General features: G+C 41.5%; 1 protein-coding gene across 2 annotated transcripts; it reads left to right on the top strand.

Annotated features, from left to right (window-relative positions):
* The first annotated feature begins 26270 nt into the window (after positions 1–26270).
* IGSF11 (immunoglobulin superfamily member 11) lies at positions 26271–151409 on the top strand. Of its 2 annotated transcripts, none has more exons than XM_036352173.1 (7): positions 26271–26655; positions 134016–134179; positions 135627–135834; positions 138853–139008; positions 146128–146250; positions 147120–147186; positions 149109–151409. In XM_036352173.1, the coding sequence occupies exons 1-7, from the start codon at positions 26604–26606 to the stop codon at positions 149548–149550; spliced, it is 1212 nt and encodes a 403-aa protein (XP_036208066.1). In that variant the 5' UTR covers positions 26271–26603; the 3' UTR covers positions 149551–151409. The 2 variants fall into 2 exon arrangements, with proteins under 2 accessions (XP_036208066.1, XP_036208065.1); XM_036352172.1 differs by having other exon boundaries at positions 147036–147186.
* Positions 151410–269708: the final 118299 nt, after the last annotated feature.

The following is a 269708-nucleotide window of genomic DNA, read 5'->3' as shown; positions in this document are numbered from 1 at the left end:
CAACAAACAAGTGCTGGTGAGGATGTGGAGAAAAGAGAACCCTAGTGCACTGCTGGTGGGAATGCAGACTGGTGCAGCCACTAAGGAAAACAGCATGGTGTTTCTTCAAAAAATTAAAAATGGAACTCCCATTTGACCCAGGGATCTCACTTCTGGGGATATAACCTATGAATCCCGAAACACCAACCAGAAAGAATATATGCAACCCCTATGTTCATAGCAGTGCTATTCACAATAACTAAGATCTGGAAACAGCCCAAGTGCCCATCAGTAGATGAGCTGTGGTACATTTACACCATAGAATACTACGCAGCAGCAAAAAAGAAGGATCTCTTACCCCTTGAGAGAGCATAAAGGGACCTGGAGAGTATTATGCTAAGTGAAATAAGCCACTTAGAGAAAAATAAGTATCCCATGATCTCACACATATGTGGAATCTAATGAACAAAAAAAACTGATGAACAAAATAGATGCAGAGACATAGAAGCATGGAAAAGACTAACGAATCGTAGAGGGAAGAGGGTGGGTGAGAAGAGATTTATCAAAGAAATTGTATGCGTATATGCCTAACCCATGGACACAGATAATAATGTGGCGAAGGCCTGGGGGAGGCAGGGTTGGGGTGGATAGGGTCAATGGGAAAAAAAGAGGCCATCTGTAATACTTTCAACAATGAAGATAAGTTTTTTATAAAATTAGAGGGAAAAGATGTAAAGGGTAAGATTATGAAGAGGAGCAGACGTATATGTAAAAGATAGAGACAAAAATAGGAGACAGAAAGATAACAGAAATGAGCAAAAATAAAACATAAACAATGGGACTATGGGATGAAAGGTGAGTAAGAAAGAAATAATAAGGAATACGACACAAGAAAGATGAGGAATGCCCCAGGGGAAGTCAAATGCTCAAAGATGTTGTAGGTAGCAGGTGGAACCACACATTAAGGACTGAATGTTTTAGAAATGATGTATTCATTTGTAAGATGTTGAGAGGCACCAATATATTGCCCTCAAATGAAAATTGATACAACTTTTAAAAAAGCAAAACCCACAAATAAAACCCAAAAGTTTCATGGGTAAAATTTTAGTAGGAGGAAATTTATTAATATACGAATGGATTTAATTTTGTCTGCAGGGAATTAGTTAAACTGGGATAAAAAAAGAACTGTCACCCTAGGAATAGTCTATTTTTCTTTAAAGATGCGAATTAAGCATGGGATCTCAATTGTTACTTAGGAAAGGAAAGTTACAATTAGCTGCTGTAAGACCATGCTCTTTGGTTCTTGCTTTGTTTCACAGTGGCTTTAATTAAAGGCCCAGTGATGTGGGAAATACACATTAATTATTCATCTGCAAACATTTACATAGGCTTCCCTGTCCCCCTTCAATAAATTATCAACTTCACATATACATAATTTAATCAAACGACCAAAAATATACCATCTCCAGCTTCGGCCCCGCCTCTCTGGGCTTTGCCTCTTCAGTGTTATTTGTTACTGGAGAAGGCGTCCTGCTGTTATTGAGAAAGAAGAGAAGAAAGTGTGTCTGCTGAAACTGTGTAGACATTGTTTACTTCTTTCCACACTGTCATATTGATTGGTGTAAAGCTGTGGTTTGCAAATGTCCTTAATTTTTTTTTTCTTTTTTGGATCAAGATGAGAGGTACCAGAGAATTGTGCTATTATTAAAAAGGCAATATGACATTGGAATATATTAATAGAAGCATAATGTTCAAGAATAGAGCAGCAGTAAAAAGAAAAAAAAAAGAATAAAGCAGCAGTTTCTCCTATAATCCTCAGAGTGTGAAGAATCAAAGCTTCAGCTACTAAGCCTGGAAAAATCATAAAAAGGGAAATGTCTAGTGGTTACAGCTGAAAGATAAGAATGAGCACAGAGAGCCTAGGGTGAAATTAGAAATGCAATTTGAGGAAAATGCCATTCTAGGAGGCAGAGGCACAATTTGGTAAGTACTTACTTAGTAGGTCTGCAATGTGGCCTAACTCTTAAAGGTACATCGGCAAGCAGTTAAATGCAAGAATTCATAAAGGGTGGTAATGGGAAAACCTAGACTTTGGAGCCAGCTAGACCTGAATTGAAATCTCAGCTCTGAGTTTTGGACACTTGAACTTTTCAAAGTCTTATTAATTTTGATAGGCAATGTCTTAGCCAAGCATCATTTGATTATAAGGCACAGAAACCAGATTAAGCATGGCAGGTTTGCTATAAGGAAACAAAGGAGTCTCAGGGAACACACATACACTACAAAAACAGAGCCGAGCTTTATGGAAATTGGGAAGTTTTCAGGCAGCTTTTTCCTTCTCTGCATGTTCTCCTAGTGCAGTGGTTCTCAACCTTCCTAATGCCGCGGCCCTTTAATGCAATCCTCATGCTGTGGTGACCCCCAACCATAAAATTATTTTCGTTGCTACTTCATAACTGTAATTTTGTTACTGTTATGAATCATAATGTAAATATCTGATATGCAGGATGTATTTTCATTGCTACAAATGGAACATAATTAAAGCATAGTGATTAATCACAAAAACAATATGTAATTATATATGTGTTTTCCGATGGTCTTAGGCGACCCCTGTGAAAGGGTCGTTTGACCCCCAAAGGGGTCGCGATCCACAGGTTGAGAACAGCTGTCCTAGAATCTCTTATTTAAGATTCCTGTGAAAGATTTGTATTTCCTGAAGAAATTAAAGAGGACCCAAATAAATGGATGGATGTCCCATGTTCATGTATTAAAAAACTTAATATTGTTACTCCCAAATGGAGTACTCCCAAATCCATACTCCCCAAATGGATCTATAGAGTTTACACAGTCCCTATCAAAATTCCAGCTGAATTCACCTGTCTGGGAATTTATTCCATACTAGAGGCCTGGTGCACGAAATTTGTGCACAGGGGTGGGGGGTGGTCCCTCAGCCCGGCCTGCACCCCCTCCAATCCAGGACCCCTCAGGGGATGTCCGACTGCTGGTTTAGGCCAGATCCCTGCCTGCCTGCCTGATCACCCCTAACCACTTCTGCCTGCTGGCCTGATAGCCCCTTTACTGCTCCCCTGCCAGCCTGATCACCCTCTAACTGCTCCCCTGATGGCCTGATCGCCCCCCTAACTGCTCCCCTGCCAGCCTGATCACCCCCTAACTGCTCCCCTGCCAGCCTGGTCACCCCCTAACTGCTCCCCTGCCAGCCTGATCGCCCCCTAACTGCTCCCCTGCCAGCCTGATCGCCCCCTAACTGCTCCCCTGCCAGTCTGATCCCCCCTAATCACCTCTGCCTCGGCCCCCACCACCTTGGCTTTGTCCGGAAGGACGTCAGGAAGACGTCCAGTCTAATTATCATATTACCCTTTTATTAGTATAGAAGGCCCAGCTCACATTGTTACCTCCTCTCCATGACTTCCCTGACTCTCCATGTTCTTGACAATGTAATTGTAATTGGTCCTTTGTGTTTTCTTAGGCTCTTTAGACCTCTGCAGTAGTGATTTTCTCATGCTTTAAATGCATCACCAGGAGGCCATGAGTATTGGCTATTTCCTTGTGATTTAGGCCTAAACTCCAAATACAGGGCGAAACTCCAACACTCCAAACCAAAAAACAACCGCCACACCCCAAAATGCCCATATATTCTAAAGATAGATACCTGGATGCTACCTACACTTCATATCTAAGATATGATTCTTAGCTGTCCAGGTAGACACCTGGGTACAGTTTAAAAATGAAAAAAAAATTAAATAGTCTTAAAGTACTTACATATTTTTGTTCAAGGTGCTTTATGGATCTGTTTCCCCTTGTAAGTGGAAAATACTTCCAGTATTCATGCCAGGCTTAAATGAGATAATGCAAAGTGCCCAACACCTATCAGGGGCTCAACAATTGTTCTTCTTACCCAATGCCTTCTCTTCCAGAGTTGTCTCAGACCTCAGTGAATGGTTGCTTTATGGAATTTCAAAGCTGGGAAGAAATAGATCTCCATTTTCATTGCCATGACGACAGAATCAGAGAAGTGAAAAATTGCCTCGCGAAACAGTGAGCAACTGTTAACAAAGTCGCACCTTTTTAATTAGTGGCAAGTATGTGATTTTCTTCCTTCTCTTTCCCTTTTTGCTTTAACTAGTTTCCCTAATCATATTTATTCACTCTGAAAGAACTAAAAGAAGTTGGTTATTGATTTTCTACAGACTGAGAAAATATTAACAATGATATCCAATACTTTTATATCACCTACCTTCTAACTGCTGCCTGCAGAATACCATTGAAGGTACCTGGGGTGTTGTTATCTGAAAGTTAGATAATAATCAGTGCCCGCATTTCCAGAGGTCCTTAAGCTATATTTATATTTTAATCATAAAATCTCAAAAAGTTAGAGTCTAGTCCAGTGATGGCAAACCTTTTGAGCTCGGCGTGTCAGCATTTTGAAAAACCCTAACTTAACTCTGGTGCAGTATCACATATAGAAATTTTTTGATATTTGCAACCACAGTAAAACAAAGATTTATATTTTTTATATTTATTTTATATATTTAAATGCCATTTAACAAAGAAAAATCAACCAAAAAATGAGTTCGCATGTCACCTCTGATACGCGTGTCATAGGTTCGCCATCACTGGTCTAGTCTTTCTTTCACCCTCTAAATAAGATCATTTCCAAAAGAAACCTTTCTACTCTTTGTTTTGAAATACCTGACTTAATTCATTTTCATGGTAATAGATTTCATTCCTTCATAATTTTTGTGGTCTTAATTACCAACTCTATCTACTAAAACTCAAGGATCATCTCTCTTACAAAAGACTTAGAAAGTAGTTAGTCATTGTCACTAATATATCTTTATATGCTCTAATTAAGAAAGATCCCATTATGATCTCTTCATTATGATAAACAAACTGTTGTGTTTTATCACGATAGAGTACAAAGCTATTTTAAAACAATATGTTCTGTTTAGAACATATTTTTTAAATGTTGCTTTAAAAGCCTGACTTTTAAAAATTTTTTTCTTTTAATGCTCACCCAAGGATATTTTTTTCATTGATTTTCAGAGAGAGTGGAAAGGAGGGAGGAGCGGGAGAGAGAGAGAAACATTGATTGGTTGTCTCCTGCACGAGCTGCTACTGGGGCTGGGGAACAAACCTGCAATCAAGGTACCTGTCCTTGCCCAAGAATCAAACCCTAGACCAGGGGTGGGCAAACTTTTTGACTCGAGGGCCACAATGGGTTCTTAAACTAGACTGGAGGGCCGGAACAAAAGCATGGATGGAGTGTTTGTGTGAACTAAGATAAATTCAAAGTAAACATCATTACATAAAAGGATACGGTCTTTTTTTTTTTTTTTTTTTTTTTTTTTTTTTTTTTAGTTTTATTCATTTCAAACGGGCTGGATCTGGCTCGCGGGCCGTAGTTTGCCCACGGCTACCCTAGACCCTTGGGTCCATGGGCTGACACACTAACCACTGAGAATAACTTGCCAGGGCAAAAGGCTGACTTTTCTTTGAATGTTCTTATTGACTAGAGGCTCGGTGCACAAAATTCATGCACAGGTACGGCCCCTAGGCCTGGCCAGTGATCAGGGCCGATCAAGGCCTTCAGGCTGCCAGCTGGGGCCTTCCTTCATTCCATGCTGTCCCCTGATGGTCAGTGTATGCCATAGCGAGCGATCAAACTCTCGGTCTCCCGGTTGAACTCCTGAGGGGACACTTTGCTTATTAGCCTTTTATATATATGTAGATTTGAAAGAGAGGAAGGGAGAGGGAGAGATAGAAACATCAATGAGGGAGAAACATTGATTGCCTCCTTCCTGCACGCCCCTTACTGGAGATGGAGCCCACAAACCGGGCATGTGCCCTGACTGGGAATTGAACCAGCAACATTTAGGTGCACAGGACAATGACCAACCAACAAAAGCCCGATTTCTTAAAAGCAGTTTAGCAGAGATGTGTAACCAGAGTCAGGTTTCAGGACCAGTAAAGAACTTATTTACTAAAAATTTCTTACTTGACAGAAGAAAGGAGTAACAGGGGAAAACATTGCCATTAACATTGTTTCTTTCTCATGATAAAAGATCACTACAGATATGGAGGTCATGCTTCTTACATGCAAATATGAAATAGCAGAACTCTCTTTGGGATTTTGAGAAAGTTTTTGGAGCAAAAAATAATCTTTCTCTTATGCAATTATAGAGGGGGATTTATTAGTTAGATAAGAAAGAAGCAAAAGGAAGTGCTAAGAATGAAACTATAGCAAAGATTGCAGTTGCCCACCTAATACACATTCTCCTCTTTTTCCTTACTAAGGGAAGGCCAGTTTTCTCAGGGGCAACATTCACGCTAACAAATGTCACATTTCCCAGTCTTCCTTATAGATAGAAGTGGACCAATGATATAATTTGGGACAATGTTGTACAAATGGAAGTTTAAAGTTAAACTTTGCCTTTTCTGCTCTGTGGACTTCCCCCCTTTTCCTGCATGAAGCATGAACAGTATAATAGATGGGGGTCCCTTTATCTTGCATATGTGAGGGAAAGCCCTGAACATCACAGCACCTCAAATCAAACCTCGATCTTGTCATAGTTTCTTTGATGAGTTCAGTGTTGCTTGAGATTGGCTGCTTATCAGAACACCGGAGGATATTATAAAAACGAAGTGTTGGGACTTACACTGAGAGGTAGCATATAGTAGTAGATAGTAGGTAATTCCTGCTACAAAACCCAGACAAATTTCAAATATAGTATTTCTAAAGGTATGAGAGAGCTGTGAAAGCAAGTTTGCGTTACTAGTAAAATTCCAGAGAGAGAAGCATTCCCGGGTAGGTGGACGAACACGAGCCACTTCTCTCCCTGGGGTCACTTGGCAGTTCTGGGCATGGGCTGGGGCCTGACGTGGCCGCTGCGGAAGGACTCTGCTGAGAAACAGAAATGTATAATGTTCTTTGTGGTCCTGCGGGGCTGGAAGGATGAAAGGAAATTTTCCCGTCTGGCTTCCCCCCACAGGACTTTAGGCAGGCTTGGCGCAGCACAGGTGGCTAAGGAGCGAAGCTGAAGGCTTCTGACAGGCGAAGTGAAACCCTCCGCGGCTGCATGATAAGAAAGACCCGCCAGGAAGGGGACCTGCCTCCGACACACAGCTGCTCTCCCCTTCAAGACATTTGCTGAAGTTCATTTTTTTTCCCCAAAAAATATTTATTTTATGTTTTTTCAATCTTTAATTTCTTTATTAATTAAGGTATTACATATGTGACCTCATCCCTCCATAACCCCCCCGCCCCCGCATGCTCTCATCCCCCTGTTGTCTGTGTCCATGGGTGGGGCCCATATGCATGCATGCAAGCAAGTCCTTTGGTTGATCTCTCACCCTTACCCCCACCCTCCCCTACTTTCCCTCTGAGGTTTGACAGTCTGATCGCTGCTTCTCTGTCTCTGGATCTGTCCCTGTTCATCAGTCTATGTTGTTCACTATATTCCACAAATGAGTGAGATCATGTGGTATTTATCTTTCTCCGACTGGCTTATTTCACTTAGCATAATGCTCTCCAGGTCCATCCATGCTGAACTTTAAAATGTAGGGGTAGGAAACGGAAGAACTGGGCTGAGAACGTTGGAAGAGTAGAGCTGGATTTCTCCACAGCTCCTCAAAGCTGAAGAGGTAGAAACTCACCTGGTTGTCAATAACAGTTCAAGAGAGCCTGAGGGAAAGAGGTGAACCCTAGGAGTCTTCTCAACACTGACACTCAGCGCAACCCAGTTAGTGCTTAATTATTTTGAGGTTATCAGCCTCCCATACTATAGGCTAGTAGAGGACAAGAAAACCTCTCTCCAGTGAAAGATAACATTATTTGAAGATGATGTGTTTTTTTTAAATAAAGAGTTGGGCATACAATAAAAATCTATGAGACATACAATGAGGCAAGATAAATAGAACCTATAGCTAAGGGAGAGAGAATACAATTGAGTAGGGCCACAGTTGCTCCAGATATTGAAGCCTGTAAGACAAAGAATTTTAAATAACTGTGATTAATATGTATAAGAAAATAAAGAAAAATGACCAAATAGATGAAACGATGGAAAAATCTCACCAGAGAATTGGAATCTATAAAAAAGTGAAACGGACAATGACAGCTATAAAAAAAACAACAACAATATTTGAAATTAAGAACTCAATAGATGGGTTCTATGAGGTTGGACACAGCCCAATACAGACTTAGTAAACTGGAAGACAATTCAGGAGAAAATATCCAAGTTCAAGCACATGATAGAAAGAACAAAATGACAAAAAGAACAAAAAACAGAGTATAACAAATGTGTACAGTAATCTGCCTCTCTGACATAAGAAAGCCTTGATTTGTAGGTGATATACTAGTAGCCGATTGCCAGGGTGTAAATACTGCCACCATGGCTGATTTCAAGCTACCCATGATTTAATAGTCATATCACAAAATACTTGAATATTTAACAACTGACTCTGGCAAGTTGATGCAAGCTGTCTCCAGCACACCCTTCATGGGAATCATATTCAGAAGGTCTAGAATATGTCAATTAGAGACCCGGAAAGAGAGAAGAGAATAAAAGCAAGATTTTATGAGGTTATAGGTGAGAATATTCCAAACTTTAAAAATAAATCAAGCCACAATATAAAGAATTTAGCCAACTACAAGTATGATAAATATGAATAATTCTACATCTAGGCACACCGTTGCAATACTGATGCAAACCAAGGTGTAATGGGCTGGGTGGTGATACCCAAATGATATGTCCATGTCCAAATCCCCAGAACTGTGAATGTTGCCTTGTTTTGGAAAAAGGGTCTTTACAGATCTAATTAAATCAGGATTTTGAAGTGAGGAGATCAACCTATATTATTTAATCTAGGTGGAATTTAACTGATATCTTATTGTAAAAAAAAAAAAAGAGAGAGAGAGAAATACAAATTACCTGTATCAGTTATGAAAAAGGTGACATTACTATGAATTTTACAGACATAAAAAATACACTATTGTGTATTGGCAAACTTAGAATAAAATGTAATTTTCTTAATTTGATAAATATATCTATTAAAATAACCTATAGGAGACATCACATTAAATGATAAATATTCCAAACTTTCCCTCTGATATTGGGTATGAGACATGGAAGCCTGCTACCGTCACTTCCGTTCAACATTTCCGGGGGCCTAAGGAAGTGCAATAAGGCAAGAAAAGTAAGTAAATAAAGATTAAAAAGGAAGAAAAGAAACTTATTTTTAGATGGCATGATTGTATATGTAGACCATTAAAAAGAATCTACAAACTCTTCAATCAATAAGTGAATTTAGTACAATTCTTGGAAACAATTTATATGAACAAGAGTTAAGTATGTTTTTTTTTTCTGTATGCCAGCAAAAATGAACTAAAAAAATGAAATTTGAAAAATGATACCATCTACAATAGTGTCAAAGATTTAAATTTATCTAAATTTAGGAATAAATTTAACTAGGGATAAATTTAATAAAAAATGGACAAAAGCTGCTAAATATTATTGTAAGAAATAAAAAAACTCTAAATACATTGCTTGATATGTCTTGTTATTGGATTGAAAGACCTAATATTATAAAGATACTAGAGGCTGGTGCATGAAATTTGTGCACGGAGGAGTGGGGGTCCCCTCAGCCCGGCCTGCACCCTCTTGCAATTCACCCCTCAGGGGATGTCCGACTGCCGGTTTAGGCCCGATCTTGATTGGGCCTAAACCAGCAGTCGGACATCCCTCTCACAATCAGGGAACACTGGCTCCTAACTGCTTGCCTGCCTGCCTGCCTGATTGCCCCTAACCACTCTTCTGCTTGCCTCATCGCCCCTAACCCTTCGCCTGCCTGCCTGCCTGATTGCCCCTACCCACTCTGCCTGCCTGCCTGATTGCCCCCAACTGCCTGTGCCTCAGCCCCCACTACTGTGGCTTCATCCAGAAGGATGTCCGGAATGACATCCAGAAGGTTGTTCAGTTGTCTGGTTTAATTAGCATATTATGCTTTTATTATTATAGATCATTTTTCCTAAATTAATCTATGGTTTCAACACAATCCTAATAAAATTTCCAGGAGATTTTATTGTGAAAATCGAGGTGCTGATTCTAGAATTCACATGAAAATGCAAAGGACTATGAGTAGCCAAGGCAATCTTAAGAAGGAGAACAAAGCTGAAGGGCTTATACTACCAGGTATCAAGACTATTACATACCTGCAGTAATAAAGACAGTGCAGAATTGGAGTTAGGGTAGAAAAACTGATCAGTGAGCACAGAGTAGAAGAATAAACCCCCCTGCATACACAAATCACAGACAAAGGCTACGTACCTTGCAGTTCTGTAAGGAGAGGGCTGGTCTTTTCAATAATGGGGCTGGGTTAACTGGCTGACTCTACCTCACACCATACACAAAAATAAAATATACATGATTTCAGATATAAATGTGATAGATAAAACAATAACAGTTTTAGAAGAAAATGTAAGAGGACATCTTTCTGACCTTGCTGTAGACCTTATCTGTGGCTGTGTTATTTCAACTTTAGGAACCCTAAATGGACACTAGTTTCTTTTTTTTTTCATCTCAGAGTGCTTCCCTCCCCTCAATCAAGAACATAATAACTTCGACCTCCTTTCTTCCCTATCTTTATGGAGTGTGGGAAACTCTGGGAGACTATCTCTGGCCTGCCCATCAAGACTATTCTCCAGCCAGTCTCGTCCTCCCATTCTCTAAATTGTAGCAGTGCCTTCTTGAACTGCTATGCACTGCAAGGAAAATGAGGACACTCAGATTTGACTTCCTGGCCTCCCCACTACCCCCGCTCTCTCTCTTCCCTTCCCTTCCCTTCCCTTCCCTTCCCTTCCCTTCCCTTCCCTTCCCTTCCCTTCCCTTCCCTTCCCTTCCCTCCCCTCCCCTCCCCTCCCCTCCCCTCCCCTTCTCTCTCTCTCTCTCCCTCCCTCCCTCCCCATTGGTTCTCTTTGAAAAGTTTCTGTATCTTTCTTGCTAGGGTTGGAACCTCATTTATGTAATATCCTTTACCTGTTTTCAGGATGACTTAACAGTAGAATCCTATCCTTTTGTTTGAATCCATTTGGCTTGTCTCTCGATCCTTAAAAAGGAGTTGTTGGAATTAAAAACAAACAAAACTGCAAATAATGAAAACAACAATAAAAGTAGGTAAAACTTTTCTCTCTCATAAAGCCTGGCTACAAGAAAGTAGCCTCTAGAAGCAAGCATCATTCTCGAAGCAGAAGAGTGACTTTTTTCCTTAGGTACCCATTCTTTCATTATCTGTGCCGGAAGCCGGTCCATCCTTGCTGCTTGACACAGTCGCTGCAGGAAAGAAACATCTGCACAGCATATGTTTCAAGGGACCTGGCGTATATAGCATACTGTTCTTAATATGTTTGCTCCCCTTAGCGCTGTGTGTTTTAACCAAGGTCACCTCTCCGAGAAAGGTTGTTTCCCCAGGTAGGAATTTTTCCCTGAAGTCAGGGAGGGGATGCCTCTCCTAGAAAGGTTGTTTCCCCAGGTAGGAATTTTTCCCTGAAGTCAGGGAGGGGATGAAACTCCTTAACTAAGTGCCAGGCGGGTAGTTAATCACTACAAACAATCATGCTTAAGCTACATAATCTTTACTCCCTGGAATGGAGATAAGAAACGCCCTAACCTTTGTAATAGAAATTGACAGGATTAAAATCAACTGGGATAAATACGGATGTAACAAGACAATAAACAGCAGAACCTCTCTGGAGATCCAGACCAGAACTTGGCTGGAGATCCTGGCTAGAGATCCTGGCTAGGCTGCTGATCAACGGAACGCTGTCTCCGTGTCCCTCCTTCTTCGCCGACTCCGTCCACACCTTTGGGGACCCCTGGACCTGCTGGGGTTGGACCCCGGCATATCTGTGCACAACAAAACTCGTGGCTTGATCTAAAAGAAAGGAACACATCAGAAAAACATGATTTACAAAGGGGAATTAAAAATGCATAATTTTGTTTCAAAATATCTCCATCACACATTCTGTTGCCTGTGCCAGAATTTATTACTTCCCCATTGCCTAGTCAACCTTCAGTCCTTGCAGATGAATCATTTCTTCAGGGAACTCTTCCTAGGTCTTGTTATTTATGTTAAATTCCATTACAGGCCTGCTTAGCAACCAACCTCTCTCCTTCATACCACTGTGACATTTGTTTTGAAGGATTATGTGATAAATTTCTGAATTTTCTATGTAAGAGGTTAATAAAATGACTGGATTAACAAAGTGGCTAATTGCCCAGTTTAATAAGAGCAGAGAACTTTTGATTTTTGTTAATGTATCACTAGTGCCTTGGGCAAAACATGGGATATGGTATACTCTCAACAAATACTGTAACCCTGTTATAATATGCCCCATCATTAATGAGAAGTAACATATAATGAGTTTGGCAATTAATTTCTGTACTATGTGCAGCCATTTTTGATACGGGAAGGTGGAGGATAAAGTACATACTTTCTAAGGGAGGGTCTGGTGGGATGAGTGAGGATAGGAGGTTAAATGGCAGTCAGTTCTATCTTAGGAAGAAGAGGGCGTGTGCCTGTATATTATGACCAAGTATTCTTGCAGTAAACTGATGAAACACATGCCAACTCACTGTTCTGGAATCACTGATGCCGCCCTAAACTATCAATAGAAGGACCCACAACCATTCTCACCAATAGCTAAGCTTTAGATTGAAGTGCCACCAGGTGGCGCTAAATCACAGCTGGGGCCGGAATAGATGTGGATCCAGCAACAGAATCTCTGGAATTACTGGACAATTAGCCACTTTGTTAACCCAATCATTTTATTAACTTCACTAGAGGCCTGGTGCATGAATTTGTGCATAGGTGGGGTCCCTCTGGGTGGCCTGCGGGGATCAGGCTGAAACCTGAAGTTCAATGCCACCTGCAGCTCCTACCTGCTGCTCCCGCTCATCCTGGCCCCACTGCACCTGCTGCAGGCTTGCGCCCAATCAGTCCAGATCAGAGAGGCTCACACCTCTACAGCAGTGCTCTCCAGACATGAGCCCTGAGTCTAGCACCCTCCCAAGGGGAGTGGCCTATGGGATCAGGCCAAAACCAGCTCTCTGACATCCTCCGAGGGGTCCCAAATTGCGAAAGGGCTCAGGCCAGGTCGAGTGACCCCACCAGTGCACATTCGGGGCCAGGGAGGGACCACAGGAAGGCTCCAGGGCGTGTCCAGCCCGTCTTGCTCAGTCCTGATCGGCGGACCTCAGCAGCAAGCTAATCTACCGGTCAGAGCGTCTGCCCTCTGGTGGTCAGTGCACATCATAGTGAGTGGTTGAGTAGCCTTAGCAAATCATCAGCATATTACACTTTGATTGGCTGAACAGTTGACCGGTCACTGGACAACCAGACACTTAGCATATTAGGCTTTTATTATATAGAACTAGAGGCACGATGCATGAAAATTTGTGCAAGAAATTCCTTCCCCCGGCTGCCGGCACTGGCTTCCCTCTGGCGCCTGGGACCCGGGCTGGCTTCCCTCAGGTGGCCTGCAGGCACCCAGGTTCCAGGCTGGCTTCCTTCTGGCCCTGGCTTTGTCAGGAAGGATGTCCGGAAGGACGGCCAGTCTAATTAGCATATTACCCTTTTATTATATAGGATAATAATGCAATAATACATTTTACATAATCTAATTGTCTAGTTGCCACAACACAGCATAGTGTTTTTTTGTTTTTGTTTTTTTAAATATATTTTATTGATTTTTTACAGAGAGGAAGGGAGAGAGATAGAGAGTTAGAAACATTGATGAGAGAGAAACATCGATCAGCTGCCTCCTGCACATCTCCCACTGGGAATGTGCCCGCAGCCCATGTACATGCCCTTGACCGGAATTGAACCTGGGACCATTCAGTCCGCAGGTCAATGCTCTATCCACTGAGCCAAACTGGTTTCAGCAACACAACACAGCATAGTGTTTGTTGAATTGATGAATGACCGCTTGAGACCTATGAATGAACACTTAGTAATGGTGGAAAGACAGGGCAGGGTTGGTTATGAGGCAAAGGTGTTTTATTAAAGCCATAATGCTTTGAAGTCTCTCACTTCAAAGATCCACACAGTGGTCTTCTCAATTTATTCTGTGGAGTTACCTTAGTTCTGAGCATTAAATGAATTCAAATATTTTCTCATGGCTACAAAATACAATGCAATAAAAAGGTTTTTTGTGAATATCAAGTCCACAAAATAGATATTTTACCCCCATGATGGCAGGATTTCAAATAAAATCAACAATAAAACCAATAATCTATAAGTAGTAAGTCAGTAATAATTTGACAATGGTAACAACAGCAGGTAATATTACTTGCCACACATTATAATGGGAATTTTCACATATTTTACCTTATTGAATTCTTATAATAACCTATGAGGTAAGAATTATATTTTTATAAAGGTGATAGTTCAGGCATAGAGAGGTTAAAGTGATTCTGCAAAGGTTATAAAAATATAGCAGAGTTGAAATTGAGAAAACCTTTTATTATTTAAAATTTCAAATGCAAAAGCTCTATTTTGAATATGCCTTATTGGATTCTAGTTATCTAGAAAGATACATTAGAGAGACCTGCCAATATCTCTAGGACAAGAAGAATAGTTTTGGGAGAACCAAGATGGCGGCATAGGTTAACGCCGGAGTTTGCTGCTTTGAACAACTACTTCAAAAGTGAAACTAAAAGACAGAAGGGACATCACCCTGAACCACAGGAACGCCGGCTGAGTGGAAGTCCTACAACTAGGAGGAAAAAGAAACGCATACGGACACTCAGAGGAGGCGCAGTGCTGAAGTCAAATTCTGAGGTGCGGAGTGCGCGAGCGGGCTGACGGAGGAGGGCGCGGTTGGCGTTTTCAATCGGGAGGGAGTCGCAGACTCTGAGCTCCAGATCCGGGCGAGTCTTTAAGCGACCCAGACTCAAACAGGAGAAGCAGGACTGTCTGGCTTCGGTCAGATCGAGTGCAGCTTTCTCTCCGAGCTTTGCAGTGGGTGCTGGGACTCAGAGAGGCAGAGCCCCTGGGGACAGGACTGAGAGCCGCCATAACTGCTCTCTCCAGCCCACCCTGTTGATCCTGTGCGACCCGCCCCGCCCAAGCCCTGCACACAGGCATTTGCCGGATAGCCTCAGGCAAAGGCTAGATTAGCACCTCCCTAGAGGACAGAAGTTCTCTCACTGCTGACACAGCTGATTCTCATAGCCACCTGGCCTGGAGGTCAAACCCTCCCTGGTATTAGCTACAACAATCAAGGTTTAACTATAAGACTGTGAACAAAGACCACTAGGGGTGCACCAAGGAAGCATAACAAAATGCGGAGACAAAGAAACAGGACAAAATTGTCAATGGAAGATATAGAGTTCAGAACCAAACTTTTAAGGCCTCTCAAGAACTGTTTAGAAGCCGTCGATAAACTTAATGAGATCTACAAGAAAACTAATGAGACCCTCGATGTTATATTGGGGAACCAACTAGAAATTAAGCATACACGGACTGAAATAACGAATATTATACAGACTCCCGACAGAAGACCAGAGGAGCGCAAGAATCAAGTCAATGATTTGAAATGCGAGGAAGCAAAAAACACCCAACCGGAAAAGCAAAATGAAAAAAGAATCCAAAAATGCAAGGATAGTGTAAGGAGCCTCTGGGACAGCTTCAAGCGTACCAACATCAGAATTATAGGGGTGCCAGAAGATGAGAGAGAGCAAGATATTGAAAACCTATTTGAAGAAATAATGACAGAAAACTTCCCCCACCTGGTGAAAGAAATGGACTTACAGGTCCAAGAAGCGCGGAGAACCCCAAACAAAAGGAATCCAAAGAGGACCACACCAAGACACATCATAATTAAAATGCCAAGAGCAAAAGATAAAGAGAGAATCTTAAAAACACCAAGAGAAAGAAACTCACTTACCTACAAGGGAATACCCATACGACTGTCAGCTGATTTCTCAACAGAAACTTTGCAGGCCAGAAGGGAGTGGCAAGAAATATTCAAAGTGATGAATACCAAGAACCTACAACCAAGATTACTTTATCCAGCAGAGCTATCATTCAGAATTGAAGGTCAGATAAAGAGCTTCACAGATAAGGAAAAGCTAAAGGAGTTCATCACCACCAAACCAGGATTATATGAAATGCTGAAAGGTATCCTTTAAGAAGAGGAAGAGGAAGAAAAAGGTAAAGGTACAAATTATGAACAACAAACATGCATCTATCAACAAGTGAATCTAAGAATCAAGTGAATAAATAATCTGATGAACAGAATGAACTGGTGATTATAATAGAATCAGGGACATAGAAAGGGAATGGACTGACTATTCTTGGTGGGGAAAGGGGTGTGGGAGATTCTGGAAGAGACTGGACAAAAATCGTGCACCAATGGATGAGGACAGTGGGTGGGGAGTGAGGGCGGAGGGTGGGGTGGGAACTGGGAGGAGGGGAGTTATGGGGGGAAAAAGAGGAACAAATATAATAATCTGAACAATAAAGATTTAATTTAAAAAAAAAAAAGAAGAATAGTTTTGATGTTATAATTTGTAAAGAGTTGGCTATTAAAAAAAGCTATAGTAGAATCTTAGTAGGAACCATATTCACAGATACATAGAATCTTTTTATTTTTTTAATTAAAAAATTTATTTTTGGTGATTTCTTTTTAAAAAAATTCTTTATTGTTTAAAGTATTACATATAGTATTACATATGTCTCCTTTTCCCCCCATTGACCTCTCCTCGGCCACCCCCACCTTCACCCCCGCACATACCCTCACTCCCCTAGTGTCTGTGTCAATTGGTTAGGCTTATATGCATGCATACAAGTCCTTTAGTTGATCTCTAACCACCCCCACTCCCCTCCCCGCCTTCCCCTGCCTTCCCTCTGAAGTTTGATGGTCTGTTCGATGCTTCTCTGTCTCTGAATCTATTTTTGTTCATCAGTTTATGTTCACTATATTCCACAAATGAGTGAGATCATGTGATATTTATCTTTCTCAGATTGTCTTATTTCGTTTAACATAAAGCTCTCCAGCTCCATCCATGCTGTTGTGAATGGTAAGAGTTCTTTCTTTTTCACAGCAGCATAGTATTGCATTGTGTAGATGTACCACAGGTTTTTTTTGTTGTTGTTGGTGGTTTTTTTTTTTTTTTTTTTTTTTTAAATATATTTTATTGATTTTTTACAGAGAGGAAGGGAGAGAGATAGAGAGCTAGAAACATCGATGAGAGAGAAACATCGATCAGCTGCCTCCTGCACATCTCCTACTGGGGATATGCCTGCAACCCAGGCACACGCCCTTGACCGGAATCGAACCTGGGACCTTTCAGTCCGCAGGCCGATGCTCTATCCACTGAGCCAAACCGGTTTTGGCAGATGTACCACAGTTTTTTAATCCACTCATCTGCTGATGGACACCTAGGCTGTTTCCAAATCTCAGCTATTGTAAATTGTGCTGCTATGAACATAGGGGTGCATATGTCCTTTCTGATTGGTGTTTCTGTTTTCTTGGAATATATTCCTAGAAGTGGTATTACTGGGTCAAATGGGAGTTCCATTGTTAATTTTTTGAGGAAACTCTATATGTTCTCCACAGTGGCTGCATCAGTCTGCATTCCCACCAGCAATGCACAAGGATTCCTTTTTCTCCACATCCTTGCCAGCACTTGTTTGTTGATTTGTTGATGATAGCCATTCTGACAGATGTGAGATGGTATCTCTTGTCATTTTGATTTGCATCTCTTGGATGATTAGTCATTTTGAGTATATTTTCATATGTCTCTTGGCCTTCTGTATGTCCACTTTTGAAAAGTGTCTAAGTCCTTTGCTCATTTTTTGATTGGATTGGTTATCTTCCTTTTGTTAAGATGTATGAGTTCCCTATAAATTTTGGAGATTAAGCCCTTATCGGATATAACATTGGCAAATATGTTCTCCCATGCAGTGGGCTTTCTTGTTGTTTTATTAATGGTTTCTTTTGCTGTGCAGAAGCTTTTTATTTTGATGTAGTCCCATTTGTTTATTTTCTCTTTAGTTTCCATTGCCCTAGGAGCTGTATTGGTAAAGATATTGCTAAGACATATGTCTGATATTTTGCTGCCTATGGATTCTTCTAAGATTTTTATGGTTCCCCATATTATGTTTAAGCCCTTTATCCATTTTGAGTTTATTTTTGTGTATGGTGTAAGTTGGTGGTCTAGTTTCATTTTTTTTTTTTTGTAACTATCTGTTCAATTTTCCCAACACCATTTATTGAAGAGACTGTCTTGAATCCATTGTATGCTCTGGCCTCCTTTGTCAAATATTAATTGAGCATATTGGCTTGGGTCAGTATCTGGGTTCTCTGTTCTGTTACATTGGTCTATAAGATTCATAGAATCTTAAGGAAAGGTCTCTTACCCTGGGTTTCCCTAAAAGTTTGTCCTGAGTCTAAGGCTTATGTAGAGTTAGTTTATTTATGAAGTAATTTCAGGGAGCAGGTGCCGGGGTCCAACCCCAGCAGGTCCAGGGGTCCCCAAAGGTGTAGACGGAGTCGGCGAAGAAGGAATGACATGGAGGCAGTGTTCAGTTGATCAGCACCCTAGCCAGGATCTCCAGCCAGGATCTCCAGCCAAGTTCTGGTCTGGATCTCCAGTGAAGTTCTGGCTAGGATCTCCAGCCAGGTTCTGTGTCCATGTTCTCTTGCTAGGTTCTCCAGGTTCTCCAGCCAGGTTCTGTAGCCATGTTCCCTCGCTAGGTTCTCCAGCCAGGTTCTGCCCAGGTTCTCCAGCCAGGTTCAGTCACCAGGTTCTAGTCAGGTTCTCTTGCCAATTTCTGTAGTCAGGTTCAGTCCAGGATATTTTGCCATGTTCTCTCCAGCGAAGTTCTTCTGTCTCTAGAGAACGTTCTGTGTAGGTTCTGTGCCTAGGTTCTGTCTCTCCTGGTTCCGTATTCTAAGTTCTGTGTCTTGCTGTCTTACTACATCTGTATTTATACCAGTTGATTCAATCCTACCAATCTCTATTACAAAGGTTAGGGCGTTTCTTATCTCCATTCCAGGGGGTAAAGATTATGTAGCTTAAGCATGATTGTTCGTAGTTAAAGTGATTAATTACCCACCTGGCACTAGTTAAGAGGTTTTATTCCCTCCCTAACTTCAGGGGAAAATCCCTACCTGGGGAAACAACCTTTCTCAGAGACCTAGGTTAAAACACATAGTGCCAAGAAGGTGAGCAAACATATTAAGAACAGTATGCCATATATGCCAGGTCCCTTGAAACAGCAAGTATGGACCGGCTCCCGGCAAGCAGGGTTAATTGATGGGAGAGTGAAAAATGGAGGGAGGAAAAGCCAATCAAGGATGTATTCTTTGTTGGATGCTGTCTTTTGGTTACTGTTTTTTGTTTTGTTTTATTTTTTAAAGATTTTTTTTTTTATTGATTTTGGGAGTGGAAGTGAGAGGGAGAGAGTGAAACATCGATCTGCTGCCTCCTGAATGCTCTCTTACCAGCGATTGAGCCCACAACCTGGACAGGGAAACCAGTGGGCAACCTTTTGGTACATGGGTTGATGCCCAACCAACTGAGCCACACCAGCCAGAGCTGTTGGTTACTGTTGATCATGGCATGACCTTCTGAGGAGCTTGATGAACTAAGAGCTGCCCACTTGGAGAGTGCATGGGAGTAGGATTACCTATTGGCTCCTGTCCCACACTAGTCAAGAGTGACCCCATACGTACTGATATTCCAGTGCTTCCAGGTTGGGCACGTCAGTGCCATCAGATCTCTGCTGGTGTCCCAGGCAGCAATGTCAGAGAGGCTCCTGAGCAGAGAGAGGTACTTGGTATAGGCCACAGTGAAATAAGCTACTGTCAGGTCACACCTGTGAGAAGCTAAGCTTGCCGCCAAAGCTGGGATAAGAGGTAGGGCTGAGAAGATTTGAAATACTGCACAAGAAGTTCTAATGCTGTGGTACTCTTCCGTTAGAAATATATGGTATTAATTTATGAATTTTGGCAATAATAAGAATTAGATATGTATGGATTTTTCTAAAATGATGTTATAGCTGTTAAACAGTTTATTGGAATTAAAACATCTTTGGGCCAACTAATTATTTCTCATTGTGTTACCATAGAAACAAAGGATGGCTCACTGTTTTTGGATTCCAAATTTTATGGGTCATTACTGATTTTATTATTAATAGCACATAAAATCCAGGTATTATTTAGTTTTTCAACCTCACTAAATATAAAATTTTAGATTAATTTTAAGGGGTGGGGGTGGTGGTATTCATTTAATTGTGTAAGTCTTTATCGTTTAAGGAAGAATATTTACCAACAAATTCAGAAGATAGGCTAAAATCTGAAAAAATCATCATTTAGTATTAAAAAGTAGCAGAAGTTTCACCAGGTCCAAACTTTTGATCAGGTTGCTAATTCAAATAGAGGTATCAGAGCAGAGTGGAAGGAATACTGGCCTCAGAGTCAGCAAAGTTGGGTTTTACTACTTATGGGCTTATTGACCAAGTAGTTTACAGTTTCTCTGAATCTCAAATTTCTTCATTGGAAAAATGGGGTAAAACTATCCATCTTACAGTGTTGTTTTGAGGATTTAAATGAGAAGATGCATGTTAAAGCACATAGCATGGTTCCTGGCACATAGTAGGTACAATGAGCAGAGTCAGTGAGGGGAAAATAGAAGAAGCCATTAGAGAGATAATGGGGGACTACATCAAGTTGGGCCTTGTGGTAAGTAGAAGAATACCCCCCGAACCCCAAAAGAGGCCAACTTCCTAATCCTTAGAACATGTGACTATGTTACCTTACATGGCAAAGTGGAATTAAGGTTGCAGATAGAATGAACTTCAACTGACCTGGAGATGAGATTATCCTGGATGAGCCAAGTGGGCCCACTGTAATCACAAGGATTTTCAATGTGGAAGAAGAGGCAGGGGAGAGGGTCAGAGAGATGGCAGTGTGAGAAGGACTTGGCTCAATGTTGATGGTTTTGAAGATGAAGGGAAGGTGGCCATGAACCAGGGAAAGTAGGTGGACTCTAGGAGCTGGAGAGGCAAGGAAAAGGACTCTCCACAAAGGAGCCATCTTGAGTTCAGCCCAATGAGACCCATTTTGGATTTCTGACCTCAGAATCATCCTATATAATAAAAGGCTAATATGCAAATTGACCAAACGGCAGAATGACCAGTTGCTATGACGCACATTGACCACCAGGGGGCAAACACTCAATGCAGGAGCTGCCCCTTGGTGGTCAGTGCACTTCCAGGGGGAGCGCCACTCAGCCAGAAGCTGGGCTCACAGCTAGTGAGTGCAGCAGTGGTGGCGGGAGCCTCTCCCTCCTCCATGACAGTACTAAGGACACCCCCCAGGGCTCCCGGACTGTGAGAGGGCAAAGGCCGGGCTGAGGGACACCCCCAACCCCGAGTGCACAAATTTTGTGCACTGGGCCTCTAGTAAGATAATAAATTGTGTTGTTTTATGCTACTAAGTTTGTAGTAATTTGTTACTGCAGCAATAGAAATTGACACAAGCCCTGTAGTTTATAGTAGGGGCTTTTACTGAGTGAGCCAGGAAGCCACTGGGAAGATTTGGTTAGAGGAGTGATCTGATCATCTTGACTTAATAGGATCACTCTGGATGCTGAAGGATTCTTTTCTTCATCTAGATTTTGGCTTGACTTTTCCATATTTGTTGAGAGGTCATCAACTTAAGATTTCTAAGAATATGATTTTACATTTTTTGTAAGTCAAGGTCTCTAATCTGTTTTGTTGCCAAAAAAATGAAAGTCTGACCTGCACTTCTATGAAAAACTCATCAGAACTTGAAAATACTGAGTGCCCCAATATATAAAACAAATGAGAGTTTCAAACAGATTAGCTTAGGTTAGAGAATACTGGTAAAGAGACTGAAGATTTTTAGAAATTTATCATCCTTACAAGAAAGAATACAAAACATTTTCAGTGTTCATAAAATGTCTCCTATGTTATTGTGTTTTCAAGTCTTAGAAAACACAGTGGGGCCCTGGCCAGATAGCCCAGTTGGTTAGAGCATCATTTCTATACACCAAGATTGTGGGCTTGATTCCCCATCAGGGCATATACAAGAATCAACCAAAGAATGCATAGACAGTGGACCAACAAATCAATGTTCCTTCTCTTCCTCTTACTCTCTCCCCTTTTCTGAGTATCAATAAACAAAAAATTTTAAAAAAGAAACCCCACAGTGGTGCCATTTAAAATTTGCCACTTGAATGATTTTAATAGCACTTTGTTACAATGAACTCTGCTCAGAGAGGAACTTTGCCTGGAAAGAAATGTGTTCATAATGAAAAGATTTAAAGGAAAAACATAAACTTTCCCCAAAATGAATGTAGATGTTGTGAAACTTTGCTTCAGTAATATTCACAATGGTGATAGGGGCCCAGCTTGGAGATGTTGTTTACCTTTGTGTAAATCCTATCCAGCAAGAGTTACCAGAGCAGTGAGCAGAAACAGATACGAGACTACGTGGTCAATATGTCTAAGTTGTAAATTGATTCCACAATGTAAGAAGTATGTTTTAAAATATTAAATGGTTTATTTGACTTAATACACAATAAACACTTATTGGCTTGTTAATTACTCTAGCAATTCCACTATTATCTTCTCCACAAATTATTACTTCAGAGCCTTTACTGGCTCTTCACAAAGTGCAGCGGAGAAAAATTCTTCTCATATTGTACTTCTTACAGGAACCAGCTCTGCTCTAGACTGTACATGGTTCTAAGCAACCGGATTAAAATGGTTATAGAATGAGTTACTGGTTCAAACAAGGATCAGAAAGGTATTTTCTAACTTTAAGAAAGAGGTTCTTATAAAACATTCCATAGACAAACGTCCTCAAAAACTTAAATGCAATACACCTTTAATGATATACATTATGGAGATGGGTAGATGGCATTCATCATTTAGGATAGCTAATTAACAATATCATAAAAGAAATATATTTAACTTTAGAAAGTCTAATAATTTCCTCCATCATTTTTTCTTAATTATTTTTCTCTTAACTGAATAATGAAATTAATTTTTCATTTTTGAATGCAGAGTAACTGGTTGTGGAAAGAGATGATCTGGCATTTTGATGAGTGGAGGAGGGAAGCTGGTCTAGGATTACAACTTGAATTTGGATAATTCACATTTAGGTATCTAGAAGTTGACTGCATTCTCATGGCATCAATGTTTTTGAGCCAAGATTATTATACTACAGCAGAGTCTTTTGCTCCAGGGTCCCCTGTCTTAGTCATCCCCTCTCCATTCCTTCCATAGTTAAATAGACCAAACTATAGCTCTCCTAGAGGGGTATGTGTGTGTGCACGCAATGTTAGGGTGTGTTGTGGGCAATGTTATCCAAATTTTACAGTTACTCATGTGGGCATAGGAGTGGGGTGGGGGTGGAAGTGGGATAAATGTTGGGGTGGCATCAGCAGTGTTCCCCACAGATGGCTTTAAGACACTATGATTTATATAAATTTCTTTAGATGTTGGTCTGTAAAAAGATAATAGAGGTGATGTGGTAGAAACAAACTAGGGCAAATGTGAGAAGACCTTGGTTCCAGTTCTGCCCATTGGCATTTGCAATCCTGGCGGTATCCCTTGACCTTTTTGAGACTCAATATCTTACTATGTGAAGGAGGTGGGAGCGACAATACCTGTTTTACCTACCCTCTGGGGTTGCTATGAAGATCAAATCAGATAATATAAGTGAAAGCACTCTGACATTTATAAAGTATTAAACAAACATAAGATGTTGTCTGTTGCTTTAGCACTTAGAATAATTCAGAGATTAAACGAAATCCTATTGTGGTCATAAGGCAGATTAGGATAAAGTAATTTATAAAAGTCATCATTACTAATAAAATATTTATCAGACTGAACCTGGCTGGAGAACCTGGCTAGGCTGCTGATCAACTGAACGCGGTCTCCATGTCATTCCTTCTCCACCGACTCCATCCACAACTTTGGGAACCCCTGGACCTGCTGGGGTTGGACCCCAACAATATCCTTGGGTGAGGATTAAAACATTTTTAAAAATGAAGTTAAAACTCATGTACCTTCGCTTTTATTGCTTCCATTAAAATCAATTTAAATACCAAAAAAATTAAAATAAAATATTTAATCAAAACATATGCCAGCAGTACTATCTCTGTGAATTAAAAAGCACATTTTTTTTTTTTTTTTTTTAGCTTTGCTTCCTGTGAGGGTGCCTTTGGAAGCCTCTTTGTACAGCACTTGGAGTTTCTAGTCCCCCAATCTGCTTCTTTCAAGTCCACCATGGACCATCTGCCTCCTGCTTCTGGGCAGCCAGATTGCCTCCTGAAATCTGATCGGCCCCATTCCTTCAGAAGCCACACTTCTTTTTCTATTAAAAGGGCTGTTCCAACGAACTGTGAGCACTCTGTCATTTTAATAACTCCCCAGCTCCTGTCGGGCCAGGCAGAAGTACGCTGTGGTGACGAAGAGGCACGCGAGCTCTCTTTCTCTGCTGATTCATGACAGTGCAGACATGGCCCATGTACAATGAAAAGTTATTTAAGGGCGAGGATTGTATATATTACCTTTTGTGTCTAACCTTCCACCAGTGCCTTACGTCGTGTAGAGACTCAGTAGACATATATTTGCTGAACGGACATGCTAAGAAGTATATCAGCTATTTAGCTTTATCAAGGTTTTTCAGCTTGGATTATTAGGTTATTTATTTAAATATATAATAAATATTTAAATCTGGGATGTAGTGAAGCTAAGTCCTGCTCTAGTAGCACCTGCCAACTGACCATCTTCCTTGGTTTTCTCTTTATATCGCTTATTCTTATGCTCCCTTTGTGACTCGGTTAGAATGCAGAAATTGGCTTTGTGGGAAAAAAACACATCTAGTCCTTGCCCTGGAGTTTAAATGAATGAGAATAAGCCCAGGGATAAAATCAAAATTGAAATTTTAACCTTCTGTTATGAATATAAAAGCCTCTATACGGTTACATCATTCTTTTCTTGCCACTAGACATCTGGTAAGAGATTCTAGCAAATTGGAAGTAGAGAGCCAAGTGGAGGCACCTCTAATTCTTAATCAAACTATACCTTTCCAGGGTATTCTTATTAAAGGCGACTGTCATTTTTGAATGTGTCCCCTTTAAAAAAACAACATGAAATTACAATAGCACTGTTATTTTCATTTGTACACATATCTTCTAATCTTTATCCAAATGTATAGATGTTTTACATATTTGCCTTTCTCCTGTGGGTGCTATATTCAGTCCTGAGTTGCCCTGGGAGGATTGTATCTGTTAGATGAGGGCGCAGAATTTCTGAATGGCTCCTGGAACCCTAATTTATGTCACTGCAGAAATGGACCAGAATGGTCTGATATTTCCTGGGCAGGTATGTCCTCAAATTTAGAAGGTTAGGGTAGGGGCTGAAGCAGAAAGTGACTCGGGGGATGGGCGGCTATAAGATACTGACCAGTGACCTCAACGGAAAGGGAATGAAGATTAGGTTTTATAAAGGAAGATGTAGGTAGGTATTCAAGTAACATTATTTCAGATGCTAGTAAGGTTTCTATTCTCACCCAACAAAAGTAAATGAGAAACAAAAGTGAAAACCTAACCAAAGTAACAACCGCCCTAGTAAAATCACCTCCTCACTAGTTAACAAACACTTGAAGTTAGTCTGAGAGAGCCACAACACAAATGAAAATTGTATATATTAGAAGTTGACATACACTTCACTAAAGGGTCAAGAGAAGATGGTAATCTCTTTGATAGAATGAGGAGTGCGGATCATGGTATGGCCCCTACACTCTTTTCAAAAAAGAAAGGGTGCCCAGAAAACGAACAACAAAAAGCTGTAAAATAGAACACAACTCATCGATACTTAATTTTGCCGATCAGGTGCTTTCAGATTCTTTAGGTTACAGAAGAGAGGGCTGGGAGAAAGTGAACTGGCCAAATAGAAATCTTAGACCGGCAACAGGAAGAATCCCTCCTAGACCGCTCTGGAGAGGAGGGCTGACACCACCTGTCTGGCTAGCCTAGCGGTTCAGAGTCCCCGGCGCTCGCGGAGGGTGCGGGGGCGTGGGCCGCACCGCGCACAGGTGGCGGCCGCACCAGCTGCGCCGCGCTCGCTCCGCGGGTGGGCCGCCAGGCGTCGCGCTGGAGCCGCGGTTGCCCGGGAGACCGACAGGGGCCAGTGGGCGGCGCGGAGCCTAGCGGAGCCCGGCTGCTGCGGGAGTAGCTGGGCGAGAGTTGGGGGGAGTGGCTCCCCGGGCGGCGCGGGGGGCCGGCGGGTCCTGGGGCAGCGCGAGGTGGCCGTGGCGCTGCGGGGCGAGGCCGGCGAGCGCGGGACGCCCCTGGTTGCCGCTCAGCCTCCGCGGAGCGGGGCGGCGCGGGAGCCGCACTTGCCTCGTCTGCGCGCCCGACGGTGTCCGCCCCGCGGGGCGGTCTGCGACCCGGCGGCGAGTGGGGCGGACCCGGCTTCCCGGGAGCGCCGAGAGCCCGGCACGCGCCTCCGCGGCCGCGAAGAAGAGCCGAGCGGGCGGCGGGCGCGCTCCCGGCGGCCCCGGCATGACTTCTCGGGGCTCCCCGCTGGCGCCGTTGCTGCTCCTCTCTCTGCAAGGTGAGTAGCAGAGCCCTCCCGGCCAGCGGGGCCAGGCTGGGCCGGCGGTCCCTGCAGAAGCCGCGTGGGGACCGCCTGTGCCAGGTCGTGGGAGGCAACTTTCTCGGCCCTCCACGGCCGTTCTGTTGGCCGAGGCTCACGCGCCCACCCGCCGCTGCCTTCCCGCCGCCCGCACAGCCCGGTTCTCTGATCAGTGGTGGCTACACCTGCTACTCGGTTACCGCGATCCCGGACCGGACCCTGGCCCCGCGTTTTTAGATAATGAACTCCCACACTTACTGGTTCCAGTGGCAAAAACAGCAGTATTTTAGAATCAGTTTCCGTTACCAGGCGGCTCCAGGAAAACGGGAGATGCCTTTGAAATAATTTAGAAAACTTTAAATCGTACCTTTACCATAATCTTTAATGAGCATACATAGGTTTCACTGAAATTGTGATCTTTATTTTAAAAAATGACTATACAGTGTGCTGCCCTATACTTGAAAACAAGAATTTATTTTTTTATATTCTAGCATCTTCCCCAAAGGATTTAAATTGACTTGCAAAAATACCTAGAATATAACAATAATAGCACAAAGGGAATAAACGTGTCTTCAGTTTTCTTGTAAGCGGTTTCTAAAAACCTAAATTGAATTTTACACTCTCCATTTACTCTTTCTTAGTTTTATTTTTATGCATAGCCCATATTTAAACAGTGATTCTCATCTTATATGGTGCCTTTCTTTTGTGAGTGCACTGTCCTGTGGAATCACATTTTATATTCCATTTAATTAATTGTTGAGATTTACTGAGATTTATCTGAAGGGTTTTATTTTAAAAGCAGGTTCAATGATTGATGGAAGATTGTGGTTAACCCTGGTCCCTCCCACTCCCTCGAGATTTCAGTATGTTTTCTGTAGTTTTATGGTCTTATTTGAACTGATAATGTACCCACAGATCTTGAAGTAACATAATATTTACTACCTAACTTAAGTTGTACATACTCATTTGGAAGGGGAGAGATGAATACAAAACTTTGTATACCTTTCCCATAGAAGCCAGTGAAGGAAATAGTTACAGATAACTTTCATGGAGTTGGATAGGTATATTTTTAGTGATGATGTGTAGATTAATAATTAAATGACATCAGTATGTGCTTACAAATAAATTTTGTCTGAGAGCCAACATTTTTCTCTGTCTTCAAGTGTGAAATAAGATTAAGTAAATAGTCTTAAATATTACTATAAGAACAGCTGAAATTTTTGGTAAAAAAATCTATTAACCTTTGTATATTACAGTAAATGCCACTCTTTTTTTGTAAATAGCACTTGTGTTGAGTTTGTTTTTGAATTCTTAGGCAGTACTTTTAAAGAATTGATATAATTCTCAGAATCAGGCTTACAAGGTCATCTGTGTTGTTTCTTTTCCTTCAGCAGAACTATTCCTAAGCCACCCTAGAATGTTTTTAACGGCTTGCAAGGACATTTTAGCCTTCATGATAATCTATTCTGTAAAGGCACTTTCACCCTCAGAAATGAAAACGTGTGTTCATGTGTTCAACGAATTGTTACTGAGCTACTCTGGTGGGGAGCGATGGTGGTGGAAGACAAAGATGCACAAGAGTTTGTCCTTAGGGAGCTTACAGTTTTACAACAGGCTGTAAGCACGCACCGTTCATTTATGATACAAGGGATACTAGTCTATGATGAGTGCCATTTATTAATGGTGATATCAGGGAAGACTTCATGGAAAAGTTGACTTTTGATCTGGACTTGGATCCAATGAATAGGATTTGAACTGACTGACTTGGCAGTGTTTGGGCTTTCCTAGCCACGGGAATAACCCGGATGAAGGATATGAAATGGAAAATGCAGGGGCATATTCTGGAAGGGACAAGCCCTTCTAGCTGCTGGAGCAGGAGGTTGTGCAAAGGAGAAAGGGCTAAAGAGGTAGAAAAAGGAGAGTAGAGAGCCTTGAATGCTGACTTGGGGATTTAGTCAGCAGGCGGCTCAAAGGCCACTGATACTCAGTTTCCTTAAGATGGGGGAGGGGAAGAGGGTGAACAGCTTTTGAGTGCTAGCATAACAGTCTCCAGGAGAATACCATGTCCTGACTGCATTAAATTATTGAACTAGTCAATGGCAAAGTTGGTTTCAATGAAATAGGGTCCATCCCTAAGACTTCCAGTGTGGAATGAGGGGGCGGAGTGTATATCTGAACAAAGTTACTTCCATTATGAAGAAGGAAAAGGGAAATAGATGCTAGATAGGTATCCATTGTAGCAGTGACCACTACAATGGCATAATGCACCAAAGGTAGAAATAGTGTCTTAAATTTATGAAAGGAAATGGATGTCAAGATATTTCTGTTTAAATATCTGTGGAGTAACTTCCAAGTGAATTTGAATTGAAAAGTTGACTACTGTTATATAGTTTTTCCAGTGGGCTAGATATATCTAAAATGTTTCTTGTACTATTGGTGATTCCTTGAAATAGTGGATAACGTTTCAGAGTATGAGAAAAGCATAAAATAAAGACCATATAAAATGAAATAAAATGAATTATGAGCCTAATTATTAGCATTATTGTAAACTTCAATTTCTTAGCTCTAATTTTAGTTATGTAACTGTTTTAGAACCATTCACTTTTTAGTAAAAAAAAATCTGTAGTCTGACCTACATGAAAGGCGACAGCCACTGGATGGAAATTTTCGATAAATTAAACTGAATACACTATATATTCAACATGAACTATTTAGGAAACAATTTAAATATTAAATCACCAAGTGCTTCAAAATGTTATGCTTAGTACTGTTGTCAGACCCAAGGCAATGATGCCATGGGTAAGACCCCCCCCCCCCCGCCCCCCCCCCCCCAAGTAACAAACAGTATGTGGCGCATTTTCAAATGTGTTTTCACACTTCAGTAGTGAACAGTCTCATTTGACTCTTCATATGTAAGCCATGTGATTTAGTGCCAAACAAGGTGACTTGCTGGTACATAAGGTCCTTGAGTCACACTGAGTTATACAGAACAAGGGGCTGGAAGTCCTAGCTGAGTTGGGAGAAGTGGTGTTCCCACTTAAATTCTGATCTATGACTAGTTTATTCAGAATAGGGATTGTGTACCTATTTGTATCTACACAAATGATACCAATTAATTTCTATATGTCAGGCCAATTGAGGTAAGATTGCCGGATTTCTGGTAGTCCCGTTCCCTCCTTGGTTTGATGAGGACTGCTTGGCACTCACACAGCTCACACTCATTTTGAGGGCAGCTCCCAGACCATCTGGAGGCTCTGAAATCCTCCCTTGATCATACTCCGAGAGTAACTGGTTTCAGAGAGGTTGTCAGTTCTTGGGTGGCGTTCAATAGGGCATCTGATTTGAGCTGAATTTGGTCTTAAAAGTGGAAAGTTAATTAGTTTACTTGTGCGCTAATCGGATCTTACTAAACAGTGGAAGGATTTTTTCCTTTCTATTCAAGTTTGAGCAATTGATTCCCTCTGTACCTGGTTTTTTACCACCTAAGAAAGAGACTATATAGAAGTAGTTTGCATTTTGTGATGGTTTTAAAATTGTAGAAATGCAAACTCAGTCAAAGAGAGAAAATCTATTTCCTAATTTCACAAATGATAGACTCAGCCATTGATCTGATAGCTGTTCATCTTTCCCATTATCAGACACTACACAATACATGCTATATGGTGTGGCTCTGCCTCACTCATGTATAGTTGGAAGATCACATTTTAATAACTATCACTAAAATTTTTGTTTATAGGATAGTATTAACAATACAGATTCCCCAATGTGAACAAAACGTCTATTCAATAGAAAATCCTTGGAGGAAATCTACTTCTTTGTTACTCTTCATTTAGCATTTCCATCTTGAGAGAAGCAACAAAGTGACAGGGTTAGACGCACTCTTTTATGTAGAAAAGCATGTGGGTAAAGAATGTGAGATGCCAGAGCACTGAGTTCAGGAAATCCTTGTACCCATAGAGTTCTTTGGAAGAATCTTCAGAAAATTTGGTGAATGTCAGTGGCTATGAGTGGAAGAGGGTCAGGATTTAGGGTTGGGATATCAGTGGTCGGCAAACTGTGGCTCGCGAGCCACATGCGGCTCTTTGGCCCCTTGAGTGTGGCTCTTCCACAAAATACCGACTTCTGCGCATGGGCCACGAAGTTTCAATCGCACTGTATGTACGCACCCGCATGGGGTATTTTGTGGAAGAGCCACACTCAAGGGGCCAAAGAGCCGCATGTGGCTCGCGAGCCACAGTTTGCCGACCACTGGGATAGATGGTTAAAGTATAATAGCTTTGGATATTCAATGGTATTTTTCGACCAAGGGTCACAACTATGTAATAGAACAACGTGGCGTTGTGAATGTAACTCTAATATCATGAGGCCGCTTCTAGGTCAGTCTTAAAAGACTCCTTAATTCTACATTTTTAAAAATTGAAAAGAAATTTAAATTTTTATTGAAGCCCGTTGAAGATCACACCAGTGGAAATGTTAATAATGCCCTAATTTATCCATCTTTGCCCAGAGTCTCCCTGTTCACAGCAGTTGCTTATGTAAAATCACTTTTCTCTCACTCCTGTATTCTCAGTAACGATGATTCTTTTCTGTCCTCGTTCCTTCTCATCCCCTCCATTTTGGAGGATGTTATCTCCTTCTACTAATAGCATCAGGTTCTTTTAAGGTAAATAAGTCTAGCCATCCCTGTTTTTTCCCCCCCATGATTTAACTCTTTCTATTTGGAGGACTGATATATAAAAAACACACAAAACAACCCAGAGCCAGGCAGGCAGACCCAGAAATCACCTTAGAAGGAGGGCATTGGTGGAGCTATGTGAGAATGTAGACATAGTTCTATGTTAATATTTTATTCTTGTTCAATGAAGTTAACTTTATGATGGATACAATTCTGTGTGTGTGTGTGTGTGCTTTCCCTAAAGGACACTACTGTGTTTGGCACATAGTATGTGCTTAGTAGATATTGTGGATAAATAAGTGTGTTTACTGATATAAGGGATAATCCAGTGTGCTTGGAGTACCTAAAAAGAATTTTTTTCTCTTTTAAGGAAAATGAGACTTGTGTTAAAATTTTCTTTAGGGATTTGGTGTTACTGTGTCAGCTTCAATTTCTTTTAACTTTAGTATATATTTTATAGAACAGATAATAGAGATATATTTTAAAATTCTATAACTTTGGAAGTTTATTTAAAAATACAATACAGATTTTTCAAAATTGAGTCTTAGCTTATATTTAATTATAAATTTTGAAGTCCATTTTTGAAATATTTTTTCCTAAGGAATTCCCAAAGGTTTTGCTCCATTTATTAGTTTTTTTAAGTCAAATATATTGGGGTGATATTGGTTAATAAGATTATATAGGTTTCAAATGTACAATTCTATAATATAGCATCTGCATATTGTATTGGTGGTGTTCACCACCCAAAGTCAAGTCTCCTTCCATCACCATTTACCCCCTTATAACGTTTTGCCTCATTTAATAAAGAACGATCTTGGACTTTGGGGAATTCACTTAGAACCTTCAAGTTTCCCATTTCCATGTATCCTTAGTTCTGAGGGCCTGTATGTTAGAACTAATAGCCCAAGTACAGATATAAATAAAATAACACCTCGTATAGTCTAAGCTCAGCTTCCCCCACCCCACACCATGTGTATAAAGTACTGGAGATCCTTTTTAGAAATAAGAGCATTAACTAAATCAACTCCATGTAGGGGCATTATAACCTAGTCCCAGTAGAGATTTCCCTCCCCTCCTATTCCCTTCCCTTTTCCTGAAGTCTGCATCTTTCTAACCATAGTTCTTCCAGCTATGATTCATTTCCTTATTGACCATTGTCTCATTCTGCAGTGATGTTTATCTCTCTCAAAATGTCAGAGGTTTTCAGCTAATCATAGCCAAGTTGTCTACCGTGTCCTCAAGATGCCTTAAGTAACATCAAACATCGATCATAGTACTTACTCTTTGTTTCTTTGGACCAGATCCATCACTACCAGTTTTACAACTTCTAGCAGCCCCCATGGGTCAAGATCACTTGGTAGAACACAAAATAGTGGCAAAAGAGAGGTTTGAGTGTAGTAAACATCACGTGTTGCAGAATGTATTTAAATCGGGCTAACATTCTAGGCTTTTATTGGTTAAGAAAGCTTGTAGTACAGTTCACATATGCATATTGCCCGTGCGTAAATACAAATTGCTGTACTGGCACTTGTTGGCCAAGACTTAAAAAAGTAGGCAGAGCACATGAAAATGTGTTAACAGTATACTGCAAGGCTCTTCAACTTTTGACCTCAAAGGTTAATGGGGCCTTAGAGATTATTGAGGATGATAAAAAGCTTTTGTTTGTGTGGATTAGGTCTACAATATTTACAATATTAAAAATTAAAAGAGAAAGATTTAAATATTAATTAAAAAACAGTAACAAACCCATTATATATTGACACAAATAATGTGTTTTTTGTGTCAAAGTATGATCTTTTTTCCTAAAACCAAAAAATATTAGCAAGAAGAATGATACTGTTTTACATTTTTGGAAATCTCTTTACTGTCTGGCTCATTAGAAGAGAGCTGGATTCCCCTATCTGCTTCTACATTCAGTTTACTATGATGTGTTGTCTTGGTTTGGTTGAAATATATAAAGACTACATGGCTTCACACAAATATGTAGTTAGAAAAATAAGGAGTATTTTGATAGCATTAACAAGTAATTTTCAATATTCTTTGATATTCCACCCAAACTCAGTAAGTAGTACTTTACTAAAGACTAGTGGCCTGGTGCATGAATTCGTGCACATTGAAAGGAAATTAATTAGAAGAAATATTTTAATATCACTATTTGCCTTTTCTCTATAATAGAAGTGTCAACCAAATTCACGATCCACAATGACAGATGGGAACACATGCAAGCGATTGGCGCCAGTGAGAGCTTTATATGTATCAGACATGTGTGAGTCAACTTAGCCTTTTATAGATATAGATAAACTTGCTTAATTAGACCTGCTTTCTGATTTAGCTAAACTTTTTCCAGCCCAGTGAAGCACCCCAACTTCTCTTTCAGGTAATTGTCAATAACACAGCAGTAAATATCAACATGAAGCAGATTATTATTGTAGATCATGCAGGAAGAACAAAGGGTAAAATATTTAACTGCAGCAGCGTTTGATTGTATTCTGTGCAGTGAGAAAACCTGGTCATTTTCAAGGTCCACTATTTCTTACTTTTTTTCAGTTGGGTCAAGTTTCTAAGCTTTCTAAATCTCCGTTTTCTGGCTAATGAAAAGAAAATAGGATTCTACCAAGTTCCTATCTACCTACTCCAGGACTTCTGTGAGGATCAAATGAGATGAGGCACCGGAAAACGCTTCACAGACATTTGGTTACAGTGTAAAATGTTTCTACCTGACTGTAAAGCAAGTCGGGTTCCTGGCCTAAAGAAACTGCAAGGAGGCTAGTCGCTAGGGAGAGGAAGCCAGGTGTTGCTATTTGACATCCATTACTTGGATGGTCGGACACTTAGCATATGAGCCTTTTATATATATATAGATTGGTTGCAGTGTGGAATCAGAAACCATATCAGTAAACATTTCTTACTTTGTTATATTAAAACCCATTGGTTCACCTTGTACTTTGAATGGATATTTTATTCATGCATGATTTTTTTTGGTAACATTATGCATTGATAATTTGGAAAATATTGGTTCTTTGATATAGATATTAATAAAAATACCACATTTGTTAATATCACCATTGGTCTTTTCAGGACAGTCTTTAAGTTTTGGGAAACTTTTTAACTCACAGTGGCAGATACAGGTTTTCCAAAATTTTAATATTTCCTTCAGTTGGCACCAAACATCTATCAGTTATTTCCCTTGAAGTAATACTCCTATTTTCGATTTTGAGAAAACGTCTGCCAAATACCTAAGTCTGTTATAACCATAGTCTGAGTTGTTCTTCAAGTAAAAATGCTGATACATGAAAAAAAGCAAGTAATTCACTCAACTTTGAGCTCCTGCAGTTGCAGCAGGGTTTGCCTTGGGACAAGCACTGCCTTGGTATGCAGCACAAGTGATTCATGTTTCATACTCCCCACTGTGCCACACAGAATATCATAAAAGGTCAAGATTTAATAAAGTCACTGTTATTGCTTCATCAAAGACCCTCTTTAGTGAGACTGGAATTTCTTTTTAGTTGTGAGTGCATGACAGGGAGGACTACAGTGACTTGGAGTGCAGTTGTGCCAGGGCCTTGACTTGTGTGAAGGAGCCAGCAGTTGCTCTCACCACTGCTTCTGCACCATCAGGGCAGATGTCAGCACCGGCAAAAAGGCAAATAGCACTTTACCATTATTTAAAAAAATAGCTTTTTCTTCATGGATTTTTTGAAAGGGTCTTGGAGACTGTCCATGGACTATAGTACTTGAACTCTCGTGTGCTGTTACGGAATGTTAGATTTTTTAAAAAATTGCACCAAAGATAAATAGCCACAGAATCATTCCATGCTATGTGGGATGGCATTAATTGGAGTATGCATATTTTATTTTAAAATACTTAATATGCTCATTTAAAATTTTTTAATTTTGTATTATAATTTTTTAAATTACAAAAGTAACATATCCTAGGCATAGAAATCGAAACAATGCAGCCCTGGCTGGGTGGCTCAGGTGATTGGAGCATTGTCCTGTACACCGAAAGGTCGGGGGTTCCATCCCTGGTTGGGGTGCGTACGAGAGGCAACTGATTGATATTTCTCTCTCACATTGATGTTTCTCTCTCTCTCTCTCCCTCTCTCTCCCTCTCTCCCTCTTTCCCTTCCTCCCTCTCTCCCTCCCTTCCCCTTCTTCTTTCTCTAAAATCAATAAACATATCCTTGGGTGAGGATTATAAAAACAAAAAATCAAAAGAAACCCAATGCAGAAATGTTTAAGAAATGACTCGTATCTCACCTGCACCTGTTGAATTCTCTGGTTTTGCTGTGCACTGTTCCAGACCTGTTTCTAACTACAAACAAAGACTGCACGTACTTCTATTTTTTAAAAAGTAATGCCCTGAATATTGTTCTACGACTTATTTTTAAAACATAGTTTAATATGGGCATTTTTGCCACATCTATTACCTGAGTCTACCTCATTCTTTTCAATGACCTCAGTTTAGTGTTTCCTAGAAAGTCTATACCATAACTTATTTAGCTGTTTCCCCGTTGTTGAACATTTATGTTGTTTCTTATTTTTTTTGACATAAGAGATGTTATAGTGAACACCTTTGTATGCATAACCTATAAATCTGTGTAGATATTTTTGCAGTCTGTCTTGGCCAAGCTGGAGTTATTGGATGTACCTTTGTAGCATTTTGCAGGGGACAAATAGCGTTGTGGGAAGGCTTTGCATAGTCACACGTACTGGGTTTGAATTCCTGGATTGTCATTTTCTGTGCTCTGACTTTGGGAGTGTTTAATGTCCTGAGCTTGAGTTTGATTATCCTGTAGGGTGGAGCTGGCCCGCTCAGTGCACTAAGTACGAAGCTAGAGGAAACGACACATCTTTAAAGAGTCTAGCATAGTGGCATCCAGAAAAGGCTTGGTTAGTGGCATTTACCGTTTCAGGGATTGATTAGCCCCGACCTGCGTGAGGAGGTACCAGTGGAGGTGCGACCTGGGAGACAATCATACATTTCCTCCAGGTCTGCTTTCATTTGCAAAATGAGGAGGTGAGATCCGGTAATCTGTAATCTCGTGGCTCTTTGAGTTGGCGTCCAAGTATTGAGAATAATGTCAATAAAATAAGCCAGAGATAATATATGGCTGGTTTTAACATAGCCATAAAACTTTTCCTAAAGTAGTTACTTGACTTTCCCTCTGCCTCTCCCTCCAACAGTATGGTGATGTCATTTCTATGAATTTAAATCATCTTTATCTGTTGTAGAAATATAAAAAGTGGTTTCAAATATAAAGAATATTATTTTTCAATTTGATTTAATTTTTTTTATTTAAAAATGCTTTCTGTTCATGTTAGCTCAAGCTATGTACATACCTCATTATTCTCTTACATCCTTTATATAAAAGATATATGTGTCAGTAAATGGTCAGTTGTAAGCAGGGTATAAAGATGACAAAAGTATGTATTATATATACTTTTTTCATAATTACTGTATTCTGGTCTTTTAACTTGATTTCTCTACTTTTCTATCATAATGAATTTTCTTTGTATAAGTCACGCTTAGGTGCCTAAATTTTATCTATACTGGGTTATATGATGAATATAGATGTTTTTAGTATTTCTGGTATGGACTAAAAGCGAAAAGACGTGAGCTTTTACAAAACAATTTTGCCAGGAAAGTGGTATACTTAAACTGAAAGCTTTAGAGGGGTGTGGTTAGGGCACGTCTCAAATCTGACTTTAGATTGTATGTCATAGGTAGTGTTTCCCAGCTGTTCTTTTTGCATTTTCATTAAAGAAATTTTTTTTTTATAGAAAGCCAGGTGGTCTCCAAAATGGGCATTCACATTAGCAGAACTTTCAGAATAATCCCGAGATTCATAAATTCACTGCCTATTGTGTTATCATGGCAATTATAGTTTGTTTTCAGATCATTACATTTTTCCTGAAACTACACCACACTAGTAGAAAGATTATTGAGTTTTGTACTCCAAAATAATTACAGAAACTTAAACATGGTTTGTTTTCATGAAAATTTTTTCTGAAATAGTGACTTTTAGTTCTTCCTAATTCGTAATTTCATTGCCCGTAGAGCAAGACATGTTTTAGTTGGCCTTTGGTCAATCTCTATTTCCAGTTTCTGTCCTAACATTTGCGCTTCTTTGGACAAATATAGCGTTCTTCCCTCCTCCCTCTCTGGTTACTTTGAATTCAGGGGGTTGGGTTGTCTTTCTAATTAATATGAAAGTGTGATGTTGTGAGCCATGGAGAGCTGGCCCAGTAAGGTCTCTTAGAGCCCTTTAATTCCATAATGTCCTTGAGCTGATGAAGCCGCTCAGTAAATCCCTTCACAATTTCCACAACCAAGCCATCTGCCTGTATTAAAATAAATCAGACCTGCTTACTCCTTCCGTGTCTAGCAAATACTTTATAAAATAATGATGATGGAGACCGTGACACAAAAATAATTTGCAGTCTTGAGCACTTCCTCTTGAATTCTCAGCTCAGATTCTCTGGACCAGTGGAAGTTGGCATTCCAGCATTCTCTCTGACTTGACTATAAGGGTGGTGAGACCCTTTCCCCCCCTTTTTTTTATTGTATTTATCCCTTGTGTGGCAAGTGAACTAATTCAGCTTTTCCACATTTACATTTAACTTCACAAAACCTTTACTTGTCATTCTACTTAACAGATACTAGCTGATTAGGTAAGCACACACGCATTTATCTAATTTTAAATATGGCAGTTTGCACATAGGATATGTATATATGCTGAATGTATCAGACAGACTGCTTTTGCGTCTGGCACAGGCTTCTGGCACCGTCACACTTTGAGACTGTGTAGGTTGTGGCAGCATCACATGTACCGTGCATGGTCCCGTGGCCTGTTCTTAGGCAAAAATAGTTTTGTGTTCTTTTTTACATCTGATAACCATGGAATCCTTAAGGTATTTCTTCTTAGTGTTCTTACCTCCTTATTATCCTTCCTTCCAGTATCACCTTATTAATGTATATCCTTATTGTTTTAACTTTATATTATTCCAACAGTTTTCTAGCTGCTCTTTACTTCACCGTTCTTCACTTTGACCCGTCTTTTGCTCTCTGCCAGGTTCCTTTTCTGTCAAACACTGCTTTCATTACAGTATTCTCTTCCTTCAACAACAGTGACCACAGCAAACTCCCAAAATCTTCAAGGATAAATTCCAGTGTCCTCCATGGCTGTCTGCTCTTCCCTGTCCAAACCATCATGTTTCCACCACCCTCTGTTAACACTCTGGGGTTAGCTACCTCTTCAGCATGTTGCTCACATCCCCCATCCCCTCTGGTTGGTCTGCAATATCTCACCTCCTCCTCTTGATATCTGTACTACTCACCCATCCATGCCGACTCAAGCCTGTTTCCTTTGAGACCGACTGCCTTACTCTCTAGCCTGACTTCTCGGCGAGAGGTCATTTTTTCTCCTAGTTTCCTAAGCAGCGAGTTTGTGTGCTGCCATGATGGCATCTCCAAAAGCTGTGCCTTGTTCTCTTACACTTTTTTTGGCAGGTGCTTAATTTATTGAGTGAATGGATGCATTTTAGGTCTTTACTTTTCAGCAGCCCTTTTATCTTATGTTAGGTAATAGATGATCCACTTCTTTTATTTTACAGGCAAAACATTGAAATTCTATACATGCAGTTGAGATACACATGTGAAGTGGAAAGCTTTATTAAAGCACAGACATTTCTCATTCACAAAAATGATAAGAATAGGTTCTTTTATGCTGTGGATTGAATTTACATTTTATTTGTGCTCATTTTGAACAGGTTAATACAGTTTCTTAGCCTCTTCCTTTGTGTAAATGAAATTTACATGATCTTCCCACTATCTTCTAACCTAGTCCCATTGCCTTTCTCTATACTTTGTTCATTCCACTGAAGAGCATTTTTTAAAAAAATATGTTTTTATTGATTTCAAACAGAGGTAGAGAGGGGGAGAAAGAGATAGAAACATCAACAATGAGAGAGAATCATTGATTGGCTGCCTCCGACACGCCTCCTACTGGGGACCGAGCCTGTAACTCAGGCGTGTACCCTGACTGGGAATCAAACCATTACCTCTTGGATCATGGGTCAACGCTCAACCAATGAGCCACACCAGCCAGGCATCAATATTTCTTTAATTATGATGTATTTGAAAGCCACTGTATTTATTTGAAAAGACAGCAGTGACAGGGATTAACTGTTTAAAAGTGTGAGATATACAAACAGTATAGAAGTATTAACTACTATTTAATGAATGATCATAAGTGAATATACTTGTCTACCATACCGAAGACAGAGCATTGCCAACTCCCAGGCCCCCCAGAAACCCTCTTGATCACCCTACCACCCCTTGCCCTGCAAAGTTAACCATTATTTGACTTCTAACACCTGAGGTTAGCTGGCCTATTTTGAAGTTTATACAAATAGAATCATGCTTATTCATTATGCATTCTTTTGAGTCTGGCTTTTAAAATTCAACATTGTGTATGCAGTTTATCCATGTTACCTATAGCTGTCATTTCTTCACCTTCATTACATGCTGTTACTTCATTGCGTGAATACATCGTGATAGCGATTTATCCATTCTACTACTTGACAGACATTTGGGTTGTTTCCATTTTTGGCCTATAACGAGTAATACTGCTGTGCACATTCTTACACGTGTTTTCATGCGTATCGAACTGCATTCTGTTAGGAATATACCTAAGGAACAAATTGCATATATTCAGCTTTAGTAGGTTCTGCCATTTTTCCAAAGTGGTGTGCTGATCTTTACGTCTGACACCTGTGTATGAGAGTCTGTTTCCTCTACATTCTTGTGAATAGCAGGTATTGTCCATTTATTTTGCTTTAGCCATTCTGATGAGTGAATGATGGTATCTCCTTGGGTGCGCATGTTTATCGCTGTTTTGCACTTCCCTGATTAATAATGAGGTTGCGCACCTTTTCCCCTTATTACCAGCCATTTAGGTATCCTCTTTTGTAAAGACTCTGTTCAAGCCTTTTGCCAGTCTTTTTAAAAATAGCTTTATTGAGATATAATTCATATAACTTACTCATTTAAAGTGTACAATTTAATGGTTTTTGGTATATTACATTATTAGTTTTTAAGAACTATGGTAAAATATAACAGAAAATTAGCCATTTTGACTATTTTACATGTTTAGTGACATTATCATATTCATTCAGTGTTGTGCAGTCATCAGTACTGTCTATTTCCAAAACTTTTTCATCACCCCAAACAAAAACTCCATGAATATTAAGCAATAACTCCCCATCTTCCTCTTCCCCAGCCCCTGGTAACACCTAATTTATTTTTATCTCTATGAATTTGGTTATTCTAGGTACCTCATATAGGTGGATTATATGTCCTTTTGTGATTGGGTTATATCACTTAGTATAATGTTTTCAGGGTTCATTCATGGTATAACAGTTTCCAGAACCTCATTCTTTTTGTTTGACAGAATAATTCATTGTATGCCTACACTGTTTTACTTATCCATTATCTATTGAGGAACCCTTAGGTTTTGCCAGTTTTTAAGATTGGAGAGTCTGTGTCTTTTCCCCCTCTTCTGATTTGTAAAGTTATAGAATGTTTTAAAATTATGACTGTTAAGAACACTGGCACTTTATTAGTTATAAGTGTTGCAAAAATCTTCTTTTACTAGTACTCTGTGTTGTGGCTTTTCACTCTTATTTTTTGTGTTTAAAAGAACAGTTCTTAATTCAGTACTAACAATTTTTCCGTTCTGACTAGCACTGTTTGCATATTGGCTGAGAATTCTCTGCCTCTCCAGAGTCATGAGATACTCCGTTGTCTTCTACTCTTTACCTTTCATATTTTGAGTGATAGTCCACCTGGAACTGATTTTTTCTGTGTGTGTGTGTGTGTGTGTGTGTGTGTGTGTGTGAGTGAGAGAGAGAGACTGTTGGGAGTCGAGGACTAAAACGTACATTTTGAGATGGTTTACCTATTTATGTTTATGTCTAGTCTTTTTGGTTAGATAAGTCCTTTGAGGTGGTTTTACACTTCATTTTACCTCCAGGGTCTAGAACAGTGCCTTGTACATAGTAGGTGTTTAAGAAATGCATGTAATCAATGGTTAGGCCATAAAGACTCATTTCCTAAACCACACATAAGGACTGAAACAGAACACTATGAATTTTGACTTTAAATAGTTTTTATTTCCACTTTCCAGCCTTATTTTATTTTCTCCTTTTTTAAGGGGGGGGGGTTATGTTATCTCCCTCTTCTTCTCTATTGCCACTGCCATCTCTATCATCATCATCTCCTTTTCCTTCATTAACATCATCTTTAGCATCTGGAACTGAGGTTAAGTTCTAAATCTTGTGATCTTAATTTTACCATTATATAATAATTTCCTTTAAAAATACTAATTTGCATTTTATATTTTTTGAGTACTGTGCATCATAATACCTCCACCTTACATTTGTTTTGTACAATGAATTTTTTTGAAGATGGCAAGTTTTTAAAATTTTATTTTATTGATTTATTTTTATCGAGGTATACTTGACAGGCAGCATTATATTAGTTTAAGGAGTACAACTATATTTGTATATATTGAAAAATGATCACAGTAAGCCTAATTAACATCCATCACCATTACATAGTTATGGTTTTTTTTGACGAGAACTTTTAAGATTTATTCTCTTAGCAACTGTCAAATATGCAGTACAGTATTATTAACTATAGTCACCACGTTTTACATTATATCACCTCACTTGTTTATTTTATAACTGGAAGTTTGTACCTTTTCAAAATTCCCTTCCCCCATTTTGCCTACCTCCACCCCCTGTCTCTGGCAACCACCAATCTGTTCTCTGTATCTATGAGCCTGTTTTTTTTTGTTTTTTTGTTGTTTTGTTTTCTGTGTGTGTCTGTTTGTTTTCTTGATTCTACATATAAGTGAGATCATATAGTATTTGTATTTCTGTCTGACTTATTTCATTTGGCATAATGCCCTCTAGGTCCATCCAAGTTGTCTCAGATAGCAAGATTTCATTCATTTTTATGGCTCAATAATCCTGTATAATAAAGAGGTAATATGCAAATTGACCATCACACCCTTGCACAAAGATGGCCACCCCCATGTGGTCACAAGATGGCTGCCACAAGATGGCTGGCAGGGGAGGGCAGTTAGGGGCAACCGGGCCAGCAGGGGAGGGCAGTTAGGGGTGACCGGGCCAGCAGGGGAGGGCAGTTAGGGGTGACCGGGCCAGCAGGGGAGGGCAGTTAGGGGCAACCAGGCCAGCAGGGGAGGGCAGTTGGGGGGATCAGGCCTGCAGGGGAGGACAGTTGGGAGTGAATGGGCTGGCAGGGGAGCAGTTAGGCGTCGATCAGACTGGCAGGGGAGCGGTTAGGGGGTAATCAGGTAGGCAGGTAGAAGCGGTTAGGGGTAATTAGGCAGACAGGCAGTCAGGCAAGTGGTTGGGAGCCAGCAGTCCTGGATTGTGAGAGGGAGGTCCGACTGCCAGTTTAGGCCTGATCCCACAGGCAATTGGACATCCCCCAAGGGGTCCCAGATTGGAGAGGGTGCAGACTGGGCTGAGGAAAAACCCCTTCCCCCCCCAGTGCATGAATTTCATGCATCGGGCCTCTAGTATTTTATATATTACTAGAGGCCCTGTGCATGAAGTCTGTGCATGAGGGGGGTCCCCCTAAGCTCAGCCTGCACCCTCTCCAATCTGGGACCCCTCGGACATCCCTCTCATAATCCGGGACTGCTGGCTCCTAACTGCTTACCTGCCTGCCTGCCTGATTGCCCCTAATTGCCCCCCCCCCCCCCCCGCTGGCCTGGTCTTCCCTAACTGCCCCACCCCCCCAGCCTGGTTGCCTCTTACTGCCCCACCTGCTGGCCTGGTCGCCCCCAACTGCCTCCCCCTGCCGGCCTGGTCACCCCTCGTGGCCACCCCTCCGGCCTGGTTGCCCCACGCAGCTTGCTGTTCAGTCGTTTGGTTGTCCCTCACTAATACCCCTGCCAGCCTGGTTGCCGCATGCAGCCTGCTGTTTGGTTGTTACTGTGACAGTGTCCTGGACAATTTGCATATTCCTCTATTATTAGTATAGATTTATATATTATGTATACATTTTCTTAATCCATTCATCCATTGATGGACACAGGTTGTTTTCATATCTTTTATTTTTTTAATATATTTTATTGATTTTTTACAGAGAGAAAGGGAGAGGGGTGGAGAGTTAGAAACATTGATGAGAGAGAAACATCCATTAATCAGCTGCCTCCTGCACACCTCCTACTGAGGATGTTCCCACAACCAAGGTACATGCCCTTGGCCAGAATCAAACCTGGGACCCTTCAGTCTGCAGGCTGACGCTCTATCTACTGACCCAAACCGGTTAGGGTGGTTTTCATATCTTGAATATTGTAAATAATGCTTCAGCAAACATGGGGGTGCAGATATCTTTTCCAGTTAATGTTTATTTTCATTTCCTTTGCATAAATATCTAGAAATGGAATTGCTGGATCATATGGTAGTTCTATTTTTAATTTTTTTGAGTAATCTCCATGTTGTTTTCCATAGTTGCTGCACCAATTTACATTCACACCTGCAGTGTACAAGGGTTTCCTCTTCTCGATATCCCTGACAACACTTTTTATCTCATCTTTTTTTAATAGCCATTTTAAAGGTATGAGGTTATTATCTTATTATGTTTTTAATTTACTTTTCCCTGATGATTAGTGAGGTTGAGCACCTTTTCATGTACCTGTTAGCCATCTGTATGTCTTCTTTGGAAAAATGTCGATTCAGATTCTCTGCCTATATTTTTGTCAGATTGGTTGTTTTTGCTATTGAGTTATACGAGCTCTTACATATTTTGGATATTAGCACCTATCAGAATATGATTTGAAAATATTTTCTCCCATTCAGTAGTTTGCCTTTCCAATTTGTTGATTATTTCCTTTGCTGTGCAGAAGCTTTTTAGTTTGATATAATCCCATTTGTTTGTTTTTGCTTTTGTTGCCTATGCTTTTGGTGCCAAATCAAAAAAATCCTCACCAAGACCAATGTTACCAATGTAGTTATAAATATATTTTACAATTATAACTATGTTTTCTTTTAGTTTTATGATTTCAGTTATTACATTTAATTTAAGCCTTTAATCCATTTTGAGTTAATTTTTGTGTATGTTGTATGATAGTCCAATTTCATTCTTTTGCATATGGCTGTGCAGTTTTCCCAGCACCATTTATTGAAGAGACTGTCCTTTTTCTGTTGTATAATCTTGATTCCTTTGTTGTAAATTAACCACGTAGCGGTTGATTTCTGGGCTCTCTATTCTGTTCCATTGATTTATGTGTCTGTACAAGGAATTGTAACCTGTTGTCTGAAAACAGTTTTTAGATGAGTCACAGAAATTTTATGCAAAATATAGTGTTATGTGCACTTGCTATTTTTCTTTCCCTAGGGAGAATATCTCAACATTTTGAAGTGTCTTCTTTCATTTTCCAATAAACTGTTGAGAAACTGACTCTATGTACACCACTGTACTAGGTATTGTGGGTTATACAGAGTATTTAATATGGTACCTTGTCGTAAGGAACTTAATACATATGTAAAATAGTTACACTTTATAGTTATAAAGGTATTTTACAATTACAGTTACTATTTGGACATTTGTATAAATTAGAAGATTATAATCATGTGAGGAATAATTGTGGAAAAGTTGTTGTCAGAATCATGAGAGGAAATAGAAATGCAGCTTAAAAAGCGTTATGTGGAAGAAGATAAAGCCAGATAGTGGCTTTGTTCACTGTCTATCTGGTCTCTATCCCACCCGACGAGGGAAAACACCTGTGTTTCTTCTGTATTAAGCAGGTTTTCAGGAAAAAATATAGATGATTTTTTATATTCCAGGCATCTGGGGATAGAATGATGAAAAAAGTGTAGTCTAAAGTGTAGTCGTGCTTTAGTCTAAAAGACAAACACAATTCAGCTCATTATGGTATATAATGTGTTACATTAATGGCATGAATGAAGTGTGGTCTCCTGCTCAATTTTCATTGTTGTTTTGACCAAGGCATGCCCTTTCCCTAGGTGGTATAGTTGTTGGGATCTGCAGGCTCTTAAAAGCTCGTCACTTTTTTTTTTTTTTTTAAATATATTTTATTGATTTCCCACAGAGAGGAAGGGAGAGGGATAGAGAGTCAGAAACATCGATGAGAGAGAAACATCGACCAGCTGCCTCCTGCACATCTCCCACTGGGGATGTGCCCGCAACCCATGTACATGCCCTTGACCGGAATCGAACCTGGGACCCTTCAGTCCGCAGGCCGACGCTCTATCCACTGAGCCAAACCGGTTTCGGCAAAGCTCGTCACTTTTAACATGTGCTAGAGTGATGGTGTGGAGGCAGTTGCAGAAAGCAGGTGGGGTCTGAGGCGGTGCTCTTGGTTCCTCAGGGCCTACGTTCAGTGTGTGAGGACCTAGCAGTGCTTGTGTTTCCTAGTGAGAGAGACTGATAGAGGTCTGAGGTTAGAACGGAGTCCACATGTGCAGGAATTTTGAGATAAGAGACACATGATCAGGACCACTGTACAAGGATAGGAACTGGCACATACCCACCACTATTTCCCATTCAACACCACCACCACCGCCACTGGAAAGAACATCCCCACAGACAGCCAGTTGTACCCTACTAGTTACCAGTCTGGGCGTAGCCAGTAAAGGTGCGTTTAGCAGAGGCAGTGCAGACCCCAAAAACTTTGTTTGGATATGAGGTCCACCTGTCTTCTCCTCTGCCTTGGGGTAGTTTGAGGACTCTCCCCTTCATGTAGTCAGATGCCCTTTTGAAGAAAAGCAGGACAAGGGGGAAGGAGTGAAAGACTGATCATTTATCTGAATCATCCAAAAGAGACATCTATACGGTTCCTTCAAGAGGCTGTTCAATTATTGGATCAGCCTTAGATGACTAGATAGGACTGAATTCAGTTCCTCTCCTCCCCCTGCCAGCCCTGTGGTTTTGGGGTGGGTTGATGGGAGGAGAGAACTAGTAAAAAGATCATGTCAGCTTGAGAGAAAATAGACTCTGCTTCTTTGAATATGCTTATTTATTAAGAAAGGAATGTAAATTTACTTATTGTTTTCCTTTTGAAAACATTCTGTTGAGATGCATGGCCAGTCCCACAGAATCTAGAGTCCTCATTGGGCCGGATCCACCAGTCTTAAGCTCTGTCCTGGTTTTTAACTTAAGCCGCTGTACCTACGTGGCAGCCAGTGTGTAAGCAATTGCAAGAACTGTATGCCAGTGCATTGTTGAATCGCAGTAAATGATCTTTTCTTTCAAGAAAAGCCTCTTTATTCATTTGATCACTTGGAGTGTTTTTAAAAAATACATGGATTTGGCAGGCTTTTTTTGACAGAGGTGCCCACAGTGAACTGAATGTGGTTAAACAGCTTGGAACACTGGAGTTGAATAGGCTCTGGGCACATGTGCCAAAGGGTGGCAAGCCAAGTCACCCTGCCTCCACTGCCAGCTCTGACAAGCTTCAGTTCTGCTGGTGCCACCACTCAGGATGCCTTTCTAAGTCACACACTCTTCTGCTTTGGTGTCACAAGTTTCTAGTCTGGATGTCAAATTTCTATTAAGATCAGAGTTTCCATTATTGGCCACCCACTATGTGTCATGCATTGCTAGGTATTTTATGTGTGTTTAACTCATTAATCCTCAAGACAAGCCTGTGAGATAGATGAATATTAGCCCTATTCCAAGTGAGGAAATTGATTGTGCTTGTGAAGTTCATTGAATTTCAATACCTTGAGTTAAGTGCTGGAAGATTAAGAAAGATAATATATAGAGTGCCTAATATTGTGTCGGGCTCACACAATCAGTAAGTGGATTGCTTTTTCTCTTTGAAGCTTTATTTAGCTCTGTGGTGGTTTTGTCTCCATTCTAGGGCCTAACTAGAAAAGATTTTTGGGAGGCTTTGTATGAGCTGTGAGCTGGGCTTTAAAGACGTTTAGAATCCTAAGCATAAAAAGATTACGGTGCCCCCTCCTGTGGAACTCAAAATGAGACAAACTATAAAGGGTAAGCAAGTACAACACAGTTGTGCTTTTTCCCTCAAGAAGACTACTTTAATCTTTTGTTCTGATATATCAGATATCACTCTTAAAAATGTTTCTCTCTCAGTGCTCCTGCTGAGTGCCTTAAGTATTTGGTGTGTGTGTTGGTGAGCACCAGCCATATAAAAGAGTTTACAATTTTATTTATTTATTTTTAATATACATGTTCTTGTTGATTTCAGAGAGGAAGGGAGAGGGAGAGAGAGATAGAAATATCAATGATGAAAATCATTGATTGGCTACCTCCCGCACGCCCCCTACTGGGCATCCAGCCTGCAACCTGGCCATGTGCCCTTGACTGGAATTGAACCTGGGACCCCTTAGTCTGCAAGTCTGCACTCTATCCACTCAGTCAAACTGGCTAGGGCTAAATTTTTATTTTTTATAGAATACGTAGGAGTGTTAGAGTATTTATATGTTATTAAGTTTAAAAGGCAATGATTAAAAATTAATATATTTCTCAAAAATTGTGCCTGGCATTTGTGTTCCACATTGTCAGTGATGGAAAGGAGAACAAAACTCCCTTCCTGCCTTCGTTGAGTTTAAGTTTTCGAGGGAGGAAACATTATTTGAATGCTTATTAGGTACCAGTTCTTCAATATACATTGTATAATTGACCTTCACCACACCCTGGCATTATTTCCATTTTATAAACAAGGAGATTGATGTTCACAAAGGTAAAATAAGGTCATAGCTCAGATCCCGTGGTTTCTAAATCTACCTCCTTCCTGCTTCAGGAAAAAGAGAAAAGAAAATACTGTTGTTTCAACTTGAAATCCTCCTTCCTCCTCTTTTTCCCCCTGGGCCTGGGAAAGAATGCTTATGTGTCCAACGTTGGATGTCACCTTCCAGGTGGTCTCCCTGGGTTGGCTTTTTTCCTTCCCTGAGTCCATTGAAAGTTGTTCAGACATTAGGCCATCTCTGTTTACTGTAACCTACAGACTCACCTCTTTAACGTTCATCTCCCTTCCTTGCCCTTTGCATTGGTACATGGCCAGTGCTTACTAGATATTTGTTTCATAAATAATAAGTGATAATTATATATAGCTCAGGCTACAAGTGCAGCTGGGGCTCAGAGAGACTTTATGGAGCAGGTGGGGACTAAGGGTCTTGCAGCAGCTGAGCAGGTTTTAGTCTAGTGCAGAGGAGGCGCCGGGTACACTAAATTGGGGACCGTGGGGGTGGGGATGCCATCAGAAGCTGTCACATGGAAAGGAGCATCCGCTAGTTCCTGTTAGGAAGTTAAATTTGGACATCATGGTTATTATTTCAGCTCTTTGAAAACTGCCCCTAATGACATCTCTTCTGTAGTTTCCTCAAAGTTATCTTTTAGTAGCTATGGTAACTCATTTGAAACTCTTATTATGCTTGTAATCTGTACACATTGAACTATTGGCTTCAGCATTCTAAACATTTTCCTGCAGAGTCAATAAAAAATCTGTATTTACAGTGTTCTCTTCCTTCTGGTGAAAATCAGCTTTTCCTTTTAGATTTAAAAAAAAAAGAGGAATGACAGTTTGATAAATTACTCTTAGTGGCCATCATCTTTGTCACAAATGTTCATGCCATTATTTGCTTGTACTGTCATATTTCTAGGCAGTTTTTACTTTGAGAAATTTAAAACACATGACACACACCATCCTGGTTCCCCCAGTTTCCCTGGCTCTGAGGAGCCCTGCTCCCTCACTCCTGAGAGCTCCCATACCTCCCGCCCTCTCTCTTGGACTCCTGCAGCCCAGTGGGACACCCTCAGTGCCTTTTGCCTGGCTCTGGGTCAGCCAGGTATACTTTTATGTTTGCGTCTGTTCTCTTCCTGGGCTGTCGTTTACCTGTCGCTAACCTTCCTCGCTCAGACTTTCTGGCTAGTCTCAGACTGTTTGCCCTTTATGTCCTCTCTGTCTGTCTGTTTCTCTCTGTCTCTCTGTCTTGGAGGAGGAGTTTTGCACCTGCAACCCGGATCACCTAGGTATACTAGATAGTCACATGTTTTCTTCTCTTTGGCTGCAGGGGTCCTCAAACTATGGCCCGCGGGCCACATGCAAATACAAATATTGTATTTGTTCCCGTTTTGTTTTTTTACTTCAAAATAAGATATGTGCAGTGTGCATAGGAATTTGTTCATAGTTTTTTTTTAAACTATAGTCCGGCTCTCCAGCGGTCTGAGGGACAGTGAACTGGCCCCCTGTTTAAAAAGTTTGAGGACCCCTGAAGAGTATTGTTTAACCTTTGAATTTTTTTTTTTCCATCTGGAAAGTGAGGCAGGCAGGCAACACCTGACTGAGTGGCTGGCTTATGAAGAAGTGGCCTTAATAAACCTGCTACATAGTAAAAGACTTAACTCATTCTTTCCCTCAGCCCTTGTCATTATAAAACTAATTTTTAAAATTATTGTTCATTTATTCACTAAATATTGATTGAGTTCCTACTTTGTGATGGGCACTGGGATGTAGCAGAGGCAAAAACAGGTTAAACACAGGCTAACAACATCTAAGGCAGTAACAAATAAGATCACAGTAACATTTCTTTTTTGCAATTCCTGGTCCTTAAAGTGTTTGTTCACCTATAAAACAGTGGTAGGCTAAGAATAATATAATTGGTTTAGAAAGAAATTATGTTAACAACTTAAGTCTCCTTTTTATTTATTTATTTATTTTTATTTTTTTTTAATATATTTTATTGATTTCTTACAGAGAGGAAGGGAGAGAGATAGAGAGTTAGAAACATCGATGAGAGAGGAACATCGATCAGCTGCCTCCTGCACATCTCCCACTGGGGATGTGCCCGCAACCCAGGTACATGCCCCCGACCGGAATCGAACCTGGGACCCTTCAGTCCGCAAGCCGACGCTCTATCCACTGAGCCAAACCGGTTTCGGCAAGTCTCCTTTTTAAAGCGTCGCAACCCTTTGGGTTTTGTTTGTGTTCTCCGGGTGCATAGTGGTTTCCTAAGAAGTCACAGGGCCTGGTGGTTGCACCCTGCGTTACAGTCTGTGCTGCGTCTCTGTCTCTGAGACACTCAAGGTTGGGGTTCAGCAAGCTGGTTCTTACACGGAAATGGGAGCTGACTCTGGTTAGTAGTACGGTTTTATTTCTAACTGGGTGTCTCCCTTCTCTGAAGAGCAGTAATAACTTTAACACTTTTGTCTGAGACAGTCATTGCTCAGTATTGCGTATATCAGTCACAGCACCTAACACGAGAAAAGTACTCAGGAAAGGTTTATGGGCCCAGAAACAGTTTATTTCTCTGGATGAGCTTGTGTACTTCTTTTTTTGGGACTTTTATCAACAATTACATTGGATGGTTTTTTTTTTTTTTTGTGTGTGTGTTTAAATTTCTTTATTGATTAAGGTATTACATATGTGTCCTTACCCTCCCTCCATAACCAACACCCCCCCTCCCCCACCAACCTCCCCAACTCATGTCCTCACCTCCGTGTTGTCTGTGTCCCACATTGGATGTTTATCACCAATAATAAACGTCATCCTAGAGAATGTTTGTTTCCTTTTTCATTTAACTTAGATTTGTACTTTAGAAATGTAAAATTATTCTGTTTGAATTGTGTTTATTTAAAAAGTAGTTCTATATTGTTTTAGTGTCTACTAAATATTTATTTAGCTTTCAATATATATAACAGATACACTTTAGAGGTACATTGAAAGATTTACAAATAATTACTTATGGATTTGCTTCTGAGTGTAGTGTTGACCATTTCAAACCAGAGGGGAAAACTTCACATTTACAGTGGCTTTTTTTGTGAAAATGTCCACAGCTGCCATGCAGTCGAAGACTGAGATCCAGAAAACACCTTCAGTCTTCCTCCCCTTCCTGCCTCTATTATTTATGTTATTTATATAATAAGAAACCCAGGGAGGTAAAACAATCTTTTCAAAACTACTTAGCATATAAGTGACAAAGTCTGGACCAGAATCAAGGTTAATGCTCTTTCTAATAAGATAAGGGAAATAAATAGCTAAGGAGTATTTAAGTTACCTTTTCTGTCTTTTTCAAGCTTAATTTTAACCTTGATAGAATCAAGTCATCTCTTTCTAGGGTCTCTTTGTGTCCATCCCCATATCGCCCCAACAAAATATTACACAAGACCAATGTGCGGAGGAGAACCAAGATGGCGGCATAGGTTAACGCCGGAGTTTGCTGCCTTGAACAACTACTTCAAAAGGGAAACTAAAAAACGGAACGGACATCACCCAGAACCACAGGAACGCTGGCTGAGTGGAAGTCCTACAACTGGGAGGAAAGAGAAACGCATACGGACACTCAGAGGAGGCGCAGTGCTGAAGTCAAATTCTGAGGTGCGGCGTGCGCAGAGTGGGCTGGCGGCGGAAGGCGCGGTTGGCGTTTTCAATCAGGAGGGAGTCGCAGACTCTGAGCTCCAGATACAGGCGAGTCTTTAGGGACCCAGACTCAAACGGGAGAAGCGGGACTGTCTGGCTTCGGTCAGAGCGAGTGCAGCTTTCTCTCCGAGGTTTGCAGCAGGTGCTGGGACTCAGAGAGGCAGAGCCCCTGGGGACAGGACTGAGAGCCGCCATAACCGCTCTCTCCGGCCCAACCTGTTGATCCTGTGCGACCCGCCCCGCCCAAGCCCTGCACAGAGGCATTTGCTGGATAGCCTCAGGCAAAGGCTAGATTAGCACCTCCCTAGAGGACAGAAGTTCTCTCACTGCAGACACAGCTGATTCTCATAGCCACTTGGCCTGGAGGTCAAACCCTCCCTGGTATTAGCTACAACAATCAAGGTTTAACTATAAGACTGCGCACAAAGACCACTAGGGGGTGCACCAAGGAAGCATAACAAAATGCGGAGACAAAGAAACAGGACAAAATTGTCAATGGAAGATATAGAGTTCAGAACCACACTTTTAAGGTCTCTCAAGAACTGTTTAGAAGCCGCCGATAAACTTAATGAGATCTACAAGAAAACTAATAAGACCCTCGATCTTATATTGGGGAACCAACTAGAAATTAAGCATACACGGACTGAAATAACGAATATTATACAGACTCCCGACAGCAGACCAGAGGAGCGCAAGAATCAAGTCAATGATTTGAAATGCGAGGAAGCAAAAAACACCCAACCGGAAAAGCAAAATGAAAAAAGAATCCAAAAATGCGAGGATAGTGTAAGGAGCCTCTGGGACAGCTTCAAGCGTACCAACATCAGAATTATAGGGGTGCCAGAAGATGAGAGAGAGCAAGATATTGAAAACCTATTTGAAGAAATAATGACAGAAAACTTCCCCCACCTGGTGAAAGAAATGGACTTACAGGTCCAAGAAGCGCGGAGAACCCCAAACAAAAGGAATCCAAAGAGGACCACACCAAGACACATCATAATTAAAATGCCAAGAGCAAAAGATAAAGAGAGAATCTTAAAAACACCAAGAGAAAGAAACTCAGTTACCTACAAGGGAATACCCATACGACTGTCAGCTGATTTCTCAACAGAAACTTTGCAGGCCAGAAGGGAGTGGCAAGAAATATTCAAAGTGATGAATGCCAAGAACCTACAACCAAGATTACTTTATCCAGGAAAGCTATCATTCAGAATTGAAGGTCAGATAAAGAGCTTCACAGATAAGGAAAAGCTAAAGGAGTTCATCACCACCAAACCAGTATTATATATGAAATGCTGAAAGGTATCCTTTAAGAAGAGGAAGAAGAAGAAAAAGGTAAAGATACAAATTATGAACAACAAATATGCATCTATCAACAAGTGAATCTAAGAATCAAGTGAATAAATAATCTGATGAACAGAATGAACTGGTGATTATAATAGAATCAGGGACATAGAAAGGGAATGGACTGACTATTCCTGGGGGGGAAAGGGGTGTGGGAGATGCCGGAAGAGACTGGACAAAAATCGTGCACCTATGGATGAGGACAGTGGGTGGGGAGTGAGGGCGGAGGGTGGGGCGGGAACTGGGAGGAGGGGAGTTATGGGGGGGAAAAAAGAGGAACAAATGTAATAATCTGAACAATAAAGATTTAATTAAAAAAAAAAAGACCAATGTGCATGTACTGTGAGTGCACAGAGTTGTGTATAGGTCATGCATGTGCTTGTGTAGTTGTGGAAGGGTTGGTTAAGCACAATGGAGGTGTTGTGTGCGCCAGAAAAAATACACATCGGATACCCTGCCCTTAGTCACTTTCATGAAGGCTTCTGTCATGTCCTTGTAATCCAGACTGGGGTAAGTGAAACAGACAAGAAAATACTCAGATTTCATTTCAGAATCTGTAGCAGCTGGAGTGAGCATCAAGCAGATGGGCTTTTCCACCCTGATTATCCTGACTTCCTAAATTTAGAAATACATGCTTTAAAAAAATGTAAATTACCCGAGGGGGTGGTGTAGCACATGCCAGGCAGCGCTAACGAGTGCAAATAGATGTCATCTGCTGACTTAGACGAAATCTCAGCTCCCACTTCTGGGTCTCTGTTATTTCATTCCCTTTACATTTGTTTTATGTCACTGTTTTCCTTTCTAAAAATGCAGTGTCAAGCCTCTTTTTACATGTAGATGAACATGACTTTGAAATGTTGAGATTTTTATGGTATTGTAAACCAAAATAATGTTTAATCTGTGTCTTCATCCAAAATTCCTCCAAACTGAGGGAAAGGGATAGGAAAGAGACAGTAGATGAGAACTCTCTTGTATCTTACCTTTGCAGTTAACTAGCTGGGTGAATTTGGGCAAGAAACGTCTTCTGCCATAACATGGGGTCCATGGGGTCTGTACTTGGTCTCTGATGTGCTTTTCAGTTATAAAGTTTTTTTGGTTTCTATAAATTACCTGTATCTATAAAATTATTTTGTACTGTGTTGTGTCTCTAGAATCAAGCACAGTGTCTGGCACATAGTAGGTATTTAATAAACATTGCCAAAATAACCAATAGAGTCTTTTATATTCACTTAACAAAATTCACTGGACAGATTATTTATGGTCACCCTGTCCCTGTTAGAAAATGCTGTTTCTCTGTTGTATCTTAAAGTTAAGTTGAGGAGATCAGCAGAGATCAAAGGACATAAAAAAGCAATATCCAAATGAGTGAGGAGGTTTGAATGTACGCATCAGCTCCCATCGGAGTGTAATTTGTGTGGGGAATCACATTTTATGTACATGAATATGTTGCTAGAACCACCTTTATTCCAAAGTTCCAGGAGGGAAAGCAGAAAATGATCTGTAAGTCCATCACTAAAGGAAGAGGAATGATCAAGTTTGCAAGGTGAGGTCCGGATGCTTCATCTTAGGGAAGGGTGGGAGTTCAGGAAGCAAGGCGGTAATGGGGAAGGGAGAGGAAGTGAGAGAGCTAGCTAGCATTTGTGGACAAAGGGAGTAGACAAGCAGAGTTATAGAGGCATAACATAGTCTGGGAGCTGCAAGTACTTCTGCATGACTGGAGGGTAGGGCTCAAAAGGACCAGAGGCTGGAGATGGGGCCAGAAGGCAGGCAAACACCAGGGATCTGGACTTTAAATGGTGAGCGGTGTGTGGGAAGCTTTCCAAAGGTGTTAAAGAGGAATAACTTGCTCAACTTTGCTCTTTTAGCAATCTGACTTTGCAGCACTGAGGAGGAAGTGGACCAAGAGGGAGACAAGGAGATCAGTTAAGCTGCTTTTGTGCTAAAGATCATGTGAGGTTCCTCATAAATGTTGAATTAAGTGTAAGTCTAAGAGGAGAGACACATTATCAATAGTTTTTTAAAAACTAGGCATAATTACTGCTTCAGCCTCCCTAGCATCCCCCCAACCCCCCCTGCTCCAAAAGGAGTGAAGACGACTTGTAAAGAGAATATTCTCTTCTCAGGATAGGGGGGATGTAAGAAGGAAATGTTAAACTTGTGGGAGTTTCATTAATATATGGGTATCTATAATAATAAAAGGATAATATGCTAATTAGACCGGATGCCCTTCTGGACGTCATTCCGGAGGAAGCCGGGGCTGGAGGGAAGCCCAGGTCCCTGGTGCTGAGGGAAGACAATGCTGGCAGCCGGGGGAAGGAAGGCCTACTCTTGCACAAATCTCGTGCATTGGGCCTCTAGTATATGAATAATCAAAAGGTTATTAGTGTTGTATTGAGATTGAAATCTAGCCATTTGTATCTGTTTTCTAGGTCTAGTGTTGGTGACCAGGTCAGACCTTTGAAATCTAGATGGTGTGGTAATAGAAGAAATTCAATTTTAGTTAAACAGTACCCATCTGAGCACAAACTAAACCAAACACCCTTTTCTGGGGGGAGGGGGAGGGAATACATAATTCTGAATATGTTAAATAAAGCATGTAAAATCATAGTGTAGCACTCATTTGGGAATTTCATGAGAGGTTTGGGACATGTCATTCATCATGAATACTCAGAGAATGGCAGACCTTTTCAGCTTCTCCTTTCTTGAATTTGCCCTGAGACACTGACCACTGATAGTTTGACAGTTTCTCCATATTTCTCAGAGGCCCCCAAGAATCTGCCGATCTCTTGGCCTCAAGACTCTTCAGAAATTCTGATTAAGTTGTATCTTGTACTCCCTGGAAGGATCCTCTCCCACCATCCTGGAGAGGGGGGCAGCACATTACTCCCCTCTTCTCTCTTACCCTAGACTCCCAGTGGATGCGCCGCCCACCCTTGAGTCACCGGTGCGGCCCTGCCTCCCTCTCCGGCCCTTGAAGCAGCCACGCCGCTGCTGATCAGGCCTTCCCCCAGCGCAGGCACCCGAGGCCCCTGCTACCCCGTCCCCGATGCTGCGTGCGCAGCTTCCTCCTGTCCGGTCGACCCATTACAGAGTACCAGTTAATTAGCATATTTCTCTAATATATATATCTCCTATCTAATAATAGACAAACATGGTAATTAACCATACCTCTGCTACGCTTCCCATTGGCTAATCAGCAGGATATGCAAATTAACTGCCAACAAAGATGGTGGCCAGCAGCCACACAGCTGAAGCGAACATGAGGCTTGCTTGCTCTAGTGATGGAGGAAGCCAAGGTTCCCCACCTCCCACGGCCCTGCTCTGAGTTCCGGATGCAACAGTGTTGCAATTATAGAAGCTAAACAAACCCCAGATACCTGCTTTCAGCCGGCAGCGGGCTCGGAGCTTAGAGCGCCAGTGATGGCAACAAAGTTTCAATTATAGAAGCTAAACAAACCCAGATACCTGCTTTCAGCCAGCCACGGCCTCAGAGCTGGAGCCAGCTCTCAGCTCCAGTGACAGCTATAGAAGGTAAATAAATCCCAGAATAAAAAAAAAGAAAAGAAAAAAAGAGGTTGGGAGCTTCAGTCGCCCGCCAGCCTGAAAACAGCCCTCTGCCCCTCACCCAGACTGGCCAGGCACCCCAGTGGGGACCCCCACCCTGAAGGGGGTGTGACCAGCTAAAAATAGCCATCAGCCCCTCACCGAGGCTGGCCAGGCACTCAAGCGGGACCCCCACCCTGATCCAGGACACCCTTCAGAGCAAACCAGCCGGCCCCCACGCATGCACCAGGCCTCTATCCTATATAGTAAAAGGGTAATATACAAACTGACCCTAACAAAGACTGGGAATGACTGGTCACTATGACACACACTGACCAACAGGGGGCAGATGCTCAATGCAGGAGCTGCCCTCTGGTGGTCAGTGTGCTCTCAAAGGGGGGAGCTCTGCTCAGCCACAAGCCAGGTTGATGGCTGCCAGTACAGCAGTGGTGGTGGGAGCCTCTCCTGCCTCCTCAGCAGCGCTAAGGATGTCTGACTGTAGCTTAGGTCTGCTCCCCGCTGGCAAGTGGACATCCCCCGAGGGCTGCCGGGTTGCCAGAGGGATGTCTGATTGCCATCTTAGGCCCAATCCCCCGGGGAGCAGGCCTAAGCCAGCAAGTGGTCACCCCCGAGGGGTCCCAGACTGCGAAAGGGCACATGCCGGGCTGAGGGACCCCCCTACCCTTGAGTGCACAAATTTTTGTGCACTGGGCCTGTAGTGTGTGTATATATACATACATATATATATATATATATATATATATATAGAGAGAGAGAGAGAGAGAGAGAGAGAGAGAGAGAGAGATTATATATAGAGAGATTATGGATATTTTTTTCATCAGATATCTGTATTGTGAATATTTTCTGCCATTCTGTGGGTTGCCTTTACACTTTATTAATGGTGTCTTTTTAAGAGCAAATATTTGATGTTTTCTTGGAAAATCCACTATATTTTTTTCTTTTCCTTTATGGTTTGTGCTTTTTTCTAAGACATTGTATCTATCAAAAAGTTGCAGATATTATTTTTTTGTGTTTTCATCTAGGAGATTTATAGGTTTAGCCTTTACTTTTTCAGTCTGTGATTAATTTTGAATTCATTTTTTTATATGTTTGAGGAAAGGGTAAATGTTTATTTTAAAAATGCAAATATTCAGGGTTTTTTTTTAAAAGATGCTATTTTCCCCATTTAATTACTTATTATCTTTATTATTTTCCCTTCTATGTAATTTGTTTTTGCTCTTCTATTTCTCGATTCTTTCAGTGGAACTGTAAGTCACTGATTTTAGACCTTTGTTAAAAAATGTTTTATTGATTTTAGAGAGAGAAAGAGAGAGAGAGAGTGGGAAAGAGGAACATTAGTGAGAAACATCAGCATTGATTGGCTGCCTCCTGCACACGCCCTATTGGGGATTAAGCCTGCAACCTGGGCATGTGCCCTGACCTGGAATGGAACTAGTGACCTCTTGGTGCATGGGTCGATGCTCAATCACTGATCTAAACTGCCTTGGCTAGACCTTTTTTATTATAACACTAGAGGCCTGATGCAAGAAGATTTGTGCAAGAATGGGCCTTCCTTACGCTGACTGCCGGCACCGCCTTGGCACCAGCCAGAGCCGCCTTTCTGCCTTCCCACGCTGCCCAGAGGCCTGGAGCGGCTGGGATGGTGACGACGTGAGCATCCCATCCTGCCCCCGCCTGCTTGGAGCCTGCGTATGCAAATTAACCCATCATCTTTGTTGGGTTAATTTGCATACTCACTCTGATTGGCTGGTGGGCATTGTGAAGGTACAGTCAATTTGCATCTTTCTCATTTATTAGTGTAGATAAGCATGTACAGTTATAAGTTTCCAGGTAAACACTGTTTTTCTTTCATCCCGTGCATTTTGATATGTTGTATTTTTTAGCACATTGTTTGCGGGTAGTTTTTATCGCGCGCTAACAGGTGGCGCGGGCCATTTTTGCTAATTTTTTGCGCAAATGGCAACGTTCAGTAAAATTACGATAACTTTAGTTTACGTATTTATATGTTACCCGCATTCTACCGCTAGTCTATAAAAAACGTATCCTGCATCTATAAAATACGTGTCCCGCGCTCTACTACCAGTCAACGTAAAATGTATAAATACGTTTCCCGCATACAATGTGTTAATTTGAATTCAGTTAAGAATGTTTTCTTTGTTTGCTTATTTATTGAATTGAGAGAGAGTGAAACATCGATTTGTTGTTCCACTTCTTTAGGTCTTTATTGGTTGATTCATGTATGTGCTCTGACTAGGAATCAAACCCACAACCTTGGTATATCAGATGTCATTTAACCAACTGAACTACCTGGCCAGGGCTAAAATGTTTTCTAACTTCCATTGTGATTTTCTTCTTTGATTCACAGCTTCCTTAAAAGTGTCATATTTAATTTTTAATCACTTGGGAGTTTCCCTAAATATATTATTGTTATTGATTTCCAACTTAATTCCTTTTTAGTCAGAGGGCATACCCTGTATGATGTCATTCCTTTTAAGTTGATTGGAACTTGTTTTACTGGAAAATACAAGCTCTCTATTGGTGAATGCATGACATGCACTTGAAAATGATTCATATTCTGTGGTTATTGGAGGTCAAGGTAATAATGTTGTTCTGATCCTCTTTTTTCATTATTATTTGTTGTCCAGTGTGTATCTGAGAGAGGGATGTTAAAATCTTCTAGAATTGTTTTGTCTCCTTTTTGTTTGTCAATTTTTGATTCATGTGCTTTGAAGGGTCTGTTATTAGGATAATATATGTTTATGATTGAGTTAACTCTTTTATCATTATGAATAGTTCCTCTTTATGTTTGATTTTACTCTTGTCTTTACTTTCATTCATATGATTTTATTATAATTCTTTCAGACTTTGTATAGTTACCATTTTAATAATTTTACCTCTTCCCATCCATTTCTTTTCAATTTATCTCTGTCTTTATATTTAACACACATCTCTTGTAGATAGCATGTATATGGGTATAGGTTTCTAATATATTCTGTTAATTATTTGTGGACTTGTAAGCTATTATTCCTCCTTACATTATTATTATTATTATTATTATTATTATTATTATTGGTGATTGCTCTAGAGATAATAATATGCACCTTTAACTTCTCATGGTATAATTAGGTATTATACCATTTCACACAAAATAATAGACATCTTGCAAACATGGGAGTTCATTTACCATAAGTCACACTTTCCTTTATATGATTGCTGTCATATGTCTTATACCTACATATATTATAAATGCAAAAGACAATTTATGTGTTAAATGGTTATATTTATTTTAAAGAAGTTAAGAAATAGATATTTTGCATTTACCTAGATAATAACTATTTCTGATGCTTTTCATTCATTCATGAAGATTCATATTTTCCTCTGGGATTATTTCCCTTCAGCCTGAACAACTCCCTTTAGCAAATCATATTGTGCAGGTCTTCTCATATTAAATTTTCTTTTGTTTCTTTATCTGAACATGTCTTTGTTTCTCTTTTATTGTTCAAGGATATTTTTGATGAATATAGTACTTCTAGGTTGACAGTTTTTTTTCTTTTATTAATATGAAGATATTGTTCAACTGTCCTCTGGCTTCTGTGGCTTTGGACAAGAAGTCTGCAGTCATTGGAATAATTTATCCTGTGTATGTAATGCTTCATTTTATCTGACTGCTTTTAAGATTTTCTCTTAGTTAAAAAAAACATTTTGACTATGACATTCCTAGGTGTAGTGTCCTCCGAATTTTTCCTGTTTGCATTTGGCTGAACTTTTAAAATCTGTACATTTATGCCATTCACCAGATTTTGGGAGTTTGTGGTCATTTATCTTCAACTATTTTTTATCAGCCCTATTTATTCTCCTCTTTCTTGGAGTATAATTACTGTATGCTAACATTTTGAAATTGGCACATATACCCCTGAGATATTATTTATGTTTTTAAAATCTTTTCCTTCTCTCTTCTTCAGTTTGGATGATTTCTATTACTCTGGCCTCAAGTTCATCAATTTACCCTCCTTCCCCCATTCTGCCTTTAAGCTTAACCAGTGACTTTTTAAATTTCAGATTTTTCCAGTTCTAAAATTTTATTTTATGCTCTTTTTTTTAAAACCGAGATTGCATATATTTTCATTCATTACAAGTGTACTTAAATATCTTTAAATTTACTTATTCATTTTAGAAGGAGAGAGAGGGAGGGAGGAAGAGAGAGCATCAACTTGTTCCACATATTTGTGCATTCATTGGTTCACTCTTGTATGTGCCCTAAGGATTGAACCCACAACCTTGGCGTATTGGGATGACGCTCCAACCAACTGAGCTACCCGGCCAGGACCTCACAAGTGTATTTTTTTTCTTTGTTGAACATAGTTGTTATAAGCAATTTAAAATTTTTGTGTGATAATATTAGTATTTGCCTTATATTGAAGTTATCATCTGTCAGTTGCCTTTTTCTTTGGGAATAGATCAGATTTTCTTAGCCTTTTTTTTTATGTGGGGTAATTTTAGATTATATTTTTGACATTGTGAATGTTATGTTGTGGAGGGACTGTTTCTGTTATCTTGCTCTGAAGTATGTTGATATTTTTGTTCTTTTAAGCAGCCATTTTAATTGTCATGCCTGTGGTAGAAGTAGCTCTGATCTCATTTCAGGCTGTCTTGGGTGTGTCCTGTACATTTGTGGTTCAGGAGTCATCCAGATACTTGTTCAGTATTTATACAAAATTTTGGTTTCTCTGCCTTTCTTTTTTACAGGGTTTCTCCCTCACTCTCTGGTGGCCTTTGTTTCTTTGGATAATGATTTTTTTTTTTTCTGCCATAAAGACAAGGAATTATTTTATTGGAGATTTAGTCTTCACACGCTGTGGCCATGGTGGGTGATGGCTCATGCCACAGTTTAGACTAATTTTGGTCTGTCCCATGCATACATGCTTTGAGAGTCTGCCAGAGACTTGGATGGAGTTTTTATATAGAATTTCATGTTCTTATGCTGTCTCCTTTGCAGGGTTTTATCGTGCTGTCTGGTGGGCCTGGTATCCCTTAACTCCTTTACCTGGTTCTTCTGGTCATTAAGAAGATGGTGTTTTGTTTTGTTTTTAAACGGGAGTTTAGCTGTCCAGCACCATGACTGTGGCTGCTCTCAATGAAAAGCTGCAAACTTCAAACTCACCCACCCTCGTCACTTCCTCCAAGTTTAGATTTTCCTTCCAAAGGTGTAAACTTTTGTTCACTTGCCAGATCATCAGGTGATTGTTTTTATATGTTGTCCAGAGTTTATAATTCTTATATTGGGGAGGATTATTATGTTAGAAGCTTAATCTTTCATGCTAGAAGTAGACCTTGCAATGATTTCTTTTCCCAAGTACCTACTTAACCTCTAAGTAGGGAGGCTGGATTAAATGACCTTTTAGTTCATTTTTAACTAGTATGATTCCTTGAGTTTAAAATTATGTTTAAGGTAACCAGTTGGTCTTTAGTTTGGCTACCAGGCTTTAGTGTTGAGGTATTAAGAGAAGCATCATGCTGTTTGCTAACACAGGAATGGTTCCCAACTTTCTTGCCTTTCCCTTTCATGTGTTTATCTTCTTTGCTAGAGGCCCGGTGCACAACATTTGTGCACTAAGCGGGAAGTGGGGGAGGGTCCTTCAGCCTGGCCTTCACCCTTTAGCAGTCTGGGAGCCCTCAGGGGATGTCCTGTGGGGAGTAGGCCTAAGCTGCAGTCAGACATCCTTAGTGCTGCCATGGAGGTGGGAGAGGCTTCCACCACTGTTGTGCTTGCCAGCCATCAGCCTGGCTTGTGGCTGAGCGTTGCTCCCCCTGTGGGAGTGCACTGACCACCAGGGGGAAGCTCCTGCGTTGAGCTTCTGCCCCCTGGTGGTCAGTGCGCATCATAGAGACCGGTTGTTCTGCTGTTCAGTCAATTTGCATATTAGCCTTTTATTATATAGGATTTATTTTAAACAAGGCTGCTGAGGAATCCCTGTTGAATCTCTAACCTCATGCTCACCACTATGCCAGCGGAAGCTCTGTTCTTGGGTATACTTTATGCTCCATGCAGAGATGTCCCCTGCCTTGAAATAGTGGTGTGGAGGAAAGGAAGCCATGCTGATAGAGCACAGGGCCCCAGAGGGCAGCCTATGGGATGACTCTTCTCGTTTTAATTGCCTCTCCTTTCCCTTTTTGTGCCATTCCTCCATCTTTTCTTCCCCCTCATTTGCGCATTACTTTTCCTCCTCCTCTCCTCATTCTGCTTATTGATTTTACTAAATTAACACATTGTTTGTGGGTAGTTTTTATCACGCGCTAACAGGTGGCGCGGGCCATTTTTGCTAATTTTTTGTGCAAATGGCAACGTTCAGTAAAATTACGATAACTTTAGTTTTACATATTTTTTTCAATGAAACTTTTTGTGTTTTACTATAAAATGTATACTGAATTATTTTTCTTTTCTTTTTTTTTTTTCAAAAGATAAGTGTTTATTAGCTGAAAGATTTCCTCACAAGTCTTACTGAGTCTCATTCTCCAGGAGCAGAATAAACCACCTCTAAGAAGATACAGAAACATAAATAACTTTAATGATTTAAGGTAAATAAAAGGATGCTTGAATCTATGATTGGAAATGAAAATAATTACAAGTATATCTTATACCAGTCCCTTTAGCATTCCTTGCATTGCTGGCTTGGTGGTGATAAACTCCCTTAGCCTTTTTTTTGTCTGTGAAGCTTCTTATTTCCCCTTCAAGTTTGAATGATAGCCTTGCTGGATAGAGTATTCTTGGATTCAGTCCTTTGCTTTGCATCACTTTGTAAATTTCCGTCTATTCTTTTCTGGCCTGATGTGTTTCTGTTGAGAAATCATTTGACAATCTAATGGGAGATCCCTTGTATGTAACTTTCCGTCTCTCTCTTGCAGCCTGTAAGATTCTCTCTTTGTCCTGAACATTTGCCATGGTAATTATGATGTGTCTTGGTGTGGGTCTTTTTGGGTTCACCTTGTTTGGGACTCTCTGGGCTTGTGTGACTTTTTTCTTCCCCACCTCAGGGAAGTTTTCTGATATTATTTCTTCTAATAGGTTTTCTAATCCTTGTTCATCCTTCTGTTGTTCTGGTACCCCTATTATTCGTATGTTGTTTCGTTTCATGTTGTCCCAAAGCTCCCTTAGGCTCTCCTCCTGTCTTTTCATTTTTTTCTCCAATTGCAGTACGTTTTGGGTGTGTTTTGCTTCCTTGTCTTCTAAATCACTAATTCGGTCCTCCGCTTCTCCTAGTCTACTGTTGATACTTTCAATGGAGTTTTTCATTGCAGCTATATCACTCTTCATTTCTTCTTGGGTCTTACTTAAGTTGTTGATTTTTTCATCTGTTTCTTCTAGCTTCTTGGAGAGGTTGTCGATTTTTTCCTCCATCCGGTTTATGCACTCTAGGACCCTTATTCTGAATTCTTTTTCTGTCATGTTGCATGCCTCTGTATTACTTAGCTGCTTTTCTGGAGAGTCCTCCTTCTCTTTCCTTTGGGGGTTTCTTTGTCTACCCATGTTTGATCTCGCTGACATATCTAGACGTTGAGTCGTTCAGTGGCTGCTCCCTTGGTGGCAGTGACTCCTTGGTCTGTGGTTGCTCTTTGGGCGGTTGCGGTAGCAGCTGCTCTTCAGTTGGCAGCAGCTCCTCTGGTGGGTGCTGTTCACAGCTGTGGTGGCTCTTCTGGCTGGTGAGGCAAGGTTTCACGTACAGCTGCTGTTCCTCAGCAGAGGGTGTGGTGCTCAGGAGGTTGCTGTTGCTTGGATCTGCTGCGTTGATTTAAAGGCACAAAATACAACACAACAAGGCACCACGTACCAGGCACTATACACAAATATATTCACGATATGAATAACCCCAAATAAAGGTGACCACCTGAATTAAGAGAATTAGGGGATAAGGAAGAAGGAAGAGAAAAAGAGAAAAGAGAAAAAAGAAAAGAAAATTAGGGACCAAAAAAAGGAGTGCAAAAATGAAATTGGGAAAAAGGAGGGGGGAAAATAAAAGCGAGAAAAGAAAAGAAAAGAAAAAAAAAAGAGCGAAAAGAGAGAATGAAGTGGAAGAGGGGAAGAGACTTTTTTATATGAGGAGAATACTCCTATAGAACAGCCATTAATCCCAACAAATTCCAGCAACAGCTCCCTGGAGATGAATGCAAACTAGAAACAACCAATAATATAACGATGAAAATAGAATGGAGAACACTAATCCCAAAATTAAATAAAGAGAAAATAAAATGGCACTTTAAAAAAAAAATGGTAAAATGGTAGCAGTAATAATACTGGTTAAAAATAAGAAGGTAGTAATTAAAAGGGTAAAATCAGGTGTTGGAAAAAAGAAGAAAAAAAAAGAAAAAAAAGAAGAAGAAAAGAAAAAAAAGAAAAAAAAAGAGAAAAAAAAAATGGTTTCTTAGTTAAAAGGTGAAAAAAGAAAAAAAAAATATTGCAGTAGTGAAGGTCCTTCAGTTCTTCTATTCTTCAGTGTGGCTCGCCTTAGACCTGCCAGGTATTCAGGAGAGTGTTGAGTTTCCCTGCGATACACTGTTCCTCTGTGTTGTAAACCACAGTCCTTATTTTAAAGCAAGCGCCATTTGTTTCCCAGACTGCCTTATTTTGTGTTTAGCAAAGAGTCAGTTTGTGGGTCAGCCTCTGGGTGGCAGTGTTCTGGGGTTGGCCTCTGAGGCTATAGGGCCTCTCTGTCCAGTGGAAGTTCACTGCCCAGAGCTGGCTGCATAAGAGTTACCAGTGCTGTCTTGTTGCTGGGATTGAAAATCCCTCTATAGGCCAGACCCTGTTAACTCCCAGGGACTGATCAGGTTATTTTAATCCTTGATCTCCTACAGGGTGGAATCTGGGTGTGGCTGTGCTCCTTGCCTGGGGGCTGAGGGGAGGAGTCTCACTCTCCGGAAAGAATGGCTGCCTCAGCCCTGGGCTCAGGGGTGTCTCAGCACTCAATTCGCTGCCGCCTCTCCCGGCCCCCCTTCTCTCCTCAGTCTCTCCCCAGATTCTACTCCTCCGCACACTCTCCCTCTCTTCAGCACAGGTGAGTGTCTGTATCCGAAATGTCCCATGAACAGGGTTCAGTGAAAACAAACAAACGCCGGCCGCGGAAACGGGGAAGGCTTGGTTTCTGTAAGCTTCTTCTCTTACCAGGACTGCATGGTCTGGTCAGCTCTTCAGGCTGCCCCCTTTAGGCTCAGTCCTCTGTGATCACAGACCCAGCTCTCAATTCCCCCGGCGGCGCCAGGAATCCCGCAGTTCTCCTTTCCCCCGTCAGGGGCTCTGCCTGTCCCAAGGGACGCGGCTGTCTGCCACGCGGTCTCCCTCCGACTCTCTGGGCTCAGAGGTGTGGCAAACTTTCCTGCCCAAATCCCTGGTTTTTTTACCTTTCCAGGGGAGTTCTGCTCTTCCCGGCTGCAAACCGTCTCGCCAGCTGAGGAATTTCGCCAATTCGGGGTGGATGTTACTAGTTTCAGCTGCTCACTCCATTTGCTCAGGGACACGACCTGGGACGCGTCTGCCTATACCGCCGCCATCTTCCAAAAGCAACAAATCTGAATTATTTTTCTTAGAATCGCACTGAATGCGTGGCGAGGCAGAGAATTGTGTGAAGGGATGACTCTACGCAGTTGAATAAATTACCGTTATATCTGGAAGTACATACATAATTCACCATTGTATGTGTTAGAGACCCAAATTTTGTCCTTTGGAATTCGTGTATCTGCATGTTAGCATCCCTTTAGAGCAATAAAAAAGTATAAAAATAAACATATTTATACGTTACCCGCATTCTACCGCTAGTCTATAAAAAATGTATTAATACGTGTCCCGTGCTCTACTACCAGTCAACGTAAAACGTATAAATACGTTTCCTGCATGCAATGTGTTAATACTCAAAATTATATCAAAATAGTATCTTATGTTTTCTAACTAGTAAAATACTATTTTACTTTTTAAGTTGTCTCTGAACTTTGAAATCTAGGTATTATATACTTCAAGATAGAAGTTAGGTCTCTTGTAGTACCTTGTTTTCTTCAGTTTGTGGGGTAGCTGAAAAATGGTGTGACTAAACAGTAAAAAATGATGCAAAGAAGCCTATGAAATCTAATTATTTGGGGTCCCCACATACTGTTGTATTAATTTTTACTAGTATGTGGGTGTTTGAAAGGGTGTGTGGAAGAAGGTGTTGGATGGGGAGAAGCTTCAGTAGAATTTTAAATATTTTTCTTTGAGCCTGTTGGTTGGCTTGTAGAATTTATAGTTTAAGAGACAGAATACAGTGGATTACAAATAGATTAAGGAATGTACGCTCTTCATGCTGATGAGCATGTTTATTTGTAAAGGAGGTTAAGCCCTAATTTAGGAAAACTTCAGAGACTTATTTAGAATGACCAAAAGTGTATGAAAAGAGGTCTATAGGGGAATGTAGGTGCATAGTTAGCATTCAGCACTGTTGACTGATGCCTCCTCTGAGAAACTCCTTGCTGCTTATTTCCCTGTTCCTCTTTCTCCTCTGACTACCCCTTCAGTTTCTGTGCAGGATCTTTCAGCACTCAGATTTAGGCTGTGCCCTGCAGACACGTGCATGTCCAAGGGAGGAATAGAAAAAAGGAAGAGGAAAACTGTCCTGAAAAGATTTCACAGTGTAACTTTATTATTGGATTTAGATGTTCAGGAATTCATAAAGTACAAGGCCATATTCCAAAGCAGGCTGAAATGTGCTTTGGATTATGTGTTGCTATATTCCCATTGGCCTTTGGTTCCAATTATTAATGTCTTTGATTTTCTTTTATGGATACCTGAAATAATCTTGAGTAGGGTTCATCTTGCTTGCTTTAGTTTTTTTTAACCAATAAATTTGTATTCTTCTGGATGGAAGGTTGTCATGATTCCAGGCCACAATGATTCACTGTATAATGTTGTCAAATTAATATCTGACAGGTGTTAGCTTCTTTATATAATAAGCTAGATGGAGTCTATAAGCTTGGAAGATCCCTTTCACTTTGAATCAGTGCCTAGGGGAACATTAAGGAACTTTGATAAGTAGGGAATATGAACGTGAAGCATACATTTCCTGAGGGATGAAGGAGGAGGTAATGGATGTGGGTTATATAATTGGGCAGCTTGACTAGACAAAGGAGAGAAATATGATAATAGTTAGAGGAGAACATTTTCCAAAATAACAAAAGATGTTTGCTTCTTTGTAGGCACGAAGGTAGGGGTTGAAGCAAAAGAAGCTCTTGAAATGTGAATTGGTTGCACGACGGTGCAAACAAGATATTGGGGAAAGGTTGAGAAGAGATTTAAGACTTCCTGTAGGATGGGGGCAAGAGGTGAAAGGACAGGCGCAATGATGGACACTTTGGTGAGGTAGGGATAGAATCCCTTCAGTTTTTTCTAGTCAAGATGAGAAATGAGTCACAAGAGTAGGGTGGGAGGAGCTTAAGAAGGATGAATCATTGGAAAACTGTTAAAGTTAGTCTGCTAGGAACTAAGTGAGAAATGAGCAATGGGAGTACCCATTTGAGGTTGGATGGTGAATCAAAAAGCTAACTCCTTTTGTTCATTTTGTTTTATATTTTTAGATTTGTGATTTTTGTTCCTCAACAACTTTGGGTGTCAGCTGATCACTGGGTGCAGTTGATCACTTGCTTTGTGCCTTTTTGTGACCCAAGACCCTATTTCTCTAGAACTTCCTTATGAATATTTAGAAAGTATTCTTTCACTTTGGGGCTATAAAAGAAAATGTGGTTCAAATAAAATTGATCTTCAGTGGATAGTCTTATTAAGTACTGATTTATATTTTGTATTTAATGTATGATTTAATGTAGCATTAGACACGCAGACATTTTTGCTCAGTCACTTCTTATGGGAATTTGTCAAGAAGCTCATGTTTGTACGGCTTTTCCTTGTAGCCCTGAGGACATGAAGGAACCCATTGTAGCTGATATTTCAACCACTGATGGAACATAGTTTGAGATGAAGTTAACTCTAAGGTTGCTATGCTCCATGTGATTCAAGGGGGCATATGTGGAGCAGTTTTCAGATAACAGACATAATTGCGGTAGTTCCTTTATAAAATGCTTTTATCTATATAATTAGAAATAACGTGGTTATCCAGTACTACACTTTTGAAAGTATTCACTCTTTTAAAAATCTTATACATGGTTTTCTTTTTAAAAATGTAATTTATTGTAACCAGTTCTTTCTTGGAGTAGGCTATACTTACACATAGGTCAGATTTCAAAAAATGTAATATTTACTGACAAGTTTTTCTTGGCCCCATTCTCCTAATTTGTCTCATTTGCAGGCAACCACAGTGGTTAGTTTTTAAAGAGTATCACTCTAGAGTTATTTTAAGCATCTACCATCAAATACATTTATAACCCATCCCCATTGGCTATATTAAGTAGTAGCACACTGTACCTGTATGTCCCTTTATTCTTTTTTTATGTCTGCATACCATTTCTGTTGTATTGTTGTACCATAATTTGTCCCCTATTGGTGGATATTCAGATGATATACAATTTTTTACTATTATTAACTGCTAAAATGAATAACTTTATCCATACATTATTTTGCATATGTAACAAGGTTGTTTAATTTCTATAAGCTAATCTTGTAAAATAAAACACATTTTAAAATCACATGTTTTTGGGAATGAATATACAGTGCAGATTGGAATTAAGGTTGTGTCCAGGCATCAAAAAGAAATAAAACCTTTCTTTGTCATCCAATGATTGAAAGTCTAGGACCTTATTTTATTAAAAGAAATGATTTTGGTGTGTTTTTTTTTTACACACAATGATAGATAAAATACGTCAAAGTGCTTTTTATAAGTACTTTTCTGGCAAATAGCACATTGTGGGGGTACCCTTAATCCCCTGTAAATGAAAATCCAGTTTTTATGTCATATTTTTCCTCCCCCCCCTCCTTGGATTTTGAAGTATTGGAGACATTTTGTTGTAAATGTAAGAAATCTGATCAGATTTCTGTAATATGGAGCTGGTAAAATCATTTTGAGTTGAAGTTGCAGGACTTAATGTTTTTATTTTTTTATTGACTTATATTTCAATAATTCTTAAGTTTCCTGTGTTTAACCAGTGGTCCTTTATAGATAAAAAATGAATGATATACAACCAAATATAAGTCAGTTTAAAACCTTCGGACTGTCAAAGTCACCAGACCATTGTCTGTGATCACCTGAGTAAGAAACCAACTGACCAGGTATTAAGCCAACTGTGCTCCCTGGATGAGTATACAGAGGTTCTCAAAATGTCCTTTTTTAAAGGTTAAAATGTTTAAATTATTATTTTATATATCATTAAAAAAATTAAAATATAGCTAGATGCTATCACCATCTTACTGAACCTGAAGGGTTTGTATCCAGTAATTAAGAAATACTGATGGTGGAGAAAGTTAAGGAGGAAAAAGGATATTGGAGATTATTATCGGTGTCTCCTACATCTGCATTTGGAAAGGTAACTGTTACTTATTAGAAACACTCTGACAGCTCTTAGTGTTTGTCCAATTTAGTACTTCATATTGAATAAAGTACCATAGGGAGCCACAGTAAATTATAACTTAATTATTAGTGTCTAAAGACCCTGAGAGCAGCTACAGCCTCAGGCAGCTCTCAGGGGCAGTAGGAGAGAGGAAGGTAGGTAACCTTTGCATCTGGTCCCTAAATTGTTAACTCAGTGGCATCCCCAGACTGAGAAAGTGCCTGGTCGTAGTTGTCAGAACACAGACTTCCAGGCTGCAGCCCAGATGAACTGTCAGAGAATCAGAAACAATTTATGATTAACTAGTGGAGAAGTCATTTGGAAATTGGCGAGGACATCAGAGAGCAGAGGTATTGCAAAAATAGTTGGAGGAACTGGCCAAATCCTAGGCTTTGCTACCAAATTGCTCCTTGGAAAGATCCTACCACAGACCCAGTGCTGGAGCAGTGGTTTCTGTTGTCCTTGAAATACTAACCTAGACCTGACCCAGAGCCTCAAAATTTCAGATTGGAGAGACACTTTAATCTTTTCTAAGAAGCTGAGCTTGCTTCAGGCTTTATTAACTTGGTTCATGATTATCTAAAATAGTTTTAGTCCCGTTTACCGTAGATGACTCATGTTAGTCCTGAAATAGTGAAGCCAAATGTCAGTTAGGATCCAGGCCCATATTGCCAGTTGCCAGTAGGGTAACTCTACTTGGATGTCCCATGGACTCCTCACACCTAGCAGCCCTGTAGCTGAACTCATCATCTTGCCCCAGACCTGATCCTTTCTCTTTTCTTCTTTCAATGTACTAGACATTAGGCACTGAGTGTCCTGAGGTAAATAACTCAGGATGTGTTCCCTGTCTTTAGACTTTAAGTGCACTGAGAATCTATTTGAAGAGCTTTACACTTTAAAACAGGGCTGGGGACTGTCTGGTTCTTGGTCTGGTCCTGCCAAGGCACTAGGGGTGAGTTAATTAAATGTTTGCCCAAATATAGCAGGCTAATTTTTAAGTTGATAATTTTGTATGGCCCATGAATGATGTTATAAATATCCAAGTGGTTTTTGGCAGAAAAAAGGTTCCCCACCCCTGCTTCAAAAAGCTCATCCTTGGGTATAGAATGGATTGGAGTGAGTCAAGAACAGTGGCAAAGGGACTGATGAAGAGGCTGTTGGAGAAATCAAAGAGTGAGATTTTTGTGGCATAAACTAGAGTAGTGGCAGTGGCGATAGAGAGGAGTGGTGGATAGGTGAAAGGAATTTTGGAGTTAGAATCAGTGGCACTCGGTAATGGACTGATGTGGAGGGCGGGGAGAGAGATGATAGGTGATTCCAGGTTTCTGGCTCAAGCACCAGCCTCATTCTGGTGCCATATACCAGGTTTGGAGGGAGGGGCAACAGTTCCTTTTGGGAATTATTAGGCTGAAATATCTTTGGGAAAGTCATCAATTGATAGACATTTGAGTTAGTTCTACATTTTGGCTATCATGAATACTTCTATGAATATATACACTGAGTGGCCAGATTATTATGACCACCGCATCAGTACTTCATTGGGCCACCTTTGGCCTTTAATACTGCGGCGATTCTTCTTGGCATTGACTTCATGAGATGTTGAAAGGTGATGTGAGGAATCTGACACCATGCCTGATGAATAGCATTGTCCAGTTCTGTGAGATTTGATGGTTGTGGAACCAGCTGCCTGATGGCTCTTTTAACTTTGTCCCACAAATGTTCAGTTGGATTGAGATCTGGTGATTGTGGGGGCCACCTCAGCAAGGTAAGGTCTCCCTAATGTTCTTTTTTTTTTTTTTAATTAAATCTTTATTGTTCAGATTATTACATTTGTTCCTCTTCCCCCCCCCCCCCATAACTCCCCTCCTCCCAGTTCCCGCCCCACCCTCCGCCCTCACTCCCCACCCACTGTCCTCATCCATAGGTGCACGATTTTTGTCCAGTCTCTTCCGGCATCTCCCACACCCCTTTCCCCCCCAGGAATAGTCAGTCCATTCCCTTTCTATGTCCCTGATTCTATTATAATCACCAGTTCATTCTGTTCATCAGATTATTTATTCACTTGATTCTTAGATTCACTTGTTGATAGATGCATATTTGTTGTTCATAATTTGTATCTTTATCTTTTTCTTCCTCTTCCTCTTCTTAAAGGATACCTTTCAGCATTTCATATAATCCTGGTTTGGTGGTGATGAACTCCTTTAGCTTTTCCTTATCTGTGAAGCTCTTTATCTGACCTTCAATTCTGAATGATAGCTTTGCTGGATAAAGTAATCTTGGTTGTAGGTTCTTGGTATTCATCACTTTGAATATTTCTTGCCACTCCCTTCTGGCCTGCAAAGTTTCTGTTGAGAAATCAGCTGACAGTCGTATGGGTATTCCCTTGTAGGTAACTGAGTTTCTTTCTCTTGCTGTTTTTAAGATTCTCTCTTTATCTTTTGCTCTTGGCATTTTAATTATGATGTGTCTTGGTGTGGTCCTCTTTGGATTCCTTTTGTTTGGGGTTCTCCGCGCTTCTTGGACCTGTAAGTCTATTTCTTTCACCAGGTGTGGGAAGTTTTCTGTCATTATTTCTTCAAATAGGTTTTCAATATCTTGCTCTCTCTCATCTTCTGGCACCCCTATAATTCTGATGTTGGTACGCTTGAAGCTGTCCCAGAGGCTCCTTACACTATGCTCGCATTTTTGGATTCTTTTTTCATTTTGCTTTTCCGGTTGGGTGTTTTTTGCTTCCTCGCATTTCAAATCATTGACTTGATTCTTGCGCTCCTCTGGTCTGCTGTCGGGAGTCTGTATAATATTCGTTATTTCAGTCCGTGTATGCTTAATTTCTAGTTGGTTCCCCAATATAAGATCGAGGGTCTTATTAGTTTTCTTGTAGATCTCATTAAGTTTATCGGCGGCTTCTAAACAGTTCTTGAGAGACCTTAAAAGTGTGGTTCTGAACTCTATATCTTCCATTGACAATTTTGTCCTGTTTCTTTGTCTCCGCATTTTGTTATGCTTCCTTGGTGCACCCCCTAGTGGTCTTTGTTCGAAGTCTTATAGTTAAATCTTGATTGTTGTAGCTAATTCCAGGGAGGGTTTGACCTCCAGGCCAAGTGGCTATGAGAATCAGCTGTGTCTGCAGTGAGAGAACTTCTGTCCTCTAGGGAGGTGCTAATCTAGCCTTTGCCTGAGGCTATCCGGCAAAAGCCTCTGTGCAGGGCTTGGGCGGGGCGGGTCGCACAGGATCAACAGGGTGGGCCGGAGAGAGCAGTTATGGCGGCTCTCAGTCCCGTCCCCAGGGGCTCTGCCTCTCTGAGTCCCAGCACCCACTGCAAAGCTCAGAGAGAAAGCTACACTCGCTCTGACCGAAGCCAGACAGTCCCGCTTCTCCCGTTTGAGTCTGGGTCCCTAGAGACTCGCCCGGATCTGGAGCTCAGAGTCTGCGACTCCCTCCCGATTGAAAACGCCAACCGCGCCCTCCGCTGCCAGCCCGCTCCGCGCGGTCCGCACCTCAGAATTTGACTTCAGCACTGTGCCTCCTCTGGGTGTCCGTATGCGTTTTTCTTTCCTCCTAGTTGTAGGACTTCCACTCAGCCAGCGTTCCTGTGGTTCTGGGTGATGTCCCTTCCGTTTTTTGGTTTCACTTTTGAAGTAGTTGTTCAAAGCAGCAAACTCCGGCGTTAACCTATGCCGCCATCTTGGTTCTCCTCTCCCTAATGTTCTTGAAACCACTCCTGCACAATACGAACACCGTGGTATGGCGCATTGTCTTGTTGGAAGAAGCCATCTCCATTGGGATACGCCATCAACATGATAGGATGAACTTGATCAGCAATGATACTTAGGTATGTTGTGCTATTCAGACGTTTATAATGATCTGGCCCTCTAGCAACTTCAGTGCGAAATTATAGCTAATTTGCCTACAAACGTCAGGTGGTCATAATAATCTGGACCAGGGGTGGGCAAACTTTTTGACTCGAGGGCCACAATGGGGTCTTAAACTGGACCGGAGGGCCGGAACAAAAGCATGGATGGAGTGTTTATGTGAACTAATATAAATTCAAAGTAAACATCATTACATAAAAGGGTACGGTCTTTTTTTTTTTTAGTTTTATTCATTTCAAACGGGCCGGATCCAGCCCGCGGGCCGTAGTTTGCCCACGGCTGATCTGGACACACAGTGTGGGCCTAAGTTTTAGTTTTCCTTGGATCCCAGGAGTGGACTTGCTGGGTCTTGTGGTGACTTTCTGTTTAACTGCAAACTATTTTCTAAAATGGTTGCACCATTTTACATTTTCCCCAGCAGTGTGTGAGGATTCTGATTTCTTCACATCTTCACCGATACTTACTGTCATTTTTTTATTGTAGCCATTCTAGTGGGTTTGAAATGGTATCTCATTATGCTTTTGCATTTTTCTAATAACTAATAGTGCTAAGCATCTTTTCACATGCTTATTGACTGTTTGTATGTTTTCTTTGGAGAAATGTCTTATTCACACCCCCCCTTTTTTTTTTAATTTGGTTGCCTATTTGTTATTAAATTTAATGATTTTCTTGTAGATGTTGGATACAAATCCCTTATTAGACATATGGTTTACAAATATTTTCTCTCGTTCTTTTGATTATTTTTTCCACTTTCTTGATGGTGTCATTTAAAGCCCAAACATTTTAATTTTGATCAAATTTAATTTGTCAATTTTTTTCTTTCATTACTTGTGCTTTTGGTATAATATCTAAGAAATAGTTGCTTAACTCTGGCCCAATTTGTTGAATCTCTTTCCCTTGAATATTTTTCTTCAATCTCAAGGTGGCCATGGAATCTTTGTAATTTATTGGCGAGCAGACTTGTTATAGCCCAGGATCAGACTAAGAAAGCCAGATCTGTAGGTCAGGTAGGCCAAGATTGTGTGTGTGCATTTGGAGATGAGGGTGAGGATGGTGACTGTTTTGTGAATGTTGGAGAGGTATTTGCAAAACTCTGTTAATCTGGTGAAAACAGGCTTAACAGTAGATTCGAATGATGCAAAAAATAGGCTTTGTACTTTTAAAGTCAATGTTCAAGAAACACCATCTAAACCATGTGCTGGAATCTTAGACTATGGCTTACATTTGCATTTAATAAGAGATTTACTACAGGGGGGATTTTTGGGTGAAATCTACCAGTGTGTGTTGATAACTGGGAGACCCACAGCATCTAGGTTTATATCTGCTATGTGACTTTTTCCAAATGCTAACAATAGTAGTCTTCAATATTTATTTCACATTTTGGAATATAGGTTGTTTGTGATCGTTTCTGGTACATTTCCCTGTTCTTCCTCTTCGTGCCAGTTTAAGGAATTGCTAATTGTCCATTCTTGCTGGAAAGTACTGATTTCCATTTGAATATAACAGTCTTTCTGCTAAAACTTTCCTATGGTTGATTCGAGCAAATACAAGAAGCCTCTGTCTGTGGACTGAATGTTCAGCCAGCCGTGACGTAGTAGGCATTATCAATGAAGCTTATTCATCACTTTCCATGAGAGTGCATTGTGCGGGGCTTGCAGAGGGTCTTGGGGACTTTGAATGGAGAGCTTCTCCTCTCTCGCCTCCATACACTGTTGGTATTAGTGCTTCTGTTTTCTGTCTTTTCCAGACCTTTTGGATCTTTTTGATTTCCATTGTTTCTCAATAGTGTCTTACAGACTGGTAGGCACTGATTGAGACTTTGTTCATGTTCTAATAAAATTAGCAATTAATGCTATTAGGAGACAGTTTTACATTCTCTTCCCTTTTATGTGAATATTTATCTTATATCCAATGTCATTTTACAAAGACATAGGCCATATCATCCTATATAATAAAAGGCTAATATGCAAATCGACCGAACGGCTGAATGACCAGTCGCTATGACATGCACTGACCACCAGGGGGTAGACGCTCAATGCAGGAGCTGCCCCCTGGTGGTCAGTGCACTCCCGCAGGGGGAGCGCTGCTCAGCCAGAAGCCCGGCTTACAGCTGGTGAGCACAAGGGTGGTGGTGGTAGCCTCTCCTGCCTCCACAGCAGTGCTAAGAATGTGCAACTGATGGCTTAGGTCTAAGCCATCAGTTGGACATCTGCCGAGGGCTCCTGGACTGCAAGAAGGTACAGGCTGGGCTGAGCGGACCACCCCCCCCAGTGCATGAATTTCATGCACCAGGCCTCTAGTGTTTTCATAAAGGAAAATCAAGCAGCAGTTGATGATTTTAGATTAAATTCTTATGCTTTAGGTAAATTGAACTTTTTAATATTTAATCTAGTATACTTGTGAAATAATTAGATTAAATTAACAGGCTAACTGCTGAATTTCACTTGTGTAGATACTGCTGTAGAGATACAAAAGACATTATTTGTCCCTGCTCATGACTAGAATGAAGTAGAGTTGCTATAAAACTAAGCCTATTGTAGATTTTGGTAAAATCATTTGCCTTGAAATGTACTAGTAGTTGGCACTTACTGTGAGCGCCTAGTAAAACACAATCAGATCACCATAGCAGAGATATTGGGCCTGTCCCACAATAGTGTTAAGCTAAGTGGAGTTCCCTGTATGTGTTAGTTGTGGGTTCGAATATCCAAGATATTCGATGGAGCTATATTTGAATTGTTTCTGACTATATCTAATGACAGGCTTTTAATTCAAAATAATTCATGAAAAATGGTATACGCTTTGTCCTACATTCCCCATCCCTATTGCTTTCTCTTAAGAATCACTGAGTTTCAGGGACTCATGAAGCTTGTGATCTCTACTCTAAGGAGGAGAGTAGCTCTCTGGATCACTGTGGAGTGTGCATTGGGTTTGGGAGGGCTATACCCTTTCTGTGGAGACTGGGTGATTCCAGAGGAGCTGGTTGACTCAGTAGTTTAACTCTGGTGCAATTTCTTAAGCTTCTTTTTCCCTTGAACATTTTTCTTTAATCTCAAGGTGGCCATGGAACCACTGTAATTTATTTGAGAGCCTGTGGACTGGCTATAGCTCCAGGATCAGACCCAGAAAGCCAGATCCATGGGTCAGATAGGCCAAAAATGTGTGTGTCCTTAGAGATGTGGGTTTGAGAGGGCTTAAAATTTTTCCTGTGGACATTTTAGAGAATATTCATTTCTTTTAGCTAAGAAGCGTTCTTTCCCTGTCCACCAACTCCACAAATGCATGCATGCACGTGCGTGCGTGCGTGCATGCACACACACACACGCACACGCACACGCACATGCACACGCACATGCACACACACACCTGCTCTTTAGTGATTCCCTGACCCATAGAATTCTCTCAATTGAAAATGAGTCTTCGTTTGATATTTGTTGAAGTAAGTACCTCAGGCCTCCTGTGGTACTGAACCAACTACTAGAGGGTCTCAAGAGCTAGTAGTTAAAGGACTATTCTTATTTCCCTTTGTGTCTCCCATAGTGTTTAAATTACTGCTGTGAACAATAGAACGTGCAAAGGAAATGTGCTGGTTACAACTCTTTGTTCATCACACACACATGAATCTACTTAGATTATTAAAGCCCAATATCATTTTAGAATTTCACATTTCATCCCAGATATCTATCCCATCTGTCAGCAGCACACTTACCACACTTAACATTTACTGGACTTTCACATTTTCATTCTAGAATTTCCCATTTTATTCTGATATGTCTTCTGTTTTGTAGTAACCCACTTGTCATTCTTATACTTACTTACTAATCTCCTACTTGTATAATCAGGCCACTTATTGAATTAAGTGAACAGCTATCTAATTAGATTATGATTCATATTGATAAGTAAGGAATATTATACATTCCTGCCTTTAAAACATTTTTCTCAGCCATTCACTTTTGCCAGTTTCTCATAAATTATTCCATTGTGTTCATAAGTGGACTGTTTTTTCCTGCTGGTCTCTCCCCCTTCAATCTACCTACCACACCGTTGCTGAATAACTTTAATGAAAATAGAAACACATCCTTCTAATTATAAAACTATCCAGTGGTTCCCTCTTGTGTTTTGGGTAAAGCCAAAAGCCAAAACTGGAGTCATACAAGTCTCTGAATCTCTTTGTAGCTTAACTTTCTGCCCTTTTACTATTTATTACTGTGCCTCAAATTTATGCTGTAAACATACCATCTTCTTTTATGATCCAGGCTCTTGCAAATGCTCGTCTTCTGCCTGGGGTGCCTTTTGCTTCTCACTATCTCTGACTAATCCTTTGCAGCTCAAAGGTTATCTCATCTCTGGAGCCCCTCTTAGATCTCACAAGCCATTTCTTATCTGCGCTAGCATAGTATAGTATAGAATGCGCCTGATATAGCACTTCATTGCATTGCTTCTCAAACTCTTTGTGGACTGATAATTTTGTAAAATGTAGTAGAAATGAAATACTGGAAAAATGAAGTGTAATAGATACATGCAAAATATAATATAGAAGCCTCAAATTGTTAGATTCAACAGACCTAAGATTACTACTAAATTACTCTAAAGGTTCCTGTTTACTCTCAATTTCTGAACATAGTTGTCTTCTTATGGACTAATGGTGAGCAATTGGCAGGGTGGCATTGGTCCGTTGGTCCATGGGCCACATTTGGAGTGGCACTGCTTTATAACAGGGATCAGCTTTACAGTTATTTGAATCAGCTTGCCCCAGGGCAACCCCAACCTAGGGTGTGCATGAGTACAATGCCAAGGCAGCTGGTCCTCACCCATTTCCTGGAGGAGGGAAATACTTGCTTTCCTCACTGAATAGGGGCTGTATATTATATATCTTATTCATCTTACGTTTTTTCTTTGTCTAGCTTCTCAACTTTCGTCCCATCTTCTCCCAAAAAATCAGATCTTAAAATAGTGCATGACCCAGAAATGGTCAGCAAATGTTTTTTGAGTGAATTAAGTGTAGCATTGGTCTCATTACCTTATAATTGCAACTGGCTTGTGTTTCAGTTTGTAAAGTACTTGGGTAGAACTTTCTGTTAGTTTATGTGCTTATTATTTGAACTTCATGAGACCATTGTGAAGTTCTGCTCGAGAAAGAGCTTGCAGACTCATTCTGAAGTAGACTTAACTATGTGGTAATATGCCTTAATTTCAGTGGTCTCTAAGAAATCATCATGCAAGACATCTCCCCATTCTTAGCATAAGTGATGAATAGTTCTCTGCTAGGGGAGGAGTATAGAACTAGTAACCCTACTGAAGCAACCTTTTAGCAAACCGTTGCTTTGGGAATGTTTGCTGCCAATTGCAGAAGAAATATTTTAATTTTTCTGGCTACTGACATAGACATGCAAATGGCATTCTGTCCTCCAGCTCTCCCACCCCGGAGGACATCTAGCCCTCACCCTCCCTCTGTCCCCAGGCACAGTCATTATTCAGTTTGTCTTCAGAGTCTGCATGTTTGAAAGTGTGTCCCCTCACTCAGCTTCAGAAGGCGGAAACTTGCCCCGTCTTCTGTGTTCTGGAACACTGTGCTGCAATGGTAGAAAGCACTGGAAACCTGAGTACCAGCCCTGGCCTTGCTGCTGATGGAAAATCTGCATGAATCTGGGCAAGTCACACCCCATTTATATCTCCATTAGAAAATCTAGACGAGGTGATCTCTAGGTGGTTTCCTAACTCTTCCCTTTGGTCCTCATGGGGGTTGATGCTTACCTGTTTGCTTTTGGTCTTTTAACTCTGGCAGGTGATTGTCATATACTAAGATACACATACTATTCCAACAATTGCCATATTATATTGACATTCCCTTTGTTTTTTTTCCCTCCCCCAGAATATTGAATCTCCCCCAAAGACGTTTTATTTATCTTTGTATTAGCTGCTCGTGGCCCAGTGTCTCAATTCATATACTTTTAGTGTCAGTTGACTTGTTAAGCTGAACTCTGTCCTTTGTTTTTGCTTCAGAGTTTTGTCTAGCAATCTGCCGACCAGGTGAGAAACCTTGCATTGGCTGCATATTTGATACCCCATTAATATATTACTGCTCCAGGTTGTAGAAGTCATAAAGCCCAGTTAGAGTCATGCTGATGTGTCACATGCCTGTGTAAAACAGATGCGCATTGTGGTTATTCATTCATTGTTCTCCTATGAAGATCTCATTGATTATTAGCTTGATGAAGGATCTGACTTGGTATTCCTCTGTCTGGGTCTTCTTGGCCTTTGGCAGCAGAAAGAAAGATGGGAATTCTCTGCCCACAGGCCGTCCAGCCCCACAGGCAGCCTGCCAAGAGGCTCAAGTCACATGCCCAGTGAGTTGCTGCTACATTTTTTTCTTCCTTGTCTTTTTCAAGGCTGGTGCTGTTGGGCTCTCTGCCTGCTGTTCCTGAATTGTAACTCTTTTAGTTCTCTGAGTGATGAACTCCAAACATTGTTCAGCAGCCGATGCAATCTTTATTGGGACTGGACTACCTCCGCTGAGTGGGCCAAGCATGTTTTATGACACCACGCTACCATGCAGGACTTGCAGAAGAGGGCATTAGGACTTGTTCTAGTCCCGGCTCCTGAGCTTGCAGTCATAGGCTGAGCCCACAGTCCTCAGTACCGACAACTTGCCCCAGGGCAACCCCAGCCTAGGGTGTGCATAAGTACAGTGTGAAGGCAGCTGGTCCTCGCCCATTTCCTGGAGGAGGGAAATCATCATCCTCTGGGATGAGCACATGAAATATCCTCACAGTTCACTTTTCTAGTTGGGTGTTTCATCGTTGTATTGTTTGCAGAGCTGAGCCCTGAGCCTGACTGTAATGGCTCTCGTATACCAAGATGTACAAGCCCCATTAGGAAGGTTAGTGCTTTGAGCATTTGTCACGGTGGTGATGGGTTAAAACTGAGCCTCTGTCCACAGTGCCCTGGTCCACGTGTTTGTGAGATGGTTCACTAGGGCTAGGAGTTTAGTAGATGGATGTCTAGTGGAATGAAACTAATTAATGTTTGTTTATTGAACCTTTAGCCTTAACCTTTCTTAACACCATGTTCTAGGCAACGACTGTGGTCTTAGAATGACCCCAGTACTTAGAACCGCCTATTCTGATGAGAAATGTGGAAAACACTCTGAGACCGGAGAACTTAGGACATTTTCTTTTTAAAATTCTTTGCATTGCCTTTTCTTGCCATTTAATTTCTGTGTTCTCTCTCTCTTATGTGAGGACTATTGAGTTCATATAAAACCTGTATTACAATTTGACTGATCCACTTTCCAGCCATGTAACATTGGGAGAATTCATTACCCTCTCTGAGCTGTGGTTTCCTTGGAAAACCAACAAGCAATGCAACATATGGATCTAGGGCTTAAGTGGAAGGTCAGAGCTAGAAATACAGCTTTTTACCTTAATGTTGATTGAAGTAATAACATAGGAAGCAAGTAAAATGGTCCTTTGTTCTTGCATTGCGACAGGGACAGAAATTAATAATATACCACAAATGAAGCTGTCATTAAAAACATTCAAAAGACTCCTCCCTTCCATTTCCCCTCTCCTTTTACCTTAGTTCTTTTCTTGATAGAGACAGAATATTGTTATCTCCCCCTTTTCTCCCAATTCCCGTCATGCCTTTTGGTTTGAAATACTGCTTTGAAATTAAATAATATTGAATTTTGAAGGGTCTTGAATTTTAATATGATACTGTATATAACTATGCTGCATATTAATGTGGCTCAGCATATCTTGTGAAGCCTCTGGGAGTTCTTCAAAGAAATTTATTATTATTATTTATTATTATTATTTTATTATTAGCTCTCTGACAAAAGTTTAGACAATATTATTAGAAAAATCAGGATGCATTCCCTAGGCTCTAAGAGGGATACACGCTGGTTTTTTGTCTTCTCCCTTGGCACACCCTGCCTTCTCCCTCCTGGAGACTCTGAGGATTTAGATCACAACCAAGGTGTCCCTGAGTGGCAGAGTTCTTGCAACTCAGAATTTGTTGGATATGCTTCCACACATTCACCTTTTCCATTACCATTCCCTTCCCCTTTCTCAGGAAGGAGGACAGACTTTTATCTTATTTCAGAGGACCTTAGGAAATCATATTCTTGGGTGTTATTTTATTCCTTTGTGGTTTATAATGTTTTTCTTAATTATCCTGTCAGTATTGAGGTTTGTGGTAACCTGTCCCTTCCCTACCCTCTTCCATCTGCCCTGGCCTCCTTGAAATTATAGGGTTGTCTGGCTTTAACTTCTCTACCTTTCTCGCTCTCTCCCCTTTTCATATAGGTAATAATATTCTAGGTCCAATCAATCCCCTCCTTCCCCATTACCTGTTAAATCTCTCCGTCTAGCTACATGACCAACCATCCTTGCCTTCAGTACTTCTTGTGCTGGGAAGTTCACTGTGTCATACAGCTCATTTCATTTTTAGCGGCTTTAGTTGTCAAAAGGCTGTCTTTATAACAGGTGATACTGTGATAAATTAACCAATGTGCTTTCCGTTCCTGGTATTTCCTGTTGCCCTCTGATAGTTTTACTTCATCTGGAAATCAGGGGAGGAAAGTGACATCTCAGCAGAATGCAGAGAAGAGGCAAGTGTCTGGTTTTTGAATTCTGGAAATTATAAAGGCTGGGCTGGACTATAAAGCTAAATTTGAAAAAGTCAGGAAAAAGTATTTTATGGACTAGTTTAGGATGGAGAGTCAGCTACGGAGCTGAGAGAGCCTAGATATTGGCACTGCTAGGAGGATTTGATGAATTCTGGAGGAGGGCAAAAATGCAAAGATTACATTTCTGTCGCTCAGCTAAATAGGGGCTTAGAACCAAAATTAAGTTTAGTTACAGAAAGAAATTTACAAAATGGAATTAAATGTATCTGCTATCTCTATATTGAATAGCAGGGAAATACAGTGGAAAATTGCATAGGCTTGGATTCCAGATTGATTTGGGTTTAAGCCCTGGTTCTGCATGATATCTTAGTCAAGTTACTAAATCTCTCTGAGTCTGTTTTCTCATGTGTGTAACTGGAATAACAATACCCACTTGTGGGAGTGTTTTGATGCTTAGATGAGGTATATGTGCAGCAGCTAGAATGATGCCTGGCTTATAGTAGCCACTCAAATATACTCTCATTCACTTAAATTTTCCCTCAATGCTACATCTTATTTGTTCTTTCAAGCCTCATAGAGACTATGTAAATCCTTCTTTCATGTGATAGCCTGACAAATGCTTGAAGACCAATATCCTCACCAGTTCCTCACACTGTGTCTTGCATATTTGAGGATCATGATGATGTAGTATATTTTGGAGCCTATTGCTTGGATTTGACTCCCAGTTAGGACACTTCTTAGCTTAGGTAAGTTGCTTAACTTCTTTGGACCTCAATTTCCTTGTTTGTAAAATGAGGTGATAATACTAACAATATCTATCTCAGGGAGTGGTCATGGGTGCTAAAGCTGTTAACACATATAAACATTTCCAGGTGCCTGCTAGTTAATTAGGCTAGTTAAGTAGTCAGCTCATTGCAACAAAGACTGTGCTACCTATTCACCTAGGCCTGTTTCATGTTCCTGTTTAGAGCCCGACCAAGGCTGCATTTTCCTGCCTTTCCTACAGTTAGTTGGGGCTATGTACTTAATCTAACTGGTGGGGCTGATAGATGTCACCTATGAGCCAAAGGCCTTTTCAATGAAGATACTAAGAAGGAGAGAGAAAGGGATTTTATTCAGGAAACAGAAACTGGGTTTAGACTGGGACATAACTTTTTCTTTTTGGAAAGGGTTTCATGTAAATTCATGTCTGGGTGATAAAATTATTTGCTGTTTCTTTTCTTGCCCTATAACCTATAATAGAAATTATTTGTTCTTCTAGCTTATTAAATGTCAAACAGTTGTGTTCTGGAATAGTAACTGATAATTTTCTTAATGAATGAGTTTATCAGACCCTGAACTGGGAAGCAGGTTTTATCAAAGGGAGTGGGAGAGAGAACATAAGAGCTCCAATTAGGTTTTTGAGGAAGCAGGGGACATTTCATGGAGGGTGAGGAGGAAGCATGGGCCATCCCTGTAAATAGGGTCAAGTGACAAAATGTTGCCAACCATTGTCCTGACAGTTTCTGTGCTTCCCCTGCATACCACACAAAATGGAAAATGGATTTCACTCGTGTAAAACAATTTTTTCAAGTATCTTTAGACAGTTGACACAAGAAAATAAGACTTCTCAAAATATTTTCTGTATCATTTTTCTCTTAGGTATTTAAATATTCATGTGTTTCTCAGATTACATCATTATGAAGATGGGCAAAGAAGTGCTAGAATAAAGTATAAGAAAAATACAAATCAAGTATTAAGGTAACTTAGAGGTCAAAGGAAATTAATGTCAATTATTTATCTATATCCTTGCCTAAGGATATGTTTATTGATTTAGAGAGAGAGGAAAGAAGAGAGAGAGAAAGAGAGAGAGAGAGAGAGAGAGAGAGAGAGGAAGAAAGAAAGGAAGGAGGGAAGAGAGAAAGAAAGAAAGGAGGAAAAATCATCATGAGAGAGAAATATGGATCCATTGTGTATTTGCCCGACCGGGGATCGAACCCACAACCTTTTGGTATATGGGACGATGCTCCAACCAACTGAGTCACTGGTGCAGAGCCCATCTTCATTTATTAATGGAAGTTGATGTGTGAGAAAATAGTTGGCCCCTAGAATTACTGGATCAGTGGTGACACATCCCATATGTTCACGTCATGTTACCCGGATGCCTGCCTTTGAGAAAATATGAGCATGAAAACAAATGTGCCCTAAATTTTCTTTTTAACAGGTAGGGGCTGTGTAGTGCTGCATCAGAGAAGTTGATAAAATTCAGTCACTTTTTTTTCCTGCAGAGAATAGAAATTGCCGGTACTGACACTGGAGTGTTATGTTGTGGGGAGCAGGGGGAGTATGGACTCTTCTGTGATTGTTGTATCTCTCCTGGTCCGTTGCAGAGTACCATGGCAGTATGACTTTCATTCGCATGAATAATCTAGATAGAACTGATTTTAGAAATGAAGAGAACAACACCACTTTGGGCAAGAGGTGTTGCCTAGATCTAGTTTTCAGAATGTCCTCTATCTTCAGACTGGGATAAAAAAGTTTGATTCTGTCTCTGGTTTCACTAGTAGAGGAGCTTTGTTCTTTCTTGCACTCCGTTCCTGTAGTGGCACAGGGGCATTCTTTGAGCCCAGGACATAGCAGTGGTGTTCGGTACCTCCTTTGACATATTGGGAAGTAGGTGAGGAGAGTCCCAGCATTTGGGTGATGATGGGGATTTGGGGAGGGGGGGGGTTATGACTTAGGGACTTCCTGGATACAAACTACTGTTTGATAGTACAGACAACAGCATGAGAGGAGTTAGGGTTTGAGCCTGCTCTTATCATTAGCCATCCAAAAGAAGTTGGGAAGGCAAACCTATTTTTTAAGGGGAAGATATTGACTTCACTTTTGGACATTGAATTTGAAGTGACATGTGGTGACATGGTGGTTGGAAGTTTGACAGTCCATCTCTTGTATAAAGCCGTGGCTGACAATGGTTGGGATAGAGACTTTTGTTGTTAGGCCCTAATTAAAGATCCCCTCCCAATTCTGTATTTGAGAGAGCATATCTTTGAGACTTTAGGTCAGGTTTGTGAAATTATAGGACTATATAAACTCTGACAAGCAACTGAGCACATCTTTTGTTCAGCAGAGGTACAGATTTATCTCTGTTATATATAGTCACAGAAACCTACATGAAGTGAGTAAATTTTTTAAAAAGGAAAGGTACTATTGAAGAAAAAAGAAAAGTGGGATAGTCTTATTTAAAACATACATTTGACTTTGTGAACAAAACAATTTACCTTTTTTTCAAGGCAACGTTTCTTTAGTAAGAGGAGAGAGAGGCGAGTTCTTGTCTGTCAAATGTAATCTGTAGCCATCTGCTGCTGTGTCTCCTTATGTTCTTCATGTAATTAGAGCAATTAGGATGAGGTTTGCACCATGGATTGGTCTTGGAAGGAGGGTTGAGCTATTTGCAGGCTTATTTCGAGATAGTGGAGATGAATGGCCTAATCTTTTAGGGAAACTGATGGAAACTGAGAAATGCTTTAGCCAGTCAGAGGAGAAGGGCAGTTTTTTCCCCTCTTCTCTGTAATATTGTCTTTTTATCACCATGGTAACTAGGTATCTTGACAGATATGTTTTTAATGATAGTAACTCAAACAGTGATAGAGAAGAGAGGTTGAAGGAGAGAGGACACGGGTTCTGTGGTGCTGTGATTGTGGGAGGAACCTCTCTCTGGGTTTTTGACTCTGAGCTGGTTGGAGGGAATGGCAAAAGGAGAACTTAAGGGAGACAGCGTTAATCAGTTGTGCCAAACTCTTTGGGAAGCCAGTCACATGAATGTGGTTTGTGTACCGAAGAAGGGGATTGGGTGCTGTAACCACAACCTGCGGAACCTTTGTTGGGTCCCTTGGCCAGAACGGCAGTGCCATTCCACATACCCACTGAGGGTCAGTGTGCCTCCCACATCCTGGAAGGGGCTTGTCGTAAGAGCAGACACTTCTTCCTTCCTCCTCTCTGTCCCCTCTTAGCCCTCCTGTCTTCGCTGTGATTACCCATACACTAGTGATTGTCATTACTGATAACTCAACCACTGCATTATTTTTCTAGCTGATCTTTTTTTTGTACTTAATAAGTGTATAATGCATATAAAAATAGGATATTGTGTGGACTTTAAGTTCCAGATTAAGCTGTAGGAACACAGAGCAACTGATTTAACTGGGAAAGTAAAATTTAAACTCATTTAACTTAAACATGATTTTTAGTTGAATACTTCAAGTTTTGCAATTCTGAATTTTGCTTTTTCATGACAAGAAGCTATCATAGATCTCTCCACATTATTTTCCTTATGCTTAGCTACAGTATCGAGTCTAGGATCCTTAGCATGGTCCTTAAAGACCTTCATTTTCTGGCTCAAGCTTCATTTTTTTCACCCTCCTCTCAAGGGACAGCCATAGCCCAGCAACTCCTTATTTCTAGAACTACCATTCGCTTTTACAGTTTTTTTCCTTTGATTAATGACTTTGACTTTCTTCTTATCCATCAAGGATCAGCTCAAATATGACATCTATAATCTCAGATAAAGGCAGTCACTGCCTCATTTGTACTCCTTAATGTATGGTGCAACTTCATAACTTTTTATCACCTTTTATCATAAAGAATTGTGTACATCTCTTTTCTCACTGAACTATAAATTCCTTGAGCATAAATCTTCTTATTATTTTTGTATCCATACCAACTGATCTTTCTTAAGTCATTAACTACTCCAATTCAACCTACCTGTGGCCAACAAATACATTTTAATGAAATATCAGTTCATCTTTGTCTTTTTTGTTTGTTTGTTTAAATGCTTATAGTAAACACTCTGCATTGATCACAATGCCAGTCAAGGTCCTCTGAAGGGAGACCGACCCACATTATTACCCATAGCTCTTGTGAGTGACCCCTGCTCCCAGATAGCCCAATGGCTTCCCTGTCTTAACAAGGCGTCATGTTCATCTCTGCCATTGCTTCTCCGCACGTGCCATCGCTCTGTCTGAAAACTTCCTTGTTTCTGTATCTGTGTCCTAAATCCTTCAAGAGCCAACCCAGTACTTCACGGTTTTCTACCACCATTGTCTTGTATATTTTTTTCTAATTTTATTTTTTAAGTGTATATTTTTATTTAGTTGTCCTTACAGTGTCAGAATAGTTGTTTGTAATACAGTGGGTGGTGAAAAGTTGGTGTTGATTGAGCTATGGGCTCTTAGAAGTGGAAGACACGTCAGAGACCAAGACTGTCCATCTTGGTTTGCATCTCAGGTGGTTATGACACCAAGTCTTTGGAACTCAGACAGCAAGTGAGCTTAAAGAAATGAGTTGGGTCTTTATTTAATTCCGTTATTTAACCTCCTGTCAGAGCCTTGGTATTACTGAATTTCACCAGGCTCAGGCAGTCAACAGAGAAAACTGGTTTTTTTTCCCCACTTTTGAAGGGATTTATCCAGGATGCGTTGAAAGCATTTAGCCTCTGGGTGTGTGCCCAGTGCTGTGTGCAGGGAACAATTAATTCTAGGGGCTGTCCATGCACCACTCTGTTCACATCAGGGCTCATTTATGTGTGCCAGGCCACTGCTGAGCTTGGCACATGCTGGTGGGCAGGAGAGGGCAGCTTGTTTTTCTGCATATGACAAGTTCTGGTCCTGCCGGGTGGGGCATATGCCTGGGTGAGAGATCCTGTGTGCAAGACCAGCAGGGAGAACAAAACACTGGGCCTGAGAGACAGAGTGAGCAGTAAAAGCAGAAAGAAAGGGAGATATTAAAAATAGGAGGAATTGGTGTCTACATTCCTAGTGGAAACAGCCAGGGGGAGCAGAGTTGTGATGCCTTTCTCAGTGTCATGCATCTTCACCTAGGAAGGTCCTAGCACCACCTGAAGGCCACTGACTCCAACTCTTATTCACTTATGGCATGGTACGTACCTTCTCCAACTCCGCTTTAAGAAGGTGTTCATTCTTTATGAAAGATGCCCATATTTTAGTTCTCCAGCAACTGAACTCTTTAATTTGCTTTTAGTTTATGCCAGTGAGACCCGAATCTACATATCTGCCACTGTTCCATTTATCCTAGAATTATTCCTCCCAAACATGAAGCTGCAGCTTTTACAAATTCAGTGATGGTGTCTGCCCAAAGTGACCAGGCTACAGCTGTCCAGCCCTGTGCCCATACTTGATGCTGCAGCCACGTGGATTTTGTTGATTCAGAATGGCAAATTTATAGTGTGTCAGGATTTGCACAGGTTATACAAATCCACTTATTCAACAATTATTTATTAAGCAGTGTTCTTTGATATAAAAAAATGAAGATCCTTGCCTTCATGGAGCCTCCATTTTAGCATGGGGAGATAGACAATATTATTGAGCATAATAAGTATGATGCGTGGTATGTTACAAGGTAATAAGTACATTGGGAAATAAACAAAGTAGAGACACATAAGGGGGTGACTTGAAAATACATGAATGAGACTGTAGGTTAATATTTTTGATGTGAACACATTTAAACCTTATATTTTAACACATATATAATTTGAAGAGCTTGCGCCTTTTCCTGGGTTTTTAGATTACAGGACCACAAGGAGCCAGGCATTCAGACCCTTGTTTCTAGACCCCACAGGAATAATTGGCCATTTAGTCCTGTCCATCTGGGCCTGGAAAGAAGGACAGGAATAAAGCCAAACATCTCGAGTCTAGATGACAATTTAGCGAGAAGCTCCAAAGCCAAAAAGACATGGAATTTACCACTTCTGTTCTCATGGACTTGGGAGTTTCTCCTTAAAGATAGAAATGCATCTTGTTGTAATATTTGTCTTCAATGTACACCAATAATTATTTGAGTTTTAGGTAGTTTTGATAAGTATCTTCTCATTGAATAGATTTAAATATGATTTTGGGTATATGTTATCTCAAATACACTGTTCTTCATTTATGCACTAAAGTGTTCAGGTGTGAAGGAAGGCTTAAAAAGGTTGTGAGCAGGGGAAGGGTTAACATTTCTTTATCCACCTACTATGTTTTCATATCTTTAATTTTTCCTTTTTCTCCCAGTCATTTCTTTTTAGGATAATTACTCTCACTAGAAATGAGGAAATACATCTCTGAATTAAGATCAAGCCACATGGCCTGAGTTTTTGAGGTTCTGTTTTTTATGTGCACACATCAACCTAAAACGTTTTCCTTTAGGAATTTATTTTCTGTTACCGCATTCTCACTCCAGGAAGTTTGCTAATCTGACTGAAGCTGACCTAGTTAATTTATGATGTGGGAATCTCCCTGCTCCCATCCCCTCTCTCTATAGCATGCCGTAGTGCCCATTGTACGCGACAGTCATTCCAGAGCTTTTTGCTCTCTCGTACTGTAATTGACTCATTTCTTCAGGTTATCATCCAGGGGGAGCGTTAGTGAGGTGGCAGTAGGTACTGCTGTAGGTTCCAAGGCCAGGATCCACTTCTAGGCTCTGGTAGGCTGTGAAGCTGGGACAGTACTCATTTTTCTGTCAGCCTCATTGTTGTCCATCCTGCTTCAGTTGCCTAGATACTGCTGAGACACCACTGTGTTCATCTGGGTCTTTTTTTTTTTTTTTTTAGGTAAATATTTTTTTCTCCAAAGAATAAATAATCCATGTAACTATTCCTACAGAAGAGACCATTTAATAGAGAAGTGTGAATGGGAAGACAGATTTTAGTGTTTGAAGATTTAATTTTTTTTAAAAAAGTTCAGTTGTGCTTTCTTTCATAAAACTACAGCTATTTGAAATCTGATAGTATTTGAAAGCCATCGTGTTACTGAGAAACAGCTCATTGTACTGACTCCTAGCATAAGACTAGAACCCATTTTGCAGGTTTGTAAATCATCGCCTTGAACTAGGAAAATCTATGTGCACATAATTCAGAACCAAGTTCAGAACCTTTTGCACTCTAAACCGGCTGTCTTGATAATGCCATGAATCTCAAAAGCTGGAAATCCTGGGTTGATTACATTTCATTTCTTATTCAGTATTCTTTATTTCTGTCAGTTTTTCCTTTCAACATCTGCAAACGTACCTGCCTACTTTCCATTCCCAAACATCCATCGTTAAGTGCCTCTTTACCTCCTGCTTAGTTTGATGTAATGTTTGAGACAATAACCAGTGCCCCTTCCTGTTGTATACTATTATACTTATTCTGTTTTTCATTTGGCGATCTTTTTTTTTTTCTGGTTGAATATTTGTGAGTGTGTGTGTGTGTGTGTGTGTGTGTGTGTGTGAGTGTGTGTGTGTGTGTGTGAGAGAGAGAGAGAGAGAGAGAGAGAGAGAGAGAGAGAGAGAGAGAGAAGGGAAGAAGGAGGAGGAGGAGGAGGTGGTGGAGGAGGAGGAGGAGGAGAGGGGGAGAGTAAGTAAACTATAATTGAAAGTAAACTATAATTTTTTTCAATTACAGTTTACTTTCAATGTTTTTCTGTGTGACTTATTTGTTTAAGGGAAAGATAAACACAGCATATCCCATACCACAAAAGTATCAAGTTATTGACCATTGAGTTTTAGAAGTGATGTTTCAGACATAAAAGGAATTGATCTAGGAGATTACAAATCAGTTCTTCCTTTCCTCCAAAAAGTAGAGCTTGGAGAAGTGCATAGAGGTCCTCTGAGCCCAGCATGGTTGGAGATGGCTGTGAGGGCTGTCTAGTTAGATGGGACTGCAATAGTTTGTCAGTTTTCCATGGCAGCAAGGAGACACCTGTGTGCCACAAAGGGCATGGGCATAGGCAAGAGAGAGGCAGACTTGCAGAAGGCTTGTGGAAGGGAGATGATGAAGGAAGGACCTAGGTAGACCGCTAGTGGGAGAGCGTCAGATGTTTGTAGAGATAAAGGCAGACAGTGACCTCTGCTCATCCTCTCCCTGCAACCCCAAATCTAACATTTTGTAATCCTCTGGAATTTAGATTCATCCCTGAAAAGAGGAAAACAGAAATAGGCTGATATAACCCTGAATTGACCGAAATTTAGTTTTTACTATCCAGTGGAATGGGGGCCCTAAAATAAATTGAGTTCAGTTATACAGACATAAACTCCAATCTCTTGCACCTCTGAGTTTGTGCTTTGCAGTAGCACCTGTTGCACTGGTTCCTTTCAGTGCTACCTCTCTCATCTTGCTGCTTTTCATGGGGAAGTGTAGCGGGACTGTTTGCAGTACCCGTTGTGGTTTTCCAGGTTCTTCAGAGTCCGCGTCTACTCCACTGTTTCCCACTGAACCTCATTTAGACAGGCCAGTCCCTTCCTTAGCTTCATGTCTGCCAGGCGACCTCTCCACTTCCCACTCAACACTTTATTTGCTTATATAGGGTGTCCTAAAAATGTATACACAGACGTTGAATATGATAAAGGCAGTGTTTATTAAAATGCACTTAATTTTCAAAATAAGCTATTAGCAGTATAATTTTTTGGGACACCCTGTATTTCTCCTTCTTATATTCTGACATGGACTGCCCTCTTCCTTATTTATTTATTTTATTATATACTAGAGCAGCCGTGGGCAAACTATGGCCCGCGGGCCGGATCTGACCCATTTGAAATGAATAAAACTAAAAAAAAAAAAGACCGTACCCTTTTATGTAATGATGTTTACTTTAAATTTATATTAGTTCACACAAACACTCCATCCATGCTTTTGTTCCGGCCCTCCAGTCCAGTTTAAGAACCCATTGTGGCCCTTGAGTCAAAAAGTTTGCCCACCCCTGTACTAGAGGCTTGGTGCATGAAATCGTGCATGGGGGGGTGGGGTGTCCCTCAGCCCGGCCTGCACCCTTTCCAATCTGGGACCCCTTAGGAGATGCTGACTGCCAGTGGGATCAGGCCTAAACCAGCAGTCAGACATCCCTCTCACAATCCAGGACTACTGGTTCCTAACTGCTCGCCTGCCTGCCTGCCTGATTGCCCCTAACCGCTTCTGCCTGCCAGTCTGATTGCTCCCTAACTGCTCCCCTGCTAACCTGATTGACACCTAACTGCTCCCTTGCCAGCCTGATTGCCTCCAACTGCCCTCCCCTGCAGGCCTGGTTCCCCCAACTGCCCTCCTCTTCAGGCCTGGTCAGCCCCAACTGCCCTCCCCTGCTGGCCTGGTCGCACCCAACTGCCCTCCCCTGCAGGCCTGTTTGCCCCCACTGCCCCTCCCCCCCCCGCCAGCCTGATGACCCTGAACTGCCCTCCCCTGCCAGCCATCTTGTGGTGATCATCTTGTGATGACGTGAGGGCAGCCATCTTGTGATGACTTTGCATGATGCTGACTTCGCACGATGCCACCTAGGCTTTTATTATATAGAATTTTTCCAGTCTAAATCCGATTTATTTTCAAGGTTCAGCCCAGATTGTGCTGCCTTTTAAAAATCTTTATTTTCAAATTCACAGTGGTCTTGGGTTTAAAAAAACTTACAATACCATGTGGCACCTACAGAATGCTATTTTTTTTTCCCGTGACTTTTGCCCTGTGGCCATTAATTGTTTGTTTTTTTCTCCAACTAGAACCAGGGGTGGGCAAACTTTTTGACTCGAGGGCCACAATGGGTTCTTAAACTGGACCGGAGGGCCGGAACAAAAGCATGGATGGAGTGTTTGTGTGAACTAATATAAATTCAAAGTAAACATCATTACATAAAAGGGTATGGTCTTTTTTTTTTTTTTTTTTTTTAGTTTTATTCATTTCAAACGGGCCGGATCCGACCTACGGGCCATACATAGTTTGCCCACGGCTGAACTAGATGCAAAGCTTCCTAATTAGGAATATGGGCCATGCACCCCATATTTGTCCTGCATTCCCTTCAATGCTAGCACATGGTAGGCACAGATTAGATAATGAAAAATTACTCATTCATTAGTAGGGTAGAAGCCATTGCTGTTTACACTGCTTATGAGATGGATTTTATCTTTATCTGTGTGTTCTTTGTGCATTTCGGTTTCTCCACCACTCCAGCAGTTAAATCAGAAAAGCAAGCAGTGGGTGGATGCGCTGTGCATGTCTCTGACAAGTAAAACAAAGCTGATTTGCTCTATTTTTAGAAAGCTTGATGGTGTTCATTTTTCAAGTGTCACTTATAAATGGGTAGCTAAATGAGTGCTCTGAGTGTTTCTAATGCAATGCTATACTCTGGTAAAGAGGCCTTGGGATACAGGCATCACAGTTTTAACATCTTTAGTTGTTACTTGCTCACTGTTGTTGAAGGACAAAGAGAGCTATTTCTCTTTCTCGTTTAATATTTTAAAAATTATTAAAAATTTTTCAACATTAGAGTTCCTTTTTGACACAACCTGTAGAATGATTTTGTCACAGAATTTAGTTCTGTGTGTCACTTGTCTGCTTGGAAGAAGCCCAGCTGGTTTCCTGCCCTGTCCTGTACTTTATTTTTTATTCAGTTCCAGGGGCCTCAGCATGGAAGGGTCTCTTTGGTTAGGTTTTGGAGAGCCTAGATCTTTCTTATGCCACATGACTTCTCTGGATGTAGTAATTCCCCGGAGGCCCAAAGCAGGCAGGAGACCCGGGGGAGGAAGGAGCAGAAACCTGAGAAGCTTCAGGCACGCGGGCATGTTATCCTGTTCCCTTCCCCACCCTCTCCAACAATGCATCTGTTTTCTCCAGTCCCAGAGAAGACACAAAAATTTATTTTGCAGAAGTAGTCCATATGACCCTGTTTAGGGATGTCCTATGAAGCATGTGTCTTTCTTCAAATGTAAAAATACATAGTGCACCTAATATTTTTTGAATCCTCAAATGACCCCTTATAAATTACTTGAGGTTTTGTTAAAAAGCTCTCAAAAACTATGTGTGTGTGTGTGTGTGTGTGTGTGTATATATATATATATATATATATATATATATATATACACACACACACACACACACACACATATATATATATATATGTATATGTATGTGTATGTGTATGTGTATGTGTATGTGTATGTGTATGTATACGTATACTTTCATACTGGTAATGACCCTAACACTGGCGTCTACCACAGTACTGTTATTGGAGAGTGTGTTTTTATTGCGAGAATTAGGAAGACTATGCATTAACTTTGGGAAGATTCCTTGCCACATTCTGTGGCACTGCTTGCCAGCGCATAATAAAAAATAAAATAAAATAAATAGAAATGCTGCTACAAAGAGAAAGTAGTAAACCTATGTTTATTCACATTCTTGTTCATTTATTTAACACATTTCAATAGATGCTGAGAAGAAAAAAAACATGGGGTACTATAGAAAGAATGCATAAGAGAGGGTTGTGTCTGAGAAGGGATCTTTCGGGAAGTGATGTCTGAGCTGACCCCTGAAAGTACATAGGGATTAGAGGGTGAGAGATTGGAGGAGAAGCTGCTGCCCTGAAGTGGGAAGTGGCTGAGGTGGTTGGAGGACTTGAAGGCTGGACCTGCGGCACAGCCACTCAGGAGGAGAGTGGCAGGAGGTAGAGGCAGCTCATTTAGAGATGCTCATGTTTAATAATTAAAAGATGAGTCTTGGTTCATGGTTGGCAAATAGCTGTGGAAAGGGAAATTGTTTTGGAGGATCTCCTGACATAGCAAATTCTTATAAAGTTGTATGCAACTCAATAGAGAATATGAAGAAAGACTAGAGGAGCAATTTAACACAGGTCAATCATACTATGATCACTGGCTTTTATAAACTTTATTTTCAAATAATGAGTGGGGTATCTGAACCTTCACTTGACAAATTGCATATATACACTTTTATTTTAATATTTGGCATTAATTCTTGAAACTCTGTTTACTAGCATCCCCATATGCTTATTAGCCTTTAACTGAGACTATAACAGGATGGCTGGGTTAGAGCCCTCCTTCAAAATCCCAAGGTAACTTTGGAAAGTGTGTCCGTCTTTTTCCCTTCCCTTCCTCAGCTTATCTGTTAGATAGAATTACAGAGGTGGTGAGAGTAGTTGTCTCTTCCAGAGGTGGTGCTGTGTTACTCTCTTGTGCAGGCAGAGCCCTGGGCGGTCCAGAGAAGGGTTGGGAATGGAAACCAGGGAGAGGAGTATGGGCTGGCTTGGTGACGCTGCAGGGTGTTCGCGTTAGAAAGAATAAACAGGATATAAAGAACAGGAAGTGGCAAATAGTTTTTCACTTGACTCTTAAATCTGAATCTGGCCTTTATTCATGTAATCTGGCTGCTTTTTATTTGGGTAAATATATTTAATGTTCGATATACTTAAGGCTGCTTCTACCTGAGCCTGGAAATTCCTACGTATGCCTTTGGAGAGACCAGCTCGCTATGAAGGTGAAGGGTTTCTTTTTAATTCTGCTCCCTAGTAAGACATTGTCGACTTGATAAAGAAATTAAAAATAAATCAGAAAGGTTAGGTGTCCTTTGGTAGACTTTCCACACCATTTCTGATTTTTAACCCGAGTAGAATATAATTAAGATAAAACGACTCATTCAAGTTTGTAAAGGAGCTGTGGGGTAGAGGAAAGCCATGTGAAGTCAGGGGCCAATAGCACGCCTGCTCTGCTACAGATTAGCCATGTGTCTTTGGGCAGAACACTAGCCTTTCTCAGCTGTGTTCTCATCAGTATTTGTGAGAACTGAGTTTCTTCCAGTTGCTGCATTTGTTGTTTGAAAAGCATTAGCAGTGCTGTTTCTACATCCGCTTTGATTGAATGGCCAGACCCTGTGGCTCACAGGGTCCTGAGGCACACAGTGGGCCGCGAGGTGGAAACTCACTGTGTCACCGTCTTGTGGGACCACACCTGATCAAGGGGCGGAAGAGTCATCCTAGTTTGGCTGCTGCCCAGGTTGTTGACATGCAGGTGAGTCCACCAGAATCAGGTATGTGGAAGGGAGCCTGCAGTCCCTGGAATGATGCTGGGAACCCAGCAATCAGGGGCAGCATGGAGGCATTGTTTGATGGACACTGTGATGAGTTCTGAACATGAGGGCTGGTGAGCGTGTGGCAAGGCAAAACTTACCTTGTTATTGGTTCTGTGTTACTCATTATGTGTTTTATATAAAAAAGACACTATTTTTGTGCACCAAAATGGGTTGTGATTATATTTTTATCACACTACTTAGATCTGCTACTACTGCAGTTCTATCCCTGTAATTCTTCTTACTTTTTTATTTCATTTTCCTTTCTGTGGCCACCTCTTTCTTATCCTTTCTTAATCTTTTCTGAACACTATGAATGTTCCACCCCCAGAACTCATCCACCCAGCTGCTGAGTATAAAACAAGGCAGCCTTTCCTTATGTTTCTTCCATCTCTCAAAAGCAGTGGTTCCCAACGTTGGGCACATGCCCCACAGGGGGGCAACTTGAGAATGAGTTATTAACAGTGAAGTTTTTGCATTTCTTATGGTTCCAGGGGCCTCATGTACAGTATGTAAATATAAATTGTGATTTATTATGCATTTCAATTCTCTGTTATATGTTTTGAAACTTTGTTTGCTATTTTTTCATATCACTTCATATTATTATTTTTTTAAACAATGTCTTAATGATTTCTTTCTCAGTACTTCAACTGTCCTTTAGTTCTTTTATTTTTCTCTTGCATGGATGCCATGTTCTTTGGAAGGTTGTTTAGACCAAGTTAATGGCCTTTTAGGCTTCCTCCACATGAATAGGAGTCCACTTTTTGAATAATAAGAATTATATGTCACAAGAGGGGCATCAGGATTGTAGAGATGCTTAGGTGGGGGATGGCCAAAAAAATGTTTGGGAACCACTGCTCTAAAGTGACACACCCTGCTGTGCAGTGACAATGTAGACTTGTATTTAATAGGTGCTTCTCTAATTCTAGGCATACTACACATTTTTACAAGAATTTTTGTAGATATGGGAAAGTATGAAGAAGGAAATTAAAACTACCTCCGATGCTTTAGCATAGCTGAGGTAATATTTCCTAAATGTTTGGTATAGTCTTTCTGTCTCTTAAAAATTATTTAGTATGAAAGCCTGGGGGAGGGGACGGGAATGGGGAGGATGGGGTGTGTGTGTGTGAGGGAACCATGCCAAAGTCGCCGGGTAGCCAAGGCTAATTAGAGTGTGGAGGCCTTGTTGATAGTACGCCAGACAGCCAAGGCCACTCTGAGCATGGGAATCTTAATAAGGTGTCCAGGGACTATGCAGGTGGAAGGACACAAATGTACACTATGCCCTTCTGTAACCCAAAGGATTGACGTCACTGCTGGCAACTGACCTCTTTTGTCTAAGTGGTATAATACATGTTGTTAACCGGCCCGTATACTGGAGACAGGAGAGGCAGGCTCAGAGGTAGCTACTATGTGAGGCTGCAGAAGAGGAGAGGCTAGAGAGGCTAGAGAGGCTAGAGAAGCTAGAGAAGCTGCTAAGGCAGAGAGCTCAGGTGCCGCTCCTACGTGAGGCTGTGAGTACCGAGGCAGTGTGCAGCTGCTCAGATAATAGCTGTGGGTACAGAGACTACTACTGCTCTGTGGGAAAGATGTATTGGTTTATCGCCAGTGTTGCAGCTACCTGTATGGGATTTTGCTATGAAGGACTGTTTTGTCTGATGGCTATGTGGCCACTGGCTTCTACAATAAAGGCTTTCTTATATACACCCACAAGTTCTCATGGCTTCTCCGTCTACCACCCACGTTCAAGAAGGTCCAGCCCCTGGCAGAGGGGCTTGGCCCCAACAGTTAGTGCAATGCGCAGGGTTTGAGAAGGAACCTACCCTGACAGTTGGCTTAGTCCAGCAGAATTCAGAAGACTGTATGGATTCAGAGCACCAGTGCTCCAGCAGTGCTCTGACAGGGGTCAATGGGGAAAAGGGGGGACATGTGTAATACTTTAAACAATAAAGATAAATTTAAAAAAATATTTAGTAAATGTTTGGATTTTTAGTGCAACCCACAGAGATTTGTTGCATTTATAAAACAACATCACATTATGATCTTGGATAATTTAGAACGATTTTTCCTCAAGAAGTGTAATCACTTCTACAGGAAAGTACTTTCCTTTCCTTTTAGCTATATCTGATACAGTGAGACTCTGATTAGTATCCTCAATTCATTTTTGAGCCAACCAAGAAGCAATGAAGTGGAAATTAGGAGAGATAAGAGCTCTTCTATTTAGTAAGTTATGACACAGATGCTCAACAGTTGTTAATTTTCTTTTTCTTTTCTTTTACCTTTTCCTCTTTTTATTTTCTTATACTCGTTTTCAACTCACACGTGTAGCTGAGGAGCGGAGCCCCACTGGATCTCTCTGGGGTTCCTGTGTGACGCCTTGAATATGGTCCCTTGGCAGTTACACTGATTCTTCTAAGTTGGAGGCTCCGGGTCCGGGGGCATTCATATTCTCTTAGATTGTATGTCAAAATATATTTATATTTTCTGGGAAGATGATTGGCCCACAAGTTTCATCAGATTTTCAAATGATTTTCAAATGATTCAGTGGCCTGAAAAAGAAAAAAAGAGACAGGACCTGACTCCAAGATCTGGTTGTGGCCTAGACCTTGAATTGTCAATCTGGACAAGTCACATGACCTCTCTGAAAAGAGGGGAAGTTAGTTGTGTATAGAGTACATGGACATTTGTAAAAAATTAATAAAAAATCTATGGCAAATTGGGTTTATGGGTCAAGGGACAGTTTACTGTCAATCTGAACCATGTAAATTATTCTGTAGCTAGCTATGAGCTGTGGGCTTTGGAGGACAAAGTAGGCTTCAGCTGTAGTATGATAGATTTGGGTAGACTATAAGGAGATGTTTCCTACGAGAATTGCAAACACAAGAATGAATTTGCGTAATCTTTTCTACAAGCCCTCATAAATTAGGTAACATTTTTATTTGTTTGAGATGGTTTAGAAGTGATCTTATTTGGAGTTAAAAAAGGTTGTATTACCTATGAAAGAGCCGTATACTGAGTCTTAAAAAACAACAACCGAATACTAGTTAAAAATATAAAATGTTTCCTCTTCTTTCCATTTGTATTTCCTCTGGTTGTCCTGCTTTTCTTAGTGCAAGTAACTTGTGTGTTTGCTGTAATGTGTGTACTTACCTAAGAAAAGGGTGTTTTTAAACCCTCTTCTCATCCTGTAATGTACTGGTGGGAAATTTTCTACCCTGACCCCATTCCTTCCCTCTTTAGTTCTGCCCATTCTTCAGCCCATCCTCTGATTTACACTCATTATCTGCGTGTATGTTAACTGTCTGTGAAACACTGTTAATACACAATCATAGATATAACCCATCTGACTTTTGGACTTCTTTTCCACTTACTTGCTATTTTATTTAAGAATCTGCAAAGCAAATACATCATGTAATGATGCCCTAAGACTATCTTTCCCAAGGTAATTTAATGCAAAGAATGCTACAGATGTGTCTAGAGCAGTGGTTCTCAACCTTCCTAATGCCGCGACCCTTTAATACAGTTCCTCATGTTGTGGTGACCCCCAACCATACAATTATTTTTGTTGCTACTTCATAGCTGTAATTTTGCTACTGTTATGAATCATAATGTAAATATCTGATATGCAGGATGTATTTTCATTGTTACAAATTGAACATAATTAAAGAATAGTGATTAATCACAAAAACAATATGTAATTATATATGTTTTCCGATGGTCTTAGGCGACCCCTGTGAGAGGGTCGTTTGACCCCCAAAGGGATTGCGACCCACAGGTTGAGAACCGCTGGTCTAGAGGAAATAACTGGAGGAACTCAAGAGAAATGAGACAATATTTTAATTAGACTCCATGTGGGGGATGGGAGGTGTTGGAATGATTTTTAGAAACCAGTGTGTGGAGGGCTGAATTAGATGGCCTCTCAAGGATCGTCCTGGCTCCAGCATTCTGAGACCTCAAAAGTGTTGCTCAGTCTAAGACCACTGCAAACAAAAGGCTTCTGTGCATAATGAGCTCACTGTGCTGCTGACCCGGGAGGCTTGGCAGAAAGGCCCATCATACGACTGCCATTAGTCAATTAAGGTCAATACCAATTAGGGAATATTAATTAAAACTGTAGGCTCCCTAAGCAAAAAACAGCATTGATCCTCTGTGTATATAGATAAAAACATTGACTTTATTTCTATGTATAAACAACTACAGTTGTTTTTCCCAAACCAAAAGAAAGAGAATAACACTGAATATCTTTTGAATGTATCTAATAATAGTAACCTGGTGCTTTTAGGTTGCATGACTTCTTTTTAGCACCTTATTACCACCATGCAGAACTTTTTCATTCTTATTTTGCATAGTTCACCTAGCCCACAACCCCATCTCCACGGGTGGGGTGGGTCTCCTAGCTACCCAGGAACTTGATTCTCTCCCACAGCTATGGCCTTTCCACAACCCGCATTCGAATAATGGTACCACATAATAGAAATGGATTGATGTAAATGAAAAACAACTCTTACTTCTGCCCTGAGTATTTCTGATTATTGTATGTTTACCTGGTAATTTCTGACTTCTGGGTGCATTTTTTTGTAACCATTGCTTTAATATCCTATTTTCAGACAGAGACAAACTCTTAAACTATAGAATGTTAGAGGTAGACTGGACCGTGGAGAGCATGTCCTCATATTTTAGCATGCATAAAAATTACCTGGGGAGCTTATTAAAGATGCCTAGTCTTGAGTTTTTACCTCTTGAGATTGTGATTCAAATGTCTGAGGTTGAGTCCTTGAATCAGCAATTTTAAACAGGTGTCTCATAATCCTGATGCATGTGGCCCAGGGAGCTCATTCTATAGGTTGCCGAAGCCCAGCAGGTCCCACTCTGGCTCATCTGGGGCTGGGAATGTGGGCTTCTAATTCTGCAGTCCTGTGTCTCAGCAAAGTGGCCTGGCCTGCCTCCCTTTGGGAATTGATTTTGTGAAGACCACCAAAGACCTGGTTGCTAATCTAGTGTAGTTGGCTTGCAGGTTTTATAATAAATTGACTTAAACATACAGATCGATTTTATAGCTTTTTATGTCTGTAACTAGATGCCCGGCACACGAAATCTGTGCGTAGATATGGTCCCTAGGCTTGACCAGCCGGTCCCGCCCCTCCCCACTGCCACCCTTCCCCGGTTCACCATTTGCCATTGGGTGATTGGAGCCTGCTGGCAGTGGGGAAGAATAGAGAGGTAGGCCAGTCCACCTGTTCACCGGCCCCACCCACCGCCACCCACCCTGGCTCCCCATTCACCATCGGGCGATCAGAGCCTAATGGCTGGGGAAAGGGACTGAGAGGTGGTCAGTGCACCTCATAGTGACTGGTCAAGTGGGCATTCTGGTCGTTCCACTGTTAGGGCCAATTTGCATATTACCCTTTTATTATATAGGATAGAGGCCTGTTGTATGGGTGAGGGCTGGCTGGCCTGCTCTGATGGGGGTCCCAGATTGGGGTGGGGCTTGCCAGGGCAAGGGGCCACGGGCAGTTTGCAGGCTGGCCACACCCCCAATCAGAGTGGGGGTCCCCGCTGGGGGTTGGAGCCAGCCAGGGCCAAGGGGTGGGGCATGGTCATTCTGGTCTCTGGTCATTCTGGTCATTCCGCCATTTTGGTCACTGGGCTTTTATTATATAGAATTACTCTTTTTTCCTTCCTTATTCTACCCTCTCTAGGTACTTGTCTGACCCTTCTAGTCATTCATTCTTGTTCTCTTTTCCAAGTTCCTCATATTTCCAACTACCTACTAGGTATTTACATCTGCTTGTCCCTCAGAACTTGTCAAACTCAGTGTCCAAAGTTGAACCCCAAATCATTTTCTCCAAAATGTTTCCTCTACCTACATTTTCTTATGGTATATGTTTTACATGCACATATTTGACATAATACTTTTTATAGAATTTTATATCCTGCTTTTTATCACCTAATGTTATGCATGATCATTTTCCATTTTCCCTAAATTTTTCTCAAAAGCATTTAAAAGAATAGTTGTGTAATAGTTTGTTATTGAACTATTTATTGCTGGACATCTAGGTTGTTTTAAAATTTTTACTATTTTAAGTAACTCGGTAATACTTTATAAATCTTTGCATCTTTGGTTGTTTCCTTGGGACAGATTCCTTGAAATGGTATTACTAGGCCAGAAATTAGGAATGTTTTCAAAGTACTGGGTATTAGACAGTTTTAATTTCAGTGATCCTTTTTGAGCCTTGACTAAGGACTTAGCTACATTACCTAGATACAAGCTTTTCATCCCACACATTCAATATTTCTTAAAGAACAACAACACAGCAACAACACCACACACACACACACACACACACACACACACACACACACACACACTCACACCTGTCCTGTCTATCTAATCAAGACTTCCTCAGGACATACTCTCCTAAGAATTTAGGGCACCTATTGTCTTTTGGTCATCTTTGAGGTGAATCCTCACACTATACAGAGTAATTGTTCTCCTTCTATAAATTCAACAAGGACAACCAGCTAAGAATGGCTTTGATAATCACTTTTTTCACGTGGTTGCATTATCCTGGGATGTTATTCCTCACCTATTGTACGATGAAGAGTAACTCTTGACATGTGTCTTTAAAGGATTCATTGCTGTTTTCTCTGTCTGGAGTGTGGTGCTACCTTTTTTACTGTTTAAATCTTCTTCTCCCTGTCTTTCCAGATCCCACTCAAGACTCAGACTATCCACAGTCTTTCCTTTTTGAGTCTAGCTGTGTCAGTTGCTTCCTTTTCTGACATCCAGTAGCACCTTAATCTGAACCAAGAATCTTACATAGGGGCTTGGATCTTCTCTAAGAAGAGCCTTGTAGCCTACAGTTCATGCCAGGGATCATAAAAATTGACTCCCCTTTTAAAGAAAAATCTTCCATCCATATTGGAGGGCAGGTAGTTTATTTGTACGCCATGCCTAATCTAGACAGAACCTCCAAAATCTAGCCTTTAACATCCAGGGAATCGGGTGCATGCAACTTTATTTATTGGTAGAACAGCCTGCTCTTCCTCACACATATTTTTTCAGGTGCCTTTGCAGTGCACAACATTCAGCAGATATAAATTACTGCTGGGAGGAAAGGGGGGAGTTAGTGCTTGGAACCTATGAAACAGGATGATGACCTCTATTAATGTAGAGAATCCCAAAATGCTTAACTCAATGCTAAGGACATAACGAGCCCTTACTAAATATCTGTTCTCTGTTCACCTACATGTCAGTTTCATTTTATTTTTATAATAATGCCTCTTGTGATAACTAGGTAGGATTGAAGAACTTATATTATAAAATGTACTTGTTAATCCTTCCAGTCACTGGCTGACCTTGGCTTTAAATCAGATTTTACTCACTGCAATTAAATTTAGCATTCTTCATTTTTTTATTCACTCCAGTGGCAGAAGTGATCATAACTATCCAATGTTTACATTTATTGATGTTACTATAGTGAAAATGCATGTATCCCTTTGTAATATTCTCTTTATCTTGCTCCTCATAACATCATCCTTGTTTTTTTCCACTAAGTAGGGAAAGTTGGAGACTAATAAAATGCATGACCACAAGATTCCTGGCTGTAGTCCTCATATAAGTCATCTCTGAGTACATTGTAATAAAGTAAGGAAAGGGAAGGATTAAACTACCAAATTTAGTCACAGAATATGCCTGCATTCCCCTTTGCTTTTCCCTCAAGCATGCATGGTGGTCACAGTGATGGTAATTATGTTTTCTGGATTCTGTTTACTCCACATTTGTCAACTCTGATTTATTTCTCTTCTCCCTTCAGAAAAGAACAACAGTGTGTTCACGATTGGCTGGCAAGGTTAATTGTTCAACTTTGACCTTTTTAAAGTCCAATTTCCCGTGAAATAGTATAGAGAACTTCATGGCAAAATTCATGATTCTGAGAAATACAAGAAAAGAGGTGATTTGCAAGTGATTGTAGAATAAGCAGTATTCAGTTTGAGTTCCTTTTTCTTTAGATTTTAGGAAGGCTTGTGCAGGTGCTGTGTACCTAGCTCATTTTGCTAATGTCTTCCTAATCAAATGGGCAATATGTAACAGGCCCATTAGCCCAGGGGAAGTAGGAAAGATAGGGAGCTTTAGAGGGTGATGACCTTTCTGGGAGGTAAAGAAAGGAGTACTGGTCACTTGACCCCTGCTCAGGTTGGTAACCAGACCACCTGTGCCTTTCCTTTAGCCTATAGATGAGGCGCCTTCTACTAAAGCCTCTGAACAGTGGGCTACTGTTTTAAAGTAGAAATTACTTTCACTCCTCAAAACAAGGGTGAAGTGGGACCTAGTAATTGCATTGACAAAATTGTGTTTGAAATATTTTGCTTGTGAAATAAGTGATTACAAGAAGTAGGGAGCCTGCAAGAAGTGGAGAGCATGGTGGTTAAGAGCATACAAGGACTCTGGACTCGGATTTTTTGCATTCAAACTTTGGCTCTGTCATTTACTAGCAATAAATTGGTAAAATACTTAATCCCTCTAGCTCACTTTTCTTATTTTTAATGTAGAGATAATAGTATATAATGACAGTATCTATGTTATATAAAGGTTGTAAAGATTGAGCTAATTAATACATGTGAAGAACTTAGAATCAAGAATTGTTAGCTGTGGGGCCAACCAGGGAGTGCCCTGTGTAAAAGTATTTGATTTGCATTAAAAGACAAAGCTGCACTGATCACTTATCTGTCAGTCAAAACTGTCCATAGATTACCAGTATGCAATCGCTGGTATGAGAGACACATGAATGATAAATAGTTTAGCTCTATAAAAATACTAAGAGTCTAAAGCTGCGCTAACCATCATGTGAGCCATTAGCTGCTTGTAGATAATTACATTTCAGTGCATTAAAATTCAGTTTCTCACTCACACTGGCTCCATTCAGGTCTCAGTAGCCACGTGTGGCTGCCAGCATACACAGTGGTGTGGGGTTGGGAGGCATTGTTTCCTGCCTGGGCTTACACTGCAGCTTTTCATCCACTCTCTAGCAGCAGTTTTTACATTTGTTTTTGAAGTATTTTTTAAAAGCTCTTTGTTTGGTGACCCTAGGCCCCTGGTGCTAAGAGAAAATTTCATAGGGGAATGGAAAGGGTGGTTTTCCTCAGTGAACTTCAAAGGATACATTTTAGTGCCTTTCCAGGCATGAAAGGAAAATTGAGTTGGGTTATATATGTATTTGCAAGTGTATATTCCCGCACGCCCCCTCCCCCGCCCCATCCCCACACCACTAAGAAAAGCATATCAGTGAGAAACTTCAACCTTTAGATATTTTTAATAAAATATATAAAATTCATATTACCCTAGGGATTTTTTTTTCTGTGTCATAATAATGCTGTATCTCATTGTGGCAATCAGTATCTGCTATTGCTAGAATAATGCTTTATCATGTGTAATGGGAAATAGCACGCTTAATCATTTAGTGGTGGTTTGAAGAATTTTTACTAAGTTAAAACCCAACTGGAGGAAGATTGAGCTGGTGGTGGGCTATGACAGATAAAGCCCTTAGGCTTATTTACGTTGTTGGATGGGAAGTATCTCTGTTGCTATTCATGATGGAGCCTGTGTTACTCCTTAATCAGAAAGGATAGAGTACAGAGGGAGCCTGTGTGTGCATATGATTTCTTTAGGAAGAGCTGGTAGCATCAAGCATTACAATAGTCCCCCTTTATCTGTGGTTTTACTTTTGCAGTTTTAGTTACCCATGGTCAACCATGGCCCAAAAAGATTAAATGGAAAATTCCAGAAATAAACAGCTTATAAGTTTTAAATTGTGCACTGTTCTGAGTAGCATGATGAAATATGGTATCTTCTTGCTCCATCCCATTCACAATGTGAATCATTCCTTTGTCCAGCATATCCCACTGTATTTGCTCCCCACTTGTTAGCCACTCAGTAGCCTCCCCTTAGTTATTATTAGATTGACTGTCATGATATTGCACTGCTTGTGTTCAAGTAACCAATTATTTCACTTAATAATAGCCCCAAAGTGCAAGAGTAGTGATGCTGGCAATGTGAATATGCCAAAGAGAAGCCAGAAAGTGCTTCCATTAAGTGAAAAGGCATGTCTGTATAGGAAAAACCGGTATAGATAGGGTTTGCTACTATCTGTGGTTTCAGGCATCCACTGGGGGTCTTGGAATGCATCCCCCTTGGATAAGGGGGACCTACTGTTTATGTGTCATGGGGAATTACCTATTTTCCCTAAACAAGTCTATACTTTCATTTCTGACTCAATAAATACAGAGTTAATTCTTTGTATTTTCTCTTTACTAAGTTTTGCATTGGTAACTGTCCACATACCTCCCCAACATAATCTGTAATTTTTCCCAAGTCTTGAGTTTGAGGACTACAACTAGTTGTCAGTGGTGAATAATTTCAGATGCTCACATTAAAATGAATGCATTCCTTCCCCCAGAATGATGTAGGCAGAGGCATATACTTGATTGAGATGTGTGCATTTTTCTTTATGCCTGCTATACTTCAAAAATTTTACAGAAGATTTAAAGTTATAGCTGATTTTATCTTATTTATAAGTATTGGATTTATTTACTTTTGGTAAATAAATAGTCTTTTGTGCTGATCAATCAATTTAAACATTTATTGTTCTTTAATTTTATTCCTGATTATAACAATAACAATGGTTATAAATTTCATTTGGTTTATTATGTAATTTTCTAAAATAAGCATTTAGAGCTATAAGTTTTCCTTTAAACACTAGTATAACTGCATCACAAATATTTCAGGGGTATAGAGAAAAAGGCTCGTAGCACTAAGTAGCAAAAGTGTTAACGCAGAGCTGACCCAGTAAAGCCATCATTGCCATGGGGAAGGCCCCTAACTCTATTGATACTTATTTGAGGCCCTCTGGAGGAAGAAACTTACATAAATATGAGCAGGGTAGATAAAATCTTTCTGAAGTAAATCTAGCAACCACACACATACACAAAAAGCCAACAAGCACACAAGTACTTGGATACTCAGGGAGGTAACAAAATATTGGATCAGAGGTCCACAGTTTGGCCCAATTGGAAATCCAAAGTTTAGTAAAAGAATTTATACAACAAAAAGATTAAAGGGAACTGTTTGACTTTTGCACTTCTACAACATAGGCTCTGAATTAAGTTTAACATTTGTTGAAATGTTCCTTCATGGTTTTAATTGATCTGGGACTCAAATTATAGTTATACCTCAGTATCTCAATATATGTAAACAAGGTAACCCTAAACACAGGGATTATACTAAATTTGAATAAGGTACCTTCTATACTTAGAGGGAAGTTACCAAATATAAAATAGAGAACAAATAGCATGCCTTAACTTAACCACTTGAATTATTACCTTACCTAAATTCCCCATAGTGATAGAATTTATAGCCCTGAAATAGCTCATAGTCAGCATGGGTGTTCTGACTCAGTGAGTAGTAAATTAAATTAAATTTAATTTAATTACATCTTTGGCACTTACAATTGGCTTGGGAAAATGGGACAACCTTGACCTCCTCTCCAGTCCATGATTAAAGTAGTTAATATTTCCCAATTCAAATTAAAATAGAACCTTCAAGAATTGAAACCCATATATAAGACCTTTCTAAAGAAAGAGTCATCATTCCTACTATTTCTCCATTTAACAGCACAATTTGACCTGTTGTTAAACTTGGAAAGAATAAATGGTGCCTCATAGTGGATTACCATAACCTTCATGCCATGATCCTACCCATTAAGGCCTGCATTTCCAGTGTTGCTGAAATTACTGACTTCATCGAATCCCAACAGGTAACACTTTGCTGTCATGGATTTGGCTTATGTTTTGTTCAGAGCCTATTTCAACAGCCTCTTAGTTGCAATTTGCCTTCATCTTTGAAGGGATACAATACACCTTTACTCAGCTGTCCATGAAGTACAACTTAATATAGTTTTTGCAAGCAAGGTCTTAGCCACAAGTATGACATCACATTCATGACATTTTCCTTCAGGGAGATTCATTTGATGTACTCATTCAGGACATACTAATACAAGGAACATGAGCCACTGCTCCACATAGTGCAGGGCCCTGCTTACCATTGTTAAATACCTGAAAATTGATAAGTTGAGAGCCACTTCATTCCCTGACACTGTCAAGGAAGAGCTATGAACGGCTCTTTCAATATCCACAAATGTTAAAACAGGCTCAACATTTTTCAGGACATTTTGGGTGTGTCGTGCCAGCACAACCAAGGGTGAACCTGAGGAGGGGCTGTAAAGGATTAAAGAAGACAGACAAGAGAATACAGCTGGGGTTTGGTGGATCTCCCGTGCCTGGACGAGGACACAGAAAGATCCAGCCCACAAGCTGAAGCTTTATTTTATAGTCAGATCACTCAAAGCAAAGCAAGGGTAGTGGTCAACATGTTTACAATGTTCTTGTGAGTTTCATCTTGCTTTGGCTGCACTTGCTGCACCTCCCACAGTCAAGGGAGGACTATAAGGTCAAACTTAATTATGCTAAGAGGGCTCTGCCCTCCAAGCTGGGACTTGTTTGTGGCCCTGCCACAGGTCAGTCCAAGGCTGAACCCTATAGCCACTCCCTACATCTGGGTTTTGGAGACAACATATTTTTCATTAACAAACATTAAGCCAATTTGTACTGTTACATGAAAACCAGCCTACAATGGAAGGCTCTAGAACAGGGATCCTCAAACTACGGCCTGCGGGCCACATGCAAATACAAATATTACATTTGCTCCTGTTTTGTTTTTTTACTTCAAAATAAGATATGTGCAGTGTGCATAGGAATTTGTTCATAGTTTTTTTTTAAACTATAGTCTGGCCCTCCAACGGTCTGAGGGACAGTGAACTGGCCCCCTGTTTAAAAAGTTTGAGGACCCCTGCTCTAGAATCTGTGCAAATTGCAATAGAGGGCTCTCCCATTAGTGCCCCTCTTCCCATGTCAACACTTTTTTACTAAAGGCTTTAGCAACCTACTCTCATGCCTCCTAGAATCTCTGAACCACCCATGATGGCCACAAGTTGTCTGTAGACTTTTTTTATTCCCTTCACCTCTTCCACCCCCAGTGTCTTATGTCCATTGGTTGTGCTTATATGCATGCATACAAGTCCTTTATTTGATCTCTTACTTCCTCCCCATCCCTCCCCAGCCTTCCTGTTGTAGTTTGACAGTCTGTTCAATGCTTCTTTGCATCTGTATCTATTTTTGTTCATCAGTTTATAGTGTTCTTTATATTTCACAAATGAGTGAGATCATGTGGTATTTTTCTCTCACTGACTAGCTTGTTTCACTTAGCATAATGCTCTCCAGTTCCATCCATGCTGTTGCAAATGGTAAGAATTCCTTCTTTTTTACAGCAGCGTAGTATTCCATTGTGTAGATTTTTGATGCAATCAACTGCCCTCCTGTGCTTTATACAGTTTGCTATTAGATACTGAGATCTGGAAATGGAGGCTCTCATAGGCTCTGAGCCCATCAACCTCTGCAGTATCTCTGTTTAGCCACTCAGTAACTCTTCTCTATTGAGCTGTGTGGAATCATGTCCTTCATATGTGCAACTAAGTCTTCAGCCAAAGACTTAAGGGAATTCTCTATAGATAACTGGAGCTCTTCTACAGTTCCTACTCTCTGGTAACCTACTCCACAAATTCACCCATCTCAGTAGGCCAAACTTGAATTTCTCCTTCTTAGTTTAATGAGTATTCTATGCTCTGCTTTGATACTACCTTCCTACACTAAGTCAGGAATGGGCTTTCAGGCAGCTCACCTGTTTTCCAACTTCTGAAAACAATTGCTTCATGTATTTTGCTCAGTTTTATAGTAATTTATGCACAAGGGGAGGGATAGTAGTAGAAGTTATAATACACTGGTACTGGAAGTTATAATACACATTTTACTAATACTCACTGGAAACTTTCTTATTCTCACCATTTCAGTAATAATATCTGTCTTGCTGAATGGTATGCTTTGCCTTCATAGTACATTATATTTGGCTCCACTTATATAATCTAGACCAGATATTATTTTTACCACAATAATACTTTTATTCCTAATTCTTAAGTAGCTTTTATTTGTAGATTTTTCCGCAGAACCATTTAATGTTGCCAGCTTCAGTTGCCTATAGCTGTGGTACATATTTGTATATTTTATGCTTTACCACTTTTTATCTAATTCAACTCTCAATATTTCACTAACGTTTAAAAACTGTATTTGAATGTTTCACAATGCAGTCTAGGATATCCTGGCAATAATTGTAGCCTAATATTTTTTAGGTATTTTCCCTCTGACAGAGTAAGTTTTCAAAGCTCTTGTATTTAGTTTGAGCTCATGCAGAAACATTAGCACCAATGTTTGACTTTCTCATTTAGGGATTATTTGTTGAGTTTTCATGAGGATTGTGACGTATATTAGAAGTTTAGGGCACATGAAACATAGATCATTTAAATTATTTAAATCAATTGCAGGTTCTTTTCTATAATTTTAACCTCTCTTCATCTAAAAACTTTAAAATAAGAAATCTTCTCAAAATTATTAGAATGGATTGATTTCAGAATCATTTTCTCTCCATCATTCACCACTTGGTAAATGTCCAAATGAGAAATGGGATAAATAACAGTGGAAAGACAAAGTAGTAGAAGTTTTAGGCTTCTTATTCATAAATACTCGAGATTTATTCCTGGGTATTTGAGTTTCTGTCTTTTATGCAACAAATCTGATACAGTGGAAATAAAGCTTATCTGGGAATTGAGGATTGACACTAACCGTAATTTTAGACCAATGACTTCCCTGTTGTGGGGGTAAGGTTTTTTAAATTTATGAAATAAAAGATATTGAATCAGACAGTATTTAAGGTCACTTTCCATTCTTTTAACATTCTGAAAGGATCCAAATAAGAAAACAAACATTAAAATGGCATCTAATGTTTGGGACTTACCTTAAACCTTTATTTTTGAAAAGTGAAAGAATCTGTAAGCTCTACAGGAAATATTCAGGGTGGCACATAAAAACCATCCAAAATAAATACTTTCAGAGAGACTTGTAATGAAAGTAGAGCAAGAGGGCAACATTGGCCAATGCCATCTGGTCGCTGACTTGATTTCTGAACACAGTTTGAGTAACTGATACTCCCTTAGGAATAGAAAACTCACTGAAGGTAGAGATAGGGATCACAAGGTACAGAAGCTAAAAACAACTTGGAAATGAAAACTAGTGAATTTGAAACAATATATACAGTTAAATATTTTTTCTTTAAGCTTTAGTTTATAACATTTAGAAACTCTTTGTTGACTATTCTTTGATTTAAAAGCTAGCTCACTGAATGTACCGCCTGGCCACTGGATTGGCTGGAAGGTGTCACTTTTTTGTCAAAAACTCATTGCCTGAGTTGATTGGTTGTATTTTTTCTGACCATACTCCCATGTCAGTTACAGAGCCAGCACCGATACAGTTCTGTCTAGCAGCGTTTGCCACTAAACACTGGTGGGCAAGCACCTAGAAAAATGCTATTTTTATTAGCTCCTAATTTAAAAATAGGAAATGATTGTTTTAAGTAGAACAACTACTAAACTATAAATTGGGCTGCGTATCTGATCCAACTCTCAGTCTTCAAGCATTTCTGTTATTTGTGTTTTATATACACACACATGTACACACACATCTTGAGATGTAGTGATAGAGTGCTCCTAAGTCAGTGGTTCTCAACCGTGGCTGCACATTAGAATCACCTGGGAATCGTTTTAAAATCCTGATTTCTGGGTTTCAGCCTCCGGAAATTCTGTTTCTTTGTCATGGGGTGGGGCCACAACATTAGTAACAAAGAAACAGAATTTCCGGAGGATGAGGCCCAGAAATCAGGATTTAAAGAAGATTCCCAGGTGATTCTAATGTACAGCCAAGGTTGAGAACCCCTGTCCTAAGTACTACAGCGGAATCCTTGTAATTGAGGAATTACAAGGTTACTGCATTTGTGGATTGTTTGACCTCTGGCCTCAGTGTTGTTTTCCTCTTTATTGATCATTTAGAAGATAAGGTGGTGGTTCCCACTGGAATCTGGCTTGAAGGGAAGATGTGGGGGTGAAGGAAGCAGATTGTTGCTTTGAGGATATCTTCATTAGGAAACTGGCTTGAGATGGACAGATCTGTGACCCCTCATTTATTCTTCTTTTGTGCCATGAAAAACAAAGTTTAATCCTTGAAAATTGTAGATAATGTGGCAGTCTTACTGTTCTCACAATCTTCAGCTCAATGGCTACTTTCTTCATGAAACTTTATTAATACTGTGGGTTTTTTTTGTTGTTGTTGAAATCTGACATGAGTGATTTTATCTCCATATTCTCAGATTGTACATGCACTCATTGGTTGGATGCTTCTGTGGTTAATTGGTTGCAAGCCGTTTTGCACTTAGTAGCCTCTTTTCAACTGGCTGAACCTGAAAACCACCGACAGCTTTGAAGAGCCACGGAATTGTCTGGAAGGAATAAATTGGAGTGTTCTGAGACTCTTTAGTTCATAGGGTGCTGGAGAGGCATTGCCTTCTTGGGTTCAGGACATACTAGTAAGATGGTGTGCACTGTACAAAGAAAAATAGTCACAGTCTAGACGTGCTGCTGCTTCTAGTCTCCAACTACAAGGTAGTGTTTTGCAGGGGAGAAAAGGAGAGAACAACTTTTAAAATTGCTTGGAAGGAACAGAGTATTAATATTGTGTAAGTAGTTGTAATATCTTAGATCAGATAGGGTTTTGCAATTTTCAAAGCCCTTTCACTCACAAGTTGGTGGAAGCACATATTTTATTGCATGTAACTTTTTTGCAGAATGGAGCTGGATACTCTTAAACCATCAGCCTGGCTCTCGCAGGGAGCAGCTACGTGTTTGCAGAAGTGGCAGCCATGCAGAAAGTTCTGCCTGTCCTTTGATATCTCCAGTTCGCTATCATTTTTTCTCAGGCAAAGAAAACATCTCTCCACCAGCCTGTCTGGGCTCCCTCTGAAGATCGGTTTGATCAAAATTCAACAAAAGTCCCCTCTGAACCTGAGAAGCTCTGGAAGGGCTGGAGCGGGAGCCCGCAAACCCTCTGCACCTCAGCACAGCCGCAGGGCTCCAGAGAAGCGTTGCCTCTCCAGTCACCCGCTGGGCAGTGGGTGTCAGTCACAGCCTTGGCCTTGGTTGCAGGTTGTTTTTCCTGAGACCTGAGGACTCAGCCATTTGTTTACAGGCGCGTGGTTCCAGAAGTAGCCGTACTTATTAGAGAAAAGCCTCTCAAATTACAAGCAAATCTCTCAATCCAGAGGTGCCTCATCCTGAGAAATAAAAGTACATTATCTTCTGCAAAACGTTCATCACCGTTGTGTTTAATTAACAGCTCTATTTCCACGAGATTGTAGGTTCCATAAGGATAGAATCTGTGTTTCTTGTGTTTGCCCCTCTTTGTTTGTTTGTTTTAAAATGAGATTTTACTTTTCACATAAATGAGGTCCAGAGTCGGGCTGTTCCTGGGCTGGTCATTAAAAACTCGGGGGCTTTACCACTTCCTACTCCACTATGTCCAGGTACCAACAAGGTGCGTGTGATTTGGTTGGTTGCCTGAATAAAAAGTGTAAAATTTAAAACTGGCCTGGGTCGTTATGGCCTGTGGGCTGAGGTAGAAGCATAACAAGCGTGATGTCCCCAGGGCTCCCCAGCCCCCAGCCATTGCCTCCTCCTCCTCTCTCCCCCACCTCCCTGCCATGCGCACCAGACACCCCCCAGTGCTCTGGCCTCAGTTTCCTTCCCATTCTTCCTATTAGGCTATTAATCATACTGTTGTCAAAATGCCTTTTTATTCATTTCTCTCCCACTTTACCTGTTGTGTCCATGTCCTTTATTGCCTGTCCTTGCCCTATATTTTAGTAAAGGGAGCCATAAAATTTATCTTCCCATTGCATTCAAATGGCCAGATATACATTTATGAGCCAGGCCAGTAATAAGGCTTCACCATTTAGTGAGAGAACAAAGTGAACATCTCAGAGTCCCCAATGGGCAGGCCTTCTGGATTCTAGTGTAGACTTCTCACCAGTGTTTAGCACCTTCTGAGATGGTGCCCAGGCACCCAGAAGCTAGGAATGGAAGCAATGAGAAGATGTATAACAGTCTGTCTCTCAAAAGAGCAGGTCTTACAGGGGAACATGCATTCATCTCATGTTGTCATTACCTTCTCAGCCCTAAGAGGTTTTTATCCTTCCTGTAAATGGGGCTGTTGGGGGGGAGGGGGCAGTGCCTTTTCCGGTGAAATCATGCTTCCCCATACCGGACTGGTTGTAGGACCTCTTCATGCTGAAACCTTAGGTTTTGCATAAACTTGTTAATCCTGAAGTTAACAATCAAAGTTAAGCCCAAATAGAGGAACTCAGACTGCAAACTAGGTCACCAAAGGGTGACCATAGTCCTTTCCTGCTCTTATCTGGCATAAAAGTCCTTGTCAGTGGAACTGACCTTTTTAGTTTTTCTGCTTTTAAACTTCTCACCAGCAGTATAATGTGCAGTGGACACTAAGTCACAATCTTATGGCATTACTGGTATACCAGTCTTAGTTATTTAGGAACAGTAGGGGAGGCAACAGCCTATTCTGTACCAAACATTGGGAAACCTGGTTGGCCTCAAAAGATTTTTTTTTTAGAGATTAGATCTGTCTCACAGTTCTATACTGTAAATATGTTACAGATACAAGCATTGTAGAAAAAGCACAATTGTGCTATGCTCGCTTCATCCTGGTTTTTAGTGGTTAGTCTTCCACAGTAATGTGAGATTTCAGGGAAATGTGTGATTTTTTTCCTTTTAAAACCATTACTAACCATTCAGAAGTTTTGCAGTTTTGTGTGTATATATCATGTGTATATATATTTTATCTCTCCATCTCTTTCTTGCCACTGCAGTTCTGTGGTTGCTATGGAGAAGGTTTCGATAAGGAATTATATCAGAAGGTTAAAAGTTCTTCCTGCATCAGGGACAGAAATAACGATCCCCCTCATCTCTCTGCGTCCTGCCTTCCTGCGTCGATCTTCAGCACCGCACTGCCTACTGCCGGGGCGAGGGTGGCTCGATGCTCTATTTTAAAAATTACACAGAGAAGCCAATTCTTCTTTTTTACTTTTCAGCTTTACCATTTTACTGTAGGCACAGAATGGAAGGGAAGAATAGGCACACTAGATTGAATCGTCAACTCAGGACGTTTCTGTTTTGTATGAGTGATTTCCCTATTTTATTTGCGTGTTTAATTTTTAGTCTTTATTTGCTGATATGAGGGAGGAAGAGCTTAGGGAAAGGACCTGATGTAGAACAGTTGGGATTTGGTTAATCTGCTTAGAAATAACATTAATCGGTGTGTCAGATGCTGTCAACAATACAGGGCCTTCCAGCCCATTAACTTCCCCAGTTTTTTCTTGCTTATTCTTCCTGTACTGTCTTTGTTTCATTGAGATTTATGTTTTTGTGTCCTGCCAGTTATTTGTTTTCTAACGTTTCTTTTATGTTTTTACTTTACATTAAATGAATTTCACTCCTGCTTTGCCATGGGAAAGTATCCGGTCTGTTGGCTTTTTACTCGGGGAGTGGAGGATAGAGATATGTAATACCACATATACCAAAGGAGGTTTTCTCTTAAGCATAGCTTATATGAGACTGGGTGAATCCATATCTATGACTTTCTTTTATCTGTTTCTCTTTTTTTAAAAAAAATATGATTATTGATTTCAAAGAGAGGAAGGGAGAAGGAGAAAGAGAGATAGAAACATCAATGAGAGAGAATCATCAATTCACTGCCTCCTATACACCCCCTTCTGGGGATCACGCCCGTAACCCAGGCATTGGACCTGACCTGGAATTGGACCTTGACCTCCTATTCATGGGTCTGTGCTCAACCACTGAGCCACACTGGTTGGGCCTTTATCTGTTTCTTACTGCTTATTACTACTTTGTGTTGTTGTTTTTCTTGGCATGAGGTTCAATTACTATTTATTAAGAGCTTCCTTATGCCAGGTACTTCAACGTTTGCTTCTTCAAAGTGATCTCATGAGATGTAGATATTTTTATCCCTTTTCTAAAAATGCACCCCCCTTCCCGCAGTGCTCAAAGAGTTTAAGGTGCATGCCCAAGGTTACATGGCTGTTCTCGCATTCTAAGTCCTGCACTCTTTTCACTGTTGGCAGGAGGCTGGGTGGAGTAGACATAGGAAGGCCCTGCAGGCAGACTAGACATAGGCTTGAATCCCAGTTCTATCTGTGAACATTATTTAACATCTCTGGGCTTGGTTGTCCTCGTGTGTAAAATGTGATTAATAACCATATCCCCTCCCGGTCTTGTTTGTTACTAAATTTATATAAAGTGCTTAGAACAGTATTTCACACTTAAGTTCTTGATGAATATTATCAAATACATATTGGATATTTACTGTACTGGGATCTGGGCACAGAGTTTCTACCGAGAATCTGGTGAGAAGGACGTGCACTAAGAGGATCTAAAGTGTCACGACAGTTTAAAGGCAGTATGAGGTGCAGTGGAAGCATTTAAAGGGGGAAAGAAATGTAACCTGTTCTGGAAGCCAGGGGAATTTTGAGATATGGAGAGGTAGGAATCAGAAGGATCATTTGTGTGTTGGGGGAGGCAGGAGCAAGGGAGGTTATTTCAGCTAGGAAACGAGGCCATACAAATCCAGGAGAGCCCCGTGTACTCCTGGGCCTGGAACATCCACCGTGGACGAAGTTCTGTAAGACTGGCCGGAAAGACAGGCGAACTCCAGATTACACAGGGCTTGGAGGGCCCTGGAAAGTCCTCAGACACCTTCTGTCAGCACATAATCACGATGCCACGTAACTTCTCCCATCATTCTTAGATTTCTAAGAGCTTCTAACAGGATAGATAAACGCCCTATTTCCACATTTCAGATCTCTTATTTTGTTCATGTTGCATACACTGAAGAATGCTTTAAACTAACTAAACATTAAACTAGTACTGCCACAAACATATCCAAAAGATCAAGAAATGTTTAAGAATTTAATGTTGTTGGTGAACAAGAATAAAATATTTCAGTTGAGCCATTATTTAGAATTTGATTTCGGAATATTACATCCTTCCTGATGGTTTCAGATGGCTTTATTTGTTCATAAATAACCCTGCTTGTTGATTTAGCCACTGTTATCATATGAATGCTTCATTAGACAAATGGAGCTTGCTCATTAGTGCCAAGTGGGGCTGTATTCCAGAACGCGGCGAAGCTGAGAGCACATGGCTGTATTTAACAGTAAAGGCCATTTATCTGGCCTTCTGCCATCTGGAGACTCGAGTTAGTCTTTCCTAATATGTCTTCAATCTGCTAACCAGACTGATACTGGCATTGAGCTACAGTGTGGCAATGTCAGAAAGGCCCACCAACATATAAAGTCCTCTGTGGTTTCTCTAGAAAACAAAGCAAAACTAAGCCAGGAAAGAAAAATACATTCCTCCCACCTTAGTCATTGTCCAGATTAAAAACCTAGATTTTTTTCAGAAGTTCTTTAGAAAGCTAAACAGTAAAGAATTTTGATTTTTTTCCCCCCTGAAAAGGGCCAGTCAAAAGTTTGGATTTGGCTAGAGGGTTACCCTTATAACAAGAGGCTGTGCTTGGACTGAAAAACTAGCACATGGACGGTCAGTTTTCTCTCCCCAGACCCAGCCCTGTCTCTAAACTGATACCTGAAATGTGGAAGCACAGACTTAGTGAAAAGAGCACTTCTTGGGACAGAGCCATTAAGATTTATTTTAAAATTACACCTACCTTTCTAGGACCCACAAAGGTTTGCAAGAAATGTCTATTCATCTATTATCTTTAAATCACATGAAATACAAATCTGAGATTCTCTTCTTACCAGTGTGGCAGGAAATGTAATACCAACTATTATTCAGGCCTCTTCCTGTACCCTGAAAGATCTCTTACAGAGCCAAAATACTGGGGGACTCCTTGGATCACTAACATTCCTCACATTTACTGCAGGGTCCTTTGGAGTCTTGCTCTGCAGTTTCTGGGCCTCCTGGAGCCCCAGGAACCTTGCCCCCACAGAGCCCCGTGTCCAAGGGCAGCCATCCTCTGAGTAGCTGTTAACCTTGGCCTCTAAGGAAAGTAGAGCATGGGTCCCCTCTTCTCCAGGAACTTGGCCAACGTCCATGCTCTTCCCAGTAGCCTTTTTCTTCTTTCTCATGTTCAAAGGCAGCCCCTACCACCTCCTCTTCCTCAGTACAGTCTCCTCAGTGAGCACTGGCTTTCACAGGGACAGGAAGCCTGTTCGTCTTCAGTAGTTTCAGCTTTCAGAACCTTGCGAAGGCCTATGAGGTAAGGAAATACAGAGGGCGTCACAAAGACAGGCTTAAACGAGGTGGAGGAGAGGAAAGAGAAAGAGAAACAACTCTTACTGTTTCCCTGCTTGCTGTTGTCACCATGTGTCCTATACATGTCTGGCCATCATATATTGAATACTATTTCTACATTTGGAGAAATTTCCACATTATGAGGCCACCTCCCCAGTGTCAGAAGTGAGAACACAAATTTCCAGCCTCTTCTGCAACTTGGATTTTGGCTCTCCAGTCAGGAGCACGCAGGTGAGACCATGATGTGGATGAGAACAGGGGAGATGTGGGCTCTGTGCTGAGCTTGAGAGAGACCTGGCATCATTAGTAGTTTCAGTAAGGCTTTGGCATTTGAGCTTTGGTGACAGGGACAGTAATTTTCCCATCAAACCACTTCTACAGCCTATTTTTTTTTTTTTTTTTAAAAAAAACCAGTGGTGGTTCCACTTCTAGGAATATGTCCTAAGAAACCTGAAACACCAATCAGAAGACTAGATGCACCCCTATGTTCATAGCAGCACAATTTGCAATAGCTAAGGCCTGGAAACAGCCCAAGTGCCCATCAGTAGATGAGTGAATAAAAAAGCTATGCTATATTTACACCATGGAGTATTATGCAGCTGTAAAAAAGAAGGATCTCTTACTCTTTGAGACAGCATGGAGGAACTTGGAGAGTATTATGCTAAGTGAAATAAGCCAGTCAGAAAAAGACAAGTATCACATGATCGCGCTTAAATGTGGAATCTAATGAACAAAATAAACTGATGAACAAAATAAATCCAGAGACATATGGACACTGGGATCTTTGACTCATGCTTACTTAGGTTGTTGATTATAAAGCTCTCTTCTTTTTTACTACTGAAGGAGTGAGTGGCTGCCACCAGGCTGGTGGGCCGCTGGGATGGGTCGGTCAGCTGAGTGGTGCTCCGCTGTGGGAGTGCACTGACTACCAGGGGGCAGCTCCTGCATTGAGCATCTGCCCCCTGGTAGTCAGTGCGCATCATAGCAACTCGTCGATCCAGTCGTTCCAGTTATTCAGTCGTAATGGTCGATTAGGCATATATATATAGTTTTTGTGTGTTTTCTTTTACCATTAAATGTTTGTCAGAGTTCACCAAAAAGCTATTGGGACCTGGCATTATCTTGGTGGGAGAATTTTGAAATGCAAATTATATTCAGTTCTTTAATGGACATAGGGCTATTCAGGTTATCTATATATTTTAGAGGGAGCTTTGGTAGTTTGTCTTTCAGGGGATTTGACCATATATCTGTTACCAAATATATTCGCATAAAGCTATTTATAATATCCACTTATTATTCTTTCAATATCTTTAGAATCTGTAGTTATGTCCCCTTTTTCATACTCCTGTCTTCTCTTATATATAATCCATCAGTTTGGTTAGACATTTATCAATTTTATGAATGTTTTCATAGAAGCAGCTTTTGATTTCATTGGCCTGCTCTATAATTTTTATGTCTTCATTTTCATTAAATTCTACTCTTAATTTTTTGACTTGCTTTTGATTTAATTTGCTTTTCTTTTTCTAGTTTCTTAAGGTGGATGCTTATTTAGGTTGTTGATTATAACGCTTTCTTCTTTTTATAATGTGAGCGTTTAGATGTCAATTTTTTGCTAAGTAGTGCTTGGTTGCTATCCATAAATTTTGGTACATTGTATTTTCATTTTCATGCAATTCAACAATTTTTATGATTTTTCCTTGTAATTTCACCTTTGACTCATGAATTATTTTTTTCAATTCCAGTATCATTTATTTTCTCCTGGTATCTGGATACAATTAAAGGTAGCAAACAGTGCTCAATACTATTTAAGCTTCATTTTAGGTTCTTTAAACTATCTAAGTATTTGTAAGTATGAGAATTCATATTCCAAAAACTGGGAAACAACCCATGATTTATTTATAAGTGGATTTTTATAAATATTTGATTATTTCCTAGATTTATTTTTGTTATTTGGTTCTAATTTAATTCACATTCTTTGTATGATTTTAATTCTTTTTAATTTGTTAAAGTTTATTTTGTATCTCAGAATATGGTCTATTTTGGTGAATATTCCATTTACACTAGAAAATAATGTGTATTTCATGATGCTGGGTAGAGTGTTCTAAAAATCTGAGTTATGTTACATTCACTGGTTAGTTCATAAGTTCATTATTTAGGCTTTCTATATTTTTGCTGATTTTTAAAAACTGATTTTTATCTGTTTGTTTTATGGATTTGTTATATGTCATTGTTAATGACAAAAGAGTGTTCCAGTCTCTAATTATGAAACTGTTATTATAAACTGCAACTTTTTTTTCCTTTTTCTTATTTCAGTTTATCAGTTTGTGCTTCATATACTCTGAAGCTTGGTTGTTAGGTGCACACACAGGACTGTTATGCTCTTGATGAATTGACCCCTTTGTCATTATTTAGTGCCCCTCTTTATTCCTATTTTAGTGACCTAGCTCTTCTTTCTTCACATGTTGCTGCTTTTTCAAATGGCCCACAAGAGGGAAGGTCTTACTGTATTTGCTGGGCATCATGGTATTTGGTGTGTCTTTTGACAAGGATCTTAAGACGGTCATCTCATAAGCAACTGTCCAGATTATAGGTGACTGTTTTGGTCCAGTTGTGATTCCTGGTACAATCACTTGTAGCCAGTGTGTGAATGAGATTCTGTGTCACAAACCATGGTGACCCATGTTTAGGGAACTGCTTTATTTTGCTTTCCCTGCAGGGAATTGTGGCTGTGGTGGTAATCACAAGGTCATGTCCATCATAACATTGCAAAACCCGATTCTGCTTTTGTGGCTTGCTTCTTTAAACAGCTAATTATAATCCCATTACTCACTGAGTTTTCCCAAAGGATTTGCAAACACAAATGCCCACAGGAGTCAGGCAGGTGTAAATTGGGCTATATTGTAAAGTAAATAAGAAATGGTGGGGACTGTGGGGAGGTAGAGAGATCATGCTTTGTCTATGGGCAGCACGAATAATTTGTCATATGAAATGCCGGCCCAATGATACCAACTTAAAGATAAGCTGGCCATCTAGAGTTTTATGTTGTATAATTATAAGCAGTTCAAACTATTAAAAACTCTGAGAGGGTCATATAATATAGGCCAAGCAAAATATAGCCTTGCCAGACTATGGTCACCCCTGTAGGGGACTTTCTCATTGTACTAGAACACCTATTCTTGAACCCAGATATGAACTCAGGAGAGGGCGATAATAATAGGAGACTTGCTGAAGTGGATTCTAATCACATTCTCATCAAGTGTTAGGAGCTATTGCAGAGTCAATGTCACCCACATACTAGGAATGAAGGGGCCCAGTAGGCAGATGTATATGCTTTCTGACCATCGGAAAAGTGACAAAGGGGAGTGTTAATGTAGAATATGGACATTTGTTCAGGACAAGGCTTGATGCATTCCTCTGTACCTTATCGCATCTCTGGACCTGCTCTTTGGAACTACACCCGAGGAAATCATTTCTATACTCTAGTATTCTGGCATGCTGTTTGCCCTTGCTATGCTTCCTGAGGAATGTTTAGGTTGAGGAGGAAAAGTCTGTGAGAAGGCACTGCAATAGCATCTAAAGGCGGACTATAATACCATGGAAATAGAATATTCTAATACCATGAGGCATGTATGAGTGTCCATTGCTTCAGCCAGAAGATGAAGATATATAATTTTATAGTAGCCTATTTTTGTATACCAACAATAAAGTACATTGTTTAATATGGCATAAAATGAAGTCTAGATGTGGCCATGATCCCATACATTAATTAATGTAGTTGACCAGTGCATAATAAAGCCATCTGTATTGATTAACCAGATATTTACTCTTCAACTTAGTTTAGTACTGTGTTGATGACCAAAGCATACTTTAATGTCCTTTAACACAAACATTATTTTTAATTAAGATGGCAGTGTTTTTTTAATTTCCTTTTAGCACTTTGTGTATTTTATTTTAAATTCTTTATTTTTTAATGTATTGCATATCTATACTAATAAAAGGGTAATATGCTAATTAGACCAGGATACCAGTCATCTTCCGACCGTCCGACTTCCTTCCAGACAAAGCCATGGTGGTGGAGGCCAAGGCGGAGGCGGTTAGGGGTGATCAGGTCAGCAGGGGAGGGCAGTTGGAGGCCATGAGGCCAGCAGAGGAGGGCAGTTGGGGGCCATGAGGCCAGCAGGGGAGGGCAGTTGGGGGCCATCAGGCCAGCAGGGGAGGGCAGTTGGGGGCCATCAGGCCAGCAGGGGAGTGGTAAGGCAGCGATCAAGCCGGTAGGCAGGCAAGCGGTTAGGAGCCAGTGGTCCCGGATTGGAGAGAGTGCAGGCTGGGCTTAGGGACCCCCCCCCACTGTGCACAAATTTCATGCACTGGGCTTCTAGTAGTATTATATATGTCTCCTTTTTCGCCCATTGACCTCTCGCTGCCCTCCCCACCCCCCAGCACATGCCCTCATCCCCCTAGTGTCTGTGTCCATTGCTTATGCTTATATACATGCATACAAGTCCTTTGCTTAATCTCTTACCTTCCCCTTCCTCCCCTGCTTCCCTTTGAAGTTTGACGGTCTGTTTGATGCTTCTCTGTCTCTGGATCTATTTTTGTTCATCAGTTTATGTTGTTTATTATATTCCACAAATGAGTGAGATCATATGATATTTATCTTTCTTTGACTGGCTTATTTGGCTTAACATAATGCTCTCCAGGTCCGTCCATGCTGTTGCTAATGGTAAGAGTTCTTTCTTTTATATAGCAGTGTAGTATTCCATTGTGTAGACGTACCACACAATTGCAGTTTTTAAAATACAATGATATAATACAAATTATAAAGATAGATTATTTTACCTAATTAAAATTTGGTTAAAGTGTGAACATAAAGTGATCTGTTTTAAAATTCACTGCCATATTAGAAACTTGTGATATTCTACAGTTTCCTTCAAAAAACAGAATTTTTATAATTTGAAATATATTTCAGTCTGATGGGACCACAAAACTGTATTTGAATAGGTTAAATGAATTTTAACATACTTTTTATATGCAAGAAACAGTACCTATGAAGTCATAGGGGAATCATAAAAGCCAATAAACATTTTGTGGCTGCTGATGTTGGGTGAAAAGACAACATAGATCTTCCCAAATGCCATCAGATCCTTTTGATGCTTTGCTGAATACATTCCCAGAGGGATGTATTTTGTCAGTTGGGCTGATCCTGAAACATGAGCACACACGTTCCACAGACATCAGCAAACACTCTACTTTGAAATCTCAGTTAGATTGCTTGGGCCAGTTCTCATTCTGAACTTTCGGTGTTCTGGCTCTGATCCATAGGGGAGGTTTCTGTCCTTCTAGCATTCTCACTATAAAATATCCTTTGTTCTCTTGGCTATGTATCTAGTGTGTGGATGGCCCCTCTTAAGATTTTTAAGGATTCTTTGCTGCCAGCTTATTTTCTTCTAACATTTATCTCTTGGTCTGAGATATTGTGAATTTCTTTCTGCTTTAATTCTTGGGAAATAAGGGACTAAAAAAGAGTACAGACAACTGTTATATATGATTTCAACTCCTCAGAGGAAACAAGGCTATGTGCTTATGTCTTTCATATTTAATTGCTAAGAATCATTCAGAATTCATGAGTTGACTTAATTTTTCTTGAGTGAAGTTACTAAGAAAAACGCTGCCAATTCAGCTCTTAAATTGTGCATTTTACATGTAAATATTGCAGATTGCAAGATATTTTCAATGACTTTTAATCTGATATTTAGTATTAAAGTTTAAATTCTTGCATAGAATTTCAAACATGGAAATGCACTCTAAAAAGAAATAGGGCTTTTAGGTGTTTCTTTTCTTTCTTTCTTTCTTTCTTTTTGTAAGCTAGAAAAAAAAAGTATGCATTTAAAATGTGAAAAGCACCCATGTAATTCCTGCTTATTCTTTCTAAGAAAGTTTTAATTGTACTTAATTGAATCAATATGTTAAATAGGAATGCTCAGACTCAATCACAAAGCAACTTCACTTTGTCTTCCATGTCCCTTTAAATTTATTCAAGAACCAATTATTTCTGTAGATGTAAACTTCAGATTACATAACTTTTTCTGATCACTCTGAGTTTTGAAATAGAGCAAAATAAGAAAATCTCAATTTATAAACAGAAATATATGTGTAGTTCTCAGAATGCCAGTGGTCCACTCTCTAGGAAATCAGAGGTCTACCTCCAGCTTCCTTTTATCGGAAGGCTCATTAGACAGCCATTTGGAGAGAATCTAAGATGACCCTGCACCGGCTCTTTATTCAGGGAATGTAGGCCCTTCGGGTGGGAATGGTATGGTGTTTACAGCACACCATAGGCACACCAGAGTTCTAATAAAAAATGCTCTCCATAAAGTCTCTTACAGATGTTTATTCCTGACCCATGTATTCTCTGTGTAGTCCTAAAAGTTTTATAGCCATCAAAATTGTTTCTTAGAGATTTCTGAAAGCTAAAGAGCAGAACAGCATTTTTTAAAGAGTTAACTATTTGTATCTGTATGAGATTGAGGAGAGAAGATACATTTACAAATAAATCGAGTTTTTATTGCTCAGTGCCAGTTCTGTTGGTACAGAAATATCACTTCACCCAAAAGATAATATCTATCTATCTATATAAAAGCCTAAGCAACCGCCATGGTGTGCAGTGACCACCAGAGGGCAGATGTTCAATGCAGGAGCAATGGTCAGAGTGCTCCCATAGCAGGAGTGCCACTCAGAGCTGACCGACCCATCCTGGTGAGCCACCAGCCCAGCGGCAGTAGTCATTGAAAATATCTTGCAATCACTCCCCACCATCACCCCCACTTCCTCAGTAGTCCTGCAGGTCCAATCTCTGGAGAACGGGCCAGGTACTGATGGACCAGTGCCGCCTGCATGATCCTGACAGCACAGCCAGCCTCTTGGAAGCCCTTGGAAGCCGAGGCCGCTTCCCCTCCCTAGACGCCCTGCAAGGAAGAAACAATATAAAAGCAGCCACCAGGTGGCTCCCGACAACCAGCACGAATGTCAGCGGGGTGGATCCAGATCCAGGGCCTGCAAGGGTATCCCACCACTCACTTGGAGGGCTGATCACGTCCTGGTTCCTCCCTCCCTCACCCCTCCGCCCCTCGGGACCCCACCCATGCACGAATTCATGAACTGGGCCTCTAGTAGGTAATAATATCAGTTTTCTGAGATATGGTCTGTGGAAGACATTGGTGTGGTAGAAAACCTATTTTATTGGAAATCAGAAAATGCAGGTCTCAATCTTAAGACCTTTGCTATCTCTTTGGACCCTAGTATTTTCATGTGGAAATTGAATTAGATCAATTCAGCAGTGTGTATTTATTGAGTTTTTATTGAGTATTTACAGTAATGGAGAAATGCACTGTACACTAAGTGAAGGTCTTAAGTAATCACACTAATGAAAGTATGATTACGAGTTTGGATAGTGTTCAGAATGAAAGGAACAGTGCTTTATGAGACCCAGCCTAGGCTGAGGCTCTTCTATGAGAAGGTAATGCTTGAGCTGATATGAAGGACAAGTAGGAGGTCACTAAGTAAAGGGATTGGGCTGAGGAACAGAGCAAATCAGACAAAAGGAAACAGAGGACAGAGCAGAGGCTCTGACTGAAGAAGTCAAGAGAAATTTAGTCTGTAAAATGGACCAGATTTGATCAAGGATTGGGTTTGGGAGGTGATGAGAGAGTGAAGGAATCAAGAAAGATTTCTGAATAGAAATTGAGAACATGATGATTGGTCCAGCCACTCACTAATGGTAGGGGACACTCGAAAGGAGCCAGATAAATAGTGGGGGCAGGCACAGAGGGGAAGATCAAGTTTCATCTTGAACAAGTTGACTTGAGGTGCCTTTGAGATAGCTACATAGAGATGTCTAAAAGGCAGTTGGATATAAGAAGAGAGGTTTGTGGTTAGAGAAGTTTGAAAGCCATTGTCATGTATATAAGAATTGGAGCCATGATAATGGATGAGTCTGTAGAGAGAGTTCAGAATTAGAAGGCAGCCATTTAATAGCCATGCAGAGAAGGGTGAAACAGCAAAAGAGACAGAAGTTTTCTGTGATCTAGAAAGAAAGCTAGAGTAAATGATGCCATTGAAGCTAAGGGAAACATGTGTTTCAAGAAGGAGGGGGCACGGTCATTACTGTTCGATGCTCCTGAGAGTCCAAGAGTGATCACAAGAGTCGTGAAGGCATCAGGAGGTCTCTGGGAAACCTAGGGAGAACTCTATTTAAGAAGAGGTAGTGGCAGGGGTGCATTAGAGACCGAGTAGAGGAGTCTCTATGGAGAGAGTGAGTATGGACAACTCTTACGAAAAGATTAATGATATATCAGAGAGAGGGCAGTCGCTGGAGAGGACTGTGGAGTGGAGGGAGGGACGGATTTTTTTTTTTTTTAAAGTGGAAATACTTGAGGATGTTTCAATGCTACCAGGAAGGCTCCAGTGCAGTGGGAGAGATTGAAGCTGCACGAGAGGGAGCAGTCTCTGATAAGGTTGCTAAGGAGGCCTAGAGGATGGATTATAACATGTATGCTCAGATGAGTTCCTTTAATCTAACAGGAGAGAGGAAGAAGAGGATGAGGCAGATCAAAGCTGATTTGTAGCTTTGGAAGCAGGAAGTTGAAAGGGGGTTTCCATCTGATGGCTTGACATATAAGTCCATACTAGTTTTACATTTTGTGATTGTTTGATATAGTATTGATAATAATAACATGTATGGACTGATTTTTGTGTGCTGGTTATGTGGGGTATAATATATGATCTGCCGAAGCTGGTTTGGCTCAGTGGATAGAGCGTTGGCCTGCAGACTGAGGGGTCCCAGGTTCAATTCTGGTCAAGGGCATGTACCTGGGTTGCGGGCACGTCCCCAGTGGGGGATGTGCAGGAGGCAGCTGATTGATGTTTCTCTCTCATCGATGTTTCTGGCTCTCTGTCTCTCTCCCTTCCTCTCTGTAAAAAATCAATAAAATATATATAAAAAAATATATGATCTGTATAGATACATTCTTAGGATTTGAATCCAGGACTTACCATTTCCTATGTGTCCTTGAGCTGGTTTTGATTCTCTCTGGGTCTCAGTTTCTTCTGTAAAATGGGGATAAGATACATTATAGGATTAAATGTAGAAGTGTATGTATATGTTTATGTATAGTGCTTAAAGTGGACTTGATATTTGGCCAGTGTGCCCTAAATGTTAGCTAGCAATAGCCCAACGGTAGTATTCATCATCAGCCATCAGCATCTGGTACTGTCCTTATCATTTCCTTTGGATGATGTGCTGGTGGTATTTAGCCCTGTTGAACAGATGAAGCAACAATCAGAGATTAAGTGATTTATTTGGAGCCACACAGCTAAATAGATGAAAGAGCCAGATTTCAAACTAGATCTGTCCAGCTACAGACTACACTTTTACAAGTTCTGAAAGCAGCTTATCTAGAATATTTCTTCTGTAGTTCCCTTGATACTTGTAAGTTCAGGATTAACCTTACATAAAGATGTGAAGTTGATGCAGCTGAAGTCGGTCTTTCATAGCTTCTCCCTGCCATCCCCCCACCCCAGAGGCTTGCTCTCCACCAGCAGACCTGCTCTGCTTTCCCCAGGTCCCACCCCTGTCCTGCAAAGCTACTCTTCTGAAATCCTTCCATATAATGGTAGTTTTCTTCCCCATCTACATCTTTCTCATTCATTATTAGTTTACGAGAGGCCCGGTGCACAAAATTCGTGCACGGGCGGGGGGGTGGGGGGTGGTGTTGTCCTTCACCCCAGCCTGCACCCTCTCGCAATCCGGAATCCCTCTCACAATCCGGGACCGCTCCTAACTGTTCACCTGCCTGCTTGCCTGACGGCCCCTAACCACTCTGCCTGCCTGATCACCCCTAACCACTCTGCCTGCCTGCCTGATTGCCCCTAACCTCTCTGCCTGCCTGATCACCCCTAACCACTCGCCTGCCTGCCTGATCGCCCCTAACCATTCACCTGCCTGCCTGATTGCCCCTAACCGCTCGCCTGCCTGCCTGATCGCCTCTAACCACCTCTGCCTCAGCCCCCACTGCTGTGATTTTGTCCAGAATGATGTCCGGAAGGTTGTTTGGCTGTCCAGTCTAATTAGCATGTTACACTTTTATTATTATAGATATTGGCCATTTTTTACTTTTAAAATTTGTATCAAAGATTGTATGAGTTCAGTTGGAAATGAGTGATTTGAGGGTGGAGGATATATATTCTCCTGGGGAGGTTAAGTGGAGAACATTCCCTTCCTTGGAGTATGATCAGAAGCATGAAATGATGGAGGTTTTGTCACCAGTTTGGCTTTTACACTTATTCTTAAAAACATCTCCATGGCATCCTATATAATAAAAGGGTAATATGCAAATAGACTGAATGGCAGGAAAACCGAACAACCAATCAAAGCGTAATATGCTAATGTATGCTAAGGCTGCTCAACCAGTCTCTATGACGTGCACTGACCACCAGGGGGCAGATGCTATGACTGGTAGGTTAGCTTGCTGCTGGGGTGCGGGCGATTAGAACTGAGCGAGATGGGTTGGATGTGTCCTGGAACCCTCCCGTGGTCCCTCCCCAGCTGGCCAATCTCCCACATCTCTCCCTGGTCCTGATTGTGCACCAGTGGGTCCCTCGGCCTGGTTTGCACTCTCTCGCAATCCGGGACCCCTTGGAGAGCTGGTTTCAACCCAATCCCGCAGGCCAGGCCGAGTGACCCCACTGGTGCATGAATTTGTGCACCAGGCCTCTAGTCTACACTAATAAAAGACAAACATGCAAATTGACCATACCTCTGCTATGCCTTAAGTCACGCCCACCAGCCAATCAGAGCCACTAAATGCAAATTTACCATACAATCGCTATGCCTTGAGCCACACCCACCAGCCAATCAGAGTGACTATATGCAAATGAACCCAACCAAGATGGCGGCTGGCAGCCACGGAGCTGGAACAAGCAGGAGGCTTGGTTGCCCCAATGATGGAGAAAGCCAAGCTTCCCGCCTGCTGCGGCTGGCTCTGAGCTCCACTCAAAGCAACAAAGTTTCAATTATAGAAGATAAATAAACCCCATATACCTGCTTTCAGCAGTCCATGGCCACGGAGCTGGAGTGAGCAGGAGGCTTGCGTTGCCCCTGGCGATAGAGGAAGCCAAGCTTCCCTCCCGCCCGCCCTGGCCGGCTCTGAGCTCCTCTCAAGGCTACAAAGTTTCAATTATAGAAGGTAAATAAATCCCAGAATAAAAAAAGAAAAAAGAAAAAAAAGGAGAGGCTGGGAGCCTCCATCGCCGGGGGGCGGGGGGAGGTTGGCCAGCCTGAAAATGGCCCTCAGCCCCTCACCCAGACTTGCCAGGCACCCCAGTGGGGACCCCCCCACCCTAAAGGGGGTGTGACCAGCCTGAAAACAGTCATCAGCCCCTCACCCAGGCTGGCCAAACCCCCCAGTGAGGGTCCCCACTGGGGGGGGGCTTGACCAGCCTGCAAATAGCCATCAGCTCCTCACTCAGCCTGGCCAGGCACCCCAGTGGGGACCCCCACCCTGAAGGGGGTGTGACCAGCCTGAAAACAGCCATCAGCCCCTCACCCAGGCTGGCCAGGCACCTCAGCGTGACCCCCCACCCCCCCTGACCCGGGACACCCTTCAGGGCAAACCAGCCGGCCTCCACCCGTGCACCAGGCCTCTATCCTATATAATAAAAGGGTAATATGCAAATTGACCCTAACAGCAGAACCACTGGGAATGACTGGTCACTATGACACACACTGACCACTAGGGGGAAGATGCTCAATGCAGGAGCTGCCCCTGGTGGTCAGTGTGCTCCCACAGAGGGAGCTCTGCTCAGCCCCAGGGCAGGCGATGGCTGCCGGCACAGCGGTGGTGGTGGGAGCCTCTCCTGCCTCCTCAGCAGCACTAAGGATGTCCGACTGCAGCTTAGGTCTGCTCCCTGCTGGTAAGTGGACATCCCCCGAGGGCTTCCGGGCTGCCAGGGGGATGTCTGACTGCCAGCTTGGGCCCGATCCCCCAGGGAGCGGGCCTAAGCCAGCAGGTGGACATCCTCCAAGGGGTCCCAGACTGCAAGAGGGCATAGGCCAGGCTGAGGGACCCCCCTGAGTGCACAAATTTTTGTGCACCGGGCCTCTAGTTTATAATAATCATTCTAACACATACTCCCTTAACCCACTTCTCCCTGATGATGCACTTGTTTCTCTGGTCAGCTGGTTCTGTGATCAAATTACCTCCCCGTTCTGCCTCTTAACACCCAAGGTTCTTCCAACTTTCCTTTTTAAAACTTAGAGACTTTCCCTAGTGTTGTTTAACCTAGAGACTTTCCCTAATGTCATAAAGTGCTTTGTATTCCACCTCAGATGGGGCTTGTTTTATGAAACATTTTATCCTGCAAATTTAACTCCTGAGAACACCATCAGACTGTATGTGAAGAACATGAAGTTCTATAGAAGGAAGGTGTTATGTACATTTATTTTTGTAAACTCAATGTCATCATAACAGTGTTCTACTGTGTTACTTCTTTTTGGGAGAATTGAGATTATACCACTCCAAAATAAAACAGTTTGAGATACTGCCATGGACCTAATGTATTTTTTGTGATTAGAATAGCTTCTTTGTTGGCTCTCCCTGACGGATTTTAATCTCCTGTTAGTCCCATATTGTTCTGTAGTCCCAGGGCGCAGGCATTCTTTTCAGAAGAGATAACAGTTGATTTTGGCTTCCCAGGAGTTGGCTCTGGTAAACCACTGCTTTCTTTCTTTTAAATTTTAATAGAAATATTGAAGTATAATTTATATTTCACAAAATTTACCCATTTAAAGTATAAAATTCAGCAGTCCAGTTTTAAAAGTTTTCCATAACCCTAAAAAGTCCTTGAACCTATTTGCATCAGTCCCTCCTCCCTCCACTCCAACCAATGTAACCACTGATTTGCTTGCTGTCTATAGATTTGTGTTTGCTGGGCATTTCATATAAATGGAATAATAAAGGATGCTGCTGTCTTTTGCATCTGATTTATTTCATTCAGCAAAATACTTTTGAAAGACTCATTATCCATGCTGTAACATGTATCAGTAGCTTGTTGCTTTTTATTTCTTGTGGTTAATTGTATGGATATTCCACATTTTGTTTATCCATTCACCAGTTGGTGAATGTTTTTCCATTTGGGGGTATGATATGAATAATGCTTTTATGAACATTCGCAGACAAGTCTTTGTGTACACATATATTTTTGTTTTATTTAGGTAGATTCCTAGGGATGGAATTGCCATGTTATATAGTAAGTTTATGTTAAACTACTTAAGAAACTGAAACTATTTTACATTCCCAGCAGCAGTGAGAGAGGCTTTCAGTTTCTCTACGTCCTTGTCAGTACTTGGTTTTGTCTTGGTTATAGCCACTACAGTGGGTGTGTAATGGTATCTTATTGTGGTTTTAATATGCAGTGTCCTAATGAGTGAATGTTGAGCATATTTTATCCATTTTAATAGGTTATTTGTCTTTTTATTATGGAGTTGTAATAGTTCTTTATATATTCTTTAAACAAGTCCTTTATTAGATATATGATTTACAAATGTTTTTTTTCTAAGTCTGTATCTTGGTGTTTTATTTTTGAAAATTAAATATTTTGAATTATACAAGCTTTACAAATTTTAATGAAGTCCAGTTACTAATTGTTTTCTTTTATGATTTATGGTTTTTGTGCTATGTTAAGACCTCTTTAACTAATCCAAGGTCACAAAGTTTATTTCTAGACGATTTATAGTATTAGCTTACATTTAGGTTTGTGTCACATTTTTTATTTTTAATACTGACCTGAAGATATGTTTATTGATTTTAGAGAGGAAAGAAGGGAGGGAGGGAGGGAGAAAGGGAGGAGGGAGAGAAGAGAGAGAGAGAGAGAGAGAGAGAGAGAGAGAGAGAGAGAGAGAGAGAGAGAGAAAGGGAAAGAGAGAGAGAGAAGGAGAAGACAGAAACATCCATTGGTTGCCTCCGGCACGTGCCCTGACCTAGTTATGTGCCCTGACTGGGGATCAGACCTGTAATCTTTTGGAATATGGGATGATACTACAACCAACTGAGCCACCTGGCTAGGCCTAGGTCTGTGGTACATTTTGAATTGACTTTTGTGTGTGCTATGAGACAGGTTCTGAGTTACTTTTTTTTTTTCATATTAATATTCAATTGTTCCAACACCATTTATTGAAAAAAACGATTCTTTCCCCCATTTAATTGTCTTGTACCATTGTTGAAAAGCATTTGACCATAAATATAAGGGCTTATTTAAAGTATAAAATTCAATTATTGGTGGTCTGTCCTTGTGCTAGTAGCACAGACTTGATCATTATAGCGCTATAGCAAACATTGTATGCACATAGTATGAATTCTCCAAATTATTTTTCAATATTCTTTTAGACTATTCTAGCACTTTCCATTTTCTTGTGTTTTAGTTTGTCAATATCAACAAAAAGCCTGCTGGGATATTGACTGGGATTGCTCTGAATCTATAGATCATTTTGGGGAAAATTGGCACTTTAACAATATTGAATCATCCAGTCCTCATGACCATTCCATAGCTGAACACTTATTTAGTCTTATTTGATTAATTTTATCAGCATTTTAGAGTTTTCAGGCTATAGTTCCTGCAGATATTTTTTTTAGATTTATGTATAAGCGTTTAATATTGCAGTTGTGCTAATACGATGCTTTTTTTAAAAATCAACCTTATTTTTCATCCCCATCACTGTGTCAAGTTTTGCTCAAACCCTGTCAGTTGAATTCTCCTATGTTATATTTGGCTACATACCAAATGATGTCTTACAAAATGGAATATGTAGCCTCTACTATTTTTCATTTGTAGTTACTAAGAGGTAAAGAAAGGGATGAACAGTTTCTATTACTTTTTCTCAGTGACTGGTCAGTAGTTGTTTAGTAAGACTGTCATAGTCTGTATATACTATTAATCACAAGAAAACACAGCTCTTTCTGTCCAGAAAGGATGGGCACATAACCTCCTGTCGGTTCTTCCGTAGGTGTCACGGTTTCCCTGGAAGTCTCAGAAAGCCCGGGGAGTGTCCAGGTAGCCCGGGGTCAGACAGCAGTCCTGCCCTGTACTTTCACTACCAGTGCTGCCCTCATCAACCTCAATGTCATTTGGATGGTCATTCCTCTCGCCAATGCCAACCAACCTGAGCAGGTACTTCTGTTCCATCTTGTGCTGCCTCTAGGATATTAATCTTTCCCGAGGAGGAGGGTAGGAAAGCATCCTGGGTACATGTTTGATTTCCAGAGAAAGGTGGCACGTTCAGTGTGCACCGCCTGTGCTGCTCTAAGTCCTACTCCTGCATTAAGTCAACTATCAGAAGAGACTTTTTAGAAAAATTAATAGATGTCAAGGAGATCTTTCTGAGAATTTTAGGCAGGAACCTGGAATTTCATTAAAAAAAAAAAATCACTGACAGGGAATGCCAAGGCTGATTATATACCAAAGCAAAATACATTTTGAAAGGCAAGGACTGAAACTAGTTGGATGAGAAAGTACTTTTTAAAGATTGTGATAATATTAAGAAAGTAGTACTTGAATTATTTGGCTAATTTTACAAGTATTTTAAACAAAGCCAGCTGGCATACTAGAGTCTCAAACAAATTAGGGTACATGAAAATAGAAGTTATTTCCTAATAAGGTGTATCAATTATAGGCAAAAGACCCATAATATGTGATAGCCACTGCAGAAAAGAATGCTCAGAAGATTAATGCATTGTGATTACGACTATACCTTCATTCCCAAAGTTAATTATTTCTGTTATGAAGCTTTCCTGCTTCAATAAACTTATCACCACCTAAAAATATTTGATAAGCTGAATTTTCTGAAGGGATTTGGGCTGGCAGGAAAGGGTGAGGACATAACCTCCTATTCATTCCTCTGTAGGGGAACAAATAGATTTAATTGGAACTTCTTGAATTTCTTTAAACTATGGAACTTGTGTAATTGGACTGAGCCTTTGAGATCATTTTGTTCAACTTCATCATTTTAGGAGTCAATGATTGAGTCAAACAGGCAAAGAAAGACTTGGCCATGGTTACGCAAACATTTACTGGTAGAGTTGAATAGAACCAAGTCCCCCACTCTCAGACCTAAGGGCTTTTTGCAGCACCACTCCTCTGAGTCCCCTCCCATGAATAGTTAACTTTGATAATAGAAATTGATATAAGAACAACAATCATGGGCTTATAACTCTCCTTCCCTTTTATGACATTCATGTATATTCAATCATTACCTGTGATCTATTTTGTGACCTAGTAAGCACGAGAATAGCAGTGCTCATTAAAATTTTTTTTTTTTAATTTGGATCTAATTTTTTGAACTAGTAAAAATATTTATGGGCTGATAATAGCATAGCGTAAAGATGTTTTCTTCATTCTGATGAGTTAGGTAAGGAAATAACGTTATTCTAATTTGGTATGTAAGAATTTAGAATCCCTAGATACTTACAGACAGGTGTTATAGTCAGAACTTGGTGGCAACTCTGAGTTAGAAATAAAGTTTTCTAATGTTTAGTGCCGTCTAGTGTTTACGAGGTAGTTATAGTTATGTGTCCAGGAGATGCAGTGGCCAGTTCATTGACGTTGCTTTCTTTTGCAGGTCATTCTGTATCAGGGTGGACAGATGTTTGATGGTGCCCCCCAGTTCCATGGCAGGGTAGGATTTGCAGGCACCATGCCAGCCACCAATGTCTCTATCTTCATTAACAACACTCAGCTATCAGACACTGGCACCTACCAGTGTTTGGTTAACAACCTTCCCGATAGAGGGGGCAGGAACATTGGGGTCACCGGTCTCACAGTCTTAGGTGAGTGATAGCAAATGTCCCAAGCACTTGGACTTTACTTACAAATCTCCTCTCAAGCACGTTTACTTCTGCCTGTCCTACACTCACAGTCCGCTTGTGGCCTTCTCCTGTCAGCTCTCCGCCCAGCCCACGTACTCTCTGCTTCTCCGTGCTTCTTAGTCCCCCCCACCCCCGCCCCCCGCCACACTCCATTTTAGTAGCTCTCTAAAGTTCACTTCCTGGATAAAGATGATATACAATACTATCGCAAGTGGCCTCTCACTTTCCTTAGGATTCTGCAGGATGGGATGTATCGTTGAGAGCAAGTTAAATCAAGAATTATTTATGAGTATGAAGCGGAAGTTTCAGCCCATGTAAAAATAGTTAACTACTTCATCATGTCTATGTAACTCTGAGTAGGCTCACCAATTGTTGGTTTACACTTCTCATCCTGGCAAGATTTTAATAATACCGCCTTTCACTCTCAAAAATATCCTTATTTAAATAATAAGTTATACGATCAATTTGGTCTTAATACGAAGACCAAATAGATTAGGGCCTTTTCCAAGGTTATATAGACAAGAAGCACAATAAAGTTTAGATTAAAATATAGGTCTCTTGACTCAAATTAGTATTCTTTCCATTATACTGGCAAGTTAGACTATCGAATACTTAATTATATCCACTCTCAACCATGTTTTATTTCTCAGTTCCACTGCCTCTGAAGTAAAACACTGCCTCTGAAATAGATGCTTATGGCAGAAGTGGCTAAGTGCAGTTCATTTGGGGAGACCGAGGAAGTACTTAGAAAAGGCTGATGCTTTTGAAGGTCCTTCATCCTACTCGAGTCTCAGAACTTGCTCCCATGCTCCTTGGCAAGCTCTCTCCCCATCCCTTCCATTATTGAGTCACTTGAGGATACCAGTGCCGGGGGTTCTTAACATTTTCCTTCCTTGGGTGAGAATATGCCAGTGATGGCGAACCTATGACACACGTGTCAGAGGTGACACGCGAAGTCATTTTTTTTGGTTGATTTTTCTTTGTCAAATGGCATTTAAATATATAAAATAAATATCCAAAATACAAATCTTTGTTTTACTATGGCTGCAAAGATCAAAAAATTTCTATATGTGACACGGCACCAGAGTTAAGTTAGGGTTTTTCAAAATGCTGACACGCCGAGCTCAAAAGGTTCGCCATCACTGGGATATGCTGTAGCCTTGGTGCCTTGTCCTCCCAGTTTTCAAACAGAGTAAGAAAACTAAGAGCCAGGTTGGAGAATTCTATCCTAGAAGTATCATTTATTCTAATATTTTAAAATTGGAGGCTTTTAGATACTCTTGAGTACTGAATACTTGGAATTTAATACTATTTTGATGCTTATGCCTGTAAGTTAGATAACTAGCTTCCCACATTCTCCAAGTTTATTTTTTTCCTTTTTTTAAAGGGAGGAACAAAGCCTTTAATTTATTGTATAGTTAATGCTTCCTTCAAAGAATTATGTTGGTTTCCCCTCATAGCGTCACAGTGGCAATGTTGAAGGCACTAAACTGAGGCGTTTGGTTTATCCTATCATAGCAGGTAGGGTACCCTGAGATTTTTTTACTCTTCCTACCTATAGGTTACTCTCATTGTTCTCTTTCCCTCCACCCACCTTCTTTCCGGGTTCTTCTGTACTGCATTTATTTTTCTTTCTTTCTTTCTTTCTTTCTTTCTTTCATTCATTCATTCATTCATTCATTCATTCATTCATTCATTCATTTTTGCAAGATAGAACACATTTACTGGAAAGCATTACAAGTACATCATTACTTGGACTTGATCTCTACTGCCTCTAGTTCCTAATAAGGAACTCCAAGCCTTGGGCTTACTTTCTTTACATTTTTTTGCTTGCTTGTTTTTTTGTGTGTTTTTTTTTGTTTGTTTGTTTTTGTTTTGTTTTTTTGCTATGAATCACCACCTTCTTCTTTTAGTGTTTTTTCCCCCAGTAATTTTTTATTTCATGATCTTTGTGTCCTCATCCGCCTTCATGACTAGAAAATGTGCACTGTATTACTGTCAAGTAGTAGGTAGACTTGAACCTTACCATAACTTCCCCTACCACAAAGCAGCTTAGGTATAAAGGAGGTCTGCCTGGTTTTTGTTTGTAAAGTGATAAAGGACCTTGCTGAGGGGATCTTAGCCAGAGTGGAGCTGGCAGGGTAAGTGGTCGCTCTCCCTCGAGATACCTTCTCTACAAGTGGCCTCTTTCAGTAGTGAAAAAAATTAGCTGTGGTAAAATACATGTAACATAACATTTACAGTGCAGTTCAGTAGTGTTAAGTACATTCCCATTATTGTGCAACCAATCTCCATAACCACTTTCACTTTGCAAAACTAAAACTCTGTACCCGTTAAACAACCTGCCACTCTACCCCCAGCTGATGGAGACCACTGTTCTACTTTCTGTTTCTATGAATTTGATTACTCTAGATTTCTCATATAAGTGGAATCATAATTTGTCTTTGTATGACTAGCTTATTTCACTCAGCATAATGTCTTCAAGGTTCATCAATGTTGTAACGTGTCAGAATTTTCTTATTTTTCAGGTCTAAATAATATTTCATTGTATGTATAACTACATTTCACTTACCCATTCATCTATCTATAGACACTTGGGTTGTTTCCACCTTTTAGTATTGTAAATAATGCTGCTGTGAACATACATATTCAGCAGTGTTTATAAAGGCAATATGTTGAGCAAAGGATCTCAAGAATTCTTTTTAGGAAGCAGGGTGAAAGCAAGTCCATAAGATACCTTGAAAATGTGGCCAGAGAGTGTAGCCCCTTTTACATACTTGTTCCCTGCTAACTGAAGTTGTAGGCACCTATGCCCAAGCCCTGTGAATAGTACATGACTGTCACAGGCTTCACTCAGGTAGTCTCCTGGTATGTGTCCCAAAAGCAGTGAGGTTCTAGTGAACTGAATGTTGGATCTCACCTCTGTCATCGTTTGGCTTGTAGTGATTGATACTTTGTTGCTTATTCTTCCTATTATAGTTCCCCCTTCTGCCCCTCACTGCCAAATCCAAGGATCCCAGGATGTGGGCAGCGATGTTATCTTGCTCTGCAGCTCTGAGGAAGGCATTCCTCGACCAACTTACCTTTGGGAGAAGTTAGACAATACCTTCAAACTACCTCCAACAGCCACTCAGGGTATGTAGAGCGTTGCTTTACTGATTTAATTAGTTATTGTGGAAAATTTCGGTTCTAAGACTCACAAAGTAATAGCTTTCATAGATTTTAAAAAAACACAGTATTTGTAACTGCTGAAAAAGCTATCTGGATCATTTTGTGTTTTCAACTATAAAGAGAACAAAACATTTTATTATATCTTCTCACTGCTGGTTTTATGAAATGTAGATTATTCAGTGGTAACTATATATGGAAATTCTGTTCCATCATAGTGAAGATTTTAAAGTAGCTCAATGGTAGCTTCTTTGTATTGTTAACTGTAAGATAATCCTTGAAGTTCATCGCTGAGAATCCACTTCCTATTTGAGACGCAACTGCCTACTTTAGTATGAGGAACATCTGCATGTCCATGGAAGGGCTAATCATCCTGTTTGCAGCCTCATGCCTAATTAGAGGAGGAAGATGGGAAAGAGAACAGGAAAAGGCCCCGCCGATCATCCAGGAGTTGATCACACCAGACAGGTAAACATAGGGAAGGCATGCACATCACTGATGGTTTTCTACATGTTCATCCAGCTATTTATATTCGATACTAAAAGAAACACCCCTGAAAAATTGAGGAAAATGTATGAAATAAAATGAGGAAAATTATAGAATTATACATAAAATCTATTTAAAAAATGAGGAATTAGCAATCTCAGTGTTGCATCATCTATAATACAGAACATGTTTCCTGCAGCATTTTCAGGGAAGATGTAAAAATCTTAAAGAATTGGCAGTTAATGGAGAGATCTAAAACAACCTTAGTTATGCCTGAGTAGTATGAACAATGGAAAAGGAAAGTCCTAAGTTGTATGTGAAGTTAGACATATCAAAGAACCAGGACCACCAACTTCTTAAAGAGCTTGTAAGTTTTCTTCCAGAATCAAAACAGAAATATCCTGGGCCTCCCATCACCTTTAAGTTAACTTAGTCCAAATTTCATTATTTTAAAACATTTCTTTAACATAATATATTTGTTACTCTAATAATGATTACTGCAATATTGTTGTTCTCTACTGATTTTTTTTATTGGTTAAGTTTTTAGCCACACTGTGGGTTAAATAGCTTTATTTCTGTACTAACTTGTTGATCTCACCATTGTAAGTGGTATGTTTGAAATAGAACTTGTCTTCAAATCCTGAAATTATATTTAAATTGTAGGTTTTTCAGTGACAGTTTTCTGTGGTAGTTTACCTCTTTTGGCCTGTGTTGTCTTTTGTAAAATAAGGGAGTTAAACAGTATCTTGAAGATGATCTTGTCCATTTTAAGATTTTATGATTTATTTTATAACATTTCTTTGAAATACTGGGTTGAGTCTGGAATACAAATGAACATGTAAAAGTGGTTGTTTGTATATAAGTTGTGAAATATCTATAGAAAGAACTTTCCATACCTTTGTATCAGTCAAATTTTTTTAAAGATAGAAACATCAATGATAAGACAGAATCATTGATAGGCTGCCTCCTGCACACCCCCTACTGGAGATTGAGCCTGCAACCCAGGCATGTTCCCTTGATTGGAATCGAACCTGGGACCTTTCAGTCTGCAGGCTGATGCTCTGTCCACTGAGCCAGACCAGCTATGGCACATTTTTTGATATTTTCTTTGCAACTTGAATATTCTTTGATTCTTTGGGTATAAAAGAGAATTGGGATGCAAAGATGAAAATGTTTGTCTTTTATAATTCAAACTCTGGATCAGTTATCAGAATTACTTTAGATAATTTCATGTTTCATAATAATGCACATTATTATTTGGGGGTGTCAGTTCCCCGAACCTCTGTGTTGTTCAAGGGTCAACGGTAACTTTATAGTAGAGAGACCTGGTGGATACCACTTTAACCAGGTGATCAAAGTGAACATTATTATTGTTAGAAGCTCTTATGCTGTGCCTCCTAATATATACACTGAGAAGGACATAACATCATTGCTGTGGTATTCCTGTCAAAAACACAACCTGAACCCAATCAGGAGGAAACATCAAGCAAACCAAAGGGAAGACAAACTGTTGCAGGCGGGAAGAGACTAAGGAGATAAAACAATTAAATGCAGTGCGGAATTCTGAATTAGAATCTGGACAGAGGAAGAAATAGCCAAAAAGGACATTATTGGGACAATTGATGAAATCTGAGTATAAACTGTGGGTTAGACAATAACTGTTGTACCAATGTTAAATTTCTTGACTTGGGTGCTAGTCCTGTGATTGGGTGAAGAATGTTCTTAGAAAATACTAAGTACTTAGTTGTAAAGAGGGCCAATTCCTTCAACTCACTCTTTAAAACACACACACACACACACACACACACACACACACACACACAAAATATTTTTATTGATTTCAGAGAGGAAGGTATAGGGAGAGAGAGAGAGATGAGGAAGGAGAGTCATGGATCAGCTGCCTTCTGTACTCCCCCCACTGGGGACCTAGCCTGCAGCCTAACTCAGCATGCGCCTTGACTAGAAATTGAACCTTGACCTCCTGATTCATAGGTCAATGCTTAACCACTGAGCCACCATGGCCGGGCTTCAACTCTTAAATGGCTTATGAAAATATTTATATGCTTAGTGAGAAAATTATAAACCTAATAGGGCAAAATATGAACAGTTGTTGAATCTGAGTAGATGACATACAATATATAGAGTTCCTTGTGACAGTCTTGCAACTTTCTGTACGTTTAAAATTATGTCAAAATAAAAGTTACCCAAAAGTTGTCCTCATATAGTTCATATGTGGATAGTCAAGAGATGAGTAGATTTAGAACCAGTATCCTAGGAGGTACACTTCATTTTCATATGGAAAAATAATTGTGGATTCAGTATTATCCTTTTGGTATATACTTTCGAATTCTAAGGTAAGTGAAAACTGTATTTAAGGTCAATATTATTTCAAGCAAAATGTAGCCCTTTGGTCTGTGCTTCTAAGGCTTGTACAACTGGCCCAGGTTCCACTAAGTGGAAGCATAATGCCTGAGACAGTTCAGCAGCTTCTACATCAGGGATCTCAAGCAGGGACAGTTCCACTGGGCAATGTTGGGAGATGTTGATTGTCAGAGCTGGGAGGAGGTGCTACTGGCAGCTCATGGGCAGAGGCCGGGACTGCTGCTAATAAGCGTCCTATGATGCATGGGACAGCATCCACAATGAGGAATTATCCAGACCAAAATGTCAGTAAGTGAATTACATGAATAGATTTTCAAACATTGCACCATCCTTACATTTCTGAAATAAAGTCTGTTTGTGATTATTTTTAAACAAATTGCTCCATTCAGAATCCTAATATTTTAATGGAATTTTTGCATCTGTGATCATAAGTGAGGAGAATGGCCTATGAGTTTTCTGCCTTCTATTGTCCTTGGTTCAATTTTAGTATCACATTATACAGTGGCCTCAAAATGAGTTGGGCTGCTTTTCTTCATTTTCTATTTTCTGCAACAGTATGAATAAGATAGAGATTATCTGATTATTTTATAGAATTTGCCTAAGCTTTGCCTTGCTGTTATGTTTTGTTGGTGGATTTTTGACTATTGATTCAGTTTCTCTAATGGTATAAATTTATTTTTATTTTTCTGTACCTGTTTTTCTAGTAAATTTTTTTTGTTAAGTTTATATACATGTCAGCATCAAATTGTTTCTGTATACAAAGCTGAAGAGTGTATCTTAGAGGGTAGGTTCTGGAGTTAGAGGATGTGGTTGGAATCTTGACTTGAAAAACTACTGGCTATGTTTTCCCCATTGTGGCTTTCTTTGGTTAATTCTTGCCAGCATGTTTCAGGTGTCCTTGCTTTATGTTTTAGGTGTATCTCCTGTATATAGCATGTGTCTAGATTTAGTTGGTTTTCAGTTTGCAATTTGAGAGCCTTTGTCCATTGTTTGATTACATCCATTTATATTGTGATTATGGATAAATTTAGATAGATTGCTAATATTTTGTTTTATATTTTATCCTCCCCTATACCTTCTACTGATTATTTCAGTGTTGTTTTTTGTTTTGTTTTTTATAAATTATGCCTTTTTCCTTCATGGCTCCTAAGGAATCCTGTGTTGTCCTCATCCTTTTACATATAATTGAATAGCACAGTGGAGAGAGATGATGAGCTCTCCTTCTTGCTGAGAACTCTGCAGAACTTGGTGTGGAGATCACAGATGGAGCATGAGGGTATCTTAAGCATCACCATAGTCCAGCACTCACATGTTACAGGGAGAAGCCTGAGGTCTGGGGAGGACACGGCTTGCCTAGGGTCTGTGGATAGAAAGAACTACTGTTCCTCTTCTGTGTTAGGGAGCCTCAGGCATCTTGATTCTCCTTCCTGAACTTCCCTTGTCGACCCCCTCCCCAGTGAGAGTGTTTCCATAATTCTCCTAGGAGTGTAACAAAGTCTTCACCCACTGAAGTTGCTGAATGAACAGGCACTTATTTTTCTCTTTATCGTTCTGACTGAAGACAAGAGCAAGTCCCGTGGGATGTACTCCCTGTTCTTAAAAAATTAAGGTTATCACAACTGTATTTGTTTTTTTGTACATTCTTCCATTCTTGAAAGATGTGTGTGTATGTACATACATAGATATAACCCTTATTCTGTACAACTACTTAAGGATAGCGTATTATGGAAGGTAGAGAGCCATAAATGCAATTAGACATATTATTGCCTGGCTGGTGTTGCTCAGTGGTTGAATGTTGATCTATGAACCGGAAGGTCATGGTTTGATTCCCCATCAGGGCACATGCCCAGGTTTCAGGCTCGATCCCCAGTAGGGGGTGTACAGGAGGCAGCAGATCAATGATTCTCATCATTGATGTTTCTGTCTCTCTCTCCCCCCTTCCTCTCTGAAATCAATAAAAACATACTTAAAAAATTAAAGAGACATCGTGTCTAATGGAGGAGACACATATAAAGATACTAGAGGCCTGGTGCATGAGTTTGTGCATGGGTAGGGTCCCTTGGCGTGGCCTGCAGGGATTGGGCCGAAACTGGCAATCCAACGCTGCTTGCGGCTCCTGCGTGCCGCTCCCTCTCATCCCTGCCCTGCTGTACCTGCCACGGGCTTGTGCCCAGTCAGTCCTCATTGGGAGAGGCTCATGTGATTCTATGTAATCTATAATAATCTATAATAATAAAAGGGTAATATGCTCATTGGACCGGATGTCATTCCAGATGTCTTTCCTGACAAAGCCAGGGCCGGAGGGAAGCCAGCCTGGTTCCCAGGTGCCTGTGGGTGGCCCGAGCGAAGCCAGCCCAGGTCCTGGGTGTCTTCCGGTGGCTGGAGGAGGGAAGCCGGTGCCGGCAGCTGGGGGAAGGAAGGCCTACTCTTGTATGAATTTTCGTGCATCAGGCCTCTAGTGTTAAGGAAGGGGATCCAAATATCACATTATTCAGATATTTCCCACTAATGTTCATTGCTATTCTCCAGTGTTTGAATATTTGCCGTAGACTTCAGTTCTTTGTAAATGCTTCAACAGCAGAAATGCAAAGAGAAGGAGATGGGAATGTTGCTGTAGAATACACTGACATGTAAACAGAAATGGATTTAAAATCGGAATTGGCAAAAGGGATATCTACTTCAATGGCAAAATCAGACCAAAGAGACAAAACATTTTCAATGTTAAATAAAAGAAATGAGCCAGTACGAAATGGATGTACCCTAACATCTGCCTTGAAGGTGCTTTGGACCTTCTCTTAATGGGCATAGGTTCTCTTCCTGTCCATTCTCCGTTTATATCTTAATTCAGCATTACCACAAAAATTAAATAAAATTTTCTACCTCTGGAAAATTTGGCATGAAACAAAGATCAAGTCTATTGAATAGTGCACTTAATGCTGTATTGTTTTAAAATTTTCTTTTAGAATGACAGAGCTTAAATATTAAGTATTTCTGATACTACCTTTGAGTATTTAAATAGACTTTAATTTGGCATTTAGTTTTACTGTTTTTTATTATCAAATGTTTATATCAGTTTGAGATCATGTTTTACATATTATTGAAATGTATTACTTTGCCATAGTATATTCATAAGCCATCCATTTATTATTATTTTGTACAGAATACCTGTGAACTTTTATGGAAGAAATGACTTTATTATGATTATTAATTATTTAAAAATACATAAGTCATATAAAAATATAGAGTGATTTATGATTTGTGAATGCCTATCTCTCAACCTCAAATCCTGAGCTACTAGTCTGTATTGAAAATTTGGAGACATTCAACATTTTCCTTATGATTTTTTTCTTTTGATTTCTTTTTTTTATGATTCAGAAAAATTTAAATTTCCCAAGCAATGCCAGGAAGGATTTTTCCTTGGCAAGCATGATCAGGCACCATACTAAGCTTGTCCCATCCGTTATCTCCTTTAGTCCTCATAGAGACATGATGTAGAGGCATGTTGGTAGCTCCATGTCACACATGAGGAAACAAAGACATAGATGAAGATGAGGTAACACATTCGGGACCACATGTGTTAGGGCAGATTGCAGCCCAGGCGCTCTGAGCGTAGAACACATGCAGAAGTGGTCTGGAACGGAGCAGAGAGGATGGAAGTGGAAATGTACACCTTTACTTCTGTCTACCTCGGAAGGGCACTTTAGTCCAGCTGCATAGCGTACATGGGACGGTGTTGCTGCCAGCTAAAACCGAGTGGGGTGCAATGTCATGTGTGCTTTCAAATTATGGTTCCACACTGTTGAACTTTCCCTATTCTTTAAAAGAAAGCAGACAAAAAGAACATTTATTTTCTAACTCCATTTCAACAAATTGCTCCCATCCCAGAGCAGGCCAAGTGAAGTGAAGGACTGAGGAACCAGCCCACCGCCTTTCTGATAGGCCATGTGCTTGTCCCTGATTCAGTCCGGTGCTTGCTGATGAGCTGCTCCCGGCTCCGCTCTGCGTTGCCTGCACAGACAGCCCTGTGCATCTACAGATCTTTAACACGATGTCCTGATGTGGGTCTTTAAAATTCATGAAAAAAAAAATCTCTGCCAAAAAAAGAAAGCTTATTGATACTTCTTCCGTGTTTATTTTTATAGTCTTATCTTCTGCTGATTTCTTTGGTTTTCTTATTTTTGTCCTCTAAATCCTACTTGATTGCTATTTTTCTGGCAGACCAGGTCCAAGGAACAGTCACCATCCGGAACATCAGCGCGCTGTCTTCAGGTTTGTACCAGTGCGTGGCTTCTAATGCCATCGGAACCAGCACCTGTCTTTTGGATCTCCAGGTTATCTCCCGTAAGTATGTAACATTCCGATATCCACTTTGGGTCTGAGACTGGGAATGAAGAGAGATGCTGACTTGTTTTTAAGGTTGTTTAAAGATTAAATAGAAATTTGTTTGTTTTAATCATTATTGAAAATATTTTATAAGTGTATTAGTGTATTTTTCAGCTTCAGCAATATGACATCTTCTCTATGAAAAAATGTCTTTCTCCCCAGAATCAGTAGAATCGAATCAATTCTGATGGTATAATGCTATAGACATTATACAGTTTGTGATGATCTATGGCCATGGTCAAGACAAGACCTTCTTGTATTTTCTCCAAATTTCTCATAGCAGCTTAATTGTTGAATGCCCCGATCATAAATAAGGAGTACAGAATTTTTCTCTTCATTTGAGAATTCTGGGTTATTAGAATTCTAGTTGCAAAAGGGAGTGATCTATTTGGAATGGGCTGATAAGTTAGCTGACAGATTGCTAGGTTCCTGTGGGGCAGGTCGGGTAGGTAAGATAGGCACCATCTTTTTCCTGCTCTGCTGTAGGTAGGTGTGGCTCTCCTGAAGCTGAGTCAGGTAACTGTTCATTCCCTGAATAACTGCGAGCCTGCTGTGCCTCAGTCCTAGCACTGGGATACAGAAAGTTAAGGGAGGTTTAACTTTATATGGATGCAATACTTTAGGCAGTTTTGTACATTTTAAGGAGATTTTCTAGTGAACTTAGTTTATAAAGTTGCATGGGTACATACTATTTCTCTCTCTTTTATTTTGTTGTTTAAATACACCTTACATATATTTTGCAGCGCAGCCCAGGAGCGTTGGACTAATAGCTGGAGCCGTTGGCACTGGTGCAGTTATTGTCATTTTTTGCATTGCACTAATTTTAGGGGCATTCTTTTACTGGAGACGCAAAAATAAAGAGGAGGAGGAAGAAGACATTCCTAATGAAATAAGGTTTGTGTGTCAGATCATTTGTCCCGCTTAGCCAGTGTCTATATTTCCATTCATTTTGGGAAACTAAGATTTCTTTGCTTATCTTACGACTGTGATGGCCAACATAGTTAAAATGGCTAAAGGATATTTTCTTGTATGTGCTATCACTTTTCCTCATGGTGCTAGTCAGCTTTCTCTGCGGGATCATGAAAGGGGAGGACTAGGAGGACACAAGAGAAGAATGTGCCCTTTCTCTCCCAGATCTCCAGGGCTACTGGGGTCAGGTGGCTGCCACAGTAGAAAAGTTAGATTAGAACATGTGTTTAGCATTGACACATAGTGTAGATGAGACCATAAAGCACGAAGGAATATGATCAGAGCATACCTGTACGCAGATAGGCCACAGCACTATGGCTTGGTGTGAAAGACAGTTCAGTCAAGAATATAAACATCTTAAGAAAACAATGTCAAATGATCTTTAAAGAAAAGTGACTCGCCGAAACCGGTGTGGCTCAGTGGATAGAGCATCGGCCTGCGGACTGAAAGGTCCCAGGTTCGATTCCGGTCAAGGGCATGTACCTGGGTTGCAGGCACATCCCCAGTAGGAGATGTGCAGGAGGCAGCTGATCGATGTTTCTCTCTCATCGATGTTTCTAACTCTCTATCTCTCTCCCTTCCTCTCTGTAAAAAATCAATAAAATATATTTAAAAGAAAAAAAAAAGAAAAGTGACTCTTTTTTTGTTGTTAATCCTTGCCAGAGGGTATTTTTCCCATTAATTTTTTTTTAGAGAGCATGGAAGAGAGAGGGAGAGAGAGAGAAAGAGAGAGAAACATTGATGTGAGAGAGACACATCACTTGGTTGCTTCCTGCACGTGTCCCAAACAGAGCCAGGGAACAAACCCCAACCCAGGCACATGCCCTTGACCAGGAATCGAACCAGTGACCCGATGGTCCACAGGCCAGTGCTCTAACCACCTAGTGACATTGGCCAGGACAAGAAAAATGATTTTTGGCATATGGTGGAAATAGGAAGGTTCAGGCTCAGAATGAGATCGCATCGTATCATATCCTTACTGAAAAAGCTATCACCTCCTCACATAAACTATTTTTGCTCTTTACCCAACCCTGCAGACTTGCAGATATTCTTATATTAATTGTCACCCCCATTTGATCAGAGATTTATTGACTATCTGAGCTGTGTCTATTTTACATGAAAGATCTAGTGGAATGATAGTCAATAACTGTTAAATGAATTAACCTCTTAAATTAAATTAATGACTTCTCTTAGCATCTTCTAATTCTTAAGGGTTTATGTATGCAGGGACAGATTTCATCCCAGCATAACATTACTGAGGAAAACTTCTTTTCGGCCGACCACAATGGTCTCTCAGACCCCAAAGTGCAATAAGATCAGGCCTATTCTAACCATTTCTTGAAGTTCTTCACACCCACAGCTTAGTTTCCTGGCCATGTTATAGCAGCTAGCTCAGCAGCATTCTTCACAGACTATTTTCCTATTTAGAGCAAATGCATCGACACACACACACACACACACACACACACTCACACACACACACACGCACACACACACACACACTCACACGCACACACACACTCACACACACACACACTTACACATACACGCACACACGCACACACACTCTTACACACTTACACACTTTTTTTTTGTTATATTGGAAAACACAAGTCTTTGAGAGATTTGAAATGTCCTTTTGTAGTCTTGGAGACTGAGAAGCTGAGGAAACATTTCTAGGGCATTGTCTCAGAGGGAATGAATGTTAAAGCCAAGGCCACCAGAGCTGCTGTGGCCTTTCCTGAGGATTTGTATTTCACAGACATGTTATCCTTAATGTAGAAGAAAGTCCTGGTAGGTAAACCTGAAGGAAATCCCAATGACAGCTTTATTCTGTTCCTTTTCAGAGAGGATGATCTTCCACCTAAGTGTTCTTCTGCCAAAGCATTTCACACCGAGATACCCTCCTCTGAGAACAACACATTGACCTCCTCTAATACCTACAACAGCCGATACTGGAGCAACAATCCAAAAGCTCATAGAAACACAGAGTCATTCAACCACTTCAGTGACTTGCGCCAATCTTTCTCCCTGCACTCGGGCAATGCCAACATACCATCCATCTATGCTAACGGGACCCACCTGGTCCCAGCTCCACATAGGACTCTGGTAGTGACAGCCAACAGAGGCTCATCACCGCAGGTCATGCCCAGGAGCAATGGCTCGGTCAGCAGGAAGCCTCGGCTGCAGCACACACATGCCCACACCATCAGCCAAGCAACGCTGGAGCGAATTGGCGCTGTCCCGGTCATGGTGCCAGCCCAGAGTCGGGCCGGGTCCCTCGTATAGGACATGAGCAGATAGTGTTCAGAAAAAAGCCAGTGTGATGCCCCATACACAGGGTGGGGGTGGTGGATGAGTGCGGGGAAAGAAACACTTTCCTTATCACGATACTAGTAAAAAGCACAGAAAAGAAAGTTAATGCTGTTACCTGGCCACTGAGATTTGTGAAATGAGCCAGAATGTCTGTCCCGAAGACTTGTTTCTCCGCCTCCGATGTCCCGGGATCCTAGTCAGTAAGCTGGATCTCAAAGATGTGCCAAGCCAAGGGAAAGATGTGAGCAGAATAGCACGTGAAATCTACACTGCAGTCCAGATGGGTTTGTTCTCTAGCTCATGCCTAAATCTTTCAAGAGACTCAAGTGCCAGATGGAGTTTAAATAATGACATTATTTTAAAAGATAGGCGTCTTTAGAAAAGTAATGAACATCTTCCTATCCCCTCTATACATAGAGGGCAAAGGGCATGAATGGTTAGTATCTGTCCCTACATCACAGAATCAAAACTTTTTACACAAGCAGAATTCAGTAAGAGGTGGTGGGGGGGAACAAAAGAAACTTCTTTGAGAAGCCGATTCATAGTTCCTTATTTCTGAACCATGAATTTCATATTTGGAATATTGCTCTATGGACAGATTCTTGCCTGTCTAGGTTTTTCTAGGGTCTGCTACAGATCCATGACAATTACTGTTCATTATTTCCCGGGAAAGTATTTTTTTAAAAGAAATGTATTGGTTTTTTAAAAATACATGGAGGCATTGGACTAGGAAATAAAAGACTGTTGCTAGTTAACACCACAGTCAGTGACTATTCACTGGGCCCCCGGAGGGCCATCAGGAAAGAGCGAGGCAGGCAGGTCCAGGGACTGGAGCATCCCTGGCGGCCTCTCGGAGCAGGGCGTCCGGGGTGCCTTGCTCTCACACCAGGTCATTCCTAATGAGGGCAGCACCTGATGCCTTTTGTGCTGAGGGAGATAACTTTCTCCTTGTTTGACAAGCAGAGGTTAGTAGGTTGTTACAGGGCAGGAGTTGTTTTGTTTTTCTTCAAAATAATTATTTTTGTGAAAGATGGTACTGAGACCGAAAGGATGTGTCTTCAGGTATGCTCCTGGGAGGGTCTGCCCTGTATTTGTCAGAGCTCAGGGTTGCAGTTGTGTCCAAATGCATTTTATGCCCCTGTAAAGAGACTCCTTTTGTGATTAATTACCCGGTGTGGCCTTAGAGTTCACCCGGTAATTACAAACTCCCCCCTCTGTTTTGTGCTCTGTAGATAGGGTCCTACTTGGATTGGTGACTATCTTGCCTTAATCACACTATAAGCAGCACACAAATGTTTTCTTCCCAGACTTTTCCCTAAATTAGTTACGATCCTGACCCCCGTGATTCCATAGGAGCATCTTTTCTTTTCCCGGTATTGTCTCTTACTCCCTCATCCCACTATGCTTTTTGCTCTGTTTTCCTACAAGCATAGTTACAACAGGGCATGGCCTCCTCATGTTCAGACTTCTTTGACGAAATGGAAACCAACAGCTGCTGCCTACACTATTTTTCCAAGAGGGCTAAGATCAGAACCTAACCATTCCGATACTGATGAAAACTGAATTTACTTCAGCATTGCTTATTTTTTTCATTTGATGGTTCTTGACTTTGTAAAAAAAATTTAAATAAATGAATGTCTATCCTTTTTAATAAACACAAGTGTGAAAATACTATGACACAGAGATGATAATATCAGATGTTGTTTAGAAAGCATTTATCTTGCATTTCTTTATTTCTAATTATCTAAAATTTAATAAAAGTTTATTCATATAAAAACAAGTTGTCATTAATTATCATAATACTAATGAATGGATGATTTTGTATTCCCCTTAATTTTATAAGCATTTTCCATTCTGTTAGATAGTATTCATAATCATTTTAATGAGTATATAATATTCCAAAAATTACTTTCATTGTTAGAAATTTAATTTGGGTCCAGTTCTTACATGTGTGATTATAGATGTAATGACCTTTCTCATTCATTGAGCTATTTTTATATTTCATATTTCCTGCTTTTTCAGCCCTGGATCTCTATCACCTAGAACAGTGCCTAAAATGGGTGTTGAGTAGACAAATGACTGATAAATTCTGAACTGAAGTTGCCAAGCTTAGTTCATAAAGTTATGATCATGATTGTAACTCTTGATATATACAGGGGTTGACAAAAGTAGGTTTACAGTTGTTTATATGAAAAAAGATAGGATTATACTAATACAAGAATAAACTCTGTTTTGTGTTTCTAGAACTGTAACCTACTTTTTGCCCATCCTTGTATATTGGATCATTGCTTTGTTTTAATTTTTTTTGAGATAACTATGCATTTACATGCAGTTCTAAGAAATAATAGATTTCCATATACCCTTCACCTCATTTCTCCCAAAGGTAATATTTTGCATAACTGTTATACAGTATCACACATTGACAGTCCATCAACCTTATTCAGATTTCAAGTTATACATGCACTCATTTGTGTGTACGTGCACATATTTAGTGCAATTTTATCATGAGTAGGTTCATGTGACCACCACAGTCATGATACAGGATTCGTTATGCTTTCCTTATATAGTTACAGCTCCCTCTGCTTCAAGTCCCTAATCCCTAATGTGCTCTTTTTCTCTATAATTTTGTCATTTTAAGAATGTTCTGTAAATGGAACCGTGCATTATATAACCTTTGAAGATTGGCTTTTTAAAAAATTCAGCATAATTTTTTTGAAATCCATTCAAGTTGCATGTATCAGTAATTCTTTCCTCTTTATTGCCGAGTAGTATTCTGTGGTACAGATGTACCACAGTTTGTTTAACCATTTATCCATTGGTGGGTATAAAGGATATTTGAGTTGTTTGCAGTTGTGGGCTTTTAAAAATAAAGCTGCTGTGAACATTCAATTTTTACTGTGAACATTTTTGTACAGGTTTTTGTGTGAATGTAAGTTTTTATTTCTCTGAGATAAATACAGTTGCTCCAGCACCATTAGTTGAAAAGCCTACTTCAGTGAATTGCTTTTACACCATTGAAAAAAAAAATCACTTAGTTACAGTTGTATGTCTCTAGCTGTTCCACTGATCTTTGTGTCTATCCCTCCAAAGATAATATGGTGACCACTGTAGCTATTTAACAAGCTTTATCATCTGGTAGAGTGGTTCCTCTCACTTCATTCTTCTCTTTAAAAATGTTTTAGCTATGGTAGTCCCTGTGCCTTCTCATATACATTTTAGAAGAAGATGGTCTATGCCTATAAAACTCCTTGATGTGTTGATAAGGATTGTATTAAACCTATAGATCAATTTGGGAAGAACTGGCGTCTTGACTACTTGGAGTCTTCCAGTCCATGAACTTGGTATCTCTCCTTTCATTTATGTCTTTGATATATTTCATCAACATTTAGTAATTTTGTACATGTTTTGTTGGATTTATCCCTAAGTATTAATTTTTGAAGCAATTATAAATGTTACTGTGTTTTAAATTTTGTTTTCTATATATTAGATTTTAGTAAATAGAAATGTAAAAGAAAAAAGGAAATGTAATTGCATTGTATGTTCTAGAACCTGCTGTACTCACTTTTTCAGAGTGTCTTTTCATTTTTGTAGATTGAGATTTTCGACATACATAATCATATCATCTGCAAATAGGGACAGTTTTACTTCTTTCTCTCCAATCTGTGTGCCTTGTTTGCATTATTATAATGGTTAGAACTTATAAGAGTAGTGAGTATGATATCCTCTTGTTCCTAATCTTAGGAGGAAATCATTTTTTTACCATTAAATATTTTAAATATCTTTTTCTCAGTCATAAGGTGATGAATAATTTTTGTTTCAGCCATCAAGTATGATTAATAAGATTTATGAGAAGTCCATATTTCTGCACTTCCCTGTTACACTTTCTTCCTGCCTGATTCTTTTATCATTTCCTATATTTGAAGAACTTCTTTTAGCCAGTTTGTTAGGATAGGTCTGCTAGCAACAAATTCTATTAGTTTTCTTTTGTCTGATAATGTCTTTATTTCCCCTTCACTCCTCACTGGATACAGTATTCATGGTTGACAGTTCTTTTCTTTCAGCACATGAAAAATTTGGGAAGTGTTCAGCCATTGTTTCTTAAAATACTCTTTCAGCCCTAATCTCTTTCTCATATCCTTCTGGGACTTTGATGATGGATCTGTTGCTATTGTCCCACAGGTTCCCGAGGCTCTGCTCATTTTTTCGGTCTATTTTATCTCTGTTGTTCAGGGCAAATCCTATTGATCTGTCCTCAGGTTTATTGCTTTCTCTCCTCTGTTATTTCCACTGTACTATTGAGCCCATCTAGCAAGTGTCTTTTTTTAAGTATCAGTTGCTGTGTTTTTTAGTTTGATAACTTACATTGCTTTTTCAAATTTTAATTATTAACTTAAATTACAATTTATATTGAAATACAATTTACATATCATAAAGTTTGTTTATATAAAGTATACAATTTGATAGGTTTTAGTTTGTTTATAGAGTTGTACAAATATCACCATAATCTAATTTTAGAAAATTTTCATCATTCCCAAAGGAAACCTATACTCACTAATAGTCCCTCCTTGCACCACTCTAATTTCAGCTTCCAATCTCTATAGATTTGCCTGTTCTAGACATTTCATAGATGTGTGTGTGTGTGTGTGTGTGTGTGTGTGTGTTGTGTCAGGCTTATTTCACTTAGCATAGTTTTTCCTAGATTCAGCCATGTTGTAGCATGTATGATTGCATCTTTCCTATTTCTTTAGTGAGATTATCTAGCTTAACAGTTAGATTCAAGAGAATTCATAATTGCTCACTGAAGCGTTTTTATTGTAACTTACACAAATCTTGTCAGACGATTCTAATATATGATTCATCTTGATGTTGCCATCTATTGATGGTCCTTTCTCATTCAAGTTGTGATTTTCCTGGTCTATGGGGGTAATGAGTGATTTTTATTTTTTCCTGGACATTTTAGGTGTTACATAAGAGACTCTGGAAACTCCTTTTAATATATACACACTAAAGGTCTGGTGCATGAAATTCGTGCACGGGAGGGGGGGGGCGGTCCCCTCAGCCCAGCCTGTGCTCTCTCGCAGTCTGGGAGCCCTCGGGGGATGTCCACCTGCCAGCTTAGGCCCGCTCCCGGGGATCAGGCCTAAGCCTGCAGTCAGAAATCTCTCTCGCAGCCCAGGACCCCATGCTTCTTACCACCTGCCTGCTCGCTGCTCCTTACCGCTTGGCTTGCTGCTCCTTAGCACTGCTGTGGAGGTGGGAGAGTCTCCCACCACCGCCCCTGTGCTCACCAGCTGTGCGCCCAGCTTCTGGCGGAGTGGCACTCCTCCTGTAGGAATGCACTGACCACTAGGGGGCAGCTCCTGTGTTGCGTGTCTGCCCCCTGGTGGTCAGTGCACATCATAGTAACTGGTCGTTCTGCCGTAATGGTCGCTTAGGCTTTAATTATATAGATTTACAGCAGGCATTGCCCTTGTTGAAGTGTAACATGGGAGCTGGGTGTGTGTGTTTATTTCTTGATGTGCCCCACCGAGCGCCTCAGCCCTGGAGACCTGTTTGCACTGTCTCTGCAGATGGGAAGGACCATAGCTCCCCCAGCCTGTGCTTGTACCTTAGTGAAAGTGGGGCGCCAGCTGGTGCGAAGCTGTTGCCTTCAAGTGAGGGTATAAGCTCAGCTCCCGGTGGGGCTGCTGACACCCAGGAGGAAAGAAAGAGAGTGCGGACTCACACCACTTGTTGCTAGAGGGTGGGAGTGAAACTCACCTCCATGCTGCCCTGGGGACCCCGACAGAAGGGAGGGAGGCAAGTGTAGTGCCACCTCATTCTGCCTTGTTGATGGTGATTGGGTGGAGGCTCCCTTCCCCACTAGCCTGCTTAACTGAGGGGGAAATGAACCCTGCCTTGCACCGTCTCTTCCCACCTTGACACGGTGTGGGTGCAGGCTCATCTCCTCCCCAGGGCGGAACCAAGGCCCCTGGGTTCTTTCCACTGTCCAGTGTCTTCCAGTATTTTTTTAATTGTAAGAGGGAAGACTATTTTACCATGGGGTTTGCAATGGGGCTATTCCATCTTGGCTGGAACCAGAAATCCTGGGACGTTACTTTTTGAAATATCAGCAGTTAAGCAAATTTACTATACTTTACCATCTGGAAGCTTTGAGGATTCTCATTGTGTATTAAATAAAATTCTTAACTTTGGCTTACCTCATTCAGTTCCTTCTACAAATGGTCCACTATCTTTCCCTTCTCACGTTCTGCTACTCCTCAAATTTTGCACCTTCACTGTCTCCAAATATTCTGTCCTTCTTCAATCCCTTTTTTCAGTCTCTTGAGAAGTGACTGGTGCTTTTGTGAGCTATAGCATTTAAGGGAATTGTCACCATCTGTATTATATTCCTGTATTTGTGCACATGATTGATCTCCCCTGCTCGGCTGTAAACTGATTACTCCACAATCATTTTTGATCCCTTGCTGTGTGCTTAACATTATTCTAGGTGTTGGAGATAAAAACAGAAAATAAGCCACTATAGCTACCCGCAAGGAGTTCATATTGCAGGAAGAGTACAGACCCAAAAAGAAATAATTGCAATTAGTGTCATAGGATACAAATAGATGTTTTTACAAGTTCAGGCAGGTGGGATGGTCTCTTCTATATCTTCATTGTGGTCACAACATTTAGCACATTGCTTCACTCGGAGAAAGTGCTTGAAGGATGTGCTAAATTGATGAAACTGAAAATGTATGATCGGTCTCTTAATCTCAGGTGTTAAAAGTAGCAGTCAAATATCAGAAAGCAAGGGTGATGAGAGTCGTTCACCCATGGGGCATATGCTTTTACCAATTTTCTGGGTGGCATTTGATGTTATATTAGAGATTCAGGCATGGCTCAGTGGTTGAGTATCTACCAATGAATCAGGAGGTCATGGTTCGATTCCTGGTCAGGGCATAAGCCTGGGTTGCAGGCTCGATCCCCAGTGTGGGGCATGCAGGAGGCAGCTGATCAATGATTCTCATCTTTGATGTTTCTCTCTCTCTCTCTCTCTCTCTCTCTCTCTCTCTCTCTCTCTCTCTCTCTCTCTCCCCCCTCTGAAATCAATAAAAATGTATTTTTACAAAACCACACCTTCCTGTTCTCTTCCCCCAAAGAAAAGGTGTCCTGGCCCTAAAATAATTCACTCTTAACTTCTTACTCCCACCTTCTTTCTGCCTATGTAAGTACCACTCATCTTTTGAAGTTAGAACATTCTTTCAGGGCTTCTTATTTATACCCCCAGGCTATAGTCCTCAGGATGGGCCAAATAAAACTCTTTCTTAAATTTATAGAGATTCAATTTTCATTGACAGAAGATAAATGCAATCTAGAGAAAAGATGACTTTGAAATCCTATGTGTATGTAGTTTTTTATAGCTTTACCTCACATCTCCTTTTCAAATAGGTATTACTTCTCCATTTTAGGTAAAGGCAGGGCACAAAATTCCAGCTTAATCATAAGACATTAACGATATAGACACATTTATTAGACAAAGCAGTAAGTGCCTACTGTGTATTTAACATTGTAGTTCTGTCGATAATCTGATTAAGTTTAGCAGGTTGGATATCTGGATTAGATAATTTAGCCTAAAATAATTTACATTAAAGCCACAGTTTTATACTATCCATTATTTTCCCCCCAAGTTCATCAGATTGACATAAGTTTTGCATGTTGGGCTTAGACAAAATTATTTGTCCATGTCCATGGACAAGTTGCAATTGTTCATTATATTAGACAAGTTATAAAATTGTCCTAAGGTTCCAATTCATCCACAAAGTGGAGATAATAATAGTTTCCTTTGAGATTGTGAGGACTAAATAAAATGATGCCCATAAAGTGAGTAGCCATGTGCTCTTGTCATAGTAAATACTCAGTATTAGCCATTAGCAGTAGTAGTAGTTCAGAAGCTTTAAATTTCTAGGAGACAGCTAAGTCATTTACACTTAACTCTGTATTCCAACTCTTCTTGTCAGAGGTACCATTTGAATGCTGCTGCATATAAAATAGCACTTTGAGACTGTTTAAGAGAAAGAAGACTCTAATTATTGTCTGTCTGCTCAAATAGTCCCTCCTTTCCTATTTTTCCTCCCATTTCATTCCAAAATTGCACATCTATGTTCTGATTATCTTAAGTCACTGAGGAGAATTAACAGTGTGGGAAAACACAGTTGTAGAGTACCTACTGTATACCAGCCAGCATGCTAATCACTCTGTATGTATCCCATGTAATCCTCAGAACACACTTCCAAGTTTAAGGCTATGCTAGTTTTGTAGATCAGAAAATCGAGGCTTACATAGGCTAAGTAATCTGCTCAAGGTCACAAAGCTAGTAAGTTGTAAAACCAAGGGTATTGCTCACTTACTGCCATAGACTTCCGTTCTATTAAGACAGCTAATAAATATTAAAAATCTCAGCACTGCCTCAAATTTGCCATGGCATAGCTAGAACTCTAAACTCCCTCCAGTCATTCTTTGCCTATATTAAAAAAATGAAAGATTTCCCAACCTTTGACTTTTTAGACCATTAAAGTAATTTTCTCTACACAGTCAAGCGTTCTGAGTCTTCCTTTTAATGTCTACATATTTAGGGAATCTCAGAGCCTCTTAATTTTTTCTCATCAGTTTCCTAGGGCATTTGTAATGTGCATAAAATGCTCATTTCCTCACCGCCTTTAGCTCTGTAGTCAGAGCTATGGTGAGAGGAGGGTGAATTTGAGGAAATTCTCTTAGGTGAGTAGATTGGAGGTGGTCTAAGAAGTCCCTGCAGGCGCGAGGTGGATTTGGAGGGAACAGTGAACTAGAAGGATGCACTGTGTTACCCTGGGAGCTGAGTGTCACACCCCAGCTTGGTCACGTCCTTTCGGACTCTCTGGAAGCTGTTTAGCCTCTCTGAGTCTCATTTTCTTCACCTGTAAAATGAGGGTCATAATCCTAACATCATAGTTCTGAGGATTCAATTAGATAACATGTAAAATTACATAGTTCTTGACAAATTGTAGCTTTGATTTACTTTAGAACTAATTTATTTACATTTTATAAGGAAGAGGGGAAAGTTCCCATGGAGAGACTGCAGAAGAAATGCTGATTTGTATATCTCCTGAGCCATGTATGTTGGTAACGATTTTTTTAAATTGATTTTTAGAGAGCGAGGAAGGGAGAGGAATAAAGAAATAGAAATATCAAGGAGAAACATCATTGATTGGCTGCCTCCTGCATGCCCCCTACTGGGGATTGAGCCTGCAACCTGGGCATGTGCCCTGACCAGGAACCAAACCAGGGACCTCTTGGTTCGTGGGTCAGTACTCAACCACTGAGCCACACTGGCCAGGTGGTAATGAATTTTTTTTTTTTTTAAGTTAAACCCTGTACAAGTTAACTACATGTCTGTGGGGCTCAGTTGGCCTATGGTCCAGTACTGACACTCTCTTGTTCTAGAACAGATCCATTTCTAGCAGCTCTGTGGGTTGATCCACCCTGGCACCCTCCCCTGTGGAACAGTATCTCCTGACCAGAAAACCACATGGCAGGCACTCTTCTAAGCACTTTACATCTATTCGTTCATTTCAATCCTCACAACAACTCTGTGAGGTTGGACCCGAGGTAGGGTATGCAGCAGAACAGCTGCAATTGATAAAGCTACAGGAACTGTCAAGAATTAACCCCCCCCCTCCCCCACCACCAGATTTATGGCTTAAAACTGGCAGAAACAGGCTGGATCCAACATGGCAACTAATGTCACCTAATAATAAGCCCTATCCTCATTATACACTCATTGTAATCCATTAGCATGCACAGCACACCCAGAACCACCAGGATCAGAAATGGAAAGCCCATATATGGACAAAAATAGCAAGAGAGTTCCTCTGAGAAATCTCCACCCCTTTTGTAGGAAGATCCTGCTTCACTGAAACACTCACTTTCACTCTACACTCTACGCTGGCTTGATTTTAAATTCTTTCCTGTGTGAAGCCAAGAACCCACAGTGGGTCTCAGACCCTCATGGACCTCGGGTCCCCAGACCTCCGGAACGCCTGCATCAGTATGACTATTACCCTCCTTTACCGATGATGAAATGAGTCACAGGTAAGTAATAGTCCAAGACCCACAGCAGTAGCAGAGCTGGGGCCAGGATTCTGATGTAGGTAACCTGGCTCTTGGTGGCCACTGTGTTTTCTGGTATATGTACCTCCAGAAGAACAATAAAGATGCATTTCTGATCATTTTTAAATTAAGAGGAAGATTTGAATGATTGAGTCCAACACACCCCTCTCCCCAGTTCTCCTTATAACAATCTGGGCTTAACCTTTGGAGAGGAGGGGGTGGCTGGTTCTGGCATCTGACTTCCTCTGCTGGGTTCTTTTGAAGGAAAGGAGCTGAAAGCCCCCATTGTGCACCCCCCCCGGACCCCACCCTCCTGCCCCTGCCAGGAGTTGTGAGCAAGTCTCCAGGCCAGAGGCCTATAGAGGGAAACTCTTCATTAGCAATGCATTGATTTGTGACTGCACTTTTATAAAAAGAACAGCTTTAATCGAGGCTTCTGCAGCTTTTTTCTTTTAAGTGTGTTTTTGGTTACTTGCAAAGCACTGAAGAGGAATTAACTTTTAGGTGGTACAAGGAATCGTCGGATGTGTTGCTGCTAGCACTTTTTTTGTTGTTGAGTATGAGGGTGAAAAGAATGTTAAATTTCAGGGAGGATTATCAGGAAACAGTTTCTTCTCAGTTGATGAAACACAGACTAAAGTGGGGGGGGGGGCATCTTTCACCTAGCTCCGACTTCAATATTCCATATGATGAAAAAAATCACATATTATCTGAAAAAGAGTGAAAACTTGTCATTTTAGTCTTGCACTAAAAACCTTCTAAATCTGTTCAAGAGAGGAGAACAGGACCGGGTAAAAATTTTTGGTCAGAGGAAAGAAAGGCTCAGCTTTAGTCACTCCAGTGTAAGCCCTTACCATGTGCCAGACACAGTCCATACATTATCGTATTTATTCTCACTTCACATCCCTGAGGTAAGCATTCTTTTCCCTGAGGTGCTGGGACAAGGCAGTCATCCTTCATTCCCCTCCACTTCCATGTCCCCCTTCACCCCACACACTAACCAGCAGTGGTTCAGAGAGAGGAGCTATTAGAGGTGGCAGTCGTTTGGAAAGTGGGCAAAGGAAAGGAAGGTGGAGGATTTTTCCTATCATTCCGTTAGCAGAGAAAATATCTGTTTTCATTTTGCCTATTGATTTAGAAGGACGGCAAGAGGTAATGGGCGAGCTAGACCTCCCAGCTCCTCAATCCACCCTTTGCCACCACCACCACCTTCACATTAAGTCCAGACTGTGCACTTGGCGTGTCAATATTCTTCCCTTCCTCTCCTTCCCAACTGCTTTTGCTTTTGCCTTTGTCTTCTCCCTCAGTCACCTGGACTGCACGATGGTCTCCTCAGCTGGACTTCCTGCTTTCAGTCCCATCCATGTCCAGTGCACTCTCCACACGGATGTTGATAGAAATGTGGTATTACACCTGTTTGTTGCGCCCCTTAAATATCGCTCATTGCTTACAGAAAGAGGTTGAGTAAAAAATAAAGGTAGGTCTCAGTAAGGCCCAACTAATCAGTATTACACTAGCCAGGCAGCTGTAGTTTCAAAAGCTGTGTAGGCAACAAAAATGTGAATCCTTGTTAAGAATCAGAGGCCCAGAGTGTCCAGGCTCTTTGGTCTGGCACAAGGCCCTCCACGATGCAGCCCATGCTCAGCTCTCCAGCTTCACTTCTCACCCCATCTTCCCTTACCTTATGCTCCCGTCATACCAATATCCCCGATGTCCCTCAGTTCACCCTGTCCTGTTCCTGCACTCCACTGGTCCATTCTTCATTCTGGCATTGCTCTTTTTTTTTCTTCCTTGATGTCTTGGGGTGAATTAATGTTTAATCTCAGCCCAGGAATCACTTCCTAGTGGCAATGATGGCCCTATCTTGTTGGGGTCCCCACTGTACATCTATGTTCACCTGCATCACTAGTGGGTTGATTTGTTTAAATGGCTGCTTCCCATGATGGATTTGGAGCACCTTTGCATTTTGGGTCCTGAGTACACAATGTTTATGGTTACTAAGTGTTTATTGAATAAAATGAATATACTTTACAATTAGTCCAAAGTCACACAGGATGGCAGGACTATCAAAGTCCCATGTTCTGTTCTGCTTCCCTACAAGAAACTATGACAGGAACAAACCAAGATGGCGGCATAGGTTAACGCCGGAGTTTGCTGCTTTGAACAACTACTTCAAAAGTGAAACCAAAAAACGGAAGGGACATCATCCAGAACCACAGGAACGCTGGCTGAGTGGAAGTCCTACAACTAGGAGGAAAGAGAAACGCATACAGACACTCAGAGGAGGCGCAGTGCTGAAGTCAAATTCTGAGGTGCGGAGTGCGCGTAGCGGGCTGGCGGCGGAGGGCGCAGTTGGCGTTTTCAATCGGGAGGGAGTCGCAGACTCTGAGCTCCAGATCCAGGGGAGTCTTTAGGGACCCAGACTCAAACGGGAGAAGCAGGACTGTCTGGCTTCGGTTGGAGTGAGTGCAGCTTTCTCTCCGAGGTTTGCAGCGGGTGCTGGGACTCAGAGAGGCAGAGCCCCTGGGGACAGGACTGAGAGCCGCCATAACCGCTCTCTCCGGCCCACCCTGTTGATCCTGTGCGACCCGCCCCGCCCAAGCCCTGCACACAGGCATTTGCTGGATAGCCTCAGGCAAAGGCTAGATTAGCACCTCCCTAGAGGACAGAAGTTCTCTCACTGCAGACACAGCTGATTCTCATAGCCACTTGGCCTGGAGGTCAAACCCTCCCTGGTATTAGCTACAACAATCAAGATTTAACTATAAGACTGCGAACAAAGACCACTAGGGGGTGCACCAAGGAAGCATAACAAAATGCGGAGACAAAGAAACAGGACAAAATTGTCAATGGAAGATATAGAGTTCAGAACCACACTTTTAAGGTCTCTCAAGAACTGTTTAGAAGCCGCCGATAAACTTAATGAGATCTACAAGAAAACTAATGAGACCCTCGATCTTATATTGGGGAACCAACTAAAAATTAAGCATACACGGACTGAAATAACGAATATTATACAGACTCCTGACAGCAGACCAGAGGAGCACAAGAATCAAGTCAATGATTTGAAATGCGAGGAAGCAAAAAACACCCAACCGGAAAAGCAAAATGAAAAAAGAATCCAAAAATGCGAGGATAGTGTAAGGAGCCTCTGGGACAGCTTCAAGTGTACCAACATCAGAATTATAGGGGTGCCAGAAGATGAGAGAGAGCAAGATATTGAAAACCTATTTGAAGAAATAATGACAGAAAACTTCCCCCACCTGGTGAAAGAAATGGACTTACAGGTCCAAGAAGCGCGGAGAACCCCAAACAAAAGGAATCCAAAGAGGACCACACCAAGACACATCATAATTAAAATGCCAAGAGCAAAAGATAAAGAGAGAATCTTAAAAACAGCAAGAGAAAGAAACTCAGTTACCTACAAGGGAATACCCATACGACTGTCAGCTGATTTCTCAACAGAAACTTTGCAGGCCAGAGGGAGTGGCAAGAAATATTCAAAGTGATGAATACCAAGAACCTACAACCAAGATTACTTTACCCAGCAAAGCTATCATTCAGAATTGAAGGTCAGATAAAGAGCTTCACAGATAAGGAAAAGCTAAAGGAGTTCATCACCACCAAACCAGGATTATATGAAATGCTGAAAGGTATTCTTTAAGAAGAGGAAGAGGAAGAAAAAGGTAAAGATACAAATTATGAACAACAAATATGCATCTATCAACAAGTGAATCTAAGAATCAAGTGAATAAATAATCTGATGAACAGAATGAACTGTTGATTATAATAGAATCAGGGACATAGAAAGGGAATGGACTGACTATTCCTGGGGGGGGGGGAAGGGGTGTGGGAGATTCGGGAAGAGACTAGACAAAAAACGTGCACCTATGGATGAGGACAGTGGGTGGGGAGTGAGGGCGGAGGATTGGGTGGGAACTGGAAGGAGGGGAGTTATGGGGGGGGGGGAAAGAGGAACAAATGTAATAATCTGAACAATAAAGATTTAATTAAAAAAAAAAAAGAAACTATGACATAGAAATACTAGGTAAATTGTGGGCTTACTAAAGCACCCATTCTCTTGATGATGACCCCAGAGAACCATCCCAATGTATTCATGCTTAAAAGATATTATATTCAGGCTATAGAAATAATTGGTACCTTGCTTTTCATCACTTAATATTACATTAATATATTGTGATTAAATGTTATTTTAAGAAATATTTATGTAGCTGAATTATATGCATTATGTTTTTATCAGATTTTTAATCCAGTTTTTTTCAAACTGTGACTCACAACCCCTTTAGTGGATTGTAATCAACACTCAAAAAAATGAAAGTGGTTGCACTGTATGTAGTGAAGTATGTATTGTCTCATGAAGATATGTATTATCTTATGAAGGTTTGTTTCAGATCATATATATATATATCTGTATATCTATATATATATCTATGTATCTGTATATACACATGCAAATGTGTGTTTGGCATGTGAATATATATATATATATATATATATATTAGTCATAAAAGTTCAGAAACTATTGTTTTAAGCATTCTCCAACAGGGGGACATTTAGGGTTTTTTTTACTTTTTACTTTTTTACTATTATAAATAACACTGTAGTGGATTTTTCTGTGGATAACTTCTTGAGTTTGTTTCCTTGAATATATAGATATGGCAAATAACTGGGTCAAAGAATAGGAAATTGTTTAACCTCCTGATATCGTCTACCAAATCATTATCTAAAAAGATTATAGCAAGTTACACCCCCGGTGACAACATATTATAAACTCAATGATTTTTTCAGAATTGGACTCTGAATAATGAATATCCTCAGGCACCAGATGGGGGAAGTAAGCACATTCTGGGCAGAGAAAGCAGAACAGTGAAAGGACTGGGATGGGTGCTGGAAGTGCCTATGATTTGGAGGAATAGAGGGCAGTGTTGTGTGTGGGTGGTGGTTGAAAGCAGCAGGCATATACCAACAGAGCTTGGATCTAGGGTTCAAGGCACATAAAGCCTTGCTAAGTTTTTTATTCTTATTTTCTGGAAATGGGAGCACCAAAAGTTTTGAAAGCAGAAAGTGAAGTGATGGGGGTCTATAATATAGAAAAACTTAGTTTTAGAAACCAGTTAGGAGACTCTTGATATAGTTCATGTGAGAAAATGAACTAGAGTCATAAAGGTGAGGATAGAAAGAAGGTACTACCTGAGAGATGTCTCTTCCATAGAATAACATGGCTTGAGGGTTTGTCAGTAGATGCCCACAGTCAGTAACAGAAATGGGACCCAGTTAGTGTGAGGAGCGTAGATGGTAACAAAGCACAAACCAGTCTGAGTCCCATTGGAGAAATCATCAGACAACCTACCTGAAAGGGTCCTGCAGCCCTGGCCCTCACTCCGTGGCCTAAACCTCCACATGGCCTGGGTTTGGCTGTGTTTCTGGAACGATTCCATAGTGGGGTGAGATGGGACACAATCCAAGCGCAGGGCCGTTGAGAAGCAGACTTGTCTTTTCCCCATGCCATATCCTTCTCAAAAACTCAGGAAGCCGTTTCTGATGGACAAAACTTCGAAATCAATGCCTTTGGTGGAGGGATGTTCGGATTCTAGATTCTGACTTGAAGAAGGATTATGAAAAACTTTGATATTTAAACACAGTATTTATGAATGCTGAGGAAATCACAAGGGCTCAGGGAAAAGGCAGGATTGCCTACTGCTAAATCTCATTTTCTCATTATGTAGCTCTGTTTATTAAATAGGCTGAGATATAAAATAGAAGATATTTACTTCCACTCATTAAGTGACTGAGGCAAACCTAGACAGCTAAGGTATGCAATCGCACAGTGTGGATACTTCCCCTTCTTCAAAATTCAGATAAAAGAGGTCCTATTCACCAGGCTTGTGTTGTAAATTGGATATGAAAATGTATGTGACATGTTTGGGAGAGTTTCTATAAGCCTATGTACCATGGAGGGTTTGATCAGGGAAGCAGAACACTGTGAATGATATGGAATAAGAGTTTTATTACAGGGATCAGACCTTACACCAGTGGTTCTCAATCTTCTGGCCCTTTAAATACAGTACCTCATGTTGTGACCCAACCATGTAATTTTACCCAAGTAAAATTATTTTTGTTGCTACTTCATAACTGTATTGTTGCTACTGTTATGAATCGTAATGTAAATATCTGATATGCAGGATGGTCTTAGGCGACCCCTGTATAAGGGTCGTTCGACCGCCAAAGGGGTCACAACCCACAGGTTGAGAACCGCTGCCTTACACTATTATGGAGAAAGCGGGGTAAGTGAAAGTCCATAAGAGGGAAAACTAGAGGACGGAGAAAAATCACTCATCAGGAACCACAGCTCAGCTACGGATTGACCAGGCCATGTGCCAGCGGCCTGAAGTGCTAGGTCAGAGGGGTAGGCAGTTGGGGAAGAAACTCTAAATGGAGGAAAGCAAGGAACCTGGAACTCATGACCATCTCCCTCTTCTGTTTTCATCAAGATTTCATTCATTTTTTTCCACCAAATATTTTTTAAGCACTTACTGTGCCCGGAGCTCTTCTAGGCACTGGAGATGCAGCAGCAAACAAAAGGAAGTTTCTTCTCTCCAAGAAGCGTACATTCTAAAAATTGTATCACAAGTCAGTATAAGGAAAGCCATCGCAGCAGTATCAAACCATAGGTATGGGTGGCACTGTCAATTAACCAGAAAGTTCCATTCTTTATCACGCTAGAATCTAGATAAACTGGAGAGTCTGGCTTCGTGGCTAACAAGACCATTGAAGATGCTTACCCTCTATCTGTCAAAATTTACCCACAATGGAACATGCATAGGTTATGCTAATATGTATTTATGACTCTGGTTCCCCTACAATAGCAGAGTGTGTTCTGGACTTGGATACAGGAGAGACAGTACTTGGCTGGCTGGCTGTGTAACCTTGGCCAATTGGCTTAACCTTTGCAGCCTCGTTCCACTTTTGTAAAATGAATACTGTACTATCTGCCCTCCTCGTTACACTAAGTTTCCAATGAAATTATAGATATAAAAGTTACTTTGAAAAGTACAAGGGGTAAAATAAATATAAAGTTATTAGTATCTCCCAGGGTTTTATATAGGCCAGAAAGGGCTTGTCCAGACCTAAGGACAGTCAAGTTCATTATGACTTTTGTTTTGCAAAAGAGCAAAGAAGGTAGGAAGAGGATAATGTGCTGTCACGGGTTGTTAGGGTCCAACCCCAGCAGGTGCAGGGGTTCCCAAAGGTGTTGACGGAGTCGGCGAAGAAGAAATGACACAGAGACAGCGTTCAGTTGATCAGCAGCCTAGCCAGGTTCTCCAGTCAGGTTCTCCAGCCAGGCTCTGTGTTTGATTGTCTTGTTACATCTGTATTTATACCAGTTGATTTTAATCCTATCAATTTCTATTCCAAAGGTTAGGGCGTTTCTTATCTCCATTCCAGAGAGTAAAGATTATGTAGCTTAAGCGTGATTGTTCCTAGTGAACGTGATTCACTACCCGCCTGGCACTTCATTAAGGCGTTTATTCCCCCCCTAACTTCAGGGAAAAATCCGTACCTGTGGTAACAACCTTTCTCAGAGAGGTGACCTTGGTTAAAACACATAGTGCCAAGAACGGTTGCAAACATATTAAGAACAGTATGCCATATACGCCAGGTCCCCTGAAACATGTGCTGTGCAGATGTTTCTTCCCTGCAGCGACTGGGTCAAGCAGCAAGGATGGACTGGCTTCCGGCAAGTGGTAGCATTGTATTTAGAAGATCCCAGCTCTGAGTGATAATCTTGGGGATTTGGGAATATCAAAGCAGGACAGAAAAAGAACAGCACTGAGAAATCCGCTTAACATTCTGCCACTCCCAGCACTTAGCATGTAGGTGTCACAAAGGCACTTCCTGGTGACAGTCAAGGAGGGTAGTGCGGGGAGAAATACTCTGGTAAAAGTTATCTGCAAGATAACATGAAATTGTGCAATATTTCTTTGTTTTGATTTTTTTGCCCAGGTTAAAATGTAGGCAGTGTCCTGTGTTACATGATACACTTTAAACGGATTCTCTTGATCTTCTTAGGGCTCACACATGATTGTTCAGTAGCTCTAGGGTGACACTTGCTGCAAATTGTAGGAACTGCATCCTAAAAAATTCAACTTTCGAATTTCCGCAGGCAAATGCCCTGTGATGTGTTAGTAACCGCACCCACAGACATCTCACGGAAACCAGTTTCACTGCACCACGGAATACCACGTTCCTGTTTAGTTGATGTGTAGCTGGACATTGAAAGCGATGTTTTTTAACCAACCTCTTTGAGTGCCACGCTGAGCACTGTGCTGCCCCCGTGTGGCATAAGTGACGTATTGGAGTGCTTTGGCCTTGGAATTAATCAGGCTCTGCTATTGAGTTGTAGTCCTGCCACTTAAGACCTCTGTAAGCTGTGGGTCATAAAACCTATCTTGCCCACTGGGTTGTCCTGTGGGTTAACTAACATGTATATGACAACTCTTTTTAAAAAATGTGTTTTTATTGATTTCAGAGAGGAAGGGAGAGGGAGAGAGAGATAGAAACAATGATGAGAATCATTGATTAGCTGCCTCCTGCACACCCCCTACTGGGGATCGAGCCTGCAACCCAGGCATGTGCCCTGACCAGGAATTGAACCCGTGACCTCTTGGTTCCTGGGTCCACGCTCAACCACTGAGCCACGCCTACTGGGCTGACAACTCTTTTAAATTGTGTATAAAGTAGTTGTACTAAGGCATCCTCAGGGACCTTACCCTCTTGTGGAGTGTAATCTATCTATATAATAGAGGAATATGCAAATTAGCCGGGATGCTGTAACATCACGACTGAACAGCAGGAACCTGAGGCTGCATGGCTCCTCACCAGGGCAAGGGACCTCAGGCTGTGCCCCACACCCTGCGGGGCTTGACAGGGGACCTCAGGCCATGCCCCTCGCCCCCACGCTGGGCTGGGGGGACCTGAGGATGCATTCCCAGCCTGGAGGGGCTTGACGGGGGTGGGGCAGGTCAGGTCTGGGTCTCCTGCATTTTTGAAGCGAGTGCGGGTGGTGGGCGGGGACTTGACTCTGGGTCCCACAGCGTGCCCCAGATTCTGACAGGAGGGAGATTTTCATATACATTTTACTAATTTTCTTTCATCTCTGATGCTTCTATTATAGAGAAAGGGCAAATAGCAATACTATAAAATATTTCCTCTAATTCCCTTTTAATATGCATGAATTTCATGCACTGGGCCACTAGTATAAGCAAATAACGGTAACAACACAAGACCCATACACAGTGTGGGTAGCAGAAATAATAATAGCAGCTGACATGCTGGTGGTTTTATACTGTGACAGTTTAGCTAAGCTGGGAATATGTCTCTCAGGGTTCCTCCTCCTGCAGTCCTGAGTCAGGGTGGGCCCAGGAGAAAGTCAGGTTCTGGGTTAGGGTGGGCCCAGGAGAAAGTCAGGTTCTGGGTTAGGGTGGGCCCAGGAGAAAGTCAGGTCCTGGGTTAGGGTGGGCCCAGGAGAAAGTCAGGTTCTGGGTTAGGGTGGGCCCAGGAGAAAGTCAGGTTCTGGGTTAGGGTGGGCCCAGGAGAAAGTCAGGTTCTGGGTTAGGGTGGGCCCAGGAGAAAGTCAGGTTCTGGGTTAGGGTGGGCCCAGGAGAAAGTCAGGTCCTGGGTTAGGGTGGGCCCAGGAGAAAGTCAGGTCCGGGCCCAGGAGAAAGTCCAGGTGCTGGTTAGGGTGGGCCCAGGAGAAAGTCAGGTTCTGGGGTTAGGGTGGGCCCAGGAGAAAGTCAGGTTTCTGGGTTAGGTGGGCCCAGGAGAAAGTCAGGTCCTGGGTTAGGGTGGGCCCAGAGAAAGTCCAGGTTCCTGGGTTAGGGTGGGCCAGGAGAAAGTCAGGTTTCTGGGTTAGGGTGGGCCCAGGAAAAGGTAGGTTCTGGGTTAGGGTGGGCACAGGAGAAAGTCAGGTCCTGGGTTAGGGTGGGCCCAGGAAAAGTCAGGTCCTGGGTTAGGGTGGGCCCAGGGAGAAAGTCAGGTCCTGGGTTAGGGTGGGCCCAGGAGAAAGTCAGGTCCTGGTTAGGGTGGGCCCAGGAGAAAGTCAGGTCTGGGTTTAGGGTGGGCCCAGGAGAAAGTCAGGTCTGGGTTAGGTGGGCCCAGGAGAAAGTCAGGTTCTGGGTTAGGGTGGGCACAGGAAAATGTCAGGTTCTGGGTTAGGGTGGGCCCAGGAGAAAGTCAGGTTCTGGGTCAGGGTGGGCCCAGGAAAATGTCAGGTTCTGGGTTAGGGTGGGCCCAGGAGAAAGTCAGGTTCTGGGTTAGGGTGGGCACAGGAAAATGTCAGGTTCTGGGTTAGGGTGGGACCAGGAGAAAGTCAGGTTCTGGGTCAGGGTGGGCCCAGGAGAAAGTCAGGGAGATTGGAAGGCGGAAGAGACCCAGCAGCCCTGGTGCCAGGAAAGACGGGGTGGTGCGTGGGGCCACGCTGACTGGTGCTGTTGTCGGTCTGCTTTGTGTTTATGGGAGTCAAGCAGCTCCTGGGCCCGTGGCCGCTGCTGCTCGCACGGAACCCCCTCCAGGTTCAGGCAGGCAGGTGTGCGGTCGGTGGAGGCACCGCATCCTTTTCAGGCCACCAGCAGTACGTGGGGTAAATGCGGAGAAGGATGGTCATGGGTTCCAGGCTCCTTGCTTCCCTCTGCTTTGGTTCAGAGCTTCTTCCCCAGCTGCCTTCCCTCTGACCTGGCACCTCAGGCCTCGGGCACCGGGCGAGGCTGCTGCCTTCCTCACAGCAGGAGTCGGCGCTGAGCCGGCCCTGGTGAGTGACTTTTTCCGGTCCTCCAGCTTCCCCTTGTGGACCTTCACTTACCCTGCTTTCTCCACAGTGCCGTAAGGTCTGATCCCTGTAAGGAAACCCTTGCTCCCTATCAGTCCTAGTGCTCCCCTCCCCTGATCAAACCCTCCAGGCTACAGCCTAACTGAGACTCTCCTAAACATGTCACCTATATTTGCCTATCTAATGTACAGCACAAGCCTGGTGAATAGGTCCTATTTTATCTGCATTTTGAAGAGGAAGTCGAGGCATAAAAAGGTTAAATAACTTGCTCAGCATCACAGAGCCACTAAGGGGCAGAGCTGGGATTGGAATCCCAGCCCCACTTTGACTCCAGAGCAGCGGTTCTCAGCCTGTGGGTTGCGACCCCTTTGGCGGTCCAACGACCCTTTCACAGGGGTCGCCTAAGACCATCCTGCATATCAGATATTTACATTACGATTCATAACAGTAGCAACATTACAGTTATGAAGTAGCAACGAGAATAATTTTATGGTTGGGTCACAACATGAGGAACTGTATTTAAAGGGCCAGAAGGTTGAGAACCACTGCTCCAGAGTCTATATGCTCTTACTCTCCAGACTATAAAGTCTCTTCTGGTTCTTATTTTCGTTGCTGCGGTTGGAGTTCAGTGTCAGGACTGAGCCACGAGGACCGAAGCTGCCTCTCAGGGCAACGAGAGTTGCATGAAAGAGCTGAGCCTGAGGGTACTGGTCCTGTGCATCAGAGCAAAGGTGAGGGCCACACTGGGCCCCTGTCAACAAGGTCAGGAAACAGTCAAAATTAACCTCCAAGTCCAAGGGCCGAATGGAGGAACCGGGTTGGTCAGGTTCTGAGAGGAGTCCCACGCAGGCTAGCATGGGAGAGATCCGCTGCAGGCATTGAGAAGCCGGCTAAAAGGACCTGAGATCAGGAGGGGGAATTCAGTGGGGATTCATTACAGGGATTTCATTACAGGCATTAGACCTTACACACAATGACTATGGTGGAAGTAGAAAAAGAGGAACTGGTGGTCAAAATACGACTGGATGAGCAGCTATTAATACCAACCTTCCTAATTGCCCTTGTCCCAGCACTGAGCCTGGGGTCTGGGGCCGGTTAAGCCCACCCGTGGTTGGTAAGTGGATATGTGTGATTTGTGCCCTACTTTTCTTTGGGGACCCATGTTCCTTGATTCTGTGTGGCTCAGGTGGGCTGACCAGTCCTCTCACTATACTCCCAGGCTCAGAGAGGAGCATGTGACCAGGCTTGGGCGGTCAGAGCCTTGTTTGTCAGGTGTACTGAAGACAAGGTAGATTGGAGTTGGCGCTACGTCCCTGGCCTCTGATTGACTGGTTCATGGATAATTATACATCAGCAGGACCAGTTGATGGTATCAGAATGTTGTCTTTTCCTCTGTGACTGTGAGCTATAACCAAAATACTAGTTGGAACTACTTGTGGGCTATCTTGTCTGGCCAAATGAAGGCATCTCTTTTTGGAGAGGATGGGCCCAATATGCAAAGAAAAGCAAAACCGAGAGAGACCCCAAAGACACTATTTGAGGATCCAGTCAGACCTCAAGGTCTAGCGCTAGGTCTCTGCTGTCTAATATGGTAGCCACTGGCACACATGGCTAGCGAGCACTTGAAATATGGCTAATCCAAACTGAAACATCCCAGAAATGTAAAATACAAAGCAGATTTTGAAGACGTAGTGTGCAAAAAAAAAAAGTAAAATGTCTTAATAATTTTGACATTCTTATTACATTAAAAATAGAATAATTATAGATATATTGGATTGATAAAATGTACTATAATTAATTTCACCTAGAACTTTTAACTTTTTAAATGAGTCTATTAATTTTAAATTATATGTGACTCACATTATATTTCTATTGGTTGGCACTCCTTTGATTTCTTTAGTTACAGTAGCCAATAAGTCCCCCTCTTTACTGATTCTAATTTGAATTGAGTTTTTGTCACTTGCAAATGAAAGAGTTAGGACAGGCACATATTAGATGGCAGCTTGGGAGGTTAGGAAGACACAGGCTTGCCAAGCAGAGCCCTGCAAAAGTCCTCAGGAGGGAGACCACAGACCATTAAGCTATCTGTACATGTGGCTTCTGTGACCTCCCAAATCACATCTCTTGTCTTCATTTCTCTTCTGAGCTCTAGAGACAAATTTACAAATGTTAGCTAGATATTTCTGTTTGGCCATTCCTCACCACAAAGTCAACATGTTTATCACCAAACTCCCAGGTCCTTCTGGCCAACCACATTCAAAGATTTGAAGTAATTCTTAATTTCACCACTCTCCCCTACCTCTTGATTTTCAACAAAACAGACTTTTGAGCTAGATACGATAAACTGTTAAGGTCCTCTCTCATTGGGTATAAACAGAAATTCATACATATGAAAACCAATTTGAAAGTCTGTTGAATCTTTTTTTCCATGCTCTTTGCCTGTCATAACTCTTCCCAAGTGACAGAAGCAGGCATTTGCTGCATTCTGGTCCTACCTTTCTCTAGGAGAAAGCTCCTGGCCACCTCTTCTGGCTCCTGGAGTTACAACTGCTTGGGTTCAATGATCAGCTTGCTTGCACTGCCCCCTTGTGGCACCAAGAAATGTTGGTTAAAAAAGAAGTCAGGATTAGTTACAGGAGTTATTTTAATTTGGTTTTCACTTGTTTATTTGTTTTCTTTCTTTCTTTTTTTTTTAATAATTATCAGTTTGTTTTATGAAATTAATACAATATCATTTTCCTTCATGTTTCTGGATTTAAGCCATGGTTCAGAAAGTTTTCCTCATGCCCAGGTTATATAGAAATTCATCCACCTTTTTCCTAGTACATATATGGTTTCATTTTATTTTTACATTTATGTCTCTTGACACATTTGGAATTTATTCTGCCCTATACTATAAATAATAGATCCAGTTTTACTCTGTTCCCTTATGGCTACACACAGTGGTGTGCTGATGCTGGCTCATGCCAGTTCAAGAGAGCTGATTGTTAAATTTTCAGGAATGTTGTGAGCTGACTGCTAAGCAAAGTCATTATAACCAAATAGATTACATAAACTTACAATGAAATAAATCATGTTAAAAACAAACCTCATTACCTTTAATTATTTTAATATACACTGAGTGGCCAGATTATTATGACCACCTGACGTTTGTAGGTAAATTAGCTATAATTTCACGCTGAAGTTGCTAGAGGGCCAGACCATTATAAATAGGGAAGCAGGTTGTTTATCACAACAGAAGTGATTTTTCTCTGAAGATATGGGTAAATGCAATTTAACAGCCTTTGAACATGGGATATATTTGAACATGAGTGGCCAGATTATTATGACCACCCCATCAGTACTTCGTTGGGCCACCTTTTTTGCCTTCAATACTGAGGCGATTCTTCTTGGCATTGACTCCATGAGATGTTGAAAGGTGATGTGAGGAATCTGACACCATGCCTGATGAACAGCACTGTCCAGTTCTGTGAGATTTGACTGTTGTGGAACCAGCTGCCTGATGGCTCTTTTCTTTCCTTTTCTTTCCTTTTCTTTTCTTTTCTTTTCTTTTCTTTTCTCTTCTTTTCTTTTCTCTTCTTTTCTTTTCTCTTCTCTTCTCTTCTCTTCTCTTCTCTTCTCTTCTCTTCTTTTCTTTCTTTTTATTTCTTAGAGTATTACAAAGGGTATTACATATGTCTCCTTTTTTCCCCCGCCCTTGACAATCCCCCAGCCTCCCCTATCCCCCAGTGTCTTATGTCCATTGGTTATGCTTATATGCATGCATATAAGTCCTTTGGTTGATCTCTTACCCCCCCTTCTGTCCCCCAACCCTCCCCAGCCTTCCTGCTGCAGTTTGACAGTCTGTTTGAGGCAGCTCTGCCTCTGTACCTATTTTTGTTCATAAGTTTATAATGGTCTTTATTATCCATGAATGAGTGAGATCATGTGGTATTTTTCCTTCATTGACTGGCTTATTCACTTAGCATAATGCTCTCCAGTTCCATCCATGTCATTGCAAATGGTAAGAGTTCCTTCTTTTTTACAGCAGCATAGTATTCCATCGTGTAGATGTACCACAGTTTTCTAATCCATTCATCTACTGATGGGCACGTAGGCTGTTTCCAGATCTTAGCTATGGTGAATTGTGCTGCTATGAACATAGGGATGCATATATCCTTTCTGATTGGTGTTTCTGTTTTCTTGGAATATATTCCTAGAAGTGGGATCAGGGGTCAAATGGGAGTTCCATTTTTAGTTTTTTGAGGAAACTCCATACTGTCTTCCATAGTGGCTGCACCAGTCTGCATTCCCACCAGCAGTGCACGAGTATTCCTTTTTCTCCACATCCTCTCCAGCACTTGTCGTTTGTTGATTTGTTGATGATAGCCATTCTGACAGGTGTGAGATGGTACCTCATTGTTGTTTTGATTTGCATCTCTCGGATGATTAGTGACTTTGAGCATGTTTTCATATGTCTCTTGGCTTTCTGAATGCCCTCTTTTGAAAAGTGTCTATTTAGGTTCTTTGCACATTTTTTGATTGGATTGTTTATCTTCCTTTTGTTAAGTTGTATGAGTTCCCTATAAATGTTTGAGATTAAACCCTTATCGGTGATAACATTGGCAAATATGTTCTCTAATGCAGTGGGCTTTCTTGTTGTTTTGTTGATGGTTTCTTTTGCTGTGCAGAAGCTTTTTATTTCGATGTAGTCTCATTTGTTTATTTTCTCTTTAGTTTCCAATGCCCTAGGAGCTGTATCTGAAAAAATTGCTTCGGCATATGTCTGAGATTTTGTTGCCTTTGGATTCTTCTAGTATTTTTATGGTTTCCCCTCATACATTTAAGTCCTTTATCCATTTTGAGTTTATTTTTGTGTATGGTGTAAGTTGGTGGTCTAGTTTCATTTTTTTGCATGTATCTGTCCAATTTTCCCAACACCATTTATTGAAGAGACTATCTTGACTCCATTGTATGTTCTTGCCTCCTTTGTCAAATATTAATTGTGCATATTGGTTCGGGTCGATTTCTGGGCTCTCTATTCTATTCCATTGATCTGCATGTCTGTTCTTGTGCCAGTACCAGAGAACAGTGGCTTTGTAATACAGCTTGATATCTGGTATGGAGATCCCACCTACTTTGTTCTTTCTTAGGATTTCTGGAGCTATTCGGGGTCTTTTTTTATTCCAGATGAATTTTTGGAGAGTTCGTTCTAGGTCTGTGAAATATGTCATTGGTATTTTAATGGGAAGTGCGTTGAATTTATAGATTGCTTTGGGTAGTATGGACATTTTAATGATGTTGATTCTACCAATCCAAGAACATGGTATGTTCTTCCATCTGTTTATGTCTTCCTCTATCTCTTTTTTCAGCGTCCTGTAGTTTTCTGAGTAGAGGTCTTTTACCTCTTTAGTTTAGTTTATTCCTAAGTATCGTAATTTTTTTGGTGCGATGATAAATGGGATTTTTTTTTTAGTCTCTCTTTCTGTAAGTTCACTATTGGTGTATAGAAATGCCATAGATTTCTTGGTGTTAATTTTGTATCCTGCTACATCTTCATTTATTATATCTATTTATTCCTCTTAAATCCTTAAACATTTTTATACTAGCTATTTAAAGTAGTTGTTTGCTAATTACAAAACCTCTGTCATCTCTGCATATGTTTCTATTGATTTTTTAAAATATATTTTATTGACTTTTTACAGAGAGGAAGGTAGAGGGATAGAGAGTTAGAAACATCGATGAGAGAGAAACATCGATCAGCTGCCTCCTGCACACCTCCCACTGGGGATGTGCCCACAACCAAAGTACATGCCCTTGACCGGAGTCGAACGTAGGACCTTTCAGTCCACAGGCTGATGCTCTATCCACTGAGCCAAACTGGTCAGGGCTCTATTGATTTTTTTTTTTAAGAAAAATTATGGATAACATTTTCTTACTTCTCATGTCTGGTAATTTTGATTGTGTGCTAGACAATTATAGATAATACATTTTTTTTTACAAACCTGGCTTTGGGTGTTTTCATTTAAAGAGTGTTGGATTTTTTCTATTGGGCAGTTAATTTAATGGGGGATCAGTGTGATGTTTACAAGGAATATTTTTAAGTTACGTTAGAATAGACCTACTATAGGCTTAACTCTGGCTAGAATGAGGCTACTCATTTTTGGTGTTTCTGAGGTCTCGGTTGAATTCTTGGAGAGTGCAGTAAGGCTTCTTTACATTGGCTGGTTGGGATACTCATATCTGCGTGTGCACTCTGTGACCTCTGCAGTCTCCACTCCACTCTGCATAGATCTCATCCCCAGTAGCTATTGTCTGTGTTGCCTCATCTACTCTCATCCTGTGCATGTGAAACTTAATCTTTGTTCAAAGTGTCAAGACCCTTTGCAGATGTCTTGTTCCCTGGCTCTGTGAAGCTCCCTTCTTGTTAGTACATGGCTCCACAAATTCTATCCCCTTGAGGTCCTAGTCTCCAAGCTCTGTCTCTCAGGCAATGAAGTCAGTATGCTCTGCATGACCATACCTCCCTGAACTATGACCCAGAAACGGCTTTCCCACAGGGAGTTCGTAAGGTTTACCTCATCTGCTTCTCCTCTTTTATAGGCTGCTTGTTGGCCAACATCTAAACACATTTGCATCACAGGTTTGTCGAACTTTACAAGTGATTGTTGTGAGAATTTTAGTTTAGCATCAGTCACTTTTATGGTCAGAAGCAGAAGTGTGGTCTGCATTGTTTTTTCTTGTCCTTGTTACTTAGCATGATGTTTAGGAGGAAACTTTATAGATTAGACAAACAAAACCTTTCTGCTTCCATTATCCTACAGGATCCTGAAATTCTCATCCATGGAGTTGACTATAAATACAGAGTGAGGCAAAAGTAGGTTTACAGTTATTTATATGGAAAATAATAGAATAATCTATACTAATAATAGTGGAATATGCAAATTGTCCAGGATGCCATCATAGTAACAGTAATGACCAAACAGCAGGCTGCGTGGGGTGACCAGGCCGGCAGGGGGTTAGTGTGGGATGACCAAACGACTGAACAGCAGGCTGTGTGACCAGGCCAGCAGGGGGAGGGGGGCAATTAGGGGAGATCAGGCTGGCAGGCAGAGGCAGTTAGGGGTGATCAGGCTGGCAGGGGGGCAGTTAGGAGCCAGCAGTCTCGGATTGTGAGAGGGATGTCTGATTGCTGGATTAGGCCCGATCCTGGTGAAGGCTGGGCTGAGGGGACCTTTCCAACTCCCCCCCCCCCCCATATGAACAAATTTTATGCACTGGGCCTCTAGTTGATAAATAATAGTACAAGAATGAACTCTGTGTTTTGTGAACTTACATCTGTAAACCTACTTTTTCCCACCCTGTATGTTCTTAGCTCTGTAGCAACTATCTAAATCATTGTAGCTATCACATTTGCCTTTGGAGTTTTGACAGTTTATCACATTTGCCCCTGAGCTTGTCACTATGTTGACCCTCAAGTCTTGTGGGGCTCTGTCATGGCCTGGGCTCCTTTGAGTACTCTGGCCCTAACCTTACATCTCATGCCACAGCTGTGCCCTTGCCTAGTCCTTTTGCTTTGGTATATAAAATCCCGAGGAAGGCTTCAGTTCTTCACGGAATAGGATGAGAGAAATAAGCCTCACCATTCACTGTGGAGTATAAACACTCCAGTGCATGTGGGCATGGCCTGAGAATTCAAGCCAGCAGCCCTTGGGGTGGTCACTGCTGACAGCACACCCTTTGCTGCAAACCTCATAGGGATTAATAGTTCTTTGCTTCTAAAGCTTTGACCCTTTGCAGCAATGAGGCTGTCATTTCCCTGGAATTATAGATTCATACAGTGCAGCTGCTTAATTCCCATAGAGAACCAACATGGTTCTCCCTGTCATGCTGAGATGCTCTTTACAAAAGATCTTTACAAAAACAGCATCTCCACTCCCAGCCTTTCCTTCTCCTCTACCAGGCAGCCTGATGACAATGTGCAACTGTTTCAGCAAAGGGCATAAGGATGCTGATTCCTTTTGTTATTTTATCTTGGGCTGAAACTGTGGGCTCACATGACATCCCGTCACAATTCCATTTTGTCTTTTCTGGCTTACAAATGGCTTAGCTTCTCCTATTTTATTTATAGAAACCCCTCTTATCAAAGGAGAGACTGAGGGAGATTTTTATGTCATATGGGTCTTAGCAAGAATCTTTAAATGTTACATGCTTTTCTCCCTCCCTACAGATATGCAGTCTCTCTTTGGAAAGGGCACAGCAAGACCCAGCCCCACCTTTCTAACAAATAATGATCACCACCTATTAGATCTGTTATGTCCCAAGAGAAGGAAAAGTCCTCATGTGATGGTGCCCGGAAATGCAGACCTCATTTAGGATATTTTCTAGAGAATATTTGATATGTCATTTAATATAAATGTGTTGTGACTAGACTCAGAGACCTTTTACAAAGAGTTCTCGGGCGATTAATTTTATCTACCATGGATGCTGTTGCTTTATTTCCTCTTCAGCACTCTTTAACAATTAAGATTTCTTATGAAAGGATTAGTTAATGAGAAATTTAATTTGGAAATACCACACAATAAACATTAATTTCATATAGAAGCCAAAATATTTTGTGTTCTCAGATGTGATGTTCTTTACCTGCTCCGTGTGGCTGAAGACTCGGGGTACCAAGTTGATATTCCTCACTGAGGCCCTTGTGGAACCCACTCTTTCCCCCAACTCCATCGCCAAAAGCATCCTCTTTAGTTGTTGCTTGGACTCCTGGGTAATAGAGATACCTACTATGTATAGCCTTCTGTAAGGGGCTTAAAGGGGAAGGAAGTGCCGTTCCTTTTCTCTGTGTCACACACTCTGACTCTTCTTGCCCTCCTCTGGCTGGTTCCCTCCAGTGTCTAACTTCAGTGGTTCCTTTACTGGCCAGCGTGCTGGTGCTGGTCTTTCACTGAGAGGCTTTCCCAGTCAATTATTCAGCCTCTGCTTCTCTCTGTGGTGTGTTCCTGTCTTGCAGCCATATTGCATTATGAAACATCTTCATGATGAACAATTCAGTGTAACATTCAAAATTAAAAACATTCATCCCGAGGCAACTAGGAGCTCTAGTTTATTGGAATGTGCTTTAACGATAATGTGATATTCTTCAGAAGCAGGTTACCAAATTACTGTAGGACTCGCTGGGTGGTAGTTATCTTTCTATGGACCAGGACCTAGTGACCCTCTCTGCATTTGCCCTGGGTTCTCCCTGAAGCTCTGAGCTTTTCTCACAAGAGCTGATTTTCTATGAGGAACTTTTACCCAACTTCTCTCTCTTATCACACCTCTTTGAGAAAGAAGAGCCAGTTTGCTTCCTCCTCCTCCATTTGTTCTAGGTGGACGGCATTGTGCTATTGTCTTAATTAAGGTTACACTTTACATAATGCACCAAGCTCAGTGTCATGTTAGTGAACAGAACTTTAAAATTCTCAACATTTCTTGAGGAACTCGCTAGGGTAATCTCAGATTCTCCCTCATGTTTCATAAGTAAGTGGCATTGCCTTTATTTACTTATTTATTTTTTGTTAATCCTCATCTGAGGATATTTTTTCTATTGATTTTTGGAAGGGATGGAGGGAGGGAAGGAGAGAGGGATGGAGGGAGAGAAAGAGAGAGAGAGAGAGAGAGAGAGAGAGAGAGTAGAAGAGAGAGAGATGTGAGAGAGACACATCCATTGTTTGCCTCCCACCCTCACCCTGACCAGGACTAGGAATGGAACCTGCAACCCAGGTACACGACCGGGAATCAAACCTGTGACCCTTGGATGTGCAGGCTGACGCTCTAACCACCGAGAAACACCACCAGGGCAAGTGGCATTCCCTCTAAAGAGCTGCTTAAGGCTACCTTTAAAAAGGCAGAACTACAAAAATCGTGGATGCATTGCTTCCTGTATTTCCAAGACTTCACAGCTCACATCTCAGTACCTCAGTTTCTCAAGTGCAAAAGGAAGGTTATAATAGTATCCAGCATGTAAGGTTATTCTGAAATACAGTGAGTTCATAACTGTGAAGCCCTTAGAAACATTATTCAATAAATGTTAGCTATTATCACTGTTATTTGAAAGGACTTGTTATAAATACATATTTTAAAATGTGTATCAGATCAGCATTGTATTTAACACGATTCTATCCCTCCAGTGCCCCAATACCACTCATTAGATTTGTGGTTCAGGTCTTTCCAGACAGAACCTGAGTGAGCTCAAGGTTGTGACTGGGCTTTACCACCTTTCAGTGGACCGTTTAGATATTGCATTCTTGCTTCGACTTGCTGAGTTTCACTCATTCTTTCAATGGTCTCTGCTACCAACTGAGGTAGCCTCTAGTTTTACCTTTGCTCCTCCTCTTCCTCTCTCCCTAGCCACTGGTGAATATTTACACAGGCTAAGACTGGAGAATGATGTAGACCAGAAGCCTCTTGGAATTTGCAGCTGAGTCAGTTTCCTCAGTGCCTGTCCCCTGTACCTGGGTCTCCCCCTCTCCCATCTCCCCTCTACCTATTTTAAGTAATAATCCCTTCAGATGGGATACTACTTTCACTATTAAAAATTGCAGTTCATCCTCAACATGATGTAGGAAGACCAATGGTGATGACAAAGTATGTTGTAAGGGCATTTTCCATTCATTTATCAGATGCTGTAGACAAATGTTTGTGTTCATTCAAAATTCAGATGTTGAAATCTAACCCACATTGTGATGGTGTTTGGAAGTGGGGCCTTTGGGAGGTGTCGTAAGGGCGGATCCTGCATGAATGGCAGCAGTACCCTTATAAAAGAGACTCCAGAGAGCTCCTTTGCTGCTTTTGCCATGTAAAGTTGCAGCAAGAAGATGGTTATCATTGAACTAGGAATTGGGCTGACACCAGTCACTACGCCTTCCAGCACTTTGATCTTGGACTTCCATGACTCAAAAACTGTGAGAAATAAATGTTTGTTGTTCATAAGCCACCCAGTACATGACATTTTTGTCATAGCAGCCAGAACAGAATGAAATACACAATGACTGGAAATCTGGCTTTGCACTAGGGTGACCCTATTACCAGTTCATCCAGGTTCGTCTCAGTTTATACCATCAGTCCTAGAAATTATTACTCTTTTTTTTTAAAAAAAATATATTTTATTGATTTTTTACAGAGAGGAAGAGAGAGGGATAAAGAGTTAGAAACATCTATGAGAGAGAAACATCAATCAGCTGCCTCCTGCACACTCCCTACTGGAGATGTGCCCAAAACCAAGGTACATGCCCTTGACCAGAATCGAACCTGGGACCCTTCAGTCCACAGGCCAACGCTCTATCCACCAAGCCAAACCAGCTAGGGCTTATTACTCTTTTTAATTGAGATATAATTGACATATAACATTATATTACTTTCAGATGTACACGATTTGATCTATGTGCATATAGCACAATGATCACAATAACTCTAGTTAACATTTATCATCACACAAAGTTAGAAATTTTTTCTTGTGTTAACTTTTAAGATCTCCTCTCTTAGCGATTTTCAAATATACAATATACTATTTTTAATCATAGGCACAATGTTGTACATTACATCATCAAGACTTATTTATTTTCTAACATTAAGTTTGTACCTTTTGACCACCTTCACTCATTTTGTCCACCCTCCACTCCCCATCCCCCATGTCTGCTAAGAACCAATGCACCAATCTGTTCTGTGTATCTATGAGTTCAATTTTATTTTACTTTATTTTTTAGATTCCACATATTAGGGGATTGCTGGGGTCCAACCCCAGCAGGTCCAGGGGTCCCCAAAGGTGTGGACGGAGTCGGTGAAGAAGGAATGACATGGAGACAGTGTTCAGTTGATCAGCAGCCTAGCCAGGATCTCCAGCCAGGATCTCCAGCCAAGTTCTGGTCTGGATCTCCAGAGAGGTTCTGCTTCAGATCTCCAGCCAGGTTCTGTGTCCACGTTCTCTTGCTAGGTTCTCCAGCCAGGTTCAGTCCAGGTTCTCCAGCCAGGTTCAGTCACCAGGTTCTAGTCAGGTTCTCTTGCCCATTTCTGTAGTCAGGTTCAGTCCAGGATCTTTTGCCATGTTCTCTCCAGCGAAGTTCTTCTGTCTCTAGTTCTGTGTAGGTTCTGTCTCTCTTGGTTCCGTATACTAAGTTCTGTGTTCTAAGTTCTGTCTCTTGCTGTCTTGTTACATCTGTATTTATACCAGTTGATTCAATCCTATCAATCTCTATTACAAAGGTTAGGGCGTTTCTTATCTTCATTCCAGGGAGTAAAGATTATGTAGCTTAAGCACGATTGTTCGTAGTTAAAGTGATTAATTACCCGCCTGGAACTTAGTTAAGAGGTTTTATTCCCTCCCTAACTTCAGGGGAAAATCCCTACCTGGGGAAACAACCTTTCTCAGAGAGGAGACCTTGGTTAAAACACATAGTGCCAAGAAGGTGAGCAAACATATTAAGAACAATATGCCATATATGCCAGGTCCCTTGAAAACAGCAAGGATGGACCAGCTCCCAGCAGGGGATCATACAGCATTTGTCTTTCTTTGTCTGATTTACTTCACATAGCACAAAGCTCTCAGGGTCCATCCATTTGTCGCAAATGGCAGGAGTTCCTTCTTTCCTTATGGCTGAATAATATTTCATTGTATACAAATCAAATCTTCTTTATCCCTTCATTTATCAGTGGACATTTAGGTTGTTTCATTTTCTTTGAATACATACCCAGAAGTAGATTTCTGGAACATATGGTAGCTGTATTTTAAATTTTTTCAGGAACATCCATACTGTTTTCCATAGTGGCTACACAAATTTACATTCCTACCAACAGTGCACAAGGGTTCCCTTTTCTTCACATTCTGGCCAGTGCTTGTTAGTCATTCTAACAGGTGTGAGATGATAGCTCATTGTGGTTTTGATTTGCATTTCCCTAATGATTCATGATGTTGCACATCTTTTCATGGACCTGTTGGTCATCTGTATATTTTCTTTGGAAAAATGTCTATTAGATCCTCTGCCCAAATTTTAATTGGATTTTTGCTATTGAGTTATGTGAGTTTTTAATAGATTTTGGATATTAACCCCTTATCAGACATATGATTTGCAAACAGTTTCTTCCATTTGATAGGTTGCCTTTTCATTTTGTTGATGGTTTCCTTTGGTGGGCAGAAACATTTTAATTTGATGTATTTCTACTTTTATTTATTTTTTGCTTTCATTGCCTTTGTTTGTATGTCAAATCCAAAAAATCATCACCAAGACTGATGTCAAGGAGCTTACTACTTATGTTTTCCTCTAGGAGTTTTATGGTTTCAGACTTGTACTCTAGGAATTATTAACAGTGTCCCTCCTTCACTCTTAGAAGTGCCTCAGTTTGGACAATAAATTGTAATGTCATTATCCTATTGTCTCATAATCACCTTCTAAATTGTTTAATGAGAGAAGCTCACAATCTAATATCAACTTCCCATAGACCTCCACCTCTGCATTGTAGCTGGTGGCTTCTTCTAGGCTCTTCTATTTTGACAACTCTGCTACAAAGCTTCCAGGAGAGTTATGTTGAGAATTATGTTAGAAAAACCTAACATGAACTTATTTGTGATGAAAGGTGTGATGAAAAGGACATCAGTTGCCACTACTGAAGAATAGAAAAATCTCTTCTCAGGTGAAACCTCCCCAAGCCTTCTGTGCTTACTAGTATATATGACACCCTATGCTTATATCTATTTTAGAATTTACCATATCATACTCAAATTAACTTTGCCCTGTGACTATATTCCTTCAAGGCAGGGGTGATTTTGCAATTATGTGTGCTTTCCCAGGGCCTGGCATAATGCCAGGCACTAGTCGGTGCTGAAAAAATGTTTGTTGTTCTGAACATTTGTCATGCTCAGTTAAGCTCAAGGCTGTTTTTATAAACTCTACTATTGATTGAAGTTTATTAGTACCTACTAGAGGCTGCTGTCCACCTGCATTATAAAACAGATTAATCTGATGTGTTATCAGTCATTCAGGCCCCCTACCCAGCCAGTGCTTCGAGTCTTCCGTGCCTGGAACATTCTCTGGCTTCCACTTCACATGGAGGCATGTGAACCTCTCTCACTTCTTCCTACTTCAGTGATGGCAAACCTTTGAGCTCGGCATGTCAGCATTTTGAAAAACCCTAACTTAACTCTGATGCTGTGTCACATATAGAAATTTTTTGATATTTGCAACCATAGTAAAATAAATACTTATATTTTTGATATTTATTTTATATATTTAAATGCCATTTAACAAAGAAAAATCAACCAAAAAAATGAGTTCGCGTGTCACCTCTGACACACGTGTCATAGGTTCGCTATCACTGCCCTACTTTTATTTTTTAAAATATATTTTTATTGATTTTAGAGAGGAAGGAAGAGGGAGAGAGAGATAGAAACATCAATGATGAGAGAGGATCATTGATTGGCTGCCTTTGGAATGCCCCCACTGGAGATCGAGCCTGCAACCTAGGCATATGCCCCGACCGGGAATCAAACCGTGACATTCTGGTTCACAGGTTGATGCTCAACCACTGAGCCATGTCAATTGGGCCTCCCTACTGTTAATAAATCTTATGACACCCCATGTTCTTGGTCATCTGATCCTAAAGCATGAAAAGTAAGGTTTAAAAATATGCAACACCTACCTTAGCCAAGAATTTCTTAGTAAGATCATATTAGGGAGTATAGCCAACCCTAGAGAGACACTGTTTGTTAAAAGGCCCATGTCCAAATATGTTACCACCTTCCTTCCTTGGGCTTATTGCCACAAGTAAAGCCAATGACCCAGGTAAAGAGGGTGGTAATAAGCTGCCCTGGCCAAAGTCTTCAGTCTGGAGCCTGAGATAGGAGCTGATCTTTTTTTTTTTTTTTAAATATATTTTATTGATTTTTTACAGAGAGGAAGGGAAAGGGATAAAGAGTTAGAAACATCGATGAGAGAGAAACATCAATCAGTTGCCTCTTGCACACTCCCTACTGGGTATGTGCCCGCAACCAAGGTACATGCCCTTGACCGGAATTGAACCTGGGACCCTTCAGTCCGCAGGCTGACGCTCTATCCACTGAGCCAAACCAGTGAGGGCTAGGAGCTGATCTTGACAAAAGAGAAACCAATTAGAACTTAGAATAATTTTCATTCTCTGTGTGTAATTCTGGTAAAACATTTGAAAGTAGAGCTTCACATATGGTATTTACACTCTGTGGACTTAAATGACCTAAACTGCTGTTATCTTGCTTTACCGTGAATAATTGCGATTTGGGCATTACAGGATAAAAAAAAAGAATGTTCCAAAATCCAAACTGACTATGGCAGTTCCTGCCTTTCAAGTGGGGTAGGGACGACATATTTCATATCAGAAGAAAATATTCATCTGTCCCGCTTCCCTACACTCACTGAGGCCAGAGGTGAGAAAGAAAGAAAAGCATCACACTTCAAAGTTTCTGCAAGTTTTTGGGGGGAACCAAAGGTTGAGATAACCCATTGTCTTATCACTGGACATAAGTGAGTTTTTAATATATGCAAAAGTGAGCAAAGAGCTAAAATAGAACAGAGAACTGAATTACTCTGCCTCATTAAACGAGGGGAATTGAGATGTAAGATTTGAGGGAATGAGATAGTTGAGCAACAAATCACGGTGGTCTGAAGACTTTAAAATACAGGGATAGTTTATAATCCCATATGAGGTATAGGCATTGCTTCTGTGCAAACCCCTCTATTGCCTCAAATTTGTAATGATATCCTCCTCATGCTTTTGGGGAAATAAAAGAGCAACAGAGTCCCTCATCTACACTGTTCACATTGAGTATAGCAGAGCTCCTTGAACTTTAATGTATATGCAAATCACTGGCATCGTGCTAAACTTGCAGCTTTGATTCAGTTGTTCTGGGGTAGGGTGCAATATTTTGCATTACCAACAAGTGTCCAGACTCTGGTCTCAAGACCACATTTTGAGTATCAAGGGGAGAAGCAAGAGAACCATAGGTAGGACATGCAGGTGAGCTGTCACATTCAGCAGATTGAGAAACTTAGAATCAGAAAAACCTTGAGAACATAAACTGTAGAGATCCTCAGAAATCTTAGGGGAGAGAAGTAGACTTCCCACTTAGCACAGCAAAAAGGGATGGAATCAGTTTTATTAAAATCTCAAATTACAAGGGGAGAGCAGGCGACACTTGAGATACAGGTACTGAATTACCTACCTCTTGAGTTTTAGGATGGAAACCTTCCTGATTTGCTTTTGTGGTCATTTTTTTTAAAAAAAATATATTTTATTGCTTTTTACAGGGAGAAGGGAGAGGGATAGAGAGTTAGAAACATCCATGAGAGAGAAACATCCATCAGCCGCCTGCTGCACACCCCCCACTGGGGATATGCCCGCAACCAAGGTACATGCCCTTGACCGGAATTGAACCTGGGACCCTTCAGTCCGCAGGCTGACTCTCTATCCACTGAGCCAAACTAGTCTGGGTGGGCCTTTTTTTTTTTTTTTTTTTTTTTTTTTTTTTTTTTTTTTTTTTTTTTTTTTTTTAATTCTCCACTGTTCCTTCTTTCCCTTTCTTACTTGAATCTGCATTTTGCTCACATCCAATGCATGGTCTCAACTGGAATCCTAGGAAGAAAAGTCAAGCTTGCCCTGAAAGTGTCACCCCTAATTAATATCCTAGAAGGCCACCCCGCCATTAGTATTCAGACCTGGTTCAGCTCAGATCATTAATGGGCTCTTCTCTGAGGATGATAATTACCAGTGACGCTGATGTTTCCCGCTAGTCGGGGAAGTGAAGAGCTCTATCACGGTGCAGGCTGGGTTCATCAGAGAGTTAAATGGCACGGCTGAGAGCTGTTCCACCAAGAAAACATCATCTGACACAGTAAACAAAGTTCCAATCGTCACCAAAACCTGAGGTCACTGCATAACCTCATGTGAAGGTCATGTAACCACCGTCTGGTGAGAGTGCCAACACTGCTGTGTCCGAAATCAGTAAACTCTCTTCATTGTTCCCAGCTCCTCTGTTGTGTTCCCTGTAGGTAGGTTAAGTGCAACAAAATCAAGAGCTCCTCCTCAGAAATCAATTCCAATCTAGGACGCTCTGCATTCTGACTTAGTTCAGGTGAGCTCTGAAATTGTAGATCACGCCATGTTTTCAAAAGCCTCACTTTTTTTTTCTCTCAGCCTTTCACTCTGTGGACCATTCTCCAATCTAGACTTTAATAGCTTCATGTATATCAGAGAATTTCCGCTTACATTCTTATTTGGTGCATACACCGTTCTAATTCTCTTACTCTCCTCCACACCTTCTCAACAGAAAATTAGTTGTCACTTCCCCTGGCTTGCATTCACAGGGCCGTGTGTTTCACAATATTCTGAAGCATATCCTCCATCCCCCCCACCCCCTCTCCTGGATATTTTTCAGAGCTCTGGCTATGTCTGACACATTAGAGTGTGGACAGCAGCTTTTCTTGTGTGGCGGGTGAGGGATAAAGGTCTGCCATGGAGGGCAGTGCCAGGAATGAGAACCAGGCCAATGAACAGGTAAGAAACCATGCGGGCAGACCAGAACCGGGAGCTACAATTTCCTAAAGAGCAAAGTAGTGCAAGTGTCCTTCCTTCCTTCCAGGGAGAGGGTCAGGACTTGTGATACAGAAGCCGAAGAGATAGAGAAAAGCAAACAAGAAAACTGCAGTTTATAAGAACAGCTGTAAAATCAAGCTGTGTCCTGAAGCCATCTGTAGTCCCAGAAATTTACGGATGCTTCTTGCTAAGGTCAAATCTGTTCCCTGCAGTGGCTGCCTCTGGTACAAGTGAGTGAAATAACTTGCTAGAGCGCAGGAAGCAGTAGGAATCAGGAGCACAAGGAGAAAGGCAGTTCCTGATGTCGACACTATTGTTCCTGTAATTTTGCATATCTCCTGTATCCGAAGTTATAGGATGACTCAGGAATACTGCTGAGTGAAAGGGACACCACCAATCATATTGCAATCCAGATCTGAGAAACATTTATATTGGGCTGGTATGAACTTTATTTCTAGCTCTGAGCTGGCAGTATGAGCAGGCTGGGGTCTGTACAAATGGAAGCCCTAGACATGTGAATCAGATAGTGGGGAATTAATATCAGTCAAAAGGAGCAAAAATATTGAGAAAATGGAACACAGCAACGAAAGGCAGGCTGCATGTTGGGAGAAGGGCTGTCAAACAAAGGACAGTGTCAGAAAGCCAGAGGTGGGGCATCCCCAGACTAGATTAATCCAGTCACTCACTAATTAATGTCTTTGTGTGGCCAGCATCTTTCATTCTTTCTGGTCTCTCTGCCAACTGAGGTGCTTTTTTCCTTAGGATCAACTCTCCAATGGTGAGGTGGCTGCTGCTGTTCTGTAGTTGCCTACAGACACAACATCAAACCGGATTATGAGGACTCTTTCTTTCAGGTTCTCCTTCTTCATAGAAAGATCCCAGTAGACACCTCATACCTCTTGGGCAAGAACTAGGTTCCTGTTAACTCCAGAATCGATCACAGACAAGCAGAATGAGGTTTCCGTGCTTAGCATATATTATGCTGAGCAGGATGTATTCCTTGGGGTGTGGGGGGTAAGGTTGGAGCTAGCTAGATTCTTTAAATACTAGATAAAAGAGGGTGGGCTACCATCAATGTCTATTATAACAGGTGTTTAGGGGGTTTGAGAAGCTATCAGAATCAGGCCTTGTGAAGGCCAAAGTCTAGTGTCTGATGTGCAGGCCATATTTATCTCACCGCTGTTAGAATGAGTGTTGCTATCTGAATCACTGAACTGGGGTTGTGCTGAAGACCATGTGTGCAGAGAGGTAATGAGGGGACAGGAGGGGAGAGGCTGCACCCTTAAGTCATGATCTTTGGAAATGGAACCTACCTGTTCCCTTTGACGTTGTAGGTGTGTGTCATGGGAGCCTTCTTTTAGACAGCGGTTCTCAACCTGTGGGTCGAGACACCCTTTGGAGGCCAAATGACCCTTTCACAGGGGTTGCCTAAGACCATCGGAAAACACATATATAATTACATATTGTTTTTGTGATTAATCACTATGCTTTAATTATGTTCAATTTGTAACAATGAAAATACATCCTGCATATCAGATATTTACATTATGATTCATAACAGTTTCAAAATTACAGTTATGAAGTAGCAACAAAAATACTTTTATGGTTGGGGGTCACCACAACATGAAGAGCTGTATTAAAGGGTCGCGGCATTAGGAAGGTTGAGAACCACTGTTTTAGGAGATTGCCATTAACCTGGCTCACTGCATAGCTCTACTGATGATCCACAGAAGTCACTTCTCTTGGTCCAGTGACTCTTTTGTATGGTCCTGGTTTAAGGACTAACACTGTGGATGCTTGTTCTTCAAATCCCTCTCTCCTCACTAGCTAGATGTCTCCCCACAGTTCTCAGTCCGTCCAGGCCCTATTTCCTTTGCTGTAAGCTCAGGCTCAGGTACTTTCCAAGTCAGCTTTGAACAATTCGGGAATGCATTTCCCTCTGGGACTTACAGACAGCGTCCTGGGGGAGTTGGGAGCAGGATACCTCTTTCATGGCACTGCTTGTTTTACTAGATAACTGCTCTACCCAATCTGTCTCTTCCTTCTGCTCCTTCTTCCAGATTTATTTAAATTCACAGAGGCCAAAGTGAATGGTGCTTTCTTCCTAACCAACTTTTAATCATGTTTTCCACTTCCTGTTGAAGTGGTTGCAACATTCATGCCATTATAGTTTTAGGTTTGGAGCGTGCCTTATTCCTATATCATCCTTTCCTCCCTAGTAACAGTTATAAATTCCTTGGCCAAATTCAGTTGGAAAATGAGATTCTCCTTATCTCATTTCCAATTTCTTTATGTGAGAAAGTCACAAAAGGTACTTTTTATGTTCTGTCTCCTGAGGTTTAAATGCCAGTCTAACCTCTTGTACCCTTGACACATTGTCTCAAGATGATTTGACAATGGAGACATTTTACATACCATAGGATATTTCATAACTTTAAATATTTTATAACGAATTAAATGTTAATTATATGCTGGTCAGGGAAGAAAATTGCCGAAGTATTTAATTAACATTTAATTTATTAGTCATCAAATATTTAAGTAGCTCCTATCTGAGGGACTTTACCTCCTCATTAGTTGTTAGTAACAAGTTATTCTTGTTAGTTGCTGCAGATCCTACTACTCCAAGTATGTGTGGTCTTCCTAGATTTCTTTAAAAAGATCTTTGCATATATGCTCAGGTAGATTCTGATATAATAGGTCATATTTCAAGAGCCTTTTTCTCTCTAAGTCTTTCTGTGAGCCCAGTTGATTGCTGCTTAGACATATTTTCTCACAGAAACCCTACATTTGAATGGTACTTTATACTTTGAAAAATGCTTTAATTTGCATGGTCTCAATTTGCCTTATCACTCGTGGAAAACTTTTATGAAATTTGTAATATGAGTAGAATAACTGCTATCTTGTGGAGTTGGAATCTCAGAGTGTTTGGGTAACCTCCCAATATCACAGCCTGGCAAAGGTGGAATTGGATCCCAGGTTTTCTTCCTACAAGTTTAGCCTTGTATCATGTTCAATGTCAGGTGGTATTTCAGCCTCAGAAAAGTCCTGACAGCTGCTTTCGTTAGCCACATTCATCTTTTGTTCCTAATGTATTATGAATAAAAAAGGTAGGCTGTAAAGGATTTTCTTGATCTATTTTTATTTAAGAAAAGTACAAAAATCAATATTTTTATAAATGTTTTATGGACAGAAGACAAAATATATATTGCCTATTTGGAGTCATATGGTTCTCCATGTATTTAATACCTTTGTTGCTTATATTATTCAATTTATTGATTGTGTTATTCAGTTCCTTTAGGTATTTGCTTTTTTTTCTTCTAGTAGGCCTACTCATTTTTTTTAAAAAGTATATTGACTCTTCCTAGTATACTTGTTAAGCTTATTTATTAAGTTTTGTTTGCATTTTTAATGCATTTTGCTTAGCATATTTATCTACTGTGTTATTTGGTAACTTTATAAACAGGGAATTCTTATTAGTGCAAAAATGTTTTAGATTTGTTTGATGTTTTTATAACTTTGTCTAATTTTAAAAAGCTCCATTTAACTTTTATTTATATTTTCCCAGTGTGTCTTTGTACATTTCTTTATTTTCAACCTTTCACTATCACTTTAAGTATTTCTTGTAGGCTTAGAGTTTTTTTGTTTTTAGAACAAATCTGATTTTTGTCTTTTGTCTTTTAATGGGAGAATTCAATCATGCACAGTGCAAAGACTGGTATACTTGAAGTTATTCTATCTCTCTTGCTTTGTTTTGTATTCATTTACACAGTTGAGTCCTCTTTTTATTTATATGGCTTATTGAGACATAATTGAAGTATATCAAATGCACATATTTAAAAGGCACTATTTGATCACTTTGATATATGTATACATTTATGAAATCATATCTTCACTCAAGATAACAAGCATTATTGTCACCCTCTCTTCACTTCTGGCTTTAGGCAAATGCTTCTGCTTTCTACTAATATAAATTAGTTTGAATCTTCTAGAATTTTATATGAATGGAATCATAGACTATATACCCTTTTTGCCTGACTTCTTTCAAATGGCATAATGATTTTGAGATTCATTCATTTTGTGTGTGTAGCAATAGTTTATATTTAAAAATATATTCCATTGTATGGATGTACCACAATTTGTTTATCTAAAGACCTGTTGATGGATATTTGGGTTGTTTCCAGTTTTTGGACTGTATGAAGGAAACTGCTATGAATGTTCACATAGCAGTCTATGAATGGACATTTGCTTTCATTTCTTTTGGGTAAAATATGTCGGAGTAAAATGGCTGGGTTATATGATAGTTGTATATTGAACTTTATAAGATACTCCCAAACTATTTTCCAAAGTGTTTATAGCATTTTACACTCTACCCAGCAGTATATGAGAGCTCTAGTTGTTCCACATTCTCACCAACACAGAGGATTATAATGACACTAGGGGCCCGGTGCACGAAGATTTGTGCACTGTGGGTGGGTGCTCAGCCCAACCTGCACCCTCTCCAATCTGGGAGCCCTCAATAGTTTGTGTCTGTCTTTGCAATCATATGAGCGAATTGTCTGAGACCCCCAACCCAGTTTGGTTTGTTGCTCACAGAATAATAGAGGCATTTTTTTTTTTCCTTTGCTTCATTGGTGGAGATTTCCTGGAAGTTTTAGGATATCTTCCCTTTAATTTTTTCTAGACACTCTGATTTTACTTATGTCTCTCACCTTTGCTTTCCCTCCATCCCCACTGCAACAGTAACTTGCTCCAGACTCACTTTGCTCTAGTGTCTAGGAGATCTGTCTGCCACCAGAACTACTATTCCCAGAATTCCTAGTGCTCCCCACACTCTTGGTTTTCCCTTCCTGCTCTATCTCCGACCCATGGCCTCCCACTCTGCCTAGTCCTCCAAACTGCCAGCTCTCCCTCTCTGCTCTCTGTCTGGTGGCTTGGGAAGCCAAGTTCCCCAAGCTGCTCGACTCTTTGCTTGGTGCCTGTGTATGCAAATTAACCCTCCATCTTTGTTGGGTTAATTTGCATGCTCACTCCTGATTGGTTGGCAAACGGGGCAGAGGGACAGTCAATTTACATGTTTCTCTTTTATTATATAGGATTATAGAGTCTATATGACATAACATTCTCAATTTTTAGTTACTTGATATACAGAGAACCAGGAAAACGTGACCAATTGTCAAAGGAAAAGATAATAAATAGATGCCAACCCTGAAATGGCCCATATGTTGCAATCATCATATAGTCTTTAAGCATCAATTGTAACTATGCTCCTTGTGGCCAAGGTAAACACACTTAAAATGAATGAAAAAATAGGAGCTCTCTTAGAGAAGTAAACACTATAATAAAGAACCCAAAGGAAATTTTAGAACTACAAACCATAATATCTAAAATAGAAAAGTTCACTATGTGAACTCAATGGCATAGTAGAGAGGACAGAGAAATAAGTCCGTTAATTTGAAGATAATCCTATCTGAGAAACAAAGACATAAAGGCTGAAAATGTTAACAGAGCCTCAGAGACTTGTGGAACGATATCCAAAGGTCTGACATACACATCATGATGGTCCTAGAGTGAAAGTAAAGATATTGAGGGAGAAAACATATTTTAAAGAATAATGGCCCAAACTTCCAAATCTGAGGAAAGTAAACTCACATGTTTACAGATTTAAGAAGCTCACTGAAACTTAAACTGGACAAACTCAAAGAAAGTTGTGCCTGGATATATCATAGTATAACTGATGAAACTAAAGATAAAAGACTTGAAGGCAGCTATAGAAAAGTGACACATTACATATAGGGAAGCAATGATTAGAATGACTGTGGTCTTGTCATAAAGAAACGTGGAGGCCAGAAGAAAGTGAAACGACAACTTTAAGTACTAAAAAAACCTTCAAGCCGAAACCGGTTTGGCTCAGTGGATAGAGCGTCGGCCTGCGGACTGAAAGGTCCCAGGTTCAATTCTGGTCAAGGGCATGTACCTGGGTTGCGGGCACATCCCCAGTGGGAGATGTGTAGGAGGCAGCTGATCGATGTTTCTCTCTCATCGATGTTTCTAACTCTCTATCTCTCTCCCTTCCTCTCTGTGAAAAATCAATAAAATAAAATTAAAAAAAAAAACCTTCAAAAGAACTATCAACCCTAAATTCTATGTCCATTGAAAATATCCATCAAGAATGAAGACTAAATAAATGTTTTTCTCAGATGAAGAAAATCTAAGAGAATCCATCATTAGCAGAGCTGTTCCATAAGAAATGTCCAGGAAAAATTTCAGGATGGAAGGGTCTTCAGGAATAAAGGAAGAGCAACAGGTATGGCAAATCTCTGCATGAATAGAAACTAGCTTTTTTCTCTTAAGATTTTAAAAAAATACGTATCACTGAAAAAGAGCAAACACTTGTGGAATTGTCAATATATGAAGATACAACACACGCAGTATGACAATTATAGCATAAAAGTTGGTGGGAGGACCTATATGGTTGGGAGGCTTCCACCTTTTGCATGAAGTGAAACATTAACTATTCTGAGATTGTAAGGTTAGATATTTACATTGTAATCTCTAGAGAAACCACTAAAGGGCAAAACAAAGCAAAAGATATATAGCCCCAAAGTCAACAGATAAATTTAAATGGAATACTAAAAATCATATATAATAAAGAGCTAATATGCACATGGTCATCACACCCTCATGCTGTCATGCCGTAATGGCTCAGACACTCAACACTGGGGAGAGAGGAATGGGGACCAGCCAGGCTGTGTATGACCCAGGAGAGGGATAAGCCGCCCACCCCATGATCCCAGGTGCCTGCGGCTGTGGCCTGGGTGAAGCCACCCACCCACGGTCCCCTGTGGCTGTGGCTGGCCCTGGGTCCTGGGTGCCTGCGGCCAGCCAGAGGGAGGGAAGCCCGGGTCCCAGGTGCCTGCAACTGGCCGGAGGAGGGAATCCTGGGTCCTGGGTACAGGGAGAGGCAGAGGTGGTTAGGGGTGATCAGGACAGCAGGGGAGCAGTAAGGGGCAATCAGGCAGGCCGGCAGAGGTAGCTAGGGATGATCAGGCAGGCGGAGGTGGTTAGGGGCAATCAGGCAGGGAGGCAGAGGGGTTAGGGGTGATCAGGCAGGCAAGCAGGTGAATGTTTAGCAGCCAGCGGTCCAGGATTGTGAGAGGCAGTTGGACATCCCCCAAGAGGTCCTGGATTGGAGAGGGTGCAGGCTGGGCTGAGGGATCCCCCTCTAATGCACAAATTTCATGCACCAGTATTTAAATAATCTAAATGAGTACTCTTTGCCATTTTCATTGTTTTTGTTGATTTGTTGAAGTTTATATTCATTTAATTTGTTTCCTCTTATTAATTTGGAAGTTCTGTACTTTCCTGTTCCCTTTTCTATTACTCAAACTCATACGTATTTCTGTACTATTTATTTAAGAAAACATTTTGCCTATCTCCCCCCCTCAAGACCCTGTGTCTTCCCTCTATTTTCCTCACCATTGCTCCAATAAAATAAGACTTTTAAAGATTACTTTAACTGCCCCCAGATTGTAAGCTCCCAGCTGCAACCCAGATAAGACTCCTGGAAGGCATCCTTCTTTTCTCTATCCTCAACCTCAGAGTTTTGGTAAAAAAGTTTATTACTTAAACTATTAGTTCCCTAGTACTTTAAAATTTTCCCTGAAGTATATCCCTTATGTTTTGATAAACCTTATAACCTTATTTAGTGCATATATCACTCATTCCCACAGTTTTCAGTATCCATTTATATTTCTCTCTCTCTCTCTCTCTCTCTCTCTCTCTCTCTCTCTCTCTCCCTCTCAAAAGCTTGAGGCCCACCATTGTTTCTTCTTTTCATTATGTTGCAAATTGAGTTCCTAGATCTGATTCATTAGGGGTTTTTTTTTTCCTCTAAAGTTTTGTCTTGAACATTTTCTTCTGACAAGGAATGGGTGTCATTAATATATAGAAATAGTTTTTCTCCTAACAGTTAAATATCAGAGTTGGACTTGAAATTCTTGGGTTTAAATCCTCTCCTCTTTGTAGGAAAGATGTCCTCCAACATCTTATCTTCTAACTTCCCATGTGATGAATACAAATTTCTATACCAGTTCTTAGTGGATAACTTATTCTTTCTATTAGAAACCCATAAATATTTTGTTATCCTTAGAGTTTAGGAGTTTTAATGTGATGTGCTCAAGAGTATATCTTTTTCACTCATATTTATCTAGAACTTAATGTATACATTTAATCAGAAAACTTGCACTTTCTTTCATCTCAGGAAAGTTTATTATTTGTTTATTTTAATTATTTTCTCTTGTCACTGTATTCCACTGGTGATTTTTAGAACTCCTATCACTGGCATTTTAGTTTTCCTGAACCTATTCTTTAAGTCTTTTATCTTTTCCCTCATAATTACTTTTCTGTACTTTGAGATTGTTCTAATTAGAATTCCAGGGCACTAAATTGTGTCTCAGTGTTCACCACTTCTCTGTCAATTAATTTACTAAGATGCTTAATTTGAAAAGCAAGATATTCAGTTCTAGATGATCTTGTGTGTATGCTTATGACCTGTGCTTGAATTTCATGAAGTGCTATTGATAGTAATACTGTTGGTCAGTTGTCATCTGTCTCCTCTGAAGCACCACTTTGCTGGGTGCCCATTTTGTCTGGTCTTACCTTCTCTGGAACCATTAGCTGTGTTATTTTCCTTTGTATGTTACGGATACTCAGATCTGTCATTGGGTTGTACCAAGTGGCAGCTTCCTGATGGGAGTGAGAAGTAATGTGGATGGTGAAATGGAAACAGTCATCTAAAATTTCTGGACAAAGTTACCTTCTCTCCAGACTTCACACAGTTTCCTTACCTGAGGGGCAGATAGACTTCAGCCTCATAGCTCAGCACATCTCAACTTTCTGGGAACCCGTGAGACCTCTCACAAGGGGCCAATGTTGACCTCACCCTTAGAGGGGTAAAAATCTTGGAACCAAGCTCCTTCAAGGTATCTAGTCATTACCCCAGCTCTTTGACTGTGGTCTTCAGGCCTCCCCATTACACATCAATTCCCCTCGTTACACATGGATTGCAGCCTGAGACCTCTCTGGCATTCAGCTGACCATCAGCCCCAGCAACTAATTGGGTAGGAGCAAGCAGACCATGTGGCTTTAGGAGTATAGCAGGGACTTGTACCAGGTTGCCATCCTCCCAGACTCCCCCTTCTTGTGGAAATTTTAAAAAGCCCAAGCTGAGTCTGCATAAAATTAGTAAGGGGAATGGAAATGGGAATTTAGACTAAATAAATGCAAATAAAATGTACATACACATTTCAGATGTGAATTTGCCCATAAGAACAAAGAGAAAACATTTATCTTAGAGGATGATGGCAAGTTTGGGACATATTATATTGCTGATGTTGTATTAAGTGGACTGTAACCTAGTGCTCATTGATTAATACGATCTTGTGTTGTAGGCTGGAAAATGTGGCCAATAAAATAAGGAGTGACACAGCCTTATACAAAATATCAGGCTGTTTTAACCCGCAGGAGATAGATCTGGTGTGGGCAGTGTTAGAAATTCCTTTAAGTCTTTCATGTCCTTGGGAAATTCCTGCCTTCCTCAGGGACTATTGGGGCTGAGAGTTGGAGGTGCTTTGAGCAGAGAAGGGCATAGTGGATGTCTCTGAAAGCTCTAATGATTTCCCAGTGGGGGAAATCCCTAGTCAAGGGGGAGGAGAGGAGACTTGTGCTAGTCGAGAAGCTATTGTCTCTCACCTCCAAAGCCACCCTTCTGTATCCTGCTTTGTGATAGGCTGCCAGTCACATTTATGCTTTGTCAGCGGGTTCCTCATTCGGATTTGCCAGTAGGGGGCAGTAAGAGGGAGACTGCAAGGCTAGAGGAGGAAGACAGGCTTTACTCCTTTTGCTGTTTGCTCCTTTGAGTGTCACCCAGTAAAGCTTCTTCATTCTGGAAGCAGCAGTTCCGTCCTGTAGCAGCAGCTGAATTTGGTTTGCAGTTTTCCCAGCATCTGGAGAATCAGTCTCATTGCAAACCCGCCCCCTCCCCCCAGACACCAGCCCCAGTCAGCAGGCACTCCCCTCTCAGAAGACTGTATCCCTCCTGTAAGTTTTTTTTCCTTTTTAAGTTTTAATAATTACATGCTTTTCCCTTTGCTCCTCCAGCCTTAGGGGTGTTAGCTATTTCTTGTACTTGCTGCCTCTGTGATACCCTAATGTTCTCTTAGTCTCCTTATTAATAACTTCATATCATTATTTGCATTAAATTCTCTCTATCCACATCTCTTCTGTGCTATTTGCTTTCTGACTGCCTTAACTGATGCGAGACCCTACTTGAGCTTTTGTACCTGGGTCAGTAGTGCGGATTTTCAGAAAAGGCCAACGTGGGAACCCTTGACACGCATAGTCTGCAGAGAATAGGAAGAGGCGTGAACATTCTCACTTTCTCAGGTGTCGGGACCCTCTCTGAAAACAGATCACATCGATTCTGCCTTATATGTGGGTCTAATTGAGAGCCACCCTTTCCCCAGAATGCTCTTTGGGTCACCAGAAGTTATAGGCATCTAGAGAAGGGGGAGACTAAGGTAGGAGTGTTCAGACACCCAGAAAATGAGGCAGTGATGTAGAGGCATGAGCCTTAGCCCCAGTGAGAGTCTGCAAAGCCAGCTAAGGATTGGTTCTGGAAGGGGAAGAGTTAATGTTGCAGAACTCGGAGAGACTCATGATAATGGCTGCTCTAATAGCTGCTATAGGTCAAATTATCATGGTTCTTGGGAAGCCAGAGAAGGCTGCATCTATAATTAAGAATATGGGCAAAATTTTGAAGGATGATTGGCATATGGCTAATAATAATGGTATTTTCAATTTATTGAGCCCTGTATCTTAAACATGTTACATGCATAAATCTTAATCCTTACGCCAACTCATTTTGGAAATGAGGAAATAGTTTTAAAGAGGTTCAGTAATTTACTGAGTCACATAGTCATATGTTAGTTCATACTGGGACTGGGCTTTGGATCCAGGTCTGTCTTGAAACTAGAACTCCTGAACACACTTCTTGACCTTCTCATGATGCTAAAATTTGGATAAGTGAGAAGTCAATATTCCCAGTGTGAGGAAGAGCATACAACCTGCTTTGGCGATGACGGCCTAGCTCCTGCCTAGTTCCCTCTCAGTCTGAAATTAGTTTTAATAAAACAACATTAATTTGAAATAATAATTGATATATGTTTTATCTCTAGGCAGTTTGACTTTTTTCTCCTTTGATTCAATGTGTGTTTACTCTTTAGTAACTCACGGTATCTCTAGAGGACAAATTGCTTTTCTTTTTTCTAACTGTGCTCTCTTTGTTCCTTCTGCCTGGACCCATATAATTTCATAGAATTGATTGATCTTGAAGTGAAGCAGGGTGACTTCCCCTGTGATGGTAGAGAGAGTCCTAATTCAACCACAATTATTGAGCCCACACATGAATAGAATTAATCACACACCAGGGCAGCTGGAGGAAGGAGCTGAAGGAGGAAGGATCACCATCTTCTCTCCTCTCATTAGTAGCAAACTCCTGGAAGGCCAGAGCTCTGTTTATGATTCCACACTGCATAACAGACATTGTTAATTGGTGCTAAATAACAGACCTAGGGCTTCTCACTTAATGTACTTTACAGCCTGTCCAATAAGAACAACATACTTACCACCTGCACATACTTCTGCAGCCTATCCTCATGCCTGATGTTGTTTGTGATGATATGAGTGGAGCTGTGTGATGGGTTTAGCATCTTACAAGTGGGTTATAGCCATGAAAACAAAATAAAAACACTACTTCTTTAATAGGCTAAAATATAGTGAACCAAGACTCACATTTTTTGTTTTAATTGTGTAATGTTGGAATGCTTAAAATCAAAGTTAGTGGCAATCATAAAACTGAAAAAAAGGGCTTTTAAGACCCATATCATGGAGACGGCATGTGGCCGTGCACTGGTCCTGGTGTCAGAGGACATGAAAGTTGGTTTCATCACTTCATCAATTATTAACTGTGTGCTCTTGTGTAACATCAGATCTCAGAACTTCAGCCTTATCTCTAAAATGGAGATAGGACACTTGCCTAAATCACCTTACACAGCATCTATATCAGTTAGGGTGAAATCAGCTGCAAGTAACAGAAGTTCAAGTCAAATCAGCTTAAGTACTAGAGGGAATTTATTAGCTTATGTAAGTGGTGTCTAGAACTAGGTGGGCTTCAGGATTGGTGCGATTCAGCAGAGCACAGTGTCATTAAGGATTATGTTTCTTTTCATCTCTGTCCTTTTTTGCCTTTCCCAGTGCCAGCCTCATCCTGAGAATGACTTTCCATCGTTGTCACAACTTAAGGCCCATATGCTTCCTTGTCCATGCTTGGAGTGTGTATATATACACATACATACACATATATGAACCCTCTTAAAATCTTTGGGAGAAAGATGATGATTCTTTCTTGCAGACCCCTAGAAAACTCCAGTGTACGATCTCATTGTCCCAAACTGTGTCATACTCCTACCCTTGAATCAGTAACTGAAGCTGGTGGGATAATACTTCTTTTCCATAGGCTCCATATCTAGAACCAGGTGTGGCATGACCTGCTAAAGCATGTGGGCTGCATGGACCTCAGAATGGAAATCTTGTTGCTACCAAGAGGAAGGGGAAGGGAGGTTGGGTGGCAACCAAAATGTCCATATTAATCACATTGAGGATAAAATCAGGTAATTTATGTCTGTGGTTTTCCAAATTCTGTCTCCCATTGAGCTTCAAGGGCCACCTCCAAGGATGCGAGGGAATGAGGGGATATGGGACACTCAGCCTCAACCTGCTTCTAACACACACCTGCTCCTTCAACTAAAGTAGCTCTCTCTCTGACCAATGAAATGTGGAAAATACTAGAAGATTATGAAGCACTGTGTATGGTATTATTATCCTATCTAATAAAAGAGAAACATGGTAATTGGCATACGACCGCTACCCTTCCCATTGGCTAATCAGCGAGATATGCAAATTAACTGACAGCCAAGATGGCGGCCGGCAGCCAGGCAGTTTGAAACTAACATGAGGCTTGCTTGCTTCAGTGACAGAGGACTTCAACGTTCCCCACCTGCCTTGCCGGCCTCTGAGCCTGCAGTTTAAGAAACATTGTAACAAATATAGAAGCTAAACAAAACCCCAGAAACCTGCTTTCAGCGAGCCCAGGATCTCAGAGCTGGAGTTATACATTGTTTCTATTATAGAACCGAAACAAACCAGATACCTGCTTTCAGCAGCAGAGGCCTCAGAGCTGGAGCCAGAGCTAAAGCTGGCCCAGAATAAAAAAAAAAAAAAGAAAGGAGCGGTTGGGAGCTTCAGTCGGCCTGAAAACAGCCCTCAGCCCCTCACCCAGACTGGCCAGGCACCCCAGTGGGGACCCCCACCCTGAAGGGTGTGTGACCAGCTGCAAACAGCCATCATCCCCTCATCCAGGCTGGCCAGGCACCCCAGTGGGGACCCCCACCCTGATCCAGGACACCCTTCAAGGCAAACCAGCCAGCCCCCACCCATGCACCAGGCCTCTATTCTATATAGTAAAAGGGTAATATGCTTCCCAGTATCAGGATCAGAGTGACAGGGGGCAGCACCCAAACCCCCTGATCACCCTGGGGCTCTGTGTGTGACAGGGGGCAGGGCCACAACCTCCCTATCGGCCCTGCTCTGTTCCTGACAGGGGAAGGCGCCCCAACCCCCTGATTGGCCCTGCTCTGTGCCTGATGGGGGGAGCTCCCCAACCCCCTGATCGCCCTGCAGCTCTGTGTGTGACAGGGGGTGGCGACCCAACCCCCCCACCCTACGGGCCCTGCTCTGTGTGTGACGGGGTAGAGCCATAACCTCCCCATCGGCCCTGCCCTGAGTGTGAGAGTGGCGGTGCCCCAACCCCCTGATCGGCCCTGCTCTGTGGGTGATAGAGGGTGGCGCCCCAACCTCCCTGTCCCCCCACGGGCCCTGCTCTGTGTGTGATAAGGTAGAGCCATAACCTCCCCATCAGCCCTGCCCTGAGTGTGACAGTGGCGGCTCCCCAACCCCCTGATCGGCCCTGCTCTGTGTGTGACAGGGGGCGGTGCCCCAACTCCCCTATCGGCCCTACTCTGTGTGTGACAGAGGGCAGCGCCCCAACCCCCTGATTGGCCCTGCTCTGTGCGTGACAGGGGGTGGCGCCACAACCTCCCCATCGACCCTGCCTTGAGTGTGACAGGGGGCGGTGCCCCAACCCCCCAATCGGCCCTACCCTGAGTGTGACTGAGGGTGGCATCGCAACCTCCCAATCCGCCCTGCTCTGTGCATAACAGGGGGTGGCGCCTCAACTCCCCCATCAGCCCTGCTCTGAGCCTGACCAGGGGCTGCACCTAGGGATTGGGCCTGCCCTCTGCCACCCGGGAGCAGGCCTAAGCCAGCAGGTCATTATCTCCCGAGGGGTCCCAGACTGTGAGAGGGCACAGCCTGGGCTGAGGGATCCCCCCTCCCCCCCCCCCCCCAAGTGCACAAATTTTTGTGCATGGGGCCTCTAGTCCTATATAATATAAGCCTAACATGCTAAGTGTCTGGTCATACAGTTGTCCATTCAGCCAATTAAAGTGTAATATGCTAATGATATGCTAAGGCTGCTTAACTGCTCGCTATGGTGTGCACTGACCACCAGGGGGAAGACAGTTGACTGGGTGATCAGTCGCTATGACCATCAGGGGCGGATGCTCTGACTGTAGGTTAGCTTGCTGCTGGGATCTGGCTGATCAGGACTGAGCAAGATGGGCCGGACACACCCTGGAGCCCTCCTGCGGTTCCTTCCCATCTGGCCAACCTCCTGCATCCCTCCCCAGCCCCGATCGCGCACTGGCAGGGTCCCTTGGCCTGCACCCTCTTGCAATCTGGGCTGAGGGACTCCCTCCTCCCCCAAGTGCACAAATTTTGTGCACCAGGCTTCTAGTTACTAATAATACTAATAAATAAAATTATCATCATCTTAATTGATTTAGCTTCATATTCCATGGATTTCATTATTTACTTTCTACTTGGCCAGGAGAAGAAACAGATCATTTTGTATCTTGCCAAGGTACAAAAAGTGTGAGTGATGCTGATTCCAATAAGCTTATGCCATTCTCTGCTGATAATATATTTGAAAGCACCTCTTCTGCACCTGCAAATGTGGATTGGTTTCTGTTTACTGTTGCAAGAGACACCTTTTATTAAGATGTAAGCAGAGTGGAAATAAAATTATAGACGGAGTCTTCAGTTTTGACCCTCTTGACTTTGTTGCTAATAAACTGTCAAGATAACACATTACCTTATACAGAACACCTTAAAATATTCAAGACTTGAGTGGTCAGATTCCTTAACCAAAGGAAAGATAAATCTATGTATAAACAGGTAGATTACCAATTTATATTGTCTGTTTCTTGTTTATCAGTCTTTGAAGTTCAAGGCCATAGTAGCTTGAATTTTTCTTGTCTGAAAGGCTAACTTGGTGTTTTTGGATAAGGACTCTTAGTCTTCTGACCTTGGAATGTCATTCAAACTATAGAGTCTCCCTCTAATGTGGCCTCAATTATTGAAAATGCCTTTAATCTTACAAATTAACCAAATCCCTTCTACTGCCCTTGCCCAGGGCTCAGGGTAGACCTTTATCAATTAATGAAATTTGACTTGAAAAATTTTGAGGTTTTTATCATTTATGTTTAATTTTAAACTCTTTTCCCCCCTTATTACAGGAATTAAAGCTACAATGAAGAGCAGACTTCCCCAGAAATCTGGCAGCATTATTTTAAAACAATGGTTTTTATTCAAATCCTAAGCAATAGAATAAAATGGTTCTATCACACTTGGGCTGGCCTTGGATATAGAATTTCTTCTTCTGGTATTTGACCTTAATTTAGAAGCTCTATCTCCTCTCTCCCTCCTTCTCTCTCTTTTCCTCCCTTCTTCCCCATCCCCCCTTTTCCTTCCTTTCCTCTCCCACCTTCTTCCTTCCTCCTGGGCTATAAGACAGAATTTGTCCTCCTCAGCCAGCATTGCTTGACTAAGGGCCTGCTCCATAGGTTACTGGCTATCATGTAATTTTATTCCTGAGACAAACTTTTCTATCCTGAATTTTATGACTTAGATAGGCTTGGGGGCTAGGGCCTAACACTCCCTCCCATTCCCTGCATCACAGCCTCAAATCCGCGTAATGCCTCCACCCCCCTCTTCTGACTTTACTCAGAGCTGCAGTTTATCTTTGGGGTTCACATCAAGCCCTTCTGGAACTTCTCTCCCCTCTGGCACGCAATAGTGGAACCTTTAGGATTGGTCTTTACTGAAGCATTGGGGCTGCCTGCTGTGGCCAAGTGCAAGCAGGTGATGTTAAAGGTCACTACACCCTTCCCTACCCTCACCCCCCTTCTTCCTGGAAACTCTCATTCCTTAAAGACCCTACTGGCTTTCTTCAAAAATCATGCAGGGCTGGCCATCAAATTCCAACCTGGAAAAAAAATCTCTTTTCCATGATTTAATCACCACCCAGGAGCTTTTGCCTCTGGATTGCCAAGGGCGGCTGCAACCAAGCAGGCTAGCCGTTATTCCATAGGGTGCCTATGGCCTGATGTGACTGTGGCCAGGACGTCCACTGCTGGCCTTGAACTGCACACTCTTGCTCTGTAGGACGCCTTGCCAGAGGGCCTGGAAGGAAGCTCCTGACCTGGGCATCGGCACAGAGAATACCACGGTCACCCTAGGTCCTGGCATACATCCCTCTGGCTACTGTCACTCAGCTGGACTAGGTGGGTCCCTTGACGGGATTTCTAGTTCTTTCTCTGTCTCAGGCAGAGCGTGCAAATTGAAATCAAAGGATTATGCTTGTTAAACTGACCCCAGGAGGGGCCCTTGACGGTTGCAGCATTCAAGGCCCACCTTCCCACTGAACTTGGCTGGCTCACCGTTAACCTGACCTCTTCTACTCTCCTGCATCCCTGTTCCCAGAGCAGGCAATATTTTCTGTACTCAGACTGTGTTCAGATGCTGGCCCCACTGCCTTCTAGCAGGGTGCCTGGGCCAAGTAGTTAGTTTTCCTGGCCTTTAATTTCTTAGGTTGTAGAGTCGAGTCTAAACTGGTATCTGTCTCCTGGAATGGGTGGACAGCCTAATGTCTCTGAAACACTTAGTCTAATGCCTGGCACATTGTAAGTGCTCACTAAACCCCAGTAGTAGTTATTACAATCAGACCTTAGAATATCTGTCAGTGTGTTCACACTCATCTGACTAAAACTCCCCAGCAATTTTGGGAGGCAGGAATTATTGATCTCTTTTACATATGCAGAAACCAGGGCTCTGGGGGTGAAGCATCTGTCCAGAGTCATGCAGCTAAAGCATGAGAACCTGGCTCACTTGGACTTTGGTCTGTGTAAATTCCAGAGCATCCACTCTTCTCCTCGCTGTTCCCTAGATGAGGTGACTCAGCCAAGCTCCCAGTGTCACCTCCAGACCCTTCTCCCTTAGGCAGGCCCTACACTTGTACACCCCTCCTAACTTGGCATCTCCCATTTCTGCGAGTCCTCCTTCCCCAGTTTTCTGGGTTCAGTCTCAAGCCTGCCCAAGCCCCCATGGCCCTAGGTAAGGGACTGCTGAGCACTGAGCCCTATTCCCTCCCCTTCTTCCTGGTGGGCAGCCATGCCCAGTCATCCCCGGGCTGTGTGCTCCTATGCACCACTTCCTCTTGGCCATGCCCAGGGGTTCTTCCTGCCAGAGCACAGGGTGCCCTCCTGTTCGGGCTGTGGCCTCACAGTAGGAAAGGGCAGCTGGGCAGGGCAGAGGTCTGGAGAGCCAGGTTCAGGCGTGGGAGCTCCGGTGCCTGAGCCTACAGGAATACCCAATCTCAGCAGTGCTTCCTGTATCTTCCCTCGGGGACAGCGAAATGCCTTTAAAATGAGCCCCGCCAGCTGCTTGAAAAGTCATTTAAAGGTTTCCAAATGTGGATAAACATGGCAAAGGCACCAAGACTTGTGTGAGTATATGAAAAATTCAGATGTAACCTTTGAATTGGGATTAACTTAACCCTCTCTCTCTCTCTCCTATAGCTCATGCTTTGTGTGTGGCCTGGGGGTACTAATAGGTGTTACAGAGTTCTGTAGGATGGTGACACTCCAGATCAACTATGCCTGAGAAATGCTGGATTAGACAGGTTTCTCTGATGGAAGGCTTTTCATAGCTTTAATATAATGTGCACCAAAACTCTCTAGAGAGAATGTTGTTTGCAGCATTTCCAAACACATTGGACCCTGGAGTTGTTTTTTGTTGCCCCCCCACCCCCACCCCTCCATAGAACACCCACTGAACCAAGTATCTTAATGGACTAGGGAGGAGGAGACTGGGGCTTTATCCCCATGGCCACCAGCAAGGCGGCGACCTGAATAAGTCACTTCCCCTGCATGGCCTCCAGCATCCTCAGCCACAGAATAAGGAAGTGGGGCCACTAAATGATTTCCTCCAAATATGCCATTCCATCCTTGGGTTACATGTGTTTGATGGGAGATGGAGAGGCGGAAGGGTCATGAAGAGAAAGGAAAATGGTCCCGGTGTGACCATTCTTAGGCAAAGGCAGCCTGCTTATTATCTTTTACTAGAGGCCTAGTGCACGAGTTTGTGCACTGGTGGGGTTCCTCAACCTGGCCGGCGATCGAGGCCTATGGGGGGGGGGAGGGGCGGCTAGCAGGGGGAAGGGACTGTGGGAGGTTGGCTAGCTGGGGGGAGGGGCTGCGGGAAGTTGGCTGTGGGAGCACACTGACCACCAGGGGGCAGCTCCTGCATTGAGTGTCTGCCCCCTGGTCGTCAGTGTGCATCATAGCGACTGGTCTACCAGTCGTTCTGGTTGTTCGGTCATAATGGTCACTTAGGCTTTTATATATATAGATTGTCCTATTTCCTTTACTTGGGACCCAGTATCCTTGTGAACCCCAATTTCACCCTGTTATTCCTTTCCTAATGACTCATTTTTACCTCACACCATTCCATCTACAACTAGTCACAAGTCCTGTTGGCTTAGCCTCTAAAATCCACCCTTCAATTAATTTCTTTTCCCACCACTTTCAGCCTAGTTCCTGCCATCATCTCTTCTGGACCCCAGGTGGTGTTCCAGCTTCTGTCCTTCTCCCTAAAATCCAGTTTCTACTCCAAAGCCAGCTTAGAACTCCTTCATTGGAAACAAAATTCATGGGAGAGTTTTCTTTTTAAAAAATATTTAATTTTTTTTTTTTTTTTTTGAGAGAGAGAGAGAGAGAGATTGATTTGTTGTTCCACTTATTTATGTATTCATTGGTTGATTCTTGTATGTGCCCTGACCAGGGATCAAATCTGCAACCTTGGTGTATTAGGATGACATTCTGTCAACTGAGCTACCTGGCCAGGGCTCTCCTATGAGAGTTCTCTTTCAAATAGAGATTTTGTTAGTATTCTAGTGGCTTTAGGTTGGGATTCTGGTTGGGACATGGAAATTTTTTTGGCCATATGTGACTTAATTTGTCAATAGATAAATACTTAAAAACGATACCAGATGTCTATTATATGCACTATTCTAGTGCAGGGCACACAATGGCAGACAAGACACACCTGGTGTCTACTCCCCTGTGGTCACAGTCCAGGGCAGTGGTTCTCAGCCTTGAGCACCGGACAGTTTACGGGGAGAGCTGTTAACACAGCGTCTAGGCTCCGCCCTCGGTGTTTCTCAGGAGATGTGCAGCTTTCCCCGGGGCCACACTTTGAGGACCCAAGGTATAGTGGAAGAGAAAGAAAAGTACATGAGTAAACAAGTAAATCAATTGCCAGTTATAATGCATGCTGTAAAGGAACAACAGGGGCCAGAGAGGGACCTATGTAAGGTGAGGTGGGCAGAGAGTTCTCTCTCTGAGAAGCTGATAGTTAGGCCTAGACCTAAAGGAGGAGTGGGGTCTGTCTGGCAAAGAAAAGTCAACAAGGAATGAGCATGAGGTAGGAAAGAGCTTGGTATGTTTAAGAAACACAGAGAAGGCCAGTGTGGCTGAAGCACAGAGAGGAAAAGATGAGGTTCAAGAGGGATGGAGGGCTGAGATCACGTAGGGCAATTCAGGCTCCATTGTTCTGAACGCAGTGGGAAGCTTCTGAAGGAGTTTTACTAGTAGGCCAGCTGTGGAAGAGGGAAGAGTGCTAGGGAGCTAGATAGTAGTTGGGACACCAGCTGGGATACTTGCTTGGCCCAGGTGAGAGAAGCTAGGGGCTGGGACTGTGATGTAGCAGTGGAACAGGAGAGAAGAGATGGATGAGGATGGATCTTACAGGCTGAGCTGGTAGGACTTGGCAACTGGATGGGGAGAAGGGTGTGAGGGTAAGTGCAGAGTTAAAGATGACTCTCCAAATGGTTGCATTGACTAGGAGACTGTAATGGGATTTATTTTTAATCTGCTCAGGAAGATGTAGCCCTTAGGTGACTGTGCCTTCCCTAAAACATGTAGTCTGTGCCCCCAAAGAGAGAGATCCTGACACTGTTTTCTGTTGGTAGACTTGCTGCTAAACTCCTAGGTGAGAGCCACTCCCTACCTCCTCACACTACTCTTGATTCTGCCAATCAGTCAACTTGTTGTCTTATAGTCATTTATATAGAGAATGCCATGTTGTAAATTATCAATAATTTGTCTGACTTGTGGCAGAGTAGGCATAGAAATCAACAGGGGAGTTTGATAAACACGCAAATTAGCAGGCATCATCCCTAGAGATGCGAGTGTGGGTAAGTGCTTTTGAGCTATAACTAGGTACTGAATGATGCTGATGCAGGTGAGAAAAACACTATGTTCCATTCCGTGGTCCCTGGAGCAAAGCATCAGCATCACTTCAGAGCTAGAAATGCACATCATCAGGCCCACCCAGACCTTCTAAATTAGAGGTTCTCAACCTGTGGGTCGCGACCCCTTTGGCGGTCGAACGACCCTTTCAAAGGGGTCGCCTAAAACCACCCTGCATATCAGATATTTACATTATGATTCATAACAGTAGCAACATTACAGTTATGAAGTAGCAACGAAAATAATTTTATGGTTGGGTCACAACATGAGGAACTGTATCTAAAGGGCCAGAAGGTTGAGAACCACTGTTCTAAATCATCATCTGTATTTTCATAAGGTCCCCTGGGGTTCAGTTGCCATGGCTGATTCCAGAAACCCTGTTCTTAGTAATTGCCACTGTTTCTCACAATGCACTTTAGAGAATCCAGGACTGAGCCTGCAACCCAGACCTGTGCCTTGACCAGAAATTGAACTGTGACATCCAGGTTCATAGGTTGATGCTCAACCACTGAGCCACACTGGCTCTTCCCCTTTTTATAACTGTTCAGTTTTATTCGCATAAGCCAGCCAGACTCCGCCTCTACTCTCTGCTGTGCTCTGGGCAGCACGAGGCACTTTCTGGCCCAAGGGGAGTGGCTGTGGGCAGGGGACCTGGCCATGGCCTGGGAATGAACTTGCTGGACTTCTCTTTCTCTGGGTGGTGAGTACAGTTCTGCATGTCTCCATTTCTCCCTGCCCCTGAGGAGACCCCTCCGCCTGCTGCGGTTTTATTGCTTTTAAAATCCATTTTATATTCCATTATGTGATTCCACTGTCCTCCCTCTCATTCAGCTGTAGTACATGCTCCATTCTAATCTGGGTTCCGAACATTTCATCAGATGGTCTCCGATTAAAATCCAATAAAATTTAAAGCAGGGGAAAGTCCAGAATAAAGGAGATGCCATATAACGAATGAGGTTGGAATGAAATTCCATTGTAACCTTCCGAACACGTTTTGGAGACCGCCTCTGAGGCCTGTATTAAAAAGGAAAGAAAACAACAATAAAAACCCCCTCCCTGGCCTCCTGCCACGCAACCTGCTTTGTGTCTTTAACCTTAGGAACCAGATACTGTCTCTGAGGACCTCGACATTTTGGTACATTTATTAGGCTCTTCTAGGCTCGGGGTGGGCACCAAATATTTTTCTTTCTCTATGTGTATCTATCTAAGCAGTTGTTTGCATATCTATCAATCTGTCTGCCTGTCTATCTGCCTGTCCGTCCATCCATCCATCCATCCATCCATCCATTCATCTTCATCCTCGTCATCAATCTTCTGTTTTCGATCACAGCTGCAGTTCCAGGCCCTTGGAGCCAGCCTTCCCTGGCCATACACCGTCTGCACTCCAACCACCTTTTCCCTGGCCTGATCTGCTCAGGGCGGTCCCGCCACGTGACTCTCGGCCTCCTTGGATGGTGCTTTCTCTGAGCAGCACCATTTGCCTCCTCCCATAGGCAACGCTTCCTTTCAGGGCAAAAACTGACATTAGGGAGTGAGAAGAACTCTACTCCCTTTATCCCCGACCAAGTGCCTATTATGGAAAATGGATTGTCAACCCGTTTCCAGTATATGTTTTCTTGTCACGTTTCTCAAAATATGTAATTAGATGCACCCAACTTATATTTACTCTCTGCCCCTCCATAACTATGCTCCCTCCCGTTCTGCGAAAGGAAATGTTTCCTCCACATCATTCCCCTCACTCTAAAATAGCAAACAGAGCTGCAGCCAGATCCGCAGGCACGCACATGCTGACACTTTCACTCACCACCTCCATTATGATGCTTAGTGCAAATAATTTTTTGCTTTATGCAGCATTTTTTCCCCCCCAGGAACTTAAGGAATTGTCATAATTGCCTGGGACAAAGCATGGGCAATGTGATGGGAGAGACAGAGTCCAATTAATTTTGTCATTGATTTGGGGATGGTCCCTCTGCCCTGGTAAAGCAGGCTCACTCCTACCTAGGTTTTGCTCTAACAAGAGGTAAGATACAGGGTGCAGGAGGGAAGGAAGAGGGGGTGGGGGAGGGGCTGTGTGCTCATGAATATGATCTTACTGTTGATGTGCAATTATTTTCCATTAGACTACCAGAGTGGGAGTGAGAGAAGGGAGCTGAGTTAAAACTCAAGCCGGTTGTTTTTGTTGTTAAACTGGGGGAGGGAAAGAACTTCAGGGAGGTTCTGTATTATCTTTTATTCAGTTTTAAATATTTCAATTATGCTTCTCCATTGGTATGGAAAATTGAGAGTTGGCTATAAAAATGCTTGTAAAAATAACCATACTTGAAGCACTTTAATTACTTTAATGAAATGGAGACAAATATTTGTAAGTGAAGAGCATACTCATAGATAATGCAAGTAGAGTATATGTATTATTCAGCAAATGACTTAATTAGTTTTTAATTAGTAGAAATTGCAATAATGTTTCAGCATATCTTTTATTGGAATGTTTTTAATAATAAAATAGCATGTGGATATCCCTTGTAGAAAGCCATTTACTGTAAAGCAGGATAACAGATTTGTTGTTTCAACTAGAAGAATTTCAGTTCTATTATAAGCTAATTATGGCTCAATTGTCTTAGCAATGCTCAACATAGTGCTTCTGGTGTGTCATCTGCTGTGTGTACACATCTAAATATGAGAAGCAACTTGAGGAGGACTTCCTTTCTACATTGTTTCACCTTTTGAAAATCTATGGGTTTCTAACCTGTCTCTCATGCACCCAGCCATTCATTCATCTATCCATCCACCCCTCCACCCCTCCTTCCTTCCATTCTTCCATTTATCACTCATTCATCTATATATTTAATATTTATGACATGCCAGGAATGATACTAGATAGTAGAGATTTAAAGGTTTCTTAGACCTAGGGCCTTTGAAAAGTTCAGAGTTCAACAGAGGATACAGACAAATAAATGAATAATTAGAATTAAATTGGTAAATGGCCTCTTATGACCAAGTATCCAGTGGTTTTAAAATAAAGGTGCAGGATAAACCAATTCTCACAGAGAGTGTCATGAGAAGTGACTTTCACGTTCTTGTAAGGATTTCCAAGCATTAGGGACTTTAGGGAGAAACGCAGGGAGTGTGGAAATGCCTGCTGTGCTTAAGAAACAATCAGAGCTAGACCGAGGCGCTGGAACAGGGTCTTTCCTTGAGCGCCAAGCTATGGTATATACTCATTTATTTTTTCTTATTTCTTTTAATAAAATTTATTAGGGCAACAACATATAAATTTCAGGTGAACAACTTTACAATAAGACATCTGTATGCTCTATTGTGTGCTTACCACCCAAGTCCAGTCTCCTTCCATCACCTTAAGTATTTGACCACATTAAATATTTTCTATGCCTGGATGGTGTGGCTCAATGGTTGAGTATCGACTTGTGAACCTGGAGGTCACGGTTAGATTCCTGGTCAGGGCACATGCCTGAGTTTTGGGCTCGATCCCGTGTAGGGGGGCATGCAGGAGTCAGCTGATCAATGAATCTCTCTCATCACTGATGTTTCTATCTCTCCCTCTCCATTCCTCTCTGAAATCAATTAAATATATTTTAAAAAATAAACATTTTCTCTAATTGTTAAAGTATTGCATGTTCATTCTAGAGAATTTGGAAGAAACAAAGAAGTATTATAAGGAATAAAATAGAAACCACTTGTAATCTTACACATTGTTCATGCTTTGGCACTTTCTGTTTTTCTGCATACAAATGTATTTTTAAAAAAATAATGATGGAATTATGCTATATAAAGAGCTTTATATACTGTTTCTTTCACTTTGTGCATTGTAAGCATTTCCCCGTGTTGTTCAAAAAATTCTCTGTAAATGAAATTTTTAATGGTGTGTAACAGTTCACAATATGCATGTTTGTATGGCCTGTAATTTATTTAAGCAGTCCTCTATTGTTGGGCATTTTTATAAATCTCATTTATTACTATAATAAATAATGCTATAATAAACATATATGCACATAAATTTGCCTGTATTTCTGATTATTTCCTTAGGGTGGTTATCTAGAATAAAATTACTAGGTCAAAAGCTATAAAAATTTTGAGACTTTTGATGCATATTGTCTTAGCGTTTTCACAATGTAAGAGAATTAGCAATATGAAAGGTATAAGTCCTACTGGACAGTAGGGAGTTTTTATAATGTTTTTAATCTTTGCCAGCTCAATAGAGAAAATAGTATCTTGTTGCTGAGGCAATTTCCATTTCCTTATTTATAGTTATTTTTATTTACATATATTTTAAGCAGCTGATGGGCTCCATAGTATTAGCAACCATTAATACTTTCTCTTGGAACTGCATAATTCTTTGCCTATCTTTCTATACTTTAATATTTTTATTATTGATTTGTTATTTTATTGTTAAGTAAAATATAGGCCAATCTATCAGAAATATCCTCGAGATTTCTTCCATTCCTTAATGATATCATTTGGCCTGTTCTCAGGGGTCCCCAGGCAACCCTGCTGCCACATGCCAATGGTTTCTCTGAAACTGCAGCCTTCATCTGTGAACAGTGAGGTCTACGATAATATAATGTTATTTACAATGGAAAAGAGAATCAACACTTAAGGTATTCATTGTTTGCTACTTTGTAATATATTTTTAGAGCATGGGAAGCTCACTTCTTGGCATTCTGATGAAAAAAGGAAAGTTGTAATTGGACGTCATTAGTGTCAATCATGCTTGGTTATAATATACGAGTCTGTGACCTCTTAAGGGAGAGAAAGAGGAACCAGGTCTTAACTAGGGTTAACCTAAGCCAGTGAATGTGGTGTCTGTGTGTCCAGCTTGGCTCAGGCCTTTGAAACATTTCAAGGAGAATTGATATCTGGTGATTTCTTAATGTTAACTGGAGTAGAAAATAAAGGGACTTTGTTGAAAAAAAATGTCTGCTGTCTGGGCCATTCACCCACTGCTTTTAAAAAGAAACCTATTAATTAACTTGGCACTAACTAAGGAGAAAGGGGTACTTATCTTTGGCCAAAAATTCTTCTAAATCTTCCAATTCTTGTAATCTATTTCAAATAACCCCATCATCAAATTAAAAGGCAAACAGCAGAAAAAGGAAAAGTACCTGAAATAATATAATATCCTGGAGAGAGTTCCTCATTCCTATTTTTAAGGTATTTAAAAAAGACATCCTTGTCTATTCATTTTCCCAAATGGAATTTAGAATAACTGTCAAGCTCTGTGCCTTTCTATTCCAAAAATATCCAATAAAAGTAATTAGAAATGCAGACATAGATGAATGTATACACATTTTTGTAGTATGTTTATTAACAGATTTGGTGAATTGGCATTTGAGATAAATAAGATTAATGCTGAACACACATATGACCAAATGTATCATAACATTATACAAAAATAAGAAATCCAGTAAGCCCCCTTCCAGAAGGGACAGGTGAACACTGCACCTCCAACACAGGTCCCGCAAAGCATAGTCCAAAAAAGTTGACTGCTGTGTGCCTTCCCGCAGTGATCAGGCCACAGGCTTAGCAAGAAGACTGCACATAGGACTATTATCTGCTAAGTGGAGTTTCTTGGCTCAATCCAAACAGAGGGATGATGTTCAGTGCACAAGAAAGAATAAGCAGATTTTGGATGACTTGGAGATGGTTGTGAGGTGATTTGGTTAAGAAGATGCAATCATTTCGACAGTGGTTTGATGAAGCCAGCTTGATAGAAATGTCTTTCCATGTCAGTATGTTGACCCTGAAGGACTTCAGTGATGGACCAGCACATGGGGCTGCCCAGTGTTCTAGCTAATTACGGCTGCTTATTTCAGGGAGTATTTGTTGCTATGGTTCTGTTCATTTTTTGGACGTGTAGAAGGCATCTTTGCTGAGAAATCAGCAATTTAGAAGTCATTTAAAAGTGAATGGAACATTTACTTGACTGAGTCTTGATTCTCATACTTCGGCCTTTTCAGTTTTTTTCAGTTGCTATGCAGGCTTATTAACTTCTTAGTTATCTTTAGAAGCTTCACAAATAACTTCACATGAATGTAACACAAATTAACCTCAATTTCCTCATCTGTAAAATGGGATAAATTTAGCCTGCCTACATCACTGCTGTTTTGATAATAAAATAAACATTATGTATGCAGAGGTGCTATATAAATGTGAGATATTGTCATATCTCAACATTACGTCTTAGCATTCACCAATAGATTCTCATGATATGCATGAAGATATCTTTGAGAATATAAGGACTAGCCTTGTTTTGAATTTTGCCCTATCTGGGATAAAACAAGATTTCCACTAAGCAGGATATTGGGTCAAAATAGCTATCATCACTTAAGTGAGTGAAATTCCGGAGCCCTGTGATTTGTATCCAACATTGTTTTACCTCCATAGCTAAGGCATGTTTTAGTTGTACAGCTAGAACCTTGCAAGTTCCTCCTCTTCACCACAAGGTGGTGCTAGTGTACCCAGTAAAACAGTTTACCCAGCAATTGAATCAAAAATCCTCTTCTTTCAGCCCTAATTTATGATCAGGATTTACAACCCGTTGTCATGACTTTTCCTTTCCTAAGCCATCAATTCTTGTTTCTTTTTTAATAATTCTCCTCCTATGAAATGACCATTTTTTATTTTGGAGAGTTGTTTGCTTTTGTGATAAATCCACGTTTACATTTTGAATTATTGACTCTAGATGTCCTTAGGGGCCAGTGCTGGGCTTTCTTCAGTAGGATACTATGAGGTCCAGTCTTGGCCTTATTTGCAGAATGTCACCGTCAGGTTCTGGCTTTAAATGTTTTACGATGGATGGTCAAATGGGAGGAGGGTGTGAAGGCATTTTGTGTGTTGCTGAGATATTGCTCTGTGAGGGAGCTTTGCTTTCCATCCATATCAGAGACCTCTGTGACCCATGGGAAAGTTACTTGACCTTTTGAGTCTCAGTTTGTCTTCTTTAAATGGTGGTAGTGTAACAGCAATAACTTTGGGTTGTTATGAGGAATACAAATAGATGACAAAGTCGTTTTTTATTTTTCTGTAAAATGGGATAGTAATAATAGTTACCTCTTAGTGTTGTAGCCCAAGTAAATTAGAGGAAACGTAAAATTCGTAAGCACAGTGCTTGGGACTTAGAGGGTGGGGTGCTCAGTGGACGTTAGTGGTTGTCATTATCATTGAGGATGCCATAGAGTCTGTGCACGGAGCTGGGGGTTGGGCTGGAGGACTCTGCTCTTCCATTCCTTGACTCTTCATGATGGCTCATTACTGTCGCTCTGCCCAAGCATGAGGATGGTCATAACTACCTTTCGAGTGGTAGGTTGTTGCTCCTTTCCTTTTTCTACTCCTTTTTGTTTTCCCTTTTACTTAAAGGGAGAATTTATCGTTTCCACTTAAGTCTCCTGTCCCCCCACCTTTAGGGTATGAATTTGTGTTTCTATAAAAAGACCAGAATAAGAAGATAGGAGACCTAGTTTTCCTTATAGCAGTGCTGTGAAGAGGCCCCATGAGATTAAAGAGAGCTGGTCTGGAAGCCAGGGGACTCTAGATCTAGAGACTTGGAAATATAATTTCTTAAAATTTAATGACTGACATTCTCTGATTTGATGACTCTTTAAAAATGGGAATGATAGTATTTTTTCCTTCCTATCAGACAAGGTTGTAATGAAGGTAAAAGTGAACATGAATGATAGGAATGAAAATGTGTTCCAGATGTCAATATTAAAAATAGAGGTTATTAGGTATATGATGATGCTTATGTGTATATTGGGTGGAAAAGGTCATGCTTTCAGAATGCTGATTGGACAAAATATGATTGACCTAGCAGTTTTCAACTATAAAATCAGGAAGCGAGGGTATTATATATTTCTCTCATATTCTCTCTACTCAGACACGTGCATACCACCCACATCACACACACCCTAGTTCCAGTTTAAAATATAGGACAATTATTTGTCCCAGTGGAGTTGAAAATGGAACAAACAGTAAAATATGGGTCACTCCCAACTGTGTTTGGGATATCTAGTGATTTTGCCTTTGGGGGAACATGCACATCATTTTCTAGGGCAGGGTCCAACCCCTGGCCTCTCTTTAAAAACTCTAGTGGAGCCAAACCTGCCTGCACATGAGTAGGGATAGGCATAGGCAGGGGAGAAGGTAAAGAGCATGTCACTGAACATGCAAGGAGGTGGGAAAGAGAGAAAGAGAAGAGGAAGGCAGAGAAGGGATAAAGAAGGAGTCCTCCATTGTTGAGAGTGAAGGCAATTAGCAGCTATGTGTTTATATGTGGGGTAGAGAAAAAACTGGAAGTCTTGGGGACTTAGGAAAACCAGGGCTGGAATTCCAGCTGTACTGCTAGCTGACCCTGTGACTCTAAGTCATTGATTTAACGACTCTGTCAGTTTCTTTAATTCTGAGGTGGGGTTAACAATACATATCTCTGCATGGTTGTAGTTAGTTGGACAGGACAAAATGTCCAGTATTAATGTGTGCGTGTGTGTTCCTTTTTTAATGAAAAACTTTAATGTTGACATTATTACAGGTATTTCTCTCCCCCTCCCCTCACTTTGCCCACCCCCCACCCACCCCTGCATCCCCCTCCCTTGGCCTTCACTAAACTGTTGTCTGAGTCCATGAGGTATGCATACATGTTCTTTAGCTAATCCCTTCACCTTCTTTATTCAGCCACCCACCCCCCTCCCCTAAGGAGAGGCCTGCCTGCCCCTTCAAAGCCTTCTCTGTTGAGGCCTAGCTGATTGTTCAGTGTTGTCATATGCAAACACTCCATTGAGAGCATTCATCATTGTCAAAACTGTGCAACAGAATGGCTCCAAGGACAATATTCTCCAGACCCCCTTTCAAGCTAACTTTGAAACATAATCAATACTACCTGAGGGAAGGTTTTCAAGCAGACACAAATAGAATCACATACCCATTAGTCCCCATTTCACCATCCAGATCCCCGGGAAGGTTGAAATCAAAGCATACCATGTTTGCAATATCCCTGAAGATTTCAGCTTGGTAAGTAATTCTAAAAAATACATTGTGTTATAAATATTTTAAAATATTTTGTTATAAAGTATGTTCTAAATTTTTAAAGAATTGACATGGAATGTGTGGTCTGTGGCTGGCCTAGGAACTCTTCTTTTTCCTCCTTTAAAAAGACCCATCCTCAGTCTCGTAAGGCCCTGTCTATTTTTTCTGACTTTGTCATGCTAACGTAGCGTAACCCTGAGATATAGATGCATTTCCCCTAGCACCTGAGATACAATTAGTCTGGGTTCTGCTACATTTTTTTCCCTTTTAAAAATAAAATAACTATCTGTTTTAGTTCAGGTTCCTATAACAGAATACTGTAGACTGAGTGGCTTAAAAAACAAAAATTTATTTCTCTCAGTTCTGGAGGTTGGCAAGTCCATAATCAAGGCACCCACAATTCCGTGTGTGGCGAGAGCCCACTTCCTGTTTCATAGATAATCATCTTCTCACTGACCTCACCTGGCTGAAGGGAGCTCTGTGGAGTCGCTTTCATACTGCCACTGATTGGGTATGTGAAGGTCCCCATCTTTATGACCTAATCACTTCCCCAAAGTCTCACCTCCAAATACTATCTCATTGGAGATGAGGTTTCAACATATGAATTTGAGGATACAAACATGCAGTTTATAACATGATTCTTTTTTTTTTCTTTCATTTTTTTTAATATATTTTTTATTGATTAAGATATTACATATGTGTCCTTGTCCCCACGTTACCCTCTACCCCCCACGCCCCACCCCCCCCACCCCGCTCATGCCCTCACCCCCCCGTTGTCCATGTCCATTGATTAGGCCTATATGCTTGCATATAAGTCCTTTGGTTGATCTTTCCCCCTTACCCCCACCCTCCCCTACCTTCCCTCCAAGTCCCGACAGTCCAATCAATGCCTCTCTGTCTCTGGATCAGTCCTTGTTCATCAGCTTATGTTGTTCATTATATTCCACAAATGAGTGAGATCATGTGGTATTTATCCTTCTCTGACTGGCTTATTTCACTTAGCATAATGCTCTCCAGTTCCATCCATGCTGTGGCAAATGGTCAGAGTTCCTTTTTCTTCTTCCTCTTCTTAAAGAATACCTTTCAGCATTTCATATAATGCTGGTTTGGTGGTGATGAACTCCTTTAGCTTTTTCTTATCCGTGAAGCTCTTTATCTGACCTTCTATTCTGAATGATAGCTTTGCTGGATAAAGTAATCTTGGTTGCAGGTTCTTGCTATTCATCACTTTGAATATTTCTTGCCAGTCTCTTCTGGCCTGCATGGTTTCTGTTGAGAAATCAGCTGACAGTCGTATGGGTACTCCCTTGTAGGTAACTGACTGTCTTTCTCTTGCTGCTTTTAAGATTCTCTCTTTATCTTTTGCTCTTGGCATTTTAATTATGATGTGTCTTGGTGTGGTCCTCCTTGGATTCCTTTTGTTTGGGGTTCTCTGCGCTTCCTGGACTTGTAAGTCCATTTCTTTCACCAGGTAGGGGAAGTTTTCTGTCATTATTTCTTCAAAAAGGTTTTCAATATCTTGCCCTCTCTCTCCTTCTGGTACCCCTATAATTCTGATGTTGGTACGCTTGAAGTTGTCCCAGAGGTTCCTTACACTATCTTCATATTTTTGGAATCTCTTTTCTTTTTTCTTTTTCGGTTGGGTATTTTTTGTTTCTTTGTATTTCAAATCTTTGACTTGATTATTGGGATCCTCTTGTCTGCTGCTGGATCTCTGTAAATTATTCTTTATTTCAGTCAGTGTATGCTTAATTTCTAGTTGGTCCTTTTTTATGTCCTCCATGGTCTCACTATACTTATTGAGGGATTCATTAAATTTATCGGCGGTTTCCATAAAATTCTTGAAAAACCTTATAAACGTGGCCTTGAACTCTATATCCAATCGTTTGCTTTCCTCCATTTCTGCCATTTGTGACCTGTTTCTTTGTCTCCGCATTTTGGCAGCTTCCCTGTGTTGATAGAGTGGCCCTGTGCGCCAGGTGTCCTGTAGGGCCCAGTAGCTCAGCCTCCCCAGTTACCTGGGGTGGACACTCTTGGTGCACTCTTGGTGCCTTGGTTGTTGTAGAATCACTGGGAGGAATTGACCTCCAGGCCAATTGGCTGTGAGAATCAGCTGTGTCTAAAGTGGGAGAACTTCTGTGCTGAAGACACCCTTCTGGGGCAAGACTTGCTTCAGTGGGGCTTTGGTGCTCACTGAGTCTGCTCCCTGAGTGTGTCCCTTATGGATCTGAGGAGTTGCAATCTGGATGGCCCCCCTCTGACCACTGGGTACAGTGGCTCCTGGATCTAAGGAGGTGCTAATTCAGCCTCTGCCTGAGGCCACACAGCAGGAGCCACAAAGAGGCTCAGCTGTGAAGCAATGCAAGCCGCTGCGGGGCCTTGGGCCTTCTCTTGGAAGTTCCAGGTCTGCCTGGTTCGGCTGCAGTAAGGTACATTCACATGCAAAAGCCTCTGCCGCAGCCTGGGTGGGGCGGGGTCTCAGGGAGTCAAAGGGCGGAGAAAGCAGCTATGGCCGATTCTCCGCCCGGAGTCGCGCGTCTCAGTGTCCCGGTAACGGCTGCAAGCACCTCTGAGGGAAAGCCGCCCTCAAGTTCACCCGCTGCCAGACAGACCAGCCTCTCCCTGTATGAGTCCTGGGTCCCCAGAGACTTCCCGGAACCGGAGTTCAGAGCAGTCCGGAGCTTGTGATTCAAAAAGACAGCTGCGTCCTCAGGCGCCACCCCCTTTCCTCGCGCGCGCGAGCCGCCGTACCTCTGCACTTCACCTCCGCAGCGCCTCTGGCTCTCAGCGTGCTTTTCTTTCCTTCTAGTTGTAGAATTTACACTCAGCCAGCCTTCCTGTTGTTCTGGATGATGTTTGCTCAGTCCTTTGCGGTAATTTTCAATTGTTGTGTGAGGAGACAATTTCCCGGTGTTTACCTATGCCGCCATCTTAGTTGCCTCCCGGGAGAGAATCCCTCAACATGATTCTTTTTTAGAACTGGAATAACATTAGCTAAATTTGGGTGTCATCTTAAAAATTTGAAAGTACTTCTACATGCATTATCTTAAGTGATCATTATAACCACTTGAGAGGTTGGTAGAACAGGTGTCATTATTATACCCATTTGAAAGATGAGGAAACCGAGGCTCAAAAGATTAAGGAACTTGCTCAAGATCCCAATGTCATCTGTCTGCAGAGGTTGGTTCTACAAAACATGGGATTTCTAACTTGATTCTTTAATGTCTTGTTATATATGTTTTCTATTGTATATATATGCTATTTTTGGAAGAAAGGAAGCTACAAATAAGAATACACACATATCTACATATGTAATACAGACATAGAACATTTTCATTATCACAGAATATTCTATTGGACTATATATACAGGGTGTCCCCAAAATATATACACACTTTGAATGGCTATAAAGTCAGTGTTTATTAACATACAGTTCATTTTAAAAATTGAAAAAGAATCAATGGAAATTAATAAATATTTTTGTCCATGCCTGTTCTCAAATTGATGACCATTCTGGTCCAGACACTGCTGATAACATGAAGCAAAGGAATCTCCAACATCTAGAATCATTTTCTTCAGTATTTGTGTGCCCTCAATTTATCTACTGTTACCAATTTTGTATCGCAAACTTTATCTTTTATGTACCCCCATAAAAAGTCTAGTGGCACTTTAGGATTAATTTTCTTTGTTCAAAGCTTAGTCTGGCTTCACTAATAATTTCAAATCAGTTAAACTTGAAAAAGAGTGAAAATTAAGTGAGTAATCAGCTGTTAAATTGTATATACATTTTTGGGGACACCCTGTGTGTGTGTGTGTGTGTGTGTGTGTGTGTGTGTGTGTACTGTCCAGTAGACTATTTTGCGACAATAGAAATGTTCTGTATTTGCACTATCTGAGTCTGGTAGCCGTTAGCCACATGTGTCTGCAGAAAACTTAAAATGTGGCAAGTTTGTCAACAACATAAAATTTGAATTAAAAAAAATGGCAAGTTTGAGTGAGAAACTGAATCTTTAATTTTATTAAGTTCTTGAAATAGCCACACGCTTGAGAGCCCCCTGCCCAGGAGGAGGTGGGGCAGGACCCTCAGCCAGAAGCTTTCCCAGGGCTGGGCAGTGGGGCAGTCGCCCTCTGTGGACTCTAGTGGGGTGAAACCTGGGTGCCCCGAGCATTCACCCAAGGGGACTGTCTCAGGCCACAGGGGTTCGCCTGGAAGCCTGATGGGGGCAGGCAGAGGGGGCGAGGGCTCCAGAGCATGGGAATTAAACTCTATTTCTGCACATCTGAGTCTTAGTGTGTAAATATTAATTTGCTGCCTGACCGGGCTTTTGCTCTACTGAATTATTCTCACGGGTCATGCCTTCCTGTGTGTGAAGCTTTGGTTATCGGGGCCGCTTTCTAATTCTGTGCATTTCAAAGTGTGGTTCTCCACATAGGTACCTGGTTGCATTCATGTTGGTCCTGAGCAGAAAGAACAGGGCGTCCTCTGACCACCTCCCTCGGGGTCCCACAGCAGGGGCCTCGTGAGCAGTGCCTACATTTAGAGCGTGGACTGTGGCGCCAGCCTGCCCAGGTTTAGATCTCCGCTGTGCCACTCACTCGCTGCAGGCATGACCCTGGACAAGCACTTAAGTACTCTGTGCCTCAGTCTCCTCATCTGTAAAGTGGAGGTGATAACAATAGCACCTACTTCCTAAGACTGTGCTTAACAGTGTCGGGCACAGAGTGTGCCATATTGGGATTTGTTGTTGATACTCCTGTAGGCTCAGCTCCACTCTGGTCTCAAGTGTCAGTTGAGACCCAGGAGAGTCTAGGCAAGGGAGATAGATTTAAGGAACGCCAGGCTTCCTTTCAGCGCTGTGCAATGAGAGCTTTCCTGCTGACTCTGCATAAACAGTGGGTGCTTACCTAGTTCCTAGAGGTCCTACCTGTGAGCCCCAGGTCCTGTAAATCAGTCTCAACTGCAGCTAGACTTCCCCAGAGCTTAACCCTGTCAGCCTGCAGGTGGCCTTTCACTTATGATTTTCAGACCACCTGGCTATACTTGTGCTGTCAAATCCTAAAGCTTGAAGGACCACTTGCCCTACGCTGGTATGTTTGTCCATTTCCCAGGTTCCAACCCTCGGTTGCTTGGCCCCTTCTGCTTCTTATCATGTCTCTTTTTTTATTTCCTATCAGGCACTTTTTTGGGGGGTCAGATAAGACTTTTTGATTTTTTCCTTTTGTCATTTCCTACTTGTATGTTTCTTTGAGCAGTGGATCAAAACTAACCTTTTTGGTGAAAATTTGAAATCTTTTTTACAGTCTAAGCCAAGTGATCATTCATTCAACAAACTTTATTTACTGAATCACTGCTATGCACATGGCACTGTGCTAAGTGCTGGAGATACAGGGTTTTGCATAATTTGAGGCTTATAGGAGGGTCTCCAAGGATGGTTGCCTAATTGCACCCTGGGGGATTAAGCACGGAGTCACACTTTCCTGGATGGCTACTGTACCTTTACAGAGATGCATCTCAATGCTCATAGGTGAGAAGGAAAAGGGAAGTTAAAATTCAAAGAGCTGAAGAAGACAATGACATCATCGCCAGGTCGCCCACCCCTTAGTTCGTGGTCATTCTTTTCCGTGGCTTTGTCCACCTGCTCATTGCAGAGTGGTGCGGGGTCCTGAGGCAACAAATCCCTAATCTTGTCTACAGCAGCCACTGATGTTCTGCAAAATGGAAATGGCAAGATGTATCAGAACCTCCACATTTGGAAGAGGTGATTGTACCTGTACATTTGAATTCACAGGTCAAATCTTGCTTGAGATCAAGACTCTGCATGTCCCAGATCTGATCAGTTATTCAGGAGGAATTTACAGAGCAGAGCACAGACGCACACCCACAAACATGCCATTTTGGTTTATTTGCTTTTTCAAGTACAAGCAGTGTAACCTGAGCACTATTTACCCGGGACTGTCTTAGAGGAAAGAGACGTGAGTTTCATGTCACATTTATTGGCTCAGGAAGTCGGGTCCCTCCTGGAGGAACCCAGCAGGGCTCCCCCGGCAGCGGCAGAGGCCTCCAGGTTGGAAGGTGGTGGCGAGTGCAAGAAAATGTAAACTCGACGTGATATTATGCAAGTGAGGCATGACCGATGCTTGGAACAGAGCAGAGAAACAGCGCGAAGGCGCAAGAATAAGAAAAACCCTGCTTGTTACTATGCATATTTTACATGGCATCTTTGAAGACAAAGCTGCTGCTTATGCTACTTTACTCCAATTCAGTGAGTTTTACAAGACCACAGGGGGACGTGTTCCAGTGTGAGCAAGCCGAAAATGTCTCAGGGCTGACAGAATAATGGGTATTTTTTCTTTGTTTAATATTTTTGATCCAGATCGGGTAACTGCGATTTCTGTCACTTCTACCCACCTAAACTTCTTTCACTTACTGGAGGACTAACTTTTGTGTGTGTGTATAATAAGAAACCCCAATCAAAGGCAATCATTTCTAGTTATTGTGAAGAATTTCCCAAAATTATGTAATGAATGTTTGATTCTCTGGTTAGCTAGTTAATTTTAAAACCAATGGTTTTGACAGATGGGTTGTTTTATATTTTGTTCTAGCTGTTGCATTTCTATTCTTGACTTGATAATTAAATTGTGACTTGAGTTTGGCTTTCTCTTCCTGGAAAATCAGGAAGGGACGGAAGGGGAATTTTACAGGACAAAGGTGTATTATCCAGGTAAGCCCACCTGGGGTTGGGTTTATAATGGGCAGGTGAGTGAACTTTTAGAAGAAAGATTTCGTACTGGCCCTGAGATTGACTGTTTCTCAGAGAGAGCTATATTAACATCTCTGTTTTTGAAAATATTATTACTCAGGGCTCTGATGGACTGATTTCCTCACCTGTGCTGGGAGCCTGAGGTTTGGTGAGGTTAGGTCCCGCCGCTGCTGTGGAGACCCAGCTGTTTGTTTCCACAGCTTGTTCTTACTTCACAACATACTTTCTTCCTCTCTAAGCCTCAGGATTCTATGTCACAAACTCCCTAAAGCCCTAGGTGATTTTTGCCCCTGAGGTAGTAGTGACTGTGATGCTAGAAGTAACAGTATGAGCTCAGCCTCCTTTATGATTTATATACAAGTTCACATGTCTGACTTCATTTTTCACATCTGACTTCATTTTTCACATGAACCCCTTTTTCAGGTAAGGACACAGAAGCTAGAAGCAATTTTCCAGAACATCTATTGCACCTTCTACCTCCCTAAGTGCAAGAATACATGGGTCAGTCTTTGTATTTTGTACCTGTCCATGGACCAGGAGAGAAACAAGAGGGTCTCTGCCCTGGGCCAGGCTCTGAGGATATCTCTGGAACCCCCGTGCCATCCTGCGTGCCCCTGTCTGTGCCTGTTGCTGTGGATTGCCTGCATTGATTCCCTCTGAGCCATGACCTGTACTGCAGGTCTGCTCACTGTCTCCTGTGTGTGCATCAGTTTTCCACACTCGTCCAGGGCCCAGTCTTTATTCCCATCCCGTTAGGTTTCATTCTGTTTCCTTTATGGATTGCTAGTTGCTGCAGCATCTCCCAGCCCTGCTGTGCTCTGTGGCATTCAGGGGCGTGGTGAGGTGCGTGGGGAGCAGAACTGAATTCAGCTGGGACACTGGAGCTCTGGTCTGATTGGCTGTGTGGTTCTGCGAGGCCAACTTGCCTCTTTGTGCACCACTGTTACAACGGGTGTGGACTAGATGGTCGCTGATATGTTTCTAATACACAGGTTCCAAATGCAGCTTTCATGGAACATGAGGGGCTTATCTCCTCAACGTTCTGGGAAATGGATAAGCTTACTTTGCTGCTCAGAAGAGTTAGTACTAATAAGGATAGTTAGGGGTTTTATGTTATTTTTTTCTGACAAAAAAATGTGAAAGTACATTTCTCTAGAGTATGGACACACCCAAGGGATGCTGCTCTTACCCGTGTTGCCATCTGCACTGCAGGAAACAGCAGAAGTGAGAAGCCCCCAGAATGCAGTGCGGTGTGCTGGTGCCTAAAGCAGAATTTAGTGAAATACACCCCAAAGCGCCAATTCTATGAGCTCAAACTTGATTAGGAAGAAGGAAAAGCTGGGAGACAGGGCCAACTCTCTGGAGAATTTTATTGCCATTTTTTGTAAAAGCTCCAAGGAACAGAGTCCTATTTTTCACCTAGAGGATGGCAGAAAGACTGAACAATAAAGCCTTTGGGTGTAATAAATGTGTAAATATGGCTCAAGAATTCTATATAAAATGCTGACAATTTCTCCTTGAGGTTGCAGTCTTGATTTGGATTTTTGTCATTTTTTCTTCTTTCTCTACTTTCATTCTTCCAGGAGAGGGTGAGAATGCTCCATTTTATTAGGCTTTTGCCTTATAAGTTTTTTCACGTTTTTTCCTTGAATCCCAATTTCAACAACTTATCTCCATTTTGCTTCCTGCTAGGTTCTCTTATTTCTCAACCCCTAGGTCCCAACTTGCTCCCCTCACTTTCATCCTGGAGACGGAAGTCCCCATCGGCAGTGACACTCCCAGCATATGTTCTCACTGAAAACAAAGGTAAGGGATTAACTTCATTATTTCAAAGGTATTCTGAATGTCTGCCACAGTGGGATCTTGCGTGTCAATGATATCAAATGGGGAATAGCTTGTTTCTCTTTATTGAGTGTTGGTGTTCAGTGGAATCCAAAGAATAAACAGTGTTTGAAGGAGAGGACATATCAATAATAATGCCTTTGCATAAAGACATGGTTGAGATCTCAAGGGGAAATTCCTGCACTTACTTGTTTATATTATGCCTTTTTCCAAAATAATTTCAGGCAGTTTTCACTAAGGCTCACATGTAGTGTTAGTGTCCTTCCAGTTACTTTAGTGAGGTGCTTCCAATGGCAGAGGAGGGTGTATGGCACTCTTCTCAGGAGGCCTGGGGGAATAGCCAAGAATGATCAATTATAACATATTATGTTTATCCTAATATTAAGACATTGATATGACCCAACTCTGATTATATCTGGGATTCCAGACTTATGAGCCACCTTTGTCCTGTGCTTCCTGGATCCCATGATGCATCGCGGCATAGCCTGGGAGACATGTCCTTTAGTGTGAAGAGGAGCATTGGCCACAGAGTTTGCAAACAGATGTAAAAGAACAGGAGTCAGGGACTTTCAAAGGGGTGTGTGTGTGTGTGTGTGTGTGTGTGTGTGTGTGTGTAAAATTCCCAAGGACAAAATTAGCCTCTGAGTTCCCTAGCAGTAAGGACAACACAGGAAATTTGAAATATACATTTAAATCAATGAAGCCTAAGACTTTTGAGGAAATTGTTACTTTCTCTTTTATTGAAATACTAGAGGCCCGGTGCACAAAAATTTGTGCACTTGGGGGAGTGGGGTGGATGTCCCTCAGCCTGGCCTGTGCCCTCTCACAGTCTGGGACCCCTTGGGGGATGACCACCTGCTGGTTTAGGCCCACTCCCTGGGGAATTGGGCCTAAGCTGGCAGTCAGATATCACTCTGGCAGCCTGGGAGCCCTCAGGGGATGTCCACTTGCTAGCGGGGAGAAAGCCTAAGCTGCAGTCAGACATCCTTAGCACTGCTGAGGAGGCAGGAGAGGCTCCTACCACCACCACTGTACTGGCAGCCGTCAGCATGGCTTGTGGCTGAGCAGAGCTCCCCCTGTGGGAGGGCACTGACCACCAGGGGGCAGCTCCTGAATTGAGCATCTGCCCCCTGGTGGTCAGTGTGTGTCATAGTGACCAGTCATTCCCAGTCTTTCTGCTATTAGGGTCAATTTGCATATTACCCTTTTATTATATAGGATAGAGGCCTGGTGCATGGGTGGGGACTGGCTGGTTTGCCCTGAAGGGTGTCCTGGATCAGGGTGGGGGTCCTGCTGGGGTGCCTGGCCAGTCTGGGTGAGGGGCTGATGGCTGTTTACAGGCTGGTCAAGCCCCCCCAGTGGGGAACCTCACCCCATGGAGGTTTGCCCAGCGTGGATGAGGGGCTGATGGCTGTTTGCAGGCTTGCCACACCCCCTTTAGGGTGGGGGAGGTTGCCACTGGGGTGCCTGGCCAGTCTGGGTGAGGGGCTAAGGGCTGTTTTCAGGCGGGCTAAGCCCCTTGGTGACGGAAGCTCCCAGCCTCTCCTTTTTTTCTTTTTTTTTTTTTAATTCTGGGATGTATTTACCTTCTATAATTGAAACTTTGTTGCCTTCAGTGGAGCTCAGAGCCAGCTGGGAAGTTTGGCTTCCTCCATCACTGGAGCAACCAAGCCTCCTGCTCGCTTCAGCTCTGTGGCTGCCAGCTGCCATCTTGGTTGGGTTAATTTGCATATAGTTGCTCTGATTGGCTGGTGGGTGTGGCTTAAGGCATAGCAAAGGTACGGTCTATTTGCATGTTTGTTCTTTTATTAGATTAGATTACCAAGGTAAAACGCTGCTGAGTCTGTCAGTATAGACTACCTATTATTCTTTGTAATTGATGGCTCTGAATACCTGTTGACTGCTTGTATGCTTTTTGCCCTAGGTGTGAGAAGTTGTCTATTTCCATTCATTTTCTATGTTCTAGTGTTTTTCAAACTTCCTTGAACATTAGAATCACCTGGGGAATTTAAAAATAAATTCAATGGTCTTAGCAACACTTGGTGCTAGTTAAATCAGAATCTTTGGAGGTGGGAGAGAAGGTAGAAACCAGGCATCAGTATTTTGCTTTTTCAAGTTTCCTAGGAGATGCCAATGCACAGCCATGTTTGCAATTCAGTGTTATAGACCCATGGTTCTCAAACCTGAGCGTATTGCCACCATCCCCTGGAGAGCTTGTTAGACACAGATTCTGGGCTCTGCCCTCAGATTTTCTCAGTAACTGTGCTTCAAGTGGGGCTTGCAAAATTGCATTTCTACCAACTTCCCAGATGATTCAGATGCCAGTGGTCCAGGGATCACATTTGGAGAACCATTGTTGTAGAGTTTTCTGGTATGTTAATATTACTAGAGTGGATGGGATAAAAAATCTACAAGCTCTAAAGGAAAATTTGGGTTAGCTTGGTAAAACCAGGTGATGTAACAGGCCTTGGGAAATACTTGTGCAACCAGGCTCTTCTGCTATCCTGCTCGTATTTGAATTTGATTGACAACATGTTTGCTTTCTGTCAGATTTTACCCAGGTCTTGGAGGCCCAGCAGTCTGTTTTCCATGGGTTAATACCATTTCAGACCTGCAAGTGAAGAAACTTGCCTGTCTGCTGTTGTTGCTTACCATAGGAGTCCTGTGAGACACCATGGTGCACTGTGAATGTAATCTCATTACACTCAGTGTTTGGTGGTTGTGGTGTGCGCTGCGATGCTGCGGAGGTCTTCAGAGGAGTGATAAATGTCTTTCCTCTAGGAGGGCTGCAGCTTTGTCTCTACTGGGCTTAACAGTGCCTAGCAAGCTCTTGCTTCAGCTTACTGCGTAGTTTCTTTTTCTTCTATTATAAATATTATCTGCACAACTCTCTTAGCTTTACTTGTCCCATTAAAAGGTCATTAGGCTTCCCATTAGCTGCTACTGTTGATGGTTTCCCGCAGAGGCCTCAGCATGGGCCTTCTTGCCATGAATTTGAGCTGGGGAAGAGCTAGAGAAAGGAGGGAAATGTGGAGACTCCACTAATATCTGCTGCCCAACTTCACAACACAAAAGCTAGGCTGGAACCAATGTCTCCCTTCTTCAGCAGAGTGGGCAGCAGGTAAAACAAAGTTTGTGTATTTGTTCCTATTACCTCCAACAGCAACTTCCACTTAATTTCTTTGCTTCTTTTTATGTCTTTTAAATATCTATAATAATAAAAGCACAATATGCTAATTAGACCAGAAATCCTTTTGGACATCCTTCCGGATGACCTTCCAGTCAACGTTCTGGACGAAGCCAGGGTTGTGAGAGAAGCCTGGGTCCCGGGTGTGGGAGGGAAGCCCAGGTCCCAGGTGCCAGAGGTAAGCCAGTGCCGGTAGCTGGGGAAGGAAGGCCTACTCTTGCACAGATTGCATGCATTGGTCTCTAGTCCTATCTAATAAAAGAGAAACATGGTAATTAGCCGTACATCTGCTACCCTTCCCATTGGCTAATCAGGGCGATATGCAAATTAACTGCCAGCCAAGATGGCGGTCGGCAGCCAGGCTACGGACACGAACAGGAGGCTTGCTTGCTTCAGTGACAGAGGACTCCAACGTTCCCTGCCTACCGCCTGCCGGTGCTGGGCTCTGAGCTGCTAAGAAACATTGTTACAAATATAGAAGCTAAACAAAACCCCAGAAACCTGTTTTCAGTCAGCTGGGATCTCAGAGCTGGAGTCGCAACAAAGTTTCAAATACAGAAAGTAAACAAAGCCAGAAACCTGCTTTCAGCAGCGAGGTCTCACAGCTAAAGCTGGCTCTCAGCTCCAGTGACAGCCATAAATCCAAGAATAAAAAAAAAGGAAAAAAGGAGCGGTTGGGAGCTTCAGTCACCCGCCAGCCTGAAAACGGCCCTCAGTGCCTCACCCAGACTGGCCAGGCACCCCAGTGGGGACCCCCACCCTGAAGGATGTGTGACAAGATGCAAACAGCCATCATCACCTTATCCAGGCTGGCCAGGCACCCAAGCGGGACCCCCACCCTGATCCAGGACACCCTTCAGGGCAAACCAGCCGGCCCCCACCCATGCACCAGGCCTCTATCCTATATAGTAAAAGAGTAATATGCCTCCCAGCACTGGGATCAGCGGAGCCGCGAGGCCTCCTGGCCCCTGGAGCAGCGTGACAGGGGGCAGTGCCCAAACCCACTGATCGCCCTTCGGCTCTGTGGGTGACAGGGGGCGGGGCCACAACCTCCCTATCCGTCCTGCTCTATTCGTGACAGGGGAAGGCGCCCCAACCCCCTGATCGGCCCTGCTCTGTGTGTGACAGGGTGGAGCCGCAACCTCCCCATCGGCCCTGCCCTGAGTGTGACAGGGGGGAGTTCCCCAACCCCCTGATCGGCCCTGCTCTGTGGGTGACAGGGGGGAGCTCCCCAACCCCCTGATCGGCCCTGCTCTGTATGTGACAGGGTACGGAGCCCCAACCCCCCTGATGGGCCCTGCTCTGTGCGTGACAGGGGTCAGCGCCCCAACCCCCTGATTGGCCGGCTCTGTATGTGACAGGGGGTGGCGCCGCAACCTCCCCATCGACCCTGCCTTGAGTGTGGCAGGGGGCGGCGCCCCCCCCCCCCCCCAATCAGCCCTACCCTGAGCATGACTGAGGGTGGCATCACAACCTCCTGATCTGCCCTGCTCTGTGCATGACAGGGGGCGGTGCCCCAACTCCCCAATCAGCCCTGCTCTGAGCCTGACCAGGGGCTGTGGGGCAGGCACCTAGGGATTGGGCTTGACCTCTGCCACCTGGGAGAGGGCCTAAGCCAGCAGGTCGTTATCTCCTGAGGCTGTGAGAGGGCACAAGTGGGCCCCCCCCCGCCAGTGCACGATTTTTGTGCACCGGGCCTCTAGTAGAAATATAAAAAACAAGTCCGTAAATAATGAACAAATAAACAAACAAATATAAAAGCAAAGGAGTCCTTCAGCTCAGTTTGTCACCTTTTATGTCCCCACCTCCTGCCAGTTGCCAATACTTGATAGTTTTTAGTTTGATGTTTGGTTTGCCCCCAGTTCTAGATCTCACATTAATTTCTTTATATGTATATTTTTATTGTTACCTAGAGGCCCAGTGCACGAAATTCGTGCATGAGTAGGGTCCTGAGAGCTGGCCGGCGATCTGGGCTGATTGGGGCCTTCCTTTCCTTGATTGCCAGCTGCTGGCCTGGGCCTTCCTTCATTCTGTGCCGCCCCCTGGTGGTCAGCACACGTCATAGCAAGTGGTCAAACTCTTGGTCAGTTGAACTCCCGAGGGGACAATTTGCATATTAGCTTTTTATTATATAGGATAGTATTACAGGTGTCTCATTTATACCTCCTCCTTTACTCCCCTCCTCCCAGCCCTTACCCACCACCTACCCCTAGGTTTTCGCCACCCTATTGCTCATGTCCATGGGCTATGCATATAAGTATATAAATTCTTTGGTTTATTTCTTCTCATACCCTCAACCCCACATCAAGGTATGCCAGTTTGTTCCATGCCTCCATGCTTTGGTTTTTATTTTATTGGTCAATTCATTTTGTTCATTAGATTTCACAAATAAGTGAAATCATGTAATATTTATCTTTCTCAGATTGGCTTATTTCACTTACATAATATTCTCCAGGTCTTCCCATGCTGTCCCAAAGGGTAAGAGATGCCTCTTTTTTTTACAGCTGCATAGTATTCCAATGTGTAAATGTACCATAGCTTTTTTATACACTCATCTATTGATGGCCACTTGGGCTGTTTCCAAATCTTAGTTATTGTAAATAATGCTGCTGTGAACTAGGAGTTCATATATTTTTTCTGATTGGTGTTTTAGCATTTTGGGGATATAGTCCCAGAAGTGAGATTGCTGGTTCAAATGGAGTACCCTTTTTTAATTTTTTGAGGAAACTCCATACTCTTTTCCATAGTGCCTGCATCAATTTGCAATCCCACCAGCAGTGAACTAGTGTTTCCTTTTCCCTGCACCCTCACCAGCACCACTTGTTTGTTGATTTGTCGATGATAGCCATTCTGACTGGTGTGAGGTGATATCTCATGTGGTTTTCATTTGCATTTCTCTGATGATTAGTGACTTTGAGTATTTTTTCATATGTCTCTTGGCCATTTGTATGTCCTTTTTGGAGAAATGTCTATTCAGGTCTTTTGCCCATTTTTTAATTGGATTGTTTGTCTTCCCTTTATTGAGTTGTATGATTGCTTTATATATTTTGGATATTAACCCCTTATCAGATGTATCATTGGCAAATGTGTTCTCCAATACAGTGGGTTCCTTTTTCATTTTGATGGTGCTTTCTTTTGCTGTGCAGAAGTTTTTTATTTTGATGTAGTCCTATTTGTTTTTTTTCTCCTTAGTTTCCTTTGCCCTAGGTCACCATGGTCGGCCAACTCCAGCTCGGGAGCCACATGCGGCTCTTTTGACCCTTGAGTGTGGCTCTTCCTAAGCCTTAGGAGTACCCTAATTAAGTTAATAACAATGTACCTACCTATATAGTTTAAGTTAAAAAAATTTGGCTCTCAAAAGAAATTTCAATCATTGTACTGTTGATATTTGGCTCTGTTGACTAGTGAGTTTGCCGACCACTGCTAGGACCTAGATGTATTGGCAAAAATTCTGCTATGTAAGATGTCTGAGATTTTACTGCCTCTCATTAATTTAACTGCTTCATCTGTGGATTCCCAACTGGACCACTGTTGAGGTTGAGTCCCAGAGACAATGGTACATTTTTTTTCATATAAAAATAACAACCTTTGTACTAAATTTCCCATCATGAAGCATATATAAGCAGAGTAAATATTAAAGTTAATTTATATATTTTTATTTATTTCAGAGAGGAATGGAGAGAGATAGAGATAGAAACATCAGTGATGAGAGAGAATCATTGATTGGCTCCCTCCTGCATGCTCCCTACTGGGGATTGAGCCTGCAATCCGGGCATGTGCCCCTGACCAGAATAAACCCAGGACCCTTCAATCCGCAGGCAGATGCTCTATCCACTGAGCAAAACTGGCTAGGGCTAAAGTAAATTTAAACATAAAACCTAGGTATAGTTAGAAATCTTGCTTATTAACTGCTTATGGTGATTGATTTCAATCTTTTAAAAAATCTATAACTTTAAAGAATGCTATCATCACTTAAGAATTTCTGATATCAGAAGCCCCTTTAGTTCATGTACTTCCTCGGGCTGCCGATGTCCTCAGCTCTTTACCAGGACAGTTATCAAGGCTAACCTGTCTCCTCAGGTGACCAAGGAAGTCATCTCCCAGAGTTTTAACTTCCTTCCCCTCACATGCCAACCTTTCCTTCTTCACACTTTGGAGAAAAAGACAAAAGATCCTAATTATACACACGAGTTCCTTTACCTGCTCCACTGCACCCTGACTGTGCTCTTCTGATTAGGAGGAAGTGTGCTTTCTCTGGCTGCGACTTAGATTTAGCTCTTTGCCCTTTCCAGCCGAAGAGAGTCCTAATTTACAGTGAATACACGTGTTTAGTCATTACCACTGAATGTTTCCTCTTGCTGAGAATCTCCTGGAGCTGTTCTGTCCAGCCTTTGGTGCAGTTTGGCTTCTTTTAAGGGGCTTCATTGAAGGTTGAGCCTATGTGAGGGCCCACCACACACTCTCATTGTTCAGTGAGGAATGGGAGTGATTTTTTTCCCCATGAGGGGAAGGGGTCTCCGGCCTCTGGGCCAGGTCTACCCACTGAATGGAAATCTCGGGTTGGCAGGGATGCAGTCACTGGAGGGAGGAGAGCATGGCCATAGTTCCCATGTGCTGTGCATTGACAAGCTGTTAAACTCTTCAGGAAAATTTTGAATAAACTAAAAAGAAGCTTTTAAAATCACCTCCACTTACTAAGCTTCTTGGAATAGCAGAGCTCTCCCTTTCCTCTGAAAACACAGACACTGCCCGGAGTCATGGCAAGTTGAGAGCTCTCATACACCAACCACGCCTGCTCCCACGGATGACTTCTCCACCTCTCAAGAGTCAGCTGCAGTTGTTGCAAACTTGTTTATGCCAATTGTATTTGTTTTCATAATTATATGATTTTATTAAATATTAAACTAGTAGGCCATTAATGCAAGAAGAAAACATATCCACGAAAGCTAAGTTTCTTTGGAAAGAATTGATAAAACAAGTTGCTAAGAAAAGTTGTCATCAAAGTAGGGATGGGAATACCTCTGTAAAAGATTAGAAAAATATCACAGACATCTAGGAGAGCTTCTTCTAAAGAAATTAGAGTCTCTTCTAATGAAATTAGATTCTGCATTATTCTGGATTCGGTTTATACAAGAAAGACAATAGGGAACTCCAGTCGACAGATTCATGGATGAAGGAGCAGCCTTGGCTCGAACACAGTGGTTCTCAACCTTCCTAATACCGTGACCCTTTAATACAGTTCCTCATGTTGTGGTGACCCCCAATTTCATTGTTACAAATTGAATATAATTAAAGCATAGTGATTAATCACAAAACAATAATAATTACATATGTGTTTTCTGATGGTCTTAGGCGACCCCTGTGAAAGGGTCGTTTGACCCCCAAAGGGGTCGTGACCCACAGGTTGAGAACCACTGCTCCACATGAATACCATACATTGGAGAATAAATGTACATGTGTAAGTTTAAGTCTTAATAAAATGTTTAAGAAAATTTAACTGACTTTACTGAATAATCAAACAAATGTCAATCCCTATTGCACTCACTTGTTATGCAGCCCCGGTGTGAACTGGGTGTTCCTGCTCTGTGAGAATTGCAGGACATTGTCCCAAAGTTCCATACCAGGCTCTGTGGGTTTTGAGAATTCTTGGAGGGCTTACGTGTTCATGGTCACCTCTGACTCTAAACTTCTGGTCCTCTGTATTTTGGCTTTGCGTTATCACTTGTCCTTTGTGTGTTCTCTTTGTTCTGTGTATCTTAGCTGTGAAACTTATTTCCTTCATTTCTACACACACACACACACACACACACACAAAACAAACAAAACAACAACAAGAACAACAGCACCTTACTTACATCAAGCATTTACATGTATAGTAGACTTGACTGAAGTGGTGGAAAGAAGGGCAAGGCAAGTTTTTATATTTTAGGAATAAAAATAATTTCAAATTAGAAACCAGATATCTTGTCCTGAGGTTACCCTGCAACTGGGGATTTGGGAGTTAACTCCACACGGCGTCCCAGCCACACATTATTTCCCTAGCTTCTTGCAACTCTACTCACTTCTCTTCTTTCTTCTGGCTCTTCTTTCCATTCCTACTTATGTCAAAAGCATAACAGTTTGACCAACAATTGACTGCCTGCTAACCCTGGCTCTTGGGTAGGATCTCACCTCCCTTCCTCCCTGCCTCCTTTCAGATAGCTTATATGTAGTAGCAAACACATTTCAATAAGATGATCACATCTAACAACTAGAACACCTTTGAAGGTACAAGTGGGCAATATTAATTATTTCTCTAAGACAAAAGGAAAACATTGGGATTGTGCTGAGCAAACCAGGATCTGCTATTTATCAAAGTATTTTCCTAACCACAGATAGTTTTCCCCTTAACATCATTCTGATGTTAACAGATAAAACATTTTTCATTCTATCTCATATAATCTCCAAAGCTGATTACTCAAATAGCCAATTCTTTTCCTAATTAGCGGGGGGTGAGGGGGTGGAGTGTTATTCACTGAAGCAATGTATGTTCTTCATTGGCCCTCACCATCTACTGTTCTGTATACATCACCCTCTCCAAGCTCAGTTTTTCTATCTATGAAATGCCTGCTAAGGGACTCAAATGAAAAGCATAGACAGTAAGCATTTTGGAGGGACTTAAGCTATAGAAATATAAGGTTTATGGTAATCACTGTTGTTACGCATATTTTTAATGATATGAAGAGTCAGAAGTCACAGGGGTGAGGCAAGTGATAGGGTGCTGCATCAGCCTGATGGCTTGTCTGGGTTAGAGTATCTGGGTGCCCTTTATTCTTGCTCCATGACAATATACCTGGTCCTTTGAAACAACTGTACCAGTAATTGTGGATCCTGACCTTCAGCTTCATTATTTCGGTCTTGGACCTCTACTCAGCAATTTCATCCAATCACCCTGAATTGTATATCCTTGAGTCAGGTTATTGTGATTCTGATAAACGAGAACTGAATTGAAGCCATCAGCCTTATGTTCTTTACTCGCCTGTTTCCAGATGTGGAAGTTAATGGACTTGGATTGGCTGCTAACTGGGAGTTTCATCCAAGACCATTTTCCCTAAGGGCATTGACTGCAATTTATTGATTGGGTAGAGGGCTGAGTCTTTTGGGGTCTGGGTTTGTTCTATGGCCTAGGAACATGGAACTGAATCCAAACCTGTCACCTGAGCTTTTCAAATTGAACAGGAACACTGTGACTTTCAATTCAGAAGCTGGGTAGGCTGACAAAATGAGCAGTTAAAAAATGTCTCACCTTATTACAAAGCAATGAGCAATTTTTTCCTTCCTCTGAGAACAGGAATATGGGCCCATTTTATATATACCAAGTTCTACTTAATTTGGGGGATATGTCTGTTTAGTTCTTCATGTCTCCTACAGTCAGTGATGGCTACTTGGATTGTCTATACCTGCTCGTTCCACTTACTCTGCTCCTGTCTTGAGTTCATTCTGTGCAAGCTTTTTACCTCCTCTATTCCGACCAAGCTACTCAGATAATGACCACCAGTGCCCACTCCATTGCTAAACACAAAGGTCAGGTCTCAGCCAGCTTCTAATCGCTCGGTCACAGCATTTAACATGTACGGTTATACGCTTATTTGAAACAACTTCTTCCCTGAGCTTCCAGGGCAGCACACTCTCTGGTTTCCTGACACGTCAATGGTCAGTGGCCACTCCATCTCAGTCCCTTTGATTGGTGCTTGTTGTTCTTCTTGACCTCCAAATATTGGGCTCTCCAGGGTTCAGTCCTCAGATGCCATCCTTTTTCTGCCTACACTCATGCTCACCCAGACTCATGGATTTAAATACTTTCTGTCTGCTGAAGATTCCCAAATAGATATCGCTGGCCTGCAACTTTCATATAGACTTGAAATGCACACAATCATGTGCTTGACTCGGCACTTTAATTGGTAATAGGCATGTTGAAAACTTAATATGTCTCATATTGAACTTCTGTTCTCCCCCACACATGCCCCTGCTCATCTTTCCTTACCAGTAAAGGGCAACTGTTCCCTTTCAGTTGCTTGGGCCCATACTCTTGAAACCATCCTTAACTTATCTTTTAACCTCATATTCTACTTTCAGTGCATCAGAATAGCTTATTGGTTTCCTCTTCAAAATACCTAAAAATCCAGAATCTGACCACATCTAATCCCCCTTCACCTGCTCTTTACCCTGGTTCTGAAGACAGTCCTCTCTCACCTGCTTTATTGCAGTGTCCTTCCTGAATGGTCTCCCTGCTTCTGCTCTGGCCCTTGACTGCTAAGTTTCAACATAGCAGGCTGAGTGATCCTTTAAAAACCAAAGTCAGATATGGTACTCCTCTGCTCAAAACCTGGAAGGGAGGTCCCCAGTTCACTCGGTCCTTAAAGGCCTACAGGGTTCGTCACCTGTTTTTGAGTTAATGTCCTAATAGTCTCCTTCTCTCACACTACCTGTTGTCAGTGCCCACACTGGCTTCTGATACTCCAGTCACATTCTTGCCCATGAGATTTTCACTGCAGTTCCCTCTGCCTGGCACTTTCTCTCTCCAGATTGGTTCATAGTTCCTTCACTCCTTAGGGTCTTTGCTCAAATGTCACCTTCTAAGGGAGGCCTTCCCTGATCATCCTATTTAAAATGGAAAATCCCATTCACCCCAGAGCTTCCTATATTCCTGCTATATTATAGAATTTACTATAAATTAACAGAATAAGAAAAGACAATAGTCTTAAAAATAAATTTTGGGGGCTGTGAGTTTATTAAAGTGCCAGGTAGGATTTTTATTTTTGAAGGTAATGTTTTCATTTCTTAAGCTGTTTACCAAGAATATAGGAAATCACCCCTAACCATTCTTTTTAAGCATACAGCTTAAAGAGCAGTGTCTGTGTTATTTGGATCATAGATACCACATACTTGCCTCTGTTTGAACTGACCTTTTTTCACTGCATTCTAGAATCTTTGAGTACTGACTGTGGACATGGCATTGTGCCTTCCCACCTCCAACTTTCTATGTTGGAAATTAATTATCTTTGTCTCACTGTGTTTTTAAGACCTTATATTTTAATGATATGATAAATTTATTCTAGCATTATGTTCTCTCCTAAGAATGTGAATGTAAATGAGTTGAATTCCCAATCATTGGGAACCACAGGTAGTGGCAACCAAATACGGAACAGGCTCAGGTGCCAAAATAAGGAACATAGAAAGCAAGTGAAGGGCCACCTGAACTAAGAAGCTATCGCATGGAATTTGCCTCTAGTTATTGGATTAAAGGAAAGTTCAGTGCCCATCCCTTCTGTTTTTATAGATGTGTAGCTGACTGGTTTATTTTATCTAGACCAACACCCCAAGCCACTTTCAACCTATTAAAAAGTGATAACATATTCTTTAAATATATCTTACCCTGCTTTCAAATGTGGCATATTTAAAATACAGTTAGAATATAAGTGAATAATTCATTTACTAAAGAGCAGACTTATACAAAAATAGTTCAGGATAAAAAGCAGCATATGAAATTATCTGATTGTCACCTACTTGCATTCTAACAACCATATGTACTCTCCCATTACCATTTGATATTTTTAGTCTTCGGGCTGAGAGGTCTCAAACCGCATTTTGAGGTTTGAGAATTCTGAGGCCTTTGATTAAATCCATACCTACTGGTGATCCAACTGTTGGGGATTCTATATCAGGAAACTTCAGGAGAAGAGCTTTGCATGTTTGGACAGCCAGTACTGTTTACAAAGTGAAAATTCAATTATTTAGATTTTTGCAAACTAAAAACTAAGATAATGATTATGTGCTTTTATCTCTCTCTCTCTCTCTCTCTCTCTCTCTCTCTCTCTCTCTCTCTCTCTCTCTGCTTGTCTTTCTCAATTTTCTATCTTTCTGTTTGGAATATTGCCTTATATGCCTCATTAGTTTAACCAGTGTTAGAGAACGTGTAATGGATTGGGCAGTCAGTCAAAATTTGAGTGTTTTGAATGGAAGTGCTCATTTCCTCAGATGTTGAATCAGTCGAAGTTTGAAGTAGCAGTTGCACATCAGAATCATCTGGAGAGTGTTTTAAAATGCTTTAGACCAGCAATTTTCAACCTTTTTCATCTCATGGCACACATAAACTAATTACTAAAATTCTGTTGCACACCCAAAAATATATTTTTTGCCTATCTGACAAAAAAAGTATAATTTTGATTCATTCACACCGGACAGCTATTATTGTGTTGGCTGTTTTCTTTTTTTAATTTGAAAATTTAATGGAAAAGAGGTCAGTGCTGGAGTGAAATAGTCAGGTATTGCATGTTTTAAAAATTCTGGCAGCACACCAGTTGAAAATCACTACCCTAGACCAGTTGAAACAAAATTTCCAGTGATTGTGCCTAGGTAGCTGTATTAAAACAAAAAACCCAAAACCCTTAGTGATTTTAGTATGCAGCAGGATTGAGAGCCATGATCAACACAAACCCACTTGATACTTAAATCTCTGAGTCATTGTCAGTGCCCAAAATTTGGCTGGTCTCCATTAGATACCTCCCAGGAAGAACAGATCACTCTCTAAAGAAGAGCTCTATAGGAAGTTCTTCCTTCTACCCATTGTTCTCAATTCTGTTATTTGGGAGCACAAAGAACAAATCTCACCTTTCCACATGGTTGAAATTTGATGGCAATTATCAGTAATTCACTTTTTAACCAAATATTTACTGAGTACTTATTATAGGCACAGACCTGCCATGAGTCCCCAACATAAATAAAATATGGTCATTGCACCCATGACGCTTACAGTCTGGTGGGGAAGATGGATACACCACTGACATTGGTGCAGCTCAACTGCACTGTTGCCTTCCTATCTCTCCACACTCCACCCCACCCTATCTTACTCTTCTCTAAGCAGAATACCCCCAATTCCTTCAACTTGTCTTCATATGACATTGTTTTGAGGGCTTCTGTCTACTGAGATTTAAATTTACTTCAGGTTGTCTACATCCCTTACAAATGGCTCCTAGGGTGGATTGCAGATGTCAGATGTGTGGTCTGAATATAGAGAGGAGAGAGAGGGACTGCCATCTACTTTCTTTTACTTCTAGATGATACACTATTGGTTTATCACGAAATTTCTGACAGTTAAAGCCATTAGGACTTCATATATCCAGGGCCACTTGTAATGAGCTCATCTCTCCTTTGAGTGGACAGGAGTGTAGGGATGGCAAGGCTGAGGATATCAGAACAAGGGGGGTGGAGGAGTTTAACTTCCTTTTCTCTTTCTACCTTCTCCCTGGGCTTAGTCATGGATTCCTAAAGTCATATGTGAACATTTTGATAATTGACCACTTATGTCACTGGTCCTAAAGGTCCATGGATGAGTTTGTTTAGAGGTGGGCACATTTGCCAAGTGAACTGGACCTAAAAGGGAGAGATGGGGTGGGTGGGCAGTAACAGTGATGTAGAACTCTTTCCTTAACAAGATTTTCATATAACCGCTAATCAATACTGAGAGGAAGTAGTTTTTCTAGTGGTCAATTCCATTTTTTTCAGCCCTCTTTTTTTCTGAGCACTAAGCTAGATGGTAGGGTACATATGTTGATCTCTGGTATTACCTTATGGTTTTATGAAAACTCAAATAAGTGACCTCTGATCTTTATCTTACTCATTGTTTATACATTTTAGGGTGTCAGGGTTATTACAGACAAATATAAACCTTCATCAACTGACATTTTCAGTGTTTGCCCCCAACTACTCTCCCTTTATGTTTGTCAATTAGCATCTCAAGAAGAAATGTCGCTATATATTTGGATTTTTGCATTTACACTTGATGAAATATTTCACAGATATTTATAACACTACCAGTTCTGCTCTGCTGAAATCAAAATGTGTATAGTGCCGATAAATCAAAGGCCATAAATAACTTCACCATCAGGGTCAGTAAACATCCATTGAGGATGTGTGACATAATTGGTTCAGATTAGAATCAGTTTGGGTTCTAATCTGGGGAAGATTTGGGAAAAAACTCTTTCATTGTGACTTTTTAAGTATCTCTTAATAAGAACAAAATGTCTCCATTCATAAGGGCATAGGAAAGCAAGGTGAATAACCATGTCTGAGTACACAGTGTGTGCAGGTCAGCAAGTGTTCAGGATAGATGCTCATGAACAACATGAGAGTAGAGCTCAAGTGTCTGAGGAGGAAACTGAGTTTCATTTGCCACCCAAGAGCCTCTAATCTGCCTAGTGCTTGGCACAATGACGTAACCAAGATGCTGGGGTTACATTTGCAGATGTACGGGTGGGAGGTGTTTGGAAATCGGCTTTTGTCTGCCTTCCCGATACTCGTACCCACCCTTCATGGTAAGTTTTTGAGTGCTCAGCTCTTTGAGGAGTAAACTTGTGCCAATACCAGCGGCCTGTTTGACGCTCACCATCCCTATGTTCTCCACAGTAGTTGACTTCTTTGATAGTTCAGTTCTGGAAAGTCCCTCCTTAGAGCTTTCCGTTTTACTACACCATGGTGGTTGGTTATGTCCTCTGGTCCATCCTTCTCTCATTTGGCCCTCCCACCCCCAAGGGCATTGGTAACTTCTTTAGTGTCTCTTAATAAGAACAAACTGTCACCATCCATAAGGCTCAATATTTGGTTCTGTGATATTGTTTATATGTACTTTTGCATTTGAATTTCTCAGGATTTAACTATCTCTTATAGAATTACTAGAGGCCCAGTGCACAAAAATTCGTGCACTTGGGGCGGGGAGGGGGTCTTTCAGCCCAGCCTGCACCCTCTCACAATCCGGGACCTCTCCGGTAGGGTCCCTAGGCTTGGTCTGAGATCAGGGCCTATCGGGTATTTCCTTTCCTTGGCTACAGGTAGCTGGCCCCACCCCCACCACTGCCACTGCTTGCCATCTGTGCAGCGCTGTCCCCCCATCCCCTGCCACTGGTTGCCTGCCTCTACGACAGGCGTGGGGTGAAAAGGCTTGGCTTGGTTCCCCAGAGCCTGTGGGCAGGGGGAGAAAACCAGAGGTCTGTCCAATCACAGCATGGCTCCAGTTCCCCAGAGCCTTCGGGGGCGGAGGGGGAGGGACCAAGAAGCCAGTCTGATTGCAGCATGGCTCTGGTTCTCCAGAGCCTGTGAGCCAGGGGTAGGGACCAAGATTCCAAGATTGCAGCATGACTCTGATTTCCTGGACACTGCAGGAGGGAGGAGGGACCCAGAGGCCAGTCCGTTGGCAACAATGCTCCGTTCCCACAGCTCCCTCCCTCCGCTGCACCACAGGCTGCTGGGACCCAGAATGACTCCTGCCTCACTGGCCAGGACCCAGACTAATTCCCATCACGCTGGCTGTGACCCAAATTCACTCCTGGTGCATCGGCTGGGACCCAGACTCACTCCCACTGCGTGGGCTAGGACCCTAGCCTGCTGTTTGGTTGTCCACCCAGTCATTTAGGTCGGGATGGCCCCTGGCTTTTTATATATTAGGATATGATCCAAGTCTTTATTTTCAGCCCTAGACCACAACATACATTATCAATTGTCTGTTAAAGTCAAATGTCATTGTAATTTTTATTATCTTTACTTAAGCCCACCTGCTTTTGTTGCTATCAACAGCATCAACACTTGAAATGAAACACTTCATTTTATTTTCCTTTCCTGATTTCCATGCTTCTTCATTGTACTCTTATTCTCTTACTCAGTCAAATATATTGCCCCCTCCCACTGTCAGCAAACACAAGTAGCTACTATATTTCAGACACTGTTGTTCTAGGTGCTTGGTAGATTATGGACTAAAACATATGGTCCTTCCTTAGTGGAGTTTGGATCCCAAAGGGAGAGTTAGAAATTAATCACACACTCACAAAAATATACCTTACTGCATGCAGGAAAAGAACAGCAGAGGAAGAGTGCAGGGAGTATGAGGACCTGACTTAGACTGGGAGGAGAGGGAAATCTTTTCTGCAGAACTGATGTTTGACCTGAGATTTGAATGATGATTCAGGGCTGGAGAGGGGCATCCAGGCATAAAAATAGCATTCCTTAAAGTCTTGGGTTTGGGAGGAAACTGTGTGATTCAAAGCAATGAAGAAAACGATGTAGGTATGAAAGTGACCTGGAAGGGAGAGTAGCAAGAGAGGAGGCGGAGGCAGATCATGAAGAGCCTTGATGTCATATTAAAGACTTTGATCTCTACCCTAAGAGTTATTGCAGCATACTAAGTAAGGGAATAACACAATCAGGTTTTCATTTTTAGATGATCAGAATCTGCAGGGAAGAGAATGGATTGGCAGGGAATGGGCATAAATGGACATACAGACACTGGTCTGGAGGCTATTCCAATAGTGCAGAGAAGGAAAAGGGTGATGGTTATGCAGACAGAGAGAAAAAGCTGGCTCCGGGACACAAATCCAAACCTCAGAATCACTATGTCCGAACATATTTCATATTTAACTCTATGTGTTTAACCAACACATTCCATGAAATGTTCCTGTATAATATATTTTGCATGTGATTTTCCTTTCAATTGCTGTTCTTGCCACTAATTCCAGAGCTGTGAACTCATGTCTGAATGATATCCCTCTCCCGTTAAGGTTTGCTCATGGAGAACAGTTGCTCCCCTGCTCCTCAGTTTCCCACCTGAACCCGGGTCTCAGAGGTCCCAGTGGCTTGCCCCTCCTCCAGGATCTGCAACAACAGTGCTGAGACTGGCTTCTACTTGGACAAAACAGTATGAACGTGCATGTCTTAAAGGCCATGGTTCCAAACATGAATAAACTCTCTCACCTGGTGCACTTTGAAAATGTCCAGATTCCTTGGCTCATTACCAGAGGTTTGGATTCAGCAGGGTTTTTTTTGGGGGGTGGGGGGGTGGGAGTGCGAGCAAGAGTCTGCATTTCACAAAGTCCAGGTTTCTAAGGATCAGGTAGGTTTTGTTTGCTCTAAGGCACCGCTCAGTGCATCTCACTTTGTCCTGAAAAGGTCAACTGTGTTTTTCCAGATTGGGTCATTTTTTTCTCTGTGCTGTCTTCCCAACCACCTTCCTCCCCTAACTAAGACAGCTTTCCTCACTTAGATCTTCCCTTGACTTTAGCCTTCTGTTTTGTGGGTTTTCCTCCCACTGTGGAATCTCTGATGTCTTCTCGGCAAGCATAGCCACCTGTGAAGGGACGTGCCATGCCATAGAGGACTGCTCCCTGGAAGGCTGAGTGACAGGGAGGATTTCCTGAGATTCATTAGAAAGCAAACTCTATATTTGCAAAGATGAGGTGTTACATAGAGCAAGGGAGGAAAGTCAGCAGCAAGAAAATAATCTTTTTGAGAATGCAGCTCTGTTTCATGTATCTATCAATTAGATTTGCTTCCTTTTGGTCTTTAGATAAAAAATTTTCAAATAAACATGACTGTGGTGCATCTGTTTTAATGCTTCTAATCTTCTGACTACTAGAGCAAAAAATTAATATCTTCCTTCCTCGGTAACAGTAAAAACTTAGATACCAGTGGAAGGAGGGAAATGAAGAGCAGAGGCAGTTTATCTCTGGGTGGGGGACTTGCATGGTGCGCGTGAGCATGCAGTCACATATATATGTGATTAGCATCAATTTCTTGTTTTTATGGAACGGTAGCAATAGATCATGTTAGATATGTGAAAAATATAAAAATTGGATCCCTGACCTACTATATTTAACTTTCTAGAAGCACATTATCAGCTATCCATGAGCCCAAAATAAATAACATTAAGGGAAGTTTACTTGGTGTCCAAATATGGATTTATTACTTTTTAATCTTCTCTAATGTTTATTCTTTGAATCACAGGTCTTTTCAGATGTCCTTTAATTTCATCTACAGTCAGTATACTGACAAGTGATTGCTGAACTAGGGAAGGTAGTAAGAGAACATGTATTTGCATTTCCTAAAATTAAATCACTGAAACCGAAATGAAGGAGGATACATATGAATTATAAGTTTAAATTGTAACGTGTGTGTATGTGTGTGTTGAAATGGGGGAGGCGGTGAAACTGGAAGGAGGCAGGAGAATGATTTGCTTCCACTCATAGAACAGACAAAGATAATTCACAGAAGATTAAAAAATGTAAAAAGCTTTTCCCACTCGCCTCGTTTCCTCATGGTGTCTTTGAATGTGTTTGGCAGCAGTGGGCCATATCAGGCCACCTGTGCAGTCAGCAAATGGCTCATGGTATTCAAAAGACTCCTTTATTAATCTCCTCCAGCAGCCCCTTGGATGCTTGCTTTAGAATGCCCACTGTATTTTTACCCTGCTTGAGGCGTTATTATATTTTCTCTTGTTAATGATGATTTTCTGTATCCCCGCAATCAACAATAAGCTCCTTTCTTCCTTTGGTGTCATTCAGAATGCCTTGCCCAATGGTAGACATTTTCTGTAAGTTGTGAAGTTCCAGGACACCAGTTCTTGTTGTGCAGAGAGGAAGGGGTGAATGTGGAATACATTTTGGGTGGTGCCCCCTGAAGTTGTGCCCAATAAAAGCATAATGAATAAGCAACTGAATGATTGAACAAACACCTTTTTTTTTTTTTTTTAAATTTGCAGAGACAGTTTAGTGTAGTTTATGTTGAGTCCAGATGAAATAGAAATAGATAGACTCAGGATTAAGAGGGATTTGGGTTCAATCGTGGATTCCCTCATTTACTTCCTATGGGACTTGGGCAAATTACTTAATTTCTTTGAACCTCAATTTACCTATCTGTAAAATAGGTAGAGTAATACCTACCTTGTAGAGTTATAGAGAGAATTATATATAATATTTATACAGAAAACACCTAATATAGTCTCTGGCATAGAGCAGATACTGAATATTAATAATGATAATTGCAGTTTTATGTTTTTTCAATCCAACTTTAGTTGTATTAGCATCAGTGAGTGGAGACAGTAGAGCATGGACATAGGACTGAACTAACACCTGTACCTACTGAAGGCAGGGCTCATGTCTCTTGCCCATAAGTGCAGTCCCCAGTCTGTGTCTATCATAGGGATCAATGGTGTGTTAATTATCATATCAGTTGCTAGTATGAGCTTGCAATGTATTTCTTTGTCGAGACATAAAACAATTAGTTGAGAATTACTGCTTTTACATTGTGCAATATGCAGGATGTGCATTTGATCATACATTGACTTTACCCTGTGGCTATACAACCAATTAGAAAGAATACTCAGTGGGGTTCTGGTACCAAAGTGTGAGAGCTTCACACAGCATCGCTGAGAGAACAGGCCCAGATTCCTCTTTCAGGGCCTGTGGATCCTCTACCACGTTCTACTTTCTTTTCTACTGTAATGAATTACTTATCAAGCCTGCAGCCTGCCCTGCAGAACTTCTTGGACTTATTCCTTTTTTAGTATTATTGCCTCCTTCTTGCTGCTTCCCCCTCCCCCCATTATCTGTGCCTTTGCTCTTTCTATGCATTTATTAATTGAATTAGCACATTTCCAATGTTTGTTCACATTTAATGAGTTATTGGTATTTTGATGGCAGAAATGAAGAAGTGAGACCCACGGGTGAGAATTTTATTGAACTTCAGTGTATTTTATTTTCCAAGATGTGTGATTCGCAAAGTCATAATCTATTGTGTAACACAAAGTGATATGTATACCTACAGTATCTGATATTTTATTGGCTGGAAATATAACACAATTAAGGAAAGCTCCTTAGACAAAGTGACTATCTCTTAAATAATTCAACTTTATTTGACAGAAAATGAACAAAAGTTTTATCAGCTACAAAATACTTCAAATATATTAAAAAATTATTAGAAATACAAAATTAAACTGAAAATGCCTCTGATTAATTGGATTAAATAGTCTTAGTCAAGGTTCTTTTGGTACAAATAACAGATAGTTTCCCAAACTGGCTGGAGCAGGAAGGGAGAGTTTATTATAAGGATACATGGGTGTCTCCGATTCGCAAGGGTAGAAAATGGGGCTGCGACCTGGAGCTGGGAACCCTCAGAACCTGGGCCGAGACATGTTTCAGCCTCAGGCCTTCTCTCTGGTTGCATTTGTTAAATGTGCTTCCTTCTGTCCAGTTGAAGTTGGCTGTTCCAGAAGGGCAAACTCACCTCCTGAGTCAAGTGAAGAGCTCAAACTACCCAGCATTTCCGCATCCCGAGTCCAGATTCCTAGGAGAAAGATTGTGATTGGTCAAGGATGTAGGAGTCCTGTAGTGAATTCATGGCTGCCCGAACAGCCTAATTGGGGTGAGATGGGATGGGGTGGGGGAGAGAAGTTCTCAAGGAAGTGGTTTGTAGGTTGAGCATTGTCGACTACACACTTGTCTTGCTTGATCCTTTTAAAGAAAGCAGTTCAATGTGGGCATAAAACAGTTGTAGCTGAACTATTTTATGACATTTGGTTATTATTAAAAGGCTGAATCCATATATGCATTCTAGAATGACCTATTAAAGACACTTTCCTTAGACATTAAACCCTAGTATCTGAAATAAGCAGGAAATTTTAGAAAGATTGCATTTATGTGATTTTTTAAAAATATATTTTATTGATTTTTTTTTTTTACAGAGAAGGGAGAGGGACAGAGAGTTAGAAACATCCATGCGAGAGAAACATCGATCAGCTGCCTTCTGCACACCCCCTACTGGGGATGTGCCCACAACCAAGGTACATGCCCTTGACCAGAATTGAACTTGGGACCCTTCAGTCCACAGACCAATGCTCTATCCACTGAGACAAACCAGCTAGGGCAGAATTTATATGATTTTATATTTATTTTGCTTTCATTTGTATTTATAATCATTACCATAAGCTCATTACAGTGGTACCCTTTATTTAATTACTCAAATATTTATTATTGCATTGACATTTTCTCATCTTTATTCCTTCCTTTGTTATATTTTCTCCTCTACCTCATTCTATCTTATGTTTTCTTTTCTCCCCTCTTTTTTATCACTCTCTTCTGAGGGCTGAAAAGATGTGTGTGGGTGTTGTTGCAAGTGGGAGAGAGGAAAAATTGAGCAATGACAAGTTGAAAGTAGCAAAATTATTTTAGTAACTCACTGTCTTGGGAGGATACATATTGATGTATAATTTATACACAAATGCAAATAGTCATGTAAATTGGGTGCGTATTTTAGTTCTTAGAAAATGACTGCCCACACTGTGCTCTGCAGTCCTTCTTATGCTCTGGCTTCAGACGGCTGCCCTGCAGTCCTTAGGAGTCAGAATTGAGAGAGTCTTGTGTAACTTGGATGAAATGTGTGGCCTTTATATTTCCATAAAATGACCAAGGTATGTGATAGAGGAGAATAGGGCTAAGAATAAATGAAAGAGTAAGATCTGTAAGAAGACAGTGGGGCTATTGGAGGAGGGGAGGACAAGCAAGGAAGGAGAACTGGGGACAAGCAGTTGCTGAACTTGGCAGTGTGTAGGCAGCTTTCTAGAGGGCATTAACTTGGTCAGAAGAATTGGCACATGTAGTGTATGTAATTTGGGAAAAGACAGGGCCTTGCAGTTATGTGGCTGAAGAGGAAGAGTGCCTCCCTCTACTGGGTGGGCCCCTCTGTGTGGGACTGACTTACGTAATGTTATGCACCATTCCTGAGGGGTCAGAAACATGAGCATCAGATAGCCAGGATGAAAATCTAAGGTTTGCCAAGAGCCCTTTCTTATCTTATGACCCCTAGGTCAGGACTTCAGATGAAGCTGCAGGAGTTGTGTGGGTCAGAGACAAACTTTGGGGAATTATTGCTTGGAGACCCCAGAGCAGGGAGAGTCAATGGGATACTAATCAGAGGAGACAAGGACTAGTGTGTGGGCCATGCCGCCAAATGAAGGTGATATAGGAGCATGTGTGGCTGTTGACAGAAGGTAGCCTTGGGGTGGAGAAGGCCAGAGGCAGGCACCTATGTCATTACTGTGTTAGGTAATGTTGGGGGACAAGCTTCAACTGCAAGGAGAGGGCCTCCTGATTCCATTTCATCCCCAAGTGGTGGAGGAAGAGTACTTAGATGGGCTGATATCAGCCTCTGTGGAAGGCAATTGCTTGGTTAGGAAGTGGTAGAAATGAAATTAGAATTTCAGCCTGTCTGGCTGCAAAGCCCATATGCTGTATGTCCTGCCTTGCCACCTGTATCATCTCTCCTGCCCCCCCTAAGGGCAATGCTGACGATCTTCAGTTTTCAGCCAATATGCTGCACAGCGCTTGCAACCACACAGCTCCTGTTCCTAGAGCAGCCTCAGTGTAGGGAAGTTATTGCAGCAAATGTTAAGACTTACAAATTGTCATAGGAGACAAGACTCCTGAATCTGGTCTTCAGATTTTCTGGAACAAAAATTGTATGTTACACATGACCTAACTAAAGAATTTTGTGCTGCTTCATGCTGTCAGATCAGACTGGGAGACAGAGATAAGAGATGAAATATTTAAATTTCAGGGACTCTGCAGGTTAGGGAACAACACAAGAGAGTGTTTGAGATAAAAACTTTCCTGGAAAATCCTGGATGTAAGCTTATGCTGCCTATGGAAACCAATAAATACAATAGGTATACCATATCTAACAGGTTCTGAGGGGCAATCAAGGATGTATTAGAATTCATAGCAAATATTTGCCCTAACACACACCATGGTAGGGAACTACTTCAAACAGTTGTGATACAACAGTAACTTAGGAGTCTATGAAGGATAGAGCTGGAATTTGGGGGAATTAGAAAGAGAGACCCTTGAGGGACCAATCACAACAAAGAGGCATAAGGGAGACAAGAAGTAACTCAATGGTAAAACAGAGAAAGACATAAAGAGAAAAAAACAAGATGATGAACTACACATAAAAGAAATTAAGTTCTCTCTTCTCCTGATAATCTGAGAGAAGGCTTTTGTGAATGGCATGTGCTTGCTTGAAATTAGTTCTTGAATGTACAGAGTTCTTCTTCACCTCTGTACCTTAAACTCGGAGCTTCCACACCAGAAGCTGATCCCATCCATCCTCCTTGAAGCCCCGGTGTACATATCTTCTATTCACTTATGAAGCCTTTATTGATTTGCTCCTTTCAACTCCCTCCACAGTGGAGTAGATTACTCAACAATTTAATAACACATATTCGTTGTGTGTCTAATGTAAGGGGGCTCCATGCTAGGCACCGGCTATAAGACAGCAAATCAAACACACCCAGTTCCTGCTCTTGTGCAGCTCTCCCCACTTGGTGCCACTGCCAAGCCTTCTTAAACATGTATGCTACTATTATTTGAAATACTTAATTGTCTTGAAATTATGTGTTTCTGTTCCCTATCAGATTGTTAGTCCTTGAGGGCAAGCACTATGTCTTAATCAAGTTTTTATCCTCAGTACTTACTGGAGTGCCTGGAATATAATAGTAACTAGCAGGCATATGTATAATGAATGGACACTCTTTGTATTTTTACCTTTTATAAATTTGCAGACTTTGAACATGTTCTCATTCATCTTTCACCTTCCAACAATTCCATTTCCATAAAGAAGAGCCTCCCAGGAGAATTCAGTCCCCTTTACAGATATTTTTTGAGAAATAATATCCAACTCAAGGAGATCAACCAAAACTGGGGCAGAATGATTGTGGTGACATTAAAATGAGTTTGTTTTATTTTACATGACTATTTTCTGAAACGTTAGATTTACAAAAATATGCATTATTGGAAATTGCTTAATTTTTCATCATAGATTCCTTTATCTAGCAAATTCTAGTACACTTGAAATATGGTTTAGTTTACAGAACATTGATTTACAAATAGCTTTATCAGCAATTTATCTATTGTTTGAAATATGCAACAGCAATATATGGGAGCAGAATGAATGATAAGTTAATTAAGAACAGGGAACATAAAACTTTTTAATCAATAGATGTAACAGATAAAATGTCCTTCAAATGAATAGTATGGTAGGTAAGTGGTAGGGAGAGGGACAGATGAAAATGGATCTGCCTGTGAGGTGAGGGGGTGGGAGGAAGAGGTACAAAGGGAGAAAGGAAAGATGAAGAAAAGGGGATGAGAGACCGAGGGAGTCAGGTAAAGCAGAGGCATGAGATAGAGAGAGAAGAAAAATTGAGAGAGTAGGAGTAGAGAAGCCTCAGAAGGGTCAGCAAGAGAAATGAGGAGCAGAGAGACTTGGGGGAATTGATAGAGAAGTAGATAAAACTGATAGATAGACAAAAAAGCAAAGGGAAAGAGAGAGAGGCAAAAGGAGAGAGAGCGCAGGGCTAAGTGAGTGTCTACTTGTTTGGCAAAGGCCTATGCTTGCAGGGTCATCTTGGTACTTGGTCCTTCAGTCATTCATTCATTTGGTGGACCTTTATGGAACATGATCCAAATGCTGGGCATCGTTCTAGGTGTGGGGATAAGTGGTTAACAGAAAGAGGAGATCTCCGTCTTCTCTGAGTTAAAGTTTAGGTATGGTGATGCGATTGCCTTCTAACTCTTCTGATGTCACAGCTATAGCAGGAGGACTTGGGTTGGCACTTGGAGTAGGGGCCCTTGGCACAGACATCTGTCATACTGTAGGCTTTTCTTGGAGTTTTCCTTTAAGGCCCTTGAAACCCTCAGCATTCATGACTCTAATCTCTTGAGCTGGACCCTTTAGTTGTAGCTCCACAGTGGACCCAGAAGAAAAAATGGGCACCCAGCAGTCACTAAATGCAATGTCTCTTTAAGTCTTGCTGTTTATGCTTCCAAGATTTCCGTGTGTGCATGCACGTGCTGGCAGGTGTGCATACAGATTGTGCGATTGAGGCTGTGCTTTTATTGGTCACTCTTCCTGTGTTTTCTCTCCACATAAGAAGACTGCTGAGAATACCCAAATTTTGTTGAATCCCCCATCATGGGAAGTTGTGATGATCTTGGTAGGGATGCCAGTTAAGTAGACCTGTGCTGGGATTGGGCAATAAAGACCAGGGGTTGGCCAGGCATGGGAGTTACCCAGCATAGACATAAGTAGATGGGCCCAGGGAGAGACCTATTGCAGAGGGGGCACTAAAGCTAATTAGAAAGAACAGATCTATCAAGTCTAAAGAAAGAGGTGAGGGCTAGAAAGAAAAAATGAGGCCAGGAAGACTGGAGCTGAGAAAATGCAGGGTTAAGGCTGAAGATGGAACAAAATGAGGATGAGGGAAGTCTTCTGAGGGGATTGGGAGGCCTGGAGTTTCTTCTTAATGGTTGCTGGCAGTGTGGGTAAATGGACAGTCTGCTAGGATGAAAGAAAGCATCAGACATAAACCATTCCAATTTGGTTTGTGGCGATCTCAGTGTAAAGAAGCAACATAATAAACAAGTGAGACTTTCAAGGTGTAATCTGAAGGCAACTATGCTTCTTGTGCTGCCCATCAATTCCCAGGCTTTGGGGCCGGTGGCTACCTTCCTTTCTTGAAAACCAGGGCAGTTTACATACCACAAACACAATTCCGAGTAATAATAAAAACTAATCCTTATGTAAAGTTATGCTTTCCCTCTTCTCCAGCTAGTTCTGGCCTTAAGCTAATCCCTTGCAAAGAGACAGAGTAAGGTCAGCTTTTTTTCCTTCTTTTCCCCACCGAGTAATTTGACCAATCCTTTCTCATCTTGTTAACCTTAGTTTCAACCCCCATGGAGTTGTAGTGTGTGTATATTATTTTTATATTGATGTGAAGCAAATTATTACTTTAGTAATTCATGAGCTCACAGTGCAGGCACAGCTGGGTCCTTCACTCAGAGTCTCATAAGTGGACCCAGAAGAACAAAAGGATGTACAGCAGTCACCAAATGAAAAGTCTAGCTGTCTGCTGGGTTGTGATCTCATCTGAGGCTTGAGATCCTCCTCCAAGCTTACATGGCTGCAGGCAGAATTCAGTTCCTTGCTCCTGTAGAACTCCTTGTGACTTGCTTCTTCAAGGCCGGCAGGAGAGAGCATCCCTGATCTCTAGAGGCTCTTTTCAAGGGCTCCTTGACCAAGTCAGCACAACCCAGGACAGTCTCCCTTTTGATTACTTCAAGTCAGCTGATTAGGGACTTTACTCACATTTATAAAATGCCTTCACTTTTTGTTGTATTCTATTGGTTAGAAGCAAATCACAGGTTTTTCCCACACTCAAGGAGGAGAGGTGTCACACAAAGGCTTGGCTACCGGGGGCAGGAGTCTCAGAGGCCAGCTTAGAAATCTGCCTACCACAGGTGGGGAGAACATTTCTCACTTGATAAACATTGCTATGAGCTGGCCTCAGAGCTTTTTGGGCTTGACAAGTGTTTGCAGCTGACATTCTCATTAGCAATTCTGATAGGCTTTGGAAATGTCCCAATTCCCTTTCCTGCCCTGACCACCATAGGGGTTCTTTTACCTGAGGTTTGCTAGAAACATCTGAATGTACTTGTATTACAGCTGTAATTTATAATGCTGCTCAGACCCCTGGCCTACAGCTGGCCACCTGCCCAGCCTCTCTTGGCAGAGTCCCTTGCCCCTGTAGGGGGCTCTCTTGTTCAGATTCTATGAGAATTCCATGTTGGCTCAGGGGTAGCCAGCACCTGGCTCACCAGAAACACTGCCATATGTATTTTCCTCACAAATAGTGGGAGTGCTGGTTGCCTCCATAGGACAGTCTCTCTTTTCTCATGTTATGAGAGGCCAGCCATAACTTCTCTTATTTTTTGGATTTTACAGGAATGAGCTATTCACTATTCCCTGCTCACTAAACTGCAGAGAGCATGTTCAGTTCTCTGGGGGGTTCTGTTTCAGCTCCTTGCCCTTGGCTTGACCGGAGGGGGCAGAATCACCTCATTGAGGTCAACATTCTTGATCAAACCACTCTTGAAAAATACTTGCCTAACTTCCAACTCTCTGTTTTTTAAACCCAAGTGGTGTTGTGTGTGTGTGTGTGTGTGTGTGTGTGTGTGTGTGTGTGTGTGTTTAAATACCTACTTATATAAAAACCCTGGGTGTAACATCACATCCAGAAGCTCAACCAACCGGAAGGAAGCCAGTCCTGAAGGGGTCGTCTTGGAAACGGCTGCGCCCTCCCCCAGCTGTTTCCCAGAGGGCGAGGTTTCAGGCAGGAACCTGCACTCAGAGCAGAGCATGGAAGTACTGAGTCCGGCCTTCAAACCAGACCCTGACAGTAGGGAGGAGCCAGCCCCATTCCTCACAGAATCTGCGGTTGGATAGCTTGCTGTCAGTGGCCTGCCAGCCAGGAACCCCATTCACCTGCAGCCTGGACCCTGACAGGAGGGAGGAGGGAGCCCCATTCCTCACGGAATCGACAGGTGGCCAGCTTGCTGTCAGGGGCCTGCCAGCTAGGAATCCTATTTACTTGCATATCTGTATAAAGTTTTAATACATTATATTAGAGGTTGTGGTGGTACTTTTTTACCCACAGCGTCTACAGGAATTGCTGCAAATTTACTTCTCAATGGAAGCACCTTTCATTCCCAATATAAATTACTGATTCCATAAATGAAACTTCAATTTCTAGATTCAATATAAAGAATGACTAGAGGCCCGGTGCACAACAATTTGTGCACTTGGGGGGCAGGGGGAGGTCCCTCAGCCTGGCCTGTGCCCTCTCGCAGTCTGGGACCCCTCGGGGGATGTCTGGCTTGTTTCGCCTCCGCCTCCCTCCGCCCCCCGGCCCGGCTTGTTTTTCCCCCCGCCTCCCTCTGCCCCGTGGCCCAGCTTGTTTTTCCCCCACCTCCCTCTGCCCCCTGGACTGGCTTGTTTCACCCCTGCCTCCCTCTGCCACCCGGCCTGGCTTGTTTCTCCCCCGCCTCCACCACCTGGCTTGTTTTTGGCCACCTGGCTTGCTTTGCTCCCAGCTGGTATATGCAAATTAACCACCATCTTTGTTGGCAGTTAATTTGCATATCATGCTGATTAGCCAATGGGAGGCATAGTGATGGTATGGTCAATTACCATGTTTGGCTATTATTAGATAGGAAGTTGATAAAACTATTAAAAAGGCCCAACTTCTCATTATTGATAAATGCATCATGGCATCCAGTCATGCTATAAACGCCATAGACAGATTACTAAGAGAAATTATGAGTTTGAATGTTGTATTTGGTGGGAAAGTTCTCCTTCTTGCAGGGGATTTTCGACAATGTCTCAGTATTGTATCGCATGCTATGTGATTGGCCATAGTACAAACGAGTTTAAAGTACTGTAATGTTTGGGGATGTTTCAGAAAGTTGTCTCTTACAACAAATATGAGATCAGAGGATTCTGCTTATAGTGGATGGTTAGGAAAACTTGGAGATGGCAAACGTGATAGAAGTTTTCATTTAGGAATGGATATTATTGAAATCCCCTGTGAAATGATTTGTAATGAATCTATTATTGAAGCTACCTTTGGAAATACTATATCTATAGATAATATTAAAAATATATCTAAACGTGCAATTCTTTGTCCAAAAAATGAGCATGTTCAAAAATTAAATGAGGAAATTTTGGATATACTCGATGGAGATTTTCACACATATTTGAGTGATAATTCCATTGATTCCACAGATAATTCTGAAAAGGAAAATTTTCCCATCGAATTTCTTAATAGTATTACTCCTTTGGGAATGCCGTGTCATAAATTAAAATTGAAAGTGGGTGCAATCATCCTGCTATTGAGAAATCTCAATAGTAAATGGGGTCACTGTAATGGTACCAGATTTATTATCAAAAGATTACGACCTATCATTATCGAAGCTGAAGTATTAACAGGATCTGCAGAGGGAGAGGTTGTTCTGATTCCAAGAATTAATTTGTCCCCATCTGACACTGGCCTCCCATTTAAATTGATTCGATGACAGTTTCCTGTGATGCCAGCATTTGTGATGCCTATTAATAAATCACAAAGACAAACTTTAGACAGAGTAGGCATATTCCTACCTGAACCCGTTTTTGCACATGGTCAGTTATATGTTGCTTTTTCTCGAGTTTGAAGACCATGTGATGTTACAGTTAAAGTTCTAAATACTTCATCACAAAGATAAATTAGTCAAGCACTCTGAACGTGTTTTCACTCTTAATGTGGTGTACAGGGAGATATTAGAATAAGTTGAATCACTTTATCAGTCATTGTTTGCATCACTGGTGTTTTTATATCATGTTTTTGTTGTTTTCATTGTTTTTTATATCATGCCTCTGTTGTTATTATATCCTTTTGTTACTGTTTATTTATTAATAAATTTATATATTATTTTCATATACATTTTACTAGTTTCCTTTCATCTCTCACACTTCTATTATAGAGAAAGGGAAAATAGCAATATTAAAATATCTCCTCTAATTAATTCCCTTTTAATGTGCATGAATTTCGTGCACCAGGCTACTAGTCTACACTAATAAAAGACAAAGATGCTAATTGACCTTACCTTCACTATGCCTTAAGCCATGCCCACCAGCCAATCAGAGCAACTGTATGCAAATTAACCAAACCAAGATGGCAGCCAGCAGCCATGGAGCTGGAGCAAGCAGGAGGCTTGGTTGCCTGGGCGATGGAGGAAGCCAAGCTTCCCACCAGCCCTGAGTTGGCTGTGGCCTCCCCTCATGGCAACAAAGTTTCAATTATAGAAGACAAATAAATCCCAGATAACTGCTTCCAGCCAGCCTCCACTGGGAGCTTGGGTGGCTGGGGCCTGTGGCCAGCCTGCAAACAGCCATCAGCCCCTCACAAAGGATGGTCAGGTGCCCCATTAGGGACCCCAACACTGAAGGGGCTATGGCCAGCCTGCAAATAGCCATCAGCCACTCACCCAGGCTGGCCACACCCTCATGGGGTGAGGGTCCCCGCTGGGGAGCTTGGCCAGCCTGCAAACTGCCATCAGCCAATCACCCAGACTGGCCAGGCATCCAAGCAGGACCCCCCACCCTGAAGGGGGTGTGGCCAACCTGAAAACAGCCCTCAGCCCCTCACCCAGGCTGGCCAGGCACCCCAGTGGGGACCTCCACACTGAAGGGGCTGTGGCCAGCCTGCAAACAGCCATCAGCCCCTCACCCAGGCTGGCCAGGCACCCCATGGGGGAACCCCTACCATGAAGGGGCTGTGGCCAGCCTGTAAATAGCCATCAGCCCCTCACCCAGGCTGGCCAGGCACCCCATGGGGGACCCCCACCCTGAAGGGGCTGTGGCCAGCCTGCAAACAGCCATCAGCCCCTCACCCAGGCTGGCCAGGCACCCCAGGGGGAACCCTACCTGAAGGGGCTGTGGCCAGCCTGCAAACAGCCATCAGCCCCTCACCCAGGCTGGCCAGGCACTTCTATATAATAAAAGGGTAATATGCAAATTGACCTAACAGCAGAATGACTGGGAATGACTGGTCACTATGACACACACTGACCACCAGGAGGAAGATGCTAAATGCAGGAGCTTCCCCCTGGTGGTCAGTTTGCTCCCACAGGGGGAGCTCTTCTCAGCCACAAGCCAGGCTGATGGCTGCCAGTACAGTGGTGGTGGTGGGAGCCTCTCCTGCCTCCTCAGCAGCGCTAAGGATGTCCAACTGAAGCTTAGGCCTGCTCCCTGCTGGCAAGTGGACATCCCCCAAGGGCTGGCTCCTGGGCTGCCAGAAGGATGTCTGACTGCCAGCTTAGGCCCAATCCCCTGGGGAGTGGGCCTAAGCCAGCAGGTGGTCATCCCCTGAGGGGTCCCAGCCTGCAAGAGGGCACAGGTCGGGCTGAGGGACCCCCCCCCCCCAAGTGCACAAATTTTTGTGCACCGGGCCTCTAGTATATATTTAAAATTCAGAAGTGAGCCCAGAATCAGTGAAAGGCAGGTGCAGAGTAGGACCCCAGAACCACCAAGAGGCAGAAGCACACTGAGGTGCGTGGGGATGAGGAGTATAGGATGGCGGGTCTGTATGCAGCAAGGAAGGCCATTTAGAGACCAGACAAAGCAAAGCCATCACACTGAGAACAAGCAGTGGAAAAGCAGATGTGCAGGAAGATGTAGACATTGCCAGGAGGGCCCAGGGAAGGGCTATGAATTTAGGAAAGCTGTCAAGAAACAGGGAGCCAAGGGCACAGGAGTGCCAGACAGGCAGCAGATGGCACCAAGGAGACCTTGGCTCCCAGCCAGTATCCTAACTAGATGGTATTACACACATGAAATGATTGGTGGAAGTTGAAAATTAGTAAGAAACATCAATAAATGTGTCTTTTTATTTCTATTTCTTTTAAAATTTTTGTACAAGTTGGGGGGCAAAAGTAGGTTTACCGTTGCAAGTACATGAAACAGTTTATTCTTGTATTGTTATTTATTAACTAGAGGCCTGGTGCATGAATTTGTGCATGGGTGGGGGTCCCTTGGCCTGGCCAGAGATAGGGCAATTGGGCCATCTTGCCCAGTCCCGATTGGGCCAGGGGGTGGAGGGGAGGAGGGGATGTGGGAGGTTGGCTGGCTGTAGGAGGTTGGCTGTGGGAGTGCACTGATTACCAGGGGGCAGCTCCTACATTGAGCATCTGCCCCCTGGTGGTCAGTGCGTGTCATAGCTACCGGCCGGTCATCCTGTCATCTGGTTGTCCTGTTGTCTGCTCATAATGGTTGCTTAGGCTTTTATATATACAGATTATTGTATTATTTTCCACATGAACAACTACTTTTGCCCCACCCTGTAAATAATCTTTTAAATTAAATATAAGGCTGAAAGTTCTGTGTTGATCACAACAGGAAATACACAGATAAGCTTTCAAAGAGTTTGTGGGGGTAAGATAAATACATAAATAACCATAGTAAGGATCAGATATACTTGTCAAAAATTCTCCATTCTGTTTCACTATATTATTTCACACTTATTCTACAGTTAAGCATATTATTAAAGTAATCATAATGAAAATGTTTTAAACTACACAGAAGGGTTACCCACCTACTACCCAGCTACCCACCACAGGTAGCTGCTCTTTTTCTTAACTAATAAACTCTTTTAGAGAAGTTTTAGGTTTACAGAAGAACCTACTCCCAGTGACTACTAGTTTCTGACCTTTAGTTTTTCTGATGCTCATTATTATAAACTTTAAATTATTACCAACGTTTTCTTTTCTTGATTTATTAATGCTGGATTGTATTTGTTGATTCTCTGACATGAAAGATGAAGCATTTATTTCACTACATTTTCTCCCAGTCTTTCATCTCCCTTTTCTCTCCTCAATCTGTTCCATTTGTATTTTTTCATTTGCATTTCTATTTACTGCAATGACATTTTCCCCTTGCTTTGATGATAGGTTTATTACAAAAATTAACCCCCATACAGTATTTGCAGTGCTATGATTATGCATAGAGTATCCATTGCCACACCAAGCTTAGTCCTTGGCCACAGAGAAGGCAATATCATCCTATGTCACTAAACCACCCATGCTCAAAAGAGAATATCCAAGTCAAGGTCCTTGTTTAATTTCATGTCAACTCTCTTCAGTTCTTCCAGGTCATATTCAGCAGTTTATTATATCTCATATTGTCTTTTTGTATCTCTTTTAAATTTTGTTGGAATAGCTTCTAGTGGTTTTTATTTTTCACATGGGGCATGTGAATTTTCTGAATCTTAAATGTCAAAGAATGCCTTATTTTGCCCACACGTGATTAATGGTTCAAATATGTATGGGATTTTGAGCTTGAAAATATTTTTCTTATAACTTTGAAGATATTAGTTGATTGTGTTTTAGTACTCAAGCTTGTTGATGAAAAGGACTGTGATACTTTAAATCACTGAATGAGTTCTTGTTTTTAAAGTGTCTTGAAAAGGGCCTGGCATAAAATGAGAGCTATGTAAGTGGTTGATAAATAAAACACTGGAACTGCATTCTGATTTTTCTTTTATAAGTGGTTATAAGTGGTTATTTTCTCTCTGAAAACATTTAATTTTTTTCTTCATCCTTGGAATTCTGAAATTTCATCAAGCTATATTGCTAATTCTATTTGGCACTTGGTAGGAACTTATTTGAATATTCTTGTGTCTTAAGCTTTGGGAAATTTCATTACTCTCTCTATATATATATTAACTAGAGGCCCGGTGCACAAAAATTTGTGCACTCGGGGGGGAGGGGGATCCTTCAGCCCGGCCTGTGCCCTCTCGCAGTCTGGAACCCCTCGGGAGATAACGACCTGCTGGCTTAGGCCTGCTCCCGGGTGGCAGAGGACAGGCCCAATCCCTAGGTGCAGCCCCTGGTCGGGCTCAGAGCAGGGCCGATTGGGGAGTTGGGGCACCACCCCCTGTCATCCACAGAGCAGGGTTGATGGGGAGGTTGTGGCGCCACCCCCTGTCACGCACAGAGCAGGGCCAATCAGGGGGTTGGGGCTCTGTACCCAGTCACGCACAGAGCAGGGCCCATCAGGGGGTTGGGGCGCTGCCCTCTATCACCCACAGAGCAGGGCCGATCAGGGGGTTGGGGCGCCGCCACTGTCACACTCAGGGCAGGGCCGATGGGGAGGTTATGGCTCTACCCCGTCACACACAGAGCAGGGCCTGTGGGGGCGGGGTTGGGGCACCGCACCCTGTCCGCTGATCCCGGTGCTGGGAGGCATATTACCCTTTTACTGTATAGGATAGAGGCCTGGTGCATGGGTGGGTGCCAGCTGGTTTGCCCTGAAGGGTGTCCTGGATAAGGGTGGGGTCACCACTGGGGTGCCTGGCCAGCCTGGGTGAGGGGATGATGGCTCTTTGCAGCTGGTCACACACCCTTCAGGGTGGGGGTCCTCACTGGGGTGCCTGGCCAGTCTGGGTGAGGGGCTGAGGGCTGTTTTCAGGCTGGGGGTGACTGAAGCTCCCAACTGCTCCTTTTTTTCTTTTTATTCTGGGCCAGCTTTAGCTTTGAGGCTTGGCTCCAGCTCTTAGGCCTCTGCTGCTGAAAGTAGGTTTCTGGCCTTTGCTTACAATGTTGCGATCCTGCTGGCTGAAGCCTGGCGGACTAAAACAGGTTTCTGGGGTTTTGTTTAGCTTCTATATTTGTTACATAGTTGCTTAGAGTTGCAGCTCAGAGGCCTGCAGCGGCAGGAGGGGAACGTTGGTTTCCTCTGTCATTGAAGCAAGCAAGCCTCATGTTAGTTTCAAGCTGCCTGGCTGCTGGGCGCCATCTTGGCTGGCAGTTAATTTGCATATTTCCCTGATTAGCCAATGGGAAGGGTAGCGGTTGTACGCCAATTACCATGTTTCTCTTTTATTAGATAGGATCCTCACCAGAGGACATTTTTCCCATTGATTTTTAGAGTGGAAGGGAGGGAGCGTGGGTGGTGAGAGAGAGAGAAAAAACCATCAAAGTGAGAAAGACACATCAATTGGTAGTCTCCCCTATGTGCCCCAACCAGGGGCTGACACTCCAACCTGCAACCCAGGTACCTGCCCTTGACTGGGATTCGAACCCATGACCCTTCAGTGCAAGGGCCAACACTCTAACAACTGAGAATATCTACCAGGGTGTCATTTCATTTATTTACTCATATCCATTGTCTCTGTTTTGTACTTTCAGAGCTTTCATTAAATAGATGTTGGATTTCTTGACTCTATCCTTTATGTCACTTAAGTTTTCTCTCCCCTTTTTTTATTTCTTGGACCCTTTGCTTCATCTTTTGGATCCACACAAGTCTTGTTTTATAAGAAATCAAACCTTTTTGGATATCTCAGAGCAGACTAATTAGATTTTTAAAAAAATTCTTATGTGCTCACTATAGTAACACCTGATACCTTTTTTTAACTTTCTTTTAAAACTTTTATTTTTTTATTTTTTAATTCAAGTATTACATATAGTATTACATATGTCTCCTTTTTTCCCCATTGGCCACCCCCAACCCTCAGCACATTCCCCCACTCCCCTAGTGTCTGTGTCCATTGGTTATGCTGATATGCATGCATATAAGTCCTTTGGTTGATCTCTTACTCCTCACCCCCACCCTCCCCTGCCTTCCCTCTGAAGATTGACGGAATGTTTGATGCTTCTATGTCTCTGGATCTATTTTTGTTCATCAGTTTATGTTGTTCATTATATTCCACAAATGAGTGAGAGCATGTGATATTTTTCTTTCTCCAACTGGCTTATTTCACCTAGCATAATGCTCTCCAGGACCATCCATGCTGTTGCGAATGGTAAGAGTTCTTTCTTTTTTACAGCAGCATAGTATTCCATTGTGTAGATGTACCACAGTTTTTTTAATCCACTCATCTGCTGATGGGCACTTAGGTTGTTTCCAAATCTTGGCTATTGTAAATTGTGCTGCTATGAACAAAGGGGTGAATATATCCTTTCGGATTGGTGTTTCTGATTTCTTGGGATATATTCCTAGAAGTGGGGTTACTGGGTCAAACGGGAGTTCCATTTTTAATTTTTTGAGGAAACTCCATACTGTTTTCCACAGTGGCTGCACCAGTCTACATTCCCACCAGCAGTGCGCAAGGATTCTTTTTTCTCCACATCCTTGCTAGCACTTGTCGTTTGTCGATTTGTTGATGATAGCCATCCTGACAGGTGTGAGTTGGTACCTCACTGTCATTTTGATTTGTATCTCTCTGATGATTAGTGACTTTGAGCATGTTTTCATATGTCTCATGACCTTCTGTATGTCCACTTTTGAAAAGTGTCTAAGTTCTTTTCCCACTTTTTGATTGGATTATTTATTTTCCTTTTGTTAAGATGCCCGAGTTCCCTATAAATTTTAGAGATTAGGCCTTAATTGGATATGACATTGCCAAATATGTTCTCCCATGCAGTGGGCTTTCTTGTTGTTTTGTTGGTGGTTTAACGCCTGCTTTTTATTGAGTCTGTTATTTGGTTCAGTTACTGTGATAGAGATTCTTTCTCTCTTGGTTTCACTCACATGTCTAGTGAGTCCTGGTTATTGGTGAAGACACATGGATGAAGGGCTAGATTAATTAGTATATATTCCTGATACAATTTTCTCTATGGTTGTGTTGGTGTCTGTCAACAGGAACTTCTTTCATGAGAGGGAAGCATGTGAGTGGGTGGGCCAGGTGATGGGCACCTTGAGGTGAAGCAGACACTCAGTCCGCAGCTGTCACCGCAGCTGAAGGTGCTCCAGGAGAGGGCATTCGGAAAGAGAGCTCTCTCCTCCTCGTCCTCCACCTTCTCCTCCACCTTCTCCTCCTCCTTTTCTCCTTTTGTTATTCTTCCTTCTTATCCTCCTCTTATTCCTTTCTTTTAGGGTCTGATGAAGAGAACAGAAATGCATGAGCTTTATTCTCTTTCTCTCTCCGCCTTGAACACCCACACAGTGACCTTTATGCAGATGATTGCCTGTTTTTGTTAGGGAGTGGTGTAAAGCTTCATCCCATCAGGCCAACGTTCTGCATTTGTGTTCTGTATACTTTGAAGAGGAATCAGCACTTTGCTGGCTCAGTTGATCTAAAAAGAGTTCTTCAGTTAACTCATCCAGTTGCCTCAGAGGCTATTCCTGAGCTTTGTCATTTGTTGACCCCAAGTTGCTTGGCTCGTCTCCAACTTCTCCAGGGAGCATGTCTTATTTCTGGTGCTTTGGGTTGTAATATCCCACCTTCTGTCTTCCAGGATTTCCTTAAACTTTCTGATGCTTGGATCATTCTCTTTCTTAGGTGCTATCACTGTTACAATTTTATTTTTAAAATAATATCATTTTAATGGGAACTTGGGTTTAAAGAGAGGTAATTGGGGATTCTCATGAAAGCTTCTTGAACTGGAAGTTTTCTTTTTAAAGTACTTGTATTAGTAGGAAATTTTGGATGGAGGCTTGTGCTAATTGCTGCTCCTCACTTGACTACATTGATGGAAAACAGAGCTCCTCTGACTCCTAAGCTTTAAGAAAGGCAGCACCTGGTGACATATTGGAATTGTGGTCAAGTCCTTATGAAGAACTGGGAGGCTTCATTGTTAGTAGCTCTGCAAACCCAGATGTCTATAAAGGGATAGCAGATGCCACTACCACTCTCTGTTACTGACAGCTTCCTCACCTTATAGGCAAATGCACCCATCACTTCCAACATCTTGACTGGGCTGCTCAGGAAGTATTAGGAGACCACGAGGGCTACAGACCTTCATGCCCTGAGGTGGGAATGGTTCTAAGTCTGAGGAGAAAGCCTTCTTTATCAGGCCTTTTGGAAGTATCCCCTTTCTTCATGACTTAGTGTAATGCACATCTCTACCCCCAAAGTATTCAGCCAGTGGATGGTAGGGAACAGTGATGTTCTTAAGATTCAGGGAAATTTCAACAGAGCAAACACTATTTCCAGTCTCTCTGAAAACCTTTTGATTATCAACTTGTGCTTGGAGCCATCGCTGAAAAAAAATCCAATTTGGTATATTTTATGGATTTTATTATAGTGCCATCTATTCTCCACCCCAATAGCTAACACCAGTGTTAAATAATGCAGGCATTGTAGCTCAGAAGCTCCACTATAGACTGGGTCTGTGTGTTCTGCTTTCAGAGAATCCATGGGCGGGGGAGGGAAAGGCAGCTGTAGGAGCTAATGCACAGCCCTCCTGTGCTGCAGGGAGCATGGCCCACAGGGACCCTGGGAAAAGCCCGCCAGGAAGTCGGGACACCTGGGGCTTCTGACTCAGCTCTGAGACTGGAATTGGCTTGTGTCCTTGGGCAAATCGCTGAACCCCTCTGGACCTCAGTTTCCTCCTTCAGAAAATGTTTAGTTTACAAGTACCTCCTCAGGCAACTTCATGCTAGATGATCTCTAAGGTTTATTTTGCATATTATGAGTCTCCTTTAGTAAGCTTACCTGGAACAACACAACAAGCATTTCCATGAGCAAAAGAAATTCATGGAAATAGGATGCAGCGTTAGTCTACTTAAGAGACAATATTCCGCAGGCCACAGGTTTCTGCAACCTCAAGAGAGGAATGTCTATCAATGGTCAATGATTGAAATGAGGTATTGTCATTATAACTAAAAACCTTACCGATGGATAACTATATGGGGAATCTAGGATCATATACCCCATAAAACACAGAGTGGGGCAAAAGTTGGTTTACAGTTATGAGTACACAAAACACAGGATTTATTCTTGTATTATTATTTATTAGTTATTGTATTATTTTCCATATGAACAACTGTAAACCTACTTTTGGTCCACCCTGTATATCTCCAGTACCCTGTGTATTTATAATGTATCAGATGATATTCAGTTTTGGGTGACTTGGTTTAAAGAGGAATATGTAAAAATAGCATTATATGGGTAGCAGGAAGACTTGGGGGTGTAGGAGAGATGGGGAGGGGTGTGGGGAAACTTTGGCACTGGAGAAAAAAACTAAGAGATGTATAGAGTAACACACACAGCTCTTAGAAGCCTTGGGTTTGATGAAAAAATAAGAAACAAAAAATGAAATATGCACACTCCCATTCACATGAACTAAAAATAAATATTATGCAAGACCAGATACAAACATAATTTTAAGATAATTTAATAAAAATAAAATGTAAAGGACATGGGATAATAGAAAAGGTTTGAGTGGGATGTGGTGTATATTTGTAGGTATTAAAGAAAGTCCTGTAGAAGAGAGATTGCCTCGGGGTAACCCTTGAGGTAAGATAAAGGACCATTTGTTCTGTAGTTTGGGGAGCAGGTTTTGGTTCAATGACAAGAACCTTTTGTGTGCCAGTGAAACCTTACAAAATAGGCAAATTGGGCTCATTTAGGGTAATTAGGGGGACTAATCTTGGGTTATATGTAAGTGACCCCTATATTGGGCATTTTTTTTTTTATCATATAATGTCTAAGGCCCTTTTGGTGGCTGATGTTCTACATGCGTAGAACAATCTCCAAGGCACTCTAGAATAGATAAGAAAGAGAGTGCTATGAAGATATGTGCTGTTCAAGGGGGTTGGGTGGGGCAGCTAATCAGCCACCAAAACATCCCCAGGGTGGCCTTAGCTTGGATTTGCCACTAACACTGGGATAGAACTGTCTGAACTGTCAGAACAGCTGTTTTCAAACTTTAATGAACATATGAATCCCTTTGTTTGTTTGTTTGTTTGTTTTTAAAGCCCCCTACCCCAGGTGATGCTAATCTAGAAGGTGGGATTATTATTTTAGGCTGGGCTAGGATTAGAAATTGTTACCCTTTGAAGCAAGCATCCATAAAAAGGTGGTGGTCACCAGATAAGCTTTGAGAAACTTGGTGTCATGGCCAGATGCTGTAGGCTGGGTCAGGTTTTGAAAGAGAGTTTTAATTCTTGACCTCTGGGGACTTTTTAACCCTGATCTCCCGAGATTCTCTGCCAACAGCTCATAAAAGACTCCTGGCTCCTCACTTTCTCCCCACGGCCTCCTTCTCGTACCCTGGAGGGTCCCTGTCTCCCCATGACTGTTCCATGACTGTTACCAAGAGCACCACTCTCTCTCTTAACATGAACACTTGACAAAGGTTCTAGAATAATTCCTGGTGAATATCATTATTTCTGAAGATAAAAATGTTGATTTGGAAATAGATGTAAATATTTAGTACAGAGTTTTGCTTTTGGCTGCTAATGAGTCTTTGATAAGTTTTTACAGTTTTATTAACAAAACATGCACCAGTGATCCTGAGTACTAATTGCATTTTTTCACACACAGAGCTGGTTGATTAGGTTGGCTCTAGAAATAAAATTAGCTTCTTGAAATTCCATGTTTTTGTTTTTCTGATCACTGGGCACTTTTTCCTAACCTACACCGGGGAGCCCAGCAGGCAGCCCTGTAACCAGAAGCACGATCAGGCGTGAAACAGGGTTCCCACACTGGCTGAGCAGCAGGATCACCTGGGGGTGTTTTAAAACAGGAGTTCTCAATTGTTTTTACATTTTGTTGAGTGAGCCCCACTCCAAAGAGATTCCGATTTCATTAATCTTAGAGGTGGCCTGGTCATCAGGATTTTTAAAAAGCTCCCCACATGGTGCTTCTGTGCAGCCACATCTAAGAACCACTATGTCTACATACACAGATTTTCAAACCCCAACCAAGAGATTTTGGTTTGATGTGTCTGGGGTGGGGCCCAGGATTCTGCATTTAAAAAAACTCCCATTATTTCTGATACTCTTATTTGAAAACTGGTGTAAATGAAAACTATTTAGATTTGGGAATAGGAAGATTTGCTTCTAATTCCTGTTTTATCACCTATTAGCTGGTAGCTTATTAAGATGTATGTTCATTACCCTCTCTGAGCTGTTTCTACATCTGTAAGTTGGGTAAATACGCATTGACTTCACAGCCCACAATGGCGTGCATGGGGTCCTCACCTCATTCTGGGGTCAGGCTGCCAGAGTTTGGATCCCAGCTTCCCCACTGGACACCTGCGATTCACTGAGCAGATTCTCTAATTCTGGGCTTCAGACTTTAATGTGGACCTGGACTTGTATCACCTGGGGTTCCTGTTCCAGATCTGAGAAGTGGCCTGGGATTCTGCATTTCTAACCAGCTTCTAGTGTAGTGATGGCGAACCTTTTGAGCTCGGCGTGTCAGCATTTTGAAAAACCCTAACTTAACTCTGGTGCCGTGTCACATATAGAAATTTTTTTGATATTTGCAACCATAGTAAAACAAAGACATATTTTTGATATTTATTTTATTTATTTAAATGCCATTTAACAAAGAAAAATCAACCCAAAAAATGAGTTTGCGTGTCAGAGGTTCGCCATCACTGTTCTAGTGCATACTGATGCCACAGGCAGGGTGGGCACTGTAGAGTTCAGTGCAAAGTGAGAATGTGGGGCCCTTTGTTCTAAAAGCAGGAAGAAAGTATGGTTAAAGGCATTAAAATATGGAGCTTTTTCCTTTCTTTCATGGTCTCACATTTTGCTCCTCATGGTATGTTTTGTTATTTAATGTCATACTAAGTAAAGAAAAACTAAACTTTTAAGTTATTAGCATAGAACTTATCATTTATCTTCAAACTGTGCAATGTCTTATTTCAATACATTAAATGCAAATATAAGAGCATTCAACTCATATGCATTCACTGAAATGAAGCAATTCGCATTTCATTGCTCGTGTGTGCATCCATATGTATTCTGTTCTTGTTAGGATAGTGGCATCACTGAACAAAACCAACACAACTGTTGTTTCACTTCTTGATACACTAATACTCTACAACATTCCCTCTCTTCCAGTTACTGATGAGTAAGGAGGGGCTGGGAAGGAGGGACTGAGAGGAGAAGCTATGGGTTGCCCGACCTTTTATTTTTCCTTTTCTGTCAATGTCATTATTTTCAGCATAAGTGGCTGGCTAACACAGGGATGTGATAGGAGTAAAAAGAGTTACGAAAGGGTTCCTTGGTAGTTTGTGTTTCTTAGAAAACCATTTCTTTCTTTTTGTGTTCAAAGAAAATTCTGATGGGAAAGGAAAGTGTAGTTTTGGGGGCTGCCAGGACTCTCACCTAGTCATGAACTTAACATGCTTACCTTGCCCTTGCTTTGAGTGTTGTTGAATTCCCACACATCACGGATCCACTAAAATTCTGTGCTTATGGGCATCACAGGTGCCATATGTGAAGGGGCATCACGGTAAATATGCATGTTGCCTGCACCTCCTCTGCTTGTGTGTGTGCTCTGTGACCTATTGGATTTCATTTTCAAAACAGAAGGTGAAAGATAAAATCATTTTGAATTCAAGATAGCAGGGCATTTAACCAAGTGTGGCCATCCTGAGCCAAGAGTCCTATGTGACTGCCAAGTCTCACATTTATGAATCCAACCCTGGCCAGGCTTTGAGTAGGATCTCTCTACACTACTATGCTCTATACGTTACTATAAAACGAAGATAGGCTAATCCTATCTCCATGGTAGGCAGCTATTGAAATGTAGTAAGGCTGAACAAATGTTAATTCTTTACTTTCTTGTTTTCTCATTTCTCCCCTTGAAAAAAAATAGCAGTTCAATGGAAAACCTTTAAGGTGCTGTAGGAGACAGTGAAAAGGATCATTTCCTTTGAACACACAGAATATTCTGATGAAAGCACGAGTGACACTGGGCTGAGCTAAGCTTGATTTCCAGTCCTAGAAAGAGCTATGTGACTGGTCATGGC

This window comes from Myotis myotis, unplaced genomic scaffold (genome assembly GCF_014108235.1).
Source record: "Myotis myotis isolate mMyoMyo1 unplaced genomic scaffold, mMyoMyo1.p scaffold_m19_p_2, whole genome shotgun sequence".
Classification (NCBI taxonomy): domain Eukaryota; kingdom Metazoa; phylum Chordata; class Mammalia; order Chiroptera; family Vespertilionidae; genus Myotis; species Myotis myotis.
This window is presented reverse-complemented; position numbering and strand designations above follow the sequence as displayed.

Bases quoted from the DNA above. Each gene is read 5' to 3' on its own strand.
- IGSF11 (XM_036352172.1), top strand. From the start codon at position 26,604: ATGACTTCTCGGGGCTCCCCGCTGGCGCCGTTGCTGCTCCTCTCTCTG. The intron at 135,835-138,852 runs GTGAGTGATAGC...TTCCTATTATAG, and splicing joins CACCGGTCTCACAGTCTTAG to TTCCCCCTTCTGCCCCTCAC. The intron at 146,251-147,035 runs GTAAGTATGTAA...TATATTTTGCAG, and splicing joins GGATCTCCAGGTTATCTCCC to CGCAGCCCAGGAGCGTTGGA.